Raw genomic sequence first — 288,358 nt, 5'->3', positions numbered from 1 at the left:
ATACAGAATAATAAAACTAAACCCCTGTCTCTCACTATATACAAAAATCAAATCAAAATCGATTAAAGATGTAAATTTAAGACCTGAAGCTATAAAACTACTAGAAGAAAACTTTGGGGAAACACTTTAGGACACTGGTCTGGGCAAAGATATTTTGAGTAAGACTTCAAAAAGCACAGGCAAGGAAAGCAAAAATAGACAAATGAGATGACATCAAACTAAAAAGCTTCTGCACAGCAAAGGAAACAACAAAGTGAAGAGACAAACTACAGAATGGGAGAAAATATTTGCAAACTATCCATCCAGCAAGGGATTAGTAACCAGAAAATATAAGGAACTCAAACAACTTAACAGCAAAAAACCACAAATAATCTGATTTTTAAATGTGCAAAAGATCTGAATAGGCATTTCGTGAAACATACAAATGAATCACAGGTATATGAAATAATGCTCAACATCACTAGTGATCAGAGAAATGTAAATCAAAACCACAATGAGATATCATCTCACCGCAGTTAAAATGGCTTTTATCAAAAAGACAAAAAACAACAGATGCTGGCAGGGATGCAGAGAAAGGGGAAGTCTTACACGCTGTTGGTAGGAATGTTAAATTGGTACAGCCACTGTGGAAAACAGTATGGAGGTTCCTCAAAAAACTGAAAATAGAACTACCATATGATCCAGCAATCCTACTGCTGGGTATAAATCCAAAAGAAAGGAAATTAATATATCAAAAAGATAACTGCATCCTCATGTTTTTGCCAGCACTATTCACAACAGCCAGGACATGGAATCAACCTAAATGTCCTTCAACAGATGAATGGATAAAGACAATGTGATACCTATTCACAATGGCATATTTTTCAGCCATAAAAAAGAGTGAAATTCTGTCATTGGCAGCAACATGAATGGAACCGGAGGTCGTTATGTTAAGTAAAATAAGCCAGGTACAGAAAGACAGGTATCGCATGTTCTCACTCATGTGGGAGCTAAAAACGAGGATTTCATGGAGCTAGTAGATTGGTGGTTACCAGAGGCTGGGAAGGGTAGGGGGAAGGTGGGGTTTAAGAGAAGTTGATTAAAGAGAACAAAAATACAGTTAGATCAAATGAATAAGATCTAGTGTTTGATAGTACAGGAGGTTGACTATAATTAATTATAATGTATTATCTACTTAAAAATAGCTAGAAGAAAATAATTCAAATGTTCCTAACAAATAAAAGTTAAAATTTTGAGGCAATGGCTATCCCAGTTACCCTGATTTGCTCACCACACATTGTGCGCATGTAGCGAAAGCCCCGCTAGTACAAGCTTCCCGCCTCACAGATTGAATCCCAGGTTCCACCCCGCAACAGGGGAGGACAGGCTCCTCCTTCTGCAAATGGCGGAACTTCCCGAGGCTCCATCCCAGTGTGCACTCCTTCCGGCGCGCGGGCCAGTAGGAGGTTCTCCAGTGACCCCTTTCTACTTGGCTGCCTTATATTCATTCATTTATTCAACAGATAACCACCAAGCACACACCCTGTGCCAGGCACAGCTCAGCCACCAGCCAAGGGACAACAGCAAGGAGCACGTAGCTCAGTCCTGAGCTGGCAGGCTTCCTCACAGGCTTCCTGCCCAGAGCCAAGGCAGGTTTTAGAGCGCCTGCAGATTCGCCACTGAGAGGCAGCCATAGGTGTACCCGGGATCAGGCAGGTGCTGATGGAGTTTGAGCACCCCTTGCTTCTGGCTGCCCCTCTTGCATCCTCACGGCACACATTGGCTTTCCCAAATTAAAATTAACTCGTTTTTCTTCTTCCTACCCACCTCTACCCACCCTGAACACATTCACTTAACCTACAAAGTAGAGAAGATCTGAAACAGACAAATTTGAAATTTAGAGGACAACAGTGGGACCTGTGTAATGAGGGATGTAAGCTTTAGTGAAAGGAATTAAACAGTTTGAATATTAGGATTCGTTTGCCTGATTGTGCCAGAAAACCCAGAGGCTTCAACAAGGTAGGACTGTATTTGTCTCTCATGGAAACAGGCAGCCTGGAGCAGTATGCCACCGCACCATCACCAGGGACCCAGGCACCTCCTCTGTTACTGCTCTGCCCTCCTCAACACGTGGCTTCCATGGTTGCTTGAGCACCAGCCATCACATCCACATGCCAGGCAGCTAAAAGAACAAGGGGGCAGAAAAAGACACTTCCCTTTAAGGATACTTCCTAGAATTTGCACAAACCACTGCAACTTACACCCCATCAACCCAAAACTCAGTTACAGCACAGCTAGCAAAGCTGGGAAATGCCATTATCCTGAATGTTCCTGCACCTGGCTGAAAAACAGTTCTTTAACCAAAGAATAAGGGGAAACAGGGGCAGGGGTGACAAGCAGAACTGGGCTAGGACATGCTCTCCTTTGGGAACTCTTTTCCCCATGGTTTACTTTGCTCATTCCCCCGTTGGACCTCATTTCTTCCCTCACTGAGGCTACATGGAGGATGGAGTCTGGGCTGCCTCTCTGCTGCCCCGGAAGGCTAAGCAAGGCTGGCAGGGCTGAGAGCAGGAGGTCTGGGGGCAGTGGAGGCTGTGGCCGCAAACAAGGCTTTCATGCAATGACACCTGGATCCATCGGGATCCCCTTCCTAATCTCCATCCCTGTGTGATTTCAGCAAGTCACTCAACCTCTGGGAGCCCTAGCTCCTCATCTGTAGAAAAGGGGATAAAAATTCCTATCTGGCCAGGCATGGTGGCTCACACCTGTAGTCCCAACAATTTGCATGACCAAGGTGGGAGGATCACTTGAGGCCAGGAGTTTGAGGCCAACCTGGGCAACATAGTGAGATCCCCTCTACAAAAACAAACAAACAAAACAAAATCCTACTTCACAGGGTTGCTGTGAGGATTAAGTGAGCTCAGTAAGTGGTAGCTATTTTCAAAGTATACCTTTGCCTGGGCTGTCTCTGGTGATCTCTATGTATCTATATATGTATCTATGTCTACATGTATGTCTATAACTACATCTACATCCACATTTCTATATCTATATCCATGCCTATGTCTATATCTGTCTCTGTATCTATACCTACATCTACATCCATATATCTATTTCTATTTCTACATCTATATCGTCACCTCTCTATATAGCTTTTCCCTCTATCTGAATCTCCCTCACAGCCTGAGCAGACGTGGTTCCAGGCAACAGCTGGAGATGGATTGGAGTTTGGGGCTTTGGACACATTAACAGGACTAGCAGGACCAGCCTTCCCTGCACGATGTAGACACTTCATCACAGCTCACAGATGCCCAAGACCCAATTAACTTGGCAGACGTAAGAGAGCTCAGGACAGGCTTGCAAATTAAATCCTGTTACTGGCTCCAGAGAACTGAGGGCGCTTCCCACACCCTCAGGCAGACACAGCACTTGTGCTTAGCTGCCTGTGACACACCAGGGTTCCAGGGTGAGCTGTGTCATTAGAGAAGCAGACCCTTCCCCCAGCTGATCCCAGGCCTTGTGCAATGTCAATGGCTGCTTCGGGTCTTTCTACAAGAGATCCTGAAACCACTCATATCTTGAAGGAATGTGAGTCACTTCTCGGGAGGCAGTAAAATGGATCGAGAAGAGATTGTGTTTGGCTTCAGGCAGACACAGTTTGAATCCTGGCTCTGCCGCTCTCTAGCTGTGTGATCCTGATCAACCTGATCAAACTCTCTGAGCCCTGGTTCCTCATCTGTACAACGGGGGTGGCAAGACCATCTCAGAGACCTGATGTGAGGACTCCATGAGATTATGCCTGTAAAGTGCCTGCTCCACAAAACTCATTCCCTGAGTTCAACTCATCAACACCATCAGTGTCAGCACCAAACAGATCAGGTTCCCAGCACAGGGTGGTGCATCTCCCTCCTGCCCATCCTGGCAGAGTTAGTGAGATGCCAAAGTTGATTCTCTCCCCAACCTCTGTCTTGTGAGGTGCAAGTTTGCTCGAGTTCAGGTACTGGTGGAGGAGGAGGCTCCTTTGCAATCACCTGCCTCCAAGTCCTTGTGTCCACCTGACATCAGCTCAGGATAGTATTCTGACCTGTGCTTGGGAATCAACCCTGTCCCAAGGCCCTCCCAGGGGGCCTGCTTTTCCAACTTGCTGTTATTCCAGCTCAGATGCCAAGGCCCTTGCCTGTCCCTTTGTCCCTCTTCGCTCCTGTCTCAGTCCCCAGAATGTCCCCTGTATTACCACAATCTGCCTACGTATCCCTGCCTTGAGCCGTCCCCTGGGAATGGGCATCCTCCCTTTCCCCAGACTCAGACCCCAATCCTTGAGCTGAATCCCCCCACTGGAGGCTGGACTTCTTCGAGGCCAACTGCCTGTCAGCCCAGCCCACCAGCCCCGCCTGCTACCATATGTTCCTGACCCAGTGCTCAGTGCCTGCTGTCTGCACCTCCACCTCCACGACAGCTGCATGTTTGGGGGCCACCGGCCCTGCCTCCCCAGCCTCTGCTGTCATCAGATGCCAGGATCCTTCACGTCACCTGCTCTGGGGGCAGCTTCTGTTGTCTGGTTCCTCCAGGCCAGACCAAGTCCAGGCAAAGACACTCATGAGCAGCCTCATCATCACTCTGGAAGTGGCCCTGACAGGCAAAGGCTGCTGGCTTCTGCTCATCACTGTCACAATGTCCCCAGGGTGGGAGAAAAGGTGGCATTTTATTTCTTACAAGTTCTAACTTTTTGATATGAGACTCCAAAGATACAACACCATCAGGAGTGCCGGGAGGGCTCCAGGATTGAGACTGCAGCTGCCATAACCCTTGAGAGCACAGTCTCCGCTCAGAGCCATCAGGAGATGGGGGAGAAGCCTGAAGCAATAAGAAATGCAGATTCCTACTAAATGTAACTACCTGTGTTTATCCTTTCTCCCAAAACCCCACTAAAATGAAAGCAAATGCATTTTTGACAGCATAAACCCAAAGACTAGGAGAATGTAAGAGGAGACGATTATAGATAAGAGATTTCAGCAAAGTCTGGAAGACAGAAAGCAGATGGAGGAGGAACATTAGCAGAGGAAGATATGAGCTAAAGTGCCTGCAAAGGGGGATCCAGATGAGCAGGAAACTGATTTGCCCCACAGAAAGCCCGAGAGGCTTGGAACTCAGAGGCAACAGGTACAGGGGGAAGTTAAGGTCAAGTGCAGGGCCAAGAAGAGGGGCTCAAGTGCAAGTCTGTGTGCTGAGCTAGACGCCCCCAGTTCCCTCCTTCACCCCACACAGATGGGCAGCTGGCTTTTCTCTTCCCCCTGCCCCAGGCAAGAGCCCAAAGCTTGCTCTGCAGTGAAGCAGATGAGAGAACTCCCAACTTCAGGACACCTGGCAAAGTGAGGCGGGGGTCAGGGGGCAGGGGGTGGGTGGGGAGAGGGTAGGGGGAAGGTTAGGTTCAGGACAGCAGTCTAGACATTTCACAGTGGATTCCAAAGTCCCGTGTTTTGCTTCTGCTGCTTGCAACCTTCCGCAAGGCAAGGGTTGGGAATCAACCCTGTCCCAAGAGAAGAAGGGTTCTTCTCTTGAGTAGATGAATGCCCCAGAGAGCAAGATCTCTACCTACTAGCATTTGGCAATTTCCAGTGTCAAAATCCCTATGAGTTCTCACGCTCTGTGAAAGCATTCAGAGCTGCCGATCAGCTTTACGGGTCTCTCTGAAACACAAACAGTCACAGATCAGCAGATATTTGATGAAGGACTCCAACATGAAAAGATCCAAACAAAGCCAGGAGTGGGGTGAGTGTCAAAGGATGTCAGAAACAGTGCAAGGACCAGAAAAAAATTTCAAAAGGAACTCTAGTGAGAACTCTTCAGAGAAATCAAAGAAGACTTTGCTCTTTACAGAAAAGGAAATAATCTGAGAACAAGAAAGAACTCTTGGACATTTTAAAAATCATAACCATTGAAATAAACATTCAATAAAAGGAAATCTGCCAGAAAAGAGAACTAAAAGACAAGGAGGAAAAATAAAACAGAGAGAGGTATATTAGTTAGGATTCTCCAGAGACAGACCCAATAGGATGTCTGTAGAGAGAGAGACAGGAGAGGGATTTATTAGAGGGACTGGCTCATGCAGTTACAGAGGCTGAGAAATCCCACTCAGGCCATCCGCAAGCTGGAGACCCTGGGATGTCGGTGTCATGATTCAGTCCAAGTCCAAAGGCCTCAGAACCAGGGAGGCTGATGGTACAACTCTCAGCCTGAGGCCAAAGGCCTGAGAACCAGGGTGAGGTCGGGGAGTGGAGGTGCTGGTTTAAGTCCTTGAGTCCAAAGGCCAGGGAGCCTGGAAGTGTTATCTAAGGACAGGAGGAGAAGAGTGCCTCCCAGCTCCAGCAGGCAGCTCCATACACTCACCTTCTGTCTGTTTTTGTTCTCTCTGACCCACAGCAGATTGGGTGGTGCCTGCCCACATCAAGGGCAGATCTGCCCACTTCGTCCACTAAGACTCCCAAGCTAATCTCTGGAAACACCCTCACAGACACACCCCAAAATAATACCTTACCGGCTTTCTAGGTATTCCATAATCCAGTCAAGTTGACACCCAAAATTAGCCATCACAGGAGGAAATAATTTTTAAATATATATATAAAGTATCCCTAGAACAGAAATGAATTTCCCAATTGGAAATTGGGCCCATCACTACAAATTTTAAAAAGACCTACCCCAATTTTGAAATTTCAGAACACCGAGGATGAAGAAAACATCCAAAAAGCTTCTGGGGAGCTGAAATAGGGCACAGGAAGAAAACCAGGAATCAGAATGGCATTGGCTTTTCTAGAAGCCAGGAGTCTAGGGAACAACATCTTCAACATTCTAAAGGGAGGGAACGTTTTGCTCAACCTGAGATTCTACATTCAGCCACTGGCAGCAAGTGCAAGGGTAGAATAAAGATGTTTTTCAGATGTGCAGGGACTCACAACAAATCGACCAACCTCTCATGCACTCTGTCTTAAGAAACTGCTGGAGACTGTACACCACTAAAACTAGGCTGTAGACCAAGAAAGAAGAGGTGGGTCTCAGGAAACAGGAGGTGGGAGTCAGCAGAGCATTGAATTCAAGTCCTTGGATGACAGCTGTGCTCAGGCCTCAAAAGCAAGCTGCTCAGTTTGGAGCAGGAGGAAGATCACCGGGGGAATATGGGATCAGTACATGAAGTGATAGGTCTTGCCATTCAGAAACAAGATCATCAGGCATCTGCCCAAGCTACAGGAGCAACTGGAGAAAAGATAAGGCAAAGTACAGAGAACACTAAATAAACTTTTAGATGAGGCCATTCTTAATCCTAGGACAAACAAAGGAAGAAAGGAAATACAATCACTGCACATGACTTGGTCTGTCATAAACAATATGTACACTGTTGTAATAGTTAAACACTGACCACTGATTTAATTAAGATATTAAAGTCACTATCCTGGGAGGGTAGGAGGAGGTGAAACCAGGCCCAAAGAGTTAAGGAAACCAATGACCAGCAGAAATTCTTGAGTTTGCAGGATGGCAGGTAAGAAAAAGAAATAACTTGCTGACACGCTGAAACTCCCTCTACTTGTGAGATTTTAAAACTGGCTGAAATTGGCTGGATGAGGTGGCTCATGCCTGTAATCCCAGCACTTTGGGAGGCCGAGGCAGGCGAATCATGAGGTCAGGAGATGGAGACCATCCTGGCTAACACGGTGAAACCCTGTCTCTTCTAAAAATACAAAAAATTACCCGGGCGTGGTGGCAGGCGCATGTAGTCCCAGCTACTCGGGAGGCTGAGGCAGGAGAATGGCGTGAACCCGGGAGATGGAGGTTGCAGTGAGCCGAGATCACACCACTGCACTCCAGCCTGGGTGACAGAGCGAGACTCCATCTCAAAAAAAAAAAAAAAAAAAAAAAAACTGGCTGAAATTGATGGGCACTAATATGGCCAACTGGAGTTTGCACAGAATGAACTTGTTGATGTCACAGCCTGAATATTCACTATGTTTCAGAGTAACCCTCCCCAAATTCACACATGCAATCCATGAAGTAGCAGGAAGAGATAACTGTGCACATCCGAGGACCTCCCCTTTCCTTGCACTGGTAGGGATTGGTGGAATGGAGGAAAGGGGAGATCGCTTATCTAAAGCATGCATGCCTTTCTAGTCCTCCCCTTTCCTTCCATCCAATCACTGCTAATCCCAAAACCCACCCATAAACCTTTTTGAATAAAATCACTGCCTTAGAGCCAGCATAGGGAGACAGATTAGAGCAGGACTCCTGTCTCCTTGTTAGTCAACTTGCTATAAAAAGCTTTTCTTAAAAACCCGGTGTCTTAGCATTGGCTTCTAGCACATTAGGCAGCTAGCCTCTTTTGCTCAGTAGCAGAGGGAGTGGGATGGGAAGAGAACACACCCTTCTTTGCCATAACAGGACATCAGTAGATAATTTTTAAACTTGATAAATCAAGAAAAGCAATATAAACACATTATTTTGAAATACAGAGGTAAATACCAGAAGAAACAGCTCAAAGAGGGTATCTGTTTTCTATCACAAACTTAGCAACTTACAGCACGTAGTTAGTGTCTCGCAGTTTCTGTGGGTCAGGAGTCTGGGCACAGCTCAAGTGAGGTCCTCCACAGTTCCTCCCCCAGCTGAAATCAGAGCATCAGCCTGGCCACTTTCTAATCTAGAGCTCAACGAAGGAAGAATCCTATTCCAAGCTCAGCAGATTGTTAGCAGAATTCTTTTTTTAAATATTAAATAATAATAGCAAAAAATGCAATTACTTTAGTACTAACCTAATGTTTTTTAGAGATGGTGTCACAGTGATGCACAAGCTGAATTCAAACTCCTGGGCTCAAGCAATCCTCCTGTCTCAGCCTCCCCAGTAGCTGGGACTATGGGTGTGTGCCACCATGTCCAGCTGATAATTCATTTTTTAGTAGTTGCTTGACTGAGGGTGCCTGCTTTTTCCCGGCGGTGGGCTGGAGGCCTCCCTCAGGTCTATAGGCCACCCAAAGTCCCTGAAGGCCACCCCCAGTTCCTTGCTTCTCCAACATGGCTACTGACTTTATCATGCCCCCTCCTACCCTCACCCAAGAGAGCCTCCAGTCTGCTTCTGCTAAGATGGAGTTGTGTAAAATATAACATAATCAGGGAAGTACTATCCCATCACCTTTACCATGTAAATCCTGTCCTCACTCAAGGAGCATAAACACCAGGATAGGGGGATCTTTGGGACCACCCTAAAGCCTATTGGCCACAAAGAGATTATTAACCTTTTATTTTTTATAATTAAGTAATCCGAAATACATAGAAGAGTATAATGAGTCCCTCCTACCCTGTTTCCTAGCCTGTTCTCTCGCCTGGGAGGCAACAGATATGATGGGTTTCTTTCATAATCTAACAAAATGATTTAATGTATATAATGCATACGCCCATACACATGAATCACTCTGCACTCTCTCAGCTCGTTGCTCAAGTGTGACGTTGCTGCCTGGGCCTCCTGTGAGTGCTCCGCACAAGTAGCAACGCACATATCTTTCTCCCCCTTTTTCTCATGACTGGTAGCACATTTTGCAAACTCGTCTGCATCTTGCTTTTTGCAGGTAATATATAGCAAGATCATTTTCCATCGGTGCATAGATTCTTTATTGTTTTTCTGCTGCTGCATAGCATTCATTGACCTTTTTGTGGACATCTAGTTCATTTCAAACCTCTTCTGTTACAAACAATGCAGGAATAAGTATCTTTGAGGGGAGTCATAATAGTGTCGTCTCTATGGAGTGGGACAGGAAAGTGCAAGGATCTACTGCTTTTGTTTTAAGTCTTTTAGGACCCTGTGATTTACAAAAAAAAAAAAAAAAAACATGGTACATCATAGTTTGATAGCTATAAAAAAGGGCTTTGTGATCTCTGCAGGGGTTGAACCCCGCTTGTCCTCACCACCATCAGAACAGACTTTCAAGTCCCTTTTGAGTTGCCACCCCTACTTCCATTCTAGGCTTCATTATTTCCTTTTCTCAATGTTTAACCAGCATCTACTATGTGCCAGGTGCTTGAAGGTTGGGGCTTTTGAGAAAAGGAGCACTTCTCTTTTCAGGCAAAATAGTCCACCTGCCCTTCTTCATGTATGAGTTCAAACATGAGCACAGTCCTCCCAGACACTCAGCAGAGAAATGGGCTGCTGACCCCCTCAGAGAACAGGCAGCTCAGCAGCAGCGGCGTCCTCCAAGTTTGGGGATTTGGGAAATTATCCGGTGTTCAAGTCCTACCTTCCAGTGGATCTAAGTGAGGGGCAGCCGTGGCAGCTGTGCACCCACCTTATCACAGTCACCCACCCCTTCTAGAACCTCATCAGGGCCCGGTATGGTGACTCATGCCTGTAATCCCAGCACTTTGGGAGGCTGAGGTAGGTGGATCGCTTGAGGCCGGGAGTTTGAGACCAGCCTGGACAACATAGTGAAGTTCTATCTCTACTAAAAATACAAAAAATTAGCGGTGGTGCGTGTCTGTGGTCCCAGCTACTCAGGAGGCTGAGGCAAGAGATTGCTTGAGCCTGGAAGGTGGAGGTTGCAGTGAGTCAAGATCTCACCATTGCACTCCAGCCTGGGTGACAGTGAGGCTCTGTCTCAAAAAAAAAAAAAAAAAAAAAAAAACAGCCGAGCGGGCAGCACACGCCTGTGGTCCCAGCTACTCAGAAGGCTGAGGCAGGAGAACTGCTTGAAAGTGGGAGTTCCAGGCTGCAGTGGGCCATGTTCATGCCACTGCACTCCAGCCTGGGTGACAAAGCAAGACTATCTCAAAAAAATAATAATACTAAAATTAAAAAGTAAAAAAAATAAATAAATAGAACCTCATCAATACCTTCTGAGACACTGCCAAGCCCTCTCAAGGTCATTGTTTGTCAAACTGTAAGACCTTCCCCCATGAACAGACAAAGTTAGGGAGCCCCTCTGTGTCTCCCTCCCTTGCTGTCACTCATCTTTCTCTGTCCCCTTTCTCCTAGCTTCCATTTTCTTCTTAGTTACAATTTGTTTTCTCCCTCTCACCCAGTGATCATCTGGGCTTCAGTCATGTCGCTGTGTGCCCAACAGGGTCTGAGACCTGTGAGTATCCTTCCCACTTACCTTTGTCCCAGGTGGACAACAGAGTTTAGCGTTTGCAGCAGTGGGTAGACACATACCTACCTAACTTAACTAGGAGAAAAATTAGAACTCAGAGCCTAGTTCTCTGTCTCAGTTTCTCCATAGCAACCTGTCATTGCAAACGTGATCACTACCATAGTGACTGACACTTTCTGAGCGTCCCCTGGGCATTAAACCATTTAATCCTCACAGCACCCCTTGGAGATAGTATTGCTATTATCCTTATTGTATAGATGAGGAAACCAGCCCCCAGGAGGTAGAGGAAGTCTGCCCGTAACCACACCACCAGTGTGTGGCAGAGCTGGTATTTCAAGGGGGTTTTGCTGTCTCTGGATGGAGACTCTCCACCTCGGTGTGTCAAGGCTTGTTCTCTAAACATGTGGCAAACATATTTTCTGTTTTCTTTCCAGTGAGCCACATTGACATGCATCCAATCATCTCATCTGTCTGGGTGCAGTTTTTCTACTAGTTAAAAATCCACTTAAATCCTGCTACCAGCTGGCTCACATTTCTTCAGCTTGGCTGCAGGACTTGAGACATTTCATCAAATGCCTTGCTAAAATCAAGGCTACATCCCCGCATGAGATTTCATCAAGGATTTTCCTCCCAAGCTCCCTAAGTAATAAACCAACATGAGTCCAGCAAGCTCACTCCCAAGTTCTGCCTAAACCGTCACATGTGGTGAATGGGTCTGGCCCCAATCAAGGAGCTCCTCTGCCCTCCTGAAAGCCAGATCAAAAGGCTGATGGTGTTTGGAAGTGACAAGGAGCAGTGGTAGCAGGCAGCAGGCAGAGAGTAAAGTATGACGGCAGCTGCCAAGTGGCAGGACTGAGAAGATTAAAATGGATCTGAAAAGTGACTGGCACAGTGGTAAGAAGATCTGTTCTTTCAGCCCAGGGCAGCAACCTGGAGGCCAACTGGGGCCCAGGGCTCCTCCCTCCAGGGTTTCCTTCCTCCTCTGGAGCAGAGGTTAACACCTGGAGCCTCCTACATGCTGGGGCTGAGACCTAAGTAGGGAAGTGGGCCCTAGGAGGCCATGGTAAGTGAATTGCATGGGAAGCGTGCTGGCACATCGTCAGAGCTCTGTGTTAGCTCTTGCCATCCTTATTATTCCTACTATTAGCAGGGCAGCTGTTACTCGGTCCCAGACAACTATTGTCATTCAGCTGGCTGGGCACAGTGATGTCAGATCTTCCAATCATCCAAAGAAGCTGAGAATCTGAGTTTTATTAGTAGTCCCCCAATTTTCCCATATTAGTAACTGTGATGGTTAATTTTAGGTGTTAACTTGGCTGGACTGAGGGATGCCTGGATGGCTGGTGAAGCACTGTTTCTGGCTGTGTCTGTGAGGGTGCTTCCAAAGGAGACTGGAGTGTGAGTGGGTGGACTGAGAGGGAAGATCTTCCCTCAACTTAGGTGGCCATCACCCAATCAGCCGGGGACCTGGAAGAAACAAAAAGGCTGAAGAAGGATGAATGCTTTCTCCCTCTTCCAGAGTGACATGCCCTTTTCCTCCTGCCTTTGGACATCAGAACTCCCAGTCCTTGGCCTCTGAACTCTGGGACTTACCCCAGCAGCTTCCCAGGGACTCTTAGGCCTTCAGCCTTGGGCTGAGAGTGACACCATTGGCTTCCTTGGTTATGGGGCCTTCTGACTTGGATTGAGCCACACTCTCAGCTTCTCTGATTCTCCAGCTTGCAGATGGCCTATGGTGTGCGGCACTCAGCCTCCATCATTGCAGGAGTCAGTTCCCTTAGCAAATCCTCTCTCATCCATCCATCTACCTATTCCAGTGCTTCTGTTTCTCTGGCAAACCCTGATTAATGCCGCAGCTAAAGTAATTAGAACAAAAACAAACACGTGTGTGGACCAGACCCAATCAGTCTGTATCAGCCTGTGGGCCTCTCACCAGTCTGCACCCTGTGCCTGGGGCCTGGCATAGCTCTGAGACCAGGATCCCACCACCTTCAGGGATTAGGAACTTGGCCATGGCAGAGTCTTCCAGGTCTCCTTGTGTCCCACCACCCCTTATGAACACACACAAGCTCAAGAAGCACCCCAGGGATATTGCATCCCTGACTGAGTCCTTGAACCTGACAATGGGCTGGCTGCCCTTCCAGCCTGGCAAGGAGAGTGGCAAACATGAGCTAGGCAGCTGAGAGCGAGGAGCTCCACGCAGATGGCTGCCAGGGAGAAGCCTGTGTCCAAGCACAGCGCCTGACACTGGGCAGCTCAGCCTCTACACAAGGGAGGAGCAGGAGGAGCTGGTCATGAGAATTAGAATCTCCTGGCTTCCTTGGGGCTCTGTCTCCCCTGAGCAAAAATGGGCTTGGTTGGGCATGGTGGCTCGTGCCTATAATCCCAGCACTTTGGGAGGCTGAGGTAAGAGGATTGCTTGAGCTCAGTTCAAGATCAGCCTGGGCAACATAGGGAGACCCCCATCTCTACTAAAAATCAAAAAAATTAGCCAGGCATGGTGGTGCACACCTGTAGTCCCAGCTACTCTGGAGGCTGAGCGGGGAGGATCATGTGAGTCGGAGAGAGAGAGGATGCAGTGAGCTATGATCGTGCCACTGCACAGCAGCCTGGGCAACAGAGTGAGACCCTGTCTCAAAAAAAGGTGGGGGGTGCGGCACTTGAATTGGATCTGGTCCTTCCACTTCACACCTTCTCTGATGAGAACCAATGATCCTTCACTCGAGGTTCAGCTCCAGACTTACAATCATGGCCATAGTGGGCCACTATTATCTAACAAATATGTAGAGCACAAACAACAGAAGAGAAGCACAGTTCTAAAGGGGCCCAGGGAACTTCCAGAGCTGTCATCTGTGGGTCCACAGCCCCCAAGTTAAAGGGTAGAAGTGCCCCCCTTGCATCCCCCCAAACAGCCTCTTGCCCATAAACTGATGAGTGAGCTCCCAAGAGGTACAGGAGCCCCTACTCATGGCTCCTCCTGCCCGTAGTTCTCAGTGAAAAGGGATCACATCCCAGAAACCCATAGAATTTCCCCTGGGGCTCTTTCTCTCCAAATCTCTTCCCTGCTAGGAATCTGGAGGAGTTCTGCTGATGTTTCTATGTCAGCCCCTCCTCTCAGGAGAAGTTCTGTGGTTTTTGAGAATGGTGATCCTCTAGGTATGGAGGGTGGAGAGGGTGGTGGGGGAAGGATAATTCAACAAGATCATCACCCTCATCATTACATTTGAGTTGATTTTAAAATGTTTATTGAGATATAATTTGCATACAATAAACCACACTTATTTAAGGTCTTCTGTTTTGTAAGTTTTGACACATGTACGCACCATGAAAACATCAACACAATCGAGATAATGAACATAGCCGTCACTCCCAAGAGCTTCCCAAGGACCCTTTGTAATCCTCCCCAGGCCTATATTCCCATCCTCAGGCAACCACTGATCTGCCTTCTGTCACTAGAGCTGTTTGCATTTTCTAGAGTTTCATATGAATGGAATCAGGCAGTTTGTATTCTTTCTTGGTCTGGCTTCTTTCACTCATCATAATTATTTTGAGATTCATCGACATTGCTGCATATATCAGCAATTCAGTCCTTCTTATTATTGAGTGGTATCCTATTATATGAACATAACTATTTTTTATTAAGTGCTACCTACATGCCAGGCACTATACCAATTAGTTTACATATCTTATCTCTTTTCATTTTCAAATTGATCTGCAGAGAAGAACTGTGATCTCCACTTTATAGTTGAGGCAAGCAAGACTCAGAGAAGTTAAGTAACTTTCCAGAGGTCACACAGTTGAGAGGTGGAAGAGCTAGGATTCGAACTTAAGTCTGGCTGCAAAATCAGTTCAACCAATTGATGCTGCAGTGTGCGGCTTTCCCTTAGAGGTCCTGGTCATTCCAGAGGTGTCCCGGGTTCCTCAACACCAAGACATCTTTGACCTTCCCTTCCCTTCCCTTCCAGCTCCACCCCACAGGCTCTGGAGCACAGTGGAAAAGGGCCTGAACCTTGGACTCGCTGTGAGACTGCCAGCACATTGGTCATGGAAGAGAAAAGGTTAAAGGAAAAGGGCAGGAACCCCAAGGCATGAGCCCTTCCTACCCCACAGCTCCCCATTCACAGCACACAGAGGATCTTTTAATGATCTCCAATTTGTTTTTATCCTGAAGGAGAACACATGCCCTGGGCCTATCAATAGAACCAGGCAGAAGGTGACCGCCGTGGCAGATTGCAGGGGGTGGTGGAGTGGCTCTCAATCGTGCTTTGGGTGGTTGTGAGAAACTCTGCTGCTGTCGGCACCCCACTTCCCCTTCCCTCCTCCCAACCCCTCAGCCCACTTGAACAGAGTTGCTTCATTCAGAATCTGGCTTTTTCATGTTCCCAGAGATCCTACAAAGGCCTCTGGGAGTGAGGCTATGGGGTGAGCTTGTCCCTTCAGGCCTTAGAATCAGTGTCTCTGGGAGGCGACCTCTCCAACTCCTCTAAGAGCCCTGCAGAAAGGTGGCAGCCGGCCATGTGGTCAGTGACTTACATTCCACCTGCCTGTCTCCTCTGGACCTGGGCAACACAAGGGTGTGTTCACACCCCCCCTCTCTTGTTCTTTTGGGCAGATTTCCTCTTCCAAAAACAAAGACCTCTTGATCCAGCCTCCCCTCCACACAGCTGTTCTCTATTCGGTTCCTATTCTTTATCATCAAACTTAATGTGACTCTTCCAAAGCCTTCTCTGACCCTGTGAACTAAGTTAAACCCCCAGCAACTCTTTCCTGCAAACCCCCTTTGGAACTGCATCCTTCTCGTAATTCCCTATAGGAACAACACTGTCCTCACCAGGCCACCAGCCCCGTAGGGCAGGGACTCGCCCACCCATCCTATTCACTGCCATTGCCTTCATCCAGCAAACGCTCTGTGAATATTTGTTGAATTGAGTTCTTGGAATAAAGTTCAAAAACTTGTGAAATTAAACAATGTATTATTTAGAGGTACGTATATTTAGTAAAATCATGAAGAAGAACAAAGGAACTGTGTGTTCAAAATGGCAGTCACACCCATTAGGATGACTAGTATTTTAAAGAACACTCATTGAAAATAAAAGTGTTGGAGAGAATGTGGAGGAATTGGAACCCTTGTGCATTGCTGGTGGGGATGAAAGATAGTGCAGCCGTATGGAAAACTGAATGGCAGTTCCTTAAAATATTAAATTTAGAATTACATTTGCTCCAAAAATTCCACTTCTGGGTATATACACACAAAAAATTGAAGCCGGCATGGTGGTGTAAACCTGTAGTCCTAGAACTCTGGGAAGCTGAGGTGGGAGGGTCACTTGAGACCAGGAGTTTGAGACCAGCCTAGTCAACATGGCAAGGCCCTGTCTCTATAAAAAATAATAATTTTTAAAAATTGAAAGCAGTAACTTAAACAGTTATTTGTACACCAATGTCTTTTTTTGTTTGTTTGTCGTTGTTGTTTGGTTTTTTTTTAGATGGAGTCTCGCTCTGTCACCCAAGCTAGAGTGCAGTGACATGATCTCAGCTCACTGCAACCTCCACCTCCCAGGTTCAAACAATTCTCCTGCCTCAGCCTCCTGAGTAGCAGGGATTACAGGCACCCGCTGGGATTACCACACCCGGCTAATTTTTGTGTTTTTAGTAGAGATGGGATTTCACCATGTTGGCCAGGCTGGTCTCGAACTCCTGACCTCAAATGATCCACTCACCTCAGCCTCCCAAAGTGCTGGGATTACAGGCATGAGCCACTGTGCCCAGCCTTACACAATGTCATAGCAGGCAAAAGGTGGAAGCAACCCAGACGTCCATCACTATACGAATGGATGAACAAAATGTGGTCTATACATACAATGGAATATTATTCTGCCTTAAAAAGGGAGGAGATTCTGTCACATAATGCAACATGGATAAACTGTGATGAAGACATTATGCTAAGTGAAGTAAGGCAGACACAGAAGGACAAATACAGGTGTTATATGATTCCACTTATCTGAGGTTCCTAGAATAGTCAAATTCATAGAAACTATTACTTTGTGTTGCTATAAAAAAAAAATCTGAAACGTGGTAATTTATAAAGAAAAGAGGTTTATTTGGCTCACAGTTCTGCAGGCTGTACAAGCAGTATGATGCTGGCATCTGCTTCTGGTGAGACCCCAGGAAACTTACAATCACGGTAGAAGGCAAAAGAGGAGCCTGCATATGACACAGTGAGAGCCAGCTAACAGAGAAGGAGCAAGACAGAGGGCAAGGAGGTGCCAGCCTCTTTAAACAACTGGATCTCGCATGAACTCATAGGACAGCACCAAGCTATTCATGAGGGATCTGCTTCCGTGACAAAACACTCCCCACCAGGCCCCACCTCCAACATTGGAGGTCACATTTCAAAATGAGATTTGGAGGGGACAAATCATTCAAACCACATCAGAGAAAGAAAGTAGAATGATGGTTGCCAGGGGCTGGAGGAAGGGGAAGTTACTATTTAATGGGTGCAGAGTTTTGATTTGGGAAGCTAAAAAAGTTCTGGAAATGGATGAGAGTGATGCTTGTACAACAATATTAATAGACTTAATGCCACTGAACTACACAATTAAAATTGGTTAAAATGGTGAATTTTCTGTTATGCATACTTATGCCACATTTAAGGAAACAAAATCAAGAATGGTGGCCACCACAGGGGAGGGATAGAACTGGGAAGGACACATGAAGGGCTACAGCTATACTGCTGCACATTCTATTGGTATCCTGGGTGCTCATTCTTTGATATTTGCTTAGTTCACCGCCTATATCCAGCCCCACCTTCCCCTCCATAACCATACATATATGCTATGCACTTTATTTCATCTGTTCTAAGGTACACATTTTTTAAATTTAACCTCTCTGAAATTGGGATGCATCTCACATCAACGTGATAAGAAAAAAAATAGCCTTAGTTTATTTCGTAGAGTGTTATCTCTTTTTGTGGTACATAAAATAATGATACTTCTGACACTCAGTCAATGGTAGCTTAGAGAAGACTACATACAGGGTATATATTTATATATACAAAGTACTTCATAATTAATTTTTAAATAAAAGCTTTATTGAGGTTAACATACCATGCAATTCACCCATTTAAAGTGTGAATATAGTAAAAATTTGATGGTTTTTAGTATATTCACAGAGTTGTACAACCATCCCACAATCAATTTTAGAACATTTTCATCACCCCAACAAGAAACCCTTTGCCCATTAGCAGTCACTCCCCATTTCTTCTCACCCCATGCTCCCAGCTCTGGGCAACCACTCCTCTACTCCCTGTCTCTTTAGATTTGCCTATTCTGGAAATTTCATGTAAATAAATCATACAATATGTGATCTTTCTCGTCTGCTGCTGACACTCAGCATCATGTTTTTTCAAGTAGTCCATTCACTCCTCAGCTCACTGGAATCATGCTTCTGAACCCACCACTTGATTGAAATGACCCTGTCTACAGCCATGCCACCCTGAACACACCTAAGCCATCTGAAATGACCCTGGTGTTGGCCACAAGTCATCGTACAGTCTAGTGGCCATTTCTCAAGCTTCATTTCAACCTCATTCAGCACAAACAGCCGAGTGTTGACTGAATGCCAATTCCCATTGGCATTACTCACCTCCTCTCCCTGAGATGTTCCTTCCTTAACTTCCGCACCTCATCCTCATTCTCCTTTTTCTCTGTGTGCTGCCTTGGGTCTTCTTCTCCTGCTCCCTCCTGGGTATAGGAATTCTTGAAGTCTCTATCCTTGTCATTTGTCTCCTCTTCCAACAGTCCCTTCATCTAGCAGACTGGTGTCCTCTACAATCAGCTGCTCAAGCTTGTATCTTCAGCCCCAATCTCTGCATTTCCAACTGTCTGCTAGACATTTATCTCTGGGTGTTCCACGGGAACCTCACATTCCACACTGCAGGGAATATCTCCCCCACATAACGCAGCACTTCCAATTTTGCTTAAGCCATTCAACAAATTCTGCCTTGTAGTCTTTCATTCAACAGGTTACTGAGCATCTGCTAGCTGTTAGACACTGCTCCAAGTGCCAGGGACACCTTAGAGAAGAATCCCTTCTCTCATGGAGCTTCCACTCTAGTGAGGAAGAGAGATGGTAAGCAATTAACTCTGCAATATGGCAGAAGGTGATAAGTTCCTAAAAAAATTAAAGCAGAGCAAGAAAATTAAAAAGTGCCAATGGGGCGTGTTGGTTATTCTCCATCTGCTGCCCCTCCTTCCCATCCATTCTCCTGCCTCTGAGCTCTGTGACCGCAGGTGCTGACCCATAATGACTTTAGCTGAAGCTCCCCTGCCCTCTAACTTCCTGTTGGATTCAGCCAGTGAGAGGCAGGAAGAGGAGATGAGTGAATTGGACACAGTGGTGCACTAGTCAATGCTTATCAGCCAGCTCTCCAGGGAAAAAAATGTCCTGATTTGTAGTATTTGCCCATTTCTGTGGTGCAAATACTCCCACTATGAGAGACTCCAAACTGCCAACTTGACACTGGAGTTAGAATGCGCTGCATACAATCAGTCCTCATAAACCAGTATGGGTCAGTTCTAATACACCACTGGTGAGAGGAGAGGGAGATCCAGGAGTGTCTTCCCTACTTACTCCCACCCTCAGTTCAGGCAGGGCTGCATCCCTCTAGGATTACAGCTCTATCCAGAAGAGCCTCTTCTGTCATTCAGTTGCAACTAGATGCACATACACCATGCCTTTCTCCTACCCTTCCGGCCCAGGATTGGGAATGACTTCTCAATGATGCTGGTTCCTGGGAGCCTCAGTGTCCCTAGTTAGTTGCCTTTTCCTTCTCCCACCTCTTCGTGAATGCTCTTCAAAATCCCTATGGAACGTACCTTCTGTTTCTTGTGGGACCGTGACTCAGGCAGCACGGTGGTCATTTTTTATGAGGTGCACAAGATGGCCTTTCTTGTACTGTAACATTAAGCCAGAGAGCTGATGGAGTGAGACATGGTTTGCGTGGGTCTTGCTTCCCCTCCCCACGTTTCCCATGCCGGATGCCTAATAACAATCTTTTCCTGTGTTTGATTTCCTGCAGTGCCAATCCCAGTGCCTTACACTGCAACATTTGTTGCATTGTATAGAATCAAGAACATCTATTGCTTTTCTTCTGCTCTCTAAAAAGTGGTCCTCGTTCCTATGAATTTCAGTAATGCTCTTTCATGCTTCATTTTAATCTTCAGTTGGCCTCATGCCCAGCTAGTCAGTGCTAGTAGGAGGTGGCTTAAAGCCCTCCTACAAAAATTACAGTCCTCTTATAAAAATTGTTGGATTCTGGGCCAGAGTGGATAATTTACACACATTTAGATGATGAATTCAAAAGCCAGTAAATCCAAGCCTGTGAAACACAAATCAGCACAATTTGCTGCAATTATATTTAAACTCAATGGGAAGACCAAATTGGTGAAATGGCATTCCAGGTTTTTGCCATCTTATAGAGCAATTCCCACCAGTGTTCACGCTTCAGTCTTGGGTCTGAGATGATAACATTCCAATATGATTCCTGCATGGCCAATGTTGTTAACCCCAGTGAGCCAAGGCAGGGTGGCTGGATGAGGCCCAAGGTCTAGACTCTCTCCACCACCCAATTGGGCCCTTTTAAACACCCCATCTGTGGAAGTAAAGTTGCCTTAGTAGGGAGAATGGGCTCTTTTTGGAGATTAGGATCAGTGATGGAATTTGGGCTGAATTTGGAGTTGTGATTGCATTTAGGGTTAAATTTAGGGTTAAGGAAGGGGTTACAGTTAGCATTGGAATTACAGTTAAGATTAGAAATAGGATAACAAGGTTAAAATTGAGGTAAGAGATGGGGTTATTATTGAAGGGGAGTTAGAGGTTAGGGTTGGTATCAAGGTTAAGGTCAGGATTTGGGTTAGAGTCTGGGTGAGGATTAGGATTGGAGTCAGTTACGGTTAATGTTAGGGTTAGTGTTGGGGTTAGGACTATGGTTAGGGTTAAGGTTAGGATACCAATTAGATTGAAGGATCCTTGCCTTGGCACAATGGGGAGGAGAGTACAAAACCACATTAGGGATGTTATCTTCACAGGCCCAGGGGCAGCATGGATATCAGGTTAAAATTAGGGTTGGTGTGCTGGGCATGGTGGCTCACACCTGTAATCCCAACACTTTGGGAGACCAAGGCAGGTCGATCACATGAGATCGGGAGTTTGAGACCAGCCTGACCAACGTGGAGATACCCCATCTCCACTAAAAATACAAAACTAGCCAGGCATGGTGGCACATGCCTATAATCCCAGCTATTCAGGAGGCGGAGGCAGGAGAATCACTTGAACCCGGGAGGCAGAAGTTGTGGTGAGCCAAGTTCACGCCATTGCACTCCAGCCTGGGCAACAGGAGCAAAACTCCGTCTTAAAAAAAAAAAAAAAAAAAAAAAAAAGAAAGAAAATTAGGGTTGGTGTGAGATTGCGATTAGGGTTAGTGTTAAGGAAGGGATGCTTGGATAGGGTATTAATCTGATATTGGTCTGAGGTTAGACGGGGGAAATGTCGATTTCTAATGGCTAGCTGGAGAGTATATGGACAGCTTGACAGCCTCACTTACTCTCCTACCATCTGCTCCCCAGTCATCTCCTAGATGTACCTCCTCTGGTTCACAAGTTTGGACTTCAAAATTCTTCTGTAAAATCACAGTATTTAGTAGTAGAAACTGCCCCGTCTTGGAAAACTTACTCAACCCTCTAGGACAAGATCTGCTGATTGCCTTTCCCAGCACCCATGCTCCCCTTCTTCTCAGTAATATAATCCAGACTTTTTTTTTTTTTTTGAGACTGAATCTCACTGTGTCGCCCAGGCTGGAGTGCAGAGGCATGATCTTGGCTCACTACAACCTCTGCCTCCCAGGTTCAAGTGATTCTTGTGCCTCAGCCTCCCGAGTAGCTGGGATTACAAGCATGCACCACCACGCCCAGCTAATTTTTGTATTTTTAGTAGAGAGGAGGTTTCACCATATTGGCCAGGCTGGTTTTCAACTCCTGACCCCAAATGATGCACCCGCCTCAGCCTCCCAAAGCTTTGGGATTACAGGTGTGAGCCACTGCACCCGGCCAATATGGCAGATTCTATTCTAAATGCTTTATCTGGATGATCTCATCTAATCCTTACAATAACCCTATGAAGTACATCTTATTATATTTCCTTTTTTACATACCAGTAATTGAGGCACAGAGTTGTTAAATAACACAACTGAGGTCACAGGGTTGGTAAGTGGTAGAGATTGGATTAGAATCCAGGCAGTCAGAGGCCCAAGCACAAGCTTCTAAGCACCATACTCTACTGCCTCCCATTCATTCAGTAAATAATAATTGTTACTATCTGCTGAGCACTTTCTACGAGCCAAACTCTGTACCAGTGCTTCTCAATCAAAGTGATGTTGCCCCCAGGGAGCAGGTGGCAATGTCTGAAAACATTTTCCTACCATCAGCACTGTAGTGAGGAACCCTACTGGCATTGAATATGTAAAGGCTAAGGATACTATTGAGCAGCCTACGATGCCCAGCACAGCCCTCTACAACAAAGAATCATCCAGCCCAAAATGTCAATAGTGCCAAGGTTGGCAAATTCTGCTCTATCCTAGGCACTTTACATTTTCTCATTTAATCCTCACAACAATCCCATGAAACAGTTGTTGTTACTCTTTTACAGTGAAAAACCTAATGCTTAGACTGAGATTAAGTAATTTACCTGAAGCACAGAGCAATAGATGAAGTGGTAATTCAAACCAAGATCTGTCAGACTCCTAAAACCTTTTTGGGTCCAGGCACTGTGCCTGTTAATTTGCATATCATATAGAGTTCCCTATGGCTGCTGCAACAAATTACCCCAAACTTGATTGTTTAAAACAACAGAAATGTAGGCCAGGCACAGTGGCTCACACCTGTAATCCCAGCACTTTGGGAGGCCGAGTAGGGCAGATCATTTGAGGCCAGGAATTCGAGACCAGCCTGGCCAATATGGCAAAACCCCATCTCCACTAAAAATACAAAAATTAGCCAGGCATGGTGGTGCACACCTGTGATCCCAGCTATGCGGGAAGCTGAGGCACAAGAAATGCTTGAACCTGGGTGGCAGAGGTTTGTAATCCAGTCTGGGCAACAGAGAGAGACTCTGTCTCAAAACAAAAGCAACAACAACAACAACATTCTCTTTTTAAAAATAAAGCAAAACAACATGAATGTATTCTCTCATACTTCTGGAGGCCAGACACCTGAAATCAGTATCCCTGGGCCAAAATCAAGGTGTCAGCAGGGCCACCCTCCCTCCAGAGCTTCTAGGAAAGAATTCACAAGCCAGCATTCCTTGGCTTGTGGCTACATCACTCCCATCTTCAAGACCAGAGTCTTCAAATCTTGTCTGCTCCATCTTCACATCACCTTCTTCTCTGTGTGTGGCCAAATCTCCCTCTGCCTCCCTCTTATGAGGATTCATGTGATTGTGTGAAGGCTTACCCAGATAATCCAGGATAATCACCCCATTTTGACATCTTTAACTTAATCATATTTGCAAAGGTCTTTTTTCCAAATAAAGTAAAGCTTACAAGTTGCAGGTATTAGATCAGATCTGATATCAGATCCTAATCCTTGGAACCTGTATATTTTGGAGGCCATTATTCAGCATACTACACATATACCTTCCCAAGAACATGGCAAAATCATTCTATTATGCACATTTTACAGATATACTAGGCTATGTGGGAGATGATCCACACTCTAGATGGGTAAGACCGAGTCTATGACCTCTAGAAGCTTACTTCGTCAGGTGAGGCAAAAGCCTTTGCAGGAACACCTACCACACACACACACACAACTATCAATTGACCTGACTAGATTTGGCCTTACAACCATTTCTAAATTTGGAAAATATTTTTCATTGTATTATTTTTAATTGCATTGCATTTTAAAGCGCTCAAAATTAATTTTAAATCACTTCTGTTGACTTTATTTGCAAAGTGAAGACATTTTTGTAATACAAACAACTGTTCCCTCGTCTATCTTAACTCTGATTTTTTTTTTTTAATATGAGCTTTCTTAAGTCAGGGACTGCACCATAACTTAATATATCAATACTTTATATTTGTTCCACCTTTTTGTATAACACTTCATATTGACCAAAGGGCTTCGGTCAGCGTAAGTTCCTATGCTCTACATGCTAAATCGGGGAAGGGGAAGTGACTTTATTTTTTCATCTCCATTTGCCAGATGTGATAAGTGAAACATCAGTAGCTATTCCACTATCATGCAGTTCCCAGACAGCTCCAAGGGAGAATTCTTAGAACATTTCTTCTTGTTCCATCTTCTACCTTCAGGGAATGTAGATCTGGACTTATTAAAACACAGGTAACCCAAGAACTTCTCTAATGTTCACAAGACTCTTTCATTTATTCATTCACTGGGCCAACAGTAGTTGAGAGCCTCCTATGTGCCAGGCACTATGGAGATGCAATGGGGAGCAAACACATATGAAAATAGTGGCGCCTATGGTTGTGTAATATCAACATTACAATCCCAGATCTGACCTCCTTTAAGAAAAAGTCTACATACCATTGATTTTTCAGGCTCCCATTCACCTCCCTCTCTGAAGTCCAGTGATTCAGTAGATCGGCACCCTGTCATCCCATAACTGTAGTGAATGGAGCTCTCATATCCATCACAATCATATACAGAAGTTGGTATGTTAATTAAAACAGTCGAAGAGTGAATTCACTAAAAATTATATATGTGTGTGTCATATATATACAAATATACATATATACACACACATATATATACACATACACACACACACACACACATATATATATATATGTTAAAACATTTTATTTTTTGCTGGGTGTGCTGTCTCACCCCTGTACTCCCAGCACTTTGGGAGGCCAAGGCAGGAGGATCATGTGAGGTCAGGAGTTCCAGACCAGCTGGCCAATATGGTGAAACCTTGTCTCTACTAAAAATACAAAAAGTAGTCAGGCATGGTGGTGTGTGCCTGTAATCCCAGCTACTCAAGAGGCTGAGGCAGGAGAATCGCTTGAACCCGGGAGGTTGAGGTTGCAGTGAACTGAGATTTGCACCCCTGCGCTCCAGCCTGGGTGACAGCAAGACTCCGTCCAAAATATATATATATAGTGTGTGTGTGTAAATATTCCTCCAATCTTTCAGTGTGGAGCTAGGGTACCTTCCTTGCTCATAGATCTGCAGTGTGGAGTTAAGAGTCCTCTTTCTCATGGGAAGCAGACCTACTATTTATCCCTGAGGATTTCCAGTCTCTGCTTCTTTAAAGTAAAGGGAGATGGTGAAACCAAGGGCTAACTTGATTGGGTCTGCAGAACTTAAAACTTGCCTCCTTTGATTTTAGTCACTTGCTTTTAGTTTATTTTAAAACCTATATAATTAAAAGTCATGTAGCTAAACAATATATATCTAAACCCCCGCTAGCTTCCTTATAGATAACATCTCTGACATATGTGTCACCACAGTAATTAAGTTGTTTCTCTGAAACTTGGGGTCAGCTCTTGTCCAGTTCAAACCAGCTAAGACCACTGACCCTTCAGCTGGGCCTGTGTGAGTGCCCGGTGGGTGACCTTTTAACACCAGAAGACCAAAACCCCACCCTCAGACCATGCTCATCATGCCATTTGTGAACATGCAACCTATGAAGAGCCACAAAGCCTGACTGAGCTTACGGAGGTCACCAATTACCTCTGTTTTCCTTACCCCCATCACCATTTCTGATGTCTAAGAGGGCCTAGGTGCTCCATCCCATAAATATCCCTAAAAACCCATCTTTGGGGAGATGGATTTGAGACATGTTCTCCCACCTCCTTGCTTGGATGCTGTATTAGTCAGGGTTCTCCAGAGGGACAGAGTTAACAGGATAGATGTATATATGAAGAGGAGTTTATTAAGGAGATTGACTCACACAATCATAAAGTGAAGTCCCATAGCAAGCCATCTGCAAGCTGAGGAGCAAGAAAGCCAGCAGTGGCCCAGCCCAAGTTCCAAAGCCTCAAAAGTAGGGAAGCCTTCAATCTGTAGCTGAAGGCCCAAGAGCCCCTGGAAAACCACTGGTGTAAGTCCAAGAGTCCAAAGGCCAAAGAACCTGGGATCTGATGTTCAAGAGCAGGAAGCATCCAGTCCAGGAGAAAGATGAAGCCCAGCAGACTCAGCAAGCCAGCTCATTTCACCTTCTTTCCACTTTTTCTAGCTGTGCTGGCAGCCAATTGGATGGTCCCCACCCACATTGAAGATGGGTCTTTTTCTCCCAGTCCACGAACTCAAATGTTAATCTCCTCTGGTAACACCCAGAAACACCCAGATATACCCAGAAACAATACTTTGCATCCTTCAATCCAGTAAGTTGACACTTTAATATTAACCATCACAGATGACTTGTGAATAAACCCTTTCTCTGCTGCAAAACTCACAGTCTCAGTGATTGGCACGCTGAGCAACGAGCGAAATAAGCCCTGTTCGCTATCAATGGTGAAGACACTTGAGAGGCAATCCCAGTTCAGAAGCCTAGTTTTTCAATATCTTTTCCTCAATATTTTAAATTCTCTCATCCACATCTAATTTGTCTGTGTGTGTGATTTGACTTGCCTTTATTAAATCCTCTGAAAGCTTTTAGGTTAGTTTTCCAAGAAAAATGTTTGCACTCAGGTTATACATATTAACTAAATTAAATTATGTAAGTGTAGTAACAAGTCCAACTGGCATAATCAGGTTTGGGAACAATGAATTCTTGGTAAAAAATAATTCATATCAACTATGGAAGCAAAAGCATGCCAGGTCTAGTAGGCTGTGGGCAGTTATCCTTTACAGAGGGTCTGGGAGTGAAGGTCAGTTAGGTGACTGTGCTAAGCAGAGGTTGAGTGAAAGGGCCTCTACCAAACATTTGCCTTGAACATGTTAAACAAAAACTCCTGTAAGCCAGCCATGGTGGCACGGCCTATAGTCCCAGCTGCTCTGGAGGCTGAGATGGGAGAATCGCTTAAGCCAGCAGTTAGAGGCTGCAGTGAGCTCTGATTATACCACCGCACTCCAGCCCGGAAGACAGAGCAAGACGCTGTCTCTAGGAGTAAATTTAAAAATTAAAAATTTAAAAACTCCTATAGAAGACATCATTTTTTACTAAGCTCCTGCACTTTGCCCCAATAGATCAGACTAAAAATCAAAATAGAGTCACCTATGCTAAAGTTCCATGTCACCAAGCCTAAACTAAGTTGTCATCTAACCTTTCAACAAGTGAGGAGAGAGAGAGAACAGCCAATTTCCCAAACAGGCCAGTTTCAATCTTCAGTGGGCAAAACAAAGTTCCCTCTGCGCTAGTCCTTAACCTGAAGTAACCTGGTATTAACCAGACAGTCCTTTCTCTATTGTTCTGTCTGGCTCTGCCTCTCTTACAACGAAAATAACTTGAAACAGCCAATCCACTTTTTGTTCTCTGTTTCTGCTTCCTTCAGTCCTTCTTCTGTCCATAAAAACCAACCCCCTCTGCTCAACTCATTGGGGCATTTATTCTATTTATGGATTCTACAATCGCAAATAAAGCCAGCTGAAATCTTTAAACTTTGCTGTAATGTTGCCTTTTGACAAAAGCACACCTGAAGCAGTTGTTGGGCCCAGCCAGCAGCTGGTGAAGCAGCGCCTGGGACTGTGTTTATGTGGCTGAGGGTTGCTGACTGCAGAGGATGAGGTCAGGCGGCCAGAGCCACTGGGGGAAAGTGAGACAGGTTCCATTCTAAGCTGCCACTCAAGCATCTGGAAGCCCATTGGCAGCTCCTGAGATGATCAAAACCTGCCACTCAAGCATCTGGAAGCCCATTGGCAGCTCCTGAGATGATCAAAACCAAATGGCTGAGGGCTTGTCTTTTATCTTTGCAAACGTACCTTAACCACGGAAGAAAAAGTCACTGACTCCCCATCACTCGGCAAAAGAATCTGCCCTGCTCAACTCACTGTGTTAGACGGAGGAAAAAAGAGCCCTCTTCCATGGCAGCCCTGGCAGGGCCCCCTACAGACCTTACATTAAAGCTCTTCTTGGTTAGTTAGGTTCTTGAGCCCAGAGCTGTGGCTCCCTGCCCATCAGGCTGGGTTGCACATGCAAAGAGCCTTCTACCAGAAGACCTAGACTGAACTGCCAGCCCCATCCCCGCTGAGCCAGGGGCACTGAGTTGGTCCCTTCTCTCTGCGAACTAGCTGTCTTGTTTACATGGGAGGAGTTATCCTTCACCCAGGGAGTCTTTGGGTGATCACATGCATCTCAACAGTAGTAAGCATCTGCCCTGGGCTGAGGTTAGCTGGGGTATCTTCCTGTCTCAAACTAAAGGATCAGCAGGAACTTCAGTTTTACTCCAAGGAAAACAATTTAGTACATTATTATTATACTTATGCCAACACAGGTTGAAATCCCTATGAGTATTTAAGACAACAGCAGACTTTAGAGAGATTTGAAACCTGCACACAAGCCACACTGGGCAATACTACCGGAGAGCAAAATCACCATCCTCTGCCATCCTGTGCCTGGGCTACTAGGGACTGCTCCTGGGGAATGGCTGAAAAAACAGAATTATGTTAAAATGCTTTGTAGACTGTGCAATGCTAGACAAATAGAGGAGATTATTTTTATTTATATTCGCATTATTGTGTTAACCTTGGGTTCCCAGCTAGATGGGAAATTCTTGAGAACAGAAACAATGTCTTGGTCGGGTGTGGTTGGCTCATGCCTGTAATCCCAGCATTTTGGGAGACCGAGGCAGGAGGTTCACTTGAGCCTAGGAATTTGAGACTAACCTGGACAACACAATGAGACCCCATCTCTAAATAAAAAATAAAAAATAAAAACCAACCTTAATTAGCCGGTTGTGATGGCGTGCGCCTGTGGTCCCATGAACCCAGGAGATCGAGGCTGCAGTGAGCTGTGAAGCCATGATTACGCCACTGCACTCCAGCCTGGGTGACAGGGCAAGACCTTGTCTCAAAAAAAAAAAAAAAAAGGAAAGAAAAGAAAAGAAACAATGTCCTTCTTGGGGCTTGCTTTCTCCCTTTTCTTCCTTCCCAGACCTGCACTGAACATACCACAGCTGCTCCATAAATACAGGGGTCCTGAGGACAATGAGGAGACTCTCAGTGTTAACTCAAAGACATCTGGATTTGAATGAATCTCTCGACTGAAATGGATGAGGGAAATCCTCACAGAGGCCCCCTCCTCTAAGCCCCAGAGAGCCTGTAATTGCCAGCGGAATCTGCCATTCTCTGTGACAGGCCCTGAGACTAACCATGAGGTTTCCCGTACTGCAGAATGAATCTGAGGAGGTACCCAGAAAGTCTAGACAAGCCCTGGGAGATGGGGACAGAGGGTAAGAGAGAGGCCAAGTCAATCTGCAGAAAGAGAAGGAAAAGGTGACCTCCAAAGGTAGGCTTGGTTCTTGGGGTGGAGGCTGTGTGTGGTGCACGCGCATGTGTGTGGCAGGGGGTAGCGCATGTGTGTGCCCTGGAGGGCAGCTGTTGGGGGTAAGGAATGAGGGATGTGTCTCAGCAGCGGGTCAGTGGAGGATACATGTGGCCCTCTTACTCTATCCATAGCAGGCGCACAGTTGGTACGTTCAACACCTCCATGAAGGCACTGCAGCTGGCTGGGTGCGGTGGTTCACCCATGTAATCCCAGCACTTTGGGAGGCCAAGGCAGGTGGATCACCTGAGGTCAGGAATTCAAGACCAGCCTGGTCAACATGGCCAAAAATTGGCCGGGCATGGTGGCACATGCCTGTAGTCCCAGGTACTTGGAAGACTGAGGCAGGAGAATCACTTGAACCTGGGAGGCAGAGGTTGCAGTGAGCCAAGATTGCACCACTAAACTCCAGCCTGGGCAACAGAATGAGACTCTGTCTAAAAAAAATAAATAAATAAATAAATATTTAAAAAAGAAGAACACAAAAGAGAAAAGAAAAAAGGGGGAGTAAGATGTGGCTGGGCCAGAGGAGGGTAGCAGTTTTGGGGTGAACATGGCGTTCCAGAGAGTATCAGGCGACTGGAATTAGAAAGTGAAACGGGAGTGACTAGAGATACAGCTGGGAATTAGAAATTGGATCCTCCTACATGTTCTTCAGAAGATTCAAAGCTGAAAATTATTCGTCAATTATTTACTCTGTTTCTGTAAGTGTGTCTTCAGATGCGACCCAGCTCCAAGTCAGAACTGTGGGGGTCGAGGATTCTACAGGGTTGCCTTGGGTGAGTGGCTTTTATTTGTATTGATTAATTTATATCTGCCACTTTGCAAAAAAGTGACTTGAGGTGAGGCAAGAACATTTAATCTCTCTGAATCTTTTTCTTCCTCTGACAAATTGGGCTCCTGACACCAGATGAGAGGTGTCCAGGTGTCATGGTAACCAGGTGTGAGGCTGTGGAAATTACATAAGAACACGTGCGAAGCACCAGCACAGTGCCTGGGACCCAGTAAACCTCCAGAATTGCTGGCCCTTCCCCAAAACAACTTGCCATTGTTCCCAGCACAAACAAATGATAAAGGCTTGAGGTGATGTATGTGCTAAGTACCCTGATCTGATCATTACACATTGTATGCATGTATCAAAATATCACACTGTACCTCATCAATATGTACAATTATTATGTATCAACTAAAATTATAATAAAAGAAAGAAAAAATTGAAAACAACTCAAATCTCCTTAAATTGCTGAATGGATCAACTGTGGGTTTAAAAAACTCCCAAAACTTGTCATCTAGTGGAATCCTGTGACTGTTTAAAATGAGATAATAGGGTAGAGGTTCCCTAAAATTAGAAGCCCTCTGTACATACAAATTGTTATTGCTGTCTTCACTATTATCTTAAAGTGCTTTGCAGACATGAAGTTGACAAAGGAAATGTAATAACAGCTTGTCCAAGAACTTCAAGTATTCTTATGCATTACCCAAAGCTCTCTAACATCTGGGGAAAAGGGTTGGAGAGGAAAGGGAGGCAGTTTTAGTCTTTATCCCTTAAAGATGCTGTCAAAGAAAGGAATGATTCATTGTGTCTACTTCTATCTGAAACACTCAGGCTCATAACAGAAAGGCCAGCCCCATTCTGGCCCAGTACCATTCTGATGGTACTGGGGCTTCAGCCCACATATTTGGACTCCTAAGTAAGAGCTTTTTTCACCATTCAGCACAGCCTAACAAGCAGGGCACCAGAGCTGTACAGACCAGGCTGTAACCATAGCCACACGCGTGCACATGCACTCTCACACACACACTCTCACACACACACTCTCACACACACACTCACACACACACACTCACACACACAGACTCACACACTCACACACACACACTCTCACACACACACACACACACACACACACGAGCCTTATTGCCCATTTGGCCTGGGGCCTCACCTGCCAGGGCTGCTCTGCCAAATGGGGAAGCAGAACAGAACACGGATAGGCCTTTACTAACCCAACACTGAAATTTTAGGAGAAAACATCCCAGCCCAGCCGATGGCCCAGTTGTAGCTGACCAGTGACAGAAACCACTACAGCCCCTTGGGCAGACCACAGAGGTACCCACCCTTAATCACCCTCTCCCCTCCCTGCCAGCCTCTGCTCCTGAGAAACTCTTGATCTCATTTAAGACTTTTCCAGCCGGGTGCGGTGGCTCAAGCCTGTAATCCCAGCACTCTGGGAGGCCGAGGCGGGCGGATCACGAGGTCAGGAGATCGAGACCATCCTGGTTAACACGGTGAAACCCCGTCTCTACTAAAAAAAATACAAAAAACTAGCCGGGCGAGGTGGCGGGCGCCTGTAGTCCCAGCTATTCGGGAGGCTGAGGCAGGAGAAAGGCGTAAATCTGGGAGGCGGAGCTTGCAGAGAGCTGAGATCCGGCCACTGCACTCCAGCCCGGGCGACAGAGCGAGACTCCGTCTCAAAAAAAAAAAAAAAAAAAAAGACTTTTCCCCAGGGTCAAAGACATGTGTGAAATGAGGTCTTGAGTTCATTGTACCTGATTTGCATATGACTAGCATATTTCTGCACAGGCTTTGAGACAGTCACTTCTATCTCTTCCCCACCCACCCTCGAATCCTGCCCTTCCTCCTGGACCAGGAAACGCCTGCTTTTGTCCCCATGTGCCTGACAGCCTCTTTTGTGATCCCTGTGCATGAATCCCAGCCATCACCCAGCAAGTACAGCCTCATCTGAACCTGTCACTGTCTGTCTCCCAGTGCACTTGCCTCCCTAGCCACCTACTTTCAAAAATGAAAAAAAACAGAAAAAAAAAAAAACTACCTGCTTTCAAAAATGCCCTTAAATAATTCTTTGCTTTCTTCATCGGTTTCTTCAATACCTTCTACTTGAACTTGCTCATCTGGCTTTCCCTTAGGAGCCTGACAGGGCCCAGAGTCAGGGCCTGGCCCAGGCCTGTCTCATCAGTATTCCAATCGGGTGCTCCTGTGCCCACCGTCAGCAGTGAGTATGCAGGGGTGGGCAGGTGGGCAGTCCTGCCCCGGCCCCTTGTCCTCTCTTCCCCTGCAGCCCAAGGTCTTGGCTGACATCGTCATTGTTCTGGTGGGCCCTGCACAGCTAGCCTCACATGGTAATAGGCACTCAGCCCCCAGAATAGATACATCATTTAGCAAAACATGAGGCAGGAGCCTCACAACCCTTACCCTGAATGATTTAAGGACATAAGAAGAAAGATATGTCTTGGCTTGTTAAGCTGCCAACACTCAGCCAGAGGCCCTGTGCTGGGCTGGAGCGGAGAGCTCTAGGGAACAATCTGCTCTTGTCAAATTATAAATTACATATCCCCCTCCCCCGGCCCAGGCCCTGCTTCCTGGGCTTCAAAGAGCCCCAGAAGTGCTGGCTCTAGATCCCCTGGAGAGGCTTCAGAGAGGATCACCAGGATTGTTCAAATGAGACGATGGGTGTGAGGCTGCTGTAAAAGAAAAGGCACCCCGCACAGGCAAACTGCTAGCATTAGGATTATTATGACTATTATGAAAGTAAAATGTTCCGCAAGCTTAAAAGCTAACAAGGGAGAAGTAAAAATAGCCAGTCCAACAAGCCCTGAAGTATGCTATCCTCTTTTCTAAGTCCTAATACTATTAAAAACAGAAAAGGGGTTCTACAGTGCCAAAATCTATAAACCTCTTTCCTTCCACAGTGTGCTGTCTGTAATTTGCTCCAGGTAAGAGTGTGAGCTAATGGGGTACAGTGCAGGGAAGTGTTGCTAAAGCACCCAGGGAGACTCCCCCAAGCCAGCCCACCCTGAGCCCCTGTCTGAGAGCAGGGCTTGACCAAGTCCAGAAGGCTATTATCTGCTATTCAGAAACTTCCTTCAGCAACAAAGAGCTTTCTGTAAAAGACTGCCCACTGGAAATGGGAGTTCTCCCTCTCTCTTTGTTGAGTGTTGGGTGATGAGGTTTTTTTTTTTTTTTTTTTTTTTTTTTGAGACGGAGTCTCGCTCTGTCACCCAGGCTGGAGTGCAGTGGCCGGATCTCAGCTCACTGCAAGCTCCGCCTCCCGGGTTCACGCCATTCTCCTGCCTCAGCCTCCCAAGTAGCTGGGACTACAGGCGCCTGCCACCTCGCCCGGCTAAGTTTTTGTATTTTTAGTAGAGACGGGGTTTCACTGTGTTACCCAGGATGGTCTCGATCTCCTGACCTCGTGATCCGCCCGTCTCGGCCTCCTAAAGTGCTGGGATTACAGGCTTGAGCCACCGCGCCCGGCCGGTGATGAGGTTTAGATGGCTCAGTGATTTGGTTGAGCCATCACCACCACCTGACCGCGACCATGGCCCAGCTCCTGCCCGTCAGTGCCTCAGTGCCCTCAGATCTGAAATGATGGCCCCTTTACCCGGCTCTCAGGCCTGGAGAGAAAGCCAAATGGGACAGATATCCTAAATGCCTCCATCTCTTCTGAGCAACATCTGCGAAGAGTAATAAAAACTGTGGGTCTGGTGTGCCGTGGTTCATGCCGGTAATCCCAGCACTTCGGGAGGCCAAGGTGGGAGAACTGAGGCCAAGAGTTCAAGACCAGCTCGGCCAACGTAACAAGTCTTCATCTCTACAAAATGCTTTTTAAATTAGTCAGACACTGTAGCATTCCTATAACTTCAGCTACTTGAGAGGCTGAGGCAGGAGGACTGCTTAAGCCTGAGAGTTGGAGGCTGCAGTGAGTTATGATCATGCAGTACTACACTCTAGTCTGTGTGACACAGCAAGACCCTGCCTGTACAATAAAAACAAACAAACAAACAACTGTAGGAGGTACAGACCTTCATTATCCAGGTGTGTGAAAGCAGGTGGGGAAGTCGAGCTTTGCCCTCAGCCCCCAGGAACACTGGGGGAAATAAATGACCTTGAACTTGGCATTGCTGGGCATCCTGCGCAGGGAGCATGTGGACTCTAGGGTAGTGCTGAGGGTGAACTAGCTGGCCCCTACCTAACAGCCTTTGTTCTCCCCAGGGAGTGCTGATGAAGTTCAAAGATCCTCCTCTTTACTCCCTCACTTGGCCAAGTGGATGTAGCATGGGGACCCAACTGGGAGTTGTCAAAGCAGAGGGGCCTGATACAGGTGAACCTTCAGGAGCCCTGGCTACAATCACTGGCTTTGACATAGTAATTAGTGGAGCCCAGCAAAAGGCAGGCTTTTCAAATGACTGTACTTACATTTGTTACAGGATTGTTCAACATAACAAAGATGTCCAGTATAAAATTATCTAAATGAACTCTTTTTATTTAAAATGCACACACATTCCTTTGAGGAATGAAAGTGAAAGGTCACTCAGAACCTTAACTTCCAGGTGGGTGTCTGCAAGGGTTCCTTTTCGTCACTTGTAACGCAGCTGTTCTCCCTACCCCACAGCTATGTAGGCTAACCTGTGCATCGGATCCGGTATGAAGACTTTCTTCAGAGAGTGTCCAGAACCTTCAGGTGTTAAGTTAGCTAATTTAGCAGAAGGATGGCATGCATCTTGCAGTGACAGCAAGTGCCACCAAGCTATGAGAGTTGTGCATTCTTATACCCTGTGGTGGGACTCCCTCTCTGAGATTGGTGTCTCTAGGGGTCCTGCTGTTCACATGCTTGCTATGATGGGTTGTAGTTGAAGTAGCAAAGTTAATTACAATGATCCTAGATTTGATCATTGTGCATGCTGGCTCTGTCACCCCCACACATCTGGTGGTGGGTTTTGCAGACATGCAAATTAGGCCACCCTAATATATTGATGTGGCTAAGATGAGCTGCCCTTCCTTAGGATGCAGATAGCTCTCATGGGTTGGTATTGTCAACTGAAGAATGTTGAGGTTCATACGTTTAGAAAGGAGAGCCTTATTTCTCATAAAGGGCTGTAGCCTGCAGGGTAGTCATTTTGACAGATTGGGAAGGATAGCCTCCAGTCAGAAGCCAGAAACAGATACTCCAAGGGAGGGGCAGAGGGGTCAGGAATTTATGCTGAGCAGGGTGGCTGGTTATACATATTCAGTAAGCTAGAGGAGGAGTCATGAATATTTATGAAAGGAGAAAACGTGCTCTTGCACAGTTGAGCTTCATGCTCTCTCATAGGACCAATGTACCAAAAAATGGCTGTGTTAGCATGATCTGGGGGTGGAGTATTCTACCCTCTGACATCAAAAGGTGAAGCAGAGGACATGAAGACCCTCACTGAGCATTCTCTGTAGACTGGCCAGGACCACTCTGTGGTTGGTGGTCTCTTATCAGGCAAAAAAAGAGGGGCAACATCAGGTGGTTGGTTGATATCAGTGTGGAATCTTTCAAAAGGGCTGGATTCTTTTCAGCCCTCAGGAGAAAGCCTAATGGCGATTAACAAGGGAAGGAGTATAACAAGGTGTTGAGTCCCCCATTCCATCATGGCTGAGAACTCAGTGAAAACTCTGGGGTTCCTTGGCCAAGAGGAGGTCCCTTCAGTCGGTTGAGGGGCTTAGGATTTTATTTCTCAGCTTTGTGTCATAGTTCTTATTTTTCCTCTACACAAATATACTTTAGTGTCCCTTAGAACAGAACCAAACCTCTAAGAGCAATGCCATGTCTCTCGGTGCTTTTCAAACTCCCCCTTCTCAATAAGCCCCTTCACGAGTGGGGAATAAACCAGACCCTAATCAGATAGTCCCCCAGCCAAACACAGAGCTTGTAAACATATGGAGTGCAGGGACCATGTCTGGCCTCCTACATCACTAGCATGAGATCTTGCACAGGCAACTGCACAGGGACTCAAATGATCTGGAGGATAATGGCAGAACATGTCCTCTAGCAGAATCCTATATGGTCTGGGTAAGGCTGGCCCAAAATGGACCAATCATTGTACCTCATCCTCCTGCTATAGTGATTGGTTTAGAAAAAGACATGTGACCTAATTATAGGCAATCATAGGCTTCTCTGGAATTAATTTATAAACATTGGGTAAAACTAAGACTTGTTCTCTTTCAACTGGAGTTGTCAAGCCAGGAGAATGTGAGTCCAGGTAGCAGCCATAGTGCCTGCATACAAGCAGGGGTGGGATAGGCCAGATGGAAAGAGGGAAAGGACACCTTGAGAACCTTATCTGAGCAACTGAATCTAGCTGTGCCTAAAGTAACAACAGCCCTGTTAAATAAGCAAATGGAAATTATATTTCTAAAGGAATTAGTGTGGTTTTTCTGTCAAACCCAGAAGTTCTGATAATGTGATGGTTGTATATTCATGCTATTTCCATATTTTCTCATGTTCACACAGGCAATTAATAATAAATGCTCATTTACTTACTAAGCAAAAGTGGTACACAGTAGCTCACATTTTTCTATACCCACAGTTGCCCTCACAAGGTAGCTAAGCTCATTCAAATGGGTCCAGGCCATAGGACAGAGTTCCAAGGACTGTAGTTTATACCACCTTCCACACCACCTCCCCACTTTGCAACATGCCCCTAGAAAATGTCCAAATGTCTCTTGCACAGTCTTCTTACCTGCTAATTTATTAATTGCCACCTTGGCCAACCAGGTTTGTATAGATTAAAACAAAGGAAACAGGCCCAGTGCCGCGGCTCATGCCAACACTTTGAGAAACAAGGCAGGTGAATTGCTTGAGCCCAGGAGTTTGAAACCAGCCTAGGCAACGTGGTGAAACCTTGTCTCTACAAAAAACACAAAAATTAGCTGGGTGTGGTGGCACACACCTATAGGCCCAGTTACTTGGGAGGCTGAGGTGGGAGGATCACTTGAGCCCAGGAGGTTGAGGCTGCAGTGAGTGGAGATCACTGCACTCCAGCCTGGGCAATAGAGCAAGACCCTGTCCCTCTGCTCCAAAAAAAAAAAAAAGAAAAAGAAAAGAAAAAGAGGAAACAGTTTTTAGAATGAGCCCACCCAGCTTGTTGTCACTTTGTTACAGTCACAGAGAACCTCATGCCAACAGTCGCAATCATGGTAATAGCATGCATTTATACTTCTTTAGATATGCTAAGGCATGTTACTTCCTCTGTCTAGTTATTTAGTTCAGGAGATTCACATGTCCTCAATTCACCAGGGGCAATCTGGCCACAAACTGATTTAACCAAAATTCCAAAGAAATTGCTTAAGGAACTAAAAGGACTAGTTATTAACTTAGAATAAGAAATATGACATTTCATATCTAATTGACCAGGGGGTTAGAGAATTGACTTTGGTCAGTCTGAATATTGTCTCCACAGTAAGAAAATCTACTGTAGAAATTTAATTACGAAGACCATTGGGTAAATATGAAACAAGATGAATGATCTTGGATAATCATGTTGCTTATTTTCATCAAGCTGGAAAAATGAGATGAATCATGCTTGTCTGGTGGTCAGATAGCCATTTCTGCAAGTCAGAGCACCCTCTCCAACAGGGCTACAGACTTCTTAAGAAATTCTTGCATATTCACACAACAGGTCCCTTCTCTACCTCCTTCTCTGTGTATTCAAGTTGCTGCCATCATTCAAGGCTGATTTTAACAAAAGATGCAGAAGAAGGTGTCAACCTGAAATAATCAAAAGGATCAGAATCCCTTTTTTTTTTCATTCTGTCACCCATGCTGGAGTGCAGTGGTGAAATCATAGCTGCTTGCAGCCTTGACCTCCTGGGCTAGGCCTCCCAAGTAGCTAGGACTACAAGCGTGCACCACCACATTTGGCTAATTTTTAATTTTTTTTAGGGACAGGATCTCACTATGTTGCCCAGGCCGGTCATGAACTCCTGGCCTCAAATGATCCTCCCACCTCAGCCTTTGAAAATGTTGGGAATACAGGCATGAGCCACCCCATCTGGCCTTAGACTCCAATTTTAAAGAGTTTATTCAGGGGGAAAACTGGAAATGGCTCTTCAGGAGACACAGACTCCAGAGAAATGGAGTCACTGTTTCAAATTTAAAAGTTACATGGTTGCTTACATAGGCAGAAAACAATTAAATTTAACAGGATTACATTTTCTATTCAAGGCTGGTTTATGAATTACAACAATTTAATTAGTTACAGTCTGTTTTCTTTTCCCTACATCTTGTTTTCATTTCTTTTCCAATTTAAAAGGGTATGTTTAACATGCCATTTTAAGACAATATGATAGCCATGAAGATTATGTAAGAAAGTGACATTTGGCCAGATGTCTTCTGCTAAAGAAGCAGAAAGGCTAGAGAAGAGAAGACACAGACAGAGGACACATGGAAAGGAAGGCAACTTGCTGTGTGACCCCAGGGCAGAACTAACACCTAGAAAAGCTCCCAAGTTTTCCTCTCCTTGCCTCCATCTCCCAGATCACCACCCAGCACTCTGGCTGGGAAAAGCGGTTTCTTTGTGATTGATGCTCAGCAGACAAAGTTATTGACTCACATAGTGATACATAGGTAATAAAAATAGATTCTAGAGCAAGTCTGATACCAGCTCCCGGCCTATGACTTCCCGGCATCAAAAGAAAGAAATTTAGTTGAGCAAGGAGGTTCTTAGAGTGAGAGAGTGACTGAGTGCAGTGACTCAAGCCTGTAATCCCAACAGTTTGGGAAGTCGAGGTCAGGAGTTTGAGACCAACCTGGGCAGCATAATGAGACCCCCTTCTCTAAAAAAAAAAAAAAAAAAAAAAATTAAAAATAAAGAGTAAGAGAGAAAGCAAGTGTGTTTATTCTTCAGTGGGGAGAGGCATTTTACCAAAGATGAGGGCAGTGGGTAAAGTAGATTCTGTAGCCCTGGGAATAGCCTTAGGCTAGTGTGGACTCCCAAATTAGCTGAGCAGAAGCAACAACCTCTCATCCGTTCCACCCTCCCCTGCCAGATTGTGAGCTCTCAGGGCCCCTCAGAGCTCCTGGGCCAAACTCAGTCAATGAGTGCATCAGCATTTTCAGGCTACCAGAACTCAGCCTTGCCAGACCAAAGAAAGTACAATATTGGTTTTGGGCAGGGCATGGTAACTCATGCCTATAATCTCAGCACTTTGGGAGGCCGAGACAGGACGGATCACCCAGGCCCAGGAGTATGAGACCAGCCTGAGCAACTTAGTAAGACCCAATCTCTAAAACAAACGAACAAACAAAACCCCACAAAACTTTGGTTTTGGTGTTTGTTCTTGTTTTATAATTTTTATTTATTTATTTCTAAATTTATTTTAACTTATTTTTTAATTGACACATAATGATTGTACTTATTTATGAGGTACATAGTATGTTCTTGTCTTTTATTTTTTTTTTTTTATTTTTTTATTATACTTTAAGTTCTAGGGTAAATGTGCACAACGTGCAGGTTTGTTACATACGTATCCATGTGCCATGTTGGTGTGCTGCACCCGTTAACTCGTCATTTACATTAGGTATATCTCCTAATGCTATCCCTCCCCCCCTCAACCCCATGACAGGTCCCAGTGTGTGATGTTCCCCACCCTGTGTCCAAGTGTTCTCATTGTTCAATTCTCACCTGTGAGTGAGAACACACGGTGTTTGGTTTTCTGTCCTTGTGATAGTTTGCTCAGAATGATGGTTTCCAGCTTCATCCATGTCCCTACAAAGGACATGAACTCATCCTTTTTTATGGCTGCATAGTATTCCATGGTGTATATGTGCCACATTTTCTTAATCCAGTCTGTCATTGATGGACATTTGTGTTGGTTCCAAGTCTTTGCTATTGTGAATAGTCCCTCATAAAGGCTATAGTGAAAAATGAAAAGTGCTATTGTGAAAAGTGCTGCATAAAGTGCTGCATAAAATTTTTAAAAGTATCCTTTTTCCCCTTTATTTTACCTTTTAAAAATTAATTATTTATTGTTTTAACTTAAAAGTATACAGATTCCATTTTTTTTCTAAATTCAAAGCAAAGAAAATTGGGGGAAAAAGTCAATCCTACCACCTGCTAACAACAAGGAATGACTATAACAAGAATCGGGTAAAGCCTTAAAACGTCTTACAACAACTGAGGAACACAAAGGAAGGCTGGAACAAAGGGAATAAATATACCATGTTTTTGAAGAGGAAGACTTAACATAATAAAAACTTCAGTTCTCCATAATTTAATTTTTTAAAGTGATGCAGTCTATTAAAAACACCATTCTTTTAACCAGACAAACTGATTATAAAGTTTATGAAAAAATGAACATGAATACCTAGGAAAATACTGATAAAGAAGATGAGGAACAAGGCCTACCAGATACTAAAACATATTCCAAAATTTCAATAATTAAAACAGCTTGGAGTCTGGCACAGTGTCTCATGCCTGTAATCCCAGCACTTTGGGAGGCCAAGACAGGCAGATCACTTGAGGTCAGGAGTTCAAGACCAGCCTGGCCAACATAGTGAAACCCCGTCTCTACCCAAAATACCCAAAATTAGCCAGGCGTGGTAGCAGAAACCTGTAGTCCCAGCTACTCAGGAGACTGAGGCAGGAGAATCACTTGAATCCAGGAGGCGGAGGTTGCAGTGAGCCGAGATCATGCCACTGCACTCCAGCCTGGGCAACAGTGCAAGACTCCGTTTCAATAAATAAATAAATGCATACATGCATGCATAAAACAGCTTGAAGAAAAAGACTAATGGAATAGAAAAGAAAATTTTAAATTGACACTCCAATAGAGAAATTTTGTGTATAATAAAAGAGACCTTTCAAATCAATGGAGAAGAGGAACTTGTCAGTACACGGAACTGGGAAACACACCCACGCCTGAAGGGTAGAGCAGTAACAGCCACAGGACAAGCTCAGACCAATGGTAGAAAAGAGATAGAAGGAAGAAATGGATAACTCCCCCTCCTTTCCTCCCTGTGTGGCCAAAGAACTGTTTGGAAGCCTCCTGCCATTTCTTGTGAAGCCTGGCCAGCTGCCTTGCATGTGCCTTCCTGCCTCCCCTTCTTTATCCCCTTGTACTCTCTCTTGCTTCACTGTAATTGCATCTCTCTATTGCTTTGCTTTAAGATCTGTTCTCTGGCTGGGCATGGTGGCTCACGCGTGTAATCCCAGCACTTTGGGAGGCTGAGGTGGGTGGATAACCTGAGCTCAGGAGTTAAGAGACCAGCCTGGCCAACATGTGAAATCCCATCTCTACCAAAAATACAAAAACTAGCCTGGCGTGGTGTCGTGCGCCTGTAATCCTAGCTACTTGGGAGACTGAGGCAGGAGAATCACTTGAACCCGGGAGGTGGAGGTTGCAGTGAGCTGAGATCACACCACTGCACTCCAGCCTAGGTGACAGAGTAAGACTCTGTGTCAAAAAAAAAAAAAAAAAAAAAAAAAAAAATCTGTTCTCTAGGTAATCTGGGCTAAGACATAAGAGAAGACATGATAGAATAAAGCCTGATAGAATTTCTTTGAATCTTGGAGTAAGGAAGACCCTTGGAACTATAACTCAAAAATTCAGGAGCCACAGAAGATTGATAAGTTCAAATACATAAAAATTAAAACCTCTGCATGGCGAAAAACATCAATAAACTAAGTCAAAGGTGAGCAAGCAACTGGGGAAAATAATTGCAATTCCTATCTCAGACAAAGGGTTAACATTTCTAATGTCTAAAGGCTTCCTAGAAATCAGTAAGACAAAGACTAACAACTCAACAGAAATAGAGGCAAAGGATATGAATAGACAGTTCACAGAAAGGAAAATACAAACAGCTCCTAAGCATGTGAAAAGATGCTCAACTTCATACATCACAAAAGAAGGCAAATTAAAACTTCACTGAGAGTTCTATAAGGAACTCCCATAACCCAGTATTACAAAGGCAAATAAGTCAATACAAAATGGGGAAGAGATTTGAAAAGACACTCCACAGAAGATTAGGAACAGAGCTGGGTGCAGTGGCTCACGTCTGTCATCCCAGCACTTTGGGAGGTTAAGATGGGAGAATCACTTGAGGCCAGGAGTCCGAGACCAGTCTGGGCAATGTAGCAAGACTCTGTCTCTACGAAAAATTAAAAAATTAGCCAGGCATGGTGGCTTTCACCTGTAGTTCTAGCTACTTAGGAGGCTGAAGTGGGAGGATCATTTGAGCCCAGAAATTCGAGGCTGCAGTGAGCTATGATTGCACCAGTCTCTGCACTCCAGCCTGTAAGAGAGACCTTGTCTCATAAAGAAAACAAACAAACAAGCAAAAGATTAGGAATAGCCAATAAGTACTTGAAAATATGTTCAACATCATTAATTATCAGGGAAATGCAAATTAAATATATGATTAGGTACCACCATATATCTTCTACAATGAGCAAAATATAAAATAATAACAATATCAAGTATTGATAAGGATATGTGACTATTGAACTTTTGTACTTTGCTGATGGGAGGATAAAATGATACAACCACTTTGGAAAGCAGATGGCTAGTTTTGTATCAAGTTAAACATATATTATATTGTATTACTCAGAAATTTCACTTCTTAGAAATTACTGAAGACACATGAAAGCATATAAACACAAAAATATTTGTACATGATTATTCATAACTGATTTATCCATAATAGTCCCAAGCTGGAAATTATATATCCATCAAATTTGTATTTTTTTAAAAATATAAAAATTATCTGGGCAGGGTGGTGCACTCCTGTAGTCCCAGTTACTCGGGAGGCTGAGGCAGGAGAGTCACCTGAATCCAGGAGGCAGAAGTTGCAGTGAGCTGAGATCACGTCACTGCACTCCAGCCTGAAAGACAGCAAGACTCCATCTCAAAAAATAAAATAAAATAAATAAAAAATAAAAGTATACATATTCAATTTTTTTTTTTCTAAATTTAAGCAAGGAAAATTGGGGGAAAAGCCAAACCTGCCACCTGCTAACAACTAGTAATGACTATAACAAGAATTGGGTAAAGCTTTAAAACACACTGAGGAACACAAAGGAAGGCACAAAGGGAATAAATATACCATGTTTTTGAAGAGGAAGACTCAACATAATAAAAACTTCAGTTCCCCATAACTTACTTGATAAAGGTGATGCAGTCTATTACCAACACCATTTTTTTAACCAGACAAGCTGATTATAAAGTTTATATGAAAAAAATGAACATCAATATATGAATGAAAAACAAACCCAAAAGGTGTGGCATATTTGAATATTCAATGCAATACTACTTTGCAATAAAATGGGTGAATCTCAAAAACATGCTGAACAAAAGAAGCTGGTCAGAAAAGAGTACACATTATCTGATTCCATTTCTGTGAATTCTGAAACAGGCAAAACTAATTTTTTTTCACAGATAAGGCTTTTTTATTTGCCACTATTGTAAGTCCTAACTTTAAACAGATTCAAGGACTGGGTGGTTCATATCCATCAGCTCGTTCAGCTTTAGCACCTGTCTCACCCCCAGTGGCTTTTCCAGAACTGCTACCTTCACCATGAAGCTCCATGGGTTTTCCCAATTCAAACTTGGGCTTCTTCAGCACTTTTACTTTGCTAATGAAGACATCATGGAGAGGATAAATAGATTGGCAAGCCTTTTCTTTGTCTTTTCCAGTGCTGTCTAGAATCAATTTACTGACCACTTCTTTGAGGTCATTTGTCTGCACCTCTCAGGTCATGATTTCCATCATCTTCTTCTGGATTTGGTGAACCTGTTGATGCTGAGCATAAGAGGTCTTCCATATCTGATTGTTGTGTTTCTTAGTAAAACCAACTCAGAACAGATGAAGCAAGTAACTGTCGGTAGTCTTGACATCGACGTGAGCTTCAATCATTGTCTGCCATTTTTTGACCATGGAGCACATTTTGTCACGGGTCAGATCCATGCCACGGAAGTTTGTCAGGCCGTTTTTGCCTTGAACATCTTCAGTAATCAGCTTGAATTTTCTAAATACAACATCATCATTCTGCAAATCAGCAAGACTCACTTCAAACACATGACCCTTGAGGCCATCTGATACATTTGGGTTCCTTCAGTCCTGGTGACTAGCATCTCTCCAAGATTTCTTATAGTGAACATAGCAGGTGCTTTCACATCATACCAATCTTTCTTAGAAAATGGATCAACCACTTTCTTCCTGGCCCCCTGTTTGCCACCTTTCTTAAGGCGCTTGTTCTTGCCAATGGCCATGGTGCTGCTCAGAGAGCCAAAAGGGCTCAGAGAGCCAAAAGCAAAACTAATTTATAGTGATAAAAATCACAGTAGTGGTTTCTTCGGACAGGACATGGAGGGTGTTGATTGAGCAGGGGCACAAGTTAATCTTTTGGGGTGATGGAAATGTTCTATACCTTGATTGATTCAAAACTCTTTGAACTGTACAACTAAAATGAGTCCATTCTATTGTATTAAAATCATAGTCCAATAAGGATGATGTTAAAACCACACTGAGATAACCTTCACCTATCAGATTGACAAAATTCCAAAAATTTGATAACATGCTCTGTCAGCAAAGCTGTGGGAAAAGGCACTCTTAAATACTCCCCGTGGTGGTATAAATTAGTGCAACAGTTATAGAGGGCAATTTGCCAAATCAGTCAATATCACAACCACGTACGTCCTTTGACTTAGCAATTACACTTTTGGGAGTTTATCCTACAGAAATACTTACCTATATGCAAAATAATGTATGCACAAGTTTTTTTGGTGCAACATCATTTGGATTAGCAAAAATTTGAAAACAAACTCAAGGCCCATTAACAGGAGACAATTTTTTTTTAATTGTGGTATTATCATGCCGTTTCACAAAGGTCAACTTTTCAAGAATATGAGGATTTTTTTGTACTGAGCCCTGGAATCAACTCACCTAGAGTCTGATTAGCTCTAGAATTTCTTCTTTTCTTTTTTTTCTTTTTTCTTTTTTTTTTTTTTTTTTTTTTTTGAGACAGGGTCTTGTTCTGTCACCCAGGCACAATCATGGAGTAAGGTGGGGCACAATCATGGTTCACTGCAACATCAACCTCCTGGGCTCCAGCGATCCTCATGCCTCAGCCTCCTGAGTAGCTAGGACTACAGGCACATGCTGCCATGCCCAGATAATTTTGTTTTGTTTTTTTTAAGTAGAGATGGGGTCAAGTTCTGTTACCCAGGCTTGGACTTTTCCGTTACATGAAATAAGATCAAATATTTTTAAGTCATTTTGGGTTGAGATTTTCATTTTGAGCAATTGGAAAATCCTAATTAAGTCAGTTGAATTAGAGGATTTTCATGAATATGTCTCTTTAGTCCTCTCTTTTCCTTGGACTGAGACATGGTCCATGAAGAGCAGAACCAGTGAAAATCCAAATCACAAACCTCATACTGGGCTCAGAATCCCTCTCCTCCTTGGACATCCAGGGACAACCAGGAAACCATTCCTGGGAGTAGCTCCAACTCACAGGCAATTGGACACTTGGTGGGTCAGTACTGGCAAACCCTGGCGGCCCAGCAGCCAATGTGCTTAAGCCATGACTTTAGACTTGTGACATAGAAAGGGCAAAGGCTTTGGAGTTCTGACCTGCATTTAAATCTTATTTCTGTCATTTACTGATTTTAGACCTCCAGCAGCTTGTTTAGCCTCCTTAACCCTCAATTTCTAATCTGTAAAATGGAAGAAATAAATTGACCTCAAAGAGTTTCTCCATGCATTCATTCCTCCCTGAGTGTTTTTGGGCACTGCCCACATGCCAGTGTCCTAGGCACTAGGATATATCAGCGAAAATCAAATGAGTCTTAGAAGGGAGTGTGCGTTCAATCAATGCCAGCTTCCTTCCTCTCCATTTATGTCAGTTGTAACCTCCTAGAGGTCAGGAAGCCAGGTCTGGGGAAGTCCAGGCTCCTGCTGACCCGTTGCCCCAAACTGGCAGAGGGAGGACCCCTAGGATGTGTAGACCTGCACACCAGAACACATCAGTACCTGGGACCAGGGGTGGTAGGCTGGCCAGCTGCCACCATGGCCCGCTCTAAGACACCATGGGGTGCCCATGCCAGACCCTGGCTCTTCCTGCCTGGGCCCAGACTTCTGCTGGAAAGGCTGGTGGCTGCAATCTTGGGATGGGCTGAGAACAGTGAGGCTGAGAGCCCACAGGCCAGAGGCAAGGGCTGTGAGGCCCAGGCGCCAAGACCCCTCACATGCTCCACTGTCCCATTAGACTTCACTTACAAAAGCACAGATCCAGTCAGTCACCATGGCTCATGCCTATAATCGCAGCACTTTGGGAGGCTAAAGCAGGAGGATCATTGAGACCAGCCTGAGCAACATGGCAAGACCATGTCTCAACAAAAAGTTTAGAAATTAGCCAGGCAGGCCGATAGTCCCAGTCACTCGGGAGGGAAGGTGGGAGGATTGCTTGGGCCCAGGAATTCAAGGCTGCTAGTCATGATCTCACCACTGCACTCCAGCCTGGGCAACAGAGTGAGACTCTGTCTCAAAAAGCACAGATTCAAAGTTTCAATCATGGAGAATTTCAAGGACAGCAACCACAGAGCATTAAACCTCAAGTGTGGGGCCTTGTGCAACGCGCTCACCCAGGAAGCAGGCCCTAATAATTTGGGGATATAATTATAGCCTCTCAGAAAATGCTTGTTAATTAATCTAAGCTTCTTGGTGAATTTAAAGCAACTGGAGATCTTTATGGACATCTGTTAGTTTTACTGGACTGAGATAGTGCTTCTCCAAGTATGGTTTCATCTGCCCCCTTCTGTTAAAAGGCAGATCCCTGCACCCCACCCCAGACCTTCTTAATGAGAATCTATGGGAGTGAGGGCTGTGAATTTCATTTGTACACCTCACGATCCTTCTAGGCTTTAAAGATTGAGAACAAGCAAAGCATGGTGGCTCACGCCTGTAATCCCAGGTCTTCAGGAAGCTGAGGTGGGAAGATTGCTTGAGCCCGGGAGGTCAAGGCTGCAATGAGCCATAATTACGCCACTGCACTCCAGCCTGGGCAACAGAGTTAGACATGAGACCCTGTCTCTTTTTTTCTTTCTTTTTTTTTTTTAAATTAATGAATTTATTTATTTAGAGACAGGATCTCAACCTGTCACCCAGGCTGGAGTGCAGTGTGTGATCATAGCTCACTATAACCTGGAACTCCTAGAGACCCCCGTCTCTTTAAACAATTATAAATAAGAATAAGATTGAGAACCACTAGAATCAGGCAACACGTGTAGAAAGCATGGGGTTTCAGGATGAACTCCCCCTTTCCTGTCCCCATTCTGCCATGACTTCATTGGCAGCGACCCTTCTGCTTCATGGAGGTGACGCCTGACCAGCTTGGCTAGCAGGGGTTCTGTGAAGGGCACAGGAGATCACATACGTGGAGGCACTGACCCCATGTCTGTGGACACACACGGCTCCACTCAGGAGCCTCCATGCCGGAGCCAGCATGACATGGCCCCTCGACCCGTCTCACATGCTGTGAATGCAGGTCCCAGGCCTTGGTTCTTTATCCCCAAGTCTTCACTTAAAGTATTATTTCAGCTCTATCCTTCATTTCCCCCTCCTCCCATAATCTCCTTGTGTAGTGCTGGACATGCTCAGCAGCACACAGGAGGGCTGATGGGGATCCCAGGTGGAGACCCAGACACTGAGCATGGGGTCAGGATGAGCGGCGTGCCTGGCCCCTCTGCTAGGTCTCAGCCCATCAAGGCACCTGGTTGTTTCCACCTTCCTAAGAACCCATGGCAAGAAGCAAAGGGCTGGTCCTGACCCTGTGTCCACCATGAGGGTACTCAGAATAGTCTTTCTCCGTATCTCAGACCCCTCAGAAGCCGGAGGAGAAGGGGGAGGAAAGAATGAGCACAGAAGCTCCCCAGAGAAATGCTTCACTGCCCACTGTAATTCTTCTCAGTGGATGTTTCCTTGGATTCTACGAAAGCCTGTTTGCATCTAACAGACTAGGGCAAATCAATAAGGAAAGCTGGTATTCCCGGGGCACTGCCTATAAAGAAGGGAGTGCGGCTGCTCCTACAGACTCTCCAGCAACAGCTCTGAAGCCTGGTGCCACCCTTCAGCCTCCCAACTAGAGAATGAAGGTCTCTGGCCTCTCCTTTCCTGCCACTGCAAACAGGCTCCGTCCTGTCGGTGCACCTAGGGCCTGAGGTTTGGTCAGCTCCCCATGATGGAGTCTGGGCTACCCCTGTCACTCCGAAGGAGAAGTCATTTTCAGTTCCCCTCGCCTCATCTGCCTGTGGACAAATGATGCAACCCCCTCTAGGGGTTTCCCCCAGGCTCAGGGACCCATGTTTCTCCTTGCTACAAGTCCAATGCAACAGACAATGCCACAGCTCTGTCCTCAGCTCTGCCTGTCCCCTCCGGAAGGAAGACACAGAGCCTTGAGGCTCACTCACCTCTCACTCCCAGCACCCCAGCCCAGAGGAAGATGTTGGGCCAAGTTCACCCTATGAGCCCAGAGAAATTCCCCTCCCTCCAGAGGTAAGCCAGCAGCCCCAAAACAAAGACTGGATGTCCCTCCATAGGAATAACCTAATTTGACCTCCATCCTCGAACAGTGCTGTCTCCAGCAGGGGCCTTGCCTTCATGAGTGTGGTGGAGTCTGGAGCCTGAAGCTGCCCGCCAAGCTTCCAGCTAATTGGAAATTGATGACGACCTCTGCATGAGGCTCTGCTGGAAGCTTGTGGGATTTGGATCCTCAAGCAGGGCTGTGTGTCCAGTTGCCCAAACCGGGAACAACACTAAACATACCTTGTAGTCCCCCACCATGATCCCTGTGCAATTCCAGCTTGTGCAGGGCAGCATAACATTCTTAACCAGGAGGTATGGACAGCCCACTTACTTCCCTTCATAGTTGGATTTAAATGTTTTACTTTCATAAATATATATATTATATATATGAAAGTATATATATATATATATTTTATATATATATATTTTTTTAACTCTTAAATATGGTCCAAAGTAGTGACTTAATTTAACAATTAGCCAATCCAAACTTAGGCATATATGCCATGAAATTCTTTGTTTGCTTGTTTTTTTTTTTAATATTTTTTTGGCCGGGTGCAGTGGCTCATTCCTATAATCCCAGTACTTTTCAAGGCCAAGGTGGGAGGATCACTTGAGCTCAGGAGTTCAAGACCAGCCAGCAAGACCTCACTTCTACTTAAAAAAAAAAAAAAAAAAAAAATTAGCCAGGCCTAGTGGCACATGGTCTGTAGTCCCAGCTACTTGGGAGACTGAGATGGGAGGATTGCTTAAGCCTGGGAGATCAAGGCTGCTGTAAGCTGTGATTGTGCCACTGCCCTCCAGCCTGGGTGACAGAGCCAGACACTGTCTCAAAAAAATAAAAAATAAAAAGTTTTATTGAGGTAGAATTAGCAAATAAAAGCCACATATGTTTAAAGTGTATTGTAGAATATTAACATATATATTTGGGGAGTAAAAGTGCAGGTTTCTTACTTGCATATATGGCATAGTGGTAAAGTCTAGGGTTTTAGTGAACCCATCACAATGGTGAACATTGTACCTAATAGGTAATTTTTCAGTCCTTACCCCCTTCCTACCCTCCCACCTTTTGGAGTCTCCAGTGTTTATTATTCCATTTTGTATGCCCACATGTACCCACTGCTTAGCTCTCAAATACTCCATGAAACTTTTTTTTTCTTTTTTGAGATGGAGTGTTGCTCTGTTGCCCAGGCTGGAGTGCAGTGGTGCAATCTCCGCTCACTACAACCTCTGCCTCCTGGGTTCAAGCAATTCTTCCTGCCCTAGCCTCCCAAGTAGCTGGGATTATAGGCGCCCACCACCATGATCGTCTAATTTTTGTAACCATGAAACTTTAAGAGTGCCATGCACCGGCCACCTAACTGAGCAGCTGGTCTATCAGTGACTTCACAGAACTCTCTGCCACCAGGATGCAATTCTTGTTCGTGCTGGGGTTACCACTGCCTGCTGAGGGCCTTCCAGAACCAGAACCAAGCTGCCCTTAGGGTGTTACAATGAAGCTCCTGGACTGCAACGGTGTGTTTGGGCATCTGATTGTCTGGTGAGTGGAAAAGGCTTGGCTCAGCACCTTGCCGTGACCACCAAGGGCATAGATGATGAACTGCCAGCCAAGGCACCATCTATGGTCAAGGAACAGAGCCAGCACTGCCCCAGGGCACCCATCCCAAGGTCACCATGTCTCGCCAGCTCTCTTACCACACTGCCTGGCAGAGTCTGCAGACAGGACAGCCATGTGGAACAGATCTATGGCCAGTAGCTGACTCCCCGATGACAATTCCTGAATAAAGGCCCCAGATACTTGCTGACAGAGAAAGACAGGCATGCTGTAATGACGTGTCCCAGTGAGTGCAAATGTGCCACCGCCACCTTCTGCTCTCCCTGTGCCCTGTGGGGATCCCCAGGCCTCTATCATGAGGCCATGATTCCTCAAGGTCAACACATCAGCACTGAGCCGCCAGTTTCTGGTGCATGGGTGTCAGGCTAAGGAGCTGATCCCATCTGACCATGTCCCAGTCCTCTGCTCAAAGCCAGGGCTTCTGTTAGGGGAGTTCCTCAGCAGTGCATTAAACAAGAGTAGTTTGTGAGTTCCCAGGACCCCCTGCCTCTGGAAGTCCTATTGGCCTGTGTCCTAGGGCTGGGGAGGCAGGATCTTTGTTCCTCAGGAAAGAAACTTTTAGCTCAGGCCCCGAATGACTGCAGAGAATAGACAGGCTGCCTGGCAAGAAGGGCGGCATTCCAGACATCCACTTTTTTTTTGAGATGGGTCTCGTTCTATGGCCCAGGCTGGTCTAGAACTCCTGGACTCAAGTGATCCCCCTGCCTCAGCACCCCATGTAGCGGGGACTACAGGTGAGCACCACCAGGCCTGGCCAATTTTTGTATTTTTCATAGAGATGGGGTCTCATATGTTGCCTAGGCTGGTCTCGAACTCCAGGGCTCAAGCAATCCCTCTGCCTCAGCCTCCCAAAGTGCTGAGAGCCACCATACTCAGCCCAGATACCCTACTCTTAATTGGCTAACAGCACATTGTCCACCTGGAGAGGTGACTGTGCCCAGTTAATCCATCCCCCAAGCAGTGGGCACACTGGCGGCTGCCTGCCTGGGCCTTTCTCCCTGTCCCAGACATGTATCATCCATCCCAGCCTTCCAAAGAGGTGACTCAAGGGAGGGAAGACCCTTTTGGCTCGCTATGACATGTGGCCCCAGCACACTTCCTTCGCTCCTCTCTCCTCCGACCCCTGTGGCTTCTCTCAGTGAGACAACCTCTCACTGCCTCTCCTCTTCCCCACACCCTCTCCCCAGCTCCCTTCTCTCTAGGGGCTCAGCCTCTGTCTGCCTTGGCTCTTGGCTGAATGATTGAATGCTTTAATTTATTTGCCAGGAGATGTCTTTACAGCTCTGCCCTCAGTAATTCACATGGCAGTCGTCTGCTGGGATGTGTATAATTCAGTGCCGAGAGGGCTCTGGGATGTGCGGACGCAAAGGAGCCCAGGGAGACACTGCTTGAGACGAAACTACTGGAAAGGAGGCTTGGAGAGATCAAAGCAGGCTGGCGGATAGGTGTGGGTAGGAAGAATCCTGCCCCAGCCAGGGGCTAGCCTAGTGCTTCTCCACACTGGCTGCACATTGGAGTCACCTGGGGAGCTTTAAAAATTAATGATGCCTGAGCCCCACCCCAGACCAATTAAATAAAGCATCCATATTTTCAAAAAGCTCCCCTGGTGATTCTAAAGTTGACCCAGGGATGAGTGTAACAGGCTCAGCCGCAGCTGCTGGGGAGGGAGAGAAGCGATGGGAACACACTTAGGCAAAGGAATGTTAGGTTGACCACACACCTCCCCTTCAAGGCCATGCAGCAGAGAGCCAGGGCACAGTGGCATAAACCATGGGCTTGTGTACCTGGCTCTAAGTGAGAAGGGTGTCCCTGAAAAGCTCAGCATTCTGGAGGCAGAGTGGGGGTCCCTCCTGCTCAGGTGCCCCAGAGAGTAAGGCGGGAGGGGACACCAAAACAGCCCAGGCCTCATGCCTTTGCCTCTGTCCTTCTTAATCTCACCCCGCTCCCTGCACCTCCACCACTCTCTTCACCTTCTAAATCCTCCCTGTTCACAAAGACTCCCCTTAAATGGCACCTCCTTTTCATTCCACAAGCAAAGACAGAGTACGAACTATGCGTCAGGCCCTGGTTTCTGGTAAGGGAAAGATGGAGACATCTGGGGCCTACCTGAAGCTGCTCACAGACAGAAAGTGACCCCTGGGAACCACGCAGTCCTTACAGTGCAGTAAGTGCTGTCAGGGCCTGGGCGCCCAGTGATGGGGCTCTTCATCAACCCTGGGCTCTGCCTATGGGACTTTAAGGTTTTCTGGGAGGAGATGACATTTGAGCTGAGTTTTTTGTGTTTTCGGTTTTTTCTGAGACAGAGTCTCGCTGTGTCGGCCAGGCTGGAGTGCATTGGTGCGATCCTGGCTCATTGCAGCCTCCGCCTCCCGGGCTCAAACAATTCTCCTGCCTCAGCCTCCCCAGTAACTGGGATTACAGGTGTGTTCCATCACGCCTGGCTAATTTTTGTATTTTTACTAGAGGCGGGGTTTCACCATGTTGGCCAGGCTGGTCTCAAACACCTGACCTCAGTTGATCCACCCGTCTCGGCCTCCCAATGTGCTGGGGTTACACCGTGTCCAGCCTGAGCTGAGTTTTAAGGGACCATGGAATTCCCCAGATTAATCAATATCTTCCTTCTCCCTGTACATGCTGCACCTTTTCTCTACCAGGTGCCTTGTAACAGTTAGATGCTTATGTGACTGCATCTGCAGAGGTGAGGTGCTTGGGTGCAAACCAGGCATCTTATTCACTTTGGTAATAGGTGATAGGCCTAGTACTATGTCTGGTGCACTGTAGGTACTCGATGAATGACTGTTTAACTGAACTAAATGCAATTACAGTTTACACTTTTGTTGGGGAGGGAACGGCAAGAGCTAGGGTCTTGCCAATGGCTCTATATGTGGGCCCCTGTGGGCCCAGGTCCCCACAACTCTCTGCTGTCTGGACTTTGTGTGCTCCGAGCGCTGGTAGGAGAGACATGGTCACTGAAATGAGGCCCAAAGTGACTGAAGCTGGGGCCACTGTGGATGCTGAAGAAGGTGAACTGCAAGAGGGTACAAGGAAGGCCAGGATGTGCAACAGTGGGCCTAAGGACTAAATGTAGGGGTAAGGTCAGAGGCCAGGCACCCACCCTGCAAGGAGAGCCAGGAGCCAGGGTGCCAAGGACAGCCTCCCTGGAGGCCACCTAGTAGGCAGGGCTTCTGTGCATGTGGGACCAGGGCTGACTCCACGATGCACACAATTCCCAGGAGGGATAGGAATGAGGAGAGAGACTTGTGTGGGGCTTGCAGTGTTCCATGAAGAAAGGGAGAAAGGAGACAAGAGAACACGAGCAGCAGTCTGAAGGATTTCAGGGCTGCCTGTGGAGCCAGGCACAGAAGCGTGTGCCTGTAGTCCCAGCTATTTGAGAGGCTGTGGCAGGAGGATTGCTTGAGCCCAGAGGGTGGAATGAGCCCAGGAGTTCTGGACTGTAGTGTGCTATGCCAGTGGGGTGTCCGCACTAAGTCTGGCATCAATACGGTGACCTCCTGGGAGCAAGGGGCCACTAGGTTGCTTAAGGAGGGGTGAACTGACTCAGGTCAAAATCAGAGCAGTTCAAAACTCCCGTTCTGATCAGTAATGGAATCGCACCTGTGAATAATCACCACACTCCAGAATGGGCAACACAGTGAGACCCCATCTCTAAAAATAATAATAATTAAAAATTTAAACAGAAAAAGATTTCCTGTGGAGGGTTTTCAAAATACACTGGCCTAAGTTTAGCTGTCCCAGAGATTTTGATCTGGGCAGCCCAACTGTGTATCTGGGGGATAATACATGAAATTAATACATGTACAGTGCTTAGAAGGGCTCACATTAGCATGCAAAAAAATGTTAGCTCTGTTATTCATTATTACCCAAAAAGCCTATTATCTACTCTGTGTAGCACCGGAAGTACTGACACTGACAAGCCCACATCTCTGCTCTTTCAGAGCTTACAACTTGCAGACGGTGGGGGGCGGGGGGGGAAACATTAAAACTAAGCAAATTCAAAGAGTGCTATATCCAGTCTGCCCTCAAAGCCTACCTTTTCTGCCTCATAGGTCTGTCCTTTTCTTGCCTCCCACTGCCACAGTCCTGGTCCAGGCTGCCATCACCTCTCACCAGGATGGCTCCAACAGCTCCCAGTTTTCCCTGCCTGCAGCCTTGCAGCTCTCCTCACAGTGCAACCAGAGGGATTGTCTAAAAGGCACATCTTCCTCCTCTCCTGCCAGTTTCCAAATCTCTTCTCCAAGTGTGCTCCCGGCAAATTAAACAAGACAACCAACCCAGGCTGGAGTAGATCTTGCGGGTTTCTTTCATCAACATCACACCTCATTAGGTTGATTTGTGTGTTTCCAGAGATGCATGTGCTGGGTGTGTGTGTATTTTGAACACCATCTAGTGGACAATAAGGCAATTTATTTCCAGGCTATGGAATGAACCCCCCAAGCCCTAGTCAATCTTTCTAACTTCAAAGATTTAATAAGGAGCCAGATTTTAAAAGCAAATATTGTTCTTGACCCCATAACAAGATCAGAGGCAGAGGCAACTTGCAGCCTGCTTCAGAAGCTCCACTCTGCCAACAGGCCAGGGGGAAAGAAGGAGTGGGGTGGTGCCAAATAGAGGTAACTTTGGCCCTTAAGATCCTTTTGTCCACACCCTGGATGCTGGTTCCTTGCTCTCCTTGTAGCTTCAGATTCTCAGCTGGTTTCCCATCACTTTTCCTAAAAGGATAACAGCCCTGCCTAGCAGATTTCAAATTTCAGTCTACCAAGCTCTGCTATTTCTCTCTCTCTCTCTCTCTCTCTCTCTCTCCTGTCTTAATTTTTAAGAGACAGAGTCTCACTCTGTCACCCATGCTGGAGTGCAGTGGCACAATCGCAACTCATTGCAGCCCTGAGCTCCTGGGCTTAAGCTGTCCTCCCACCTCAACGTCTGGGACTACAGGCCCTTGCCACCTAACTTTTTAAAATGTTTTGTAGAATGGTTGGGTTTTGTAGCCCATACCTGTAATCTCAGCACTTTGGGAGGGCAAGCCAAGGAGATCGCTTGACCCCAGGAGTTCAAGACCAGCCTGGGCAACATGGCGAAACCCCATCTCTACAAAAAATTCAAAAATTATCCTGGCATGGTTGTGAGTGCTTGCAGCCTCAACTACTTGGGAGGCTGAGGTGGGAGGATCACTTGAGCCTAAGAGGAGGAGGCTGCAGTCAGCCAAGATCACACCACTGCACTCCAACCTGGGCAACAGAGCGAGACTCTGAGTCAAAAAAATAAAAAAAATTGTTTTTGTCAAGATAGGGTCTCTCTGTGTTTCCCATGCTGGTCTCCAATTCCTGGCCTCAAGCAATCCCCCTGCCTCAGCCTCCCAAAGTGTTGGGATGACATATGTGAGCCACCACACTCGGCCTCCAAGCACTGCTGTTTCCCACGGTAAATTAATAAATTGGTGTCCTGATTTCCGTATCAATCTCCCAATTGGTTCCCAATGGATTCCTTCCGAATACGTGGACAAAATTGAGTTACAAGACTAAGAAAGCTCAGTGTCAGACCCTAGAACATGGTGAGCCCATCAAGGTCAGGCCACCTGGTCATTCCTTGAGCACCAGTCAAATGACCTCCCTGTGGAATGGCCATCTTGTCACTACCACATTTACATCCCAAGAATGTGAGTGCTCAGAGCATGGCCTCTTCTCAGGCTGACAAGTCTTGACCAGAAGGCATTCATTTAATATCAAATATTTATGGAGCTTCCTCTGTGGGCCTCACTAGAGGCTTAACATGCATTATCTTACTTAATCTTCACATTGGCCTCTTAGGTACATACTCCATTTTACAGGTGAGCATTTATCTCCATTTTACAGGTGAGCAGATGGGCCTAGAGAGGTGAAGAACTTTGCTTATAGACACAGAGCTAGCAAGAGGCAGGTCCTCCTGGGACTTTACAACCTGGGCAATTTAACTACCATGCCTTGTGTGACTCTGGAATGAGGACCTAGATTATCTGTCAGGGACCTAGTCAAAAGCTTTCTTTCTCCCTTACTTTCTGAGAAAACTATACACTGGACTTGTTGAATGGCTAGCTCTGTAACCTCCCAAAGGGATCAGCTCAGTCCTTACTTTTAACAACGTCCTATTGATGAGGGGCCCCAAAGAACCTGTCTGTTAACAGGCACCAGCACCCACTGGGCACAGACCCTTGGTAAACCATAGTTTGAGGTTACAGGGTAGGACTGTAAATTTATTTCCCCTTTAAGGATACCCAGAAAGAAGTGATCCTATGGAGAGACAGTTCCCTGGACCAAAGACACCTGCCCTTCCATGGTCCTCGCTTACACTATAGGCAGACCCCTCAAGGAGATGGGCACAGTGCGATGGATCCAGCTTCAAACTCCAGCAGACTCACTCATTACAAGGACAATCAGACTGCCTGAGAGCCCTGCCTTCCACAACATGTTGCTTCCCACACCCAGGGCAGACCCAGGGCAGAAGTGCTGGGGAGAGCGTCCATTGGGTTTGCCTGGTTTTGATTTGCTGTTTGAAACTTTTTATTGTGAAATTGGGCCAAGCACTGTGGCTTATGCCTGTAATACCAGCACTTTGGGAGGCCGAGATGGGTGGATTGCTTCAGCCCAGGGGTTCGAGACCAGCCTGGGCAATGTGGTGTAACCCCATCTCTACAAAAAAAAAAAAATACAAAAATTAGCCCAGTGTGTTGGTGGGTGCCTGTAGTCCCAGCTACTCAGGAGGCTGCAGTGGGAGGATCTGTTGAGCCCAGGAAGTTGAGGCTGCAACGAGCTGAGATCCTGCCACTGCACTCCAGCCTCGGAAACAGAGTGAGGCCCTGTCTCAAACAAACAGACAAACCCTTTTATTATGAAATACATGAATGTGAATATTATATATAAGCCTTTTAAAGATTAGTAATAATATAGTCATGTACTCATTATCAAGTTTAAGAAATAGAATAATACCAATAACTTTGGAGCTCCATGAGTTTTCTTCTCCAGTTGTATTTCCCTCCATCACCCCAGAAATAACCACTATTTGAAAATGTATGTTAAGCATTTCCTTGCTTTTCTTTAATGTATTACAATATATGTATGCAACTTTAAACAAAGTATTGCTTCATTCTTCCTGACTTTGAATTTTGTATAAGTGGATCCACACTAAATGAATTATTTTCAGAATTACTCATTTCACTTAGGCTTGTGTTTTGAGATTCACATTATTGACAGGTGGGCTGTAATTCATTCATTTACACTGCGATATGGTATTCTATTGAATGACTATACTACAATATACTTATCTATTCTACTGTTTGTAGATATTTGGGTTGTTTCCATTTGGGGCTATTATAGACAATCCTACTATAAACATTTTGGCCATCTCCCTGTCTTCCTGGTGCCCCTGGAAAAGTTTTCATGGGATAAACCTAGAACTGGAATTATGGGTCAGAGAGGACGATCAAGTTCACATTTATTAAGCAATGGCTGGCTATTATTTTATGCTCCCCTGATGTTGGCTCTACATGGGGCAGTTGCCACTGCTTATTTATTTGGCAAACATTTATTGAGTTATTTTTGTGCCAATCACTGTGTTAGGTACTAGGGTTTGAAAGATGAGCAAGATACTGCCTTTGTCCTAAAGGAATTCACAGGTTAGATGGTACAATGGACTGAATGTTTATGTCACCCCCAAATTCATATGTTGAAATCCTAACTCCCCAGGAGACAGTATTTGGAGGTGGGGCTTTCGGGAGGTGATTAGGCCGTGAGGACATAGCCCTTGTGAATAGGATTAATGCCCATATATAAAGGAGACCCCAGCATTTTGGGAGGCCGAGATGGGCAGATTGCTTCAGCCTGGGAGTTCCAGACCAGCCTGGGCAACATGGAAAAACCCCGTCTCTACAAGAAAAATACAAAAGTTTTTTTCCCTTTCATCATGTGAGGTTACAGCGAGAAGGCACCATCTATGAGGAAGTGGCCCTCACCAGATACTGAATGTGCCAGCACCTTGATCTTGGATTTCCCAGACTCCAGATTTTTGTTGTTTGTAAACCACCTGGTCTACGGCATTGTGTTATTACAGCCCCAACAGACTAAGACAGATGGGAAAGCCAGATATGTGAGCAGATTATTGTAAAAAAAAAAAAAAAAAAAAAGGGATTCCGCACATGGCAGGGGAAAATCTGTGAGTTTAGATTAGGTGACTCTGCACAAATGCCAATCCACTATCTTGGGTTCTTAACTATAGCCGGCCGGTTAACTTTGAGAGAAGGGCCTCTTGGGTCATGTCCACTGGACACAGTCCCATTGCTGAATCTGAATAGGGACCTTGTGCTCTGTGCCTGTCTGTGGTATCATCAAGGTGACCAACCCTGTCTTGGGTCAACCCTGCTTCCTGAGCCGGAATCATCACAGGCTTGCTCGTGGCTACCTCCTTAGATCCCTGCCCACTTACCCATCTCACAATTATGGAATGCCTCTTTCCGGATCACTAGCCCTCAACTCATAAATTAATGGTCTCTGCTGGGCCAGCATGAGGAAGGCATAGGCCTTGGGTGACCTTTGGAAAAGCAATTACCTCTGGCCTCAGCTGTAAATCTAGCAGACCAGGCATGTCTCCACAAACCCTTCTTGTTTCAAAAGTCTGGGGGTTTTGGGCCAGGAGCAGTGGCTCATGCCTGTAATCCCAGCGCCTTGGGAGCCCAAGGAAGGAGTGTCACCTGAGCCCAGGAGTTAGAGGCTCCCAATAGCAGTGAGCTATTGACCATGCCACTGCACTTCAGCATGGGCAAGAGGGCAATACCCTGTCTCAAAAAAAAAAAAGTCTGAGGATTTTGGCACATGTAATTGTATACTAGAGAATTAAATTCAACTCAATTATTTTTCAATATGTCAAATAACAAATCCTACCACAATAGGGTTCTGCTGTAATTCAAAAAAATCAAATCTCAAAACATTAAATTATTTATGTTTAGTTCTAGCTGAATTTTCTGCCCCCTGAAATTGTAAAGAAAGAAGAATCACGGAATTTTGATGCTATTTTTCTTAAAGAAGAGTTATTGGAAAATAAATCATAAAAATTGAAAAAAGTTTCTGTGTAAACATGGTTAGGAAATCTGCACTCTGATTAGAATTATGTAACAATTTCCAAAGCAGCTCTGTTTCATAAAAGCAAAGATGCCCAGCTGGGTCATAATGTAAATGTGGTTTGTTGAAGCTATTTCCCCCTTGGACTGGTAAACTATCTGTAGCTTTATTTTCTTTCCTTTCTTCCTTTATCGTGTGTTTAAAAGAAGAAAGTAGTAAAATAAGATCCACTCAGTCACTAAGAAAACAAGGACAAAGGTTCTCAAACTATAATCAAGGAAACGAAAAAATCTACATTTCCCATGGCTTTGCTGTCATTTGAGAAGTCAGCTGGCTGTGGCCGCCGAGGCTCCTGCATCAGCCCCAGTCCTACAGATCAAGCAGTGGTCTCCTGACATTTATTTCCAGGGTGTCTCATTCCTTCACAACAAAGCCCCATTCTTGACAGAAAATCGGCATCCAGGACAATTGCGTGGGCTTGGAAGGGAACATCATTTTTGGAGGCAGTTGCGAGTTTCTGTATGCTGGCCTCGTGTTTTAAAATAACTGGGCTTATTTGCTCTGTGAGAAACGTGCTCAGGAGAACTGGTCGACGCAGGCAGAGTTGCTGCAGTGGTGCCAGAGGCAGAGCGTTCTGCACGTGGCAAACTCAACCAGCATCAGCTGAACCGAATTAACTCAATGCCACCCAATGGGCTCTGCTCTTCATCATGCCCTGATGGACTTACCCTGACTTTTTTAAAGGCAAGTCCAAAAAATTCATTTGACATATTTATAAACGTATTCAATCATTCATTCATTTACTCAACAAATGTTCACTAAGTACCAACCTAGTACCTGTGCCAGGTACTAGGCTAAGTGTTAAGAATACAAAAGACTTCACATGTTAAAACTTAACCTATATTGCCAAGTAGGAGGGCTGTGCTGTTCATTCATTTTCTCATTTATACATTCATTCACCAGGCAGTGGGGGTATAAAATGAGTAAGATTCTTGAGCAGAAAGTGTCAGTCCTCAAAGAATTTCTAATGGAATAAGGAAATGTAATTGTCATGGTAAGGACAGTTACAGAGGGCTTCCTTTAATTAATGTATTTTTTATTTCTTCTCTGGAGAGGCTGTTTTTTCTAAGATGCCTGTACCAGCTGTCCCTTTGAAATAGATCTATGTTCAAGTGTTGTCAATCACTTAAAAAGAGCCAGGCACTGTGGTTCACACCTGTAATCCCAGCACCTTGGGAGGCCAAGGTGGGCTGATCACCTGAGGTCAGGAGTTTGAGACCAGCCTGGCCAACATGGTGAAACTTCATCTCTCCACTAAAAACACAAAAATTCGCTGGGCGTGGTGGCGGGCGCCTATAGTGCCAGCCACTCTGGATGCTGAGGCAAGAGAATCGCTTGAACCAGGAGGCAGAGGTTGCAGTGAGCCGAGATCACACCATTGCACTCCAGCCTAGGTGACAAGAGCAAAACTCCATATCAAAAAAAGGATCTCATGGCTATACCCTTTCCTCCACCCTGAGTCCCAGGAGGGCTTTGTGCCCAAGGTGCCCCTTTAGTGCAAACCATACATCTCTCCCTTGCAGAGGCTTGGGAAGCAGTCATCAAAGCAAGGGGAGTCCTGGGGTCATCCATGCGGTCATGTTTATGCCAAGCTCTGCTCCTAGCTTGAGGGTTACAGCAAAGAACGGGAATGAGACCCAGGGCTCCTGCTCACAGGATGCCTGCCTTCTGGGGTAGTCACCAAAGCGTTAAGGGGGTCAGATTGCAGGTGTTGTACGTTCTTCTTTATACTTCAATAGAGTGTGGTTTTGTCTTGTTTTCACAGACTTTGTGCATTATTTATATAATCAGAAAAAGAGACAAGAAGGCTGTTTACATTGTGGATTTTTTAAAAAAGGAAAAAAAGAAAAGAAGGGGAGGCGGAATGTGGTAGAGGCAGCCATGGAAACCAAGCCCCCTCTGCCTCTCACACCTCACAGGACTCTGGCTTCAATCCACCCACCACAGGCTCCCTTAAGCATTTCTTTCTTCCTTCATCATGTGAGAACATCTTTTTTCTCTAGTCTCACTCTTTTAATAAACCAGGCAACATAATGCATGTTGAAGAGCATTTGGAAGTTAAGAGCAAACAAGGGAAATGAAGTAAGACATGTTTATATCACTTTTTTAAAAAGACTGTGAAGCTTAAAGTAAACAACATTGGGAATTATTTTTAATAGGCACAAGATGATACAGGAAATTCACAGCAGAAGAAATTGCAACAGCCAATGAAACATAAAAAGATATTCAACCTTATTGCCAACCAAAGTCTACATAAATAAAAATAACATGGTGGCTTACGCCTGTAATTCCAGCACTTTGGGAGGCCAAAGAGGGTGGATCGCCTGAGTCCAGAAGGTATACCTGGCCAACATGGCAAAAAAATTAGCCAAGCGTGGTGGCACGAGCCTGTAGTCCCAGCTACTCCGGAGGCTAAGGTGGGAGGATCACTTGGGCCCAAGAGGCTGAGGTTGCAGTGAGCTGAGATCATGCCACTGCACTCTAGCCTGGGGGGCAGAGCAAGACACTGTCCCTCCCCCACCCAAAAAAAAAAAGAATTGAGGGAAGGAGACGCTGCAAATGCCCCCCATCCAAAAACCACACCCTGAGGATGTTTGTCAAAAAAAATCTTAAAAAAGAAAACACACACACTAAAACTGATAATACAGCCCAGGCACTGTGGCTCACACCTGTAATCCCACCACTTTGGGAGGCCAAGGTGGGAGGATTGCCTGAGGCCAGGAGATTGAGAACAACCCAGGCAACAGAGTAAGACCTCATCTCTAGAGTAAAAGAAAAAAACTAGCTGGTCATGATAGTGTGCGCCTGTAGTCCCAGTTACTCAGGAACCTGGGGCCGGAGAATCACTTGAGCCCAGGAATTTGAGGCTGCAGTGAGCTATGACTGCACCACTGCATTCAGCCTAGGTGACAGACGGAGACCTTGTCTCTAAAAACTACATGCATACATACATACATACATACATACACACATACATAATTGATAATACGACAATATTAAGTATCAGTTGTGGAACAACTAGCTCTCATATGTTGCTCTTGAAAATGTGACTTGATACAACTATCTTGGAAAACTCTGGCAGAATCTACCAAAGCTAAACATATGCAAGCCCTATGACTTGGTAATCCCACTCCCAAGTAAACATCTAACAGAAACTCACATGAAGGAGAACCAAAAGGTATATACCTTCAAGTGGATAGCAAAAAAACTTGAAACCGCCCAAAAAAAATAAAAACAGCCCAAACCTCCATCAACAAAAGGATGGAAAGTAAACTGATATCTGGTCACCCAGTGAAATAGTACATAGCGATGAGAATGAACAAACTGCACCCACACGAAACCATGTGGGTGACCCTCACATTCATAATGTTGAGCAAAAGCAGTCAAGTACACAAGATCACATAGTGTATAATTCCACTTATAAAAAGCTCAAAAGCAAAACTATACCAATAGAAGTCAGAACTGTGGCTGGTGGGAGGTAGTCGTGGGGAAGAGCTGGAAGTGTTCTACACCCTGACCTGGCTTGTGGTCATACAGGTGAATCCATCAGTAAAAACTTCATCAGACTGTACACTCCAGGTACACACATGTCACTGTACGTTATTCTTCAAAAACATCATTACAAATAAAATTAGAAAATCGGTCGGACACGGTGGCTCATGCCTGTAATATCAGCACTTTGAGAGGCCAAGGTGGGTGGATCACTTCAGCCAAGGAGTTCGAGACCAGCTGGGCGACATGGCGAAACCCCATCTCTATACAAAATACAAAAATTAATCCCAGCTACTTGGGGAGCTGAGGCGGGAGGATCGCTTGAGTCCTCGAGGTCAAGGCGGCAGTGAGCCACGATGGCGCTACTGCACTCCAGGCTGAGCGACAAAGTGAGAACCTGTCTCAAAAAAATAAAGTAGGCCAGGCATAGTGGCATGCACCTGTAATTCCAGCTGCTCAGGAGGCTGAGGCAGAAGAATTGCTTGAATGTGGGAGGTGGAGGTTGCGGTGAGCCGAGATCACACCGCTGCACTCCAGCCTGGGTGACAGAGTGAGATTCTGTCTAAATAAAATGAAATAAAATAAAATAAAATAAAAGCAGAAAATCATTTACTTCTCAAAATTCAAAGGATTGCGCTTTTCCCCATATGTTCACAGCTGTGGATATTGTTTGTCTCACACCTATAATCCCAGATGTGTTGCTAGTGGATGTATAAATGAGTGTATGGCATGATCTCAGCTCACTGCAACCTCCACCTCCCAGGTTCAAGCAATTCTCCTGCCTCAGCCTCTAGAGTAGTTGGGACTACAGGGGTGGGCCACTATGCCTGGTTAATTTTTGTGTTTTTAGTAGAGACGGGGCTTCACCATATTGGCCAGGCTGCTCTCGAACTCTTGATCTCAGGTGATCTGCCCACCTCAGCTTCCCAAAGTGCTGGGATTACAGGTGTGAGTCACTGTGCCTGGCCTATTTTTCACATTTTTTAAGAGAAAAAAAAGAAAACCTAAACAACCTAATTTTTTTTAAAGCCAAGTAACTTATGGGAAGATAGACTGAGCACATGTCATTAACACCCCTCCTGTCCCAAATCCCATGAAGTCAGAGAAGAAATATCTTAAAATAAACTAATGTATCCATAATAGTACAGGAAAAGCGTACAGCAAAGTGTGCCATCAGTGCTTTTGGATCACTTCCTATTCGCCCCATTGATGGAGGAGGGATCTCCCACCCTCAATAGGATGTGATGGCCGAAGACATGGTACCTGACACTGAACAGAAGAGGCTGGCAGCAGCTTATTGCTCAGAGTCTGGAGGAGTTGTCAAGATTGATCAGGAGTAGAACCCTGCAGGGCTACATAGGGGCTGCCATGGGGAGCAGAGTGAGCCAGCAGGGACTGTGGGAGGCAGGCTCTGTAGTGACGAGACGGTGGGGTGACCTTTGGATCCCACATGAGGATGTGATTGGCTTGTTTGAATCTTTTGCCCAGCTGGCAAAAGGTGAAATCCATTAAGTTGGGGTCTAGGTGGGTAGGGTGCAGCGGATCCAGTTGATTGGGGAACTAGCTGGTGGGGAGCCTTTCCTGCTGGGTGGGGAAATACCTAGTTAGTGCCTGGGAACTCATGTTAGGCCCTGTGAGGCCCAAGGATGGAATCACAGGCCTCACAATCAGAAGTGGACCTATATATCAGGAAGCCCTGCAGGATGGACAGCACACAGGATTAGGTGTATGTGGGAGACTCCCAGATAGCAGCTAAGGAGGGGCCTGCTGCAGAGCCAGGAGTGAGTAAGGAAACTGCAAACCCAGGCAAGGAGGAGGGCGTCCTGGCATTTGTCAAGGTGGTGTGGGCACAGCCAGTGTGGGGATGAGGGAGGCTCTGTGGCTCCAGGTTGCTGCTGACCCCTGGGGAAGATGGAACTCCCACAGCCAGAGACAACCCACTGGCACCCCCACCACAGGGGCACACACCCACCCTCACCTCCCCACACACAAAGTCACCAGACATAGCTGTGGAAAGAAAGCAGGAGATGGGTATCAAGATTGTCTCAAATACACAAATGAGCAGATAAGCAAGAACTGAATGGTTGAAAACCATCAACACTGTGAAAGACACCTACAATAAACGTAGTGAGCTCGGATTCAGTGTTATGGTGACTGGTGATGGCGTCCTTCCTCCCCCACACCTCATTTCCAAATAGGAGCAAGATAAATCGTATCTTGCGATAAGCAGATAAGGGAGGAGAGCATGGAGGAGAGCACATCCAGGTAGGGAAATAGCACATGACCCTCTTCAGAAGTGGGAGGAAGTGGTACGGTCCTTGTTGTCCCAAAGATTCTCCAGATCGACTCTCCCTGGAACAGGCCACAAACAGAAGAGATTCCTGAAAACACTGCTGCTCTCTGTAAGTCCCAGGAAGCCACAAGACCCCAAACTGAACCCATCAATATGTAAGCCAGGGTGGACAATTGCTACCAGGGAGTATCAAACCACAGCTATGACCAGGATGAATTTGGACCCACAGCCACATCCTGAGAACCAGCTATAGTTGGAGGCTCAGAGCAATCCTCTCACTAACCTCACAATTACACAGCCCCACATCTTACCATTTGTGTTTTGGGACACCACATTATGGAAGGGTCTTACTATGCCAAACTCAGCAGAACTGACAAACCTGAAGATTAAAGACACATCATTAAGAGAGCAATAACTTCTAGACTATGTTGCATTCGTTAAATATCAGCTCAAGATACTGGAAAGTAAAACATGTAATGGCTAAAATTTGTTAATCTAATGAAAGATGGACACAGTAGAAGCTTTCGTCAGTGACCTGAGAAATTGAGCTGAGACAGTTTCTCACTAACTTGCAAAAAGTTAGAGATAAACAGAATGCTATGAAATTGGGAGAGTATTTCTAAAACTGGAGCAAAGCAAATGGTCAAATCAATGATAGAAAAAAAAAAGTGTCCACACATCTGAAGATCTGATTTTTTGGATTGCAAGCGCCATTTAGTCCTGAGGAAGAAGAATAATGTAAGATACAACTGTGGCAGACACTGCTAGCTGTCCATGGAAATCTGTCCCTGCCTTCTTCCCAGATATAGGCTAACCTGCGCTCCCATCTTCCTTGTCTCTAGGTGTGAAATAGGAGCCCAGCTCCTCTGTGCAACTTCTGCCTCACCTTTTTAATAGGAAACCCTGGAGTGGGGCTTTAGACATCCCCCACCACCACCACCACACACACACACACACACACACACACACCAGCAGTCAGAATTGTGTGTCTCTCTTCTTTCTTTTTTTTATTTTCCTTTTTGAGACAGAGTCTCCGTCTGTCGACTAGGCTGGAGTGCAGTGGCGCTATCTCGGCTCACTGCAACCTCCGCCTCCCAGGATCAAGGCATTCTCCTGCCTCAGCTTCCTGAGTAGCTAGGATTACAGGCATGCACCACCATGTCCAGCTAATTTTTTTGTATTTTTAGTAGAGACAGGGTTTCACCATGTTGGTCAGGCTGATCTCGAACTCCTGACCTTGTGATCCGCCCTCCTCAGCCTCCCAAAGTGCTGGGATTATAGGCGCAAGCCACCGCCTCTTCTTTCTACTCCTGATCAATCTTGACAAAATACAAAACCAAACCGAAACAAATCAACTTTGTAAAAGAAAAATAAAGTTGGAGGTCTCACACTTTCTGATTTCAAAACTTACTATGATGTGGTATTGGAATAAAGACAAACATACAGACCAATGAGACAGAACAGAGAGCCCAAAAATAAACCCTCGACATATACAGTTAAATGACTTCAACAAGGGTGCCAAGATCATTCCGTGGGAAAAGGACAGTCTTTTCCACAGATGGTGGATGTCCACATGCAAAAGAATGAAATTGGACCCTTACCTTACACCAAATGTTTGTTGTGCATTTATTTACTTTGTGTGTGTGTGTGTGTGTGTGGAGACAGGGACATGCTATGTTGCCCAGGCTGATCTAGAATTCCTGGGCCCAAGTGATCCTCCTGCTTCCTCCTCCCAAACTGTTGGGATTAGACATGAGCCACTCCGCCCAACCTAAAAACTAACTTTCTTTCTTTCTTTCTCTTTCTTTCTTTTTCTTTCTTTCTTTCTTTTTCTTTCTTTCTTTCTCTTTCTCTCTCTCTCTCTCTTTCTTTCTTTCTTTCTTTCTTTGGAGAAAGACAAGCACTTGTACTGTTGCCCAGGCTGAAGTACAGTGGCTCCATCATAGCTTACTGCACCCTCAAACTCCTGGGCTCAAGTCATCCTGCATCAGCCTTCCAAGTAGCTGGGACTACAGGTGTGAGCTACCACACCTGGCTAAATTTCTTTACAAAAAAATTATCTTTATTTTTTGTAGAGACGGAGTCTCACTATGTTGCCCGGATTGGTCTCAAACTCTTGGCCTCAAACAATCTCCTACCTCAGCCTCCCAAAGTGCTGGGATTATAGGCATGAGCCACCACACCTGGCTCCAAATGTTTTCTTAATACAAAAATTAACTAAAAAGTAATGAATGCAAGGGCATGTGTCTGTGGTCCCAGATACTCAGGAGGCTGAAGCGGGAGGATTGCTTGAGCCTAGGAGTTTGAGTCTACAGAGAACTGTGATCGCACCTGTGGATAACCACTGCACTCCAGCCTGGGAAACAGAGAGACCACATCTCTCTAAAAAAATAAAAATAAACAAAAAGGAATAAGAAAAAGAAAAAAAATTAACTCAAAATGGATCAAAGTTTTAAATGTAAGGGATGGTGAATTATATGTTATGTGCATTTTACTAAAATTAAACTACATTTTTAGAAGCAACTTCTAATCTTTTATATTTTATCTTCATTTCTTAATTTCAGTGATATCTGCTCTTATTTATATTATTTCTGTTCTTATACTTTCTTTGGGTTAATGCTATTGTTTCTTATAACTTCATTTTATCTTTGAGATGGAGCCTTGCTCTGTCACCCAGGCTGGAGTGTGGTGGTGTGATCTCAGCTCACTGCAGCCTCCACCTCCCAGGTTCAAGTGATTCTCTTGCCTCAGCCTCCCCAGTAGCTGGAATTACAGGCACGCGCCACCATGCCCAGCTAATTTTTTTTATTATTATTTTTAGTAGAGATGGGATTTTGCCATGCTGGCCAGGCTGGTCTTGAACTCCTGACCTCAGGTGATCCACCTGCCTCAGCCTTTCAATGTGCTGGGATTACACGCGTGAGCCACCTCGCCCAGCCTGTTTCTTATAACTTCTTAGCTATGGACATTAGCTCACTCATTTTGAGGCTTTCTTCTTTTCTAATGTAAGTATTTAAGACTGCAAATTGCCCTTAAAGGACCAATTTTGCTGGGTCCCACAAGTTTGAAACAAAATGTTTGTTTTGTTGTTGTTCAGTTCTGGGCACTTAAGTTTTTTAAATTAGCTCTTTATTTAAAAGAAGCATCATTTTTAAAGACATCAGAGTAAATTTTACTACAATAAAATACACAGATCTTAAGTGTTCAGTTTGGTGACTCTTAAAAACTGTAAAACCCAAGTTACCACAACCCAAAACAAGATATAGAACATTTCCATTGCCCCAAAAAGTTACCACATGCGCTTTCCTATAGAAAGTCTTTCCTTCCACCCCCAAATACTGTCTGGATTCTATCACTAGAGTCGTACAGTATTAATGTTTTATATTTGGCTGCTTTTACTCAATATAATGTTTGCAATATCTGTCCATGTTGCAGCATATAAGTAGTTCATTCCTTTCTATTGTTGAGGTGTAGTCCCTTGTGAGACCTCACTGCAGTGTGCTTATCCATTATCCTTTTGATGAATATTTGGGTTGTTTCAAGTGTTTGGCTACCATAAATGAAGTTGCTATGATTCGTTACAGTATTTTTTGTTGTTGTTGTTGTTGTTTTTGTTTCTGTTTTTGTTGTTTTTTTTTTTTTGAGACAGAGTCTCACTCTGTCACCCAGGTTGGAGTGGAGTGCCGTGATCTTGGTTCACTGCAACCTCTGTCTCCTGGGTTCAAGTGATTTTCCTGTCTTAGCTTCCCAAGTAGCTGGGATTACAGGCACCTGCCACCACACTCAGGTAATTTTTGTATTCTTAGTAGAGACAGGGTTTCACCATGTAGGCCAGGCTGGTCTCAAACTCCTGGCCTCAAGTGATCCACCCTCCTTGGCTTCCCAAAGTGCTGCGATTACAGGCATGAGCCACGTCACCCAGCCACTCTTTATAGTCTTTTCATGGAATATATTTTCATTTCTCTTGAGTACCTCGGAATGGAATTCCTGGATGATGGAATAGATATACATATAACTTTATAAGCTGTCAAGCCCGGCGTAGTTGTTTACTCCTGTAAACCCAACACTGGGAGGCTGCAGAGGGCAGGTCACTTGAACCCAGGAGATTGAGACCAGCCTGGGCAACATGGCAAAACTCCATGTCTACAAAAAATACAAAACTTAGACATGGTGGCACACACCTTTAGTCCTAGTTACTCTGGAGGCTGAGGTGGGAGGAAGGCTTGAGCCCAGGAGGTAGAGGTTGCAGTGAGGAGAGATTGCACTACAACAGTTCAGCCTGGGCAACAGAGCACAACTCTGTTTCAAAAAAAAAAAAAAAGCAGCCAAACTGTTCTTCAAAGTAGTTGTACCATTTCATAATCCCACAATGTAGAAGAGAGCTTTGATTCCTCCACGACCTCACCAACTCTTGGTATTGTCAGTCTTTTTAGCCATTCTAGTGGTTATGAAATAGTATCTCAACATGGTTTTAATTTGCATTTGTCTGCTGATTTATGGTGTTAAGCTCTTTTCATGTATTTATGGGTTACTTGTATATTTTCTTTCATGAGGTGTCCATTCAAGTGTTTTGCCCATTTTTTATTAGATTGTTTATTATTGATTTGTAGAAGTTTTTTATATAGGCTGGATTCAAGTTCTTTATCAGATATACCTGTTGCAAATACATTCTCCCAGTCTGTAGCTTGCCTCTTAAGTTTCTTAACAGTGTCTTTTGAAGAACACAAGTATTTAATTTTGATGAAATACAATTTATAAATGTTTCCTTTTATGGAAACTCTTTTGATTAAATAGACATATTCCATTTTAAACACAGTTCACATTCTTTCTCATGTGTCCTCACACGTTTGTGGTTCAAACCCTTCCAAACTCCTCCTCAGACATTTCTCTAAGTTGAAGCGCTCTGAATGATTTGTGGCTCCCCAAAATTGATGCTTGCTTCATTAGTGTTTGGTCTAATTATAACATTACCAAGGCAACCAAGAGAGTAAATATGTGTCATTTCCACCCTACTAAACCTCATTTATCTCCCACTGCGTTCTTGAACCCCTCCTTTTTTGTGGCTAATATACCTAAGCCATTCCAAGGCCTGCCTGTTTTCTTCATATTTTGTTTCTTTCTCCCATTAAGATCTGACTGACCTGTGCCGTTTCTCCTCAATGTGTTAATTTGCTAGTCAATCTTGATGTCTTTTTCTTTCTTTTTTTTTTTTTTTGAAATAGAGTCTCACTCCATTACCCAGACTGGAATGCAGTGACGTGATCTCAGCTCACTGCAACCTCTGCCTCCCAGGTTCAAGGGATTCTCATGCCTCAGCCTCCCAAGTAGCTGGGACTACAGATGCCTGCCACCATGCCCAGCTAATTTTTGTATTTCTAGTAGAGATGGGTTTTTACCATGTTACCAGGCTGGTCTCGAACTCCTGACCTCAAGTGATTCACCTGCCTCGGCCTCCCAAAGTGCCAGGATTACAGGCTTGAGCCATGGCACCCAGCCAGTTGATATCTTTTTCTTCTCCTGTTAAAAGGTATATTTTGGAATATATCTCTGAATTTCTTCTCATCAATACAACACAATTTCACTGTTGAAAAATTTGATGTCAAATTGGTTCTTGTTCCTCATTGCAATCTGTACTTTCTCTCTGTAAGTTTTTATAATATTCTTTTTTTTTTTTTTTCTCTGTCACCAGGCTGGAACGCAGTGGCGCGATCTTGGCTCACTGCAGCCTCTACCCCCTGGGTTCAAGCAATTCTCCTGCCTCAGCCTCCTGAGTAGCTGGGACTACAGGCACATGCCATAACCCCTGGCTAATTTTTGTATTTTTAGCAGAAACAGGGTTTCACCATGTTGGCCAGGATGGTCTTCATCTCCTGACCTCAAGATCCGCCCACCTCAGCCTCCCAAAGTGCTGGATTACAGGCATGACACACCTCGTCCGGCAATTTTCTCTTTATCTTTGAAATTCTTGTAATACTGTATAATGAGTCTGTGGGTGGGTTTTTCCTCTTCTTTTCTGCCTGAATTTTTATGGTCCTTTCAACCGAAGGTCTTTCTCTTTTTAAAAAAATTTTTTTGAGAAATGTATCTCAATTATTTATTGAAGTATTTCCTTCTCTCCATTAATATTTTTCTCTTTCTAGTATTCCTATTATTCAGATGTTAGTATTTTTATTTCTGTCCTCAAGTGGGTAGGTAACAATGCCAATATCCAAAATAATGAGTACTGGAAAATGATTGTGGTTATGGAGAAACAGGAAGAGTTCACTGTCTTTATTTTAATAACCAAAAGTTAGTCATGCATTACTTAAGTACAAGTAACTTTATTTGTAATTAAACTACTGATGGAAAACAATAATCTTTGTCAAAAACAAACAAAAGCACCATATGCATATAAAATCTGAAGAATGCAACCAAAGCAGAAGTCAGGATAGAGAATATAGCCTTAAATACACATATTAGAAAAAAATAAATAAAAATAAGTGACAACTCAGAAATGGAGGCATAGGTGGACAATGAAGTAGAACTTTCATCTTTTATTCTGTATACTTTTGTATTATCTAAATCAGCTCATCCCAAAGAAATATAATACAAAACACACATGTAATTTATAATTTTCTATTAGCCACATTTAAAAAGTAAAAAGAAATAGGTAAAATTGGCTGGGTGCAGTGGCTCATGCTTGTAATCCCAGCACTTTGGGAGGCCTAGGCAGGCAGATCACTTGAGATCAGGAGTTCGAGACCAGTCTGGCCAATACGGTGAAACCCAGTCTCTACTAAAAATATAATAATTAGCCGGGTGTGGTGGCACGCGCCTGTAGACCCAGCTACTCAGGAGGCTGAGGCAAGAGAATCACTTAAACCCAGGAGCCACAGGTTGCAGTGAGCCAAGATCATGCCACTGCACTTCAGCCTGGGCAACACAGTGAGACTCTGTCTCAAAAGAAGGAAGGAAGGAAGGAAAGAAAGAAAGAGGTAAAAATAAGTTTAATAATATATTTTAATCCAGTATTTCCAAAATATTATCATTTCAACATGCAATCAATATAAACAAATTACTAACGAGATTTTTATTTCTTCTTTTCATACTAAGTTTTCAAAATCCAATGTGCATTTGACTTACAGCACATCTCCATTCAAACTAGACACATTTCCAGTGCTCAATAGTCACATGTGGCTAGCGGCTACTGTATCAGACAACACAGATGGAAATGCACAAAAAGGATGTATTTGTATATCACTTGTGAAATATGAAAACTCAGTCTAGATGAAACAAATAGAAGTAATGTTATCATCCCTCCAAACAAATCATCAAACCAATACAAGTATGGTTCATCTCTATCATGAATTGGCATGTAGTTGTTAAAAGGAATAAAGTATCCTGTATGCTGACAGGAATAGATAGATATCTCTGAGATGCTAAAGAAAAAAACTCAAGGTACAATATGTACACAGTGTGATCTCAAATTTTGTACATGTGCATGTGTGTGTGTAGAGAGAGAGAAGGAATCCAGCAGAAGAGAAGCCAAACTATAAACAGGGAAAAGTGATGACCTCCAGGGTATGGGGATGGGAAGGGATTGAGGGGAAGGAAGGTTTTCACTTATGCCTGTGTTCTTTAAATTTTTGTTTGTTTGTTTACTTTTATCCAAGGGAACCCACAAGAAAATTCAGTCTCTCTGTCTCTATCTCTCTCACACATGCGCATCCCAGGACAGCAGTATTTGAGCTCAGGAGTTCCATGAGGGCCCTCTGGGCAGGGGGGTCCCAAGAGACAGTGAGCCTGTGAGGTCATATTTCCTTGCTCCTGCTCAGCCCCTCTTCCACCCACCATACCAGGAACTGAGGTTTCTTTGGGGGCAATAAACACTGGGAGCCATAGACAACTACAAAATTCAGAGAAAATTGAGGATGCTTGAAAAACAGGGATTTAATTAAATACACATTTTTTGAGGGTCAAGGAAATGTCAGGCATCAAGAGAAAAAAAAAAAAATGAGTAAACAGGCCAGGCGCGGTGGCTCATACCTGTAATCCCAGCACTTTGGGAGGCTGAGGCAGGCAGACCACCTAAGGTCGGGAGTTCAAGACCAGCCTGACCAACATGGAGAAACCCCATCTCTACTAAAAATACAAAAATTAGTCAGGCATGGTGGCGCATGCCTGTAATCTCAGCTATTCAGGAGGCTGAGGCAGGAGACTCACTTGAACCCAGGAGGCAGAGGTTGGGTTGAGCTGAGATCATACCATTACACTCCAGCCTGGGCAACAAGAGCAAAACTCCATCTCAAAAAAAAAAAAAAAATTGAGTAAACATAGTTTCTGCCAAGGAAGAGGGGCCAGCTCTGGATGCAGCTGACTGCAGTGCAAGGAAGTTGCCAAGGAGGCAGCCAGGCTTTCAGCCCAGAGAATGAGGAGCAGGGCAAGGGATCGACTTAGAGGGAGGCTCTGCAAACAGGGAAAGGCAGAGGCTCAGCTGTCACCCTGACTTCACTGCTGGACGGCTTTGTGCATATCAGTGTATCTCTTCCTGTCTCCATTTTCTTAACTGAAAATGAAAACAGCTCCCAGAAAAGTTGCCCAGGCTGGTCTCAAACTCCTGGGCTCCCAGCAAAGTAACTTGAAAAGTGAAGGCACAGAGCACGGAGACTGATTCTGTCCTAGTGAGGTAAGAGGAAGGACTCTACTCCAGAGGCGGGGCTCGGACACTAGACCAAGTTGAGAACTAGCTAAAACAGGGAGTGGGTGGAAGCGTCTTTCCATAGGACACATCCACCAGGGTGCCATGTCTATTTACCATCACCATGGCAACACCGGGAAATTACTGCCCCTTTCCATAGCAATGACCTGACCACCCAGAAGTTACCACCATTTTCCTAGAAATTTCTGCATAATCTGCTCCTTAATTTGCATGTAATTAAAAGTGGATATAAATATGACTGCAGAACTGCCTCTGAATTGTTACTATGGGCACACTAGCTAATGAGTAGCCCTCCCTCACACAAGGAGCAGTCCCTCTGCTGTTGCTGTACACTGCTGCTTCAATAAAAGTTGCTGTCTCACAGCATCAGCTTGCCATTGATTTCTTTCCTGGGCAAAGCCAAAAACCCTCCCAAGCTAAGCCCCAATTTTGGCCTCGCCTGCCCTGCATCACTGAGTGGAGAGGAAGGAGAAGATAGCTGCCATGCTCTGAGACAGCACAGACCACATGGAGAGGCCACAGGCAGGTGTTTCAGTGACAGCCTCAGCTGAGGTCCTTGCCAGTTTCAACCACCAAAGGAGGCCTTTGAGATTACTCCAGTCCCAGCCACCTGTGACTGCAGCCACCTGAGACCCTGAGTAAGATCCACTTCACTGAGCCTGGTCAACCCACAGAAACATGACTTCATTTTGAGAGGTTTATTATGCAGCAATAGATAACTACAGCAGGGAAGTAGCAAGAAGTTGGAGGACAGTAACCACTGACTACCCCCCTTTAAATAAGCATCCCATTTAGCTCCAACCAATTGTTGGTGAGAATGCAGAAGCCCATTGTTCCCACATTTGAAGGTTTTTCAAGTAAAAACAGAAATCTAGACTTTTATGAGAAAAATTCTGATTTTAGAACACTGACAAATAATTCAAAAAAAATTAAAACCTGTTCTAGACAATGCTATGGGGCGAATTTGGCCTTCAGTCCACCAGCTGTCTGTCTCTGATTATGCAAAGCAGAGTGGCTATTGTCTGTCTAGCCCCTTCTTTCTTCCAGCACCCACATCCCCATCTACATGGTTGTCTTTCATGAAGCCCCATGTTCTCATATGGCTGTACCACTTGGCCGCTGTTGATTGGACCAGGCATGAGCATCTCATCCATATTGATTTCATCAGAATTCTAACCTGGAATGTCTTAAGTAAAACTGAGGGAGGGAAAAAGACCCCATCTAGTAGTCAGGAAACATTGGTGGCCTCGATCTCTGTCCTGTTTGACAGAAGCTAGTCTCCTACGAGAGAGAAAGAAGCTCCAGAAAGAAGCAGAGACAAGAAGAACAGAGAGTCCTAGAGGTATCTGAGTCCTGGGCCCCGTTGTCTCTACAGTCCATCTGCATTTTAGTTTAGCTATTCCCATAATTTTTTTGTCTCTTCTTTCCATTCTATGAGAGATACCCTGGTATCCTTCCAATGCATTTCCCTTTTGGTTTATCTTCTTTCAGCTAAGTTTCTATCATATATAACCATTAAGTTTATTACGGGAGTTCAATAGAGGGTTTTAAATAGAGTAGAAGTCATGATCAAATTTATTTTTAAGAAATAGAACTTTAGGTGTGGTGGCCCATGCCTGTAATCCTACAATTTTGGGAGGCTGAGGCAGGTGGATCACCTGAGGACAGGAGTTCAAGACCAGCCTGAACAACATGGTGAAAACCCGTCTCTACTAAAAATACAAAAATTAGCTGGGTGTGGTGGTGCATGCCTATAATCCCAGCTACTCGGAAGGCTGAGGCAAGAGAATCACTTGAACCCAGGCAGCAGAGGTTGCACTAAGCCAAGATTGTACCACAGCATTCCAGCCTGGGTGACAGAGTGAGACTCCGTCCAGAAAAAAAAAAAAAAAAAAGACAGAACAGAAATAGAACTTTAGCAATGGATGGGTTGGAAGAGGGAAAGAAGGATGATGGTTAGATGACCGATGAGATGGTAAGGGCCATGACAGTAAGGGGAATGGTCAGGTGCCAAGGCAGCAGACGAGGTCTAATGACCAAAGTATAAGCAATTCACCAGAACTTTCTTTTAAAAATTTATTATTCTTAAATAGAGATGGAATCTTTGGCCAGGCATGGTGGCTCATGCCTGTAGTCCCAGCACTTGGGGAGGCTGAGGCGGGCAGATCACTTGAGCCCAGGAGTTCAAGACCAGCCTGGGCAACATGGTGAAACCCTGTCTCTACAAAAAATATAAAAAATCAGCCTGGGGTGGTGGTGGGCACTTGTAGTCTCTCAGCTACTCTAGAGGATCATCTGAGCCCAGGGAGGCAGAGGCTGCAGTGAGTCATGATCAAGCCACGGCATTCCAGTGTAGATGACAAAGTGAGACCCCGTCTCAAAAAAAAGGAGATAAGGTCATGGCGTGAACCCGGGAGGCGGAGCTTGCAGTGAGCCGAGATCGCACCATTGCACTCCAGCCAGGGGGACAGAGCGAGACTCCGTCTCAAAAAAAAAAAAAAAAAAAGAGAAGATAGGGTTTCAGTTTCACTATATGGTCATCTCAAACCCAGACCCCAGGCAGGTCTACAACTGCTGGCTTGAAGCTATCCTCCTGTCTCAGCCCCCCAATGTGCTGGGATTACAGGTGTGAGCCACTGCACCTGGCCACACTAAATCTTTCCAGGTTCATGTTGTTATCTGAAAACCAGGTTAAAAAATACCTACCTCAATATCTGTGAAAAGAAAGGGGGAAAGAATACCTACCTAGAGACACTGCCAAGGTAAGTGAGGGCCAAATGAACACTGAGTGATTCTGTGCCTCACTGAGCAAAAATAACTAAACATGGGCAAAGAAGGGCCCAATGATCCCAGGGGCAAAATGTCATCACAGGCATTCTGCGCACACTTGCCAGGATACAGAAGCAACCAGATGCGTCATTCATCTTCTCAGAATGTTCACTAACATGTTCAGAAAGATGGAAAACCTTACTTGCTAAAGAGAAGGAAATTGGAGATATGGCCAAGAGTATTCAAGGCCCTTTATGAAAAAGAAATGAAAACTTATATCCCTCCTAAAAGAGAAGTAAAACAGAAATTCAGAGATTCTAATGCACCCGAAAGGCCTCCTTTGGCCTTTCACTTTGTGTTCTGAGTACTGCCCTCAAATCAAAGGAGATCCTGGTCTGTCCACTGGCAGTGATGCCAAGAACCTGGGAGGGACATGAGTGACCACGCTGCAGATGGCAAGCAGCCCGAAAAGAAGGCTTCCTGACTGAAGGAAAAGTACCAAGAGCAGAATGCTGCATATCCAGCGAAAGGAAAGCTGATGCGGCAAAAATGATGTTGTCAAGGCCGAAGAAAGCAAGAAGAAAAAAAAAAAGCGGAGAAAGACAAAGAAGATAAGGAAAATAAAAAATGAAGTCGATGATAATGACAAATAAGGTGGTTCTACCGCAGCTTTTTTTTTTCTCTTGTCTATAAATCATTTAACTTACCTGGACACAGCTCACTCCTTTTAAAGAAAAAAATTGAAATGTAAAGCCATATAAGATTTATTTGAAAACTGCATGATGGTGTTCTTTTTTGTTTTTATATTATTAACAAGAATTATCAAGTAATTCTTTAGATAACCCTGTCATGGTGGTATTTTCAACAGCCACCAACTTTGCCTGGTATACTATAGGGGTTATAAATCAGCATGGGAATTTCAAATTTAAGGTTCTTGTTGGTACACAGTATAAGTTAGTTATATACAAATGCGAAGTAACATTATTAATTAAACTGTTGGGCTGTGTGAAGGAGGGCCAACTGTGGGATTCAGTCATTCATTCAATAAATATTGATGAGTGCTTGGCACTGTTCCAGGCACTGAGGTTATTGCAGCAAAACAGACACAAGCTCCTGCCCTCATGGAGCTTACATTCTGGTGAGGGATACAGAGCCACCAAAAAGAATGGCAGCGGGCCATGAGAAAGGATTAAAGTCAGGAAGTTAGAATTTGGGGATGGATTGAACATGGGACAAAAGAGAAGAGTCAAGTTGACTACAAAGAGTTTGCCCTAAGTAATGCAGAGAATGGTGGGCCATTTCTTGAGATGGGAAGCACTAGGGCAGTTTTGGACATAAATGGAGATGCATATGAGCCATTCAAACTGAAATGTTGAGAAGGCAGTAGGTGATAGTTGGCTTTCCTTAGGTTCTAGGGCAGGAATTCTTAACCTTTTGTGAGTGTACCTAGGACCTTTTTGGTGGTCCATGAAGCCCTTTCCAGAATAAATATTGTGGAGGAACCTATCTTAATGCAATAATAGCTTCTAGGTACATTATCAGGCAAACTATCCCAGAAGTTACAAAACAGAAAGCCTCACAGACCAAATTATAATGCTTGAATTGCAGGGTTTATGGAATCAGTTTAAAACCGCTTACAGCAAGAACTCGATGGGGTGGATAACATACACAGGATAGGGTATAGGCAAGGCAGATGGACCACACCACCAGAACCTAGAATTAGGCAATTCTCTCCTCTCCTCTCCTCTCCTCACTCTCCTCTTCTCTTCTCTTCTGTTTTTGAGACAGAGTCTCACTATGCTGCCCAGGCTGGAGTGCAATGGCATGATCTCGGCTCACTGCAACCTTCGCCTCCCGAGTTCAAGTGATTCTCATGCCTCAGCCTCCCAAGTAGCTGGGATTACAGGCGTGCACCACGACGCCCAGCTAATACTTGTATTCTTAGTAGAGATGGGGTTTCACCATGTTGACCAGGCTGGTCTTGAACTCCTGACCTTAGGTGATCCACCCGCCTCAGCCTCCCAAAGCACTGGGATGACAGGTGTGAGCCACTGCGCCTGGCTAATATTGATATGTTTTCCCACTCTCTGCCGCATCAGCAGCACTGACAAAGTTGGACATCAGTCCCACTGACAGAGTTGAGGATGCTCAAGGTGGCTCAACAAAGGGTACTGGAGCAACTCACACTGCGCTGTTAGACACGGGTGCAAGCACACTCAGCCACAGCTGCAGCTCACCAATCAGCCTGCTGAACAGACCTGAATTTTAGCTGCATTTTTGGGGCAGAGCATATGGGTGCCAGGATGGGACCAAAATCTTATCAACAATGAGTGGCCATTTAGGGATGATATAGTTATCAACCCAGAGATGGCATGATCATGCCTTTTGACTTGGTCATTCTCTAAGTAAAACTCTTATTTGTTCCATCATATTTTCCACTTATTCTGTTTACCTTCAAAATATCTTTTTTTTTTTTTTTGAGACAGGGTCACACTGTCACCAAGGCTGGAGTGCAGTGGCACTATCACGGCTCACCACAGCCTCAACCTTCAGGGCTCAGGTGATCCTCCCACCTCAGCCTCCCGAGTAGCTGGGACTATAGGCACCTGCCACCACCCCCAGCTAATTTTTGTAGAGATGAGGTTTTGTAATGTTGCCCAGGATGGTCTTGAACTCCTGGGCTCAAGGGATCCACCCACCTCAGCCTCCCAAAGTGCTAGGATTATAGGAATGAGCCACTGTGCCCAGCCTACCTTCAATGTATCTTACTGATTACTAACTTTTAGGATTCAGCCTATGTCTCACAACCTTCTTGCTTACTCAACATACTTATCTCTTAAGCTACTAGCTTCTTCTCTATGGTTAACACTTTTTATGAGTTTTATTCATCCACTTATTTTTCTTATCCTCTACACCAGAATTGAATATTTTCAAATGCAGCACACTCATGTTACAATCTTTGAAATGAAAAAAAAAAAAAAGCATAGGATTAGAAAAGAAACCAATTTTAATCAACTGTATTTTAAAGTATAGTTCCATATTAAACAACATGATCTAGGCCAGCTGCAGTGGCTCATCCCTGTAATCCCAGCACTTTGGGAGGCCAAGGTGGGAGGATTGCTTGAGGCCAGGGGTTCAAGACCAGCCTGGGCAACATGGAGAGATGCCCCATCTCTTTCTTTATACACACACACAGAGAGAGAGAGAGAGAGAGAAAATATCTGGTAGCAACAGGTCTAGTCATTACCACAATTTTGAGTAGTGATGAGCTTAATAATATTTTGAGTTATCACCAAAATAACTGTAAAGTAACATGAAAACATCTGTGATGACTATTGCCCACAAAGTCACAGGTACTTCTAATACTCCTGGGATTTGTAGTCAAATTCATAATAAAGGAAATGCTAGGTTTCAGTTGGTATTTTGTCCCGACGGTGTATGGATGGCAGGTTGGAATGCCCGTCCAAGCCAGGGGACCTAACACTGCAGGGTCCACCTAGGGCCGATCAACTATATTCCCTAGGGGGGCCTGCTATTCCCGGACCCAGCTGCCCTCAGGGGAGAGAGGACACACTTATAAAAAGAGTTTGGGGCTGGCTTGGTAGTTCACTCCTGTGACCCCAGCACTTTAGAAGGCTGAGGCTCGAAGATCACTTATAGCCAGGAGTTTGAGACCAGTCTAGCCAACTTGGCGAGACTCTATCCCTAAAAAAACAATTTTTTTTTTATTAGCCAGTTGTGGTGGTGCACGCCTGTAGTCCCAGCTACTTGGGAGGCTGAGGTGGGAGGATCGCTGGACTCAGGAGTTCCAGACTGCAGTGAGCCATGATCGCGCCGCTGCACTCCAGCGCAGTGAGACTCAGTCTCAAAAATAAAAGGTGGAGGGGTTGGGGGTATAATTAGTTATGAAAACAGGTAAGACTTCCTGGGACAGAACGATCAAAGGGGTGGCGCCGGGTCCTCCAAAGAGCTACTAGCTCAGTCCAAGCCCCGCCTCGGCCCACAGGGTAGCGGGCCGTAGAGCTCCACCCGCAGGAGCCCGGGAAACTCCGCCCCCCGGCCGGCAGGGGGCGCGAGCGCCGCAGGCCCCGCCCCGTGGACGTGGGCTCCGTGGGCGTTTCCGCTGCCAGGCATCAGTAATCTATCGGGGAACCGCGGTGGCCGGTGCGGTGTGCTCGGTGGCGGCTCTGGACGCTCAGGCGCCTGCGGCTGGGTGAGCGCACGCGGGGCGGCTAGGCGGCGAGGCGGCGGCGTGTTTCCAGGTCGTGGCGTCGGGCTCCCGGAGCTTTGGCTGCAGCTAGGGGAGATGGCGGAGTCTTCGGATAAGCTCTACCGAGTCGAGTACGCCAAGAGCGGGCGCGCCTCTTGCAAGAAATGCAGCGAGAGCATCCCCAAGGACTCGCTCCGGATGGCCATCATGGTGCAGGTGCGGGCCGCTGTGCGGGCGGCGGGGCGGGTACGCGGCGCCCCGGGTTAACTGTGTCCGGGAAGGCTCGGGGAGTGCGGGCCCGGGGAGCGAGCGGACCTGGGCTCTCGGAACGGCACTTAGGGCCTGTGGGGCCGTGGCCGCCTCTCCTCCGCCGAGCGGCCCGGCCGACCCTTCCGGAAGGTTTTGCTGATGTTGCAGGAAAAGCCCGGGAAATACAGTCTGCAGCTGGTGCTGCCTTTCGCTTTGTGTAAACGAGAAGCCGCTTCTCTCCTCCTTTCTTGGTGGTGGTGTTTTATTATTGCCGTTCGCCTCAGGGATTGGGGGTGGGGGGGAATTGTACATGGTCTCTTTAAGCTAATCTGATTTTGACCTATCTTGTTCTGGAAGATTTTTGTCCTACGTGGATGGTGGCGACTGGCATGTGGGGATTTTTTTTTTTTAACCTATTTTTGGCCGTCATTTCAACACGTCATTTTAACGCTCACCCTCATTTTTCATTTTAATTAGGCAAAACTATGCAGAGAGGTGTCATTTCTGTACAGTGCATTCACTTTGAGCCTAATATGTGCTTTAACATTTTCCCCAAATTTTCCAGGTTCACAGACGCGTTCTCGGTGCACTTGCAGCTGTCTGGTTTGAGTAAGAGTGGCTCCAGGGGGGTTTCTCATGTGGGCTTTTTGATAGATTGAGGATCGATCCCCTTTTGAGATTTCCTGAGGCTTCTGTGAGGTGGTGGGCTTGAAGGCCCCTGTCATTTCCCAGGGGCTCCTGCCTCCAGCTTCCAGTTTGCTGATGTCTGCCTTTGTATGAATAATTCTGGTTCTCACCTGCCCTGTTCCTCCTCGCTTCCAACACATTACCCAAGCTTAGTGCTCATGGTCAAGGTAGCTTGATTTTCCTCCCTACCATGAGCTGTAATGTGTTTTAGGAATGACCAGATAGCCCTCAGTGGATTTTCAGGACTTAAAGAGTACAAGGGAGGGCGACATTTACCGAGTGGATACCCAAGTGCCAGGTGTACTTCCGTTATCTTATTTCACAATATGTCTGTCATTTCGGTGTCCTTGGGGCATACCTAAGTCAGTACGTGGCACACAGTGCTTATTTGGTAGATATTTGTTAAGTTCTAAGCACTCTGTTAGGTTTTAAGGACACAGAATCCACCTTTGGGAATTTCCAGTTTGGTTAAACGGGAATTGACTGGTAAACAAACATTGCCGTACAGAGGGGATGGATGCCACCTGATGGAACTGTGCTCCAGGCATTGTGTGCCTAGGAGTCCAAGATGACCCACCTTAGGGTGGAAGGTTGATTAGGAGTCGTTAATTCACAGAAGTGGAGCAGAAAGATGAGGATAGGGAAGTAGACAGGGCCTACAATTTGAAGAGCCGTGTTTCCCACTAAGGAACCTGGAACTTACCTTAAATATATAAGGCAGCCTGTTCTAATGAAGTTCTCACTCCTGGTGCAGGAGCTCTTAACCCCAGGGTCCGTAGGATGGTAGATAGAATGCAAGAGGTCCATGGGTTTAGATAAGAAAAAATTGATATCTCCATCTCCACTAACCTATAGATAAAATTCATTATTTCCTCTAATCATAAATGTAAGCAGCAAAGCAAAGGCATATTAGCAGTCCCTATGATTTTTTTCACCAGCGGTAATTACAGATATTTTCACTTTACAGTTGGGAGTTTCTCAAAATATAATTTACTCTCATTGCTATAAAAATCACAGTTGTTAGAGGCAGTACTAGATCTTGTTATTTAAAACTTTGAAGCTCACGGGTTACTGTACGCAAATTACCTTTCAAATGTTTTGATAATTATTTGAGTATGTTTCCTTTTCGAACTTTTTTGTTTGTTTTGTTTTTTGAGATGGGGTCTCACTATGTTGCCCAGGCTGGTCTCAAACTCCTCAGCTCAAGTGATCCACCCACCTTAGCCCTGTAAAGTGCTAGGATTACAGGCGTGAGCCACCATGACTGACCATTTGCGAGCCTTTTTATTATGCATTTTTAAATGTTATTCCGAGAAAGGGACATCCACGGGCCGTAACAGGTGGGCAGAGTACCGTGTTCTAGTGGAAAGACAGAAAACCCAAGTTCAGGCAGTGTGTTGAGGCTAGAACAACACCACTGTGGAGGAAGTTAGAGGAGGCTTAGTTAGCTGTGGGGGAGGCAGGATGGAGGAAGCTGAACCTGATCAAGTTTAACATTCTGGGGCCAGGCTCGGTGGCACACGCTTGTAATCTCAGCGCTTTGGGATGCTTGGGTGGGCAGATCACTTAAGCTCAGCGGTTCAAGACCAACCTGGCCAACATGCTGAAACCTCATCTCTACAAAAAAAATGCAGTGATTAGCGGGGCGTGGTGGTTCATGCCTTTATGTCCCAGCTACTCTGGAGGCTGAAGCTGGAAGATTGCTTGAGCCTGGGAGGTGGAGGTTGCAGCGAACCGAGATAATGCCACTGCACTCCAGCCTGGGCGACAGACCCAGACCCTGTCTGAAAAAAAATAAATAGTAATAACAACATTCTGGGCTTTCCTTTGGCATACTTGATAGTGAAAGAAACTCTTTATTATTAAAAGTAACTGATTTTTCTGTAATTGTGATTGAGGGTGGATTCAGAGTTTTAATTCAGAATTTAAAGTTGGTCTGGTAGGCTGAGCTGGTGAAGACCAAAAGGAAAGAAGCCTTTTCACTTGCTTGAATTTAAATACCTTCTTTTGCATTTATATGGGAGTATTGTTCTCTGAGTATCTGATACCTGATACTTTAGCCCTCATGCCTGGGGCATCTTGGAAGGGATGAGCTGGGCCCTCCAGCTTTTTGGTGGGAGGAGGGTGGCGATAGACCTTTGAGTTGCTCTGTCCTGGGAGGGTTTGAGCACCCGGAGGCATGCAGCGAGGTCAGTTCATTCTCTCTGTGGCGTAGGTGGACAGGTAGCATGGCCTGTTCTGCACAGAAGGGAACCCAGTTCACCAGCTGCTGGTTGGGTGAGGACCCTGGTATGTTAGGTGCTCAGAAAGATTCTGTGCCTTTCCTGAGCTGTGCAGCTAACAAATGGAGTCGATAGTCTCGTGACCTTGGTCTGATGTCTTTCTGCCACATCATTCTCAGTCCTAAGTTTTAGGGCAAAGCATTGCTTTGGTCAAGGGTTCTTCTGCCGAGGCCCTTTGTCCTCTAAGCTTGTGCTGTGATTGCACCATTGGGCAGCACCTCTAGGTTATCCAGCACCGTGCCAGTGGTTGGGGGAGACAGCACCCAGACCAAAGGGCAGCAGGTCTGGGGCCCCTGGCACAGCCAGGAAGAAGTGCCATAGCCATTACCTGTGCCCTTTTATACAAGGGTAACCAGAACATTGTACAGGAAGGGTAGACAAGGGGTAGACAAGCAGGCAGAGCCAGGACGAGGCCACTGCAAATGTTCCATGATAGCCAGATGCTTAGGATCTGTATCAGCAGCCTAGTTGAGATCTGGTGGAATGTTTGAGAGCTGGAACATGAGTCTGCTCTCAGAAATGCCATTTGCTGTCTCTTCTGCAGCAGGAATTACCCCATCCTTCCTTTTTTTTTTTTCCATCTGACCTGAAGCCCTAAGCAAACACTGCGTGCCCTCTGTGACAGATGTTGCTAGAGAATAACAAGATAGGCATCTTGCCCCTTATGAAACAATCACCAAATGCATAGTTCTTAGTGAGCAAGGGGAGCTGTGGAAGGGGCCCTGAGGGAATGCTCTGAACAGGGCGGGGAGCATTCCAGACCCAGGGGAAAGCTGATGTTGAGGAGTCCTTGCGCTGCCATAGTCTTAGCTGTGCATTTTAATACATCACATCCAGAAAGAGGCCACTCACAGTGGAGAGAGGGAGTGGGGCACCTTATCATTGCTTTTCCAGAGTATTTTCCCTGTCCCCACAACTGCATCCTAAAAATTCAGCACATTTACTTTTAATGCTGTTTTAATACTCTTACTGCATCTGTGTGACGTTTAGCTTTATATTCTGTAAAAGCAGATGTTTGGGACTTCCCTTGCTGTAGTCAGATCACAGTTGGTATATTTTTAAGTAGCTCTTCCTGCCGGGCAGTGGAGTGTGGTGGGAGGAACCATGGTGTCAAATCATTCATTTGCTGCCTCTGTGACTCCCAACCCCCCAGGCAACGATTTCCAGCCCCGCTGTCTCCATCTGTGAATGAAAGTGCTGGTTCCCACCCAGAGGCAGATTGTGGGATTACACAGGATGGTTTATGAAAGGCTCAGGGACCCACACTACAGGCTATGTCTTCCCCTTCTTCCCAGTCGCTGTCACTGTCCACTCTGTAAAGCCAGGACTGGGTGCAGTGGCTTATGCCTGTAATCCCAGCACTTCGGGAAGCCAAGGTGGGCGGGTCACGAGGTCAGAAGTTCGAGACCAGCCTGGCCAACGTGGTGAAACCCCATTGCTACTAACAATACAAAAATTAGCCAGGCGTAGGTGGCATGTGCCTGTAGTCCCAGCTACTCAGGAGGCCGAGGCAGGAGAATGGCATGAACCCAGGAGGCGGAGCTTTCAGTGAGCCGAGAGCCCACCACTGCACTCCAACCTGGGCGACAGAGCAAGACTCAGTCTCAAAAAAAAAGCCAGACCGTGCTGGAGGCCTGGGAGCAGAACCTGGCCCTGTCACAATGAAAGGCCTAGTGGGAAGCAAACCACCTGCAGAGGAGAACTGTGTTCCCTGTGGCCAGACTTCCCAGGTCCTGCACCTGGGAAACTGCCCCCGCGAAGGCCGGTGAGCAGCTGACTCCAGCTCCAGGCATGCTGCCCCGAACCGAACCATCCACTGTCACGGTTGCCTCACAGACCTCCATTGATTCCACTCACATCTGTGTGGCTGCTGCGAACTTGACAGTTTTTTTCTGACACACTTTTTCTGCTTTGCTCATTATCTGGGTCTTGTTCCTCATTATTCTTAACTGCAGAGGCACTTAAAGAGCCCTTTTCTGGGGCACACAGGCCCTTTGAGTCCAGGCGTGCCTGGAGCAGTTGTCTGGCCATTCCCAGCAGATGCTGCAGGATTGTGACTCTGCACAGGTGTCTTCTGTGTGTTTCACTAGACCATGAGGCAGCTCACCACTAAATGTAGTGGTGTGTGGTGAAAAGAGACGTGGGGCAGGGCTCAGTGGTAAAAGGCTACCTTTCTTGTGGCTGTGTTTGTGTCCTAAGAGAATGAGCTCGAGAACAATGGGCTACAGTCCTCTGATCGTGAGAAGGATGCTGCAGCTCTTCATGTGAGAGCGGAGGCTGTCCTCCTTTCACAGATAGAAGAACGAAGGTTTCATGTGCTGTCCTTCGAAGGTTTCATGTGCTGTCCTTCTGTCACAGCTGTCACAGCTGGGCCTGGGACTGGGACTGGGGTTGAGGTCAACATCTAGTGGTTCTAAGCCAAAAGTTAATTGCTCACTTACCTCCCTCTGTTTGTCCTCCTTCTAGTCGCCCATGTTTGATGGAAAAGTCCCACACTGGTACCACTTCTCCTGCTTCTGGAAGGTGGGCCATTCCATCCGGCACCCTGACGTGGAGGTGGATGGGTTCTCTGAGCTTCGGTGGGATGACCAGCAGAAAGTCAAGAAGACAGCGGAAGCTGGAGGAGTGACAGGTGTGTACAAATGGGCAGCATGGGCATTCAGCCCCCACCCTGAAGCTCCCAGGGGTCCTCTTCTCAGATAGCAAAGCAAACCTCCCCCAGCTTGCCTTCTCCCACATGTGCAGATCAAGCGTATGGTGCCCATGTTATTTCAGCAACACCTCCTGGACTCAGCATCATCTGTTGCATGATATTTGGTGTTTTATTTTTCCAGATGCTTGGAATGTAGCCTTTAAAGTTGTTTTGTTTTTAATAGACTTTATTTTTGTTCATGGCAAAAGTAAGCAAAGAACAAAGAGTTTCCAATACCCGCTCCCCCTCCTACCACACAGGCTCTTCCTTGTCAACATCTCCCACCAGAGTAGTACATTTGCTATAATTGAGGAACCTACATTGACACATCATTATTGCCCAGAGTCCAGAAACTCCTGATGCTGTACATTCTATGGGTTTGGACAGTTATGTGATGACATACATCTGCTGTTATAATATCATACAGAGTAATTTCAGACCTGCACCCTTCTGCAGCCCCCTTAAGATTAAGGAAGAATAGCTCATCTCTGAGAGGGGAATGAGGTAGGAGGCGGGGCTCAGGCACCAAACCAAACCGAGGACTAACTAAAGCAGGGACAGGGACAAAGCAGCTTTCCATAAAACACCCACCAGTGTGCCATATCAGTTTACCATTGCCATGGCAATACCCAGAGGTTACCACCCCTTTCTGTGACAACAGTCTGATGACCTAAAAGTTACCACCCCATTTCTTAACATGTCTGCATAATCTGCCCCTTAATTTGCATATAATTAAAAGTGGGTGTAAATATGACCACAGAACTGCCTTTGTGCTGCTGCCCTCAGCACACTGCCTGTGGGCTGGCCCTGCTCTGCAGGAGCAGTCACAGAGCCATAACACTGATGCCGCAATAAAGCTGCTTGCTTCTACCACCAGCTCGCTCTTAAATTCTGTCCAGAGCGAAGCCAAGGACCCTCCCAGGCCAAGCCCCAATTTAGGGCTGGCCTGCCCTGCATCAGTTTCACCGCTCTAAAAATCCCCTGTTTATCCCTCCTAATTCCCAGCAACCACTGCCCTTTTTACTGTCTCCACAGTTTTCTCCTTTTATGTCTTCTCCCATGTCTTAGTACAGGTCATGTCAGGTGACATAGAGAGCAGAGCATACAGCAAAGCTATTAAAAGCTTTATTAGGAGATGTAATCCTAGGGCAGCAAGAGAGAGGAAGGAAGGGGAGGCAGGAGGGCAAGCACAGTGCCTGCCATATGTTGTCAAGCTGGCCATGGCTTCATGAGAAACAGCCAATGGCTTGGTCATGCAGGATGCCCTCACACAAGTCCTTTGCCACCAAGTTCAGAAAAGCCGCTCGGAGCAGGAGGAAGGGAGCAGCATTATCCATTGGTTCTGTCTCTTGTTTCTTACTGGTTTTTGCTTGCCTGAGGTGCGTTCTCTGCACTTCCAGATTGTGCTACTGGCCTCTGCACAGTCACACCCTGCAGCCAGAGCTGCCTCTAGATCTGGAAGTGGCGGGAGGACTCAGAGTCCCTGGTTTTGAGTTGGCCTGTTGGTGACAGTGCTGTGTTTGTTACTGTGGTGGTCACTACAGGGTCGGTATGCCAGGGTGTGGCCCTTACCCTGAGGTAGTGACAGTGCTAGGGAAAAGGCACCAGCAGCCACTGTCAAGTAGCCCAGCCTGGGGATACAGATGAACTACGTCCAGTACATGTAATTTTATAGTTCCTTGTTTCTTTTAACATCTAAATGTTTACTCTATTTGGAAGTTTTCCCGGTGTGTGCTGATGTGGTGTGAGGCATGACTCCAGTTTTATTTTTTTCCAAATGATGATCTAGTTTCCCTACTTTGTTTTTTTGTTGTTGTTGTTTGTTTTTGAGATGGAGTCTCTGTTGCCCAGGCTGGAGTGCTATGGCATGGTCTTGTCTCACTGCAACTTCCACCTCCCGGGTTCAAGCGAATTCTCCTGCCTCAGCCTCCTGAGTAGCGTGGTGCCTGCCACCATGCCCGGCTAATTTTTTGTATTTTTAGTAGAGATGGGGTTTCACCATGTTGGCCAGGCTGGTCTTGAACTCCTGACCTTGTGATCTGCCCTCCTCGGCCTCTCAAAGTGCTGGGATTACAGGCATGAGCCACCGCTCCCGACCCCTACTTTGTTTATTGACTTATTCATCTCCCCCATTGATTCCAGAGGTGTCTTGTGTCATGTACAAAATGTCTGTATTTTGGGGTCCTTTTAGAAATTTCTGTTCCATTGTCTGTTTAACCTTTTTTTATATATAGACTTTTTTTTTTTTTTTTTTTTTTTTGGAGACGGAGTCTTGCTCTGTCGCCCAGGCTGGGGTGCAGTGGCGCGATCTCAGCTCACTGCAAGCTCTGCCTCCCAAGTTCACACCATTCTCCTGTATATAGACTTTTTTCTTACAGCAGTTTTAGGTCCACAGCAAAATTGAGCAGAGTACAGAGTTTCCATATAGTCCTCCCCACCCCACACATACACAGACTTGTCCACAATCAACAATGCCACCAGAGTGGTCCATAGTTATAACTGATGAGCTACATTGACACGTCGCTATCCCTCGAGGTCTGTACTTTACATGAGGCTCACTCTTGGTGTTGTACATCCTGTCAGTTTTAACAAATGTACTTTGGCATGCATGTACCTTTATGGTAGCCTTCAGAGTCCTTTCACTGCCTGGGAAATCCTCTGTGCTTTGCCTAGTCATTCCTCCCTCCCCTCTAACCTCTAGTAACCACTGATCTTTTTGCTTTCTCCATCGTTTTTCCTTTTCCAGAATATAATATAGTTGGAATCATACAGAAGGTAGCCTTTTCAGATTGGCTTCTCTCACTAGTAATGTGCTCTTAAGATTCCTCCATGTCGGGCCAGGCATGGTGGCTCATACCTGTAATCCCAGCACTTTGGGAGGCTGAGGCGGGTGGATTACCAGGTCAGGAGTTTGAGACCAGCCTGGCCAATATGGTGAAACCCTGTCTCTATTAAAAATACAAAAATTAGCCAGGCGTGGTGGTGTGCACCTGTAGTCCCAGCTACTCGGGAGGCTGAGACAGGAGAATTGCTTGACCCGGGAGGCAGAGGTTGCAGTGAGCCAAGATGGCGCCACTGCACTCCAGCCTGGCAACAGAGCTGGACTCTACCTCAAAAAAAAGATTCCTCCATGTCTTGTCATTTTATTACCGAATAATATTCCACTGTCTGGATTACCAGTTTGTTTATTCATTGACCTGCTGAAGGACAGCTTGGTTGCTTCCGAGTTTTGGCAATTATGAACAAAGCTGCTAGAAACATCCATGTGCAGGTTTTTCTGGCGACATAAGTTTCAACTCCTTTGGGTAATCAAGGAGTACAGTTGCTGGATCATGTGATGAGAGTATATTTAGTTTTGTAAGAAACTGCCAACCTGTCTTCCAAAAAGCTGAATCATTTTGCATTCCACCAACAATGGATGAGAATTCGTATCATCGTACATCTTTGCCAGCATTTGGTGTTGTCAGTGTTTTGGATTTTGGCCATTCTAATAGATGTATAGTATTTTATTATTGTTTTAATTTTTATTTCCCTAATACTGTAATTATCTTGAACATCTTCTCATATGTTTATTTACCATCTGTATATCTTTGGTGAAATGTCTTTTGCCTGCCCCCGCCCCCACTTTTTTTTCTTTAAGAGTGTCTTGCTTTGTCGCCCAGGCTAGAGTGCAGTGGTGTGATCACAGTTCACTGCAACTTTGACCTCTGTCTCCCACCTCAGCCTCTTGAATAGCTGGGACTTCAGGTGTGCACCACCATGCCTGGCTAATTTTTTAAAGTTTTTTGTAGGGACGGGGCCTCACCTTGTTTCCCAGACTAGTCTCAAACTCCTGGTTTTGCTCTTTTTAAAATCAGATTGTTTTCTTACTGTTGATTCCTAAGAGTTCTTGGTATATTTTGGATAACAGCCCTTTATCTTATGTCTTTTGAAAATATTTTTTCTCAGTGTGTGGCTGGTCTTCCTCAGAGCAGAAGTTTTTAATTTTATGAAGTCTAGTTAATCAGTTACTTCTTCAGTGGATTGGGCTTTTGGTGTTGTTTGTAAAAAGTCATCACCAGACCCGAAGTCATCTAGATTTTCTTTTAGAAGTTTAACAGTTTTGTGTCTTACATTTAGATCTGTGATCCATTTTGAGTTACGTTTTGTGAAGGGTGTAAGGTCTGTGTCTAGATTCCTTTTTTTTTTTTTTCACATGTGGATGTCCAGTTGTTACAGCTCCGCTTCTTGAAAAAGCCATCTTTTCTCCCATTTTTGCCGTTACTTTTTTGTCACAGATCAGTGGACTGTGCTTGTGTGCTTTGTTTCTGGGCTCCCTGTTCTGTCCCACTGATCTACTTATCCTTTTGCCAGTACCACACTGTGTTGACTGCTGGGGCTTCATAGTAACTCTTTAGGTTGGGTAGTGTCAGCCCTCCAACCTTGTTACTGTCTTTACTGTCATGGCAGAAGGCAAAGGAGAAGCTGGCAGTTCACATGGCCGGAGCAGGAGGAAGAGAGTGAGAGGGGAGGTGCTACACGTTTTTAAACAACCAGATCTCAGGAGAACTCAAAAGTATCGTGACACAGCACCAAGGCAGAAATCTGTCCTGTGATCCAGTCACCTCCCACCAGGCCCCACCTCCAACATTTGAGATTATAATTTGATAGGAGATTTGGGTGGGGGCACAGATCCAAACCATATCACTGTCTGTCCTTCTTGCAGCTGGTCCTTGTAGCTGTTGGTATGTCTGACCAGCTGCTTGCTGCAAATAGATTAGTAACGGCTCAGAATTGAGAGTTTTAAAAAGTAAATAAATTTGTAAGAAAGGGTTCAGAGGGTGAGTATGCCAGTTTTAGCAGAGGGCAGGTCTCATTCTGTTGCCTAGGCTGGAATGTACTGGCAGTCTCTAACTCCTGGGCTCAAGCAATCCTCCCACTTCAGCCTCTGAAGAAGCTAGGACTACAGATGCCCAATTAATTTTTTAACTTTTTTTTTTTTTTTTTTTTTTAATCCCTTTTTGCCCAAGGGATCTTGCTATGTTCCCCAGGCTGGTCTCAAACTCCTGGCTTCAAACAATCTCACCTCTGCCTCCCAAAGCACAGGGATTACAGGCATGAGCAAATACACCTGGCTGACGTTTTTCTTGTTCTGTGGCTGTTTTCTCTTTTGTGTTCAGGATAGGGAAAGTTGTAGGTTTAGGGGCATAGATGTGTTATATCTAGTTATAATTTAAATATACCTAAGTACATAGATAGATAGATAATCTCTGTCACCCAGGCTATAGTGCTGTGGTGCCATCTCGGCTCACTGCAACCTCTGCCTCCTGGGTTGCTGGGATTACAGGTGTGTGCCACCACACCTGGCTGGGTATTTTTAGTAGTGATGGAGTTTCGCCGTATTGGCCAGGCTGACTTAAGTATAATGTTATAATATGAGAAGGCATAATAATTTTACTGAAAATGTGTCTTTTTGTGAAACTATCATAACCATACAGTTAGGATACTACCTACTGATTGTCCAGGGACTTTTCATCCAGAGAGCCTAACGTACTATTTTTAAATATATGAAAAGTTTAATTCATCCCAAATCCTCTAATTCACAAATGACTTATTAACATGTAGGATATCTCCTTAGAAAATACTAATTTGCTTGTGAGTGTGTGTGATTTTCTTTCCTGCAGAATTGAGATCCTACTCTAAGTATCACTTTCCTTAGTTGATTTTTTTTTTTTTTTTTTTTTTGGTGGCAAAATAGGCATAACATAAAATTTATCTTAACTTTTTTTTTTTTTTTTTTTAAGACAGGGTCTTGCTCTGTCGCCCAAGCTGGAGTACAGTGGTACAATCATGGCTCACTATATCCTCTGTCTCCCGGGTTCAGGCGATTCTCCTGCCTCAGCCTCCCAAGTAACTGGGATTTCCGGTGTGCGCCACCACGTCTGACTAATTTTTATATTTTTGGTAGAGACTGGGTTTCACTATGTTGGCCAGGCTGGTCTTGAACTCCTGACCTCAGGTGATCCACCCGCCTTGGCCTCCCAAAGTGCTGGGATCATAGGCATGAGCCACTGTGCCTGACCTGTCTTAACCATTTTTAAGTGTAGAGTTCAGTGGCATGAAGTAGATTCACATTGTTAGGCAAACATCACCATCATCCAGCTCCAGAACTTTTTCATCTTCCCAAACTGAAACTCCCAATCCATTAAGCAGTAACTGCCTGTTCTCCCTGTCCCTGGTAACCACTGTTTCTTCTGTCTCTGTGAAGCTAAAACTCTAGCACCTCATGTGAGTGGAGTTAGGCAGTTATTTGTCTTTTTGTGTCTGGCTTACTTCACTCAGCATAGTTCTTCTAGGTTCATCCATGTTGCAGCATGTGTCTGAATTTCCTTCTTTTTAAAGACATAATAAACATTAATTGCATGAATATACCATATTTCATTTACCCATTCGTATGTCTGTGGACATTTAGGCGGTTTCTGCACTTTGTTTTTTGGTTTTTTTTTTTTTTTGAGACAGAGTCTCACTCTATTGCCCAGGCTGGAGTGCAGTGGCCTGATCTCGGCTCACTGCAGCCTCCACCTCCCGGGTTCAGGTAAATCTCCTGCCTCAGCCTCCCGAGTAGCTGGGATTACAGGCATGCACCACCACATCCACCTAATTTTTTTGTATTTTTTGGTAGAGACAAGGTTTCACCACATAGGCCAGGCTGGGATTACAGGCGTGAGCCACTGCACCCGGCCAGGTTTCTGCATTTTGGCTATTATGAATGGTATTCATAATATTCATAATAATGATAATGAATATTAGTGCTATAATGAACATTGGTATACAAATATATGTTAGAGACCTTGCTTTCACTTCTCTGCTGTATATACCCAGAAGTGAAATCACCGAATCATGGTAATTCCATGTTTAATTTTTTGAGGAGCCTCCATCCTGTTTTCTACAACAGCTCCTCCATTTCCACCAGCAAGACAAGGGGATTCCAATTTGTCCTCATTCTTATGAACACTTATTTTTTTTTTTAATATAGCCATGCTAATGTGTGTGAAGTGTAGTATCTCACTGTGGTTTTTTGGTTTTCATTTCACTAACAACTAGTGATGTTGACCTGTTAGTACTTTTACAACTTGATATTTACTCTTTTCATGTTAAAAGTTACAGATTAAAGTGCATAGTAGTCATTTAGTGAGGTCTTGCTAAATTTCATGCAGTATTCCAAGTACTTGACATATTAATTTAATTGTGTCCTTGCAGTAAGTCTTTGTCAGTTTTACAGGTGAGGACGTTCAGTCACAGAGAAGTTAGGTAACTGACTCAAGGTTGTACTGGTAGAAAATTCCTGAGCCAGGATTCAAATCCAGTCTGTCTTGCTTTTTTTTTTTTTTTTTTTTTTTTTTTTTTGAGACACGGTCTTGCTCTGTCACCCAGGCTGGAGTGCAGTGGAATGATCACAGCCCACACTCCAGCCTTGGCCTCCTGGGCTTAAACAATCCTCCAGCCTGCTGAGCAGCTGGGACTCCAGGTGTGAGCTACCGCACCCAGCCCTGTCTTGCTTTTGAGACTAGAATTTTAACCTTTTAGTTATATTACACATAGAGCTGCTGCAAACTTCTTGTACATCCCAGGCACCTGTACAGTTATTTCTTTAATTCTAAGATGTGCAGTTACTGTTCAAAGGGATGAACAATTTTAAGGCTTTCTATGTATGTGCCAAATTGCCTTCCAGAAAGGTTGCTTCAGTTGCACATGCTATACCAGCAGTATATAATATACACATTTCTCTACTAACATACCATTCCTAAGTGTTTCCTTTTTTTGGAGACAGGGTCTCACTCTGTCACCCAAGGCTAGAGTGGAGTTGCACGATCCTAGCTCACTGTAACCTTGAACTCCGAGGCTCAAGCAATCTTCTTACCTTAGCTTCCTAAGTAGCTAGGAGTACAGCCATGCGCCACCATGCTGGGGTTTGCTTTGGGGGCTGTTTTGTTTGTTTCTTTCTTCCTTAAATGGAGGAAGTCTCTATGTTGCCCAGGCTGGTCTTGAACTCCTGGGCTCAAGTGATCCTCCTGCCTCATCCTCACAAAGTGCTGGGATTACAGGTGTGAGGCACCATGCCTGGCCTTGTCTTTTTCTTAAGGAAATGTAAAAGATACTGATTCTTTGTCATAACATTTTACAAATATTTTTCCAAGTTTGACATTTTCTTTTAGTTTTGTCTGTTGTATTTTTTTGCCTCATTAAAGTTTCATCTTTCACTAACGTTTGTATAGTCATGTCTGTCTTCTCATTTGTGATATGTCTTTGGTATTATATCTGGAATTTTTAAAATGATTTACAGTAGTTACATGCACAGATCTTACGTATACAGTTTAGTGAGTTTTGACAAATGCTTATACACATCTGGCATATACCCCATTGAGTTATAGACATTTCTTCTATCACCCTGGGAAGTTCCCGTGTACTTTTGCTAGTCATTTTTCCCTGACTCAGGTAACCACTGTTCTGATTTCTTTCCCCATATATTAATTTTGCCTGATTTAGAATTTCAGGAAGAAAAGGAATTGTATACCCTCTTACACACTTTCTTCACTCAGCGCACTGCCTGTGAGATTCATCCAGGTCATCTTGTGTGTCATTAGTTCTTTTAATTTCTGGGGAGTAGTCCTTTGTTTGGGTATATCCGTTTGTTTATCCATTTTACTGTTGGTGACTTTGGGGTTGTTGCCATTTTGGGGCTATTACAAATACAGCTGCTAGGAATTTGATAGGCATCTCACTGGATCCATGGATCAAATTGCAGGTAATTGACATCTTAACAGTCCATGAACATGATACGTTTCTTCATTTATTTAGGTCTTCTTTCATTTCAGCAGTCTTAGAGCTTTTAGTGCAGAGATCTTGCACGTCTTTTGTTAAATTTATCTAAGTGTTTTATGTATTTTAACGCTGTTTAAATAACAATGCACTTGCCTTTTCCAGTATGTTTATTGCTAGTATTAGACATATTTGTATGTTTGTATATTGACAGTGTGCCCTGCATATTTGCTAAATTCACTTAATTTAGTAGATTTTAAAATAGATTTCTCAAGATATCTCTTAGGAACATCAAATAGAATCATCTATAAGGAGAGATGGTTTTACTTACTCTTTTCCAAACTTATACCTTTTGTGTTTTTTTTTTTTTTATTTCCTTAATGCACTTACTACAACCTCCAATACAATATGGAATAGAAGTGATGGGAAGATAGCTTCATCTTATTCCTGGTCTTAGGCATCTTACTACCTGATTCAGCCTGAGAATTTATTTTTATAATAAGAAAATAATCTAGTTTTTGTCCCAAATGTCTAGCCAGTGATCCCCACAACTCTTTATTGAATAATTCAACCTTTTCCCACTAACTTGAAATGATACCTTTACCACATATTTAATTCTTACATATACTTGTGTCTGGCTTATATCAAAATATTTCCTTTAATTCCACACTTTGGTAAATAAAAGTATAATGGAAATTAGGAGGCTTAGTGAGACGTCACTATGCTTCCGAGGCTTTTAAGGTAAACACCTAATAAGTGCTTTCTAAAGTGCGGGAGGGGCCTCCAGAGGAAGGGGAGGAGACGGAATGTCAGACAGCTGATCACCCCCTAATGTGCTGCTCTTTCAAGGAGAAGGGTCATTTATCTCCAGAAAAGAAGCTCTATTAGCTGACCACGGTTGTTACAGACAGATGAGATGGACCAATCGTAGTCTCCCAAGGCATAAGGTATCCTAGTGGAAGGATCCTGGGGAGGTAGAAGAGGACAGGGGGCTCCTCTAAGCTGCATTTTGGAGCTGTTGAGATGAGCATTGCTGTCTGTTTGATTCTTCAGGCAAAGGCCAGGCTGGAATTGGTAGCAAGGCAGAGAAGACGCTGGGTGACTTTGCAGCAGAGTATGCCAAGTCCAACAGAAGCACATGCAAGGGGTGTATGGAGAAGATAGAAAAGGTAAGGTCTTGGGGGCTCAGATCCTTGAACTTTATGGATTGCTTGCATTGATGTCATTGTCTGTCTCAAGAGAAGAGAAGAAATGGGGGCTTTAGGGTGCTAGCTCAGCGCACGTGATTAAAAATAAACTGAAGACTTTAGTGTTGACCAGATGTGACAGTGACTTCCAGACAGGTCTGGTCCAGTTCTCTTGTATGTATGCATCTGCTCTTGGAAAGCATTAACAAAAGGGGTGTCTTTTGGATCCAACAGTGGCTGGGGAAAGACTGTCTGTGTTTTATGGTAGAATTAGGTGTAAGGAGTGTGTTTACCCTGGTATGAGCCTCCAGCCTTTTTCTGTTTAATCAGGGGATCTTCGTTAACCAGGCTTTCCCACCAGTTCTAGTCCTTGAAGGCTGACAGACAAAATGGACGGAGACACAGGTAGAAGGGAAGGCTTGTGCCCCGCAGCCTTCTCACCCTTCTCTAATGTGACATGCACATATTAATTGATTCATTCGAGGCATTAATTGAAAGTTTCTGCCTCCTGGAGGTTTTGTACAGAAAATTGAGGTGAGCCAATGGGTATTTAGAAAACGAAAACATGGAATTGCTATATCTTCTCCAGCTACCTTCAACCACCAAAAATTTAAGGCAAACGTTAAGATCCTCTTTGCCTCAAGGGGAATGCCGGGTGGTATGTGCTGCTGGGTTGCTGGCTTTATGTATTGTCAGGAGCCCCTCCTGCTGCATTCTCTGGGTTGAGCCTCCCGGGCCTGGAACTCTCCTGGGAATATCAGGCCTGGGGACTGGGGACCTGCGCAGGCTGGCAGGACTGAATTCTTGCCTGTGGGGTTATTAGTCCTTAGAGGGTGTCATCTGTAAAGAGACTAAGGAGGCCATAGCTGGGTGGGAATGGACAGAAAATCCCTGCTAATACAAAAGTGCTGCATTGGGGGCTGGGCGCGGTGGTGCAGTAGGCTGAGGCAGGAGTATTGCTTGAGTCCAGGAGTTCTGGACCAGCCCGGGCAACATAGTGAGACCTCATCTCTACAAAAAAATTAGCCAGGCAAGGCTGAGGTGGGAGGGTCACTTAAGCCTGGGAGGCAGAAGTTGCAGTGAGTTGAGAGCAAGTCACTGCACTCCAGCCTGGGCAACAAAGCAAGACCCTATCTCAAAAAAAAAAAAAAAAAAATGCTGCATTGGAAGCCCACGCAGGTGTGCAAGGCTTTAGCTCTGCCCAGCACACCATACCATGTGTTTTTATGCCTGCCCCAGGTCAACAGAAACATCTTAAGGGGAATGTTAGCAATTCTTCACATGTCCAGACAGGTAGGTAGGTCGCCAGCCATTTGGAATTTAAGGAACCCTGAGTCTTGAGGGTAACACACAATCCTTGATGACCTGAGAGAGCTAAACCTCTCAAAAGCCCATGAGTCCTCAAGTTGGCGGGCAGACCTTGACTTGTACCTGCAGCCCCTCACTGGTTGGAGCACAGGCTGTCCGTATCATGTTCACCATCCTTCCTCGTCGCTCCCTTGGTACCATATACGGTTTTTCCTGCAGGGCCAGGTGCGCCTGTCCAAGAAGATGCTGGACCCGGAGAAGCCACAGCTAGGCATGATTGACCGCTGGTACCACCCACACTGCTTTGTCAAGAACAGGGAGGAGCTGGGTTTCCGGCCCGAGTACAGTGCGAGTCAGCTCAAGGGCTTCAGCCTCCTTGCTGCAGAGGATAAAGAAGCCCTGAAGAAGCAGCTCCCAGGAGTCAAGAGCGAAGGGTGGGTGGAGCGCTGTGGGGTTGCCCTGGGGGTTCAGTGAGGGGCTTGAGGGAGGCCCGAAGGCTCTACAGGTTCCATATCACTCCTCTGTTTCCCTTCACTGACTGTCAGTAAGCCACGGAGATGCAAACTGAGGAACGGTGACAGCAGAGATGTGGGGGCAAAGGACAGGGTAGGGAAGGACAGCCAGGGATTCCCATGGCCTCTGCCGAGAGCCCTCTGCCCTGTGAGACCTGCTTCCTAGTGGTCTCTTCCCCTTCCAACATCTGATCTCCATGGACAGGCTAACTACACTTTTCCACGACAGCCCTTTAGATACTTAAAAGACCACCCTCCTTCCCTGGGTGAGTATTTGTTTTGCCTGGGTCGATCACTTAACAATGCTGGGAGAATCGTGACCATTTTTAGTTAGGGGATGGGCAGTGGATAATTTTCCTGGCTTAGAGTTCAGGATGATAAGGGTTTCGCATGGTATTAAAATTTAGAATGGGAAGGACCATCAGTGACCATCTTGAATACATGGACACCTCTTGCTCTCTCCAGTTTACCCTCTGCTGGTCCCTCAGCCTCAGTCTGGAGAATTGCTTGTTAACAGGTACACCAGGGGTGGTGTGGTAGAACCTGGTATGCACCCTGTTCCTTGGACGGTGACTGGGCAACCATCGAGCAGCCATCACACATTATCTCAGTTCATAATGCCTGTTCATTGCAGCAACACATGGGGCTCTAGAATGTGCTAGAAAATTGAAAAATCAGGCCGTGGGTCAGAAAGCCCACAGGGCATTGTAGCACGTGATACAGGTGTTGGAGTCCATCAGCTCCCACTTAAGCCATGATAACCGCCAGAATGTGTTGAGCACATTTCGTATGCCAGACACTGTATCGAGCCCTGTATTTGGACTGTTTGATTTGCCTGTCACCAGAGTTCTGTGAGGCAGATGGTATTCTTTTCGCTATTTTATGGCTGAGGAAAGTGCAAGGGTTGGTGCTCAGGTCTGTGAGATAGCTGAGACTGAGACCACTGTGGCTGTCCTGCCCCTGTGTTTTAGGGGCAGGTGATAGTCTCAGAGCCATGTTTGCTGAGCAAGCTGGGGCAGGCTGGTTAGCACTGCTTTGACTGTCGCTTCTTGTCTGGGCTTTATGTGGCAGTACGGCCCCACCTCTGTGAGCAGCCTCTTTCCCTTGCTCTGTGTTTTAGCTCGAAAGGCCTAGCCCCTGGACTTGTGCTTTGTCTTTCTGCAATCCCTGCCGCCTAGCCATGGGCTTACCTCTAGCCTAGTCCCTGCTAGAACCTTCCAGGCCAGGAGATACATAGGTGTTTTGTTTTTGTTTTTGTTTTTGTTTTTACCTCAGATGGGGCCTGAGCCCTGGATTCTTGTAATGGGTTGTTCTAAGTCCCTGGAACAACCCTAGCGCCTCTCCCTGGCTGGGAGAGTATGTTCTGAAATGGATGGTGTCTTCTGCCATCTTGGTTGCAAATACTCCCTGAGTAGACAGTGATCGCCTAAGGGCACTGAGTGGGGCAGGGGTTAGGGAGTGACAAGTGTGAGTAGTCATAGAATGACATTAAGATACAGTATCACCGCAAGTCATTGGGTGTCAGATTTTTAATGGTTCTGGCTCTCATATCCTGTGTCTCCTTCAGAAAGAGAAAAGGCGATGAGGTGGATGGAGTAGATGAAGTGGCCAAGAAGAAATCTAAAAAAGAAAAAGACAAAGATAGTAAGCTTGAAAAAGCTCTAAAGGTGAGTTCTCAGCTCTGTGTCTCCTTTCAACATGCTGCTGTCTGGATTCTCTTTCTCTTTCTGAGAAGACAATTCAAGGACTTATGTCCCACTTATTAAGAACTTTAGCAAATTGATGGCTGTCATTAAATAGTATGACTTTTTCCCCAGATTGTTTTCCCTCCTCCCAAGGAAACCATTTTTATTTGGAAGAGATCCCACATTAGGCTGTAGGTGTCCAACCTGCAGCCAGGCTTGAGCAAAGGCTGAGTGCTCTGTTCCCACTCACCAGCCTCTTACTGGGATGCCAGAGATTCATGCTTTGGCCAAATTATGCACTACTGTACACCCTGCACCTTTGTGGTCACTTGCAAACATTGGAAACTGAATACTTAATTAAAGGATGCCAAAGATTCTTAGCATAGACAAATGGCTTGAAGACATCAAGTGTCTCTACATTTTTTAAATGAAGATCTCTCATTTTTAAAAAGGAATAGATGACTGATAATGACAGGAGAAAACTATCCATTAAATCAGTGGTCTTTGACCAGAAAGATTCATCCCTGTGTTGATTATGTATGTGTTGAAGCAAAGCAAAAATTATTAATCAGAAAATGCTGGGTGTTTGGGAAATTGGGGGAGAACAGTTGGTCTCTCCTTGAGCACGTGATTTCCATGAACCGTCTGCTTGTGTCTCTTGTATGAGTATTCAGTTTTTACTAGTAGTACTAAAACTAAAAGCAATTTCTGATATAGTTCTAGTTGCTAAGTAAGAGTCACACATTTTGTTCAGTTGTCTTACGGTAAAAAAGCGTCTGTCATGCACCAAAACTGGCTGCAGGAGAACCGTGGTGCCACTTCACATTGGCCATTCAGTGAGGTTAGTGTCCTTCTCTCTTCCCCATTGATGTCAGAGATGTATAGAGAGTCAGAAAATTAAAATGCCCCTCAGTGTTCCCACCGTGGCACATCTGTGTCTGCTGGCTCTCTACCCTTGGTCATCTAGGTGACATTGTTGTACTTCTTCCATTTAACCCTGTACCACTAGACCTTTTCCTCATCCTCCCACGTCTCCATTCCTGGTGTCCCGGCGTATGCTGTGTGCAACGGAGAGGAGATGTCGAGGGAGCCCTTAAAAATGAAGCTGGGAAATGGAGCAGACGTGTGTGCCTGCAGCTTCACCAGGGGAGTTAAAATCCTCCTTTGGTACTAACAGCAACCCTATAGGATATGATAGGGCTGGCGTTTTTGTCTCCATTTTACAGAGGTGGAATCTGAGCAGAGATGGTTAATAACTTGCTTATTTTCCTGGGGAAGGAGGAGACTCCCTCAGACTTTAAAATGGAGAGGCTGATAGCTTCCTCAGCAAGCTTGATTGTTGTGAGAATAAATGAGATGAGGCCAGGCGCAGTGGCTCGCGCCTGTAATCCCAGCAATTTGGGAGGCTGAGGCAGGCGGATCACTTGAGGCCAGGAGTTTGAGACTAGCCTGGCCAACATGGTGAAACACCATTTCTATTAAAAATACAAAAATTAGCTGGGCGTGGTGTTGCACACCTGTAATCCCAGCCACTCAGGACACAGAGGCAGGAGAATTGCTTGAACCCAGAAGGTGGAGGTTGCAGTGAGCTGAGATCTCACCACTGCACTCCAGCCTGGGTGACAGAGTGAGACTCCATCTCAAAGAAAAAGAATAAGTGAGATGACACGTAAAAGCATCCAACCAAGAGTAGTCACTTTAATAAAGATTAAAACTTCCATTTTCAGAAGAGTTTAAATACATTGCTCTGTGATACTGAATATAATATACCATCAAGGAAATTAGTGTTTGTGAATCATTCCTACTCTAAGATTGGTGGAGAACAGCCATACCCTGCCTCCTCTAGTTGCTGATAAACGTGGGCCCTGGGCTCAGCCTAGCACTTCCAGGCTCTTACCTTGTGTCTCTGGGGATTGGTTTCTGAGAGTTGGTTCCAGGAGCCTTGGTGCAATCTCCCCCAAACCCTTAGGGCCTCCTCCTCACCTTCCACAGTATTCTCTGAGAGACCACACAGCAGGCTTAATTTGGTGTCCACAGGAGCATGACCAGGAGTCAAATCCTGTGCTGATCACCCAGGTTTGGAGTGGCAGCTTGCTGGTGCACCAGGGTATAACTGGAGGCTCAGCTTGACCGGGGCTCCTCCTCCAGTTGAATTCTTCCTTTGAAAAGAGCTGGCCTCTCAGCCACTGGGTCTTGTCCATAGGCTCAGAACGACCTGATCTGGAACATCAAGGATGAGCTAAAGAAAGTGTGTTCGACTAATGACCTGAAGGAGCTACTCATCTTCAACAAGCAGCAAGTGCCTTCTGGGGAGTCGGCGGTGAGCTGCCTTTGTGTTAAGTGGGACACGCATGTGAGGCTGACCCCGTCGTTGTGGAGTGACTGTCCCAATGGAGTGTGGGAGGCCCTCCGTGTGAACACCTGCTGGTATTAATTGCAAGGAGTATAAATCGTGGTTGTGTTGCACGGTCATCACCACCATCGTGGTCACCATTTTTCTGGGATGGATGGGGCCGGCATTCACATGCCCCACTAGACATCTTCCACATGTTAGTGCTTGTTCTAGAGTGCCAGGCCTGTGGAGTGAAGAGCCCCCTCCTGAGGGATGGCATGACGGCGTCCCATCAGTGTCCCCAGCTGGCCCTTCTCTGCTGTCATTCTTGGGAGTTGACTTGGCACTGTACTTTGTGCAATGCCAGTGGATGCTCTGGGCTCTCCCTTCATTTCTCAATCACTGAGGGATGGGGGAGCTGCAGGAACACTTGGAAATAAGGTCTCCTACTTTACAAGAATCCAAGCTCCTTTGTAAACGAAGGGCGGGGTGGGGTGTTAAGAGCCCCACAGCAAGCCCACAGCAAGAAGTCTCTTTGTAGAGAGTGAAATCTGTGCAAGTCCCTCCATCCCACATTAGTAAGTGTCCTTTTCTGTAGTCCCGCATTTGCCCTCTGATGTGTTTCTCCACTGGCTGCAGATCTTGGACCGAGTAGCCGATGGCATGGCGTTCGGTGCCCTCCTTCCCTGCAAGGAATGCTCGGGTCAGCTGGTCTTCAAGAGTGATGCTTATTACTGCACTGGGGACGTCACTGCCTGGACCAAGTGTATGGTCAAGACACAGACACCCAACCGGAAGGAGTGGGTAACCCCAAAGGTAAGGGGTGGGGGAAGATCCTGGGATCTGTTGGGAGAAAAACCTGGCCCCACTTTCTGCGCTTGTTCATACTTCAGGTCCCTGAGATTGCAGGGCCTTGTTCCTCAGACTTCTTTACAGCTATGTCATCCTGTTAACCAGAATATAAAATTATATGTTTGCAAACTACACGAATGTAGAACCAAAGCTCCTCTAAGTATGAACTGTCCATTTGGTGTAAAATGTTGCTTGCAAAGACCATAAATAATTTTTATTTATTGAATGCCTTCTATGTGCCAGGCACAGTTCTAGGCTTGAGGGACATATGGGGAAGAAATGGATAGTAATTCTTGCTTTCTGATACAAGTTTTTTTCAAGGACGTTTCCTTGCCTAGTGCCAGCAGAAGAATTGGATCCAAAGTTCACATATCTCCTAGTATTGCACGTTCTCTCTTTTTTTAATGGAACTGCTTATGGAATTCTCAACGCAAAATACCTCCACGGGGAACCCCCTTTGGAGCCATGCTGGTGGGGTTCTGGCAGTATCTTTGTGGGGCTGGCTGCTCCAAGGACCTCGCCTGTGCCCGCTCAGACTCAGCAGGATCCAGGCCCAGCAGCCTGGGTAGGTGCAGAGCTCTGCCACTCGCCAAGCTGCTTCCCTCGCTGTTGCCTGCTCCTAGGTGGAGCATTTGGAACAGCGGCACACAGTACACCCTCAGGAATCGTTACCCGAGTAACAGTCGACATTACTTGCTCTACACCTACAACTGAACTCCATTTCCACCAGCTCCTGACTCACTTGTTCACTGCCATGATTGCATGATCCCCCCTAATTTTCTCTGTATGCCTTTACTTGAGTGCTTCCTGTAAAATAAATCTGAGCTTAGCACTTCCCCACCCTTAAAATCTTATACTGATTCCCCGATTTTTCTGGGTATGCAAATCTTCCAGACCCTTATGTGGTATTTGTATTTCTTTTACTATCTTCGATGGGGAAATAGTAAGATGGCAGTAAGCAATGTGCTATCCCTTGTATTTTATATATCAATTTTTGAGCATGTATATACATTTTTAAAGGTTATGTGCATGTGTGAGACAAGTTTTCAGTCTGGCACTACTTGCTGCCCATGCAGTGACACTGTTGCCTCCAGGCACTTGTCCCACAGAATCAAGGCCAGCTCCGTAGCTTGTCCTCAGAGCCCTCTGTGATGCGGCTCTGCTGGCCATCTGCAGCCTCTTTCTGCCACCCTTTTCCTCCTTCTCACATACCCTTCTCCCCACCCCACCGCCAGTCTTGCTCATTCTTTTTAGAAGTACCTAGCAATAGGGCACATGTGCTACTCAGATGGCTGTGCTTAGGCAGTCCCCTGTGTTTTCAGCTCCCAGTGGGCTTAGCAGATCACTGCCTCCAGGTGCATGCTAGCGTTCCCTGTCTCACATCACCTTAGCACACCTCTGGCATAGCTTAGCTCCTGTGTTAAAGTTCACGTTCCTATAGCTGATGCTCAGTCACAAATGAGATACTTTCTCAAGGGCAGAAACTGTGTTTTTAACCAAACTATGGTTGGTAGCACATATTAGGTGGTCAGTGTGTGTTGGAAGCAGTCTGTGACCTCTTGTATCCAGCTGACTCCCTGAACACAGGCATAGATGGAAAGAGCAGTTTCTTGATTGGACGAAGACCTGGGAGCACAGGCTCTTTCCCTGAGCTTCATGTATTTGATACTTATTGAGTGACCATTTAGAGCAAGGCCGCTTGTAAATCACTCAGAGTGAAGAGTGAATTGTGAAGAGTGAAGAGTGAATAGTGAATACCGTAGGGCTCTCTGCATTCATTTTTCCTTCTTCTAAAAAGGAAAGCAAATACTGTGATTTCCTTTTGGGTAATAATCTCCCAGTGTGTATGGTATTGGGGGTCTTGAGGTTCTGGAGTAGGCGTGTGATCCCACAGAGGCCTATTAACTCTCGAAGGGAACAACTCAGGAACGAGGCCAGGGAGGCTATAGTCATACAGCAGTTCCAGCGGTGGTTCCTGACCAAATTGGCCACTGGTTTGTGTTTTTGTTTTTTCTGGGAAAGATTTTTCTCTTAAAGCAGCCCTAATACCACCCCTATCATAAATGTAAAAGTACCGGAAATAAGTACTGTAGCAGCAATAATACTGTCTTTCATTCTGGAAGCCTCACATTTTTCTATTTTTTGTTACTCTTTATCATAAGAAGAAAAAAAGAGATTCTTTAATTTGGACAAGCCAAGTCCTTTTTGGTCTATGAGGTGGTTACTTCAAGGGAGAGCTAGCTTCTTAACTAAAACTTAATATTTTTTAGGAATTCCGAGAAATCTCTTACCTCAAGAAATTGAAGGTTAAAAAGCAGGACCGTATATTCCCCCCAGAAACCAGCGCCCCAGTGGTGGCCACGCCCCCACCCTCCACAGCCTCGGCGCCTGCTGCTGGGAACTCCTCTGCTTCAGCAGGTACAGCTCTTAGGGCCCAAGTCTTAGAATTGCTTTGCAGGAATTGTTTGCCCACTACTTTCTGGTGGTGTGGAGCTGGTGAAGAAAGTATCCATCAAGGGTCTCTCTTTGCTGACCCCACCATGGGGAAGCCTTGTCCTGCGGGGGATAGGCCTCTTCCCTTGGCTTGTTACACCCCCAACCACAGCAAGGTGGGAGGGTATTAAGAACATAGTATCGGCTGGGAGCAGTGACTCACACCTGTAATCCCAGCACGTTGGGAGGCTGAGGCAAAAGAATTGCTGAGGCCAGGAGTTCGAGACCAGCCTGGGCAATGTGGCGAGACCCCCATCTCTACAAAAATGTTTAAAATTATCCGGGTGTAGCAGCATGTGCCTTTAGCCCTAGATACTCAGGAGGCTGAGGTGGAGGATCCCTTGAGCCTGGGAGGTCAAGGCTGCACTGAGCTATGATCACACCATTGCACTCCAGCCTGGGCGACAGAGTGATACCCTCTCTCTAAAAATAAAATAAACATTGTAAAAGAACAAGTGACTCTTATTCTGGGAGGCTAGGAGAGGGGCTCCTAAGAAAGGCTAGGTCGACAGCCTTACCTGGAGTACCACGCAGGGTCTCCTGCCTGACCTCACTGCAGAGCAGCATCCCAGGCCTCACTCTCCAGGCCGCCCTGCACCCACCAGTCATCGTGACCCTGGTGTGATGCTCGAGTCTCTGTTGTATGCAGAGGGAGTTACTGATCAGCACTAGTGCGAAATGCCCCAAGCCAACCAAGACAGTGAGAGCAATGTATTTTTTTGGCAGGAGAAGTGACCCGCTGCTTATTTACTCAGAGACATGTGGCATAGTCTGATGGCAAAGGTCACAGTTTGGTGGGTGGAGGATGAAGGTTCCGTCCTTGAATATAAACCTGTTATTGACCTCCTTTTCATATCCTGAGAGGGGACCAGTGGTCACTGCAGTGTGTGTGGGTGGTCATCCCGAGTCCACTGTGCTGCTGGCAGCCTGGGTCCAGGTGCCCACATGAAGGGCCAGGTGGGGGCTGGCATTCTGACCCCTCCATGGAGGGTTCCCTCCTCTGCTTTCCCCTGACTTGCAATTCAGCATAAATCAATAATTGTGTTCTCTGGAGACCTCACCAGTTTCACTTAAACTGTCAGTGTTTCCTAGTTGTTTGCCCTCACAGGGAAGGCAGTAAGGACTTTTCCTTGCAGCATCTCCAGTTCTGGAAACGTGTCGCCAGCACTGTGTTGTTTGCTGTGAACAGAAGGCACACCCCTGTCCAGGCCTTTCTGGCCTGGCTCAGTGCACACCAGGCAGCTGCTTTTCGCCTAGAATCGGTTAGCTCAGCTCAGTGTGATTGTGCTGGCCACTCCTTTGAGGAACTATCATGGACATGTCTCATTTTAAAATGGGGTTAATTAATAAGAATTGCAGTTTGGGAGAATAACAGAAGGAATTGGGGGTTCATGTGACCTTACCCCTCTTCCCATCCTGGTCCCTCATCCGCAGATGCAGCCTTCCTAGCCTGACCATGGAGCGGACCTGGGGTAACCCCCAGCTGCCCGGCTCACACCAGCAAGGCTGGCCTGGCCATGGAGTGGCATTTTGTGGCTTGCTTCCTGCCCAGTCCTTTCTGTGTTGAGGAACATCTGTAGGTGCTCAGGTGGCAGCTTGCTGTCCCGTCCTGTTTTCTCGCAAGTGTATTTTCATAGGCTTTTCCCCAGGAGCTCCCTGCTTGGCTCGCCTGCTCCTCTACCTCCCCTTACTGGGGAGCAGCACCAGAGTTGGCCTTGCTGAATGATTCTCTCCTTTCATCCCAGATAAGCCATTATCCAACATGAAGATCCTGACTCTTGGGAAGCTCTCCCGGAACAAGGATGAAGTGAAGGCTATGATTGAGAAACTCGGGGGGAAGTTGACAGGGACAGCCAATAAGGCTTCCCTGTGCATCAGCACCAAAAGTGAGTTGAATCTGAATTTGTGCAACAGGGAAAATGCTTCTGTATCTTATGATTGTGATGACGAGTCAGTGAGGAAGAGTCGATCACAGCACTCCAAAACTGGATCTTATCATCATCGCTCTGGTTCTTTATGAAGGGAAACGAGTATTTGCCCTCAGTGTCGCTGCTTTGTACTATAGATTCACATGTGTTGCATGTTCCCAACTAAAGATGGTAAGCTACTACAGGTTGAGTCTCCCTAGTCCCGAAATCCAAACAAATTGCCTCAAAAGTCAACACTTTTTGAGTGGCAACGTAATGCTCAAAGGAAATGCTCATTGGAGCATTTCAGATTTCAGAGTTTTGGATTAGGGATGCTCAGTCAGTAAATACGAAGCAAGTATTTTAAGGTCTGAAAAGTTTCTGGTCTGAAGCATCTTGGATAAGGGAAACTGCTCAACCTGTATTCTCATCACTTCGCACTGCTCTGTAAGATGTGCGTAGATCTCTGCCAAAACAGAAGTTCATGGTTCAAGTATGTTTGGAAAAGGTAGGGTGAAACAAAAGGTAAACAGGTTTCTGTGTGGGTCTATTATGCCGACTACCACTGTAGGTCTTCAGGAACCAGAGAAATACAACACAGGATTTCCCATACATATTTGACATCAGGGTGTTTTTTCCTTGGAGTGTCTGTTAACATCGTGCTGTAGAATGGCTTGGAGAAGGCTGCCCTGGCTCATCATACCTTAGAAAAGGGGGAATATTGCTGATCAAGATGATCGTTTGAATGAAAAACACTCTTGGGAGCATTAGACTTGGAAGCAAAGGAGAGCTGTGGATGTTGAGGGTTTGGAATTACACAGTAAATATAACTATAGTAATTTGAGGTTTCAGTTTTGTTTTAAACTTATATTTCATTTTTTTTTTCCTTTCAATTTGAACAGAGGAGGTGGAAAAGATGAATAAGAAGATGGAGGAAGTAAAGGAAGCCAACATCCGAGTTGTGTCTGAGGACTTCCTCCAGGACGTCTCCGCCTCCACCAAGAGCCTTCAGGAGTTGTTCTTAGCACACATCTTGTCCCCTTGGGGGGCAGAGGTGAAGGCAGAGCCTGTCGAAGTTGTGGCCCCAAAAGGGAAGTCAGGGGCTGCACTCTCCAAAAAAAGCAAGGGCCAGGTCAAGGAGGAAGGTGAGGGCCCCAAGCTGCCCCCTCCAGGGCCAAAAGCCGGGGACATTGGTGGCCAGGTTGGCCTGCACAGAACCTGTCCCTTTGTGTCCCAGACATGGCCTGTTGAGTGCTGCAGAGCAGGAAACAGAATGGCAGGCGCTTTGGGGTGGTGGGAGGAGTGTGTATATAGATGCCGAGTTGACAGATCGTGCGAATGAGAACGACTCATTTGCCTTCTACCTTCCCCTTACTTTTTAGTTACGTTTAACTTCGTGTTGACATTTTTCTGTTCCCTTCCAAGGTATCAACAAATCTGAAAAGAGAATGAAATTAACTCTTAAAGGAGGAGCAGCTGTGGATCCTGATTCTGGTAAGCAAACAGGACTGCCAGCCGAGTGGGCCACGTGCCCCACCCCCCACCAGCAGACTAGGAGCACACATCCGAATGCCCGCAGCACACTTGGGGCAATGTGGTCGTGGCTTTCCCCTCAGGCCTCTTTCACCAGCTCCCCCAGTCCTGAGAACACACATTTCAGGGGAACCTCCTGAAGGTGGTGTTAGTGTATCCAAAAGGCATGAACCTCAGGCCTGCAAACCCCTTCTCCCTGAGAGCGCTAGCCCCTCAAGGGGAGAGAAAACTGTAGGTGCTTTGCCTCCGGGACAGGACTGGAACACTCTGCGCATGTCCTGGAGAAAGGTGGGAAGGTCTTCAGTGCCACCCTCGGCCTGGTGGACATCGTTAAAGGAACCAACTCCTATTACAAGCTGCAGCTTCTGGAGGACGACAAGGAAAGCAGGTGAGTTCTGTAGATGTAGCCTGGTTGTGCAGAGACATGGGCCCGTCCTGCATCAGTCAATGCTGTGCCATCAGCCTTGTGAAACCCGTTAGGCCCAGTGCCTAGGGAATGAAATCTAATCACAGAGATCAAAAACGAACCATGAGGCCTTTGTTTAAAGGGGAGAAAGAAGCCACTTACTAACCAGTAGCATTGCTGTCCTTGTACAGTTGTCTTAAGGTATGGTTTCACGTATTCTCCCACTGGCTTTTCTTTTTGTTTGGTGGGTTTTTTTTGTTTGTTTGTTTGTTTTTCCAACTATTTGTTGTGTTTTTTGAAACAGTCTCACTCTGTTACCCAGGCTGGAGTGCAGTGGTGTAATCACAGCTCAGTGGAGCCTGGACCTCCCAGGCTTAAGCAATCCTCTCACCTCAGCCTCCCAAGTAACTGGGACCATAGATGCACACCACCATGCCTTATTTTTTATGGAGACAGGGGCCTCACTATGTTGCCCAGGCTGGTCTCAAACTCCTGGACTCAAGTGATCCTCCCGCCTCAGCCTCCCAAACTGCTGGGATTACAGGCATGAGCCACTGCACCCAGCCCCAGCTGGCTTTTCTTTCAGCTGCTTGAATCAAGATTTTCTAATTTTACATATGTTTTAAAACTTTGAAGCAAATAAAGGTTGGCAAGCGTTGAACTTACTTTTTAATGTTCAAACTCCCTAGTAACTAAAGAGGTTTGGATTTGCCTTTTTTTTAATTAACATGATGAGACAGGCAAGGGTGTATTCTGGATTGTGGGGTACAGCAGCTGGGAGGTGATGAGAGGGTGGGCTGGCTTTTGTCCTTATGTATCTAGGCAGAGTGGTCCTTAGCTAGTGAGTTCATTGCCCTGTGGTACAGCCAACACAAAACAGGATTTATGTGTCAGTGGAAAGGCGTATGGAAGGAACTCTTATTAAATTCTAACGTTGATTGTGGATGTGTACATTTTTCTGGTGGCTTAGATTTGCTGGTGTTAAGTGAAAGGGTGGTGTGGGCTGTTAGGGTCAAAAAAAATTTTCAACATAGATCAAAGTAGTGCTTCCCAAAAATTTTCACAGGAAAAACCAAGCAGAGAATGAATTGTTAAACCCCTGTGCAGTAGCCCAGAGAATGGCCAGGGAGTCCCAAATTTTCTTTGAAGTCCATAGTTCTGTCTTTAAAATGTACACAAATCTTGTATGTGGGTTTATGATATATCTGTATTTCTTATGAAATGAAAATTAAGTTTTGAGTTTAAAACTTTTAAATTAAGCAGAGTTGTCCTGGAGAAAGGTGGGAAGGTCTTCAGTGCCATCCTCGGCCTGGTGGACATCATTAATTTAATTTAAAGTTAATTTAAAGTTAATTTAAAAAATTAACTCTGCTTTGAGTTAATGAAAAATTAGCTCATCCAAAGCTAAGCAGCACAGCAGCTGGATATGTGTGATGTGCACCCTCAATTGAGATGGAATTTGAACATGACAGCCTGCATCTCTAGGTCACCGGACCTGAGGAGCCATTGCCACTGCGCACCTCATTTCATTGTATCTTAGCCTCGGATCTGAGTTGAAAGTTAATTATTTTTAGGGTACAGCTTTAAGGGTTGTCTCCTTGAACACATGACTTCCAGACAGTACTTTGTATTTCTTTGGGGAGAGGAGTAGAATCGTTTTTATGCAAAGGTCTACAGACTCCAGGATTCACTCCTCAGGCTTGGCTGCCAGAACCAAGTTTAAACTATTATGTGGCATTTTTTTATAGTCAATATGATTTGAAAGTTTAATGAGAGGTAAGATAAAGACCCTTTATTGTTATAGCAGTTCCTTTTGTTCTGTGTTAATCACTATCCTTTTGGGGTGTGTAAAATTCTTCCACACCTGAATGTAATGGCAAGAAAGGGGAACTTCTCCTGAAATGGGACAGCTGACCCACACTTGTGCATCTGCCACCCTCCTTCCCACCACAGGTATTGGATATTCAGGTCCTGGGGCCGTGTGGGGACGGTGATCGGTAGCAACAAACTGGAACAGATGCCGTCCAAGGAGGATGCCATTGAGCACTTCATGAAATTATATGAAGAAAAAACCGGGAATGCTTGGCACTCCAAAAATTTCACAAAGTATCCCAAAAAGTTCTACCCCCTGGAGATTGACTACGGCCAGGTAACCATATAATGCCCTTACACTGTCTGCTTCTAGGAGTAGGAAGGGACACCTTATTCTAGAAAATCCACATTGTGGATCAGATGGCATCATAGTAAACATACTACCAAATGTTGAAAGGAGAATACTAGTCCTTCACAAATTCTCCCCCAAAAATAGAAGAAAATACCTCCCAACTCATTGCATGAAGGCCAGTACCACCCTGATACCAGAGCCAAAGCAGCACCGGGGAACTACAGAGCAATTTCCTGTGAATAGACATGCAGAAACCCTATGAATAGAGATACAAAATCCTCACAAACCGAATCCAGCAGCATAGGAGGATCTATACACCACTCCCAAGTGGGATTTATCCCAGGAATGTAAGGTTGATTCAACATTTAAAAATCAATGTAATTTATGAATAGAGTGAAGGACAAAAACCACATGATCATCTCAGTAGACAGCAGAAAAACCATTCTACACAGTCAACACCTTGAAGTATGAGATAGAGCTTAAATGAGAACTGTGGTAGCATCTTTGAGATATCAAGGAGGAACAGTCTTTTCAGTTACTCCTGAAACAATAGGGCATAATTCACAGATTCCAGATAAGGCTTTTCATCTGAACCCATGGTGACCCTCCATCATGTGACCTGGTCTGTCAACAGAATTATAGTAACTTGACCTACTCTGCTAGGTCACACTTTATTAGTCCCAAATTATTTCCTAGTGCTGTCTCTATCTGTAGTTTTGGGCGTCTCCTTATATCTGTTAGCACACAGCATTCATTTGTCTGTTGGTTGACATTTTAACTTTTCTGTTTTGTCTTTTTTCTTTGCAAAATGCTTGCCTTTATGAAAATGGGAATTTATCACTTTTTTAATCAGGGAAAAGAAAACACATTTATTTACAAAAAGAGAGACCTGTAGGTGGGTAGAGATTTTAATTCGAAATCTTTGAGGCCTAGTATGTCTGAAAGGGGGAATTTTTTAGTTTACAGAGGGCCTCATGAACTCTCTATATTAAAAATAGGATTTACATCTTGCTTATACAATGAGGAGGCTCAGACAGCAGACTTTCAGGACAGATTTGGCCTGACTCGGTAGCGCCCCTTACTGAGTTAAATATTTGTTTTAAAATGTTTTGAGAATTTACTAAGGCACAAAAAATTAAGATTGCCCGGAATTAACCACACTTAAAATAATGGTAGATATATCTTTCAGTCAGCTTTCACTGCATATGTACCTTTTCCACCACCATATGTACCATGTTGCAACCATCTGCTTTTTGCCCTAATGTACCAGGAACATTTCCTTATGTCTTCTAGAGCAGTGCTGTCCAATAGAATTATAATTCAAGCCATTTCAATACATTTAAAATTTTTTATAGCCACATTTTAAAAAGCAAGAAGCCAATGAAATTAATCTTGGTATTTAACCCCATATATCCAAAATATTCTAATTTTAACACCTGATCAGCACCAACAATTATTAATGAGAAAATTTCCCTTTTGGCTTTTCTCTACTAAGTGTTTGAAATCTGGTGTGTATTTTGTGCCTACAGCACACCTCAGTTTGGCCAGTGGCTACTGTAGTGGCCACTGGCTGCACCAATCCAGAGCATTATTTAAGGCTGCATTGAATCCCATCCCGTGTGTGGCTAGAATTCATCATTAATCAGAATAACATCATTAATCAGAATCAGAGTAACTTAGCAGGAAGTTATTTAGATTGATTCTGGGCGTTTGCTGTAATGATGCTGATATACATATAAATATTTGTGTGCTTCTGTGATTGTTGTCATTACAAGTAGTTACTGGGTCATAAGGTATATGCACTTAAATAAGGGTTTTGCACACATAGATACTTTGCCCTCCAATGAAGTTATACCCAGAAGATAACAGAGTACATTTAAGATGGTGTTTCAACACTGAGTAGGTCTACTATGAAGGTGAGAGCAGCAGCCATGGACACTAACAACACAAGTTAGCTCTCTGCTGCTTGGGTAAGCCAGTCTGATTCCAGGTTCAAAGCCCAATGTCAGTTCCTTTCACTCCAAATACCAAACTCCGTTTTAGTTGCTAGGGACACTGTGCTGGACAGAGCACAGTCTATGCCCTCATACAGTTCAAGTCTAAAGAGTTAAAGCAGTTTCAGTACAGTGTGATCTTGACATAACCTGGGTTCTTCTTCAGACAGTGGGGGTGGAGCCTCAATAGTTTATTAGGCAATGTAGGAGGAGGACGGACAGTTAATGCTACGATGTGCTTTAACACTGTCAGGCTGGCTGGCAGCGCATGGGACTGGTTGCTTGGTCCTTTGGGAATTTAGAGAAGGCTATATAAACTTAGTCTTGCAACTGGCCCTTGTGTGAGGAAGTGTAAGAAAAAAAGAGAAATAATTTGTCCTTCAGTTTCATGTCCTATTGCCCCAAGGTTTGCCTCTACAGTTGCCCAGCACTTCCAGGTTGGGCATGAGTGGGCACTAGGCAGGTTCCCAGGAAGGGACCAACAACCCCAGGGTGGGTCAGCCCATGCAGATGCTGCAGTGGCAACAAGAATAAGAATCCGCCAAGAAAACTTCGGGGACGGGCACAGGAAGAGTCTGACCCGTGTACAGCATCAGGCACCTTCATCCTGGCTGCTGTTTCCACACCTTTTTGATTAATACTCAGCTTTTTTTGCTGGTGGCACTCTAGCCTGTGTCCTTTGTCTGCAGCCCGGCCCCACAGACACAGATACCTTGGTTGAGTTGTTGATTTGGGTCTCTTGGTAATGTGCTTTTTTCCTGAAGGATGAAGAGGCAGTGAAGAAGCTGACAGTAAATCCTGGCACCAAGTCCAAGCTCCCCAAGCCAGTTCAGGACCTCATCAAGCTGATCTTTGATGTGGAAAGTATGAAGAAAGCCATGGTGGAATATGAGGTTATTGCGCTTTATCATTTTATCTGTGAGCATTTGCTGTGGATGATGATTTGCTGAGCTAGTGAAGAGCTCTGCCTGTTCTTGTTTCTGTTTCAAAAACAGAATACATTGGTTGTCAGCTTCTCGTACCTGTCCTTCAATCTTAAATTGTGTGAGTGCTGGGGCCTGGAGTGGTTGCACTTTTGCAGAGGGTTGTTTGATTTGCAGTGAAGCATGTGATGTGTTGGAGAGAGCTGTTCCCTGGTCCCTAGTCCCCTTTGTACTTTTTTTTTTCTCTGAGATGGAGTCTCACCATGTTGTTGCCCAAGCAGCTGGTCTCCAACTGCTGAGCTCAAGTGATCCACCCACCTCGGTCTCCCTAAATGCTAGGAATACAGTGTGAGCCACTGTGACCAGCCCACCCTTTGTATTTTTCCCCTTCTTCATGCTGTGGCAGGGTGTATTAGTCTTGCTTCTTTTGTGGCCCAACCAAACCAACCAACTGGAGTTACCATGGGAAGTGCAAGACAGCCCACTTAGAGTAAAAGAAAATTGCTGTGACACTTATTCATAAGATAAAATTCATACCAGTTTCTAAAAGGTTGGCAGTGGGGTGGGGGTGATAGTTGTTGGATTAGTCATGCTTCTGTCCAGGGCAGAATGGCAGAGACTGCAGCCAGAGGCTCTGTGTTTCCTGTCTGTTCTCCTTCTCATCTCCGCTCTCCCTCTGGGAGATGAGTGCAAAAGGGCAGACCCCTTGTTCTTGCTGCTCCTAGCATCAGAGGTCTTAAGTACTGACCCTGGGGGCCTTCAGAGCAGAGATGGTCCCACCTGGCCAGCAAACACCCTCTCCTCTTCCCTAGCCAATGAACCCAGAAGCTTCAGGCTGCTCTGAAAAACAAGCAGCTGCGATGCATATGGTTATTCCCTTTGTCCTGGGCTCCTAGGAACCAGTGGAGGTTGAGAGTCTCAGATCAGCCTTAAAGCATTCCACGCTTCTCCACGGGGTTGCTCCCTTCATGCTCACGTTCTGCTGTCTTCCCAAGTCCTTCCTCCTAGAGCCTCCTGGCCTGCCTTAGAGCTGGGAGGACAGGGGGTCAAAACTGGGCAGTATAAGCCCCATGGACATCAGGGCCAACCCAGTATCTCCCAGCCAAGAGCTCAGCCTGGCAGGAATGCTCACGCCTGTGCTGTTGTAGAGTGGAGTGTTGAGTTACATCCTCTAACGGGTTTAAAAAATGGCCAGGGCTTGTTCGCTGTGCTTGTTCAAATCGCTGTGTCATCTGACTTGTTTATGAGGTCTACTAGTGTGAACAGCTTATGGGTGGGCTCACTGAGAATGAGGGACGGGGGAGGGAAAGGTTGAGAGGTGCTACGGTAAGGGAGAAGAGGGCCTCGTTTCATTCACGTTTTGAAGTCCTGCACATCATTTCCAGTCTCCCACACCTTGGTCTATCTGTGATTCTTAGAAGTCTCAGCTATTTTCAAACCCAAGTCCTTTCCTGTGAAATGTTGTTTTTGTTGTTGTTTTGTGTTTGGTTTGGTTTGAGATGGAGTTTCACTCTTTTTGCCCAGGCTGGAGTGCAATGGCATGATCTCAGCTCACTGTAACCTCCACCTCCTGGGTTCAAGCAATTCTCCAACCTCAGCCTCTCGAGTAGCTGGGACTACAGGCATGCACCATTATGCCTGGCTAATTTTTTTTTTTATTTTTAGTAGAGATGGGGTTTCACCATTTTGGCCAGGTTGGTCTTGAACTCCTGACCTCAGGTGATCCACCTGCCTCAGCCTCCCAAAGTGCTGGGATTATAGGCATGAGCCATGGCACACAGCCTGAAATGACATTTTAATGTTTTTCACTGGACAGGTAACTAGTTTAGCAGGAAGAAAAGGGACATGGGCGCTGCTTGCTGAAACAAGCTAGAAGGCAGCTAGCTGGAAGTGTGTGGAAAGCAGGATGCCCGCTCCTGACCTCAGCGGGGTCCCCGTGGAATTGGAGTAACCATGTAGAGAAGGAGACATAGTGGGCCTCAGGGCTTCATCCTTAGCACCAGGGGAACCTGACTCTCCCTGTGAGGAGGGCACATCCTGAGTCCAGAAGGGAATGGGCTCCAGGTAGTCAGGACACACAGCAGAGGGCAGGGTTCCAGGCTGCAGCCCTAGGAGTCCCCTTCTGGCTGCAGCTGGGGCTCATGGGTCCCCAGTGCCAAGGTATTTCTCCCACTTTTCTCTTTCTCTCTAAACTGGGCAGCTGTGGAGCCACTGCTCCCAGCCCACCATCCAGCGCTGTGCCTGAGTTTCTTTTCCAGTAGCGAGGGCAGCCTGTGTGGATGGAGCCCACCTCTTATTTTTAGTCTGTGCGTATGTTTTGAGGGGCGTACAATTAGGGAAACTAGGTATTTTCTTTTTTTTACATAAACACCAGAATTATACAGCTTGGAAAATGTGCCCTTCAAAGTTCTGCCCTCACTCTGGCCATGCTGTGCCATCAGAACTTCTTTTGGGAATCCTTCTTGAGAACTGCTTTCAGAGCTGATTGAGAGTCCATACCAAAGTCACTCTGTTCTTTTATTATACCTTGTTCTTGGCTTGAAATAGATTATCCACCTTCTTCCCCAGATGTGGCTGTGGCTACTTAATTCTTGCCAGTAATCAGATCTTCCCTTAGGATGGAGTTTGCAGTATTGAGTGTACAGGGAAGCCCAGGTCAGGGCTTGTGGATTTTATTAGAAGCTGTTGCTGCTGGCTTTTGGTCAGTGCCTGATGAGCTGTGAGTACTTTTCACATCCTTATTTAATTTTATCACCATAGCAGTTCCATTTCTAAGATTCTTGTTCAGTTCTTTGTTCCAAGCACTGCAGGAAGTGCTGGACATGCAGAAATGGAAAGGCGCAGTCGCAGTCCCCGGGGATCTCAGAAGGGTCTATTGGCAAAGCCCCAGAGACGATGTCTCAGGATACAGCGTGGGGCCCATTGGTACACACGTGTCTCCACGCAGGGGCTGAGCTAAATAGGCAGGGCTGCTCGCAAAAGGGAGTGAGTGCCTTTTAAGGAAATGGCCCCACTTAACAAATGGAAAACGAAGGCTGCAGATCTCATGCTTCTTCCACTGCAGCTTCTCTTGATGTCAGGCAGTTTCCAAGATATGAGCAGTAGCAATATTTGTTGGAGGTGACTGATCTGAAAGGGACAGCATTGATTTGAATGTAAGTCCATAAGTTCAGGAGTGTGTCCTTTTTAAAAATAGTGTTCAACACTTGAAAACTCTTGGTTCTTTTCCAGCTGGGAACCCAGGGAGGGGTGCACTTAACCGCCTTGGCTCTGGGACCCCAGGGAAGGCCACTGGGCGGGGGGGTCAGCATGACTATGGCTTGGCTAAGCCCAGCCGTAAAGGAAGTGAGCAAGAATCTTCAGACACACTACCATCTCTCATTGGGGGAGTGGGGCTACAAACTCTGGATTTGGGTCACTGGTGTCCTCAGGAAATCCCAGCAGGCTCCTGACTGCTTCTGTTGGGGGCCTGAGGGTGGGCTGCTCGGTCCAGCTCTCCTGCTATCACACTGCGCAGTCCCCAGCATTCAGAGCGAAATCCCCTGTCTCCTCAGATCGACCTTCAGAAGATGCCCTTGGGGAAGCTGAGCAAAAGGCAGATCCAGGCCGCGTATTCCATCCTCAGTGAGGTACAGCAGGTAAGCACGGGGCCGCCAGGGGCCTCCTGGAACCTCCCCTGGCTGACTTAGGGGGCGAGACCTGGGGGTGGCCAGGGGTAACATTTACTCAAGGTTAAGAAACTGGAAGTACTGAACTGCATATCACGAGGGTTTAGATTTTTTTTAGTTCAATAAATGGCAAGTGCCTGCCACTTACAAAAGTTTATCATAAAACTAATGAATGGCAACTTTTTCAGTTGTCAGATACATAGTAAACTGCCTATAAACTTGAAGACGTTGGTTACCCTCTCTCTTAAAAGTAAAGGCATCCCTCTGTATCCTCGAGGATTGGTTCCAGGACTCCCTTGTGGTCACTAAAATTCACTCATGCTCAAGTCCTACAGTCCACCCTGCAGAACCCATGGAGGAGAAAAGTTGGCCCTGCACATCTGTGGGTCTCGCATCCTGAGATTTTTTTGTGGGAGGGGGGATTTTTCTTTTCTTTTTCTTTTTTGAGACAGAGTCTCGCTGTGTCCCCCAGGCTGGAGTGCAGTGGCACAATCTCAGCTCACTGCAACCTCCGCCTCCAGGTTCAAGCGATTCTCATGCCGAGTAGCTGAGGTTACAAGCATGCGCCACCACGCCCAGCTAATTTTTTGTGTTTTTAGTAGAGGTGAGGTTTTACCATGTTGGCCAGACTGGTCTCGAACTCCTGGGTTCAAGTGATCCGCCCACCTCAGCCTCCCAAAGTGCTGGGATTACAGGCATGAGCCACCGCACCTGGCCTGAGAATAATATATTTTTGATCTGAGTTTGGTTGAATTCTCAACTGCAGAGCCCACAGGTGTAGAGAGCTAACTGTATTTATCGAAAACGTCTGTGTATAAGTGGACCTGCACACTTCAAATCGATTGTTCAAGGGTCACCTGCGTTGTGGTTTTTATTTTATGTGTCCTTAAGAGTTAGGCAGAGTTTATTGTGCAGTTACTAGGAAGTCATCAGATGGAAACCTTTCATTCATGTTATTTCAACATTCTTCAAGCATCTTTCAAGGTCTCCCAGTCCTGGAACCTTCCAGCTACATCCCGGAGAAGCTGGAGGGTTCCGCTTATGTTTGTGGGTGGATACAGGCTTGGCCTATAGAAAGAAGGAAAGCACACGGGAAACAGAAGTGGGCCTAGGCAGCGGGCTTTCTGGCTGGTGCTGGAGAAAAGGCCCTGAACCGGATCTGTCAACTCCAGTTACAGCTGGCTCTGAGCAGTGAACGTCTCTCCTTATTCCTCACTGACTGAGAACTTGCAAGGCTTTCCTCAGCCCCTGCTTCTTCCCATGCCATAGTCTTCAGGTAGAAGAGCTGGAATAGCATCCTTACCCATTTCCAGAGCCACCTGGGCAGCACAGATGGAAGTTGTACGACTTGGTGAAGTCCATGTTACAGCAAGAAGCAGGCGTGGGGCTTCAGACCTGCTGGGTGCCACTTGATACCCCCTTGACCTTCTTGTGGTCACCTAGGCTGTCTGCCAAATTCCTGGAATCCCAATGGCCCCACTCTTCATCTCTGTGCATTTTTTGCACACCCTTTACATATAGAGCACCAAGTGACACTGGCAGTAAGTGTAAGGGTTGCTTAGCCTTTCTGTGCCTGGCCACTTCAACCTCCAGGTACAGTAAAAACTAATGCCAATGAAGGTCAGTGGAGACAAGGAGCCTGACTGAATTTTATAGCAATGGGCAACTTCCTCCCAACATTTTATTATGAAAATGTTTCAAACATACAAAAAGTTGAAGAAATTTTACAGCAGTAGTCATGAGCCCACCACCTAGATTTTACAGTTAACATTTTGCATAGTTGTGGCGGGGTTTCAAATGTCTGTAACTGCACAGTTCTTTGTACAAATGAAAGTTCATGGGAGAAGCCCATCGTGTTGAGCAGTGCTTTTAGAGGAGGGGGGTCCTGTGCTGCTCAGTGGTGTAGCTTTAACAGGAAGGTGGTCTTCTGGTCGTTTCCCATGCATCCTGGCATGTGCACATACCACGCTACTTCTGGACCTGCTGCAGCACCCACCTGCTAGAAGAGAAAGCCTGGCCGGAGGCTTGGAGCTGCTTCGTCAGTCTTGTGTTCCTTCTGTCCCCTCGTCTCCAGGCAGTGTCTCAGGGCAGCAGCGACTCTCAGATCCTGGATCTCTCAAATCGCTTTTACACCCTGATCCCCCATGACTTTGGGATGAAGAAGCCTCCGCTCCTGAACAGTGCAGACAGTGTGCAGGTACGCAAGGGTTCAGAAGGGACTGCAGGTCTGCTGGGCGAGGGTGTGACTCCCTTGCAACCGTCCCTCCCCGTCATGATCCCCGAGGGCAGCGCCGATGCTGGGAGGGCCACCTCCTTGCCCTTGTTTTGAAGTTGGGTTTCTACCCACACTGATGGAGGCAGAGCCATTTTTCCTGCCTCTGTTCCACCAAATCCATTGGGGAAAGAGCTGTTGGAGAGGGAGAGCCTCTCCCTCATAACAACGTCTTCCTCCCCATTTTCCCTCTCTGCCTTTTAAGAGAGCTCCTGGCTCAGGAAACATTTGTCTGAAGTACCTTCATTATAGGTCCCAAATGTCAGCTTGTATGAGAGGAAAGACAGTTCTTCCACCTCTCAACTCCCCCAGGCCGCAAGGCCTTGTTAGCATTCCAGGAAGTCCTTAGGAGAGCTCACTATGTGCAGCAGGTAACAGGCTGGCCCTGACCAGCAGGAAGGTTTGCCCTTCACTGTGTTGAACGTTCTCTGCATGTAGGTTTTCTCTGCCACCTGGGTGAGTCTGTCTCACTCACCATGATACCTAAGTCAGGGGCTTGCTTTTGCTCCTCCAGGCCAAGGTGGAAATGCTTGACAACCTGCTGGACATCGAGGTGGCCTACAGTCTGCTCAGGGGAGGGTCTGATGATAGCAGCAAGGACCCCATCGATGTCAACTATGAGAAGCTCAAAACTGACATTAAGGTAACAGGGTCAGGCCTTCCTCAAACATTAACCTCATCCTGAGAGCAGCGGTCCCATACTTGCATGTGTGTTAGGATCTCCTGGAAAGCTTGTTAAAACACAGATGGCTGGTGCCCAGTAATTTACTTTTCTAACAAGTTCCCGGACATTGCTGCTGGTGGTCCTTTGAGAACCTCTGGGCATTTCACGTGTAGATAATGCACCTTGCTTGCAAGGCAGCCTTCCAAGCCAGCACCTCAGCTTGGCATACAAATTGATTTTTGAGGGTCTTACCAAAAGTTCTTTTTTTTTTCCCCCTCCTTAATCTAGAGAGGAACTCTGTTTTTCTAAACCCTTGTGGTGTGAACTTTTAGAGGGCTTATTACCGATGTCCATTTCAGAAGTGGAAATGCTTGACGGCAGCTCTAATAAAAACACAGTGCTTGGGTTCATTTTTCTCTGGAGCTAAAGTGGCCTGTGTTGGCACACACAGTCTCTGAACACCCTGCTTAGACCAACAGAGGAGGGATTTTTGCCTCAGCTTCTAGATGGCCCTGTCCTTGAGCCTATCTCCACGCTCATGTGCCCCATTGTCCTCGGCCCATTCCCTGCAGTGTTGCAGGGGTTCAGGTGGGCTAGTGTGTTGAGTCTGGTACCAGGTGTTTACATCACTAAAGAAAGAGCCTTTGCTCCTTTCCTAGGACAAAGTGTAGATCTGTGAGTCCAAGCAGGTAAGACGCCACATGTCACTTATTTTGCCCCTAGAGCACCTTCCTGATGGGAAAACTGTGGGGGTGGTTCTTTGTGAAGGGATTCTTATTCTCTGTTTACAATTCTGAAGACTTTTAATTAAAAGACAGTGAGGTAGACCAGCATTCCTAGGTTTTCTGAACTTTGAATATAAATATGAAAATAAAACATAACTAGTCTCATCTATAATACTCAGGTTTACTTAGCATAGATTACGTCAGCTATTTGACAGCTGCTTGTTAGGCTTGTGCACTGGGCCAGGGATAATTTTAATTGCACATCATAGCTGTGACTTCCTCTGACCCATTGTGTTTTAACTCATGCTGAGCTGGACTCTCTTCCAGGAGCCAGTTGCTTGTTCTGGAAATGCCCTGCTCACTGACAGTGAGCCCCATATTCCAGCTTCCCTGATATCCCAAAACATAGAATTTTAAGACAAAAAGGAACCCTGAGCCCAAGTAGATGAAGAGGTGGAGGCTCAGGAAAGTGGAGCCACTGGCCCAGGATCTGCCCAGCCCACGGGCCTGGGACACAGGCTCTCGGTCATGCCTGGCTTCCTTTGAGGAGTGTGGTGTTGAGCTGTGCATCGACTGAGCCTGAGCATTCCTCCTCTGTAGCTCTCCTGGGGTCTCCTTTGTGCTAATCCCAAGATTCTGTTTACCCAGGTGGTTGGCAGAGATTCTGAAGAAGCCGAGATCATCAGGAAGTATGTTAAGAACACTCATGCAACCACACACAATGCGTATGACTTGGAAGTCATCGATGTAAGAATCCCTTCTTCCCCCACTTTCTTCTGTGTCCTGCCAGCTTTTCCCTGCCCACTCCTCCAACCTGGGCCTGGGTAGAAAAGAGCAGTTTACTTACTTTAAATAATCCAAAGAAGTGACTCATTTGTTCAGCAGAAAAATTAGTCTTTTTTTTTTTTTTTTTTTTTTTTTTTTTTTGGCATGGAGTCTCACTCTGTCACCCAGGCTGGAGTGCAGTGGTGCAATCCCAGCCCACTGCAACCTTTGCCTCCCGGGTTCAAGTGATTCTCCTGTCTCAGCCTCCAGAGTAGCTGGGATTACAGGCATGCGCCACCACACCCGGCTGATTTTTGTATTTTTAGTAGAGGCAGGGATTCACCATGTTGGCCAGGCTGGTCTTGAACTCCTGACCTCAGGTGATCTGCCTTCCTTGGCCTCCCAAAGTGCTGAGATTATAAAATTAGCATCTTATACAGTAGTTTGGGGATGGCTTTTTATTATGTTTTAAAGGACATTTCCCATCCCCAAACCTGGTCTCAGAACGTACAATTATCAGAGGTCTAAGATAAAGTTCCTCAAGTGCACATCTGCTGCACAGTAATACTAACTAGCAATGGCTGGGCTCTGCTGGGCCAGACCTTGACCTTCCATCCCAGCCTTGTGGAAAACATTTTCTGCATTGCAGCAGACCTTAAGTCTTCTAGCCTTAGGGACAGCCAGTCATTTCTCCTGTGTCCAGTCCTATCTTTCAATCAACCAGAGTAACAAATGGCTTCTTTTGTCCCTCCCTTTGTTTACTACTACAACCAGATCTTTAAGATAGAGCGTGAAGGCGAATGCCAGCGCTACAAGCCCTTTAAGCAGCTTCATAACCGAAGATTGCTGTGGCACGGGTCCAGGACCACCAACTTTGCCGGGATCCTGTCCCAGGGTCTTCGGATAGCCCCGCCTGAAGCACCTGTGGTATGTGCCTGGCCTAGTGAGGGGTGGGCAATACCTGTCTCTGCAGGTGTCTCCATAAAGAACTTTGAGTAAGAGGCCTAGTTGGCTTAGGGGGATTCTGCCAGACATCCTTTCTTTAGGCCTTCACCCTTTTATCCTTCTGACCCTGATCCTGTCAGGAGTTTAAAACACAGTTTCTGGAACAAAGGAGATAGAGCATCCAGGCCAGGGCCTGCTGCAAATGCTAATCGGGTGTGTTGATGAGCAAAGAACAGACACGTGGCTACAGGCCAAGCTGAGTCCAGGCCTACCTCTACCACTTCCCAGCCGGGCCACCTCTTGAGTGTCAGTGTCTTCAGCAGGAAAACGTAGTGATAAATAAGTAAGGCTTTACCCAGACACGAGGGGTCGTGATGCCACCTGCTGGATTCTAGATGGGTCCAGCTGGACAGGGCCTTCCAAGCCTCTAGTTTCACAGTTGTAGAACGAGGAGGAGAGTGGTTTAAATGATTCTCTCTGGTGCTGTGCAGTAGTGTATAACGGGCAAATGGCCTACCCTTTGTGAACCTTGTGTTTCACTTACAAAAGGGAATAAAAATACCAGCCTGCGTTCCTTGGGTGTTGACAGGCACTAGTTTAAGTAACATTGATGAGCTCATTCCATCCTCACAGCAGCTTCATGAGATTATGTTCCCCACTTAAAAGAGGCAAGTAGAGTCCAGAAAGGTTACATAGCTTCTTGCAGCTCCTTGGCACCTGGCAGAGCTAGGATCTGAGCAGCCTGGCTTGTGAGCTAAAACTTTGGTGTTTCCTCAGCATGGGCATTGTGAGAATTAGAAGTGATGGATTGCAGCACTTAGCTGGGTGGCTTGCTCATGTTGGCACTCAGTGAACAGCTGCTCCTGATTTCCCATCAGAAGATTCTCAGCTGTCCCTTTTCCAACCTTCCAGACAGGCTACATGTTTGGTAAAGGGATCTATTTCGCTGACATGGTCTCCAAGAGTGCCAACTACTGCCATACGTCTCAGGGAGACCCAATAGGCTTAATCGTGTTGGGAGAAGTTGCCCTTGGAAACATGTGAGTAAACCTGGCTCTGGGACCGATGGCATTTCATGGGGACAGATGGAATGGGCTATAGGCAGAACTCCCTTTGGCTGGGAGAGTGGAAATTCCCCACTACGTTACTGGACCTGCCAATTAGGATTCTTTTCTTGTAAATAACAGAATCCAATTCAAGTTAAGGGAACAAGGGAGATACAAGGATACTTCAGGAAATGCAAGGGCAGGAACGCAGCCAGGCCTCCAGAGCTGGCAGTGTCTTCTCTCCACGGACTGGGAAGCAGAGAGATTGAGTTGCACAAAGGATGATCCCCCAATGGCCTCCTCCTCCACTCAGCAGTGTTTCAGTTTTCTTAGACCAACCCAAATAGAACTGGAATCTTAATCCCACTTCCAGATTCTCCACAGAGAAAGATCTGATTAGTCCAGCTTGATTTGGACATCCACCCTAGTCCTGTGAACTGTAACCAAAAGCACAGGGTCATGTAAACAGCCAGGGGTCTGGGGACTGTGGAAAGCGGACAGAAACCCAGAGCTGCCGTTCACCACTCCATATAGGGCCTTTCCTTGAAAATGGCCCCATAGCAGTGATCGCTGGGCACAGACTATGTTCAGCCGCAACCGCAGCTTCAGGTTCTGGAGCAGTTCCAGAAACTCGGGAGGAAGCCTGAGCAGTTAAGATGGTCTGGGTTTTGTGGGCTTTTATCTCATCTCTATATCTGATCTTATTCTCCTAATCAAACTGTTGGTTTTGAGAGCACAGTGTGAAAGCCTCTTCTGAGCCCGTCCTCTTTTGAATAGGTATGAACTGAAGCACGCTTCACATATCAGCAAGTTACCCAAGGGGAAGCACAGTGTCAAAGGTAAAGTGTTTCCAAAGCTGCTGCTACAGCCCAAGGCACCCTGGACAGCACAGAACGGGGGGCTTGCTGTCCTGAGAAGGCTGCCTTGTGGCTGGCTGTCAAACAGCTGGAGATTCATTTTATCCTTTTGGGGTGTGTGTGTGGTTGTTGTTGTTTGGGGGTGGTAGTGGTGGTTAATATGCTGCAGCTGACCGTGATTGGAGGTTCGTTTTATTTATTTTTGTAAAAAAAAAAAAGGCAAGCTCTATAGCAGGAGGTTCATTTTTAAAAACAGTTCTCTCTCTGTGGCTGCAGCTGGTATCACAGATGCCCCAGGAGAATCTTGGTGCAGGCACCAGTAACCAGGTGCATGGGTTTGGGCTTTAACCTAACTTGTAGCTACAGCATCTTGTAGCCTGGAGCATCTTGCATTGCTAGAATTTGCAGCATATGATTTAGAACTTCCCACTGCCTGGTTAAAGTGGCTGCTTTGGAATTCTGTTAAGCCAAAATGTGACCCTGTATGGAGGGTACTGCCACTGTTCTCATGAAACTCAGTGAAGGTTGATGCCCTGGAAACCTTGATTTATTGCCTTAGTTTTATATCTGAAGAAAGATAGAGCAGAGCATGTCTTTAAAATAAGCACATGAGACTGGGTGCGGTGGATCACCTGAGGTCAGGAGTTCGAGACCATCCTGGCCAACGTAGTGAAACCCTGTCTCTACTAAAATACAAAAAATTAGGTGGGTATGGTGGCAGGTGCCTGTAATCCCAGCTACTCAGGAGGCTGAGGCACGAGAATTGCTTGAATCCGGGAGGCGGAGGTTGCAGTGAGCTGAGATCATGCTGTTGCACTCCAGCCTGGGCGACAGAGTGAGACTCCATCTCAAAAAGGGGAAAAAAAAAAGGCCACATGGACTCAACATCAAATAGAGCTCATCTCCCTGGAACCTTTGCCACATCTGCTCTCACAGTTCATGTCACTTGTGACTTCTGTTTTTCAGGTTTGGGCAAAACTACCCCTGACCCTTCAGCTAGTATTAGTCTGGATGGTGTAGAGGTTCCTCTTGGGACCGGGATTTCATCTGGTGTGAATGACACCTGTCTACTATATAACGAGTATCCTTTCTTGAGTATGCTGTGTGAGCACAAAGGGATGTTCTCGAGCTACAGAGTCACTTACATGCTGTCAGATTACCCAGGGCAGAGAAGGATTAGAGGCTGTCCTGTAGTCTGTCCCATGGTGACTGTTTCCCTTCCGTGGTCCCTCCCTGTGCATAGCCTGGCTAACAAGGTATGAGCCTTCCCCCAGTGTCCAGAGGATGATCTCCTCTCCTCAGTCTGCCTGAAGAAGACTTAGAGTGACTTTCAGGCTGGCACTGAGCGTCCTGCCAGCCTGGGGGAGATGAGGCACATGTACCCTCTGTTGTATGACCGTTGGCTCCTTAACAAGCTTCCCCTCAGGTACATTGTCTACGATATTGCTCAGGTAAATCTGAAGTATCTGCTGAAACTGAAATTCAATTTTAAGACCTCCCTGTGGTAATTGGGAGAGGTGGCCGACTCACACCCGGTGGCTCTGGTATGAATTCACCTGAAGCGCTTCTGCACCAACTCACCTGGCCAACTAAGTTGCGCATGGATAGTGCCTGTACTAAACCACCTCAGAAAGGATTTTACAGAAACGCGTTAAAGGTTTTCTCCAACTTTTCAAGTCCCTTGTTTTGTGTTGTGTTTGTGGGGAGGGGTTGTTTGGGGGTTGTTTTTGTTTTTTCTTGCCAGGTAGATAAAACTGACATAGAGAAAAGGCTGGAGAGAGATTCTGTTTGCATAGACTAGTCCTGTGGAAAAAACCAAGCTTCGTTAGAACGTCTGCCTTACTGGTTTCCCCAGGGAAGGAAAAATACGTTTCCACTCTCTTTTCTAAGTGTTCGTCTTTAGTTTCGATTTTGGAAAGATGTTAAGCATTTTATTTTTAGTTAAAAATAAAAACTAATTTCATACTATTTAGATTTTCTTTTTTATCTTGCACTTATTGTCCGCTTTTTATTTTGTTTGCCTCTTTGTGAGGGGTGTGGGAAGACCAAAGGAAGGAACGCTAACAATTTCTCATACTTAGAAACAAAAAGAGCTTTCCTTCTCTAGGAATACTTGAACATGGGAGCTCTTGAAATACGTAGTATTAAAAGTTTCATTTGAAATTCTTGACTTTCTTATGGGCACTTTTGTCTTCCAAATTAAAACTCTACCGCCAATATACTTATCCAAGGGCTAATAGTAATACTCGATTAAAAATGCAGATGCCTTCTCTATTTGTGTATTGCGTGTCTGCTCTCATTCTGACTACAGATATGGTTAATCTTCACAGTGCAAGGTCCCAAGAGACTTTGGGGGGATTGTTTCTACCCATATCTGTGAAACTCCAGAACGTGCCAGGCAACAAACAGCATTGCTCAACGGGAATGCCCCACCTAAGGGGCAGAAAAACAAGCACCAGGCATAGGAAGACACTTTTTTTTTTTTTTCCTCCAACGTATCAGATGCATTGTGGTGATCAACTCATCCTGCTCTCCGGAGGACTGCCTTTCATACACCACATTGCCTCATACAACTACTCTACATTTGAGAATCATACTTAAAGGTTTACATTTCAATTGCCTGAGAGCCAGGGCCAGTGTCTTATGTCACTTCTGACCTTTTACAGAAGGGGACAAGTGAGGTAGTAGCTCACACCTGTAATCCCAGTGCTTTGGGAGGCTGAGGTGGGAGGATCATTTGAGGCCAGGAGTTCAAGACCAGCACCTTTGACCTGGAGACCCTCTCTCCTGATTATCCAGCAATCCAGGCTCTGGGGCTCCTGGGCTTCTCAGTATTCTGCACTCTACCTTTTTTTTTTTTTTTTTTTTTTTATCAGCACAGAGAAAGGCAATTACCCTCACAGTACCTGATTAAACAAAGTATTTTTAGGTTGGAGTGATTACTTAATGGGTTCCCTGTAATCAAAACTGGTTTCTTTTTTTAAGGAAGATTTCACATTTCTCAATCTATTTTCCTTTCAAAAGAGAGAAATTAGCATTTTATGTTTTAGTTTACACATTCTGCTTTTCTCTGTTCGCTTTTAAAAAATTCAAGTCCTGGCCAGGTGCAGTGGCTCATGCCTGTAATCCCAACACTTTGGGAGGCCAAGGTGGGCCGATCACGAGGTCAGGAGATGGAGACCGTCTTGGCCAACATGATGAAATTCCATCTCCACTAAAAATACAAAAATTAGCTGGACATGGTGTCCACCTGTAATCCCAGCTGCACAGGAGGCTGAGACAGGAGAATCGTTTGAACCCAGGAGTCAGAGGTTGCAGTGAGTTGAGATCACGTGTGGTGACAGAGCAAGACTCCGACTCAAAAAAAAAAAAGAAAAAATTCAAGTCCTATCTCAGGGTAGCAGCTAAAATGTGAGAATTTAATTTAAAAATTAAAGCCAACCTTGCATAGAAACTCAGGGTGCTCCATGAGAGAAGCGAGAGGAACTGCCCTCTGCCCCTCCTGATGAGCTGCCCTCCTCCTGCCTTTGTGCCTGGAAGTGCCCTTGGCCAGCAGTAGTTGCCCAAGGCATTACTAGGCTGACATTTCAGAGCACACTGTTCCACGGCGGTGCATGCATACATCTATAAAAGATGCACTACGTACACAGTAGTGTTTTAGCCAATGTGCTAGCCAATGAATTCTGCATCGGTGGTTATCTCTTGGCTACACAAGAGATGGAGAACCATTCCTTCAGCATCCCAGAGCACTAAGGCAAAGCTGCTGTAGAATGATTTGCGGGGAACTTTGCCTTAGGGCAAACCTCAAGTACTGCTTTTAGGAATGAAATCTAATTGGTAGCCTTGCCCCTGGTGCGTGCATAGTATGTACTCAGCTTAACTGTTTACACCAAAAGCCTGGAAGTTGTGCTTTGTCCTTTGGCCTTCAGAAACCTTGTATCTTAACTGTTAAGATCTGCACATTGGGAATCATTCACCTCTGACCTGTTGGGCTGGTTTTATTCCACTCTATAAAGTACACCCAGGTGCCTTAGGAGTTCACATTTCTCAATGGTGTCATTGCCTTTCCCTTAAATTCTGTTTTGACTCCTTAGAGATTGGTGGTTGCTTTTTTTTGAGGCATAGTGTTTCCACCATTTCATAAGGCAGGGCCTTCCAAATTGAGTCTAATTTGGGGCCATGGGGGTTTAGGGAGGTCTGGTACAGTGCTTAGCAGCATCCCACTGCCCCTCACTTCTGCCATTCAGGCTCGGCATGGAAGGTTAGACGGCAGCTTCCCTTTGGCATGTGCCAAATATACCCATTTGTGTGGTTTAAGAGGTCAGTGTTGGTTTTCTGATTTCTCTTTACTTTTCCCTAGAGTGGGTCATCTAGGTTATAAGAAGATATATTTTAGAGACTTAAAAAGTAAAGAAAATGTGGCCTGTAAACATCTTCCTCCTCAGCGAAATTAACCCGTATGTGAAAAATGTTGCCTGCTGGACTAGGGAACAGTGCTGGTGATAGAGACAGCTGGTGTGTGTCCTGTGGGTCATGTGGACTCACAGCACTCAATGCCACCCACCACTGTGGCATTCTGTATAGCTTTGCTTCTGATCAGCGACCTCATTCTGCAGCAGAGTTCAGCGTCAGGCTTGCACTTAGGAATTAACTGGTTTTGCCACATGCCCCATCACCCAGAAATGGCCTAAATGAAGAGTAGAATGGCTCGTGATGGTGCCAGTTGTGAGACAACATCCTGAAAGGATAGGGTTTGATCTTATGGATGCAGTAGAGTGTTGAAATCAGAGACCAACCTGGTGTCTCCCCCTAGCCAAAGCACATGGGTCTGGGAACCAGTCGGTGAAGTGGGAGTAGTTCCTCTTGCTGTTACCACATCTGATACCCCACTCACAGGGCTTGTGTTTGGAGGTCTTAGTCCATAAGGGAGAGATGCTTCTAGGGGACACAATTATGGTTTCATTGACTTAGAAGATGAGGCTACCACTTGGCTGTTTGGGGCTCCTCCTTGTACCACTGAAGCAATGTGCGGAGGAGGGGGGTGACCTTACTGGCAGGAGTGACTGATCCTCATTACCAAGGGGAAAGTGGGATGCTGCACAGGGAGACAAGCAGGACTATGTCTAGAGTCCAGTAGATTCTCAGAAGGTCTTTAGTGCCACCATGTCCAGTGGTAAAGGCAAGGGGAAGTACAGCAACTAAAAACACTGCAACTCCAAAAAATGACAGCACTGTGGAAAATTCAGACCCTTTAGGAATGAAGGCTTGGGTCACTTTAGTCAACTGAGGTTCTGGCTGAGGGCAAAGGAAATAAGGAATGGGTACCAAAAGGAAAGTCACAGATGTCAACTATAGCTTCATGACCAATTATAGAAAAAAAAAGACCAAAGCAGCCAGTTAGAGGGGCAGAAACATTGCAGGTTTTGGATTTTGCTTTTTTGTTGTTTTTTTTGTTTTGTTTTTTTTGTTTTTTGGGGGTTGAGACAGAGTTTCACTCTGTTGCCCAGGCCAAATTGGAGTACAGTGGTGCAATCTTGGCTCACCGCAACCTCCGTCTCCCCGGTTCGGGGAATTCTCCCGCCTCAGCCTCCCTAGTAGCTGAGATTACAGGCACGCTCCACCACGCCCGGCAAATTTTCATATTTTTAGTAGAAGTGGGATTTCACCATGTTGGCCAGGCTGGTCTCAGACTCTTGGCCTCAAGTGATCCGCCCACCTCAGCCTCTCAAAGTGCTGGAATTATAGGCATGAGCCACTCCGCCCAACCGAGACGCTGCAGTTTTAAGCCACAGAACAAGTCTAGCCGAAGTGTAGGGCTTCTGATGATGAGTTACAATGGCTCTACGTACACTCAAATTGAGTTCTTTCTTATAGGGTACCTATAAATGTGTACGTCACATTTGTACCGCTAAATGTCTTGCCCTTTAGTTCAATGGATTCTGGATTCTGAGGATACTCTTGGTCCTTTCCAGAGATGAAGGAAGGCAGGGGTCAGGGCCTACAGGAGGGAATGCCTATATTCTTGGGGTTGTCTGAGCCAGGGCTCATGCCTGTCTGGTGCTTTCAACCAAACCTCTTTCTCATGGACTCTGTAAAAGGAACAGGCCATTCTGAATCCCCCAGATCTTGTACCTCCCTCTTAGAATTGTCTTGAGAGTGTGTGTGCTGATTCCCCAGAAGGACTTCGTGTTGTTCCTGACCTCTAATAAGTGCTCCATAAATCTTAGCCATTGTTGCTAAAATCCCGGAGTGGTTTTGCTTAAGTCTGAATCCAAAAAGGAAGCTCCAGATAAGAGGAGAAACTAGAGAACAAGACACAGACCATCCTGTGCTTTTTCTATGCTGTGAAACCATCACCATGACACTGGCCTTCCCTCTCAGTGTGGCCTCCCCTCAGTGTGGCCTCATCCGCCATGTCCCTGCCTGTGGTCCCCTTAACTGTGAAGTGTCCAGCCTCTCCGGCACTTACTCCCAGGCCCAGCTCCACTTCAGGCAGGCCTGCTGGGGCTCAGAATAGCCCAGCTGCTGTCTCAGCAGATGGCCAGGCTAATTTTAGCCATGTGATACCCAGGGACCAGGCTGGGCTTTTTAGATTTGAATAAGCCAGTGTACAACTTTGGTTTAGAGCCAATAACAAAGTTTGGAGTTGTGATCTCTGTGTCTGCCTAGCACTTTATAAGATTCCAGAAATACAATTTTAAAGGATTTGTTTCTGTGAACCAACAAGAACCCCAGCTATGGAGCCAGCAGGCAGTCAAGCCAGCAGGGTGTTGATGGAGGGTGGTAAGAAGCAGATGGTGGCACCAACTCCTGCCTCTTCTCCCTGATGACAGGCGGGTGGCAGGGTCTCAGTATCCTGGGTGCACTGTGCTCTCACTGCTCCCCTGGCCAAAGTGAAAGAAGGCAGCAGCCAACTCAGCCTCCTGGAACATCCTCTGAACCACTCGTGGGTGGCAGGCTACATCTTCATGCTGTGGAACGACTGTGGTTGGGAAGAAATCAGCCAGATGCCAGCAAGAACCTACTTTGGCACTTTCATGTGCAGTCCCTCGTGAACCTAATGTGAAGCAGGCAGATGTGGAGACAGGCTCAGAGATGTAAGAGGTCCCAACAGAGGCTGAGACAGCCAGGTTAACGTGTCTTTTCCATTGTGAGGTTTCTTCCTCATTCTTCATATGTGAAGACTGCCTTTCATCCCAGTTCTCCCAAAGAGTTCAGGGACAACACAAAGTGGCTTGGAGAAGTGGCCAGAGAAGACAGTAGAATGAGGAGACCAGACTAGTCATGCTTCCTAAACTGGGTCCATGAAGTCTTAAAAGATGGTTTGGGAGGTCTTCGGGGAATCTGTTTGTCAGTTGAGCTGCTTTCAGCTTAAAAAAAAATAAAAGGAAAGCCAAAGTAACTGTTTAAACAGTAAGGATATGTCATTCACTTTTCAAGAAGTGGGAGCCAGGCACTGTGGCTCACACTTGTAATCCCAACACTTTGGAAGGCCAAGGCAGGAGGATCGCCAGAGGCAAGGAGTTTAAGACCAGCCCAGCAACATAATGAAACCCTGTCTCTACAAAAATTGAAAAACTTAGCCAGGCATGGTGGCGTGTGCCTGTAGTCCCAGCTGCTAGGGAGGCTGTGGTGGGAGGATCGCAATCACTTGAGCCCGGAAGTTCTGGCCTGCAGTGAGCTGTGATCACATCGCTGCACCAGTCTGGGTGACAGAGCGAAACCTGACTCTAAAAAACGAACAAGGCCGGGTGTGGTGGCTCACGCCTGTAATCCCAGCACTTCAGGAGGCTGAAGTGGGAGGATCACCTGAGGTCAGAAGTTCGAGACCAGCCTGGCCAACATAATGAAACCCCGCCTCTACTAAAAATACAAAAATTTAGCCAGGCATGGTGGTACGCACCTGTAGTCCCAGCTACTTAAGAGGCTGAGGTGGGAGAATCGCTTGAACCCAGGAGGCAGAGATTCCAGTGAGCCACTGTGCTCCAGCCTGGGTGAGGCGACAGAGTGAGACTCTGTCTCAATTTTTTTTTTAAGAAAAGTTTTTTTAAAATTGACCCTTGCAGGGTTGGTTAATTCTGCTTCTCTGTTTCTCTTGGCTTTTATTTTCATGGTTGCCAGATGGCAATTGGACACCTAGCACCACCATCCAGAGGCAGGAAAGGAGAGTTACCCCCTCATCCTTTTCCAGGGAGGAAAACTTTTCTCCATTGTTCCCAATAGTCCTCTCTTTTCACCTCATTGCCTAGGGGCTGGGGCACATGCCCGTGCCCCACAGCTGTCAGAAGGCTGGACACAGGCACGGTGCAGGCCATCAGCAAGGACAAAGGGAGTGAAGAATGTGGCCTGGGAGCATGTCATACCCTAGAAATTGTGCACAGAAGCTGAGACACAGGCACTCTTGTGGGTAGTGGGTCCATAAGCCCATCAGATTCTCAGCGGCCCATGAGCTCAAGGTCTTTAGAACTTCAGGTACAGATCATCACTGAGGCTCCCTCAGCTGCTTAACATTCTTTGATTTTGTGAAAAAAGATGTAAACCGTCACAGAAATAGAAACAGTTGCCCAGAATAGTTTAAGTGGCAGTACTTAGTGCTAATCTCACAGGCTCAGCCAGGCTTTGATGACACTGCGGAGGTCACTGTCAACCAAATTCTTCTTTTCCTCCCTAGCTTGTCTTTTTGCTGTGAACTCATGTTTTTGCCCAGGAGATGGTCCTGCTTTCCTTGACTGGGGCCACAATCTTTTGCCTGAGCAGTTACTGGATTCCAGTTATACTGGTGGCAATTCCATTCCCTCTTAGGATGGGCAGCCACAGTGGTGCCCAGGACACCAGGACCAGCCCCGAGGGCCTGTGATGACCTCAGATCTCTAGGGCAGGGTTAGCAACTCCCTAAGGGCAAGCCCAGTGAACTGCAGTGTGGTCTTCTTGGGCATCTCCCGCATTGGTCCCCGGGGCAGGGATCATCTCCAGGCAGGCCCTGGCTTGTGACAGCACTGATGAAATGCATGAGACCTCTGATAAACTAATGGACACTCAACAAAACACGTCTTAACTACCTTATGTTGAACAAACACAACGTGTGAACAAACCATTTATTTTTCTCCCACTGGTCCTTTAAAATTGTTCAAGGAGTCACCTTCCCCTGCCACTGGAAGAAAATTCTGCAGGCCTTCCCTTCTGTAAAAGACAGTTTCCCCTGGTGACTCTCAGATTCAGACAGTTCCAGCTCAGTAACTGGGATGTCTAGTCCATGGTAACAATCAAGTCTCAACTTGATTTAGCATTAACGTTTCTCTCTCCCTGGGCTGGAGGCCTGCGGTAGGAAAGGAAAGAAGTTGCTTTCTCCTCCATTTCTCAGCCTCTCCTCTTCTCGTCCTACTTTCTAGGCAGTTTCAGGGAAGGTGAAGGGAGGGAGCCGCTGGGGGATAGGAAAGGACTTCCCTGCACTAGCACCCAGTTAATTTAGCTCTGGCAGGCATGTGTCACTGGCTCTTCCTTAGGGTACGTTCATCAGCTTTTCAGGGGGTCCCTGCTGGGTCTCTCAGAGGGCATTCCCTTAAACCAGGCAGGTGCCTGTTACGGTAGCCCCCTGTGCAGTTCTTAGTGATTAGTCACTCCAGCTCCCTGCTGCTGGGGTCTCCATTGGACAAGACCCTGCTGTCTCCCACTGGACTCCCACACCTGATCCACAGGACTCACTCACACATCCCTGGCCCTGACCATCTCCGGGAGCTTAGGCAATCCCCCACGCAGCTCTCCAGTTGCTCCCTGAAAAGCAGTTAGTCCTGTGTCTCCCAGAAGAGGGGACTGACCCCGGACCACCACACCTGCAGCTGAGGAATTACCAGTAAACTCCAAGGAGACAATCACTCCCTTCCACTCTTGGCCTAGGATAGCCTTAGCAAATGCTCCCTCCCTTTCCACACTCTGGACCCTTTTATATCCCCCACCTAGCTGAAGCTCCCAAAAATCATGGCGCTCTTCGCAGACCGTTTCCTTTTCACATATTTTATCTTGAAGTCTCCATTAAAACTTCGATTTTTTTTTTTTTTTTTTTTTTTTTTGAGACAGGGTCTTTCTCTGTTGCCCAGGCTGCAGTGCAGTGGTACAAAGTTGGCTCACTGCAGCCTTGATCTCCAGGACTCAAGTGATCCTGCTGCCTCAGCCTCCCCAGTAGCTGGGACTACAGGCACATGCCACCATACCTGGCTAATTTTTATTTTTATTGTTTGTAGACATGGGGTCTGACTATGTTGACCAGCTGGTTGTGAACTCCTGGATTCAAGCACTCCTCCTCCTCAGCCTCCCAAAGTTTTGGGATTACAGGTGTAGCCACTGTGCCTGGCCACAACTTTGATTTTAACATTCTGTTGCACATTTTTTAATTTGATCCTCACACCAACCCCATGAGGGACATTATGATTGAGTCTACATATGGGAACCTCAGGCACAGCGGGACTAACCTGCCCAAGGTCACACAGATGACTGTTTAGATGGGCCTTTCCTTGCCTGGCCTCTACACAAATCCTGCTTATGGAGTGAACCAAGTGACAACTCCCTTCACATAACCCAAAGCCAGCAGTCAATACGCTCGGCAATTTGTACAAAGAAAAAATTGTTGCACCTCCAGGGACTCTTTTCGGGGGTGATGGAAATGTGCGTGTCGATTATGATGTCAAATCCATTTAGTTGCACACTTTAGTTTACTGAAGATAAATTACACCTTAATAAATAAAAGTTGACTTTAAATGCCATTCAAAAAACAACATCAACTCCTGCCCTTCAATGGTAAAAAAATTAGAGCTAAGATGTCATAGGTGGACCAAGTTAGACTCTGCACAGTGAGTTGGTAGAAGTCATCAAAGGGAAGAGGGGAGCCCAGCAGCTCTCCAGAGGCCATGTCCCTCGCACCTCAGAGGAGAGAAGATAGGACTTCCTGCTTCCACTTCCTGTTTCCCACAGACCTGATCCTCTGCTTCTTTTGGATACCCAGAGCCTTCGTCACTTTCTCATAAAGTTTCCTCTTGAGTCAGTCCAGCTGGGGGCCTTCTCCATCCAAGAGCCTTGACAGTGTGTGCAGCATGCGGGGGACAGGAGGGGTCTCATTATTTTTCCCACGCTGTTCTCTCCTGGACTCAAGGGATCCTCCCGCCTCAGCCTTCCAAAGTGCTGTGAGCCACCATGTCCAGCCCTCGTTCTATTTTTTTTTTTTTTTTTTTTTTTTGAGACAGAGTCTCACCCTGTTCCCTAGGCTGGAGTGCAGTGGCACGATCTTGGCTCACTGCAACCTCCACCTCCCAGGTTCAAGCGATTCTCCTGCCTCAGCCTCCTGAGTAGCTGGGATTACAGGTGCTTGCCACCACTCCCAGCTAATTTTTGTATTTTTGGTAGAGACAGGGTTTCAGCATGTTGGCCAGGCTGATCTCAAATTCCTGACCTCAGGTGATCTGCCCGCTTCGGCGTCCCAAAGTGCTGGGATTACAGGCGTGAGCCACTGCGCCCGGCCCCTCGTTCTATTGTAAACCTTTCAACTACTGCACTTGCTTATCACACTATATGTACATATATTAATTTGATAAAATATGGAGATTAGGCCAGGCGCCGTGGCTCATGCCTGTAATCCCAGCAGGAGTTCAAGACCAGCCTGGCCAACATGGTGAAACCCCATCTCCACCAAAAAAATACAAAAATTGGCCAGGCACATCATTGCCTGATGCGTGATGTAATTTTGTGAGAAAAAAATTAAAACATGCATTTTAGAAAAAAGGATTGAGAAGAAAACCCCAAAATGGGAAAGTAGCAGCCTGTATGTGGTAAACATAAGAGTAATTTTTATCTTTGGGGTTTTTCACATTTTTTCACAATAAGCCTGTACAATCAGATAATAAAAACTGTCAATCTTTAAATAGGATTGGAAAGTCTCTGTTTTCCTGTCACACTCTCATTACCCCTACTGTTTACCACAGATAAGCACTGGGCCTGGGTTTCCCAAGTCCCTTCACTTTCCCCTTGTTAACTGTGGTGCCCTCAGCCCAGGACGGAAGGCACTGTGGCTGGGGACGTGGGCACCTGGGGGTGGCTTCTGCTGGTGCCTCCTCTCCACAGCAAGCATCTCCTGGTTCCTCCGGCTCTGTAGCACTGGCCAGATCGAGGTTGCCAAGCTCGTTGCCATTGCTGGTTACCTCCAAGAAGCTCCTGGCCTTTACTCCCAGAACACACACCTGAAAGACTGCTGCTGGCCTCCGTTTCTAAGGAAACTTTCTTCCTCAGGCCTCATCCCCTGGAGGAGCATAATTACCCGCTGGAGAGAAACAAAGCAGCACTCATTTTTCTGCTTGAATCACTTCCAAAGGGCTTATTGTGATTTCTGACTGGGACGTGGGTTTTGTGGAGAAGAAGTTCCCCTTGGCCAAAGGTAGGCTCTGAGGTGAGGAAACCAGGAAACCTGCCGGCTGATTGAAGATAAGGGAGCAGTGGCCTGTGGAGCAGGGCTCCCCATAAGAACGCTGTACAGTTCTGGCACCTCAGGAACTTGCCCACGTTTGCTGATTGCTAACAGCTGCCTGCTCCCCCGTAACAACAGGCAGGAAAACTCTAGAGTTGTAAAACGGTCTGTTTATTTGCCTTTAGTAGCTGCAAGAAGGGGAAGCAGGGGAGTCTGGGCCCCATGCTGCAGCCCTGGAGGGGAGGCCTGGGTCAGGGCCTCCCGCAGAGGAGAGGAGGGGGCAGGATGGGCCTGAGGAGTGCAAAGTTCAGGGTGGAGTTCCCAGCACAACCCCACACCCTCAGTGAACTCCGAGAAGGCTTCTTCAGAACCCAGGATCTCGCCAGGTACAGTGGCTCAGGCCTGAATCGCAACTCTGGAAGGCCGAGGCGGGAAGATGGCTCGAGGCCAAGAATTTGAGACCAGCCTGGGTAACACAGCGAGACCCTGTCTCTACAAAAACAAACAAACAAACAAACAAAAAATTTGAAAAGTTAGCCGGAGGCCGGGCACAGAGACTCACTTCTGTAATCCTAGCACTTTGGGAGGCCAAGGCAGGGGATCACTTGAGATCAGGAGTTTAAGACCAGCCTGCACAACATAAGGAAACCCTGTCTACTAAAAATACCAAAAATTAGCTGGGCGTAGTGGCGAGCACCTGTAATCCCAGCTACTTGGGAGGCTGAGGCACGAGAATCACTTGAACCCGGGAGGCAGAGGTTGCAGTTAGCTGAGATCGCGCCACTGCACTCCAGCCTGGGCCACAGAGCGAGACTCCATCTCAAAAAACAAAAAAATCAGCCGGGCATGATGGGATAGGCTTGTAAGTTCCAGCTACTTGGGAGGCAGAGGCGGGAGAATTGCTTGAGCCCAGGAGGTCAAGTCTGCAGTGAGCAGTGTTTGCACCACTGCCTGGGTGACAGCCAAACCCTAACTGATAAATAAACCTCGGGACCTTCCTGTTTCGGGTCCCATTTTGGGTCCCGTTTGTGCAATGAACCCACCTGGCTATGCTGTGCTCCGTCCTCTCTTTCACTCTCGGGTGATAAATGGGGCCGGCAGCGGGTGAGCTTAGGGCACGAGGACACACACAGGTTTCGTTGCCCGTGTGTGAGGGACCCACAGGTCGTATCTGCTTCCTGAGGAGTAGGCTCGTTGTTCCTCTTCCACAGTGCCTTCACGCCACAAGCACTGTCCTCTCCCATCCTGAGAGGCCCCGGGAAGGGAGGGCCCCCCACCACCCCGACACACAGACGCCATTTGGTCAGCATCTCTCAGTAACACTCGGACTTCTAAGGCAAGGGACGGCGGTGCCTGAGACTTACTGTTCTCTTCACAGCCCCTGCTTGTTCCAAAGGTGATCAAAGGGGTGGCAGGAAGTAAAACTGGCAGCATTTCTAGGCCAGGAAAAACACCTGGGCGCTGTTTTTAAAAACCCTCTGCTCCATCGGTATTTTTCCCCAAGTGCTCAACTGAGATCCCCTGACGCTTCAAGGGCGGGTCACCAAATAGTCTATTACTGTCTCCCTTCTTTGATGCATCAAAGCGCTGGATTGACGAAGCCACTTTACACCCAGAAGCCTATAAGCATCTCCTTCTCCATTTTGAAAACAGAAAATCACTACCAAGACAGGATTCTCTAGAAAATCTTGAGAACTAAGTTAAAAAATCAAATGGACGCTGCTTTCTTTTTCCAAGAACCCTCTTAGGACCACCATTCCGGGGGAATATTGCTGATGATTAATGGAAAGCAAATAAATGAATGGACTGAAATTAAATAAATCAGCCATGACATCCATGAATCTGTGCATCGCTGAACCTGGCTGTACCTCAATCCTCTGACCAGACAGTAAGAACTACCTTTACTTGCAACATTGTCAGTCCTATTTGTATTAAGTCTAACAGGTAGGGGGGAGGGGGTGTCTTGAATCCTTGAATCCTTAGCTAATCTTTCTCTTGAAGTGGAGTCTCAAGGTTCATGCGTAAATGTCAGCCCCTCAGTCCTGCTTTGGAATGAAATACAGTGACACAGAAAGTTGCAAGGACCTTGGCAGGAAAGCCCAGGAGGAGGAGGAAAGGAAGGGTATAATGTGAACACACGGGCTGGGGATAGAATCCTGAAGGTTTTGCTGCTTGTTAGTTTTTAACCTGTCCTTGAAGATGTCTTGATTGGAAGTTACTAGATTTTATCTGATAGAGCTGGAAGGAATCTTGGGGTATTTAATTTAGGGATTCCATGGGTAGGCTCTGGAATCTGTGACATTGAACTTAATGTGTAGAATTGTGTTGTGGATAGGCTTGCTGGTTTTCAAATGTCCACAAATTCTTTGATGATTCCCTCCTCAAATGGTGGAAGCCAAAGGAGAGGGGTTGAAAAACAAAACAAAAACAAAAAAACTGGTGGAAGCCAGGTCCTCTCCCTTCAGTGAAGACTGTACTCAGTAACTTGCTTCTAACAAACTCATCATGAAAGGCTTCCTTGTTGCCCTCTTTCTTTTTATTAATATATACATATTGTTTTGGTAGAGACAGGTATCTCACTATTTTCCCTGGGCTGGTCTTGAACTCCCGACCTAGGCAATCTGCCCTCCTTAGGCTACCAAAGTGCTAGGATTATAGGCGTGAGCCACCACGCCCCCTGGCCCTTGCCCTCTTTCTTTTTTCTTTTTTTTTTTTTTTTTGAGATGGAGTTTCGCTCTCATCACCCAGGCTGAAGTGCAATGGCGCAATCTCAGCTCACTGCAACCTCCGTCTCTTGGGTTCAAGTGATTCTCCAACCGCAGCCTCTCCAGTAGCTGGGACTACAGGCATGCACCACCACATCCAGATAATTTTTGTATTTTTAGTAGAGACAGGGTTTCGCCATGTTGGCCAGGCTGGTCTCAAACTCCTGACCTCAGGTGATCTGCCCACTTCGGCCTCCCAAAGTGTTGGGATTACAGGCGTGAGCCACCGCACCCGGCCCCCTTGCCCTATTTCTTAGCTGACTTGCTCAGGGGAAAGCCAGCTGCCATGTTAGGAGCACACCAACAGCCCTTACCCACCGTGTGAGTGAGCCTTCTCAGAAGGGGACCCTGCAGCCCTATTTGAGCCTTTGGATCAGGGTGCCCTATTGACATCTGGGGCTGGATAATTTTTGTTGTGGGGAGTTGTGCTGTGTGCTGTAGGAGCTATCACAGCATCCCTGGCCCCCATCCACTAGATGCCAATAGCATACTCCCCCAACTTAGTGACCGTAAAAAATGTTTCCAGATGTTGACAAATGTCCCCTGAGGGGCAAAATCACCCCCCCACCCCAGCTGACAGCTGCTGTGTTAGATAACTGCAACCCTGGTGGACATTCACTTCAATCTCATGAGCCAGGATAACCCACCTAAGCTGCATGCAAATTCCTGACGCACAGAAGCTGTGAGATAAGAAACTACTATGTTCTTGGGGTGATTTATTATGCAGCAATAAATTATCAATTCAATGAGTATGTGAATTTTTCAGAGGAAAAGAAGGGTCCTCACCCTTCTTTTTCCTTTTTTGTTTTGTTGTTTTTTTTTTGAGACGGAGCTCACTGTGTCACCCACGCTGGAGTGCAGTGGTGCAATCTTGGCTCACTGCAACCTCAGCCTCCCGGGTTCAAGCAATGCTCATGCCTCTCAGCCTTCTGAGTAGCTGGGACTACAGTCGTGTGCCACCACACCCAGCTAATTTTTTGTATTTTCAGTAGAGACGGGGTTTCACTGTGTTGGCCAGGCTGGTCTTAACCTCCAGGCCTCAAGTGATCCACCCGCCTTGGCCTCCCAAAGTGCTGGGATTACAGGCGTGAGCCACCACATCCAGCCGGGACTTTACCTTTCTTTGGGGTCTTAGGGGTAAGAACCCTGGATATAGGCCAGCCTTCTAGCCAATGTGTGACCCCTTTGCATGGCTTCCTTGAGTGTTGGTCAAACCAACACTGCTTGAATAATTCTAACAATCATACCTTATAAGGTCAGTTATAATTGACTAATTCTAATAATCATACCTTATAAGGCTCAGTGTATTGTTAAACAGAAAATTTTATTTTATTTTATTTTTGAGACAAAGTCTCACACTTGTCCCCCAAGCTGGAGTGCAATGGCACAATCTCGGCTCACTGCAACCTCTGCCTCCCAGGTTCAAGTGATTCTCCTGCCTCAGCCTCCTAAGTAGCTGGGATTACAGGTGCCTGCCACCACACCCAGCTAATTTTTATATTTTTAGTAGAGATGGGGTTTCACCATGTTGACCAGGCTGGTCTTGAACTGACCTCAGGTGATCCGCCTGCCTCAGCCTCCCAAAGTGCTGGGATTACAGGAATGAGCCACCACGCCTGGCAAGAAAAATTTATTTTATGTGGAGACCAAATCTACTACCTCAGCTCCCATCTGCGTGGCAGGTGACCTGTGTTTTTTTCAAATTTCTTTCCCAGCTCCCCAGTCCCTCTCAAGACTTAGCTTTTCTATGCCTCACTTTTTTTTTTTTTTTTTTTTTTTTGAGATGGAGTCTTGCTCTGTTGCCCAGGCTGGAGTGCAGTGGCATGGCCTCGGCTCACTACAACCTCCTCCTCCCGGGTTCAAGCAATTCCTCTGCTTCAGCTTCCCAAGTAGCTGGGACTACATGTGTGCACAACCACGCCTAGCTAGTTTTTGTAGTTTTAGTAGAGATAAGGTTTCACCATGTTGGCCAGGCTGATCTTGAACTCCTGGCCTCAGGTGATACCCCGACCTCGGCCTCCCAAAGTGCTAGGATTACAGGCTTCAGCCACCATGCCGGCCCCTTGCTTTTTTAAAAAAAACCCGTGATATGGGTGAACTAATTCTTGCTACTCTGAAAGTATTAGCTGGCAAAAGATAGAGCATATTCTGTTTAGCACTTCTGGAAATAGGAGCATTAGGCAAATCAGTTCTGAGTAGTCCCTGCTGGTGCAGGCCTCTGCTGGTGTTCTGGGCATTAGTCACTGCCAATTGCTCGTCCTTTCTCTCCAAGTCTCCTGAGGTCATGGACATGCTTTGTATTAGTCTGTTTTCACACTGTTGATAAAGGAATACTCGAGACTGGGAAGAAAAAGAGGTTTAATTGGACTTACAGTTCCACATGGCTGGGGAGGCCTCAGAATCATGACGGGAGGCGAAAGACACTTCTTACATGGCAGTGGCAAGAGAAAATGAGGCAGATGCAAAGTAGAAACCCCTGATAAAACCATCAGATCTTGTGAGATTTATTCACTATCACAAGAACAGTACGGAGGAAATTCCCCTAAGATTCAAATGATCTCCCACCAGGTACCTCCCACAACATGTGGGAATTATGGGAGTACAATTCAAGTTAAGATTTGGGTGGGGACACAGAGTCAAACCATATCATACTTGAAGCCATAATTCTTCCTGTCAGTTCTCTTGAGGGGCGGTGACATCTCTATTTCCTTCATGCAGTCAGAGGACTCTCACAATCCTCACTGACCTGTCTATCTCTCTTTTTGGACTGTTTCCTTGCAAGCCCCTTCAGTCTCTGTTAAAATCCAACATATTTTCCCTTAGCTTCTCTGAAATAGTTGCAGCCCTATTACTTCTACAGCCAGGCTTCGCGGGTCAGAACTACTTGCCAGAGACAAAATAAATGCAAAAAGAAGCTAGAGAGCCACAGAACTCACTCAACCAGGCAGAATGCATAGGAGACTCATTGGCTGAGAGCTGTGCCTTCGCCGCACTTGCTTAGGCTCAATGGCTCTGGGTGGGAAGCACCACCAGCTCTCCTTGGCTGAGATGCATCCATGCTCAGTACTCTCAGAGCAGGGAAAAGAAAGACTTTTAACAAATACTGTGAAGAGTTTTGGTTTTCGTTTTTTTTAACATTTAAAGTTTTAAAAATTATTTTATTTTTTAAGACTGTGGCCGGGTGCAGTGGCTCACGCCTGCAATCCCAGCACTTTGGGAGGCTGAGGTGGGTGGATCACCTGAGGTCAGGAGTTCGAGACCAGCCTGACCAACATGGCGAAACCCCACCTCTACCAAAAATACAAAAGTTAGCCAGGCATGGTGATGTGCACCTGTAATCCCAGCTACTCAGGAGGCTAAGGCAGGAGAATTGCTTGAACCCGGGAGGCAGAGGTTGCAGCGAGCTGAGATCACACCACTGTACTGCAACCTGAGTGACAGAGTGAGACCCTGTCTCAAAAACACAAAAAACCTTCTAATGAATTAGTGCTGTGCAGGATGTCATTACATAAGGATATGCAAGACTGGGCATAGTGGCTCCTACCTATAATCCCAGCACTGTGAGAAGCCAAGGCAGAAGGATCACTTGAGCCCAGGAGTTCAAGACCAGCCTGGGCAACACCGTGGGAGACCCCATCTCTACAAAACAAAACAAAAAAAAAGTTAAAACATCATCCAGGTGTGGTGGTGAGCACCTGTAGTCCCAGCTGCTCAAAAGGCTGAGATGGGAGGATCTCTTGCAACCAGGAAGTCAAGGCTACAAGGAGCTATGATCACCCCACTACATCACTGCACTTCAGCCTGGGCGACAGAGTGAGAACTTGTCTTCTAAAATATATATGTGTATTTAATTACTCTTCTAGTTAGAAAATTGGCTAAAAAAATTAAAAGCATTTGTATCCTGAAAAAACGCAACGTGTAATCTAACAATATAACTTTCAGATGCCTTCTACTGTCTATGACTACCCCTAGGATGGATCTTAAACTATCAAAAGCAGTCAGTATGTTTACTTCTTGTTTCCCTGGTTCAGATGATGAGGTCTTTTTTTTTTTTGAGATGGAGTCTTGCTCTGTCCCCCAGGCTGGAGTGCAGTGGCATGATCTCGGCTCACTGCAAGCTCTGCCTCCTGGGTTCACACCATTCTCCCGCCTCAGCCTCCCGAGTAGCTGGGACTACAGGCGCCCGCCACCATGCCCTGGTAATTTTTTTGTGCTTTTTAGTAGAGATGAGGTTTCACCGTGTTAGCCAGGATGGTCTTGATCTCCTGACCTCGTGATCCGCCCGCCTCAGCCTCCCAAAGTGCTGGGATTACAGGCGTGAGTCACTGCACCTGGCCAAGAGATGATGAGGTCTTGACAGGCAGGACCTGTGTCCTGTTTATCTTTGGATGCTTTTGGCTTCCTTGCACAGCTGAGTTTGCACACTGCATGAGGATGCCTAGTCAAAGGAGCGAATGAGGGCTGAAATCCAGCCTTTTCTTCCCTAGTCAAGCCCCGTGCCTTGGGGTTGTGTTTGCCTGGAGGCAGTATACTTTTTCTATTTTATTTGACCTATATAACTTCTTCTAATTTCCTAACAGTGTCCTTTGCTTTCTCATCTCCTAAACATTGTAGAAGCCCAAAAATTACTGAAAAAGGAAAGGATTCAATGAAAAAATGAATGAAGCATACTTTACTTTTGATAAAGATGCATGAGAGAGGCAGACACTATTTTTCATCAGTCCCAGCAATCATTTCTCTCCTTCCTGGCCCCATTTCTTTCCTGATATTTACTCCTCACCCCTCTCAACTCAGTAAATCCTGAGGAATCTAAGCCAATGACTCTCAACCTTGGCTATACATTAGAATCACCTGGGGAGATTTTTTAAACCCCTCTATCCAGGCACATCCCAAACCAATTGTATTAGTCCATTTTCACGCTGCTGATAAAGACATACCCAAGACCAGGCAATTTACAAAAGAAAGAGTTTCAATTGGACTTACAGTTCCATGTGGTTGGGGAAGGCAAGGAGGAGCAAGTCATGTCTTATATGTATGGTAGCAGGCCGAGAGAGCTTCTGCAGGAAACTTCCCCCTTATAAAAACCATCAGATCTCATGAGACTTACTATCAGCAGAGCAGCACAGGAAAGATTTGCCCCCATGATTCAATTACCTCCCACCAGGTTCCTCTCACAACACGTGGGAATTCATTATGAGATTTGGCTGGGGACACAGCCAAACCATATCATTCTGCCCTGGCCCCTCCCAAATCTCATCTCCTCACATTTCAAAATCAATCATGCCTTCCCAACAGTCCTCCAAAATCTTTTTTTTTTTTTTTTTTGAGATGGAGTCTTGCACTGTCACCCAAGCTGGAGTGAATGGCCTGATCTCGGCTCACTGTAACAATTGCTTCTGGGTTCAAGCAATTCTTTTGCCTCGGCCTCCTGAGTAGCTGGGATTATAGGTGCCCGACACCCCACCTGGCTAATTTTTGTATTTTTCATAGAGACAGGGATTCAGTATGTTGGCCAGGCTGGTCTCAAACTCCTGACCTCATGATCCACCCACCTCAGCCTCCCAAAGTGCTGGGATTACAGGCATGAGCCACCGCCCCCAGGGCAGTCAAATCTTAAAGCTCTAAAATGATCTCCTTTGACTCCAGGTCTCACATCCAGGTCACGCTGATGCAGGAGGTAGGTCCCCTTGGTCTTGGGCAGCTCTGCCCCTGTGGCTTTGCAGGGTATAGCCCCCCTCCTGGCTGCTTTCACATGCTGGTGTTGACCGTCTGTGGCTTTTCCAAGCACATGGTGCAAGCCGTAGATACACCATTCTGTGGTCTGAAGAATGGTATCCGTCTTCTAACAGATCCACTAGGCAGTGCCCCAGTAGGCACTCTGTGTGGGGGCTCCGACCCCACATTTCCCTTTCACACTGCCCTAGCAGAGGTTCTTTCTCCATGAGCACCCTGACCCTGCAGCAAACTTCTGCCTGGGCATCCAGCCGTTTCCATACATCCTCTGAAATCTAGGTGGAGGTTCCCAAACCTCAGTTCTTGACTTATGTGCACCCACTGGCTCAACACCACATGGAAACTGCCAAAGCTTGGGGCTTCCACCCTCTGAAGTAACAGCCCAAGCTGTACCTTGGCCCCTTTTAGCCATGGCTAGAGCAGCTGGAATGCAGGACACCAAGTCCCTAGGCTGCACACAACATGGGGACCTTGGGCCCAACCCACGAAACCATTTTTTCCTCCTAGGTCTCTAGGCCTGTGATGGGAGGGGCTGCTGTGAAGACCTCTGACATGCCTTGGGGCCATTTTCCCCATTGTCTTGCAGGTTAACATTCGGCTCCTCGTTACTTTTGCAAATTTCTATAGCCAACTTGAATTTCTCCTCAGAAAATGGGATTTTCTTTTCTATCACATTGGCAGGCTGCAAATTTTCTGAACTTTTATGCTGTGCTTCCCCTATAAAACTGGATGCCTTTAACAGCACCCACATCACCTCTTGAATGCTTTGCTGCTTAGAATGCTTTCTTCCACCAGCTACCCTAAATCATCTCTCTCAAGTTCAAAGTCCCACAAATCTCTAGGGCAGGGGCAAAATGCTGCCAGCCTCTTTGCTAAAACATAACAAGAGTCAACTTTGTTCCAGTCCCCAGCAAATTCTTCATCTTCATCTGCGACCACCTCAGCCTAGATTTAATTGTCCTTATCATTACTGGTATTTTGGTCAAAGTCATTCAACAAGTCTAAACTAAAGGGAGTTCTAAACTTTCCCACATTTTCCTGTCTTCTGAGCCCTCCAACTGTTCCAGCCTCTGCCTGTTGCCCATTTCCAAAGTCACTTCCACATTTTCAGATATCTTTTCAGCAGCACCCCACTCTACAGGTGCCAATTTACTGTATTAATCCATGTTCATGCTGCTGATAAAGACATACTCAAGACTGGACAATTTACAAAAGTAAGAGTTTAATTGGACTTAGAGTTCCATGTGGCTGGGGAAGCCTCACAATCATGGTGGAAGGCAAGGAAGAGCAAGTCACATCTTACATGGATGGCAGTAAGCAAAGAGAGAGCTTGTGCAGAGAAACTCCCATCTTCAAAACCATCAGACCTCGTGAGACTTATTCACTATTACGAGAACAGCATGGGAAAGACCTGCCCCGATGATTCAGTTACCTCCCACTAAGCTCCTCCCACAACATGTGGGAATTCAAGATTTGAGTGGGGACACAGCCAGACCATATCCCAATGAAAATGGATGATGGGGGCATGGACACTCAGGCATCAGTCGTTTTTAAAACTACACAGATGATTCCACATACACCTGGCACTTGGTTGCTAACTTGACACCTCTGGTCTAAGTCAATCGTGGTTGTCCCATTGCCCTTACTAGTGCATGAGTTAAAAAAGTGAATGTGGCCAGGTGTGGTGGCTCATCATGCCTGTAATCCCAGCACTTTGGAAGGCTGTGGCAGGGGAATTACTTGAGCCCAGGCATTCAAAACAAGCCTGAGCAATCTAGTGAGACCTTGTCTCTACCAAAAAAAAAAAAAAAAATTAAAAATTAGCCAAGCATGGTGGCATGTGCCTGTGACCCCAGCTACTCGGAAGGCTGAGGTGGGAGGATTGCTTGAGCCCAGGAGGTCTAGGCTCCAGTGAGTTGAGATGGTACAATAAGGGCATGCCGATGTCAGGATTCCTAGATGTGTCATAACCATTGGTGCCCTGAGAAGAGCTTTCCCAAGGACAAGCTGATGTGCTGGCGGAAGGGAGAGTAAGGAGAGAATACCCCTAGGTCCCTGGTAACCTCCCCAAACTGCACATCCACCAACCTGAAGATGTCCTCCTCCAGGATTCTCATTACCTGAAACCAAATCCATTCAAGTGAGGGGATTCTGTTATTTACAACAAAAGGTATAACTGATACAGTGAAGAATTCTCAATACGTAAAGGTCTTTAGAAAGACTTCCCAGCTGGGCTCAGTGGTTCATGCCTATATGACTGCATGAACCCAGAAGTTCAAGACCAGCCTAGGCAACATGGCAAGACCCCATCTCCACAAAAAATTAAAAATTAGCCAGGCGTAGTGCCATGCACCTGTGATCCCAGCACTTAGGGAGGCCAAGGCAGGTGGATCACTTGAGCCCAGGAGTTCAAGACCAGCCAGGGCAACATGATGAAACCCCATCTCTACAAAAAATAGTCAGTGTGGTGGCAGTCGCCTGTAGTCCCAGCTACTTGGAATGCTGAAGAGGGAGGATCACTTGAGCCCAGGAGGTTGAGGCTGCAGTGCTTGCATCACTGCACTCCAGCCTGGGTGACACAAAAAGACCCTATCTCAAAAAAAAAAAAAAAAAAAAAGCCGGGTATGGCGGTGTGAGCATTCTTGGAGGCCAAGGCAGGTGGATCACTTGAGGTCAGGAGTTCAAGACCAGCCTGGCCAACATGGTGAAACCCCGTCTCTACTAAAATTACAAAATGTAGCCAGATGTGGTGGCTTGCACCTATAATCCCAGCTATTCAAGAGGCTGAGGTACAAGAATCATTTGAGCCTGGGAGGCAGAGGTTGCAGTGAGCCGAGATCGCGCCACTGCACTCTAGCCTGGGCAATAAAGCGAGACTCCATCTCAAAAAAAAAAAAAAAAAAAAAAGAGCTGGGCACAGTGGCTCACGCCTGTAATCCCAGCACTTTGGGAGGCCGAGGTGGGTGGATCACGAGGTCAGGAGATCAAGGCCACCCTGGCCAACATGGTGAAACCTATCTCTACTAAAAATACAAAAATTAGCTGGGCATGGTGGGGCATGCCTGTCATCCCAGCTACTTGGGAGGCTGAGGCAGGAGAATCACTTTAACCCAGGAGACGGAGGTTGCAGTGAGCCAAGATCATGCCACTGCACTCCAGCCTGGGTGACAGAGCAAGACTCTGTCTCAAAAAAAAAAAAAAAAAATTCCCTACTGGAGGGAGACCTCAGTGAGTGTGTATGTGTGTCAGTTTTCTCCCTAAAGGAACAGGAACAGGAATGTATGAGGAGCAAACGAAGCAAAACATGAGAGGAAGGGAGGGGTAGGGGATTAGAAAAACCAAGAGCTAAATATAGAGAAAAATTCATATAGCTTGAAAGGAAATTATGCTTTAGAAGTGGAATGAGAATGATACAGGAACAAATTAAGAGGAGGTCCTAAATAACTTTGAGAACTTAAGGACACTGATGGTTAATGGAGATGTAATATGGTTTCCTTAACACAGAGGCCCAGGGGAAGGATTAGAATTATAGAACTACGGTAGTAGGAAAAAGAGCAAGTTCCAGGACTAGGGGTGGGAGTCAGTGAATGCACAGATAGTTACTAAATACCTAGTCTGTGTTTGCTCATGCAGGTGACACAATAAATATAAGAACACTTGCAACCAAAGTACAAGATTTGCTTTCAAAACAGAAAAAAAAAAAAAAAACACAAACAAACAAACAAAAACAACCGGAGAGCACTTATCCTGCAAACAAGATGCATGCAATAAATATTTCTTGAATCAACTAGGGACAGAGGATTTATCTGGGCACAGGAAATGCAATGAGACTTAAAAACAACATGGTGGGTGAATTCTTAATTGTAGATCCCTGGCAGCCATGGCAGGCCAAATAATTCCTAGTAGTATGCTCGTGAGACATGTGTATTAGTGATGCAGTAGAATTTGATGTGTGACTCATTGTTTTCTATTTCAAAAAATGCAAATTATTCCATTCAAACAGAAAAATGTATGAAAAATGTACGAGAGTGACTAATACAATCCTTGTATCACTCATTTCAATGTTAGTGACTTTTACATTTTTTAATTAATAAATGGACACCATGTAGAAGCTTCACTGAAAGAGAGAGCCTTTGTAAAGCTTGGTGCCCACGTTGTAGAGACGGTGGAGCTGTCACAGCCATGCCATGGTGAGGAACATGAGCCACCTGACTGCTGCTTGCTGGCTGTGTGACCCTGGAAAGCTGTTTCAACTCTTGGTACATTTGTAAAATGGAGATAATAAGGCTGGCCCTCTCAAAAGGCTGTGAAGATAACTGAGAAACATGTAGGTAAAGTGTTAACTAGTGACTAGTGTGTGGTGGGTAGTCTGTAAATGTTAACTACTACTATTATCATCTTCATCCGTCTGGACTGCTATAACAGAATACCATCGACTTGGTAGCTGATAAACAACAGACATTTATTTCTCACAGTTGTGAAGCTGGGAAGACCAAGATCAAGATGCAGCGGGTTCAGTATCCAGTGAGCGCCTGTCTCCTGGTTCACAGGCACCACCTTCTTGTTATGTCCTCAAATGGTGGAAGGGGATAGGGGTCTATCTCAATCTTAAGTCTCTCTCTCTCTCTCTCTCTTTTTTTTTTTTTTCTTTTTTCTTTTTTTTTTTTTTTTGAGATAGATTCTTGCTCTGTCACCCAGGCTGGAGTGCAGTGACATGAACATGGCTTAATGCAGCCTCCACCTCCTGGGCTCAAGTGATCTTCCCAGTTCAGCATCCCAAGTAGCTGGGACTACAGGTGCAAACCACCACCCCTGGCTAATTTTTGTAGAGACAAGATCTCACTTTGTTGCCGAGGCTGGTCTCAAACTCCTGGATGCAAGTGATCCTCTTGCCTCAGCCTCCTAAAGTGCTGGGATTACAGGCGTGAGCCATCACACCTGGCTAATCATTTTCCTGGCCCATCATTTTCCTATATCAATGAACAGAGGACCGTTCTGCTTACCTCTAATTTGAAATGCAAGTGTATCTGCCTTGGGTACAGCAAATAATGGATGTGGTCAGTATTTACCCAAGGATGAATGTGACTGCCCAAAAGCAAAATAGAGATCTGATGCATTTTAGAAAAGGTGATCTCATAGAAAACAAAGTAGCATTTAATTGAAATGTCTTTCTTGGCCTATTCAGTAATTATGTGTTTAGAAAAGAAAAGTAGTAAAGAGTGATAGAAAGAAAGACCAACACCAACAGGGCATGTTAGTAGATGAAATGTTTAAAAATGTAATTATTGAGGGAGACTTCTGTTTCCAGCCCTGACAGAGTAACAAGTACCATACATGCCCTCCTGCTATAAGGAAACTGGGCAAAATATACGAAACAAATGTTCATACACATACTACAGGCAATTCAAGACTGTGAGAAGGAAAAGAAATGGAATGAGTCCAAAAATGACCTAGGCTGTCTGCCTGGAGATACTTCCCAGACTGCTGTGGTGCAAGAAGAGGGAACCTAAACAGAATATGGTCATTTCACCAAGTTGAAGGACAGAGATTGGTTTCAGGAGGCTAAGGTGGCTGGAATTTGCAAGACAAAGTAACACAGAGAAAAGAGTCCAGAGAAAGAGCCTAGGAAATCTGCATAACAGTGCCCTGGAATCTTGTGCTAAATATTAAACTGTATCTCTAACAGGAAACTCCGCAAAGCCAAGCAAAAAATCACCATGGGGAAATGTAAGTTGGACAGTTCCCAGAGCCCACACACTACTGGGGTATGTTTGAGTTCCGACTCTGAGTGAAGAGACCTGATTAAACACTCAGGATATGTGGTAAAGATCTGTGAAGTGTTACACCTTAGGAGTAGAACTAAAATAGACCTGGAACAGCAATTCTCAACCAGGGGTGAGTTTACTCCCCAGAGGATATTTTGCTATATCTGGAGACAATTTATATTGTCATGACTGGGAAGATGCTACCATTGTCTAGAAGGTAGAGGCCAGGTGTCTTAGTCCATTTGTGCAGCTATAACAAAACACTGGGTGGTGTATAAATAACGGAAATTTGTTTCTCAGAGTTTTGGAGGCCGGGAGGACCTAAATCAAAGCACTGGCAGATTTGGTGTCTGATGAGAGCCAGCTTCCTGGTTTAGAGAATGTGTCCTTGCTGCTTTCTCACATAGTGAAAGGGGACAAGGCAGCTCTCTGGGGCCTCTTTCATAAAGACACCAATCCCAAACACCCCACCTCCTCTGATACTACTAGTCTTAGACTTCAACATATTAATTTAGAAGAGACACAAACATTCAGACCATAGCACCAGGGATGCTGTTAAACATCCTATAGTGCACAGGAAAGGCCTCCACAACAAAGAAATGTCAACAGTGCCAAGAATTTGTCAATCCAAATGTCAAAAGTTGTGACCTGAGTCTGTGAGTGTGAAGAAAAAAAAAAGACAAATATCAAAACTACCAATGTTGTGGCCAGGCACAGTGGCTCACACCTGTAATCCCAGTGCTTTGGGAGGCCAAGGTGGGCAGAATGCTTGAAGTCAGGGGTTCGAGATCAGCCTGGCCAACAATGGTGAAACCCCATCTCTACTAAAAATACAAAAATTAGCCAGGCGTGGTGGCATGCGCCTGTAATCCCAGCTACTGGGGAGGCTAAGGCAGGAGAATAGAATCACTTGAACCTGGGAGGCAGAGGTTGCGGTGAGTGCACCACTGCACTCCAGCCTGGACGACAGAGCAAGACTCCATCTCAAAAAAAAGAAAAGAAAGACCTTTTCAGATAAATAAAAGCTGTGAGGTCATTTCCAGAGAACTGCATTATAAGAAATATTTTTTTGGCTGGGCACGGTGGCTCATGCATATAATCCTAGCACTTTGGGCTTTTTGTTGTTGTTGTTTTTAAAATATTTTTTATATTAATAGAGATGGGGTTTCGCCATGTTGGCCAGGCTGATCTTGAACTCCTGACCTCAAGTGATCTGCCCCCGTTGGCCTTCCAAAGTGTTGGGATTACAGGCATGAGCCACTGCGCCCAGCCAATCCCATCATTTTGGGAGACCGTAGGGAGAGGATTGCCTCAAGCCAGGAGTTCAAGACAAGCCTGGGCAACCAGCGAGACACAATCTCTATCAAAAATAGAGAAAAATTAGCTGGGTATGGTGGCACACACCTTTAGTTCCAGCTACTCAGGAGGCTCAAGATAGAGGGACTGCTTAAGCCCAGGAGTTTGGGGTTTCAGTGAGCCATGATTGTGTCACTGCACTCCAGCCTGGGTGACAGATAGAAAAATGAGATCTACACAAATAAATAACCATATGTGGCCGGGCACAGTGGCTCACACCTGTAGTCCCAGAACTTTGGGAGGCCAAAGCGGGTGGATCACAAGGTCAGGAGATCGAGACCATCCTGGCTAACATGGTGAAATCCCGTCTCTACTAAAAATACAAAAAATTAGCCAGGCTTGGTGGCAGTTGCCTGTAGTCCCAGCTACTCGGGAGGCTGAGGCAGGAGAATGGCATGAACCCAGGAGGCAGAGCTTGCAATGAGCCGAGATCATGCCACTGCACTCCAGCCTGGACGACAGAGCGAGACTCCATCTTAAAAAAAAAAAAAGAAAGAAATACAGAGATGTAAATACATGGTAAATATAAAATACTTTTTTCATTTTAAAAATTTTCTCTAAAAAGATAACCATTTAAAGCAAATATAAAAATATATTTTAAATTTTCTAATGGAAATGGAAATGAAATGTCTTAAAACAATAGCACAAAGGTTCCAAAGGGAAAATGGAGTTGAATTATTAAAAGGTTCTTACATGATATGTAAAGTAGCATAACAATATTTAAAGTTACGGGATACACTCCTGAAACAGGAGCCCAAGCATGCATGTGGACGCAGGGTCGTGGGAGATGAACGCGGTGGTGTCGCAGGTGAACTCTCTGCCACTTCTCAGCCTGATGGCGGCGCTCATATTTAGCTGCTTTCACCATCAGCACCTCCTTCAAAGACGGAAGCATCCCGGGTGTGGTGGCAATGACTCGCCGATCAAGCTGAAAAACTTAGATGACTTCAGCGGACCTAGAGAAAGAAGTGATTTGGGATTCGTTACATTCGATGTAACTGCTGATTAACTCAGCTCATTTCCCAGTGGTGGCACCAGTCTCATAGTTAATTGTGAGAATATGTTTTATTGGAATGTTAAGCAGTTGTTTATCAGCAGAATATTCAACAAAAAATAATCTACGATTAGAGACCTAATGGCAATATATTTGCAATAAAATTTGAGACCTGTGATTAAAATTATCATTATGAAGATATGTAATCAAAAGCTGTAAAGATTATTAATAATTTTTGTATTTTCTGAGATTATTTTAAAATCCATCTCAGTACAACTTTTTTTTCTTTTCATAATTTTTTTCTGTTTTTAAGAGATGTATCTCACTGTGTCACCCAGGCTGGGGCAATCACACCTCACTGCAGCCTCAATCTCCTTGCCTCAGGCATTTTTTTGTTTTTGTTTCAATATACAGCATGAGCTGTTTTAGTAATCTTAGTAAGCCATATATCTGCAATTAATTGTATCTCTGCCTATTGAGAATAATTTCCTTTGCTTTTGTGTTGTATGGGATTTATCAACCTAAGTACTTGAACTAGTCTTTTTAATTGTAAATTACATGCCAGGTGCAGTGGCTCATGCCTGTAATGCCAGCACTTTGGGAGGCTGAGGGGGGAGGATCACTTGAGCCCAGAAGTTCAAGGCCAGCCTGGGCAACATAGTGAGACCTTGTCTGTACAAAAAATTTAAAAAATTAGTCAGGTATGGTGACATACAGTTGTAGTCTCAGCTACTGGCAAGGCTGAGGTGGGAGAATTGATTGAGCCCAGGAGGTTGAGGCTGCAGTAAGCCATGATGGTGCCATTGTACTCCAACCTGGGTGACAGAGCAAGACCCTGTCTCAAAAAAAAATAAATTAAAAAAATTATAAATTATAATTGAGAATAAGTTTTATAATTAAAAGCTGTTAAACTTTAGATTAAAAATCTATTAAAGATATCAGTTATTATAATTGAAAGCTAATTAATCTAGTCTGATTTAGAAATTTTGTTGCAAGTAGGGTAGAGGTGAAGATATTTATATAGAACGTTGCTGAAACAGGAATCTTCTTAGGTTCTATTTTAATGTTGATACTGAAGGTATAAAGTGATAGACTTAAAATATGAAAGTGAAATCCATGGAACTGAAATGTACCTATATGTTTTTTTACCTGCATTATCCTTATGTTGGTCGTTAGTGTCACCTGGAAATTATTTGCAGTTAAAGGCTCTAAACCAAATTGGGCTTTAGGATGAAATTCTTCTGAGAGGTATTAATCTGAAGCTACAGTTGAAATATATGAAAACAAAATTTTTTTTTGACAATGGAAATGGTTGCAAGAGGAATGTCACTTTGACTCTATCTGGGAGCCCTGTACCAGTTGGTAGAATGCTACCTCAGGACAGGATGAGAACATGTATCCCATTTCCAGATACATATGAAATAACAAAGAAAATATTAAATTATTCTAAGTTTGAAGCAATGTATTTTTATTTATTATTATTATTATTATTTTTATTGAGACAGAATCTCCCTCTGTCACCCAGGCTGGAGTGCAGTGCCCTCTCGGCTCTCTGCAGCCTCTACCTCCCAGGTTCAAGCGATTCTCCAGCCTCAGCCTCCCAAGTAGCTAGGATTACAGGCACAGGCCACCACACTGGCTAACTTTTTTTTTTTTTTTTTTAAATAGAGTCTTGCTGTGTCACCCAGGCTGGGGTGCAGTGGCACAATCTCAGCTCACTGCAACCTCTGCCTCCCAGGCTTAACTGATTCTCGTGCCTCAGCCTCCTGAATAGCTGGGACTACAAGCATGCACCACCACACCCAGCTAATTTTTGTATTTTTAGTAGAGATGGGGTTTCCCCACGTTGGGCAGGCTGGTCTCAAACGCCTGAATTCAAATGACGCACCACCTTGGCCTCCCAAAGATTACAGGCATGAGCCACTGCACCTGGCGAAACAATATATTTTTATTCTTAATGAATTGTATCTCGTTGACCTTTAAAAAAAAAATGAGGCCGGGCACGGTGGCTTACACCTGTAATCCCAGCTAAGGCAAGCATATCAGGAGGTCAAGAGATTGAGACCATCCTAACCAACATGGTGAAACCCATCTCTACTAAAAATACAAAAATCAGCCGGGTGTGGTGGCACATGCCTGTAATCCCAGCTACTCAGGAGGCTGAGGCAAGAGAATCGCTTGAACCCGGGAGGCAGAGGTTGCAGTGAGCCAAGATCACACCACTGCGCTCCAGCCTGGGCAACAGAGGAAGATCCTGTCTGAAAAAAAAAAAAAAAAAAAGAGTGAGATCAAACTATATATATAGAAATCTAATTTGAATACAAAGACAATAGATTAAGAATAAATGGGCCAGGCAAGGTGTCTCACGCCTGTAATCCCAGCACTTTGGGAGGCTGAGGTGGGTGGATCACCAGAAGTCGGGAGTTCGAGACCAGCCTGACCAACATGGAGAAACCCCCATCTCTACTAAAAATACAAAATTAGCTGGACATGGTGGCGCATGCCTGTAATCCCAGCTACTTAGGATGCTTAGGCAGGAGAATCGCTTGAACCCGGGAGGCAGAGGTTGTGGTGAGCCAAGATGGCGAAATAGCACTCCAGCCTGGGCGACAAGAGCGAAACTGCTTCTCAAAAAAAAAAAAAAAAAAAAAAAATTAGCCAAGCGTGGCAGCATATGCCGTAGTCCCAGCTACTCAGAAGGCATAGGCAGGAGAACCACTTGAACCTGGAAGGCGGAGATCGCAGTGAGCCGACATCGCGCTGCTACACTCCAGCCTGGGCGACAGCGTGAGACTCCGTCTCAAAAAAAAAAAAAAAAGCTAAAAACATTTTTTTTTGAAGTGCAAATGTAACATTCACCAAGACAGTCCATGTCCTGGGCATGAAACAAATCTTACAATGAAAAAGACTGTCACAATACAGAGTTGTTTTGTTTTGCTGTTGGTTTTGGTTTTTGAGACGGAGTCTTGCCCTGTTGCCTAGGCTGGAATGCAGTGGCGCGATCTCAGCTCACTGCAACCTTCGCCTCCCGGATCGAGCGATTCTCCCGCCTCAGACTCCCAAGTAGCTGGGACTACAGGCATGCACCACGAAGCCTGGCTAATTTCTTTGTATTTTTAGTAGAGAAGTTTCACCATTTTGGTCAGGCTGGTCTCAAACTCCTGACCTCAAATCATCTGCCCGCCTCAGCCTTGCAAAGTGCTGGGATTATAGGTGTGAGCCACTGCACCTGGCCCACAATATAGAATATTTTATTTGACCACAAAAGAATCTAGAAATCAGTATCAATGTGTGTGCCCTTCTGATAGGTGTATCATTTTAAAAAGTCAAAAATCTGACATTACCAACCCCTGAAGAGGATAGACAGCGGCCAGAATTGATAGGGATGTCAAATGGCACAGCCACCTTGGAAATCCATTTGGCAGGTTCTTATAAAGTTAAATATGTACCCACCATATGACCCAACCATTCCATTCCTAGGTACTTACCCAAGAGAATGAAATCCCATGAGCCCCAAAAGACTTGTACACAAATATTCATAGCAGCTATTATTAATAATAGTTATAGCTATTAATAATAGTTTTATTAATAATATTATATATTATAATATATAATGTATTATGCCTGTAATTCCAGCACTTTGGGAAGCTAAGGTGGGCTGATCAACTGAGGCTGGGAGTTCAAGACCAGCCTGGCCAACATGGTGAAACCCCATCTCTACTAAAAATACAAAAATTAGCTAGGCATGGTGGTGAGTGCCTGTAATCTTAGCAGTTTGGGAGGCGGAGGCAGGAGAATCCCTTGAACCCTAGAGGCAGAGGTTGAAGTGAGCCAAGGTCATGCCAATGCACTCCAGCCTGGGCGACAAGAACAAAACTCCATCTCAAAAAATATATATCCATCTATAGGCAAATAGATAAGCAAATTGGTTTGTCCATACAAGGGAATACTATTCACCAATAAAAAGGAGCAAACTTCTGATAGACACAGCACACAACAACATGAATAGATCTTGAAAACTTCATTGCTGAGCTAAAGAATCCAGATCCAAAAAAGTGTGTGTGTGTGTGTGTGTGTGTGTGTGTGTGTGTATAATACATATATAGAGAGAGTAAGATTTTTTTATGTCAAGTCCTAGAACAGGAAAAACTACTATATAGTGGCAAAAAGCAGACCAGTGTTTGCCTAGTACTGGGAGGGGTGGGATTGACTACAAAGGAGTATGAGGGAAATTTTGTTGGTGGTGGAAATGTTATATATCTTCATTATGATGATACATACATAGATGTCAAAGTTCATCAAACCATACACTAAAAATAGGTACATTTTATTATATATAATTCTTATCTCAATAATAGTTGATTTTAAAAAGAAACAAATTGTCAAGATGTAATACACTAAAGATTTGTGCACTTTACTGAATGTATGTTTCCTTTTTTTTTTTTTTTTTTTTTTTTTGAGACGGAGTCTCGCTCTGTCTCCCAGGCTGGACTCACTGCAAGCTCCGCCTCCCGGGTTCACGCCATTCTCCTGCCTCAGCCTCCTGTGTGGCTGGGACTACAGGCGCCCGCCACCGCGCCCGGCTAATTTTTGTATTTTTAGTAGAGACGGGGTTTCACCATGTTAGTCAGGATGGTCTCGATCTCCTGACCTCGTGATCCGCCCATCTCGGCCTCCCAAAGTGCTGGGATTACAGGCGTGAGCCACCGCGCCCGGCCAACCCTGAGCCTTTTTATTCCTTCCTCTATCATCTGCCAGAGCAACTAAAGAATTTCCACTTTATTCTTTGTGGGCCATTGCTTTCTCCAGACTTCTCAGTTACACTCCAGCATCCCTTTAATGTCCTTGCCAGGGCATTAAATCCTGTGTCCCAAGAAGAGGTCCTCAAGTCTATGAATTCTCAATCATCCAGTTTTTGTTTTTTGTTTTTTTGGGTTTTTTTGGTTTTTTTGTTTGTTTGTTTGTTTTTGAGACAGAGTCTCCCCCTGTCACCCAGGCTGTGTGCAGTTGCATGATCTCGGCTCACTGCAACCTCCCCCTTCCAGGTTCAAGTGATTCTTCTGCCTCAGCCTCAGTTTCCTAAGTAGCTGGGAGTACAGGTGTGCACCACCATGTCCAGCTGATTTTCGTATTTATTATTAGAGATGGGTTTTACCATGTTGCCCAAGCTGATCTCGAACTCCTGACCTCAGGTGATCTGCCCGCCTCAGCCTCCCAAAGTGTTAGGACTACAGGCATGAGCCACCGCACCCAGCCACTCATCCAGTTTTATATTCTGGTCTTTCTAATTAACAACCCTGAAAATCTAATCCCAGGTATACTGTCCCGGTCCTGCCAATACATGCTAGGTAATTCTTGAAGCTCCACGAGGGTGTGATAGCTCTTCTTCCTTATCAAGCCCAACATAGTCTCTGCCAGGTTATGCTATAATAGAATTTAATCCTGCTTATCAGCCTGGAAGCCAAGAGAGGAGGCGGGGGAAGCTCCTGAGGGGGAAATGTATTGTTTTGTCAGATAGAGAACTCTGCAGGTCTTCCTGCATGCAGGGAGATTTTATTTTATTTTATTTTATTTTATTTTATTTTATTTTATTTTATTTATTTTATTTTATTTCATTTCATTTATTTTTTGAGACGGAGTCTTGCTCTGTTGCCCAGGCTGGAGTGCAGTGGTGTGATCTCGGCTCCCTGCAAACTCCGTCTCCCGGTAAACTCCGTCTCCCGGTTTCACGCCATTCTCCTGCCTCAGCCTCCAGAGTAGCTGGGACTACAGGCGCCTGCCACCACGCCCAGCTAATTTTTTGTATTTTTAGTGGAGATGGGTTTCACCATGTTAGCCAGGATGGTCTTGATTTCCTGATCTTGTGATCCACTCGCCTTGGCCTCCCAAAGTGCTGGGAATACAGGCGTGAGCCACTGCGCATGGCCGGGGAATGCTATCTTTTAATGGAGAAGATTGGATACCTCTGTAACCTTTGAGTCTGCAGAGCCAAATCCTTTAGGACACATCCCCAGATGTCTCCTTCCTAAGTGTCAGGTTCCCAAGTTTTCTCAACTAGGGCTCTGAGGTTGTGTAAACAACTTGTCTTGGCTAAGCATTTATTTTTTATTCTTATTTACTTATTTTTTTGAGACGGAGTCTCACTCTGTTGCCCAGGCTGGAGTGCAGTGGTGTGATCTCAGCTCAGTGCAACTTCCGCCTCCCCGGTTTAAGTGATTCTCGTGCCTCAGCCTCCTGAGTAGCTAGGATTACAGGCGCATGCCACCAGGCCCAGCTAATTTTTGTATTTTTTTGTAGAGACTGGGTTTTACCATGTTGGCCAGGCTGGTCTTGAACTCCCGACCTCAAGTGATCTGCCTGCCTTGGTCTCCCAAAATGTTGGGATTACAGGCATGAGCCACCCTGCCCAGCCTTGGCTGAGCATTTAAATGCCTCTGGAACTCAATGACTTTAACTATTAATGAGAGGGAGCAGGGACCACCCCTTTTTGAGGCCTTCAGGCACCCAAGCATGGAAATAAAGGAAAATCTTGAATTCCTTCAAGGGAAATTCCAGGCTCCTAGCTAGTCCTGAGAAGTAAATAAGCAACTTGATAAGAAGGTAATGGTAGTTTAAAACAGTAGTTAGAATCACAGGATGTTTGGTTCCCCTACAGAAACTAAAGATGACATCTTAACATATGTCTCTGAGTTATTTTTCAGGAACTCAAACCCCTACCAAATGGATCTGCTGGCACGTTAGACCTCAGAGAACAGGGAGCTGAGAACTGAACTCTGCCCATTATCTTTGTTCTCAATTTCTTCCTGAGGGGCCTGGAGGAGGTCACACCCACAAGCCAGAGCTAACATTCTTTGCTGCTGACCCCACATTTTTAAACAAAGCTTCTCTTCCTCAACCAATTTCAGATCAGAAAATCTTGAGTCTATCTGTGACCTGTAAGCCCCCGCTTCAAGACATCCCACCCTTTTAGGCCAAACCAGTGTATAATCTCCATGTATTGATTTATGATTTTGCCTGTAACTTCTGCTTTCCTAAAATCTACCTCTACCTTTAAAAATTCTTTCTTTCAAGCCAGGCACAGTGGCTCACGTCTGTAATCCCAGCACTTTGGGAGGCTGAGGCAGGATGATTTCTTGAGGCCAGGTGTTCAAGACCAGCCTGGGCAAAATAGCAAGAACCTCCCCCCCCCTCCCCCCGCTGCCCCGCCCAAACACACACACCTGCCCCGGATCTCTACAAAAAAATTTAAAAACTAGCCAAGTATGGTGGCACATGCCTATAGCCCTAGCTGAGATGAGAGGATCGCTTGAGCCCAGGAGTCTGAGGTTGCAGTGAACTATGATTTGCACCACCACACTCCAGCGTGGGTGACAGAGCGAGATGCTGTCTCAAAGAACAAAACAAAACGTCCTTACTTTCAAGTCATCAGGGAGGTCAAGATTTAAGCAAGAGCTGCTTGATTCTCACTTGGCACTCTGCAAATAGACTCCCTCCTTTCTCCTGCTGCAAACCTCAGTGTGGTTGTTTTGGCCTTATTGCACCAGGCAAGCGGACCCCAATTCTGTTCAGTAACATTAAGACCTAGTTTGCTCCTCAGCTGTGTTCACTCTTGGTAAAGGCAATGATGACCTCTTTGTAAGCTACCAATAAGGGCTCTGGCTCTCCACTTAGCTGGTATGTGTTTAACTCTCGCTTTTCATTATTCCTATACAGGGCATTAACAACCAGCCAACTCCACTGGCTTTTACAGCGGTGTCTTTCCCCTGTCTTTCAATGCCTGAATCATCTCACCAGCAAAGGCGTTCCCCTCCGCTTGGATATTTTGGGACACCTTGAATCAGGCATTATCCGTGCCCCACATTCCACTTGGGATGGGATACTCCTTGCCAGCCAGGTGAGAAATCAGTCAATCCTAAACTGTGTGCTTTTCCAGCCACTCTTGATACCCTGTTCCTGTTCAAGTTTTCTGAGAAGCAGAGGCTAGGACACAATCAGATGTGCAGAAGATTGATTTATTTATTCGGGGAAATGCTTTTGAGGGATAAAGCAGAGAGACAGCAGGAGTATGCAGGGAGAGCCTCGGAACAGAGTGCAGCTCTGCGAAAATCTTGGCTAGGCCAATGGGGGACTGTGTCCATCATGCTCTGATTACCTTCCATGTTTGCTTGCTGAAAGGACTCACAGGACTCCAGCAGTTTCTATACTCATACAGATGAGTTTTGCATTGTTTTGTTTTGTTTTTTGAGACACAGTCTCGCTCTGTCACCCGGGCTGGAGTGCAGTGGCGGATCTTGGCTCACCACAACCTCCACCTCCTTGGTTCAAGCAATTCTCCCACCTCAGCCTCTTGAGTAGCTGGGATTACAGGTGTGCACCACCATGCCCAGCTAATTTTTGTATTTTTATTAGAGACAGGGTTTCACCATGTTGGCTAGGCTGGTCTTGAACTCCAGACTTCATATGATCCACCTACCTCGGCCTCCCAAAGTGCTGGGATTACAGGCATGAGCCACCCAACCCAGCCCTCACATATCAGTTTTTAACAGGCAAAGGATACAGTATGGTAACAGCAGGCAAAGTTATGCAAAGAAGGGGCTAGAGATCTCAGGCACAGGCTTCTTTGTCCTCCCTCTGCTGACTCCCACTGGATGTGCTACATGCTCAGGTCTTGAACCGTCATGTGTGTATATACCAGGAAGTCCAAAGTTCACTCATGGTGGGATCTCTTAGAGTGAACTGGTCACGTAGGCATGTTTTAGCTCCGTGACCAGCCTTAATATTGAAATCCTCCAGGCTCCATCAAAGAAACAATTATTAAACAATGCTGATAGGCCAGTATGTCCTGTTCCCCAAACAATCCACAGACTGATGGTTATAGAACATCATTTGATATATTCCATAGTGTTGGCCAAGGGTCACCATCAGGCTCCAGGCAGCTCCACAGGTAAGCGTGCAGCCTATTGTGACCAGACCACACAGGAGTCCCCACAACCAAGACAGCCCATTAGAGGAGGCATGGATATGGCCTGGTTTGAGCAGCTCGGCCATGCACAGTTATTGGCTAGGAGCAGCCTGGGGAGAGCATGGTGTTGATATGAATACTGTGGCAGATCTTAGGGGCAGCAGTTGGAGGCTGGAGATCTCAGTGGCTGTAATGGTTAAGGTTAGGTGTCAACTGGACTGGATTAAGGAACACCTAGAGAGATGGTAAAACATTCCTTCTCGGTGTGTCTGTCTGGGTTTCCAAAGCAGACTGGCTTGTGAGTCAGTGGACTAAGAGGGGAAGATCTTCCCTCAGTGTGGCTGGGCACCATCCAGTTGGCTCGGGGCCAAGATAGAAAAAAAAAGGAGAGAAAAGGATTTCCTCTCTCTCCTGGAGCTGGGACATACTCTTCTCCTCCTGTCCTTGGATATCAGGACCCCAGGCTCTCCAGCCTTGAGACTCTAGGGCTTTCATGAGCACCACCTCACCAGGTTCTCAGGCTTTGGGGCTTGGGCTGAGAGAATTACACCATTGGCATCCCTCGTTTTAAGACTTTTTGACTTGGATTGAGCCGCAATATCAGCATCCCAGGGTCTCCAGCTTGCAGATGGCCTGTCATGGGACTTCTCAGCTTCCAGAATCATGTGAGCCAATTCCCTAATAAATCCCTTCTCCTTTGTCTGTATATGTATCTATCTAGGTATCTATCTAGGTATCTATCTATCTATCTATCTATCTATCTATCTATCTAACCATCCCCTGTTGGTTCTCTCTCTCTAGAGAACCCTAACAGTGGTGCACCTCCATAGGTATCAAAACGCACTTCAGGAAAGGTTTCAAAAGCCCTCTATATTTATGAGGCCCCTGTTTATCTCTTTTTTTTTTTTTTTTTTTGAGACGGAGTCTCGCTCTGTCACCCAGGCTGGAGTGCGGTGGCCGGATCTCAGCTCACTGCAAGCTCCGCCTCCCGGGTTCACGCCATTCTCCTGCCTCAGCCTCCCGAGTAGCTGGGACTATAGGCGCCCGCCACCTCGCCCGGCTAGTTTTTTGTATTTTTTAGTAGAGACGGGGTTTCACCGTGTTAGCCAGGATGGTCTCGATCTCCTGACCTCGTGATCCGCCCGTCTCGGCCTCCCAAAGTGCTGGGATTACAGGCGTGAGCCACCGTGCCCGGCCTGTTTATCTCTTGAGTCTTACCTTTTGCCACATCTAATTTTAAACTCTCCAACCATCCTCAACTACGTAAAGTTCCTGGGATAAAAGCTATGTTCTTTCTTTGCCCTGGGCCTTTACACATGACTTTCTGCCAATCATAGTACTTTCTTCTTCCATTTCCTCTCTCTAACTTCTACTCAGGCTTCAGGTCTCAGTTCAAAGACTGGAAAACATTTCTTACCTCAACCCCTACCAACCTCTGAATAAGTTTAGGACATCCTACCCACAAATACGGCACTTTGGTATTTGAGAAAACAGCAGAAGCAAGTAGGTCATTCTCATCTTCCTCTCAGCCTTCTCCCTTGAAGCAGGTCATGAGACCTCATTGGAGAGGTCCCTCCCTATACCTAGAGGAAAAGGACATCCTTATCTCTGAACACACAGAGACACAAAGAAAAATTGGAACAAATAGATCTTGCTAAGTGGTCCCCTCACAGTTTATTAACATTAGATCATACTTTTTATCCAATTATATTTTTCCATGACCATCCACTTCTCCATCAAAATATACACAGATTTACCTGTTTCTTTGGGCTATTTCCTTTTTTTGTTTTTTTTGAGACGGAGGTTTGCTCTGTCGCCTGGGCTGGAGTGCAGTGCCTTGATCTCGAATCCCTGCAAGCTCTGCCTCCCGGGTTCAAGCGATTCTCCTGCCTCAGCCTCCCAAGTAGCTGGGATTACAGGTGCACACCACCATGCCCGGCTAATTTTTGTATTTTTAGTAGAGACTGGGTTTTGCCATCTTGGCCAGGCTAGTCTCAAACTCCTGGCCTCAGGTGATCAGACCACCTCAGCCTCCCAAAGTGCTGGGATTACAGGCGTGAGCCACTGTGCCCAGCCCTGTTTCCTTTTAAAGTCTCCCATGTCACATGAAACTTAAATAAATAAATGTGTATACTTTTCTTGTTTATCTTTTGTTATAGGGGCTTCAGCCACAAACCCAGTGATTATCAAGGAAAAAAATAGTTCTTTTCCTATCCTACACCCCACCCTCCACTATGCTCCTACAGTATCTTGACCTCAGCTCTAGGGTAGCTCTTGTCAAACTATTGCAATTGCTTATGGCATGTGTCTCTATCTTCTATTAGCCTGAAAGCTCTGTAAGAGTAAGGCACTATGTCACATTGAATTTTGCAACCTTAGTTCCTACCACATAGTAGGTGCTTAATAAGTATTTGCTGGCCAACTACTGGATAATTGTACCCTATTAAATTTTAAATTGCCTAGAATACTAGGGGTTATGAAGAGAAAGCAGAATTGATGACTATAAACCTCTTTTTTTTTTTTTTTTTTTTTTTTTTGGAGACAGGGTCTTGCTCTGTTTCCCAGGCTGGACTGCAGTGGTGCAATCATAGCTCACTGCAGCTTCAACCTCCCCAGCCCATCTGATCCTCACACCTCAGCCTCCTGAGTAGCTGGGACTACAGGCGCACACCACCTTGCCCAGGTAATTTTTGTGGAGACAGAGTTTGACTATGTTGCCCAGGCTATTGAACTCTTAATGTTTCCTTGGACACATACGTGTCCTGAAGGGGTAATCTTTCTGGGTTAGAATTCACAAATCTGCACTGTGTTGAGTCATCCAATCTTTCTAGTTTGGGCAGTTCTGATAACAAGGTATTCCTCCTTGGGTAGCCTGGGCTGGTGGGCTCCTCTAGCTTATATTTGCTAATTCATTTAAGAAATTCTGGGCCAGGCGCAGTGGCTCATGCCTGTAATCCCAGCACTTTGGGAGGCCGAGGTGGGTGGATCACGAGGTCAGGAGATCGAGACCATCCTGGCTAACACAGTGAGACCCTGTCTCTACTAAAAACACAAAAAATTAGCCGGGCGTGGTGGCGGGCGCCTGTAGTCCCAGCTACTCTGGAGGCTGAGGCAGGAGAATGGCATGAACCTGGGAGGCGGAGCTTGCAGTGAGCCGAGATCGCACCATTGCACTCCAGCCTAGGCAACAGAGCGAGACTCCGTCTCACAAAAAATAAAAATAAAAAAGAAAGAAATTCTGAACAGGCCAAGTGCCTGTAATCCCATCACTTTGGGAGACTGATGGCAGATTGCTTGAGCTCAGGAGTTCTAGACCAGCCTGGACAACATGGCAACACCCTGTCTCTACAAAAAATAGCAGTGTGCCCCTGTAGTAGCATACCCCTGTAGTTGCAGTTATTTGGGAGTCTGAGGTGGGAGGATGTGGCTTGAGTCTGGGAGGCTGAAGTTGCAGGAGCTGTGATTGTGCCACTGCTGTCCAGCCTGAGCAACACAGTGAGATCTCATCTCGAAAAATAAATAAAATTGCCCAGCAGTGTCTCTCTTTGACTTCACATCTTCATTAAGTACCTAGGAATGGGTCTAATACAAAATGACTACTAAAGATTTTAGATTGGGATAAAACCTAAAGTCTGAAAACAAGATTTTCCTTGTAACACCTTTATTGAGTTATACTTCACATACCACAATTCACCTATTTAAAATATACAATTCAATAGTTTTTAGTATATACTATTGTATATAGTTCACACTTAACCCTGGAGGATACATTCCAAGACCCCCATTGGATGCCTGAAACTGATGATAGTGCTGAATCCTATATATACTGTTTTTTCTATACCTACATACCTATGATAAAGTTTAATTTGTAAATTAGCTAAGAGATTAACAATAACTAATAATAACATAGAACAGGCTGGGCACAGTGGCTCAGGCATGTAACCCCAGCACTTTGGGAGGCCAAGGCAGGCGGATTGCTTGAGCCTAGGAGTTCAAGACCAGCCTCGGCAACATGGCAAAACCCCAACTCTATAAAATATACAAAAATTGCCGGGTGTGGTGATGCATGCCTGTGGTCCCAGCTACTGTGGAGGCTGAGGTAGGAATATCACCCGAGCCTGGGGCGGTCCAGGCTACAGTAAGCCATGACTACACCCCTGCACTCCAGCCTGGATGACAGAGACCCGGTCTCAAAAAAAATAATAAAACAGAATGGAACAATCACAGCAATATACTGTAACAAATGTATACTGTAATAAAAGTTACTGTATATTGTAACTCTGTCTCTAAATATCTTACACTGTACCCATCTCTTTTCGGACCTCAGTGGTTCAGGGGTAACTGAAACCATGGCAAGAGAAACTCTGGAGAAGTGGGGACTACTGTAGGCACAGAGTTGTGCAATCACCACGGTTGATTTCAGGACGTTGTTTTTTTCTTTTATGAAACGGAGTCTTGCTCTGTTGCCCAGGCTGGAATGCAGTGGCATGATCTCGAACTCACTGAACCTCCACCTCCCGGGTTCAAGTGATTCTCCAGCCTCAGCCTCCCGAGTACCTGGGATTACAGCTGCCCACCACCACCCCTGGTTAATTTTTGTATTTTTAAGAGAGACAGGGTTTCACCGTATTGGTCAGGCTGGTCTTGAACTCCTCTCCCCAGGTGATCTACCCTCCTCAGCCTCCGAGAGTGCTGGGATCACAGGCGTGAGCCACCACACCTGGTCAATTTGAGGACATTTTCATCAACCCAAAATGAAACCCTGTACAGTGGACTGGATATGGTGGCTCTAGCACTTTGGGAGGCTGAGGCAGGAGGATCCTTTGAGGCCAGCGTGTCCAGAGTCGGTTCCTTCTGGTGGGTTTTTGGTCTCACTGACTTCAAAAATGAAGCTGTGGACCTTCGTGGTGAGTGTTAAGAGCTCTTAAAGACGTTGTGTCCGGAGTTTGTTCCTTCAGATGTGTCCGAAGTTTCTTCCTTCTGGTGGGTTTGTGGTCTTGCTGACTTTAAGAACGAAGCGGCGGACCTCCGTGGTGAGTGTTACAGCTCTTAAAGGTGGTGTGAACGCAAAGAATAAGCAGCTGCAAGGGTTATTATAAAGAGCTAAACTACAAACCGGAAAGGAACCACAGCAGGTTGCTGCTGTTGGCTTGGGTGGCCAGCTTTTATTTCCATATTTGGCCCCGCCCATGTCCTATTTATTGGTCTATTTTACAGAGTACTGATTGGTCCATTTTACAGAGTGCTGATTGGTCAATTTTTACAGAATATTGATTGGTGCATTTACAATCCTCTAGCTAGACACAGAGTGCTGATTGGTGCATTTACAATCCTCTAGCTGGACAGAAAAGCTCTCCAAGTGCTCACCCGACCCAGAAGCCCAGCTGGCTTCACCTCTCACCAGGAGTTTAAGACCAGCATAAGCAACATGATGAGATCCCTGTCTCTGCAAAAAAAAAAAAAAAAAAATTTAGCCAGGCTTGGTGGCACACACTGTAGTCCCAGCCACTCCAGAGGCTGAGGCAGGAGGATTGCTTGAGCCCCAAGAGTTCTAGGCTGCAGTGAGCTATGATAAGGCCACTATACTTCAGCCTGGGCAACAGCAAGCAAGACATTGTCTCTAAAAAAGAAAGAGAGAAGAGAGAAACCCTGTACTCATTAGTAGTCACTCCCCATCCCCCACCCCTGCCCCTATTCCCATCAGCCCTAAGCAATCCCTAATCTGCCCTTTCTTTCCATGGATTTGCCTATTCTGGACATTTCACATGAGTGGAATCACACAATATGTGATCTTCTATGGCTGGCTTCTTTCACTTAGCATATGATGTTTTCAAAGTTCATTCATGTTGTAACATTTACCAGTACTTCATTCCTTTTTATGGATGAATAATACTTCATTTTATGACATAACACTTTTTTCTTTTTGTTTAACGTTTATTTTAGGTTCAGGGGCACATGTGCAGGTTGTTATATAGGTAAACTCATGTCATGGGGGTTTGTTGTACAGATTATTTCATCACCCAGGTACTAAGCCTATTAGCCAACAGTTATTTTTCTGATCTGCTCCCTCCTCCCACTCTCCACCCTCAAGTATCTATTGTTCCCCTCTTTTACCACATTTTTCAATGCCTGCTTTTATTACAAAAGTCATACAAGGCCAGGCATGGTGGCTCACGCCTGTGATCCCAGCACTTTGGGGGGCCAAGTTGGGCAGATCACCTGAGGTCAGGAGTTGGAGACCACCCTGGCCAACATGGCAAAACCCTGTCTCTACCAAAAATATAGAAATTAGCCATTGTGGTGGCAGGTGCCTGTAATCCCAGCTACTCAGGAGGCTGAGGCAGAATTGCTTGAACCTGGGAGGCAGAGGTTGCAGTGAGCCAAGATCGTGCCATTGCAATACAGCCTGGGTGACAAGAGAGAAACTCTATCTCAAAAAAAAAAGATAATACAAAATATTTCGGGCTTGCATTACCGGCAAAAGTAATAAAAAACATTTTACTGCTCATAATTTTATATAATTTACTACTTTTTTTTTTTTTTTTTTTTTTTTTTTTGAGACGGAGTCTCGCTGTGTCGCCCAGGCTGGAGTGCAGTGGCCGGATCTCAGCTCACTGCAAGCTCTGCCTCCCGGGTTTTTACGCCATTCTCCTGCCTCAGCCTCCCGAGTAGCCGGGACTACAGGCGCCCGCCACCTCGCCCGGCTAGTTTTTTGTATTTTTTAGTAGAGACGGGGTTTCACCGTGTTAGCCAGGATGGTCTCGAACTCCTGACCTCGTGATCCGCCCGTCTCGGCCTCCCAAAGTGCTGGGATTACAGGCTTGAGCCACCGCGCCCGGCCTATAATTTACTACTTATAACTTCTCTGTTATAAATACAGATTCAGAGAAAATTAAAAGCACCCATAGCCCTATCACACAGAGATAACCACCATAAACATTGGATATCTTTTGTTTTGGCTTTAAATATGCAAATATATTTAGTAATTGGAATTGTACTTGTAATGTTTGTGTAATATGAATTTTTTTCTTATGGTAAAATGCACATAATATTTACCATTTTAGCCATTTTAAAGTGTACAGTTCAGTGGCACTAAGTACATACACATTGTTGTGAAACCATCACCACCATCCACCTCCAGAACTTTTTTATCATCCAAAACTGAAACTCTGTACCCATTAAACAATAACTCCTCACTCCTCTACCCCTCAACCCCTGGCAAGCACCATTCTGCTTTTTCTCTATGAATTTAAGAACTCCAGGTTCCTCACATAAGTGGAATCCTACAGTATTTATCCTTATGTGTTATTTCACTGGCTTATTTGGCTGAGCATAAAGTCTTCAAGATTGATCTATGCTGTAGTACAAGAGGACTTCAAGAAGTTAGTGGAAAAATTGAATTAAGTGATTTTTTTTTTTAAAGGCTGGGTGCAGTGACTTACACCTGTAATCCCTGCACTTTGGGAGGCCAAGGTAGGAGGTTCACTTGAGCCCAGGAGTTTGAGACCAGCCTAACCAACATGGTGAAACCCCGTCTCTACTAAAAATACAAAAATTAGCTGGGCGTGGTGGCACGTGCCTGTAATTCCAGCTACTCAGGAGGCTAAGGTGGGAGAATCGCTTGAACCCAGGAAGCGGAGGTTGCAGTGAGCCGAAATTGCGCCATTGCTCTCCAGCCTGGGCGTCACAGCAAGACTCTGTCTCAAAAAATAAATAATTAGCTGGGTGGTGGTACGCATCTGTATTCCCAGCTACTCGGGAGGCTGAAGTGGAAGGATTCCTTGAGCCAGGGAGGTTGAGGCTGCAGTAAGCTACGATTGTACCACTGCAATTCAGCTTAAGCAACAGAGTGAGACCCTGTTTCAAAAAATAAAAATAAAAAAATCAAGTTTGATCAGGAGCTGAGAGCATACCCCAGAAAGCCCTGAAAGTAGCCACACCTCTACCACCAGCCTTGGCTGCCCAGGGAGTACTGGCCTTGGCGGCCTCACATCCATGGTCCTCTGGGTAGGGACAAGAAGGTCATAGCAAAGATTTTGGGAAAAGGAAAATGATTCAATGTAAGAAACGCATCTGCCATTTAAAAAGAACCCCAGGAAGTACCTTGGCAGTGTAGGAGCTGGAGAGACTGTGGAGTCTGACGCTGAAGGAGAAAAGGGTGCGGAGGCAGCAGATGTCACAGCCCTGGTGGAGTTCCACTGCAAGGCAGTAAATGTGGAGCAGGTCGTAACCATTATAGAAGCTATCCACATCCTGGGGGTCCTCCACACAATTACGAGTGGAATTGCCAGAACAGTGAGCGTGGGGAAAAGAAGGAAGGATGGGAGAGTGCTCCCAAAGGCCAGGCCCAACAAGACCGGCCCTTCCTCAGGAGAGGGTTCCTGCCCTACTACCTGAGGCGACCCTATGGGCGTGGACCACAGTGTTCCAGCCCTCCAGCGCAGGGAGCGGAGATGGGGGGTGTTGACAGCCAGGGTGCAGGAGCACCAGGTAGACCAATGAGGCAAGATATGTATGTGGCTATAGGCCACAATTCCGCTGGGGCCCTCCTAGCCAAAGACAGCCTTGAGAGGATGGTGATGAAGAGGATTTAAAAAAAAAAAAATCAAGGAGATTAGACCCCAGGTCAGCAGCAATGTCGGTACCCAGATGGAGACCCAGAAAACCCTAAACCACAATATGGCAAAGAGACAAAAGCAGCTGAAAATTTGCCCATGTCCAAGGCTGAGCAGGGTAGGGCTGAGTAAATACCAACTTACCATCTCTACCATCATCCCCTTTAGTCATACAAGAAGAAGAAATGAATGGGAAACTGCAGCAATAAGAAATGAACAAAAGATTGGAGCTGAAGACATTGTTTGCTTTTTGCTGCTGACCAGTTACTATAACTATCTGCATTATCTATGCAGCTTGGGTTTTTTAAATCACTTTTTTCCTAGAGACAACTCTTTTCGGTAATAACAAATGTGGTTTTCTAAAAAAAAAAAAAAAGTCTGGTTTTTCTCAATATGTCTCTAAAGATTTTTAAATTGTTTCATATCTGGTCAAGATGAGACAAGAACTTCATTTTAAATTTGTAATAAAAGTTTACAACTTGGTGTTTTTTCAAAATAGTCAATGAACTGCAAGCACTTGTCAATAAAGATCTTAAATAATTGTCGAAAAAATTAAAATAAAAAATATAAACTGTATTTCTCAACATAGACTTCACCAAGTTCAGGACACTTTTGTAAGCAATGATACCAGCCATTTAGTCCATCCCTAAAGAACTGAGGGTCCTGGGAATGTAACCATGTCAGTGCAGTCTCTTTTACGATATTAACTGAAGAAAAATAGGTGTACTTTTACGGTTTTTTAAAAGATTAGGAAATGAAAAGAAGGCAAAAGGAGGCAAATCAGGACTGTAAGGTAGATGCCTAATGATTTCCTTTTGAAACTCTATTTATTTGTTTGTTTGTTTGTTTGTTTGTTTTTTGAGGCAGGGCCTCACTCTGTAGTCCAGGCTGGAGTGCAATGGCACAATCACGGCTCACGACAATCTCTACCCCCTGGGCTCAAGCAATTCTCCCACCTCAGCCTTCTGAGCAGCTGGGACTATAGGCATGCGCCACCACGCCTGGCTAATTTTTGTATTTTTTATAGAAATGGGGTTTCACCATGTTGCCCAGGCTGGTCTCTAATTCCTGGGCTCAAGCAATTCACCCACCTTGGCCTCCCAAAGTGCTGGATTATAGGCATGAGCCACCGCGTCCAGCCTGTTGAAAGTCTTGCTTGCACAGTTACCCATTTTGATGAGAGGAATGAACAGGAGCATTGTTGTGGCAGAGAAAGACTCCCTAGTGAAGGTTTCCCAGGCATCTTCTGCTACAGCTTTGACTAACTTTCTCAAAACACTCCCATAATAAGCAGATGTTATCATTCTTTGGGCCTCCAGAGAGTTAAAAAGTAAAATGCCTCAAGCATCCCAAAAAACTATTGCCATGACCTTTGCTCTTGACTGGTCCGCTTTTTCTGTGACTGGACCACCTCTTGGTTGCCATTGTTTTGATTGTGCCTTGTCTTCAGGATCCTATTGGTAAAGCCACGCCTCATCTCCTGTTATGATTTTTCAAGGAAGTGCTTCAGGATCCTGACCCCACTTGTTTAAAATTTCCATTGAAAGCTCTGCTCAATCCTTTTGTAGCTGCTGAGCACGATGACTGCGTGTTCATGCTCATTTGTGAGGTGTCCCACCCTTGAACCTTGTTACAACATCGGCACATTACCTGTCTGATATGGAAGGAAAAAAATATGCTCTGTTCTCTGCTCTTGTCTGCAACTGATCTGAATGCAACCGTTTTGGCATCCATCAAATGAAAAGTTTGCTCAACTTTAATTTTTCTGTTAGAATTGTGTAAACTGAGCCAATTGAGGTATCTATGGTGTTGGCTATTGTTTCTGCTGTTAATAATTGGTCTTCCTCAATTAGGGCACAAATAAGGTTAATTTTTTCCTTGAAAATTGATGTGGATGCTCTGTGGCTTCAGGTTTCATCTTCAATATCATCTTGTCCTCTCTTAAAATGAGTTATCTATTTGTAAACTGCTGAATTCTTTGGTGCATCATCCTCAAAAACTTTTTGCAAATCATTGTTAAAAGAAAAACTTCAGCCTAATTAAAGGAGTTTAATTGAGCAATGGACAATTCGTAAATTGGGCAGCCCCTAGAATTACAGCAGATTCAGAGAGACTCCAGGGGTGCCTCATGGTAAGAACAAATTTGTAGGCAAAAAAAGTAAAGTGACATACAGAAATCAGAAGTGAGGTACAGAAACAGCTGGATTGGTTACAGGTTGACGTTTGCCTTATTTGAACACAGTTTGAACACTCAGCAGTCTATGAGTGGTTGAAGTATGGCTGCTGGGATTGGCCAAGACTCAGCGATTGTTACAGGCACATACTCCTAAGTTTTTAATCTTGTCTGCCTATTACAGTAGGTTATAGTTAGTCCACAAGGACTCAAATATAGAAGTATGGACTTCTTCTCAGGCCATATTTAGTTTGCTTTAGCATCAATTTCATCATTCTTCCACCCAAGCTTCACTGTAAAGCTTCCGTTTGTCCACCATCAAGCTTCAGCACTGATGTTTGTTCTTGCTTCAATTTTAGCAGAATTTATGTTGCTCTGAAAGGGACTCTGTTCAAATTTTTTTTTTTTTTTTTTTGAGACAGAGTCTCGCTCTGTCACCCAGGCTGGAGTGCAGTGGCCGGATCTCAGCTCACTGCAAGCTCCGCCTCCCGGGTTCACGCCATTCTCCTGCCTCAGCCTCCCGAGTAGCTGGGACTATAGGCGCCTGCCACCTCGCCCGGCTAAGTTTTTGTATTTTTAGTAGAGACGGGGTTTCACTGTGTTAGCCAGGATGGTCTCGATCTCCTGACCTCGTGATCCGCCCGTCTCGGCCTCCCAAAGTGCTGGGATTACAGGCTTGAGCCACCGCGCCCGGCCGACTCTGTTCAAATTGATGTTTCAGACTAGATCCCATTCAGACATGTTATAACAAGTAAGTACAAGTTTATTTTTGTGCAAAAAAATTTTGAAATTCATGCATAGTTTTTCCCCTTTTTTTTTTTTTTTGAGATGGAATCTTGCTCTGTTGCCCAGGCTGGAGTGCAGTGATGCAATCTCAGCTCACTGCAACCTTCACCACCCAGGTTCAAGCAATTTTCCTGCCTCAGCCTCCTGAAAAGCTGGGATTACAGGCGCCTGCCACCATGCCCAGCTATTTTTTGTATTTTTAGTAGAGACGGGGTTTTGCCATTTTGGCCAGGCTGGTCTTGAACTCCCGACCCCAGGTGATCTGCTTGCCTCGGCCTCCCAAAGTGCTGGGATTACAGATATGAGCCACCATGCATGGCCAGTTTTTTCTTTTTTCTTTTTTTTTTTTTTTTGAGACGGAGTCTCGCTCTGTCGCCCAGGCTGGAGTGCAGTGGCCAGATCTCAGCTCACTGCAAGCTCCACCTCCCAGGTTGACGCCATTCTCCTGCCTCAGCCTCCTGAGTAGCTGGGACTACAGGCGCCCACCACCTCACCCGGCTAGTTTTTTGTATTTTTTTTAGTAGAGACGGGGTCTCACCGTGTTAGCCAGGATGGTCTCGATCTCCTGACCTCGTGATCCACCCGTCTCGGCCTCCCAAAGTGCTGGGATTACAAGCTTGAGCCACCACACCCGGCCCAGTTTTTTCATAATATGCATTTTCCATGAACTTTCTTAAGACCCCTCATATATGACAGAATTTTCTTCCTTTTTTAGACTAAATAATTTTCCATTGTATTTATATACCACATTTTCTTTTTCCATTCATCCATCAATAAATACTTAAGTTGCTTCCAACTCTTGGCTATTGTGAAATAATACTGCTAAGAACATGGGTGTACAAATATTTGAGTCCTTGCTTTTAATTATTTTGGGTATTTATATTCAGAGTAGAATTGCTGGATCCTAATAGTATAGTACTTTTGCATGTGTAAATCTTTGAAGACTCACCATATTGTTTTCCATAGCAGCTGCACCATTTTACATTCCCAATAGCAGTACACGGTGTTCTGATTTCTTCACATCCTTGCCAACGCTTGTTATTATCTGTCTTTTTTATCATAGCTATCTCAGTGGGTGTAAATTGGTATCTCATTGTGGTTTTGATTTGTAGCTCCCCAATAATAATGATCTTGAACAGCCTTTTGTGCGCTTATTGACTTATCTACTGTGGAGAAATGTCTATTCAGATCCTTCGCACATTTTTGAATAGGATCATTTGTCTTTTTATTATCAACTTATCAGAGTTTTAAATGTGTTTAAATGTTTTGAGGCCGGGCGTGGTGGCTCAAGCCTGTAATCCCAGCACTTTGGGAGGCCGAGACGGGCGGATCATGAGGTCAGGAGATCGAGACCAGCCTGGCTAACACGGTGAAACCCTGTCTCTACTAAAAAAAAATACAAAAAACTAGCTGGGCGAGGTGGCGGGCGCCTGTAGTCCCAACTACTCGGGAGGCTGAGGCAGGAGAATGGCGTAGACCCGAGAGGCGGAGCTTGCAGTGAGCTGAGATCCGGCCACTGCACTCCAGCCTGGGTGACAGAGCGAGACTCCGTCTCAAAAAAAAAAAAAATGTTTTGGATACAAGTGCTTTATCAGATATAAAATTTGCAAATATTTTCTCCCATTCTAAGGGTTGTCTTTTTGCTTTCTTGATAGTGTCCTTTGAAGCACACAAATTTTTAATTTTGATGAGGTCCAATTTATACTTTCTTTGGTTGATTGTGCTTTTGTGTCATAGCTGAGAAACTATTGCTTAATCTAAGGTCATGAAGATTTACACCTATGTTTTCTTTTAGGAATTTTTATAGTTTAGCTTTTACATTTAGGTCTTTGGTTCATTATCAGTTTCATATTTGTATTGTATATGATTTTTTAAAAAGTTTTGTAATAGTTTTCATTAGAGTAGTGTAACATACTAAACTCCACTAAACTTGGATGTTATCCATAGTATCTAGCACATGTAGAGAATTTTATCTTTTATTATCTCAATTTTATGGACATGCATTCTCACATTGTGATCTAGATAGGGCAGTGTAGTTATATTCACTCCCCAAACGGGAAAGACAAAGGCAGAAAGGTTGAATGACTTGTCCAAGATCATGGTGCTCACAAGAGGTAAAGCAAGGCTTAGAACCCATGTCTTCTGCTCTCACTCCTCGTGCCTGTTTCCACTGCTCTGAACATGTTCAGGGAGAGGATTCTGAAGGGAATTACCGGGAGGGCCATTGGGCACATTTTTGAGAATATTTATGTTGTAAAAGAGGGGTTCTCATTAAGGAAAGATACCAACAGTCACTAGAGATCTTGATAGGCACTTAATTTATAATATATCATGTAATCTTCCTAATAACCCTTCAAGAAAGGGAGAAGAAAGCTAAAAACTACTACTGAGTGTAATTTGTTCAAGAACACACACAAGGGAAGTAGGTGAACTGCAATTTGAACCTAGATCCTGGGGCCGTCAGTACTCCTGGTGTACTTGGATGCTGGAAGAGGAAGTGCTGAGTGTGGAGTCCCACCAGCAACATAACTTAAAAATATATATATGTATAGGCTGGAGAGCCTTTTTACCTCATTGTTGGCTGAGATACTCAAGCAAGGCAAGCTGAATTGTCTTTATTTGTTCATTACTAACTCAAATTCCAAAGTTTATCAATAGTATTTATAAAAACATTCACACACATATTATATACACACACACTATTTTTTTTTTTTTTGAGACGGAGTCTCACTCTTTCACCCAGGCTGGAGTGCAGTGGTGTGATCTCAGCTCACTGCAATCTCCGCTGCTTGGGTTCAAGCAATTCTCCTGCCTCAGCCTTCCCAGTAGCTTGGATCACAGTCGCAAGCCACTACTCCTGGCTAATTTTGTATTTTTAGTAGAGACGGGGTTTCACCATGTTGGTCAGACTGGTCTCAAACCCCTGATCTCAGGTGCTCAGGTGATCCACCTGCCTCAGTCTCCCAAAGTGGTGGGATTACAGGTGTGAGCCACTGCACCAGGCCCCCGACACACACGTTTTATCTTTAGTCACTGCAACTGTTTTCACAAAAATAATCTAACCCAATAATTGATAAATAGACCATAGGACTAGAAATGGTCAAACCGGATATTTCTAAAATGTGGCCATGTTTATTTTTCTTACGGTATTTTAAAAATTTTTTAGAATTTTTATGGGTACATAGTAGGTGGATATATTTATGAGGTACATGAGATGTTTCTTATGGTGTATTTTTATTTAGGTTTTTCACGACTTGATGACCTTATCCATACCATGGTTTGTTTTTTTAAAAAAGCAAACAACACACACAGTCACATCATTTTAAATGGGAATAAGTGATTGCAGGAAATTTAATACCCGTGTCGCATGTTGCTATGGTTTGAATGATGGTTTTCCCTCCCAAATTCAATTGTAACATAATCCCCAATGCAACAGTATTAAGTGGTGTGGCCTCTGGGAGGTGATTAAGTCATGAGGGTTCTGCTTTCGTGAATGGGGTTAATACCCTTATGAAAGGGCTCAAGGTTGATGGAAGTGCTTTCTTGCCTTTCTGTCCCTTCTACCATGTGAGGACACATCATGCATCCCCTCCAGAGGATGGAGCAATGAGGCACCATCTTGGAAACAGAGAGCTGCCATCACCAGACGCCGACGTTGGCACTTTGATCTTGGACTTCCCCAGCGTTTGAAACGGTGATAAATAAATTATTGTTGTTGGCTGGGCACGCTGGCTCGTGCCTGTAATCCCAGCTCTTTGGGAGGCTGAGGCAGGTAGATCACTTGAGGTCAGGAGTTCAAGACCAGCCCGGCCAACCTGGTGAAATCCTGTCTCTCTACTAAGAATACAAAAATTAGCCAGGAGTGGTGGCAGGCAGCTGTAATCCCAGCTACTCTGGAGGCAGAGGCAGGAGAATTGTTTAAACCCAGGAGGCAGAGGTTGCAGTGAGCCGAGATCACACCGTTGTACTCCAGCGTGGGTGACAAGAGCGAAACTCTGTCTCAAAAAAAAAAAAAAAAAAAAAAAAAAAATTCTCTATAAATTACCCAGTCTCAGATGTTTTGTTATAGCAGCACAAATGGACAAAAACATACGTGTAATCCTCCCATCACAGAGGGAGTCACTGAGGCACCGAAAAGTGGGCTAGATTCCTGCTTCTAGTACTTGCTTGCCATTGTCTTTGGACAAATTACCAGGTTGTTGGGAGAATCAAGTAAGCCAATCCTTGTAACATCTGTCATAAATATTCAATAACGAACCTTATTGAAGAGTTAGGTGTGCCTTGGCTTCGATCACACAGCTAAGTGCTAGATCTGGGGCTAGGATACAGCTTCAGGCTTTGGATTTATGAGAAGAGTCACTTAGAGTTTTTGTTTAAAAGGCAGATTATCGGGGAAGGGTCTAAAAACATTGATTTAAACAGTAGTTGTGTTGTTGCGTGTACATGAAAACTGCCTCATAATAAAACCAGGTTTGCCTTGGTCTAATGACACCTTGACCATCATGACATTCACACAAGGCTTTTGCTTCTCCCACTCATAACCTCTCATGTTTTTTTTTTTTTTTTCTAGACGGAGTCTCGCTCTGTCGCCCAGGCTGGAGTGCAGTGGCGCAATCTCGGCTCACTGCAAGCTCCCCCTCCCAAGTTCACGCCATTCTCCTGCCTCAGCCTCCCGTGTAGCCGGGACTACAGGCGCCCGCCACCACGTCCGGCTAATTTTTTGTGTTTTTAGTAGAGACGGGGTTTCACCGTGTTAGCCAGGATGGTCTCAATCTCCTGACCTCGTGATACGCCCGTCTCGGCCTCCCAAAGTGCTGGAATTACAGGCGTGAGCCACCGCGCCCGGCCTCTCATGTTTAAATTTCTATTCTTTCATTCTTAAAGGGCTGACCTTTTCCTGCTCTCCTCTCCAAATTGATAGTGAAGTGCAAGCTGCTGCAGCCCGCCCCCCAGGTGCTGACAACAAGGACCAGTGTTTTAATCTTCTTAGAGAGCAGATCAGAGTGTGTTTAGAAGGCAAAGGAGAGGTTAAGCTAGCTCTGAAGGATTACTTTGTAAAACTGAACTTTCACCCTCCCTGCTCTCCCTCCTACCTTAGCATAGCAGCACCCAGTTACCCAAGGCACAAAGCTGGCATCAGCAATGAAACTTCCTTCTCCTCACACCCAGTGACTCACTCAATCCTTTATTTTCCACGTCTTGAAAGGTGGAGTGCATGCTGCCACCTCTCTCTAATACTGCCTATGCTGTGGTGATGGTGGTGGTAGTGGCTAACTGATGGGTGTTAGCAGCTATTATAAGGTCCTTACATCTATCAAATCATTTAGCCCTCAAAACAACTCTGTTACTTGCATTTTACAGATAAGAAACTGAGGCACAGAGAATTCGGTTAGGAAACCAACGTGCCGGAGATTATACAACTAGCAGCCCATCTGGATTCTTCCCATCGAGGCCCTGGGGCTCCAGAGCCCACCCTCTGCACCTCTCTAGCTACCAGTGCAGTCATCTCTCTTCTGTCCTTTGTATGCCCCAAATAAGCTTCTTCCTGACTGGTTTCTAGGCTCTCATCTTGTCCCCCACCAATCCATTTCCCATATTTTTGTTCGAAAACACAAATAGAAACATACCCCATCTTTAGGTAAAACCCGACTTTTCCACTGCTCCAGTGCACTAAGCAAGTTCAACTCCTTAGCCTGGGCGGGCCTCTGTGTCATCTTAGTAAACCGCCTTTTAACTTTGTAGTTCCTGGGATTCACCCATGTTTGCTTAGCGGTCCCATTCCTCCAAACCCATAAATTCCTGGAGAAAAGGACTGGAGCTCAATGACATTTGTTAAATGAATTTTTGAAAAGCAACAGTGCTTTATTACTGGAAAGTGTTACAGATATTGTGAATTTTTTTCCTAGGGCTTCTTTCAATTTCGTTGAATTCTCGTCCAATATCATCGTAACATTTGATCAGGTAGTTTATCACCTTGTAGTGTCACTGTTCCTTTCTGTATCCTCTCGAAGCCTCCTGTTTTTCCTTTCCTAATTCTCTTCCAGCCCACTGCACGATCTAGTGTCGAATGGATGAAACAGCTGAGCAGAACAGTTCTTTAGCTGTCGGCCTAAATGACCAACTTCATGACCTCTCAAGGTCTCGCTCCCCCGCTGCACGCAGCTCAGCTTCCAACATTCGGGAAAGGCGTGCCCGGCCGGCGAGGGGCCGCTGGGGCCGAGTCCCGGACGTCGCCACGCGCAGTGGGCTGCTGCAGCCGGCGCTCTCGGGAAAAGTGAGGGGACGGAGGCGCCCGAGCAATATGGGTTTCGGGAACCGTGAATATTTCACTTTGCGTAGAGCCCCGTCGGACAATGCGTCCCAGAACAGAGGGCTTCTTTCCCCCTGCCAGGGCTTCCCTCCAGTTCTCCACTCGGAACAAACAGCCTGCAGTTCCCGCAGCTGCAGCGCGGGCCGCGGAACACGCGCCTGGAGCGGGGCCCGGGCGGGACTCCGGAGCTGGTGCTGCTCCCCCAGCGCTCCGGCGCCGGGCCTCGCCGCGCGGCCTCCTTTCTCCCTTCCTCCCGCCCTGCTCGGCCGGAGGCGGCGGCGGAGGGGCGAGGTGCGGCCCCCCTTCGGCGGCACCTCCTCCCCAGGCAGGCGCGGGCGGAGCCCGGCCCGCCTCAGCCAGCCGCGGCGGGAGCAGCGCGGCGCAGCGCCGCGGGCAGCGAGCTCCGCATTCGAACCTCCCTCGCAAAGACAGTCTCCGCCCCACAATGCACCGCGGCGGGCAGCCTTTGAAAAAGCGGCGCGGCTCGTTCAAGATGGCGGAGCTCGACCAGTTGCCTGACGAGAGTGAGTAGCACCTCAAAGCACCCCCGCCTTTTCCCGCCTGCTGCCTGCCCCACGGCTGCACCGGCCGGGACGGACGGCCGTGCCCTCCGCTGGGCAGGTGGGCTGACTGCCAGCCCCACTGTGGTCCCCTAGTCCTCCCACTCCGGTGTTGCCGCCGCGTCGCCGCCTTTGTTATGGTGTCTGTGTGTTGGTTTCTGGGGTTGTGTGAGCGCCAGGGCCGGAAACCGAGAGCCCGGGAGTCCAGCCTGTGCCAGGCGGAGGCGGTGGCTGCTCCCCTGGCCCGACTCCGGCCCCCAGCCGAGGTGGGGGGAAGAGCGGCCCCCGGGCGCGGGGGCTGTCCTCGCCGCCTGCACCACTCGCCCGGCGCCGAGAGACGCCCGCCGGGGTTATGTAACTCGCCTGTCCCGGGGCCGGGGGAGGGCTCGGGCTGGGCACGGTGTGGTCCACGGCCCCTTCTTCTTGCCCCAGCTTCTGATCTTGTCCTGTCACAGCTCCTGCCTCTACGGGCACTTGTGATCTTCACTGTCCTCCCCGCCCCCCCACCGGTGTGTCCACCCCTGGAAGTGTTTCCGTGTCAGAGGGTTGGCCCCTTCCCCTGGGACCACAGGTGGCTGTGGACCTTTCCTGAGATCATCCAGCCCGGATACTCAGTGTTCAGGTAGCCCCCGTCCCGCAGAGTTTATTCTATATGTGTCTTAAGAGCCATGAAGGTACCTTTATGTATGGATGTGACCAACACAGCGTACATGTGCAGTACCCTGCCTGACACCCACCCTAGGGCATTGCCTCACCTATCCGTGTTTACTCACCCTGACATCTAAGACGTGTATACTCACTTGTGTTGAGTAAGTAAAAGCACCAATTCCGTAGTTTAAGGGCAATGGAACTTTTGTAATTTACAGTATTGCATAAATTATATGAAAAGGCAAATATGTTAGTTAATTACAAAAAAGTCCTGAATCCACATTCACTATTCAGTTTATACATATTTGTGAAAGGCTCAATCACTATTGAATCTATCTATGCACAAGGTAAATGGACTTTGAAAAAGAGAACTCAACATACCGATTCCATTTTCTTTGTGAGGTCATGTATTCTTAATAAGTTATAAAGTTAAAATAAAAGTTCAAGTTGCCAAGCTGGTGAAAAGTCGTATTAAAAGTGTTGTGTTTTAAATTTGATAGAGAGCAGCACTAAGTACCAAAGGAACTTTGTCCGTGATGGAACTGTTCTCTTTTGTGATGGCCAATAGGGTAGCCAAGCTACTAGCCATACGGGACATTTCAAATGTGGCTAGAGTGATGGAGGAACTGAATTTTGAATTTTACTTATATAGTCACATGTAGCTAGTAGCCACTGTATTGGATAGGGAACAGCTATTGACCAGTCATGAGTTGTATTGTTTATTTGTAGAATACAATTGATTGTGATTTATTTTATTTATTTATTTATTTATTTATTTTGAGATGGAGTTTCACTCTTATTGCCCAGGCTGGGGTGCAATGGCGCTATCTCGGCTCACTGCAACCTCTACCTCCCGGGTTCAAGCGATTCTCCTACCTCAGCCTCCCGAGTAGCTGGGGTTACAGGCATGAGCCACCATGCCCGCCTGATTTTTTTGTATTTTTAGTAGAGACGGGGTTTCTACATGTTGGTCAGGCTGGTCTCGAACTCCTGACCTCAGGTGATCCGCCCGCCTCAGCCTCCTAAAGTGCTGGGGTTACAGGTATGAGCCACCGTGGCTGGCCTTGATTGTGACTTTGAATGCTCCCAAATGAGTGTGGACCTACTAAGCACAGTGTACTTGTCATCCGAAAATGTTTTTCGTCATCCTTGGTATCTTTATCATAAAGATGTCTTATCACCTCTTGGATGTCACAATCACTAGAGCTCCTATTTTGGTTACTGCAGTCATTCTGTTGTAATGAGAGGTGTTTTATGTGGCTTTCTTACAACTGCCGTTGGGAATATTTGCTTCATATCATCCAACATTTATTGAGAATTTACTGTGGTTCTTTGTAGGGACTTGGGATTTATATTAGGGTTCAAATTCCAGCTCCACTTTCAAATTAATATAACCTAATCATTTATATTACTTTGTGACATCTCTGGTACATTGATGTGTATTCGTGTGTATATCTTGTTTAACCAGACTTCAGCTTTGTTGAAACCAGGGATTTTCTTTCTTTGTTATACAGTGCCACAAATCAAGTATACATAAATACTTAATTTATATGGAATTAATGCAAAGTAACAGGTATTATTAATGAAACTGGAGGAGGGTCTTGAAAAGGAAAAGCAATTTCAATTTGATACTGGAAATAACAGTATGTTTTTTGGCCACATTTAGTCAAGGAGTCTAGCCAATATATTATTCAGTAGTCAATATAACATTATCAATAATCAAAGCTACCATTTATTGAGTATTTACTATGAACCAGATGCCATGCAAAGGATATTATATGTATTTGCTCATTTAATCTTCATTTCAATTGACGTAAGTACTCACATTTTATATGAGGAAACTAAGGCTATCTTCAGCCCAGATCTTTCCTGAGCTCCCTTTCTTGATATCTCTTGCCTATTTCACATTTCTTCTTAGATGCTTCAAAGGCCCCTAGAACTGCACGAGTTTAAAATCCACCTCAGTCTTACCCCATGACAGATACTTCTAGTGATTCGAATGATTCCACTGTACATTCAGCTGGCAGGGCAGAAACCTAGAGATTTTCTTTGACACTTCCCTCTCTCACTTTTGTTTTCTTTTTTCTTTTTTTCCTGAGACAGGGTCTTGCTCTGTCACCTAGGCTGGAGTGCAGTGGTGTGATCTCAACTCACTGCAGCCTTTGCCTCCCGGGTTCTATCGATTCTCCTGCCTCAGCCTCCTGGGTAGCTGAGTTTACAGGCGCCCACCACCACACCTGGCTAATTTTTGTATTGTTAGTAGAGGCGGGGTTTCACCATGGCTAGGCTGGTCTCGAACGCCTGACTTCAGGTGATCCGCCCGCCTCAGCCTCCCAAAGTGCTGGGATTACAGGTGTGAGCCACCACGCCCCCGGCCACTTTCCTCTCTTTCACTTCCCCTATTTAAGCTTTTACTAAGTCTGTACATTTTACCTTCTAAATATCTATCAATTCTACCCATTTCCTACCATCACCATAGCCCAAACTGTCACTATTTCTTCTCTTTACCAATTACCTCAGCCTCTTATTAATTCAGCCCCCTTCCCACAAACACAAAGCGAGTGGGATCCTTTCAAAATGAATATATGACATCCTCCTGTTAGAAACCCTTAGTAGCTGTAAGACCCTTTGTGGTCTGGCTGCTCCCTACCTCTCAGCTTTATGTCATACCACTTGTCCCCTCATTCTATCCCTTTGGGTTAAATTGGACCTTTTTCATTCCCTATACTCACCAGTCTCCCCTTTTCTCCAGGGTCTTTGCACATGCTGTTCTCTCAACCTGGAATGCTAACCCCTCACACCCCCCTTACTTTCAGTTAACTTGTAATTATCTTTTAGATCCCCTTTTATGCTTCTTCAGAGAGCCATTTCCCATCCTCCCTGACTAAATTATGTCTTCTTTAAATCTGTTTTTTGTTTTTTAAAGAGACAGGGTCTCTGTCTGTTGTGTAGACTTGAGTGCAGAGGCATGATCATGGCTCACTGCAGCCTTGATCTTCTGGGCTCAGGAGATCCTCCGGCATCAGTCTCCCCAGTAGCTGGGACCACAGGCATGTACCATCATGCCCAACAAGGTTTTTGTTTTTGTTTTTCTATTTTTTTATGGAGAGGAGGTCTCCCTATGTTGCTCAGACTGGTCTCAAACTCCTGGCCTCAAACTATCCTCCTGCCTTAGCCTTCCAAAGTGCTGGGATTACAGGCTTCAGCCACCACGCAGGGCCTATCTTCTTTATTTTTTTTTTAAAGATGGAATCTTGCTCTGTCACCCAGGCTGGAGTGTAGCGGTGCAATCTTGGCTCACTGCAACCTCCACCTCCAGAGTTCAAGCGATTCTCCTGCCTCAGCCTCCTGAGTAGCTGTGATTACAGGTGTGTACCACCAAGCCTGGCTAATTTTTGTATTTTTAGTGGAACCTGACTGGTCTCGAACTCTTGACCTCAAGTCATTTGGCCCCCGCAAAGTGTTGGGATTACAGGTGTGAGCCACTGTGCCAGGCCAGGGCCCATTTTCTCTAAATCTTTTTGTATTGCTATGTAACTTCCTAGTGACAGCTATTAACAGTTGCAGTTTTGTATTTGTTTATGTGATTGGTTAGTAGCCCCATCAGAGCAGGTATTGTTTCTGTCTCCCTAATTGCATTCCCAGTTCCATGCATAACACCTGGCTTACCTCTGACCTTTCATACTATTCTTCCCTATGCAAGCACAGTCACCCCTCCTCCCTTCTTAATACTTAACCTGTTTGTTCTGCCCAGACTCATAGCTTTGATTTCCTCCTCTGTCACAGCTAGTTTTTTAGATGTTACCTCCTCAGAGAAACCATTTGTACTCAAAAGTAAAGTAGTTCGTACTTAGAGTAATTCCCCCCTCCCCACCAATAACACCCTGTTTATTTCCTTTTTCATGAACTATAATTTTTATGTACTTGTTTATTATATATATGTCTTTCTACTAGAGTTTAAGCTTCCTGAGAGCAGAGGCTTTGTTTGTCTTGTTCTTTGGGGTAACCCTAGCCCCTAACAGTGCTTATGGTAGGCATTCAATAAAATGTTTTTTCCACATCAGATGGGTCATGTGCTGACTTTTCACAAAGTTTGAGAGACACATCTCACACATGAGTATGAAAACCCAATCATCATGCTTATGAACTACGAAGGGTAGAATCTTTGGATTAATGAACACCTTGTTAGAGCAAGATTCTAATTTAATCAGATTCACCTGACTGAAAAATCCATGTTCTTAACCTATTTTTTGATTGCTTAAAATAATACGGATTATATCAAAATTAACTGTAATATATTAGTTGTTCTATGCACTTTTACGTGTATTAACTCATTTAATCTTCATTTTACACATGAAGAAACAATAGCACAGAGAGGCAAAGTAACTGGCTTAAGGTAACATGCAAGAAAGTGTCAGGACGAAGATTCAAACATAGCTAGTCTCAACCTAGAACCTGTTTTTTTTTTTTTTTTTTTTTGAGACGGAGTCTCGCTCTGCCGCCCAGGCTGGAGTGCAGTGGCGGGATCTCAGCTCACTGCAAGCTCTGCCTCCTGAGTTTACGCCATTCTCCTTCCTCAGCCTCCCAAGTAGCTGGGACTACAGGCGCCTGCCACGTCGCCCGGCTATTTTTTTTTTTTTTTTTGTATTTTTAGTAGAGACAGGGTTTCACCGTGTTAGCCAGGATGGTCTCGATCTCCTGACCTCGTGATCTGCCCGTCTCGGCCTCCCAAAGTGCTGGAATTACAGGCTTGAGCCACCGTGCCCGGCCAGAACCTGTTTTCTTAACCACTATGCTATCCTGCATCTAGAAAAAGGAAAAAAGGGCCGGTTGCGGTGGCTCACGCCTGTAATCCCAGCACTTTGGGAGGCCAAGCTGGGTGGATCACCTGAGGTCAGGAGTTCAAGACCAGCCTGGCCAACATGGCTTAACCCTTTCTCTACTAAATATACAAAAATTAGCTGCATATGGTGGCATGCACCTGTAATCCTAGCTACCTGGAAGACTGAGGCAGGGAGAATTGCTTGAACCTGGGAGGTGGAGGTTGCAGTGAGCTGAGATTACGCCACCGCACTCCAACCTGGGTGACAGAGTGAGACTCCATCTCAAAAAAAAAAAAAAAGGAAAAGGAAAAAAGGTTAAAGGTGATTGGTCAGAATCCCCAGGATACGGTTCCTGCCTTCATGGAGCAGGAATGGATATTCTTATGGCCTATACCTCTTCAGCTCTCTGCTTAAACATCACCTTTCATAGAAGCTAATCATGAACACCTTATATACAAATAGTTTTCCTTCCCCCCCATCCCAACCTGCATATTCTTCTGCTTTATTTTTTCCAGAGTGCTTATCATGACTCGATAGCTGTTTTTGTTTGTCTCCCATCACTAGAATGTACATTCCATGAGAGCAGGGACTTTGACTGTTTTGCTTGCTGTTGTATTCCCATTGCCTAGAGCAGGTAGGGACTGGCATGCCATCAGCACTCTACATATTCAGTGAGTGAATGGTTACTACTTTTTCTCAAATGCACTACATATCTGTTGGTAAACAGATGTGTGTATTATCTACTGTTGCTGCTTTACAGTTGTGTTGCGTTGTTTGAGACTTTTTAGCAAGATTTTGTGTCATTCACCCTCATGACTTTACTGCCTTTTGTCATTAAGCTTCATTTGCCATACGGAAGCTGTTATGGTGTCCTGTTAACTATTCTTCACATCTAGGCAAGAGAGTAGAGTGAAAATAAGTGTCTTTAATGCTAATAGGTGTCTGTTTTACAAGTCTCTTATACTGACCTGTGGAGGAACAAATCAGTTGAAGTTTAGTGATCAGAGATGCAGAGTGTTTAAGGATCTGAGATGAAGTGTTTCATAACTGCCATACTTTATCTGTTGCTTCTCATTTTAAGTCTGTTACCCATTTATAGGAGGTGTAAATCACAGCTGCTTTTGTTAAACAGCAAAGAGGATTAATCTGTCCTCTCTGATTTTTGTTCCTAGTTCATGTTCTTTTTTATTTAATCCCCTGAGATCATCCTTAATTATTATTTTTCAGATGACTTGGACTTTGCAATGTATACATCCAGTTCTGAGATTTTTAAATTTAGTGCTTTCTCGCTCTCAAAAAGCTTCTTTCTCTATTGACTTTTCTACTTTCCCTACCCATAGATCCTATCATTCATTCACACCAGAACCTGTGGCCTGATGTTTCTCAAAGGGGGTTACCTGCAACAGAATCCCCTGTTGTTTATTAATAATATAGATTGAGTCTAGATTCTGCGTGTCTGAGGAGCTTCCTTGTTATTCTAATTTCTTTTTTATTTTTTTAAGGCGGAGTCTTACTCTGTCTGTCAGGCTGAAGTGCAGTGGTGCGGTCACAGCTCACTGCAGCCTCAACCTCCCAGGCTCCAGCAAGCTTCTCACATCAGCCTCCTGAGTAGCTGAGACTGGAGGCACGTGCCACCATACCCAGTGAATTAAAATTTTTTTTTTAGAGACAGGATCTCCCTATGTTGCCCAGGCTGGTCTCAGACTCCTGGCCTCAGGCGATCCTTCCCACCTTGGTCTTCCAAAGCACTGGGATGACAGTTGTTAGCCATCACACCTGGCCTCTAATGTACAGTAGAGTTTGTTTTATCCAGTGGACCCCTCCAGCTTTAGCCCCTCTTGGCCGTTCTGTATTCCCTTTTCCAGCTTAAATCTTGAAGTATTGCATATACCTGCATTCTAGACTTTCGCTTGCTATGACAGTCCCTGAATCATTTCCATTGTCTGTTTTTCCCACTCCATTACCACATCAGTCTTTGCCTCAGTAGATGTCAGTTGCCTTTCTCTTTTCTTCCAGCACCACAGCACACCTGGATGAGGATCCAAAATTACCTCTGTCCCCACTCTTGCTCTTTCTTCTCTTTCTTCATTTTCTTCTCCTGGAATGGTCTCCAGTTCTCACAACTTCAGCAAGACTCTCATATGTCTCTCTCCAGTTCTTTCTTTATCTGAGTTCTGGTTTATAGTTTGAATGGTATGCTAGATATTTTTAATTGCACATTCCACCATCTCTTCAAACTCAGTATTACTAAAACTAAATGGATCACTTTTACCCCCAAACCAAAGTCTTTTTCTCTTACTTTGGTTATGAAATAATTACTGATTTGTTTTATTTTTAATTTCAGGTTCTTCAGCAAAAGCCCTTGTCAGTTTAAAAGGTAAGAAGTATCGCATTTTTAGGTATACCATAGCTAAAAGTCTAATTCATTAAATTCATCTGGATATAGTGTTTCCCTTTTCCTTCTAAGTTATGATTCATTGTAGCTTTTCAGTATTGGTTTTCACTGATAACCTTAAATAAATATGCTTTTATAGGAGAATTGATCCTCAGTTGTTAGAAATTGTTTTTAAAAATTTCTAAAATTATTGATTAAAAACTTTTCTAATTAAACATTCCATAAATATTTAGATTAAAAACATTTGTTAAACAACTGTGCTGAGCTATATGTTAGCATAATTGTTTGTTTGTTTGTTTGTTTGTTTTTGAGACAGTCTCTCTGTTGCCCAGGCTGGAGTACAATGGTGCAATCTTGGCTCACTGCAACCTCTGCCTCCCCAGGTTCAAGTGATTCTCGTGCCTCAGCCCCCTGAGTAGTTGGGATTACAGGCATGTGCCACCATGCCTGGCTAATTTTTATGTTTTTAGTAGAGATGGGATTTCACCATGTTGGCCAGACTGGCCTCAAACTCCTGGCCTCAAGTGATCTGCCCACCTTGGCCTCCCAAAGTGCTGGGATTACAGACGTGAGCCACTGTGCCCAGCAGATTTTTTGTTTATTTATTTTTTGAGACAGGGTCTCGCTCTGTCACACAGGCTAGAGTGCGGTGACGTGACTACAGTTCACTGCAGCCTTGACCTCCTGGGCTCAAGTGATTCTCTTGCCTCAGCCTCCTGTGTAGCTGGGACCACAGGCAAATGCCACCATGCCCAGCTAATTTCTTTATTTTTTGTAGAGAGGAGGCCTCACTTTGTTGCCCAGGCTGGTCTCGAACTCCTGGACTCAAGGGATCCTGCTGCCTCAGTTTTGGAAAGTGCTGGGATTATAGGCATGAGCCACCACATCTGGCCTGTAATAGCTTATTTTTAAGAGTCTTGCTTTCACCGGGCACGGTGGCTCATGCCTGTAATCCCGGCACTTTGGGAGGCCTCATGAGGCAGGTGGACCACTTGAATTCAGGAGTTCGAAACCAGCCTGGCTAACATAGTGAAACGCCGTCTCTACTAAAAATACAAAATTAGCCGGGAGTGGTGGCAGACACCTGTAATCCCAGCTACTTGAGAAGCTGAGGCAGGAGAATTGCTTGAACCTGGGAGGCGGAGGTTGTCGTAAGCCGAGATTGCGCCATCGCACTCCAGTCTGGGTGACAGAGTGAGACTCTGTCTCAAATTAAAAAAAAAAAAAATCTTGCTTTCTAAGTAATAATGCCCTGAAATAAAAGAATGATAGTACTTTTCTCATTCTAAGAAAAAGTTTGACATGTTCCTTGGTCTCACTATTTCTTTTGGCAGGTACATTAGACTAACCCTTTTAACACAGTTCCTTTAAAATTTTACCTCTTGATTAAGATTCTAGTAGGTCAATAAATTTGGAACCGAGTTAAATATTCTCAAAGGTTCATTAGTACTTTTAGTTTTTAAAGCTACTATATTGTTCTTTGGATTGGTGATTTACCAAATTAAATCCTTCTAGCTTGAGGAGACCACTTGTCTTCCAGAACACCCCAATTTCTTTGCCGAGCAGGATCAACTCCATCCCACTTCTGTTCTTTTGCGATTCTTAAAAATTATTCCATTATTCTTTTTCTCCCAATATTAAACTCATTTCTCTCTCCCTTTTTTTTTTTTTTTTTGAGACTGAGTCTTGCTTTGTTGCCCAGGCTGGAGTGCAGTGGCACAATATCTCAGCTCGGGTCAAGTGAGTCTTGTGCCTCAGCCTCCTGAGTAGCTGGGACTGCAGGCATGCATCACCACACCTGGATAATTTTTGTATTTTTAGTAAAGATGGGGTTTCGTCATGTTGGCCAGCCTGGTCTTGAACTCCTGACCTCAGGTGATCCTCCCACTTTGGCCTCCCAACATGCTGGGATTACAGGTGTAAGCCACCATACCTGGCACTCATTCATCTTTATAAAAACATTTATATAAGTATTATGTATTTCTTACGGAAAAAATGAGAAAATGCTGATGAGCCACTAGAAGAAAATAAAAATAACCATCTTGTATATTCATCCTAGTTTTCTATGCCTCTATATAAACATCTTTTTTACAAAAATTAAACTCACCCCTCTTTATTTTCACAATATGTCTAATCATTATAATGTGTGTAATCATAATGTCTATTTGATACAACTTTTTTTCTGGTTATGTACAACTCTGAAGACATTTCTCTGAATTAAGGAAAACGAAATAACCACGCTGATTTACTTTTTCATTTTTTGTGAGGGGACAGAGACTCGCCGTGTTGTGCATACTGAAGTGCAGTGGTACTGTCTCAGCTTGCTTCGACCCTGGCTCGCTTCGACCTTCGCCTCCCAGGTTCCAGCGATTCTCTGCTTTAGCCTCCTGAATAGCTGGGACTACAGGGGTGCGCCACCATGCCCGGCTAATTTTTGTATTTTTTGTAGAGGTGGGGTTTCACCATGTTGGCCAGGTTGATCTCAAACTCATGGCCTCAAATGATCCACCCGCCTCGGCCTCCCAAAGTCCTGGAATTATAGGCATGAGCCATTGCACCTGGCCTAATTTCCTTTTTATATATCAAGTGATTCACATATTAAATCAGAAAACATTTAGAAATATGCTCTAAATACAGTCTGGCGTGGTAGCTCATGCCTGTAATCTCAACACTTCGAGAGGCCGAAGCGGGTGGATCACCTAAAGTCAGGAGTTTGAGACCAGCCTGGCCAACATGGAGAAACCCTGTCTCTACTAAAAATACAAAAATTAGCTAGGTGTTTTGGCACACACCTGTAATCCCACTACTGGGGAGGCTGAGGCAAGAGAACCACTTGAACCCAGGAGGCAGAGGTTGCAGTCAGCCAAGATTGTGCCACTGCACCCCAGCCTGGGCGATGGAGCAAGTACTGTCTCATACACAAAGAAAAAATAAAAAAAGAAATGTGCTCTAAATTCAAGGTTAGAAAGGGCTTTTTCCATTTTTGATTCCCCAGCTTTCAGAATTGTACCAAAATTTATGATATAGTTCTTGGCAAGTTGGAATGGAGAAATTATTAAAAATCCAAAAAGAAAGAAAAAGAAGCACATGTTTCAGTATGGACATTTAATACTTTCAAGATGCATTGCTTTATCAAATTATTTAGAGAGTTTGACAGAAAAATACAGAAGAGCTTTTTCATTTATAATAAATTATTATAGTAAGCATATTTTTTCCATATTGGTAAATATTTTAGATATATGGCTGTTATGAAAAAGGCAGTATTCATGGTATGAAATCCTTTGAACTAAGCCAAAATTTTATTAGTATTAATTATTTATTACAGAGGGAAGCTTATCTAACACATGGAATGAAAAGTACAGTTCTTTACAGAAAACACCTGTTTGGAAAGGCAGGAATACAAGCCCTGCTGTGGAAATGGTAAGGAGTGAGTTTTTCTTACATTTTAGAATAATTATAGCTGAGTTGTCTGTATTATTGTCATGTGTAAATTCTCGCAGCACAGTAAAAAATTTACAAGTTTTTTTCCCAACCTCATGTGTCATTAAGCACTGTTTGATCTTATTTAGATAAATTAATTTGTACCCAATGATGATCTGGTCATCATTAAGCATTTGTTCAGTAATTGTGTAATAGTTTCTTTAAATAGGAAAAACAAAAAACTACAACTTAAAATTTTATCAGATATGCAAAAAATTTTACATGGCTTCATTCAGTACCTGCAAAAATATGTATGTGTGTGTGTGTGTGTATGTGTGTGTATATATATATATATATATATATATATATATATATAAGTGGTAAGGTATTAAAATCTTGTATAGCCAAAAAGAAAAAAAATCATTGTGTAACTCAAAGGTAAGTGCATTTAGAGATGGGAAGTAGAGATGAGCATATAATTGACATGACTAACGATTTTAGGAACTCTGTTTCTCTCCTGCCCTGCCAGGTAGCCAGGAGGTTTTAAGGGTCTGTCTTGAAACAATCCTGGAGTTGGGATAGACAGCAGCAGTCGCAGTAGCCTGGGCAGCTGGCCACAATGAATGTGAGGGGCTTTCCTCACATGTCAATTCCATCATCTTCATTCCCTTCCTCCTCTGCTTGTGGTCAGGGAAGGGGGGCAGTGTAGAATGGACTTCCTGTCAGGACTATAGAGTATCAAGACTCTGAGTGGGTTTAATTTCTTTTTGTTTTTCTTTTTTTGAGACGAGGTCTCGCTCTGTTGCCCAGGCTGGTCAGGAACTCCCAGGCCCAAGCGATGCTCCCCGCTCAGCCTGCCAAGTAGCTGGGACTACAGGTGTGTGCCACCATGCCCAGCTAATTAAAAAAAAATTTTTTTTTGTAGAGATGGGGTCTCCTTGTGTTGCCCAGGCTGGTTTCCAGCTCCTGGGCTCAAGTGATCCTACTGCCTCGGCCTTCCGAAGTGCTGGGATTATAGGCATGAACCACTGTGCCCAGCCAGAGTGGGTTTAATTTCAAGGGTTTGTAGACCTGAGTGGATGTTGCCCATATGTTGTTAGCCCTCTGCTTATGTTTCTCTTCCAAATAGCCATGAGGAGTGGGAGAAGGCTTTGAAAAGGGTATGGGTCTTATTGCAATATTATTTCTTTTTCTCTCTATTAATGAAACCTCTGAACCTAGGGTGAACTGTAAAATTTTTCCTATTACAGACCCTTAAGTGTATGATGTACTTTTGGTACTTAAACAATTTTTTTAGTTCTATGGGTAATTATCAGATATCTATCATGTGTATCTTGTATTCTTATTTACAAATGAAAATTTGGTTAACGATTTTTGACAGCAGATCTAGTATAATAGTATACACATTTAGGCTTACTCTTCTAGAGTGGTTTAGAATCTTTGGCCCAGCCCAGCCCTATGCAGCAGACATATGTCACACGCCTGATTGGTATTAACCCAAGCACCAACATAATTTGAACTGGAATTTCTGGAACTTATTTTCCTATCACCACTGTCCAAGGCTGCCAGTGTACTAAGGAGACTTGGGGTTCAAGTTTTACTTTATTCATCAGCTAGGTATTTCATTCATAAGCAACTTGCATAAATACATCTTACTGCTTTCTAAATCTGAGGTTATTTATATTTGGCTTTGTGTGCTTTGTGTTGCCCATACTTTATTCTTCCATACTGCTGATAATCCAGAGTTAGCTCAGTTTTCCAAGTATAGAATTGTATTTTGGAACAAAAATGGGAGGGTTCAGCTTTTTCATTAAATGAAACATTTCTATCATAGCCTTTCAGAAATTCAAAACGAAGTCGACTTTTTTCTGATGAAGATGATAGGCAAATAAATACAAGGTCACCTAAAAGAAACCAGAGGGTTGCAATGGTTCCACAGGTATGTGTGTGCTAAAATTTCGTTTCATTGGAAAGGAAGTAAGCAAATGCTCAACCTAATAAAGTTTATATTTCTGTTACATTTTTAGTAACAAGTTCTTTTCTTTAAATTCGTACTGCTACTCTGGTCCTGTTTTAGTTACCTAGAAAACGTTATTTCTTTGATCAACTTTGAAACAGGATAGAAAGCTGGTCGTTAGTCCTACAAATGCACAATTTTCTTTTAAGCATGGAGATAGTGGAAGAATTTGGCAGCATGGAATCAATTTTTAGATTTGCACTGAAATAAGGGGGAAAAAATGTTTTACTTGATCACCAAGACAAGTACGTTGAAGACTTCCTTTATCCAAGAGATGGAGTCTCACTCTGTCACCCAGGCTGGAGTACAGTGGCGCGATCTCAGCTTACTGCTACCTCTGCCTCCTGGGTTCAAGCGATTTTCCTGCCTCAGCCTCCCGAGTAGCTGGGATTACAGGCTCACACCACCATGCCCAGCTAATTTTTATGTTTTAGTAAAGACGGGGTTTCACCATGTTGGCCAGGCTGGTCTTGAACTCCTGACCTCAAGTGATCTGCCCACCTCAGCCTCCCAAAGTGCTGGGATTACAGTCGTGAGCCACTGCACCCTGCCGAGAGGAAAATATTTAGCATGAAATCATATCTCCTTATTTATTTTTGGCATTTAAAAACTTATAGTGGACTGGGCACGGTGGCTCATGACTATAGTCACAGCACTTTGGGAAGCCAAGGTGAGCACATCACTTGAGGCCAGGAGTTCGAGAGCAGCCTGGCCACAATGAGAAAACCCTGTCTCTACTAAGCATACAAAAGAACTAGCTGGCATGATGGCACACACCTGTAATCTCAGCTACTTGGGAGGCTGAGGCATGAGAACTGTTTGAACCCAGGAGGCGGAGGTTGCAGTGAGCTGAGATCATGCCACTGCACTCCAACCTGGTTAACAGAGCAAGACTCTGTCTCCAAAAAAAAAAAGAATTAGACATGTAACAATCAAAGGAATTAAAATTAGATAAGGAAATATTAACTTTAAGGGTAATGTAATTTTTGTCTTATCCATTTTATAACTTCTGATATAATCATTCCCTGTTTCTCTTTCATTATTTTCCAAAGTCTTATAAAACAAGATTTTCTAGTGTAATAGATGGTAGAGGTGATAGTCTCAACCAAGAATTTAGCATTAGGTTTTTTTTTGAAACTGAGTTTTGCTCTTCTTGCCCAGGTGGAGTGCAGTGGTGCGATCTTGGCTCACTGCAACCTCTGCCTTCTGGGTTCAAGCAATTCTCCTGCCTTAGCCTCCTGAGTAGCTGGGATTACAGGCATGCGCCACCATGCCCGGCTAATTTGGTATTTTTAGTAGAGACAGATTTCTCCATGTTGGTCAGGCTGATCTTGAACTCCCAACCTCAGGTGATCCGCCTGCCTCGGCCTCCCGAAGTGCTGAGATTACAGGCATGAGCCACTGCTCCCAGCCAGGTTTTTTTGGGGGGGTGGGGGAGGGGACTGCATTGGCATGATCTTGGCTCACTGCAATCTCCGCCTCCCATACTGAAGTGATTCTTGTCCCTTAGCCTCTCGAGTAGCTGGGACTATAGGCACAAACCACCACACCTGGCTAATTTTTGTATTTTCAGTAGAGACAGGCTTTTGCCACATTGGCCAGGCTGGTCTCGAACTCCTGACCTCAAGCAATCCACTCACCTCAGCCTCCCAAAGTGCTGGGATTACACGTGTGAGCCACTGCACTCGACCCAAGGATTTAGCATTAAGTAAATTAAAAGCATGACCAGCAATCTACCCTACCAATAAAAACTCTTAAATGCCTTGTGATAATTTTAAACAGGAAAATATGTTCATGTTCTGTAGAATGAACAAAAATGTATCTTGAACTTCACAAAAAATGCTGTCAAGGCCAAGTGCACATAAGCATCTAATAATTTGATCTTGTAATCCCAGCACTTTGGGAGGCCAAGGCAGGCAGATCACTTGATGTCAAGAGTTTGAGACCAGTCTGGCCAACATGGCAAAATGCCATCTCTACAGTAAATACAAAAATTAGTTGGGCATGGTGGCACACACCTATAATCCCAGCTCCTCACTTGAACCTGGAAGGCAGAGGTTGCAGTGAGCCGAGATCACAGCTGTACACTCCAGCATGGGTGACAGAACAAGAGTCTGTCTCAAAAAATAGATTAACTAAAATAAATTTAAAAATAATAGGAATTTGATCTTGTTGAAACTGAAATGCAATGTGCATTTCTTGGCTAAGTTAGCTGTTGTATACAAGGTTGAATGAACAAGAAATAGTTAAGTAACAATTTTGTTAGCTAGACTTTGGAATAGCTATGTTACTAAGATAATCTAGATGATTCACAAGCATATAGAAAACTGATCTTTAAGACTGTGACACTGTCCTGTTGCAACTCTATCCACTGCCTTCCTTCCTGAGCACATCACTCCTTCTGGGACTATTTTACAGAGCCCTTTTTAGCAATGGAGAGAATTCTGAGCAATACAGAACAAATATAATGTAGGATAAACGTGATATGAGACTTCTTCAAATATGTGAAAAGTTTTTATATCCTCTGAGTTTTCTCTTTACTAGTTGTAGCATCTTTAGTTCTTTCCATCTTCCTTTACCTGACATGGCTTGTTCCCTTACCCTCCTTAGTCATATCTTCTAAATCTCTTGCATTTTGTCTATATGTTTATTTAAAGAACACCACCCAGAGCTGAAAAATTATGAAAACTAACTTTTACTAATTACTTATGTGTTGAGTCCTGTTTTAAGCACTTCATAGGTATTACTTTGATTTAATCTTCAACAACAACTATGAAATAGGTTACTGTTATATTATTTCCCATTTTGTAGATAAGAAAACAGACACAGATAAGTATCTTACTCAAGAACTCAAAGCTAGGAAGTAAAGACTGATAACAGTCAGGCAGCCTGTCTCCAGAGTCCTACTTTAAAAAGAAAAAACCCAGCTTTGTTAAGATAGACTTTACATATACAAATCATATATTTAAAGCATACAGTTTGGCTGGGCACAGTGGCTCATTTTGAGAGGCCAAGGTGGGAGGATTGCTTGAGCTCAGGAGTTTGAGACCAGCTTGGGCAACAAAGTGAGACCCTGTCTTTACAAAAAAATTGAAAAAAAAAATTGGCCAGGCATGGTGGTAGCATACCTGTGGTACCAGCTATTTGGGAGGCCAAAGTGGGAGGATCACTTGAGCCCAGGAGATTGAGGCTGTAGTGAGCTATGTTCAGACCACTGCAGTCCAGCCTGGGCAATAGAACAGAGATCCTGTCTGTTTTAATAATTTATGTTTCTGGTCTGGTGCAGTGGTGCATGCCTGTAGCACTTTGGGAGGCTAAGGCAGGTGGATGGCTTAAGCTCAGGAGTTCCAGATCGGCCTGGGCAACATGGCGAAACCCTGTCTCTACCAAAAATACAAAAATTAGCTGGGTGTGGTGGCATACTCCTGTAGTCCCAGCTACTCAGGAGGCTGAGACAGGAGAATCGCTTGAATCTGGGAGGTGGAAGCTGCAGTGAGCTAAAATTGCGCCACTGTACTCCAGCCTGGGTGACAGAGTAGGACTCTGTCTCAAACAATCAATAAAAGATTCCCTTTAACAATGTGAATCGCCGGGCGCGGTGGCTCAAGCCTGTAATCCCAGCACTTTGGGAGGCCGAGACGGGTGGATCCACGAGGTCAGGAGATCGAGACCATCCTGGCTAACACGGTGAAACCCCGTCTCTACTAAAAAATACAAAAAACTAGCCGGGCGAGGTGGCGGGCGCCTGTAGTCCCAGCTATTCCGGAGGCTGAGGCAGGAGAATGGCGTGAACCCGGGAGGCGGAGCTTGCAGTGAGCTGAGATCCGGCCACTGTACTCCAGCCTGGGCGACAGAGCGAGACTCCGTCTCAAAAAAAAAAAAAAAAAAAAAAAAAAAACAATGTGAATCTATTTTCCCATACCCAACAAGCGGGTCCTTAATATAGTTTTATATTCGATGAGCTACTAATACCCTGTATACCCTATTTAAAAATCTGGGTCAATAATGTAGTAGAAAGAAATAACACTTTTTGTGATAAGAATATAGTAATTTGGTTATTTATGCTAAACATCTCCTCACTTATAAAATTTTTCTTTTTTCTTTTTTTACATTAAAATTTTTTTTTCTCCTGAGAATGGTCACTGAGGGAAAACAAAGAAAAAGAAAAACAAAGTTATTTTTCTAAATGCAGCGTGATATCCTGAATTGGTTTCTAGAACAGAAACAGGACGTTAGTGAAAAAACTGGTAAAATCCAAATAAAGCCTGTAGTTTAGTTAATAGTATTGCACCAGTTTTGACAAATATACCAAAGTTACTATAAGATATTAATGTTAGGGAAAGCTAGGTGAAGGGCATATGGGAATATGCACTATCTTTGCAACTTGCCTGTAAATCTACAACTTTTCCAAAATACAAAGTTTATAATAAAAATTTTTAAATTTTGACCCTAACTAACCATCCCAATGTGTACTTCCCTCATACAGTGATAGCCACTATAGTTTGATTATCCTTTTGAGACCTTTTAAATATACTTTTAATGTATTCATAGAAAATATGTAATATTGTTAGATGTATATATATTTTTTCTTTTTCTAAATGTATGTATTCTAAAAATTACATTTGTAATATCATTTTCATGGTATTGTGCCATGTGTCATTCTGTAGTTTTTTTACCGTCTTTTTTTGAGATCTGGCCATGTTGATTGATTGAAATAGATAGATAGAATTCAGTGTTTCATTTCTTTTTACTGTTGAATAGTATCAATTTTATATCATTATTTATAAATTCACCCATTTGGAAGCATTTAAATTGTTTGTAAATTTTTACTTTGACAAATAATGCTGCAGTGAACGTCCTGAGCATGTTTACATAAATTTACAAGTTTTTTTCTAGGACAGATGCCTAAAATGTGGAATTGCTGGATCGTAGAATATGTACATTTAAAGTTTTTAAAGCGTACCAAATACTCTCCAAATAAATTGAATTGGGACGGTATACAGTGACTCACACCTGTAATACTAGCACTTTGGAAGCCCGAGGCGGGTGGATGACCTGAGGTTAGGAGTTCAAGACCAGCCTGGCCAATATGGCGAAACCCCATCTCTACTAAAAATAGAAAAATTAGCCAGGCGTGGTGGCACGTGCCTGTAGTCCCAGCTACTCGGGAGGCTGAGGCACGAGAATAGTTTGAACCTGGGAAGCGAAGGCTGCAGTGAGCTGCGATCGTGTCAGTACGCTCCAGCTTAGGTGACAGAGCAAGACACTGTGTTAAAAAAAATTAAAAAATAAAAAGAAATTATACTGGTTTATATATATTAGAGTTCCTATTTTCCAAATGCCTCCAACTCAGTACAGAAGCAAGCATCTAGATTTTTGCTAATCTGATATATAGAAATAGCCTATCACTTGTTTTAGTTGGCATTTTATCTAAGCAAAGTTGAGACACTTTTCATATGTTTAAAAATGATTTCTTTCCTTTTCTGTAAACTATTTATGCCTTTTCCCCATTTTTCTATTGAATTGTGGGTCATTTTGTTACTAGTTTATAAGAATTTTGTATATATTAAAAATATTGGCCCTTTGGACGTTTATAATGGCTGTAATTTTTTTTAGAGTTTATAGTTTGTCTTTTGACTCTTTCTGTCGTTTTTGACATATGGGATTTTAAAATATTTTAAGGGTCAAATATAACTTTCTTACCTTTTAATGGCTTCGAGTTTGTCATGCTTAGAAAGACCTTTTCTACACTAAAATTTATAGTTTTAGAATTCTCTCGTATTATTTCATTTTTTTGGTTTAAATCTTCAGTACATCTGGAATTTATTTTGGAATAAGGGATGAAGTAAGACTGCAACCTAGCTTTTTTTTTCCCCCAGAGGGCTACTTAGTTATCCTAGTAACATTTATTAGGTAATCCATCTTTTAAACATTGATTTAAAATGCTGCCTTCATCAAAGCTAAATTCGCATAAGTATTTGGGATTACTTCTAGGCTTTCTGTCTCTACGTCTAGCATATCTCTGTATTTGCTAGTATCAAATTATTTTGGCTGGACATGGCAGCTCATACCTGTAATCCTAGCTCTTTGGGAGGCTGAGGCAGGAAGATTGCTTGAGCCCAGAAGTTTGGGACCAACCTGGCAACATAGCAAGAGCCCGTCTCCACAAAAAATACATGAAACTAGCCGGGCGAGGTGGTAGGCGCCTGTAGTCCCAGCTACTCGGGAGGCCGAGGCAGGAGAATGGCTCAAACCCGGGAGGCGGAGCTTGCAGTGAGCTGAGATCCGGCCACTGCACTCCAGCCCGGGCGACAGCGCGAGACTCCGTCTCAAAAAAAACAAAAAACAAACAAACAAACAAAAAACATGAATTAGCCCAATGTGGTGACACATGCCTGCAGTCCCAGCTACTTGGGACTTTCAGGTGGGAGGATGGCTTGAGCCCAGGAGGTCAAGGCTGTAGTGAGCAATGTTTGCACCACTGCACTTCAGCCTAAGTGACGGAGAGAGACCCTGTCTCAAAAGAACAAACAAAACCAAAACACACACACACATGCACAAAATTGGTTTAACATGACTTTATACTATGTTTTAATGCCTGTTAAGATATTATCACATATTTTTTTTTTAAGATTTTTTTCCTTTTTTTTTTTTTGACACGGAGTCTCACTCTGTCGCCCAGGCTGGAGTGCAGTGGTGTAATCTCTGCTCATTGCAACCTCCGCCTCCCAGGTTCAAGCTGTTCTTCTGCCTCAGCCTCCCGAGTAGCTGGGACTACAGGCACAGCCACCACGCCTGGCTAATTTTTGTATTTTTGGTAGAGATAGGGTTTCACTGTATTGGCCAGGCTGTCTCAAACTCCTGACCTTGTGATTCACCTGCCTTGGCCTCCCAAAGTACTGGGATTACAGGTGTGAGCCACCGCACCTGGCCTAAGATTTTTTCCTAAATATTTTTGTGCATTTATTTTTCCATGTAGACTTTAGAATCAACTTGACTAGGGAAAAAAATGGCCTGTTGGCATTTTGACTGGGGTTGGACTAATATTATAAATTAATTTATGAGAAATGACATATCTATAGGTAACATTGAGACTACCTAAGAACTGATTGTAGTTGCACTTAGTTCTTAGTATTCCACAGACTTTAACATTTTTTTCCATATCAGTCTTGCATGTTTCTTAAGTATATTTCTACATATTTAATATTTTTTGTTTATGTCAATTTTTTTCGCTATGATAAACAGGATATAAACTCTAATGACCTGTCCAGTTATTATTTATATATAGAAAAGATAGTGATTTTTTTGAATTGTGGTTTTTGTATATCAACTTTGTATTTACCCATTTCATTAAATTTTCTTACTGTTTTTAATTGTTACAGTGGATTTTCTTGTGTTTTCAGCTACAAGAAAATGGTAGTTTTATCTTCTTTCTAAATTTTATTATTCTTACCTGATTGGCCAACTCCTTCAAAACAGTGTTATGAAATAGCAGTCGTAGTTGAAATCTTTGTCATACTAGGTTAGTGGTGGTAGTTGAAATATTTGTCATTCTGATTGTCTTTTAATATTATGATACTGGTTTTTGGGTTGGAGTGGAGAGAAATGTTTTACTAGATTAAAAAAGTATCCATCTAAGCCGGGCGCTGTGGCTCACACCTGTAATCCAGCACTTTGGGAAGCTGAGGCAGGCAGATTACCTGAGATCAGGAGTTCGAGACCAGCCTGGCCAACATGGTGAAACCCGGTCTCTACTAAAAATACAAAAATTAGCTGGGTGTGGTGGTGCACGCCTGTAGTCCCAGCTACTCGGGAGACTGAGGCAGAATTGCATGAACCCGGGAGGCAGAGGTGCAGTGAGCCAAGATTATGCCACTGCACTACAGCCTGGACGACAGAGCAAGACTCTGTCTCAAAAAAACAAAACAAAACAGCAATAATCAAAAATAATCAGAGTGTTTAAAACAGCAACAAAAATTCCATGTTGAATATTGGTGAATCTTTTTGAGTACTTAAACATAATTTACCTTTTGCAAATTTTTTCAGGGTTATAAATGTTCATTTTTACTTAATGGAGCTATAAATTAATCTCTCTCTCTCTTTTTTTTTTATTGTATAGAAATTTACAGCAACAATGTCAACACCAGATAAGAAAGCTTCACAGAAGATTGGTTTTCGATTACGTAATCTGCTCAAGCTTCCTAAAGCACATAAATGGTGTATATACGAGTGGTTCTATTCAAATATAGATAAGTATGTATCATGGCTTATATTATGAATATTACTTGAATCGTAAATTTAAGTTTTTCAAGTGTTTTAAACTACAACATTTTCTATAGGTCTATTTTGATCTTATTTTTCCCTGAATTCATTTTTCTATTCCACATTCCAGTTGGATTTATTCTGTTTGTTATAGTTTTCTTCCCCATTATCCTTGTTGGGGAAGAAAACTATACATTTTTGTGAAGAATTGATTAGAGTATAATTTCTGTGTTATAATTTTTAAAGACTATGGAGTAGAGATACCTTAAAACACCATTATTTGCAATGAATGAGATTCATTTTATAATTGAGATGTTAAGTGTTGGTATAATCATAGAGAAACCATTACTAATGGTAAAAATGGCTTAAGATTTTTAGGAGGGTAGTCTTTCTAGTTTGGATATGGTACTTAAGCACATTAGGTATACACATATGCTTAAGTATAACATAGTATGAGATTTGACTGAAATACAGTTATTCAACAATGGAATTTACTGAGGAAAAGTTCTTATTTATAATCCTTCCTCATATGCCAGTCATTGCTGCTTGCTCTGCTGGATATTTATGTTTACTTCCCTTCTCTGTTTTCTATACCAGTTGCCTACTCTGGAGCTTGTGAATCTCATGAATGTTCATATGTGAGCCCAAGGCATTGATGTATCATTGCCAACACTGGTTCCTGGTTTCCCAGACTCATGAATAGAATTGTTTTATTTTTGTCCATAGGCTTAAGAGAGTTTTCAGGGTGTCTCAGTGTGATCTGAGTTCTTCTGGGATTCCCCCAAGCTAATCTAACCCTCTAGAGTCCTCCAGTGTCCCAAGACTGGTTTAATTCAAGAGAGGACTCCTTGGTGATGGTATTCCTTTGGGACAAAGATACTTTGTAGCTGCCTTGGTTTATCTTCACCTGATATAAGGCCAGGGCCAGGATAGCCTCCCAAAGGATATATCTGTATAAGAAATTGAACAAAAATCAGTGTCTTTTAGAATCACAACACAAATAATATTTCTTGAACAACTTTTACACATTAGATGTTTCACAAATGCCAAGGATTTAGTTTTAGCACTTTGAATTTGTGCCAGTTTTTATGTATATGGGGTAGAAATGAAAGTTTAGCATTTTGTGATTTTATGTGTTTTAAGAAAGTAACACATTGTATGTAACCATTAAAATACGATTTCTGTTTTACAGACCGCTTTTTGAAGGTGATAATGACTTCTGTGTATGTCTAAAGGAATCTTTTCCTAATTTGAAAACAAGAAAGTTAACCAGAGTAGAATGGGGAAAAATTAGGCGGCTTATGGGAAAACCACGGAGGTAAAAATAATGTTTTTGTTTTTGTTTAAAATAAATTCAAGCTAGGAGCAGTGCATGTACTTATAATCCCAGTTACTTGGAAGGCTAAGATGGGGTATTTGCTTAAGGCCAGGGGTTCAGGGCTGTAGTATGCTGTGATTACACCTGTGAATAGTCACTACACTCCAGCCTGGGCAACACAGTGAGAACCTTCCTCTAAAAAGAATTAAAAAATAAAATCAGTAAAAGTTGTTAGTATCATTACTACATTGATTTTTTTTAATCTTTGAAATGACTAGTACCAAAACATAACTTTTCAGAATAATTATGTATTAAATATATCCTGTTAACCAACTTTAATGTAGGTGCTGTTTATGCTTATGTATCTTATAATTAAATGCACAATTTCATTTTTGTTAGGATCACAGGTTTTGAACATAATTTTTTTGTTTTACGTTACCTATGTCCCTCTGTGTTCCAAAAAATACTTGAGTGTCCTAAAAAGTATTTAAGGATACTGTAAAGTTCTGTGTACATTTTTGTTATCTTTTGTGAAATCCTTTATCATCTCAGGAGCCTTCCCAGAAATGCCTATTTTACTTTATATAAAAGTAGAAGACAAATTTATCTAATATGTTAGTTCCTGGGAATTCCTCTTCATGCGAAATGATTTTTTCTTTTCCAGTGTTATCCTGGTAACACATTGGAAAACCCTATATTACTTTTGAGTGAAAATTGGAAATATGTTAGAAGAAGAATTAGATCATTAGTTCTCACATTATGTCTATCTGCCTGGTAAAAAGTATGTGCAAGACTTTTTCATTTTAAATGGTGGGAAAGTTCAAGGAAGGTCTGTAAATATAAAGTGATTTGGTCAAATAGAAATGGAATTTAGATTTAATGATCTCTTTAGATGGTGATGAAATACAAAGAGAACTTTTAATTAAACTGCCAATTTGTATTAAAAGATGACCTTGATGGTGATGTTTTTAATATTTCTTATAATAACAAAATTAAAGTTTGGTATGTTATTTAGTGTGTTTCATACTCATAATTTATGGCCTTTGGTAATTACAGTAGGCCATTTGGTGGCTTTTTGCTGTCATTTTGTGTGTTTGAGCAAATTGAGTTACACTATTTCTAATTATTGTCCATCAGAGTGAGATATTGGTCACTATTTACTGTTTTGTCATAATTCTGTAGTTTGGGTGTCATAATATTTCTCTTGTTAATTTATCTTCTATTCTCTTACCATAACATTATTTAATCTTACAGTCCTTTAATTCATCAAGGTTAATTAATAGTTGAAGTCTTTTCTCAATAAAATATGTAGTTTTTCTTTCTTTGAGGAAAGCTAGGTATAATACAAATTATTGATACAGTAAACCTTAAAATATCTTAATTTGAAAAATCAATTGGTGAAACTCCATCCAGTTGGAAGGCAAAAAGGAAGAAACAAAGAGAGATAAACCACCAGGAAGGAACTTAAGAGGAAATGTGCAAGATACATATGAACAAATGTTAGGACATACAGGATCTTGGAAAAGAAGACTCAGCATCCTAAATTAGTCTATAAGTTAAAATCAGTCCCAATAAAAATATTAACAGGCCTTTTTTGTTTTTGTTGAGACGGAGTCTCGCTCTGTCACCCAGGCTGGAGTGCAGTGGCATGATCTCGGCTCACTGCAACCTCTGCCTTCTGGGTTCAAGTGATTCTCCTGCCTCAGCCTCCCGAGTAGCTGGGATTATAGGTGCTCACCACCACACCCAGCTAATTTTTGTGTTTTTAGTAGAGACAAGGTTTTGCCATGTTGGCCAGGCTGGTTTTGAACTCCTGAACTCAGGTGATCCACCCACCTCAGCCTCCCAAAGTGTTAGGATTACAGGTGTGAGCCACTATGCCTGGCCTCTTTTTTTTCTCTTTTTTTTTTTTTTTTAAGTTAGATGAGTTAATTCTAAAATTCACATTTAAGAGGGGAGAAATCAAGCAGGAAAATTCTGAAAAAGCAAAGTAAGAGAGACTCCATTTTAAAGAGCATTTTAAAATAGATTATAAAGTGATCATAATTAAAGCAGAGTAGTAGTGGTGCATAAATAGAAAAAGAATGAAAAAGAAGAAAATCTAGATACAGTCACAGATGTCTATGGGAATTTAGTATAATAGTTGCAATGGTTGCCTCTCAAGTACATGGTGAAGAAGAGGATGGATTGTTGGTTTAATGGAAATCGAGACTACTGTTTAGTAGTCTATAGAAAAAAACAAGTTGTTCTCAGGCCTTACAATATTTGAAAAGGATTGAAGATTTAAATTTTTTTTAAAATGAAAGAATAAAACCACAAGAGGAAAACATAGGAGAGTTTTACTTAATCCTGAATTGGAAAAGGCCTTTCTCTCTCTCCCTTTTTTTTTTTTTTTGATATGGGAATCTTGCTCTGTCGCCCAGGCTGGTGTACAGTTGTGCAATCTTGGCTCACTGCAACCTGCGCCTCCTAAGCTCCTACCTCAGCCTCCTGAGTAGAGTAGCTGGGACTACAGGCACCCGCCACCGTGCCTGGCTAACTTTTGCATTTTTGGTAGAGACGGGGTTTCGCCATGTCGCTCAGGCTGGTCTCAAACATCAGACCTCAGGCAATCCGCCTGCCCGGGCCTCCCAAAGTGCTGGGATTATGGGTATGAGCCACCATGCCTGGCCTGAAAAAGCAGGCTTCAAACCTAGGAGCCATGAAAGAAAACATTAATAAATTTGACTATACAAAAATAAGAACATTTTACATGGCCAAAAACAAAAGCCCATAAATAGTTGAAAGATAGTGACAGAAATATCCATCACATCTTATTACAGAGAGCTAATTCCCTACTATATAAAGAACTCCTATCAATAAGAAAATGTCAGGTAACCGATAATAAAAATGATTATAAATAGATGATTCAGGCTGAGTGTGGTGGCTCACACCTGTAATCCCAGCACTTTGGGAGGCTGAGGCAAGGAGGACTGCTTGAGCTCAGGAACTCAAGACCAGGCTGGGCACCATGGTAAGACCCCAACTCCACCAAAAAAAAAAGAAATTCAAAAATTACCCGGGCATGGTGGCATTCACCTGTAGTCCCAGCTACTCGGGAGGCTGAGCGGGGAGGATTGCTTGAGCTCTGGATGTTGAGGTTGCAGTGAGCCGTGATCATGCCACTGCACTCCAGCCGGGGCAGCAGAGCAAGACCCTGCCTCAAAAATAAGTAAATAAAATAAAAATAAAATTAGCCTGTTGGGTGACACTTGACTGTGGTCTTAGCTGCTCATTAGGCCAAGGTGGGAGGATCACTTGAACCCAGGACTTTGAGACTACAGTAAGTTATGATTGCCCCATTGCACTCCAGCCTGGGCAATAAAGGGAAACACTGACTGTTTAAAAAAACAACAGCAACAGATAATTCATAGGAAAGGAAAAAGAAATGGCTCTTGTAAATATGAAAAAATTTCCATTTTACTCATAATGGGAAATGCAAAATCAAAGTTTGCTGAGATACAGTTTTTGTTTTGTTTTGTTTTGCTTTGTTTTTTTGAGACAGTGTCTCACTCTGTTGTCCAGGCTGGAGTGCAGTAGCATGATCTTGGCTCACTGCAACCTCTGCCTCCCAGGTTCAAGCAATTCTCCTGCCTCAGCCTCCTGAGTAGCTGGGATTACAGGCACCCGCCACCATGCCTGGCTAATTTTTGTATTTTTAGTAGAGACAACGGTTTCACCCTGTTGGCCAGGTTGGTCTTGAACTCCTGACCTCAGGTGATCCGCACACCTCGGCCTCCCAAAGTGCTGAGATCACAGGCGTGAGCCACAGCACCCAGCCAAGATACTGCTTGTAACTATCAGATGGACAGAGTTCATAAAGGTTTTAATGTGTTGGGTTAGTAATGGCATGGTTAGTCATACGTATTACTAGTGAGAGATTAATTTTATATAATCTCTCTGGAGGACAATTTGGTAATATCTATAAAATTTACAAATTTCCATTCCCTTGACATAGCACTTTTAAGAATGTATAACACAGAACTACTTGCACACAGATGAAATTACATGTACAAAGGTATTTATTGCAGTATTGTTTGTAGTAGCAAAAGATTGGTAACAGCCTAAAAGTCCATAAATGGGGGAATGATTATAGTATGGTACTCCATATAATAGAAAACTGTGAAACCATTTAACGTAAAACAAAAACAGAAGACCGTTTCTATGTACTAATATGGAAACATTGCTATGCTGTGTCAAGAAAGCAAAATACACAACAGTGCATATTGTGACTATTTGAGAAAAATAGAGGAACATATGCATTTTTTGATTGTATATGTCTAAGGTGTCAACAAAGGATCTATAAGAAAAGTATAATGGCTGGGCACCGGTGGCTAACACCTGTAATCCCAGCACTTTGGGAGGCCAAGGCAGGCGAATCATGAGGTCAGGAGTTCAAGAGCGGCCTGGCCAATATGGTGAAACCTCATCTCTACTAAAAATACAAAAATTAGCTGGGTGTGGTGGTGTGTACCTGTAGTCCCAGCTACTCAAGAAGCTGAGGCAGGAGAATTGCTTGAGCCCAGGTGGTGGAGGTTGCAGTGAGCTGAGATCACACCACTGTGATCTGGGCAAAGAGCGAGACTCCGTCTCAAACAAAACAAAAAAAAAAAATTGTCAACTATAGGGAAATAGTATGGGTTCTGGGTTCTAATGTCAAGAAGAGTTTTTTGGTATATTTTTAAAATTGATATATAATAGTTATACATATTTTGGGAGTACATGTATACAATATGTAATGATCAAATCAGGGTAATTGGGATATCCATTACCTCAAACATTTTTCTTTGTGTTGGGAACATTATAATTTTTCTCTTCTAACTATGTGGAAATAGTCAACAAAAAACAAAGTAAAAGAAAAATAAAAACAAGAAATAGTCAATTATTAACTATAATTTTCCTACTATACTGTCAAATACTAGAACTTACTCCTTCTATCTCACTGTATTTTTTTTTTTTTTTTTTGAGACGGAGTCTTGCTCTGTTGCCAGGCTAGAGTACAGTGGCATGATTTTGGCTCACTGCAACCTCCATCTCCTGGGTTCAAGCGATTCTCCTGCCTCAGCCTCCTGAGTAGCTGGGATTACAGGCACACACTGCCACGCCCAGCTAATTTTTGTGTTTTTGGTAGAGATGGGTTTCACCATATTGGCCAGGATGGTCTCAATCTCCTGACCTCATGATCCGCCCACCTCGGCTTCCCAAAGTGCTGGGATTACAGTTGTGAGCCACCGCACCAGGCCACAAGTCTGTTTTTATGATACTACTTAGCTTACTAGTAACCCATTATCCTTTGCTTTATCTTCTCATATTCTTCCCATATATACAGCTTGAATCAATATTCAACAAGTTCAGAAATCATACAAAAAGTCATATTATCAGCTCAGATCTATGTGTATTCCAGTCCTTATTCATCATTGCTTACAACAATTTACTTTATACATTGCTTGTCTTTATATCCTTTTTTCTCATCATGTTTGTTTAGTTTTTGAGACAACTTAAATGACAATAGAGCTCATAATGTACCTTTGAAAGTGAAAGCCATAACATGGCATGAACATGATGTTTAAATACTTTGCTTCATCCTGGGATTTGAAAATGGAAGCAAGATAGGCTCTAGAAATAAAAGGGAATTCAGCATTTATACTTTTAAGGCAGAAAGCATGATTAAAAGTTTACATAGTAGCAGGTCTCATCTGTAACTCCTGCATTGGTGTGTTTACTGGGTCACAGAGAAAATGTCATGTTCTTTTGGGTAGAATATTGAAATTGAACTTGGTCCCTATGAGATCTAGATTCCAGGCACAATTTCGTCACAGGATGGTGAAAAAATTATTTTGCTTTGTAGGAAGGAATAACCTGCTTTATGTTTTGTTTTTTGAGACCCAGGCTGGAGTACAGTGCCGCAATCTCGGCTCACTGCAACCTCTGCCTCCAGGTTCAAGCAATTCTCCTGCCTCAGCCCCTTGAGTAGCTGGGATTACAGGCGCATGCCACCACGTCTGGCTAATTTTTGTACTTTAGTAGAGACGGGGTTTCACCATGTTGGCCAGGCTGGTCTCAAACTCCTGACCTCAGTTGATCTGCCCACCTCGGCCTCCCAAAGTGCTGGGATTACAGGTGTGAGCCACCGCATCCAGCTGATTTTAAGTTTTTAATCCCAGCACTTGAGCCAAGGAGGTGGAGCCCAGAATCGCTTGAGCCGGAGGTGGAGGTTGCAGTGAGCCAAGATCGTGCCACTGCACTCCAGCCTGGGTGACAGCCAGACCCTATCTCAAAAAAAAGAAGAAAAAAAAAAAAAGATTTTAAGTTTTTATATGGGGTAGTTATCAGTTTGTATGTTTTTTATAATTTATTCTAGATGTTCTTCTGCATTTTTTGAGGAAGAGAGATCAGCATTAAAACAGAAACGGCAGAAAATAAGGCTCTTACAACAAAGGAAAGTTGCAGATGTTTCACAATTCAAAGATCTCCCAGATGAAATTCCTTTGCCTCTGGTTATTGGAACGAAAGTTACAGGTAAATGAAAACAAGCTAATTACTCTTTTGACTTGTAATTTTTAATCAAGGTAATCTTTTTTGTTTCTTTGGTTCTTATTTTATTTCATTTTTAATTACCAAGAAATATTTACAATAGACATCGTTAACCCTCACCCTATCCCTATCCCTCACCTCTCTCTGAGCCTGATTGATGCTCAGGGATGGAGTAGGAGTTCTGTAGTACACATCACTTGATCTTTTTTTTCCTTAGTGACTTTGATTTTTCACTAGGATGTGTTTACATGTACACATGGGACAAAATTCTGAAGGTGTAAGTAACCCAGATAATCTCCATTCAAGAAATGGCTTTTAAATTTAGAAAGCTTAAACTATAGCTCTGTGCAGTTTACAATAGAAGTTATTCTTTCTGGCCAGGCGCGGTGGCTCAAGCCTGTAATCCCAGCACTTTGGGAGGCCGAGACGGGCGGATCACGAGGTCAGGAGATCGAGACCATCCTGGCTAACACGGTGAAACCCCGTCTCTACTAAAAAATACAAAAAACTAGCCGGGCGAGGTGGCGGGCGCCTATAGTCCCAGCTACTCGGGAGGCTGAGGCAGGAGAATGGCGTGAACCCGGGAGGCGGAGCTTGCAGTGAGCTGAGATCCGGCCACTGCACTCCAGCCTGGGTGACAGAGCGAGACTCCGTCTCAAAAAAAAAAAAAAAAAAGAAGTTATTCTTTCTTCATGCATGAAATCTATTTTTTAAAGTAATTGGGAAAAAGTGTATTGGTTCAAAGTAACATCTACTACAATGTAAACTAAAGCCAACTGCCACAAAGATGAAATTTAATAATCTATTGGAGTAAGTATAGCTATGTATTATTTTAAAGTTTGTTTTTGTTTTTTTTTTTCTTTTTGAGACCGAGTCTCCCTCTGTCACCTAGGCTGGAGTGCAGTGGCATGATCTTGGCTCACTGTGGCCTCGACCTCCCGGGCTCAAGCAATCCTCCTGCCTCAGTCTCCCAAAGTGCTGGGATTACAGGCATGAATCACCACACCTGGCCATAAATTTTTTAAATTTTAAATTATTCTATATTTTCCTTCTACATTATTTGTTTTCCTTTCCTAACAAGCCTTGTCTGGTTAGTTCACAAACACCATTGTTCTCCTGGACTTTGGGTCTAGAAATAGTCCATTTCTAATGATCGAATAAAACTGAATTATTCACTAGTCTGCTCAACATTTTTAGGGGTGTAAATTTTGTCCATTTTATAGATGTGATTCTGTGTACTTATAATATGGAGAGAAAGTGCAAAATCTCAGGTTTAAGTTAATCCTTAATTACTTGGTGAAGGCAAATTACAATATATGTAATACAAGAAATAAGGTATTAAGTGGATAGAATAGGCTAGTAATTGTACTGAGTAATTGTAAGTGGACTTCAACCATTGAAAAATGGTCGGAGTAATTCGAGAATAGTTTTTGGAGGGAAGGGAACCTGGAGTTACATATTTATGTCATTCTTCCTGACTCTAAAAGTGGTACATGTTTCTATTATATTATAAAAATGATTAAGAGGAAATGTAGAAAATAGAGAAGAGACCAAATTATGCATATGAAATCCTAACACAGTTTATCTAGGAGAGACTAGATTTGGTAATAAATGAGTGTATATTGACAACTTACTGTGTAACCAACAGATTATAGATGATATGATCCCTGTCTTAAAACTAGTCAGGAAATAGAGGTGGAAATGGGATGAGATGGGTAGACAGCATATTTGAAAAGTATATTAGTTCTTTTTTTTTTTTTTTTTTTTTTGAGACGGAGTCTCGCTCTGTCGCCCAGGCTGGAGTGCAGTGGCCGGATCTCAGCTCACTGCAAGCTCCGCCTCCTGGGTTCACGCCATTCTCCTGCCTCAGCCTCCCGAGTAGCTGGGACTACAGGCGCCCGCCGCCTCGCCCGGCTAGTTTTTTGTATTTTTTAGTAGAGACGGGGTTTCACCGTGTTAGCCAGGATGGTCTCGATCTCCTGACCTCGTGATCTGCCCGTCTCGGCCTCCCAAAGTGCTGGGATTACAGGCTTGAGCCACCGCGCCCGGCCGAAAAGTATATTAGTTCTAAAAACTCCATATAAATAACTACAGCAATAAAGTCTAGTATAAGTACTAATGCTGACATACTGATTTATGCCAGAGAAATGCTGACGTGAGTCGAGTGACTCTCAGACATATTAGGAAATCCTTAAAAATTCATTGTTTCAGAATTTTAAGGACTGGTGATATTATTTGACAAGACTGAAAATCTTAGATAGTGTTTTTATATAAGTACTCTTGTTACAGTGGTGAATAGGTTAGACAGGCTGTAGCAAAATGTGAGAAAACTACTAGAGCTGTTTTGTGTGTTGTGTTTTTTATTTTTGTTTTTGTTTTTTGAGACAAAGTCTTGCTCTGTTGCCCAGGCTGGAGTGCAATGGTGCGATCTTGGCCTACTACAATCTCCGCCTCCAGGGTTCAAGCAATTCTCCTGCCTCAGCTTCCTGAGTAACTGGGATTACAGGCATCCACCACCACGCCTGGCTAATTTTTGTAATTTATTTAGTTGAGATGAGATTTCACCAAGTTGGCCAGGCTGGTTGGTCTCAAACTCCCAAACTCAAGTGATCTTCTGTCCGCCTTGGCCTCCCAAAGTGTTAGGATTACAGGCATGAGCCACTGCACCCAGCCTAGAGCTTTTTTTTCTTTTTCTTCCTTTTTTTTCTTTTCTTTTCTTTTCTTTTTTTTTTTTTTTGAGACAGAGTCTTGCTCTGTCGCTGGGCTAGAGAGCAGTGGCTCAATCTCGGTTCATTGCAACCTCCGCCTCCCACGTTCAAGTGACTCTCCTGCCTCAGCCTCCCGAGTAACTGGGACTGCAGGCACACGGCACCATGCCCAACATATTTTGTATTTTCGCCCAACGTATTTTGTATTTTTAGTAGAGACGGGGTTTCACCATGTTGGCCAGGTTGGTCTCGAACTCCTGACCTCGTAATCCACCCACCTTGGCCTCCCAAAGTGCTGGGATTACAGGTGTGAGCCACCGCCCCTGGCCTAGCCTAGGGCTTTTTTAAAGCAATGTTTTACATTTTCTCTTTGGGCTAGTGCAGAGGTCAGTAAACTTATGGCCTGTCGGCCAAATCTAGGCTGCCACCCATTTATGTATAGTTTGTGAGCCTAGAATACTTTTTTTATTTGTAAATGGTTGAAAAAAATCAAAAGAATAATGATATGTTGTGACTTATGGAAATTGTATCAAGTTCACAGGGCCTCCTTAAGGAGTAAACATGCTCTAAATAAGTTCATAACTGAAACAGACCAACCCACACAAAAAGCAAGTGTGACAGGATCAAAAAGATCTGCCAGTAATTTTTTTTGCCTACAAGAAAAAAATTCAATACCCTATGCAGCATACAATAAAAAATTGCTATACTTGTGGGGGAAAAAAAGACAATTCCATAGTCAATAAAAATGCCATCAATAGAGATAGACTCTGAGATGACTCGGATGTTGGGATTAGCAGACAATGACTTCAAAATAGCTATCATAAGACATGTTCATGAACTTAAATGTAAATATAAATATAATGAACACAGGAAATCTGAGTGAATAAATGGACATTTTTCAGATAAAGAAAATGAATTTAGAACTGAAAAGTATAATATTTGAAAAGAAAAACTTCTGAATGAGCTTAAAAGCAAATTGGAAACAGTAAAAGAATGGGTTGGTGAACTTGAGAATGTATCAGTAGAAATTATCCAAGTATGAAAACAGGTAGGAAAAAAATGAAAAAAAAAAAAAAATAGACTCTCAGATCCCCCTGAGACAGTATTAAGCAAGATAACATATGTGTGATTGTGGTTCCCATAAAGACAGAGAAGCATTGGCACATAAAAAATATTAGACAAAACAAAAGCTGAAATTTTTCCAGAAGTATAGATCTAAGCTACTCTGAACCCCAGGCAGGATACCCACGTATACACAAAACCCATCATTAGACACAACACAGAAAATCTTCAGAGAAACTCTTAAAAGTAGTCACAGAAAAACAGCATATTATGTAAGAGGAGCACTGATATGGATGGCAGCCAACTTCATATCAGAAAAAATGCTAGAAGTAATGCCAAAAAAGTTCTTCAGACTGAAAGGAACTTTTTTTACATTACATGATATCGTATATAAACTAGAATCTACAGAAAGGACCATAGAACACCAGAAATGAATAAATATATGAATAAAATGAAATTATTGTGTTGCTAAGTTCTTAAATTTTATGTATGAACACACAGTATTAATTTAGTAGAAAGTAAAGGCCAGGCGTAGTGGCTCACGCCTGTAATCCCAGCATTTTGGGAGGCCAAGGCAAGTGGATCACTTGTCTCTACTAAAAATACAAAAATTAGCTGGGAATAGTGATGCACGCTTGTAATCCTAGCTACTCGGGAGGCTGAGGCATGAGAATCACTTGAACCCAGGAGGCGGAGGTTGCAGTGAACTGAGATTGCACCACTGCACTCCAGCCTGGGTGACAGAGTGAGACTCTGTCTCAGAAAAAAAAAAGAAAGTAATGTTGAGAGTGAGCATTATAGTTCCTAGCCCATGTGGCTGAAAAACTTTAGTATGCATCAGAATCGAATCACCTGAAGGGCTTGATAAAACATATTGCTGGGCTCTACCTCTGAGTTTCTGATTCAGAAGGTCTGGGATAGGGCCTGGGAATTTGCGTGTCTGACAAGTTTCAAAGTAATGCTGCAGGTTTGGGAACTGCCTTTTTTTTTAAAAAAAAAAAAAAAAAAAAAAAACAAATGCAGAGAAGTATAGCTAAAAAGTCAAAAGAGAATTTGATTTTTTAAATACTGAATTTGGCCAGGTGCAGTGGCTCATGCCTATAATTACAGCACTTTGGGAGGCCGAGGCAAGCCAATCACTTGAGCCCAGGAGTTTGAGACCAGCCTGGCAACATGGTGAAACCCTGTCTCTACAAAAAATACAAAAATTGGTCTGGTGTGGTGATGTACTTCTGTAGTTCCAGTTCCTTGGAAGGCTGAGGTGGGAGAATTACCTGAGTCTCAACTGCAGGGAGAAGTGATTATACCACAGCACTCTAGCCTGGACAGAGTGAGACCTTGTCTCAAAAAAAAAAAAATTATCTGATTTTAAAAAAAGATGGCAGGAAAGAAGGGACAAGGAACAACAACAAAAAACCCAAATGGGATAAATAGAAAATAGCAAGGTGGTAGACTTAAGTCTAGCTATCCTATTGTTATATTAAATGCCAGTGAACTATAAACACTTCTGCCAAGCACACTGGCTCACACCTGTAATCCCAGTACTTTGGGGAGGCCAAGGCAGGAGGATCACTTAAGCCCAGGAGTTTGGGACTAGCCTCGGCCACATAGTGTGTTGCAGTGATAAGACCCAACACCAGGTCGTGGGGACGATGAAGTCCGGCTGAATCAAAGGATTGAGAAAAAAGACAGTTTGAGAAAGAAGGTGGGACCAGGGGCCGATCGCAATTGTGGAGGCTGTGAAGGCCCCAAGCTCTGGGAGCCCTTGCTGTTTATTGGTAATCCAACAAAGAAACAGGTGGTGAGAATGTGGGGGTCAAAAAGGCAGGCACATGATCTACAGCTGTGACGGCTTAGCATTTATATAGAACATGTTCTGCTACTTGAGATAACAAGAATACAATCTAGGAGCCTAGGAGGGTTAGAAGAAAGCCAGCAAGTCTAGACACATTCTAGGGGACATTATGTCAGACATGCAAGCCCTGCCTCAGCTTTTTTCCTAACACTTAGCTTTTTCCCAACATAGTGAGACCCTGTCTCTACAAAAATTAAAAAAAAAACAAAAAGGTCAAGCATGGTAGTGGGCACCTGTAGTCCCAGCTACTCAGGAGGCTGAGATGAGAGGATCACTTGAGCACAGGAGTTCTAGGCTACAGTGAGCTTTGATCATGCCACTGCACTCCAGTTTGGGTAATAGAGCTAGACTTTGTCTCTTTAGGAAAAAAAAAAAAAAGAAAACCACTTCAATTAAAAAGTAAGGATTGACCAGGCATGGTGGCTCACGCCTGTAATCCCAGCACTTTGGGAGCCAAGGCAGGCAGATCACTTGAGGTCAGGAGTTTGAGACCAGCCTGGCCAACATGGTAAAACCCCGTCTACACTAAAAATGCAAAACTAGCCGGGTGTGGTGGCGTACGCCTGTAATCCCAGCTACTCAGGAGGCTGAGGCAGGAGAATCACTTGAACCTGGGAGGCAGAAGTTGCAGCAAGCCAAGATCACACCCATTGCACTCTGCACTCTAGCCTGGGCAACAGTGAGACTCTGTCTCAAAGAAAAAAAAAGTAAAGATTATGAGACTGGATTTAAAAAAAAAAGTAAGACTCATCTATATGCTGTCTTCAAGAGTTATACTTAAAATATGAAATCATAGACAGGTTGAAAGCAAAAAGATGAAAAAGATATGCAGTGCAAATAATAACTGGAAGAAAGCTAAAGTGGCTATTTTAACATTAGAGAAAAATAGGTATCAAAACAGTATTGTCAGAGAGAAGTACTTCATAATGATAAAAATGGCCCGTTCATCAGAAAGATATACCAATCCTAATATTATGTATGTATATACTATATACCTAACAATAGAGCTTCAAAATACATGAAAGCAATAGTTGAGATAACTAAAGAAAGAAATAGACAAATCCACAACGTAGTTGTAGGTTTTAACACCTCACTTCCAATAATTAATAGGTAGAAGAAGCCAAAACATGTATGTACACATATAGAGGATCTCAACAACACTATCAATTATCTTGATCTAAATAATATTTTTAGAATACTACACTCAACAACTGCAGAATATATATGCAAATGACTTGTTTATCAACATATACCATATACTGGCCCATTAAAAAATGTCAATAAATTTTGAAAGATTGAAATCATATAGAGAATTTCTCTGACCACAACAGAATTTAATTAAACATATTCCTTCTTTAGAAAATATTTTAGTAAACAAAGAGTAGTAGATTATTCCTCAAAAACGAGCAAAAAGAATAAAAAAGTCACTCTGTTAGGGATTTTGCTGTAGGAACAAAGAATCTGGCAGGTAAAAAGTGACTGGACTTTGTGATTGTCACATACAGAGTTAGAAGCACAAGAGTTTGACAGATGCACTGGGTATTCAAAGTAATGGAAAATTTGAATAGTAGAGAAGTTTGGAAAAATGTCTAGACATGATACTTTAGCTACAGTATATAGGAAGTTGTTTGAGACGTGATACTTAAGCCACAGTTGTTTACCCCTAGAGAAATGAGAGTGTTAAAAAAGATATTAAAATCATTGATTTGTTAAGAAATTATAAGAATCTGAACTGTCCTGAAAGTAATCTTCGTAAAATGAACAATAATTCCAGGTTATCTGGGATTTTCTGTAGGTTATCTAAAGGAGTAAATGGAAAATAAATAAAAATTTTATTTATCAAATAAATTTTTCAAAAAATAGAAATGAATAGAAAAAAAGTGCGTACATACACAAACTTTTTTTTTTGTTTTTTGTTTTTTGTTTGTTTTTTTGTTTTTGAGAGTCTTGCTCTGTCTTCCAGGCTGGGGTGCAGTGGTATGGTATGACCTTGGCTCACTGCAATCTCTACCTCGTGGGCTCAAGCATTCCTCCCACCTCAGCCTCCAGGGACTACAGGCACATGCCACCACATCTGGCTAATGTTTTTGTATGTTTTTGTAGAGATGGGGTTTTACCATGTTGCACAGGCTAGTCTTGAACTCCTGAGCTCCAGTGATCCACCTACTTGGGCCTCCCAAAGTGCTGGGATTACAGGCATGAACCACTGCGCCCAGCTTCCTTTAATTCTTTCAATATATTTATAACAGCTGCTTTTTAAGTCTTTGCTAAATATATTATCTCTATCAATTTATTACTGTACTTTTCTTGATTAAGAGCCATACTTTCCTACTTCTTTACATGTCTAGTAGTGGAAAACTTGATATTTCAGATAATATAGCAACTATGTATTCTGATTTTTTGGAGAGTTGGATTTGCTTTAATAACTTGGCTATGCAAATACTGATGTCTTGCTTCATGTTTTTATTCTTATATTTATTATTAAACTTGGCTTCCAAAGAGTTGTGCCTGTGTCTGCATATAATTTAGTGGTCAGGGCTGGGTGTGGTGGCTCACGCCTGTAATCCCAACACTTTGGGAGTCTGAGGCGAGTGGATCACCTGATGTCAGGAGTTTGTGACCAGCCTGGCCAGCATAGTGAAACCCTGTCTCTACTAGAAATACAAAAAAAAAAAAAATTAGCCGAGTGTGGTGGCGGGCACTTGTAATCCCAGCTACTCAGGAGGCTGAGGCAGGAGAATCGCTTGAACCCAGGAGGCGGAGGTTGCAGTGAGCTGAGATCATGCCACTGCATTCCATCCTGGGCAACAGAACGAGACTCCCATCTCAAAATAATAATAATAACTTAATGATCACCTAATGATTTGAACAGAGGTTATGCTCAAACATCTTGATTGGGAAAAGCCTCACATTGATTTATATGTGAGTTGGAGAACGTATATACAAAGTTGCTGCTAGTTTTCAAGTCATCTTTAGCTTTGACTTTTTGCCAGACTATTAGATCTTCCCCATCCATTTGTGTAGTAACCCAGTTAGCCAGGGATGGTAGAGAGAGCTTATTTCCACCCTTTTATTAGCTCTCTAGTTTCCAGGACCTCCCTGTTAAATTTCTGACTGTCTTTCATGACCAACCAAAATTCTGGCTGGTTTTTGTGACCAACCCTGAACTAATAAAACCATTCTCATCAACCACGTTGATGGTAGTAGTGGGTATGTGAATAACCTCATACAAAAAGGCCACTGAGTCCCCCTGCCCTAACTTGAAGCTCTAGCACTTTTTCAACAATAAACGTTTCTTGTTTTCTACATTTGATCCATTTCCAGTACCCTGGAATGGTTTTTGACAATCTCATGACAATCTCATTCGTACTTGTTTTTTGTGGAGAGGAATTACCAGCCTCTTCATGCCACCATAACTAGTAGTCCTTTTCTGTGTTTATATTTGTTTATTCAGCTTCATTATTCACATCTTCTGTATCCATGTTTACTTTTCCCTTAAAGGATCTGTCAGAAACTGAGAGGGATTTTCGTCCTCTACAGTTGTGTTTTTATCAATTGATCCTTTTATTTTAAACAGTTTTGCATTGTGTATTTCTGTGTTCTATTAAAATGTTGTGTATTATACTATTTGGTTAGTCTAAAATATATTAGTTTGCCCAGTTTAAAGCCATCGATGCTGCTGTTCTTAAATTTTTTACTCATGTTGGATGTTTGTTTGGATTTCTCTGATGTTATTTTAGGCTGGACTTAAATAATAGTGACAGAGTTCATCTGTGTCATCAGTTCCAAGACTACTAGTTTTAGTGATTCACTAGAAAGACTCAGAGTACTCAGTACATGTACTCATGGGTAACATTTGTTACAGTGAAGGATACAAAACAAAATTGGCAAAAGAGTAAGGTGCCTGGGGCAAAGTCCAGAGGAAACCATGGGCAAGTTTTCAAAAGTCCTCTCCCAATAGAGTCATGCAAGACTTTTTAAATTCCCCCAGAGACAAGTTGTCACAACGCTTATAAGTGTTGTCTACCAGGGAAGCTCATTAGACTCAGTGACCAGAGTTTCTACTGGGGACTGAGTATGTAGGCAACTTTTGCCTAGTACATATTAAAATTCCAGTCTTCTAGAGGGAAAGCAGGTATCCAGCATTAACCACATCGTCTGCACGATCTAGACACAGTAAACCACCATTATTAATTAGGGAACAGTGGGAACACTTCTGAAATCAAAGTTCCCAGATACCAGACAAAGGCCAACCTTGCAAGGAGGTTTTCCTAAGTATAGCAGTCTCAGGCCTGCTGTATTAAATTCTTTAATTCTTTTCTACACAAAATCTTTGTCTTTTTTTTTAAAATTGAACTACTCCTGGTGCTTCACTCATGAGTTTAATGACCAAAGTTCTTTTATTGTTTTTTTTGCAGTTAAATTATTTAAAATATTTTTCTCTTAATTTGGGAGTAATATAATTTTATTCATATGTGAAATTAGGGATCATCATATATAGTTTTGGTTTTTGTTTCAAAAAATCTTTGCTGTTTCTCTAAGCCAAAAATAAAGTGCATGCTTGTTTTGAAACTCTAATAGACAAAATACTGTACTATGATTTAAATTTCATGCTTGGAACAGTTTTATATTTGACTCTTCTTTGTATCTCCCACACATCATAATGCCTTTGTTCTTTTCTCAGCACGATTACGTGGTGTTCATGATGGTTTGTTCACTGGACAAATAGATGCTGTGGATACTCTTAATGCTACTTATAGAGTAACTTTTGATAGGACAGGGCTTGGAACCCATACCATCCCTGACTATGAAGTTCTCGTAAGTAGTATTTCATAATACATTTGTGTTTTATGCCTGTTAAATGTGTTATATAGAGTTTTCTTAGAAATCATGTTTTATGTTAGAATCAAGACTTTAGCTCACAGAGGAAGAGATCCTTAGGGGCCCCCAGCCCTATTTGCTAGACCCCTGGTTCGGAACTATACTTAAGTCTTCCATTTTCCAGGAACTAGAATTTCTCTGTTGGACCTTAACGACACGGCACTTCAGTATAACCAAACTGATGAGTCCTGACTAAATAACCTTGGAGAAGAAGCTACATAACGTTTTCATTGCAGCTGTTAGGTTAAAGTATAGTCCTTTTGCAAAATTATTTTTAAAGTATGAAGTAACATCTTGTACTTATTTGTTCTCCTGTTTTATTTTCAGAGGTATGCAGGATGGGTGTTAATTACCTTCGCTTTTGCATGATGAAACTCAGACATAAGTACAGTTGCTTAGTTTATTCAAGGCTCTAGATCTGGTTTCCTATTAGGCTGAGACTAGAATCGAGATCTTTTGTTTTTTTTTGAGACAGAGTCTTGCTCTGTCGCCCAGGCTGGAGCACAGTGGTGTGAACTCGGCTCGCTGCAACCTCTGCCTAGAATGTATTTTTATATATGTATGTCTGTCTTTGTAAATATATTTCCTAAAAGAAATATATATATATATATATATATATATATATATATCTCCTTAGTGCAGAAATACAATATTGCTTGATATCTCTCCACAATAGGAGAGAAAGAAAGTTGGAACTAAATGTAGAACAGAGTACACTACTCTTAAGTTTTTACATTAAAGGATTAAATCTTTAAACTCTCCTTTCAAAAAAAGTAAATTGGCTGGGCACGGTGGCTCATGCCTATAATCCCAGCACTTTGGCAGGCTGAGGTGGGTGGATCACCTGAGGTCAGGAGTTCGAGACCAGCCTGGCTAACATGGTGAAACCCCATTTCTACTAAAAATACAAAAAGTTAGCCAGGCGTGGTGGTGCGCGCCTGTAATCCCAGCTACTTGGGAGGCTGAGGCAGAAGAATTGCTTGAACCCAGGAGGTGGAGGTTGCAGTGAGCCCAGATCGCGCCATTGCACTCCAGTTTGGTCAACAAGAGTGAAACTTGGTCTCAAAAAAAAAGTAAATTGCTTCTTTGTTTAATTAATTTAACTGTTTTTATGAGGTCACCCAAATATTTCTCCCTGGCTAAATAAGAATTGATTTTTAATTATTGTAGAATATATTCGGAAAGTCTAAATGCAGATAACCAAAGGTGGCCATAGAAAACTTTAATAATAATCTCTGATTCTCTGAACTATTTTGATCCCCCCCCTTTTTTTTTTATTTCTTTTTGTCTTCTGGAGGTTCATCCTTTTGGCAGCAAAGTAGTGTTTTCATACTCTGTTTTAAGTTCTAGCCTTTGATCTGTATAGACTAATATGCTACTCTATAAATAATTAAATATATAAGTAATAAATTCTATATGAATCATAGAATATGCACGAATATATATCTCAAGCTGAAATACAATAATTATAAAGCTTAAATGATGGTAAATTTCTTTAAGTTTTGTGGATTAATCTGTTTTCTCAGAGTAATGAGCCTCATGAGACAATGCCAATTGCTGCCTTTGGACAGAAACAGCGGCCTTCTCGATTTTTTATGACCCCACCACGGTTACATTATACTCCTCCTCTCCAGTCACCAATTATGGTAAGTATATTTTAGAAATATTATCAATAATTTAATTGATTATTACGAAGGTGAACTATATTCTTAAGAAATACACATCTATTACAACTACAAAAGATACGCAGACTGTTTTGAATTGAAAATATTAAATAACATAAATAGTTGCTTCACCTCCAGAAATATTTTCCTTTTTATTGGATTTTAATATAATATTAATTATAACAGAATTTTCTGTTTTTCTAAAAGTAAGATACTTCCTGGCTGGGCGCAGTGGCCCACGCCTGTAATCCCAGCACTTTGGGAGGCCGAGGCAGGCAGATCATGAGGTCAGGAGTTTGAGACCAGCTGACCAACATGGTGAAATGCTATCTCTGCTAAAAATACAAAAATTAGCTGGGTATGGTGGTGCGCACCTGTAATCCCAGCTGCTTGGGAGGCTGAGGCAGGAGAATCACTTGAACCTAGGAGTCGGAGGTTGCAGTGAGCTGAGATCACATTTGGCAACAGAGCGAGACTCTGTTTAAAAAAATAAAATAAAAAAATAAGTTTCTTCCTCTGAATAGTCAATGATTAAATAATTCCCTTTTATTTCCACAGGATAATGATCCTTTATTGGGACAGTCGCCGTGGAGAAGTAAAATTTCTGGCTCTGACACTGAAACATTAGGTGGTTTTCCAGTAGAATTTCTTATCCAAGTGGTAAGAATTGTTCTGAGTATCTTGGCTCTTTGTTTAAAAACTCAATGTATTTTATGTTATTAAGGTTGAAAATTTTTCTAGGGCCGTGTAGGTTTATCACCGTGTAGGTTTTAAGAGGTACTATTTCCAACAAAGCCTAAAAATAAAAGTTATAAAAAAAAGAAAGGACTTACAGATCTTTTTCTTGAGCTTTGTCTTGTGTCTGAGTTCTTATTATTCTGCTATTTTAAGGGCTCAAACATTCTTGCATATGTTCTGTGAAATTCTGAATGTTTGGCTGTTAATAACTTGGGTAACTATGAAGGCTTTTATTTAGTAACCTCAGCATATTCTGCTATCATTAGTCAGTTCAACAGTTATGATGTCCTGGCTAGCTTATATGGTTAGAAGAAATTTTATTTCTTTTCAGAGACTAGAAACAGGTATTCACTTGCTAAGTACTTAGTGATTAGACACTGAGAAATCTAAGCCTAAACTGAAATAAGTATAAGTATTATATTGGAAAATTTTCCTTATAGCTGAACTCTTAAAAATGTAATGAGTTTGAAAATTAGATTAAATAAATTTTTTAGTTTGAATCATAGTCTAATAATGTATTGTTTCATTTCCTTTTTGGAAAATGAAAACTATTTTGGCTTGGGATAGATAGGATCTTTATTTTCATTTATTTATTTAGAGACTGACTCTCGCTCTGTTGCCCAGGCTGGAGTGCAGTGGGTCGATCTCGGCTCACTGCAACCTCCACCTTCCGGATTCAAGCTTTTCTCCTGCTTCAGCCTCCTGAGTAGCTGGGATTACAAGCATGCACCACTACGCCCAGCTAATTTTTTTGGTAATTTTAATAGAGATGGGGTTTCACTGGGCTGACCAGGCTGGTCTCCAACTCCTAACTTCACCTTGGCCTCCCAAAGTGCTGGGATTACAGGCGTGAGCCACCACACCCGGCCGATACGATCTTTATAAATAAAAATGTTTATAACATAATCCGTGAAAATATTCACAGTGTTCTTTTGCAGTTGATGTTATTTTGAGGAAAAGTCTTGTCAGTTGTGTGTCTGTGTATAGCATTCTGTGTTCCTCAATCACATTTTTTATTTAATATTTATTTATTTATTTATTTATTTATTTATTTATTTATGTTATTTGAGACAGAGTCTCACTCTGTCATCCAGGCTGGAGTGCAGTGGCACGATCTCAGCTCACTGTAGCCTCTACCTCCCGGGTTCCAGTGATTCTTCCACCTCAGCCTCCCAAGTAGCTGGGATTACAGGTGCATGCCACCACACCCAGCTAATTTTTTGTATTTTTGGTAGAGACGGGGATTCACCATGTTGGCCAGACTGGTCTCAAACTCCTGACCTCAAGTGATCTGCCCTTGGCCTTCCAAAGTGCTGGGATTACAGGCATGAGCCACTGTGCCTGGCCTATTTATTTTTTTGAGAGAAAGTATCACTCTGTTGTCCAAGCTGGAGTATAGTGGTGCCATTATAGCTCACTGCAGCCTTAACCTCCCAGTCTCAGGCAGTCCTCCCACCTCAGTCTCCCAAGTAGCTGAGACTATAGGCTAATATATTTTTTATTGGTTTTATAGAGATGGAGTCTCACTGTGTTACCTAGGCTGGTCTCGAACTCCTGGGCTCAAATGATCCTCCCACCTTGGCCTTCCAAAGTGCTAAGATTACAGACTTGAGTCACCATGCCCAGCCAATGATATATTGTTAGTTATCCTTGCAGTATAAAATTTCTCACACCTTTGGCTTCTTGAGGCAGATGAATATTTTTATATGAAAGATTGAAAATGTGATAAGAGCAAAGACTTATTCTTTTCACAAAGAAGACACTTGTTTTTAATTCTTTCTTTTAAATAGTAGAAGTAAAAACAAAGCTAATATGTTATATTTGAACAGGTGTTGTGTGTGTGAGTTTGAGAGAGATCCATAAGCAATGGGAGCCAGAAGCTAAGTACTACTACGCTATGTCTACATAGTGATATTTTTATCGATCCTTGTTATATTTGATTTTTGATTCAGTACACTTTTTTTTTTTTTTTTTTTTTTTTTTTTTTTTTCTGAGATGGAGTCTCGCTCTGCCGCCCAGGCTGGAGTGCAGTGGCCGGATCTCAGCTCACTGCAAGCTCCGCCTCCCGGGTTCCCGCCATTGTCCTGCCTCAGCCTCCCCAGTAGCTGGGACTACAGGCGCCCGCCACCTCGCCCGGCTAGTTTTTTTTTTTATTTTTTAGTAGAGACGGGGTTTCACCATGTTAGCCAGGATGGTCTCGATCTCCCGACCTCGTGATCCGCCCGTCTCGGCCTCCCAAAGTGCTGGGATTACAGGCTTGAGCCACCGCGCCCGGCCGATTCAGTACACTTTTTTCTTTAGAGAGGTTTTAGGTTCATAGCAAAATTGAGAAGAAGATACAGATATTTCCCATATACTTCCTGACCCCACACCTGTGTAGTCTCCCCCTATTATCTCCCACCAGAGTGGTATATTTGTTACAGTCATTACCTTCATTAACACATCATTTCACCTAAAGACCATAGTTCACATTAATGTGTTTAAGGGTGTGGAACATTTTAAGAGTTTTGACAAATGTATAATATCATGTATCTACCATTATGTATCATATAGAGTAGTTTCGCTGCCCTAAAAATCTTCTGTGTTTCACCTTTTTTTTTTTTTTTTTTTTTTGAGACGGAGTCTCGCTCTGTCGCCCAGGCTGGAGTGCAGTGGCGCGATCTCGGCTCACTGCAAGCTCCGCCTCCCGGGTTCACGCCATTCTCCTGCCTCAGCCTCCCGAGTAGCTGGGACTACAGGCGCCCACAACCGCGCCCGGCTAATTTTTTTGTATTTTTAGTAGAGACGGGGTTTCACCGTGGTCTCGATCTCCTGACCTTGTGATCCGCCCGCGTCGGCCTCCCAAAGCGCTGGGATTACAGGCATGAGCCACCGCGCCCGGCCTGTGTTTCACCTTTTTATCCCTTCCCCTGAGCCCCTGGAAATCACTGATCTTTTTACTGTTTTCATAGTTTTGTCTTTTGCAGACTGTCATATATTTGAAGTCATACGGTATATAACCTTTTTATATTGGTTTCTTTCACTTACTAGTATACATTTAAGTTTCTTTCATGTCTTTTCATGGCTTGATAGCTCATTTCTTTTTAGCATTGGATAATATTACATTGTTGGGATGTACCACAGTTCATTTACTCATTGACAAACTGAAAGGCATCTTGGTTGCTTTCGAATTTTGGCAATTACGAATAAAGGTGCCATAAACATCTGTGTGCAGGTTTTTGTGTAGCCGTAAGTTTTCAGCTCCTTTGGGTAAATACCAAGGAGTGTAATTGCTGGATCATATGGTAAGAGTATGCTTAGTTATATAAGAAACTGACAAGCTGTGTTCTAAAGTGGCTGTACCATTTTGCATTCCATCAGCAGTGAATGGGATTTCCTGTTGCACCACATCCTCATCAGCATTTGGTATTGTCAGTGTTCTGGATTTTGGCAATTCTAATAGGTTTGTTGTGGTATCTTATTATTTAAATTTGCATTTCCCTGATGACATATACATTTCATCATTGAGCATCTTTTCATATGCTTATCTGCCATTTGTATATCTTCTTTGGTGAGGTGTCTGTTAAGATCCTTGGCTCATTTTTTAATCCAATTGTTTGTTTTCGTATTGTTGGGTTTTAAGAGTTCTTTGTATATTTTGGAAAGCAGTTCCTTATCAGATGTATATTTTACAAATATTTTCTCCCAGTCTGTGGCTTGTCTTTTCATTCTCTTTACATCTTTAACCAAACAGAAGTCTTTAATTTTAATGAAGGTCAGCTCATCATTTCATTCTTTCATGGATCATGCCTTTGGTGTCATATTTAAAGTGTTGTCGTAAAACCAAAGTCATCTAGATTTTTTTTCCTGTGTTACTTTCTAGGAGTTTTATAGTTTTGGATTTTACATCTATGTTTGTGATTCTCTCTGTGAAAGGTGTAAGGTTTTTCTCTAGATTCTTTTTTTGTTTTGTTTTGTATGTGAGTGTCCAGTTGTTGCAGCACCATTCATTGAAAAGACTGACTTTTCTCCACTGTTGCCCATTTGTTGAAGATAATTGATTATGTGGATTTATTTCTGGGCTCTCTATTCTGTTCCATTGATCTATTTTATTTTATTCTTTGCCACTACCACGCTGTCTTGGTTACTGTAGCTTTATAGTATGTTTCAAAGTTGAATAGCATCAGCCATGCAACTTTGTTCTTCTTCAATATTGTGTTGGCTATAGTAGGTCTTTTGCCTTTCTTTTTTTTTTTTTTTTTTTTTTTTTTTTTTTTGAGACGGAGTCTCGCTCTGTCGCCCAGGCTGGAGTGCAGTGGCCGGATCTCAGCTCACTGCAAGCTCCGCCTCCCGGGTTCACGCCATTCTCCTGCCTCAGCCTCCTGAGTAGCTGGGACTATAGGCGCCCGCCACCTCGCCCGGCTAGTTTTTTGTATTTTTTAGTAGAGACGGGGTTTCACCGTGTTAGCCAGGGATGGTCTCGATCTCCTGACCTCGTGATCCGCCCGTCTCGGCCTCCCAAAGTGCTGGGATTACAGGCGTGAGCCACCGCGCCCGGCCTTGCCTTTCAATATAGACTTTAGAATCATTTTGTCAAATCCATAAAACAACTTGCCGGGATTTTGACTTGTATCGCATTGAATTTATAGATCAAGTTGAGAAGAACTAGTATCTTGACAGTGTTGTGTCTTCTTATCCATGAACATGAAATATCTCTTATTTAGTTCTTTGATTTCTTTCATCAGAGTTTTGCTCATATAGATCTTGTACATATTTGTTAGATTTATACTTAAGTATTTCATTTTGGGAGTATTAAGGTAAATGATACTGTGCTATATTTTTAATTTCATATCATACTTGTTTATTGTTGGTATATGACAAAGCAGTTGACTTTTGTATGTTAACTTTGTATCCTGCAACTTTGCTGTAGTCACTTATTAGTTCCAGGGATTTTTTTTTTTTTTTTTTTTTGTCAGTTCTTTCAGATTGTCTACATAGGCAGTCGTGTCACCCGCCTAAAACAGACATTTTTTTTTTTTATTCCCAATTCTACCTTTTATTCCTCTTTCTTGTCTTACTGCATTAGCTAGGACTTCCAGTATGATGTTGAAAAGAGTGATAAGAGAGGACATCGTTGCCTTATTCCTGATCTTAGTGGGAAAACTTCTAGTTTCTCACCATTAAATATGATATTTGACATGGGGTTTTTTTGTAGATTTTTTTTTTTTGTTTATCAGGTTGGGAAAGTTGTCTATTCCTAGTTTACTGAGAGTTTTTATCATGAATGAGTGTTGAATTTTGTCAAATACTTTGCCTCTATCAATCTGATCATACGATTTTTCTTCTTTAGCCTACCGATGTGATGGATTATATTAATTAATTTTCTTTTTTTTTTTTCCTTTTTTTTTTTTTTTAGATGGAGTCTTGCTCTGTTGTCCAGGCTGGAATGCAGTGGCACGATTTCGGCTCACTGCAACCTCCACCTCCCAGGTTCAAGCATTCTCCTGCCTCGGCCTCCTGGGTAGCTGGGACTACAGGCACATGCCACCACGCCTGGGTAACTTTTTAGTAGAGACAGGGTTTCACTGTGTTGGCCAGGCTGGTCTTGAACTCCTGACCTCAAATCATCTACCCACCACAGCCTCCCAAAATGCTGGGATTACAGGCGTGAGCCACCACGCCTGACTTATATTAATTAATTTTCAAATGTTGAATCAGCCTTGCATACTTCAGATAAATCTCACTTGGGGCCAGGTGCGGTGGCTCACACCTGTAGTCCCAGCACTTTGGGAGGCCAAGGCAGGTGGATCACGAGGTCAGGAGATCGAGACCATCCTGGCTAACATGGTGAAATCCCGTCTCTACTAAAAGTACAAAAAAATTAGCTGGGTGTGGTGGTGGGCACCTGTGGTCCCAGTTACTTGGGAGGCTGAGACGGGAGACTGGCGTGAACCCAGGAGGCAGAGCTTGCAGTGAGCCGAGTTCACGCCACTGCACTCCAGCCTGGGCGACAGAGCAAGACTCTGTCTCAAAAAAAAAAAAAAAAAAAAAAGTCTCACTTGGCTGTGATCTTAAATCCTTGTATACATCATTGGATTCAATTTGCTAATATTTTATTGAGGATTTTTGCTTCTGTGTTTATGAGAGATACTGATCTATAGTTTTTTTCTTTTCATGTTTGGACAGGGGATCTATGTTGCCCAGGCTGGGCTAAGACTCCCAGGTTCAAGTGATTCTCCCACTTCAGCCTCCCAGTAGCTAGGACTATGAGTACATTCCATTATGCATGGCTTGTTGTTGTCTTTCACAGTGTCTTTGTCAGATTTTGGTATTAAGGTAATGCTAACCTTGGAGAATGAGTTAGGAAGTATTTTCTCTGCTTCTATCCTCTAAAACATTACAGAGGTTGGGTATAATTTCTTCCTCAAATGTTTAGTAGAATTCCTCAGTGAACCCATCTGGGCCTGGTGCTTTCTGTTTTGGAAGGTTATTAATTATTGACTCAATTTATTTAATAGATATAAACCTATTCAGAGCCTTCCACTTTTTTCTTGTGCGAGTTTTAGAAATTTCAAGGAGTTTGTTCATTTTTTTTTTTTAGGTTATAAAAAAATATATATATATATATATATATGGGCATATAGTTGTTTATAGTATTCTTTTATTATCTTTTTAAAGTCCATAGGATCTGTAATGAGGCCCCTTTTTCATTTCTGAAATTAATAATTTGTGTCCTCTTTTTTCTTAGCCTAGCTAGAGGCTTATCAATATCATTGATCTTTTTAAAGAACCAACTTTTGGTTTTGTTGATTTTTTTCTCTTAATTTCCTATTTTTAATTTTATTGATTTCTGCTCTAATTTATAATACTCTGCTTACTTTGCTTTTTTTTTTTTTTTTTTTTTTTTTTAGTTTCCTAAGGTGGAAGCTTAAATTACTGATTTTAGATCTTCTTTACTAATAAATGCATTCGATACTACAAATTTCCCACTAAGTGCTGCTTTGACTGCATCACACAAATTTTGACAATTTGTCTCTTTATTTTTATCTAGTTCAGAATATTTTTCCATTTCTTCTTTTAGATTGCTTTTTTGACTCATGTATTATTTAGACATATCTTCAGATTTTACAGCTTTCTTTGTTATTGATTTCTGGTAGAAGTTCATTGTGGTGTAAGAGCATACATTGTATGATTTCTATTCTTTTAATTTTGTTAAGGTATGTTTCATGGCCCAGAATGAGATCTTCATGAATTTTCTGTACAACCCTGAGTAGAAAGTATATTCTGCAGTTGCTGGATGAAGTAGTCTATAGATACCAATTATATCCAGTTAATTGATGATATTGTTGAGTTTATGTCCTTGCTGATTTTCTGCTCGTTGGATCTGTTCATTTCTGATGGGGGGTATCCAAATCTCCAACTGGTGGATTGATCTATTTGTCAGTAGTTAATGTATTTTGCCTCATGTTTTGATGTTCTGTTATTAGGCACATAAATATTAAGTATTGTTGGCCGGGTGCAGTGGCTCACGCCTGTAATCCCAGCCCTTTGGGAAGCTTAGGCGGGCAGATCACTTGAGGTCAGGAGTTCGAGACCAGCCTGGCCAACATGGTGAAACCCCATCTTTACTAAAAATACAAAATTAACCAGGTTTAGTGGCAGATACCTGTAATCCCAGCTACTCGGGAGACTGAGACAGAATTGCTTGAACCTGGGAGGCGGAGGTTGCAGTGAGCTGATGTTGCACCACTGCACTCCGGCCTGGGTGACAGAGCAAGAATCTGTCTCAAAAAAAAAAAAAAAAAACCAGAAAAAATATTATGTCTTCTTGGAACATTGACCCCTTTTTCATTATGTAATGCCCCTTTTTATTCCTGACGCCTTTTCTTGCTCTGGAGTCTACTTTGTCTGAAATTAATATAACTCCTCCTCCTTTCTTTTGATTAGTGTTAGCATGGCATATTCTTTATCCATTTACTTTTTTTTTTTTTTTTTTTTTTTGAGACGAAGTCTTGCTCTGTCGCCCAGGCAACCTCTGCCTCCTAGGTTCAAGCAAGTCTCATGCCTCAACCTCCCGAGTAGCTAGGATTACGTGTCCACCACACCTGGCTAATATTTGTATTTTTAGTAGAGACAGGTTTTTTCACCATCTTGGCCAGGCTGGTCCAGAACTTCTGACCACGAGAAATGTGCCTGCCTCAGCCTCCCAAAGTGCTGGGATTACAGGTGTCAGCCACTGAGCCTAGCCCTGTTTTTTTTGTTTGTTTGTTTGTTTTTTGTTTTTGAGAACAGGGTCTCCCTCTGTAGCCTAGGCTGGAGTGCAGTGGCTCACTACAGCCTCAACCTCCTGGGCTTAAGAAATCCTCCCACCTCAGCCTCCCAAGTAGCTGGGACTACAGGCATAAGCCACCACACCTGCTAATTTTTGTATTTTTTGTATGGACATGGGGTGTCAGTGTACCCTAGGCTGGTCTTGAACTCCTTGGCTCGAGCAATGGGACCCACCTCGGCCTCCCAAAGTACTGGGATTATAGGGGTGAGCCACCACACCTGGCCTTCATCCATTTACTTTTAATCTATCTGTGTCTTTATGTTTAAAGTAGATTTCAAAGTGATTATTGATATAATTGGATTATCATACAGTAATATCTGTCATATTTATTACTATTTTCTATTCGTTGCTTATATTCTTTATTTCTATTTTTATATTCCACTCTTTTTTTTGCCTTTTATGGTTTAATTTATGTAATTCCATTTTTCTCTGCTTTTTTAGCATATAGGTTATACTTTTTTCTTTTAACTTTCTTTAATGGTTGCTCTAGAGTTTACATTATAAGCTTTTTTACAACTAATCCACATCCACTTTCAAATAACCCTGTACAGCTTCATGGGTAGTATTAGTACCTGATAATAACAAAATAATCCTAATTAATCCCTCCTTTCCTTTGTATCATTGCTGTCATTATTTTATTTATACCTAAGCATGCATAAGCATATATACACATAATCATACATAATCAAATATGCTGTTGCTGTTATTATTTTGAGCAAACTGTTATCTGTTGGAACAATTAGGAATAAGGAAAATAAAAGTTTGTATTTTACCTTCAATGTATTCTTTCTTTGATACACTTCCTTTATTTATATATGAATTTCTGACATGTATCATTTTCTTTTTCTCTAAAGAACATCATTTAACATTTCTGGCCGGGCATGGTGGTTCACGCCTGTTGTCCTAGCACTTTGGGAGGCTGAGGTGGGTAGATCACTTGAGGTCAGGAGTTCAAGACCAGCCTGGCCAACATGGTGAAACCCCATCTCTGCTAAAAATACAAAAATTAGCCGGGCATGGTGGCGCTTATAGTCTCAGCTGCTTGGGAGGCTGAGGCATGAGAATCGCTTGGACCTGGGAGGTGGAGGTTTTAGGGAGCCAAGATCACTCCATTGCACTCCAGCCTGAGCAAGAGAGCAAGATTCCATCTCAAAAAGAAAAAAAAAACATTTCTTATAAGGCAGTCCTACTAGTGACAGATTTTCTCAAGTTTCTTTCTCTGAGAAAGTCTTTATTTTTCTTTCACTTAAAAAATTTTTGTTTTATTGGCCGGGCATGGTGGCTAACGCCTGTAATCCCAGCACTTTGGGAGGTTGAGGCGGGTGAATCATGAGGTCAGGAGATCGAGACCATCCTGGCTAACACGGTGAAGCCCCGTCTCTACTAAAATTACAAAAAATAAGCTGGGCATGGTGGCAGGCGCCTGTAGTCCCAGCTACTCGGGAGGCTGAGGCAGGAGAATGTCGTGAACCTGGGAGGTAGGGCTTGCAATGAGCCAAGATTGTGCCACTGCACTCCCACCTGGGCAACAGAGCAAGACTCCGTCTCAAAAAAATAAAAAAATAAAAAAATTATTTTATTTTATTTATTATTGTAGAGATGAGGTCTAGCTGTGTTTCTCAGGCTGCTCCAGAACTCCTGGGCTTAAGCAGTCCTCCCTCTTGGCCTTCCAAAGTGCTGAGATTATAGGCGTGAGCTATGATGCCCAGTCCTGTTTTACTTTTGAATGATAATTTCATAGGGTGCAGGGGTTTAGATTGCCAGATTTTTTTTCTCAACACAAGACATTTCACTCCAGTCTCCTCTTGCTTGCCTGGTTTCTAAGAAGTCAGATGAAATTCTTATCTTTGCTCCTCTATCGGCAAAGTCTTTTCTTTCAGGATTTTTTTTTTCCTTTTTTTTCGTATGTAGAGATGGGGTTTTGCCATGTTGCCCAGACTGGTCTCGAACTGCTGGGCTCAAGCAATCTGCCCGCCTCAGCCTCCCAAAGTGCTGGTATTACAGGTGTGAGCCACCATAGCTGAACCAGAATTTTTCTTTGTCTTGGATTTTCTGTGGTTTGAATATGATAGGTGTAAATCTAGAGGTTTTTGTGGCATTTTCTCTGCTTGGTATGCTCTGAGCTTCTTAGATCTTTGGTTTGGTATTTGACATTAAATTAGGGAAACTCTCATTCATTATATTTCAGATAGTTCTTCCTTTTTTTCTCTCTTTCCTCTCCTTCTTGTATTTCCATTAATGCATAAAGTTACACCTTTTGTAGCTGTCCCACAATCCTTGGACATTCTGTGCTGACTTTTTCAGTCTTTGTTCTCTTTGTTTTTTAGTTTTGGAAGTTCCTATTAATATATCCTCTTCTGAGATAACTGTTGTGGAAGGAAAAAAAAAGAAAAATAAATAATATATCCTCAAGCTCAAGAAATTTTCATCTCTCTGCTTGCATTGCCCATCTGTTCTTGCATGCTATTTTATCCATTAGAGGCCTTAGCTTATTACTCATAGTTCTTTAAAATTTCAGCATCCCTGCCATATCTAAGGCTGGTTTTTATGCTTGCTTTGTCTCTTCAAACTATGTTTTTTGCCTCTTTTCGTACCTTGTAATTTTTTCTTAATTGCCAAACAAGATATACTATGTAAAAGGAACTGTGTCAGCCTGAGCTTCTAGACTGTGAACTTCACAAATGCACCTCAGTTTTTCCTCCTCTTAGGTGGCACGGGGTGGCTAGAGTGGGCTGGGATTGGGTTTTTCTCTTGCCCCAGGTCAGCTAGCCTCTGATAAAACCCTAGCATGTTAGCTTCTGGTTAAATACTTTTTCCTGAGGTCAGGCCTTGCTAAGAAGAACAGAATGCTCCATTTTAATTCAAAATTGTTAGTTTTCTCTTCCCCTTGCAGGAAACAAGAGGGTGTATTTCTGCAGTATTCACTAAGAAACAGATTAAGCCCCTGGAAGTAAAACTCACAAAAGGATGCTTTTCAAAAAACCCTCATAACTGGGTCCCATTGAGTAAATGCTTAATGGTCAGACTTGCCCGCACCTACCACATAAATTACAGTTCCGTTTTTCCTACCCCAGCACTGGTTCCTAGAGGTTTTTGCTCACATGTTTCTGCTCCAGTAAATTGTGATTTCTACATATTTGCCTTTCATTCTTTCTAATTTTGTGGACAGTTTGCCTTGGCCCTCAATTCTCTTAGAGATCTAAGAAGTGTCGTTGATTTTTTAAGTATGTTCAGTTTTTTACCTGGTGTTAGGATGGAGTAGCATCTTCCAAGCTTCGTATATCCCAGGCTGTAAACTGAAAGTCTATGTATTTGATTTTAGTACTTAATTTAAAATTTATAATCTATATGTAAAGCCTAGTTAAAACACTATTTCCACTATTATTTTAAGATATTTAAGAGGTAAAAATAAAAATTATTTTATGTCCTTACCTTTTATAGTATGTGAGGTTTTATAAAACTCAGTTTTGCTCTTAAGTGTTGAAGTTGATATTTTGATTTTTTGCTGTTCCAAATATATTTTTTCTTATGACAAAAGACACGTTAAAAATGTTTTGCTGCCAGGCACAGTGGCTCACACCTGCAATCCCAGCACTTTGGGCGGCCAAGCTGGGAGGATTGGGAGTCTAGGAGTTCAAGACAAGCCTGGGCAACATAGACAAGGATTGAGTCTAGGAGTTGACAACAAGCCTGGGCAACATAGTGAGACCCCCATCTCTACAAAAAATACAAAAATTAGCCAGGTGTGGTGGCACGCCCCTGTAGTCCCAGCTACTCGGGAGTCTGAGGTGGGAAGATCACTTGAGCCCAGGAGGTTGAGGCTGCAGTGAGCCATGATCACGCTACTGCACTCAGCCTGGATAGCTATAAGCTACCACACCCGACCTTATTCTTTCTTTCTTTCTTTTTTTTTTTTTTTTCTTTTTTGAGACAGAGTCTTGCTCTGTTGCCCAGGCTAGAACGCAGCAGTCATGTGATCTTGGCTTCACCTCCCAGGTTCAAGCAACCCTCATGCCTCAGGCTCCCGAGTATCTGGGACTACAGGCTCGAGCCACCATGCCTGCCTAATTTTTGTATTTTTAGTAGAGATGAGGTTTTACCATCTTGGCCAGGCTGGTCTTGAACTCCTGACCTCAGGTGATCCATCAGCCTCAGCCTCCCAAAGTGCTGGGATTACATACAGGCATAAGCCACCATGCCAGGCCAAAAAAGGGTTATCTCTTAGAAATAAATAATAAGGGCTGGGCGTGGTGGCTCATGCCTGTAATCCCAGCACTTTGGGAGGCCAAGGCAGGTGGATCACCTGAGGTCAGGAGTTTGAGACCAATCTGGCCAACATGGTGAAACCCCATTACAGGCGGATTTCTTTTTTTTAAGAAACATAACTACACTATCTATTACATCTATAAAAACTTAAATGTCAATATCAAATATCCAGTTGGTATTCAGATTTTTCAGTTGTTTTTTAAATGTTGAGTGCCTTTTTTCTCCATTCAGCTTATTGAAGAAACTGGATCCATACAGTCTCCCATAGTCTCAGTTTTTCTGACTAAATCCTTGTGGGATTATTTAACTTGTTCTTTGTATTTTATGTAAATTGAAAATTATATCTAGAGGTTTGATTGGATTTAGGTTTTTTGATTGGCTGTTTGTTTTCATGTGACTACTTTTACAGGTGGTTTTGTGTTCTTTTGATAGGAGGCATTTATTTATTTATTTATTTATTTATTTATTTATTTTGAGATGGGGTCTTGCTCTGTTGCCCAGGCTGGAGTCCAGTGGCATGATTTCAGCTCACTGCATCCTTCACCTCCCAGGCTCAAGAAGTTTTCCCACCTCAGCCTCCTGAGTAACTGGGACTACAGATGTAAACCACTAAACCCGGCTAATTTTGTTTATTTTTTGTGGAGATAAGATCTCAAACTCCTGGACTCACGATCCCAGCTACTTGGGAAGCTGAGGCTGGTCACAAACTCTTGGGCTCAAGTGGTCTTCCCGCCTTGGCCTCCCAATGTACTGGGATTACAGGTGTGAGCCACTGTATCTCTGACCTATTTATTTTTTAACATTAGCTGCCATTGATTATCAATGCTTAGATCCATTCATTCAATAAGATTTCAAAATGGCTCTCACTCTGTCATTTATTCTTCCTAAGTATCATTGTAAACTCATGGATTTTAACATTTGGCTTTAGTTTGTTACCGTTATTATTCTTACTGGTCTACAAATTTCCCTATTTTGGACCAGTGAACAAGCTTGTTCAAATTGACTCCTTAGTCCTTTTGACATGTCCTCATTACAATGGATTTTTAAAAAAATATTTGCTTGTCAGTTTAATCAGATATATAAAATACAGTGCTATGAGGCTGAGTGTGGTGACTCATGTCTGTAATCCCAGCACTTTGGGAAGCCAAGGTGGGCAGATCACTGGAGGTCAGGAGTTCGAGACCAGCCTGGCCAACATGGTGAAACCCCGTCTCTACTAAAAATACAAAAATGGCCGGGTGCCCTGGTTCACACCTGTAATCCCAGCACTTTGAGAGGCCAAGGTGAGTGGATCATCTGAGGTCAGGAGTTCAAGACCAGCCTGGCCAACATGGCAAAACCTTGTCTCTATTAAAAATACAAAAATTCGTCGGGCATGTTGGTGGGTGTCTGTAATCCCAGCTACTCGGGAGGCTGAGGCAGGAGAATTGCTTGAGCCTGGGAGGCGGAGGTTGCAGTGAGCTGAGATCACGCCATTGCATTCCAACCTGGGCAATAGAGCAAGAGTCCATCTCAAAAAAAAAAATACAAAAATTAGCCAGGTGTGGTTGTGTGTGCCTGTAATCCCTGCTGCTCGGGAGGCTGAGGCGAGAATTGCTTGAACTGGGAGGCAGAGGTTGCAGTGAGCCAAGACTGTGCCACTGCCCTCCAGCCTGGGTGACAGAGTGAGACTCTATCTCAGAAAAAAAAAAAATGCTATGATATATATATATGTATGTATGTATGTATGTGTTGAAACACTAAAATCTATTGCTAAAATATCTTACTAAAAAATTGGAAATTTAATGTCTAACCAATATACTTAAATGCCTCTGTTTATTCTAAAATATTTCTTCTTTTTTTGCAGACCCGATTATCAAAAATTCTCATGATTAAAAAGGAACATATCAAGAAATTAAGGGAAATGAACACAGACGCAGAAAAACTGGTAAGAATTTGTTTCTCTTTTTTTTCCTTCATTTGCTTGTCTAATTTTAAAATGGTGAGACCATCTATATCTATTGATTTAAAAATATCTATGGGAGGAAACATTCAGATAAATACTATTTTTAAATCCTCATTTGCATGAGGTTGTTCACACCTGTAGTCCACCTTCTTGGGAGGCTGAAGCAAAGGGATTGCTTGAGTCTAGAGTCAGAGACTGCAGTGAGCTATGATTCTACCCCTACACTCTAGCCTGGGTGATAACAAGACCCTATCTCAGTAAATGAATGAATACAGGAATAAATACATACATACATACATAAAAAAGTAAATATTCATTGCTATCACTATCTCTTGTTATACTGAACATATGCTAAGTAAACTGGCAATGCATTGCCCCAGACCTCATTATGCCATTGACTGTACAGTCGAATAGGATTAATGAGTATATTAGGTTCTTTGAACAGTTTACATGAGTCTGGAATTGCTCAGACAGATACCTGTGACCAAGGAAGTTGTAATGACAGGTTATAAAAAATGTTTCAGAATAAGTAAGTCAGGAAATATCTGTGTTGTCATCTTTAGGTTATCTTGACAACATTTATATCCTAATAATCTAATGAGTTCAAAAAATGAGAGCCAATTTTATTTATAAGAGAATTACCAGAAGTCTTTTTTTTTTTTTCTGAGATGGAGTTTTGCTCTTGTCTCCCAGGCTGGAGTACAGTGGCACAATCTCGACTCACTGCAGCCTCCGCCACCTGGGTTCAAGTGATTCTCCTGCCTCAGCCTCCCAAGTAGCTAGGATTACAGGCACACACCATCACAACCAGCTAATTTTTGTATTTTTAGTAGAGACAGGGTTTTGCCATGTTGGCCAGGCTGGTCTCGAACTCCTGACCTCAGGTGGTCCACCCACCTCGGCCTCCCAAGTGCTGGGATTACAGGTGTGAGCCACAGCGCCCAGCCAGCCACAGCACCCGGCCCAGAGTTTTTTTAAAAAGCTGTTTATGTAGACACTATTCACTAGGAAAGTCTTTGAATTGTAATGAAATTCACATCTTGCTTAAGGGTATGTAGGATGGCAAATAGGTTTTATCTCATGTACCATCTCCAGTTTATTGAAAATGACTGTATAGAAGTCTGAAAGGGAGGGCTCAGTGACTGTGCTCAGGGGGCAAAGTGCTGTGACTAATTATCAGTGTCTGTTGTAAGTGCAAGAATGGGAGTAGTAGCACTGGGAATCTCTGGAATGAAATGTTGTAAGGGTATAGGTGTGGATACAGTTAGGTATCTACAGCTGCAAAAGTAGATACCTAAGTGAATAAGGAACAGTTCTCTTTTAGGATTATAGAATTTTTTTATTTGAAAAGTACTGAATTTTTAAGACCACAAATGTCGGGTGATTTCAGCGTAAGATCATCTGCTCTCTTTAGCAGTACAGATATTAAAACTTGGGCTTATTTCCGAGTTTAACTCGTTTAAGCATAATATGAAATTAGTATTGTCAGATACACAAGCCATCCAGAAGTGAAAAAGATTAGCTATAGCGTATTGCCATTACATATCTTTTTTTTTTTTTTTTTGAGACGGAGTCTTGCTCTGTAGCCCGGGCTGGAGTGCAGTGGCCGGATCTCAGCTCACTGCAAGCTCCGCCTCCCGGGTTTAGGCCATTCTCCTGCCTCAGCCTCCGGAGTAGCTGAGACTACAGGCGCCCGCCACCTCGCCCGGCTAAGTTTTTGTATTTTTAGTAGAGACGGGGTTTCACGGTGTTAGCCAGGATGGTCTCGATCTCCTGACCTCGTGATCCGCCCGTCTCGGCCTCCCAAAGTGCTGGGATTACAGGCTTGAGCCACCGCGCCCGGCCGCCATTACATATCTTAAACACAGAAATGTATGTGCATGCTTCTTTACTACTGGACTCATTCTTATCTTGGTTTCCATCAGTTCTACTTCTGCCCTTTATATTCTATGCCTTTTCAGTGCTCCTCCACCCCACTTCTATTTTTCTCTGGTCGCTTTATCATCTTTTCTATCTTTATGTATAAATGAAGTATTTCCCTTTAATATCACTAGTTAGGACTGTTTTCTTCTAAGTTCCATGCTTTAAAGCACTGGGCTTGCCTTTGCCCAGTTAATCTTACCTACTTTCAAATAGCGACCTATTTCGGGTTGTTTTGCAAACCAAGAAGATGCAGCCTTCAGTGTAAAATGAATTTGTATTCACAGAGACCGTTTTGATGTTGGCTTGACTTCTTAGCATATGAGAACTCTGTAGAAGTAATCTAATTGGCTTGATATGTTTTATTATTTGTTTTATTTATGTAAAAATAGTTTCCATATAAAAATTCAAATATTATGAAATGATTTAATCAGTCAAACTGTAGTTCTTTATAATGCCTTCTCCATAAATAGTATTAAGTTAGCATATGTTATAAATATGTTTGTTTATGTGTTTACCATATGGATTTCTTTTTCTGTGCATATACTAAAAATTATTTTCATGCAGAATGGAATTAAATTATGATATATATGACTGTATTGTACCATAGTTTAAACAACTTCCTATTAACAGATATTTGAGTTATTTCCATCACTTTATTAATATAGTGTGAATATTTTTGTGCATTTGTTTGTGTCTATCTGTAGGATAAATTTTAGAAAGTAAAATGAAAGATTTAATGAAACTTAGTTTAAGAGGTAGGCTGAACATATTTTTTTCATATCCTTTATAATTGCACATAGAATATGAAGTACAAAAAGAAGTAAACAGAAAAAAAATGAAGCAGTCTGCTTAACAATGTCTACGAGATTTCAAAATTTTTTCTGGCATGTTTTTAGATGAAACAGAAACCATGGCTACAAGAGGCCCTAGATCCAGAGTTGGCAAATATGATGAAGTGCAGAAGTGAGATTAGTATTTTAAAAGGCAATTAATTCAAGGTCTTTCTCCTTGTTCCCCTTCATCTCAGTGACAGAACTCAAACGTGGCATTTACTCAAGTTAAAAGGAGAGAAAGAAGCACTTCTCTAAAGAATTTGAATGTACTATTTGGGGAAAGTTAAGGTTTTTTTCTGCTTTTGGTAAGGGTAGACTGGGTAATTTGGATTAACTTTCCTGCTGTGAATAGCTGTTTCCTCTGGAATAAAATATTAAAATAACCTGCTTGAAGACACTGGAGCATTAACAAGGCATTGAGGAGGCCGGGTCCAGTGGCTCATACCTGTAATCCCAGCACTTTGGGAAGCCGAGGCAAGTGGATCACTTGAGGTCACGAGTTCAAGACAAGCCTGGCCAACACGACAAAACCCTGTCTCTACTGAAAATTAAAAAATTAGCTGGGTGTGATAGCATGCATCCCCAGCTACTTGGGAGGCTGAGGCAGGAGAGTCGCTTGAACCCAGGAAGCAGAGGTTGCACTGAGTCAAGACCGTGCCACTGTACTCCAGCCCGGGCAGCAGACCAAGACTCTGTCTCAAAAAAAAAAAAAAAAAAAGAAAGAAAGAAAATAAACAACAAGGCATTAAGGAATTATAGGATCTGGGAAAAGAAGGAAAGAAGTAAGGGGGAACCTGATGTTCAGGGTTGCTTTTTCCTTGGGGGCTTCTGCAAGTTCCAGAAAAGGTAGCTGAGAAGCTAAGTGGCATTCTTGAAAGGCTTATAGGGGTTGGAGGCCAAAATTAGAGTCCAGAGACCCACCGAGGGTTGGGGGAAGTTGGCAAACTTTTAAGTCCTCTTTGGAGGAATATAGCATTTTTATAGGCCTCAAATTATTTCTATAAATTTGTATATATAGTATCTAACACTCAATTTAAATTCAAGACACAATAGGAGACACAGTAATCCTAAGGAAAAAAGAAAATAAACTGTAGACAATAGGCAGACTCCAGACAATGTAGTTTTTAGAAATATATTTTAAATGCTTAATTTGTTAAAAGAGATGAGACAAAATTGAGAATTTTAGAAGAGAACTGGAAACAACAATAAAAAAGACCAAATGAAAACTATAAACTCTAGCAATCAGAATTAACCCAGTTGGTGGATACAACCACAGCAGATTAGAAACAACTAAAGAGAGAGCTAATAATTTAAAATAGATCAGAAGAAAATATCCCGAATGAAACATGAAGATAAAAATGAGTGGAAAATATAGAAGAGAAGAGACGACAAATAGGGGATACAGTGAGGAAGGTCTAATGTGTAATGAAATAGCAGAAGGAAAAAGAAAGAATGGAACAAAAGCAGTATTTTAAAAGATAATGACTAAAGGCATTACAAAACTGTGAAAAAACAACAAACCACAGATAGATTCTTATCAACCCCAATGAGATAAATAAAAAGATAGTGACTTTTAGACACATTATCTTTTTTTTTTTTTTTTTGGAGACAGAGCCTTACTCTGTCGCCCAGGCTGCAGTGCAGTGGCGCGATCTCGGCTCACTACAAGCTCTGCCTCCTGGGTTCACACCATTCTCCTGCCTCAGCCTCCGGAGTAGCTGGGACTACAGGCGCCCATCACCTCCCCTGGCTAATTTTTTGTTTGTTTTTTGTTTTGTTTTGTTTTGTTTTAGTAGAAACAGGGTTTCACCGTATTGGCCAGGATGGTCTCAATCTCCTGACCTCGTGATCCGCCCTCCTCAGCTCCCAAAGTGCTGGGATTACAGGTGTGAGCCACCACACCCACCCAGCCTAGACACATTATCTTTTTTTTTTTTTTTTTTTGAGACAAGAGTCTGGCTCTGTGGCCCAGGCTGGAGTGCAGTGGCCGGATCTCAGCTCACTGCAAGCTCCGCCTCACGGGTTCACGCCATTCTCCTGCCTCAGCCTCCCGAGTAGCTGGGACTACAGGCGCCCGCCACCTCGCCCGGCTAGTTTTTTTGTATTTTTTTAGTAGAGACGGGGTCTCACCTTGTTATCCAGGATGGTCTCGATCTCCTGACCTCGTGATCCGCCCGTCTCGGCCTCCCAAAGTGCTGGGATTACAGGCTTGAGCCACCGCGCCCAGCCTAGACACATTATCTTAAAACTGCTGAAACTAAACACAAAGTGAAAAAATGTTAGAGTACCCAGGGCAGGATGGGAGTGAGAAGTATGTACAAACGAGCAACCAACAATTTGTCTGAGAGCTCCCATCTCCACAAAAACAACAGGAGACAGAAGATAATGGAATGACATCTTCACAGGGCTGAAACAAAATAACTGCCAACCTAAATTTCCATAACCAGTGAAAATGCCTTCAAGGATAAAGTTAATACAAGGACAGTTGTAGACAAATTTATGGACTTTCTTACCAGAATATCTACATTAAAGGAAATACTAAAGTTTTTGTTTAAATAGAAGAAAAAACTTGAAGTTTGTAAAAGAAACATGAAGATTCAGGGAATGAAGAAACAAAAAGGGTAAATATGTGGATTAATCTAAGTGACACATTAAATAATTCTTGTGGCACTTAAAGTATAGAGAGAATTAAAATACACTATAATTGCCTGTTGGTCAGGGTAGGGGTGTATATACATATAGGCCTAGATAAATCAAAGATGGATGACATTTTAATCTCTAAGGAACCTATTAAAATAATAGTAAAAGATGAATATCAAGCTAGTTAGGGGGAAGTAGATGGGAAATGGAACAATAAAAATGTTTAATTGGGGCTGGGTATAATGGTTCATGCCATTGGATTGCTTGAGGCCAGGAGTTTGAGACTAGCCTGGCCAACATGGCCAAACCCTGTTTCTACTAAAAATACAAAAATTAGCTGGGCATGGTGGCACATGCCTGTAATCCCAGCTATGCAGGAGGCTGAGGCAAGAGAATCACTTTAACCCAGGAAGCAGAGGTTGCCACTGCACTCCATGCCACTGCACTCCAGCCTGGGCAACAGAGCAAGACTCTGTCTCAAAAAAAAAAACAAAAAAAAAATAATATTTTTTAGAAAAATTAGCCAGGCATGGTATAGTCCCAGCTACTCAGGAGACTGATGGGGGAGCATTGCTTGAGCCCAGAAGTTTGAGGCTGTGGTGAGCTAGAATGATATCACTGAACTCCATTCTGGGTGACAGAATGCGACCCTGTTTCTTGGGAAAAAAAAAAGTATGCGACTGGCAGAACTAAGAAACTTTAACAGAACACTGTATTGGTGAGGATGTGGATAAGTAGGCATTCTTAGACATAAATTAGTACATTTTTTATGAAGGGTGTACAGGGTCTCAGAAAATGATACCCCGAAATGAAGGCCTCAGGAGCAGCTCTCTCTGACCTTTTTTTGCCCACCTATCTTTGATCTCTCATTTTCTTCTGAGGCTAACTGTAGAAACCAGAATCCCTCTTCCCCAAAGCAGGTCATAGAAACCAGAACTCCTTTTCCCAGAAGCCAGCCTTATATAAAATCTGAGAGTATTACTCCAGCTTGCCCGTCACCTTTGTGTGTAAAAATTGGTCATAAAGAAATTATTTGACCTACTTTGACTATAGGTCATAAGACCCCCATTCCAGACAGGATTCTGCCTCATACCCATAGGAAGGATTGCTGCAGAGAGAGGCCAAGAGAAATCTAGACAGGCCTTACTTGGATTTCCCTACTTTGTTAGCATTAGATCATACCCTGTTTGTCCAATCATATTTCTTTTTTGTTCTTTTCTTTTCTTTTTTTGGAGACAGAGTCTTGCTCTGTTGCCTAGGCTGGAGTGCAGTGGTGCAACCTCAGCTCACTGCAGCCTCCACCTCCTGGGCTCAAGCAATACTTGTGCCTTAGCCTCCTGTGTCCAATCATATTTCCATACCACTGTCCATATGCTTTGTGAACCTAAGCACAAAAATTGACAGTGTATTTTGTATTTTTCATTCTGAAGACTCTGGCGTCACATAAAGTTATAACCAAATAAATGTGTATGCCTTTTTTCCTATTAGTCTCTCTTTTGTCAGTGATTTTCAGTGAGCCTTCAGAAGGTGAAGGGGAAGTCCCTCTGGCCCCTACAGGTGCTTCGGCAATATCTGACAAGATTTAAAATGCTCAAGTCTTTTGATTTAGCAGTAGCACTCCTGGAAACTTCCACACATATGTTTGCCTTTGTCCAAAATGACTACATGTTCATTGCAGCATGTTTGCAAGATCTGAAGGTTAAAAACAATCTGAATGTTCATCGAGAAGGAGCTAATTTGGGAGATTAAGGTAGGAAGATTGCCTGAGGCCAGGAGTTCAAGACCAGCCTGGGCAACATAGTGAGACCCTGTCTCTACAAAAATGTTTAGGAAATTAGCCAAGCACAGTTGCAGATGCTTGTAGTCTCAGCTACTCAGGAGACCGAAGCAGGAGGATTGCTTGAGCCCAGGAGTTTGAGGTTGCAGTGAGCTCTGATCGTACCACTGTACTCTAGCTTGGGCAATAGAGCAATATCCTATCTCTAAAAATAATAATAATAATAGTTTTTTGGCTTGGCGCGGTGGCTTATGCGTGTAATCCTGGCACTTTGGGAGGCTGAGGTGGGTGGATCACGAGGTCAGGCCAACATGGTGAAACCCCATCTCTACTAAAAATACAAAAATTAGCCAGGCGTGGTGGCATGCACCTGTAATCCCAGCTACCCAGAAGGCTGAGGCAGGAGAATTGCTTGAATCCGGGAGGCAGAGGTTGCAGTAAGCCGTGATCATGCCACTGCACTTCAGCTTGGGTGACAGAGCGAGACTCCGTCTCAAAAAAATACATAGTTTTTAAAATAAATTTTAAAAATAAAACATAATAAGGAACTGGTTACATGTGTAATATATTTATACAGTGTAACACCCTGTAACAGGGAAGCTCACTTGAACAAACCTGAAGATTTCAAGTGAGAAGATGAAAGTGCTGAGCATGTTTATGATACATTCCCATTCATTTGGAAAAGGAAGGGTGGATTCAGGAGGAAATATGTGCCTTTTTTGTTGTGTGTAAATAGTCTATCTCTGGAAAGATGCTTAAGAAACTGGTAATACTGATTACTTCTTTTTTTTTTTTTTTTATACTGATTACTTCTAAAGAGAAGAGAATAAGTAAGTGGCATTAGGGGGAGACCTAATTTTTGAATTTTAAGCCATGCAAATGTATTTTCTGTTCCAAAAAAAATTAAAATTATCTTCAAGAGAAGATTAAGAAGAAAAGGTTGAGCTCTCTCAGAACATACTATTGAAAGCCAGAAATGGAAAATCTGAGAGAAAAATTAAGAAACAGAGAGTACCAATTCCATTGTCCAACATTCAGCCAATAGGGTACCCACAAATGGAGCAGAGAAAATAGAGGGGAGGGGAGTTATCAAAACAATGATAGAAGAAAATTTCCCAAAGCTAAAGAAGAAAGTGACCTAACTCACTGTTTACTCTTAATGTTGACTCAGTAGCTTTCCTTCATTAATCCTAGTTTCACTTTCTGAAACAGTTTTAATAAGTCTGCTACATCTTCCATGTGGTAACTATTAAGATATTTGGAGAATATGATGGGAGGCTTCAAGATGACTGACTATAGGCATTTTTGTACTCAACTCCTCCACTAAGAAGCAAAATAGTAAGTAGATAATCACACTTCAAATAGATCATCCAAAAGAGAATACTGGAATTCAGCAGAAAAGTGACAGGAAATATTTAAAGCAAGGAAGAAGAAAGTGAGACAGCCTGCTAGGCTGGGATCAGATGAGAGCCAAGAGAGACTCCCCAATACAGGGAAAGTGTAAACAAGAGACCCTCAGAAGTCCTCATTCCCACTGTCAGCTCCTGCAATCCTAGCCACAGGAGAGCCCTTGACTCTCATGGGTCCTGAAACTAACACACAGAGCTTTCGGGATCTTGTGCAACAGCACTGCTCCAGAGAGGAAGCTTGCACTGCGTCTCACATGCTCCCTAAGACCTAAGCAGCTACAACAAGGTGCCATTTTAGAGCCCAGCCCCAACAGACTGTGCACTATCCCAGAACCTAGTGGCACCACAGCTGAGATGCAAGAGAAGAATGGCTGCTACCCCTAGGGTTTACGTGCATTTGACCATGGGCTACTGCACCAGGGACTGAAGCACATGTGAGTCACTGGCTATGGCAGCAGGGGCTGAAGTACAAGCGGCATGCGTGTTCTGCACCCACTGGCCTAGGCTGCCCACCATTGAAGGCAATGCCTCCCTCCCCAGTGTGGCAGGGCAGCTCCCCACCCAAGCATTCCACTGGTGGCCTGGGGAATTGCCCCACCCCTGCCTGCCACTGGTTGCACCTGCCCTTACCATCAGGGAGCCTGAGAACAAGACTGCTCAGCCCAGCTTCGGTCCCCCTGCCCCTTGTGCCAGAGTACACAGTCCAACAGCCAGGCTATTGCCCAGCCCAGTATACCACCACTTGTACCTGAACACTCCTCCCAGGGGCCTGAGTTTGGGCCTACCCCCCAGCCACTACCACCACAGCTGGCACCTACCTGCACATGCCACCTGCACACCTGGAGACTGGCCCACCCAGCCCATCACAGCCACTGCCAACACCAGCATTACTGGGCCCTTGGGGACCTAGAAGGTCATCTTGCCACTGTCATTGTCATTGTTCATGTGACACTGGCTGCCTCAGGGCCCAAAATTCTGCCCACCCACCCAGCCCACTGCTGCCACTACCCTACCAGCATCCAGTAAGCCACCTGGAACCACAAGAATTGGCGTGCCTGGACCTCTTAACATCAGTGCCAGCATACACCACCTTGGAATCCAAGGACAGGCATGCTTAGCCCACCACTGCCACCATTGGGGCCCAAAGACCGACCTACATGGCATCCCAGTCTTCTGCAAAACTTCACCAGAGCATCCACAAATAACTCTACCCTGAACTACTGAGGAAGCCATAGATACCATTCATGCTGTTTACAGTCAAAGAAATAGACTACACTGCTGCATGCATCCAAAATCAAGCCAAAGTATCCCACCCAACCAATACCATAGATACATATTCAGGAAAAAGTCCTCCCCTACAAAAGCAATTTCAGCCAGGTGCAGTGACTCATGCCTGTAATCCCAACAGTTTGGGAGGCCAAGGCAGGAGGATTGCCTGAGACCAAGAGTTTAATACCAGCCTAAGTAACACAGTGACACCCCGTCTCTATAAAAATGATTTTTTTTTCTTTTGAGCCAGAATTTCACTCTTGTTGCCTAGGCTGGAGTGCAATGGTGCAATCTTGGCTCACTGCAATGTCCGCCTCCCGGGTTCAAGCGATTCTCCTGCCTCAGCCTCCCAAGTAGCTGGGGTTACAGGCATGCACCACCATGCCTGGCTAATTTTGTATTTTTTTAGTGGAGACAGGGTTTCTCCATGTTGGTGAGGCAGGTCCTGAACTCCCAACTTCAGGCAATTAGCCCACCTCAGCCTCCCAAAGTGCTGGGATTACAGTTGTAAGCCACCGCACCTGGCCCATAAAAATGATTTTTTAAAAAATTAGCTGGCGGGGCGTGGTGTCTCAAGCCTGTAATCCCAGCACTTTGGGAGGCCGAGATGGGCGGATCACGAGGTCAGGAGATCAAGACCATCCTGGCTAACACGGTGAAACCCCGTCTCTACTAAAAAAAAATACAAAACATTAGCCGGGCATGGTGGCGGGCGCCTGTAGTCCCAGCTACTCTGGAGGCTGAGGCAGGAGAATGGCGTGAACCTGGGAGGCGGAGCTTGCAGTGAGCCGAGATCGCACCACTGCACTCCAGCCTGGGTGACAGAGCGAGACTCCTTCTCAAAAAAACCATTAGCCAAGCATGGTGGTTCATGCCTATAGTCCTAGCTACTTGGAAGGCTGAGGTGGGAGGATCACTCAAGCCCAAGAGTTTGGGCTGCAGTGAGCTGTAATTGTGCCCCTGCACTCCAGCCTGGGTGATAGAGGAAGATTTCAACTCTAAAAGAAGAAAAAAAAAACAAATTCAAAAAACTTGGAAGAAGCAACTGTTATACCCAGATGCACAGATATCAACTTAAGGACAAGAAACATTTAAAAACAAGGAAATATGACACCTCCAAAGGAACACAATAATTCTCCAGCAACAGATTCCAATCAAAAAGACATTCTTGAAATCCTGAAAAAAAATCAAATTACTGATTCTAAAGAAGCTCAGTGAGAGAGAAGAGAATTCTGAAAAACAATACAAAGGAACTAGAAAAGCAGTTCAGGATGTGAATGATAAATTCACCATAAAGATATACTTTTTAAGAACCAAACAAACAAATTCTGGAACTGAAGTATTCATTAAATGAAATACAAAATATATTAGAAAGCTTTGCCGGGCGTGGTGGCTCACGCCTGTAATCCCAGCACTTTGGGAGGCCGAGGTGGGCAGATCATGAGGTCAAAAAATCGAGACCATCCTGGTCAATGTGGTGAAACCCCATCTCTACTTAGAAAATACAAAAATTAGCTGTGCATGGTGGCATGAGTCTGTAGTTCCAGCTGCTCAGGAGGCTGAGGCAGGAGAATCACTTGAACCCGGGAGGCAGAGGTTGCAGTGAGCAGAGATCGCACCACTGCACTTCAGCCTGGTGACAGAGCGAAACTCCGTCTCAAAAAAAAAGAAGAAAGAACGCTTCAACAATAGACTAGATCCAGCAGAAGAAAGAATCTTGGAACTTGAAGACAAGTCTTTCGAAATAACCTATTCAGGCTAACGGAAAAAAAAAACAAAAAGGTGAACAAAACCTTCATGACATATGGGACACCATAACGTGACCAAATATTCAAATTATTAGGGTCCCAGAGGGTGAAGAGAGAACAGGAGGATTAGGAAACCTATTTAATGAAATAATAGAGGAAAACGTCCCAAGTCTAGCAATAGATTTACACATCCAGATACAGAAAGCTCTGAGATCTCCAAATAGATATAATCAAAAAGGACTTCTTCACATCACATTATAGTCACACTGTCTAAAGTCAAAGACGAGGGAATTCCAAAAATAGCAAGATAAAAGCATCTAGTTACCTGTAAAGAATCCCCATCAGACTAAGAGTAGATCACTCAGCAGAAACCTTACAGGCCTGGAGAGAATGGGATAATATATCTAGAGTGCTGAAAGAAACTAATGCTTCTTAAATGAAGAAGTAAAGCCTTTCCCAAACAAGCAAAAGCTGAGGGAATTCATCACCACTAGACTGACCATACAAGAAATGCTCAAGAGCATCCTAAACCTGAAAGTGTTTACCATCATGAAAACACATGGAAGTATAAAACACTGGTAAAGCAAGCACGCAGGACTCAAATGGTACCACTACAGAAAACAACCAGACCAAAATGACAAACATTAAGAGAAGAAATAAAGAATATATAGAACAACCAGCAAATAACAATATGATAGGAACAAAAACACCCAAATCAATAACCTTAAATGTAAATGGATTAAATTCTCTCCTTGTATAAACTGGCTGAATGTATTCAAAACAAACATGACCCAAGTATATGCTGCTTATAAGAAATGCACTTTGGCCGGGCGTGGTGGCTCACACCTGTAATCCCAGCACTTTGGGAGACCGAGGCGGGTGGATCACGAGGTCAGGAGATCAAGACCATCCTGGCTAACACAGTGAAATCCCGTCTCTACTAAAAATACAAAAAATTAGCTGAGTGTGGCGGTGTGCACCTGTAGTCCCAGCTACTGGGGAGGCTGAGGCAGGAGAATAGCATGAACCCGGGAGGCAGAGCTTGCAGTGAGCCGAGATCACACCACTGCACTCCAGCCTGGGCGACAGAGCGAGACTCCATCTCAAAAAAAAAAAAAAAAAAAAGAAATGCACTTTATCTGTATAGACACATATAGATTGAAAGTAAAGGAATGAAAAAAGATATTCCATGTAAATGGAAATCAGAAGTGGCTACACTTTATACCAGATAAAACAAACTTTAAGTCAGTAACAGTTTTTTTAAAATACAAGGTCATTATATAATGTAGTGATAAAGGAATCAATCCAGCCAGAGTATATAGCAATTCTAAATATATGTGCACCCAACATTGTAGCACCCAGATTCACGGAGCACATATTACTAGATCTAAAGAGAGAGCTATTTCATGATGGGGAAAGAGAAAATAATAATAATAATAATAATAAACTCCAATGCAATAATAGTGGGAAACTTCAACACCCCACTCAGCATTAAACAGATCATCTAGACAGAAAATTAATGAGAAATACTGGATTTTGGCCAGGCGCAGTGGCTCACGCCTATAATCCCAGCACTTTGGGAGGCCAAGGCGGGTGGATCACGAGGTCAGGAGTTCAAGACCAGGCTGGCCAATATGGTGAAACCCCATCTCTACTAAAAATACAAAAAAAAAAAAATTAGCTGGGCGTGGTGACGCATGCCTGTAGTCCCACCTGCTCGGGAGGCTGAGGCAGGAGAATCGCTTGAATCCAGGAGACAGAGATTGCAGTGAGCCGAGATTGCACCACGGCACTCCAGCCTGGGTGACAGAGCAAGACTCTTGTCTCAGAAAAATATATATGTATATATTGAATTTAAACTGAACTTTAGACCATATGGATCTAACAGTCATTTACAGAACATTTTATCCAACAACTACAGAATGTACATTCTTATCAAAACATGGAATATTCTCCAGGATAGACCCTATGTTAAGGCACAAAACAAGTCTCAACAAATTTTTTAAAAATCAAAATCATATCCAGTATCTTCTGAGACCACAATAGAATAAAACTAGAAAACAATACTGAGAGGAACTTTGGAAACTATACAAATACATGGAAGTTAAGCAACATGCTCCTGAACAACCATTAAGTCATGAAGAAATTATGATGGAAAATTTAAAAAAAAATCTTAAAATGGTAATACAACATACCAATACCTGTGGAATAAAACAAAATCAATACTCAGAGGGAAGTTTATAGCAATAAATGCCTATATCCAAAAAGTCGAAATTTCCAGTAGACAATCCAGTAATGCACCTCAAGGAACCAGAAAAGCAAGAACAAGCCAAACCCAGAATTATCAGAAGGAAAAACATAACAAAGATCAGAGCAGAACTAAACAAAATAGAGACTAAACAAAATAAAACAGAGGATCAATGAAAAGTTGGTTCTTTGAAAAAATAAACAAAATGTATAAACTGCTAGCTATACTAGCCAAGAAAAGAACTAAAATCAGAAATGAAAAAAAGACATTACAACTGGTACCACTGAAAGACCGAATATCATCAGAGACTGTTATGAATAACTATATGCTAACAAACTGGAAAACCTAGAGAGAATGGATGAAGTCCTGGACACAAACAGCCTATCAAGATTAAATCAGAAGGAAATAGAAAACCTGAACAGACCATTAACAATTTGTGAGATTGAGGTAGTAATAAAAATAGCCCCCCAACAAAGAAAAGCCCAGGACCACATGAATACAGGCCAAATTCTACCAGATATGTAAAAAACTAATACCAGTCATCCTTAAGCTATTCCAAAATATTGAAGAGGAGAGAATTCTTCCCAACTCATTCTGCAAGGCCAGCATTACCCTGATACCAAACCAGATACGGACACAACTAAAAAAACTAGTCCAATGTCACTCATGAACATAGACACAAAAATCCTTAATAAAACACTAGCAAACTGAATTCAACATCTCATAACAAAGATAGTATACCATTATCAAGAGGGATCTATACTAGGGATCCAAGGATGATTTAACATAAGTAAATCAATAAACATGTACATCACATCAACAGAATGAAGGACAACAACCACATGATTATCCCAATAGATGCAGAAAAAGCATTTGATAAAATCCAACATTCCTTTGTGATTTAAAAAAAAAAAAAAGCAACTGTCAGTAAACTAGGCATAGAAGGAACACACCGCAAAATAATAAAAGCCATAGATAACAAACCCACAGCTAAATACCGAATGGGGAAAAGTTGAAAGCCTTTCCTGTAAGAACTGGAACCTGCTTTGACCACTCTTATTCAACAAAGTAATGGAAGTCATAGCCAGAGCAATCAGGCAAGGGAAAGAAAGAAAAGCCATCGAAATTGGAAAAGAGGAAGTCAAATTGTCCCTCTTTGCAGATGACATGATCTTACATTTAGTAAAACCATAAGACTGCACCAAAAAACTCTTAGAGCTGATAAGCAAATTCAGTAAAGTTGCTGGATACAAAAATCAACATACAAAAATCAGTAGCATTTCTACACACCAGTAATGAAGTAGCCAAAAAATCAAGAAGGCAATTTCATTTACAGTAGCTACAAAGAAATTTTTTTTTTTTTTTTTTTTTGAGACGGAGTTTCGCTTTTGTTGCCCAGGCTGCTGGAGTGCAGTGGCGTGATCTCGGCTCACTGCAACCTCCGCCTCCTGGGTTCAAGCGATTCTCCTGCCTCAGCCTCTTGAGTAGCTGGGATTACAGGTATGCGCCACCATGCCTGGCTAATTTTTGTATTTTTAGTAGAGATGGGGTTTCTCCATGTTGGTCAGGCAGGTCTCAAACTCCTGACCTCAGGTGATCCACCCACCTCAGCCTCCCAAAGTGCTAGGATTACAGGTGTGAGGCACCACCCCTGGCCAGAAAATTAAATACCTAGGAATCAGTTTAACCAAGGAGGTGAAAGATCTCTACAAGGAAACGCACTGATGAAATAAATTGAAGAGGACACAAACAAATGGAAAGACATCTCATGGTCACGGATTAGAAGAATTAATATCATTAAAATGACCATAACACAAATAAATGGAAAGACATCTCATGCTCACGGATTGGAAGACTATCGTTAAAATGACCATAGTGCCCAAAGCAATATACAGATTCCATTAAATCTCTATCAAAATACCAATGTTATTTTTACAGAAATAGAAAAAACAATCCTAAAATTCATTTTGAAACAAAAAAGAGCCAGAATAGCCAAATCAATTCTGAGCAAAAAGAACAAATCCGGAAACATCACACTATCTGACTTCAAATTATATTACAAAGTTATAGTAACCAAAACAGCATGATACTGGTATGAAAATAGACACATAGACCAACAGAAGAGAGTAGAGAACATAGAAATAAATCTACTTATGTTTAGCCAACTGATTTTTGACAGAGGTGCCAAGAACATACATGTGTTGAGGAAGATACCCTCTTCAATAAATGGTGCTGGGAAAATCAGAAATCCATATGAAGAAGAATGAAACTGGATCCCTATCTCATATGCAAAACTCAAGAGGGATTAAAGGCTTAAACAAAAAATCTGAAGCTACAACCATAATAGAATAGAACATAAGGAAAACCCTTCAGGACATTGGTTCAGGCAAAGATTTTAAGACTAAGACCTCAAAAGCACTGTCAACTAAAACAAAAATAGACAAATGGTCCTATTTTAAACTTAAAAATCTGCACATTAAAGAAAACAACAGAGTGAAGAGACAGCCAGTTGAATGGGAGAAAGTATCAACTATTCATGCAACAAGGGACTGATATCCAGAATATACAAGTAAAATAACAATAAAAGTAATAGTAAATCCATAAAAAGTGAGCAAGGACATGAATAGACAGTTCTCAAAAGAAGACATACAGATGGCCAACAAGTGTGTGAAAAAATGCTCAACATCACTCATCATCAGGAAAATGCAAATCAAAGCCACAATGAGATATCATCTTATCCCAGTTAGGATGGCTGTTATTAAAAAGGCAAAAAATAACTGATGCTGGCAAGGATGTGGAGAAAAGGGACCTCTTACATACTGTTGGTGGGAATACAAATTAGTACAATCACTATGTACAACATATGGAGATTTCTCAACTAAGAACCACCATACGATCCAGCAGTCCCAGTACTGGGTGTCTATCCAAAGGAAAAGAAAATCGGTATATCAAAGGGATGCCTGTATTCACATGTTTATAATAGCACTATTTACAATAGCAAAGAAGTGCAATCAGCCTAAGTGTCCATCAATGGATAAATGGATCAAGAAATAGAATACTATTCCGCCATAAGAAATAATGAAATCTTGTCATTTGCAGCAACCTGGATGAAACTGGAGGTTGTTATTTTAAGTACAATAACCCAGGCAAAGAAAAACAAATACCTCATATTCTTACTCATGTGAGAACTAAAAAAAAACTTGAAGTCATGGAGATGGAGAGTAGAGTGATAGAAACCAGAGGGTATGAGGAGGAAATGAAGAGAGGTTGTTGAATAGTTTCAAATAGAATAAGTAAGTTCTAATGTTTGATAGCAGACTAGAGTGACTATAGTTAGCAAAAATGTATATTTCAAAATAGGATTTTAAATATTTTAGTCACATAGAGATAATGGTATTACCTTGAGTATTTACATACATAGATTGTGTAATGATCAAGTCAGAGTATTTTGGGTAATACTCTCCCTCCCACTCTCTGTTATCTATCATTCTACTCTATCTCCATGAATTCATGTTTTTTTAGCTCCCACATGAGTAAGAATATGAGGTATTTGTCTTTCAGATGGGGATTATCTTTTCAAATGGGAATTGGGGGTTACCGAAGACAAAGGGTAACATAAATCATAAGCATTTGATCAAGCCTCTTCTTGGGGATACATGTATACTTTTACAGACTCAACTAGTTAATCAAAATTATTAAATACTCAGTATCTCCTACAGAGAATTTTTTTTTGAGAGTATTAGAGTCTCTACATCTTTTGTGTTCAATATTGTAATGAATCACTTAAAAATGTACAAAGGGTTTTCATATACAGTATACATAAAAATGTACAAAATAGCTGGGCATGGTGGCTCATGCCTGTAATCCCAGCACTTTGGGAGGCTGAGGTGGGCAGATCACTTGAGGTTAGGAGTTGGAAACCAGCCTGGCCAACATGGTGAAACCTTGTCTCTACTAAATATACAAAAAGTAGCCAGGCGTGTTGGCACACGCCTATAATCCTAGCTAGTCGGGAGACTGAAGCAGAAGAATCACTTGAACCCAGGAGGTGGAGGTTACAGTGAGCTGAGATCACGCCACTGCACTCCAACCTCGGTGACAGAGTGAGATTCCATCTCAAAAAAAAAAAAGGTAGAGTTGAGAGATAGCTAACATGTTACAAAATAGAGTGATGTGACTAATGGACCGTGAAGAAACTCTAAAACAAAACGGATATATGGATATGTAATCCCCTTCAAAATTATCATCTGGTTATATCTCCAACTTTATTGTTAGTAGTATTAAGGTACATTGCAAGCTCCCTTGTTTCTCAAGGTAATACCCAAATACTCTTGACTTGATCATTACACAATCTGTGCATGTAAAACAAAAGAAAAAAGTAAATTATTTGAAGACAACCTACATTTCTACCATCTTCTATTCTTATTCAGACTAAATATTACTAGTCTTCCCATCAGATTTGTAAATGTTCCAAATAAAGCATTAGCGAATGGGTGAAGAAGTGAGCACATTTATACACTCTAGGTGGGAATATAAGTTAATTGAAGTCTTTTCGGAAGGCAGCTTGGCCATAATGATGGGCCAGAAATTTTACTTTTAGAGTACCATTCCGAAGATGTGCATACAAGGATGTTCATCACAGCATTGTTTGTAATAGCAAAAAAATTGTAAATGCTTAAACGAACATCTGTAGAGGACTAGTCAAATAAATCCATACCCTTGATCTTGAACTGCTAAATCTAGTATTTTCCATCTTGTCCCCTATAAGCTTATATGTTTACAGACTGCCTTCAACATGAACCTGTAAGCCACACAAGAAAATCTTTCATTACTTTGTGATCATACCTGGTTTTTTTATCAGAATGTATTAGTTATTTCTAATGGTTCAAATGCCTCACCTTATTCATGCAGGCCTAATTGAATGTCATATTTTTGACTTGTTTTTATTTTATTTATGTATTTACTTTTTGAGACGGAGTCTCGCTTTGTCACCCAGGCTGGAGTGGAGAGGCACGATCTCGGCTCACTGCAACCTCTGCCTCCCAGGTTCAAGCGATTCTCCTGCCTCAGTCTCCCGAGTAGCTGGGATTACAGGCATGCGCCACTATGCCCGGCTAGTTTTTTGTATTTTTGGTAGAGACGGGGTTTCACCATGTTGGCCAGGTTGTTACTTTAACTCCTGGCCTCAAGTGATCCACCCGCCTCAGCCTCCAAAAGTTATTTTTAGGCCAGGCACGGTGGCTTATGCTTGTAATCCTAGCACTTTGGGAGGCTGAGGTGGGTGGATCACTTGAGGCCAGGAGTTCGAGATCAGCCTGGCCAACATGGTAAAACTCCGCCTCTAGTAAAAATACAAAAATTATTCTGGCGCAGTAGCCCGCACCTGTAACCCCAGCTACTCAGGAGGCTGAGGCAGGAGAATCACTTGAACCTTGGAGGTGGAGGTTGCAGTAAGCCGAAATTGTGCCACTGCACCCCAGCCTGGGCGACACAGCAAGACTCCATCTCAAAAAATAATAATAATAATTTTAATTGTGTATGCGTATGTATAAAATGAATGTACTTTTCTTAAAAATTTTCCATTCTTATTGAGTTTGATGTATGTTTTTCTTTCTTTGTATTTATTTTCTATGTATAAATACCTAAACAATATATACTTTTGGGTTTTTTTGAGGAGGGGACCTTTTTTTTTTTGAGATGGAGTCTCGCTCTGTTGCTTAGGCTGGAGAGCAGTCGTGTAATCTTGGCTTACTGCAACCTCCACCTTCTGGGTTCAAGCGATTCTCCTGCCTCAGCCTCCCAAGTAGCTGGGATTACAGGCACGCACCACCACGCCCAGCTAATTTTGTGTATTTTTAGTAGAGATAGGGTTTCACCATGTTGGCCAGGCTGGTCTCAAACTCCTGACCTCAAGTGATCTGCCCGCCTTGGCCTCCCAAAGTGCAGGGATTACAGGCCTGAGCCACCACGCCTGGCCAAGGGCAGACATTTTTAAATAAATTTTATACTATGTAACATTCTGCTTTTCACTCTATAGTATCAGTAAATATAGATCACTCTCTTCAATCCTAGTGTTAGAAGATCTTTAAATTGTTAGCAGTCTGATAGGTGAAATATAAATGTCATTGTTTTATTTTGTATTTCTAAGGCTACTAGTGGAATTAAGCATCTTTTTGTGTGTTAATTGGCTATTAATGTTAACAAAATTATTTGTTTCTCATGTTACTATAGTACAGAAAATTTAAATTTTGATGTAGTCAAATACAGTTGACCTTCAAACAACGTGGAGGTTAGGGATGCAACCCCCGCCAGCAGTCAAAAATCCACATACAGCTTTTGACTCCCCCAAAACTTAACTACTAATAGCCTACTGTTGACCAGGAACTTTACTGATAACCTAAATAGTAGATGAGCACATATCTTATATATGCATTATATACTGTATCCTTACATAAAGTAAGCTAGAGAAAAGGAAATGTTATTAAGAAAATCATAAGGTAAAGACAACATATTCACTATTCATTAAGTGGGAATAGATCATAAAGGTTTTCATCCTTGTCATCTTCACGTTGAGTAGGCTGAGGAGGAGGAGGAAGTGGAGGGGTTGGTTTTGCTGTCTCAGGGGTGGCAGAGGCAGAAGAGGTAGAGGAGATGGAAGGGAAGGCAGGAGAAGCAGGCACACCAGTGTAACTTTTGAAAAAGTGCATGTATATGATCTGGTGGGCTGTTACAAAAATTAATTTTTTAAAAATCTGCATGTAAGTAATGTAAGTGGACCTGCACCATTCAAACCTGTGTTATCTGAGGGTCAGCTGTATATCAGCCTGTTCCTTTTCCTGGTTTTGGTTTTTGTAACTTGTTTAAAATAGCTTCTCTCCCTCTTATTCATAAACATATTCTCCTGTCTTCTCATGATACTTTTATAGTTTCTTTTAATATTTAGACCTTCAGTACATCCTAAAATTTTGTGAATGATTTGAGTGTAAAGACCTAACTTTTTTCCTCAAATATATAATTGTCCCAATTTATTAATAGTTCATCCTTTCCCACTGATTTGAAAGGCCAGCTTTATTATATATGAAATTTCCAAACATTAATATACATATATTCATACACAAACATATGTGCCAGGCATACATATACATATATGTTGGAATTTAGTATAAAGACTGACCACCATTCTCTCCCATTGGTGTATTTGTCTCCCATGTCAATACCACACTGTTTGATAACTACCAGTACAAGTACCTCCATTTGTCTTTCTCTTTCAAAATTGGTTTGGTCATTCTTGTACATTTATTCTTCTATATTAACCCTTCATTATTTAGATGTTTAAGAAGATAAGGGAAATTTTTTCCATCATTGGGGGATATTCAAAAAGATAAAGACTTTGAGAACAGCTTCAAAAACGGGGGCTCAAAAATATTTTTAGAAGTTGGAGGTATAACCAGATGATAATTTTGACGGGAAGTATATATCTGTCTAGTTTTGGAGTTTTTTTTTTTATGGTTCATTAGTTACATCACCCCATTTTGTAATGCATTAGCCATCTCCCAGTTTCGTACATTTTGATGTAATGCTGTATATGTAAACCCTTTGTACATCTTTAATTCATTAAAATGTTGAACATGAAAGATGAAGATAGAGACTTGACACCCTCAATTTCGCTCTAAGAGATACAGAGCTTTTAATGATTTTGATTTTGATTAACTAGTTCTGAGTCTGCAAAAGTATACACTTATCCCCGAGAAGAGGCTTGATCAAATACTTAGTTATAATTTACATTACACTATGTCCTCAGTAACCCCCAATTCCCAACAAGGAAATGAAATTAAATTCAGCATGTCCTGCATTATCCCTGCATTCTTATAGAAAATCTTTCAGATGATCCAATGGTTTTAACTTCACAAAAACTGAGGTTTACGAAGAGGAAGCAATTCAGGAAGCACCAATGGTAAACTAAAAGTAGGATGTCCTGGATATGATTCCAGGCCTATGTGGAACTTATCCCTTCCCTACTCCCACTGTGGCATTCCCTCCCCTCTTTCTCTTTTACTGCTTCAGATCCATAGTAGCAGAGAAATTCTAACTGATGCAAACTGGCTTCAGATCCCACAAGGTTACCAATTACTGGCTGTGGTACATGGGCCTCATATGTAAAAGGGAGACAATAAGCAATAATATCTTTCTCATAGGGTTATTGTGGGGATTCAATGAAATCCTTTAAAAACACTTAGAACATTAGCCAGGCATAGTGGCACATGCGTGTAGTCCAAGCTACTTGGGAGGCTGAGACAGGAGGATCCCTTGAGTCCAGGAGTTTGAGGCTGCACTGCAGTCCTGCTTGGGCAACAGAGTGAGACCCTGTCTCTAAACAACAAAACAAGCCAGGCGCAGTGGCTCACGCCTGTAATCCCAGCACTTAGGGAGGCCAAGGCAGGTGGATCACTTGAGGTCAGAGTTTGAGACCAGCCTGGCCAACATGGTGAAACCCAATCTCCACTAAAAATACAAAAATTAGCCAGGTGTGGTGGCTGGTGCCTGTAGTCCCACCTACTCGAGAGGATGAGGCAGAAGGATTGCTTGAGCTCAGGAGGCAGAGGTTGTAGTGAGCAGAGATCACATCATTACACTCCAGCCTAGGTGATGGGAGTGAAACCCTGTCTCAAAAAAAAAAAAAAAAAAAAAACTTAGAACAAGCTGGGTGTGGTGGCACATGCCTATAGTCGCAGCTACTTGGGAGGCTGAGGCAGGAGGATTGCTTCAGGCCAGGAGTTCGAGTCTAGCCTGGGCTAGCAAGACGCCATCCCCAAAACAACAACAAAATCACACTTAGTGCATGGCACATTAGTCAGCTCTATTTAGTATATCTGTTGTTGTCATCATTAAGTAATCAACACATCATTAATAGTGTGTGCTGTTAAGTCATTTAACTTTTCTAGTCCTCAATTTTCTCTGCTGTAAAATGGTATGGCTTAACTAGATGATCTCTGAGATTTCTGTTAGCTCAGTCTATAATTCTGTGATTTGGAATCTATATAAAGTAGTTCCTCCCTAGGTCTAGGAAAGTTTTCTTTCCCTACGTATACTTTTTTTTTTTTTTTTTTTTTTTTTGAGACGGAGTCTTGCTCTGTGCCCCAGGCTGGAGTGCAGTGGCCGGATCTCAGCTCACTGCAAGCTCCGCCTCCCGGGTTCACGCCATTCTCCTGCCTCAGCCTCCCGAGTAGCTGGGACTACAGGCGCCCGCCAGCTCGCCCGGCTATTTTTTTTGTATTTTTTAGTAGAGACGGGGTTTCACCGTGTTAGCCGGGATCGTCTCTCGATCTCCTGACCTCGTGATCCGCCCGTCTCGGCCTCCCAAAGTGCTGGGATTACAGGCTTGAGCCACCGCGCCCGGCCATTACCTATACTTATTAAAAGGAGCAACTTTGCTTCCTTAGTACATGACAATGTGCTTTTTCAGAAATCCCCTGAAAAAAGAAATGTGGTTAAATTTTCCTTGACTAGAGAGGTTTCATTGCCAGCATTTTTAGCAGGAATGAAAAGGAGCGTATAATTTATTGGAAGTACTGTGAAGAGAGGGAAGGAAATGGCGTCGAAGTCCATTAACTTTGGTTAATGGATAATTTGATAATGCTCCTTGGTAAGGAGCATATATGGAATGATGACACAATAAAAAGTTAATATTCATTGAGCATTTTCTATGTGGGAGGCACTGTGCTAGCATGTATTATCTCATTTAATCTTTGCAACAACCTCACTAGATAGATATTCTTATAATCCCCATTTTGCAGTTGAGGAACATGAGGCACAGAGAGATTAAGGAAATTCCTTAACATCACACAGCTAGATGGTGATAGAGGTGGAATTTGAACATATATAATCTGATTCTAACACCCATGCTCTTAAACCATTATGCTATACTGAATTGATTCCAGGTACGGCATCAATTGGTTTAAATAACTAGAATGCTTCAAATGAGGACATACGATTTAACAACTAACGATCCTATGAAAAAGTTGAAAGATGAATATAACGAACATCGCATACATGTTTATCAATTAACATTTTGCTCCGTTTAACTTATCTCTATAGAAAATCTCCTTTTCAAAAAAGCAAATGGCAGACATCATGGTGCTCCAATGAACAAGGACAGTCTCCTAAATAACAATACCATTATCACAGACAAGAACTATAACAATTAGAACAAATTTAATAACCTTTAGTTTGCTTTTTAGATAAGTCAAATCTTTTAGATCATTGAAATTGCATTGCTAAAAAACAAACTCTTACCATGATCTGATTTTTCTCTCTTCTCAGAAATCATATTCCATGCCCATCAGCATTGAATTTCAGCGGAGATATGCAACAATTGTTCTAGAGCTTGAACAGCTGAACAAGGACCTAAACAAAGTTTTGCATAAAGTTCAACAGTATTGCTATGAGGTAAGTGATATGTATAGATTTCCCTCCATATTTTTATTTAAAGCTTAATCCTTTTACCTTCACACTTTAGAAAATCCATACCAAGCCAATATCTTCATAAAGTCCTTTAGCAAAACTGTATTATATGAAGTTTCTTACTCCTCCCAGCATCAGTGTTGAAGAGTGCTTTATACATAGAAAGCTGTCAATTTTGAGTTTTTTGGTTCAAGATACAAATAAGGCCCTCCAAAAAACTTTGGAAAAATCCAGAAAACTAATTATTCTTAATTCCACTACCCCAGAGACCAAATTTTGTTGTTGTTTCTTTTTCTTTCTTTTTTTTTTTTTTTTTTTTTTTTTTTGAGACAGGGTCTTGCTCTGTTGACCAGGCTGGAGTACAGTGGTACAGTCTTGCAATCTTGGTGAACTACAGCCTCAACTTCCCCAGGCTCAAGCTCTCCCCCAACCTCAGCCTCCTGAGTAGCTGGAACCACAGGTGCACAACATGCCCAGTTTATTTTTGTAGAGATGAAGTCTTGCTATGTTGCCCAGGCTGGTCTCAAACTCGTGGGCTCAAGCGATCCTCCTACCGTGGCCTTCCAAAGTACTGAGATATAGGCGTGAGCCACTGTGCCCAGCCCCAAAGAGCAAATTTTGGTCTATTTCTCCTTAGTCTTTTTTGGTGTTTTGTTTTGTTTTAAACAATACATGCTTTTTCTCATAAAGTTCTGATCATGCTGGCTATACAATTTTGTTGCCTTCTCTTTTAAACCTTAAATTAGCATTAGAACTATGAATTCTTGAATTTCAAATACATAGATAACAGGGTTATTTGTGAATTTTCATTCACATGTGATTATATGAGAGTGGTTCAACAATTGAGTTTCCTACTACAGAGTAAGAATTAAAATGATTCAGGTGAGTTTAAAATGCTCCTGCATTTGCATACTTTGAGGTTGTGTGTTTCCAGGAAAGCCATCTCTGTTTGTGACATCAGATTCTTTTTTCGTTTGTTTGTTTTGAGACGGAGTCTTACTCTCTTGCCCAGGCTGGAGTGCAATGGCACAATCTCAGCTCACTGGAACCTCTGCCTCCCAGGTTCAAGTGATTCTCCTGCCTCAGCCTCCTGAGTAGCTGGGACTACAGCTGTGCACCACCATGGCTAATTTGTTTGTATTTTTAGTAGAGATGGGGTTTTACCATATTATAGGCCAGGCTGGTCTCAAACTCCTGACCTTAAGTGATCCGCCCTCCTCGGCCTCCCAAAGTGCTGGGATTACAGACGTGAACCACCATGCTCAGCCGTGATATCAGATTTTTTTTTTTTTTTTTTGAGACAGAGGTTCACCCTTGTTGCCCAGGCTGGAGTGCAGTGGCACAGTCTTGGCCCACTGCAACCTCCGCCTCCCGGGTTCAAATGATTCTCCTGCCTCAGCCTCCCAAGTAGCTGGGATTACAGGCATGCATTACCATACCCAGCTAATTGTATATTTTTAGTAGAGACGGGGTTTCTCCATGTTGGTGAGGCTGGTCTCAAACTCCCAACCTCAGGTGATCTGCCTGCTTCAGCCTCCCAAAGTGCTAGGATTATAGGCGTGAGCCACTGCGCCCAGCAGTATCAGATTTTTAAACAGTTGGCTTATTTTCCTAATGGTTGTCAGTCATCCACATAACAATATGCATTGTATTAGTAAATAGATTTTCTCCCCTAGACTAGCAGCTATTCACAAGACATGCAGACTATGCAGTCCAGGATGACACATAACAAAGCCGATGGTACATGCAGAAACGGGTTGCTCATCAATCTTTTTGTAGTACCCAAGGCCATTTGTGATAGGCTCCTTTCCTAATGAAGTAAAGTGATGTAATCCTCTCAAAACTCTTAAGGAACTACAATATAGAAGTTATAGTAATAAAGAACATATCAGAGAGTACACCATGACTAAGCAATTCTACTTCTCAATATATACCAAAAAGATACATCAACATGTATTTACCAAAATACATATACTAGAATATTCATAGCATCACTGTTCATTATAGCCAGAAATCACAAACTACCCAAATACCCATCAGTACTACAATTGAATGATAAACATGGTATAATTACACAATGGAAATGCTACCCAGCAGTGAGAATGAAAGAACTCAACTACAACTCAGCGCCATGGATGGATCTCACAAATACAATGTTGAACAAATAAAGTCAGACACAAGAGAATATATAATGTATGATTACATTTTTATAAAACTGAAAAGCTAACCTCTGATGCTAGAAGTCAGGATGGTGGTTACCCTGAGGGAGGTGGTACTGGAAGATGGCATTATCAGGGGGTCTGGGGCATTGGTAGTATTCTGGTTCCTAATCTAGTTGCTGACTTCTCATTTTTGAGAATGTTTCATTTGTGAAAACTCATTAGCCTGTACACTTCATGATTTGTGTACTTTTATGTATTTATGTGTGCTTTAATTTAAATTTTACAAAAGTATTAGAGGATACAGTTATTCATTGAAGCAGTATTGGTAATTATAAAATGTTAGAAATAAACATAAATGCCCACACATAGGAAACTATTTATGGTACATCACACAATTGAATATTATGCTGCTGTAAGAGAGGAAGCTCTCTACTTTACTGATATGGAGTGATTTCCAGGATGTGTTATTAGATGCAAAAAGCAAATACAAAAATACACATACATATTCCAAAGTATATTACCTTTGGAGTAGGAAATAAGTAGAAATAGTATATATATGTATCAGCTTAATTTTTCAAAAGGAAACACAGAAAGGATATATTAGAAACTAATTTGGGAATGGGGTAGGAGTTGGTGAGTAAGAAGGAATGACATTTTTCTGAGTGTTCATTTCCCCAACAAATACAAGTAAACTCTAAAGTGTAGTACAAACAGAAATAAACGAACCTAACTATATTTCAAACGAGTGACATTAACTTACTGTTACTGAAGGGGATAAAAACTGATTCAGATAGCTTGAACATAGCATAGGTTGAGCATCCCAAGTCTGAAATGCTTCAAAGTCCAAAACTTTTTGAGTGCCAAAGTGAAACTCAAAGGAAATGCTCACTGGAGCATTTCGGATTTTGGAGTTTTGTATTTGGGATTCTCAACCAGTAAGTATAATACAAATATTCTAAAATTTTAAAAAATCCTAAATCCAAAACACTCTCTCTTTTTTTTTTTTTTTTTTTCTTTTTTTGAGATGGATTTTCGCTCTTGTCCACCAGGCTGGAGTGCAGTGGCGCAATCTCGGTTCACTGCAACCTCCGCCTTCCGGGTTCAAGCGATTCTCCTGCCTCAGCCTCCCCAGTAGCTGTGATTATAGGCACGTACCACCATGCCCAGCTAATTTTTATATTTTTAGTAGAGACGGGGTTTCACCATATTGGCCAGGCTGGTCTTGAACTCCTAACCTTAGGTGATCTACCCACCTTGGCCTCCCAAAGTACTGGGATTACAGGCATGAGCCACCACGCCCGGCAGCAGTTCTGAAACTCTTACTGTGTACTCTAGGACAGCAAAGAAGCAAGTAAGTATATTGAACTTGGGAGGCAGAGGTTGTAGTGAGCTGAGATCGCACCACTGCACTCCAGTCTGGGCAACAGAGTGAGACTGTCTCAAAAAAAAAAAAAATTGAGGATAATGGAAGCCAGGTTTCTCACTGTTGAAGAAGGCAGTTATGAAGAGAGAGAAGACTAGAGTGAACCCTGTGGCATTAGATGGGAATAGGGGGAATCAGTATGAATTCATGGTTTATTTTATCTTTATGATACAAGTATAAGTGAGTGTATATGTCTGCTGAGAGGGCCAAAAGCAATACACCCTAATAGCAAAGAACACACCTAGACCCAGATCTTGGTCTCTCAACTCTGTTCTCCAATTTTAAAAAGCAGGACTCCTTGAAAAAGAGACTGATTCCAGACCTGGGGCAGAGAAAGAAGATGAGCCTGGCCCACCTTATTATGCCAAGGAAGTAAAATGTGCCCCCAAATTATGGGGACGTGTCAAAAAGAGCCAGCTTGACAGGGTTCCCACTGGCCAAATCTGGGACAATTTGAGCTTCAGAATAAATAAATATAGTAAGAGATTATAACCCATAGAATAAAAGTCATATCAGTATGGGTTCATACTAATTCATTTTTTAAGGGAAACTACTTTGTAGTAAAATGCCAGCTAATAAATACAGAAGCAGTGTTAAGAGAAAAACACCATTTTGCAACCATCATAGTAATAATTGATATAGACAAGAATCATCAACAGATGCTAAAATTGGTAGGTAGAAGTTTGATGACAAATAGGATGTTTACATAGCCTCAAAGTATCTCTTCACAACTACTTAGTACTTACAAAAAGGAAATCCTTTACTGTAGGGAAATCTGGCAGACACTTACCAATTGATCAAAGAGAACATCACCAGTAATGGGACAGGTCAACATCACGTGCCTTCTAATAAAGATACCAGAGAACCCAGCACCATGTTTGTAGTATTTCTGCCCAAAAATGCGTAACTTCAGTCTAATCATAAGGAAACAGACAAACCCACATTGGGGGATATTACACAAAATAATTGGCTCGTACTCTTCAAAAATACCAAGGAAATACAAACTGGATTGATTAGAGGTAATGAGGCACAATGTTTGCAACTTATTCTTAAATTACTAATGGGAAGAATTATACATTCACAGAGATCAAATGGCAGATCAAATGTAGTAAAACATAAACAGTGAATCTGAGTAAATGTTATCAAGAGTTCTTTGTTTTATTCTTTTAACTTTTTTTAGAAGTTTGAAATTATATCAAAATTAAAAGTTACAAAAAATAGAAAATAAATCCGAAACTGTTAAAGAAAAAAACTTGTAAGGTAAAAGTACCATTTTAGTTTAAATGCTAGTTTTATAAAAATTAAAATCTGAAAAGAGGGCAGAAACACATACAGAAATAATCATGGCTTCTTGAACATGCATCTCATGCTTCAATCATCTGTATTCAGCTTGCTCCAGACCAGGGGCTCCAGCCTGCAGATCAGCCAACAGATATGAGACGCAGGTGTGAGGAAGAAGCACAGGAAATTGTTCGGCATGCAAATTCCTCAACAGGACAGCCCTGTGTGGAAAATGAAAATCTGACAGACTTAATTTCCAGGCTTACAGCTATTTTGTTACAAATTAAGGTAAGTCTTAGAGAAAATATTTTCTTAATTTGACACAACGCAACCCATGCTGACTTGTTGCTAAGAAATTAATTAATTGATTCTATCAGGTATTTTATGACTGTATTTGAACTATAATTCAATTAAATTTTGAAACTTTTTTCCCTTTAGTGTCTAGCAGAAGGAGGAGACCTGAATTCCTTTGAATTCAAATCACTTACAGACTCATTAAATGATATCAAGAGTACAATAGATGCTTCTAATATCAGGTAATTTGTTAGGTACACTCTAATCATTTTAATGTGAAGTTCATAGTGATTTTCTGTCCAAGTTTTAAGAATTATGCATATTTGTGAAGTACTCATATATTATTATCCATTAAATATATTTTTAAGAGCTTTTCACTTATATCCAGCCTATTGACAGAATAGAAATTTCACATGGATTTTGTATATAAAGAAATCAAGAGATGTATTTAGGTTTGGGGTTAGCATGGAGGTTCAGCTTAGAAGTAGAGCTTCCCCAGTCAGTGAGAGGCTCATCTTCTCCTTCCAGCCCCACATGGCTCCTTTGCTTCTTTAGAGCATATTTGTTCAACTACTACTAAAGTAGAATTATGGCTAATGTATTATAGGAGATTTATTCCTTCCCTAAGATTTATCATAGCTGTTTCCTAACTAAAATTCAGCTCTTCCTTTTTTAAAAATTATTTCTTAATTTTTTGAAATAAAGTAGTTAACCATGTTTCTTCTTTCTCTAGTTGCTTTCAGAATAATGTAGAAATCCATGTTGCACATATTCAGAGTGGCCTGAGCCAGATGGGAAACTTACATGCCTTTGCAGCAAATAACACCAACAGAGACTGAGTAAAGATTTCATTATTCCAACTGCACGGGACATTGTTTTTGAGAAGTTCTTTTCCTTTATATAGGCTTCCAACACCAAATAACCTAACTGCTGGAAAACAAGGGAAATTTAAATCTCCAAATAAGGCATTTTAATAGACTGTACTGCTTCTTAAACCAGCATTGCTGACCAGCATTATATTTATTTTTCTTTTATTATTCTGATGCAGTAGCATTGCTTATGTTACATATGTTTATATTCACAAATATTTTTAAACTGAAATATCTGAACATAATATAATTTCGTGGAAGAATACATTGACCATTTTTTTTAATGTGCATGAATTCACCGCAACACATGCAGACAACTGCTGCAATGGAGAGTATGAAGAAACCTGGTCTTTTTGTTCATGTCGGTGGCAGTGTGGAAATTCCATCCAGAAAATTACAACTCCACTTGATTTAGTTGATCACCATCTCAGTCTTCAAAAGATAACATCATGAGGTGTGGGAAGTCCTAGTTTTAAGGAAGCCACTGAAATATAGATGGGAAATGTGGACTATACAAGTATATGTTATATATACTTGCAATGTGACATGGTTCTATAGATCATTTTATAATAATAAATATTTTAATTTATCATAACTTATATAAAAGAAACCTTTGCTGTTTGTTGAAAGAAAATGAAGGAACAGGAAGAAAGGTGCAAAATGCTAAATTTCTGCAAATGGATTTGGCATGTCTTCCCGTCAGTTCAGGTCAAAAGTGCATTGTTATGAGATTTATTTAAAAAAAAAAAAAAAAAAGACTGATAACACACTATTTTCATATTTTTTTTTTGTTTATTTGCACAACTTTTAAACCAGATTACTGGTTAAAATCCAACAGTACACAATTTATAAAGTAAAAAGATTTTATAAAGAAAACAAATATAATAACCAGTGCTGTGAAATGCAGAAGAAAGGCTTGTTTGGGTTGTTTTTCTTTTTTAGGAAAACCTTGCCTAAAATGTTAATCTTGTAAAAAGTATGTATTTGGAATTTTCTTCATTTTAATATAGAATATTATAAAGTCAAAATATAATAAATTTTTTTCAAATTTGGAGTTTAAGATATAGCTGTAGAGGTGGTTTTAATTCCTTTAGATGTCTCATAAAATGAGACTTTTTATATGTTAATGTATAATAAACAAGATTATTTTCCATTTGGAATTTTTGTATAGTTTAAAAAGGCTTCTGTATTCTTTGTTGGTATTGTGCCACTGCAAAACTTTAGTGCAGAGTTTATATTTAGCTAAACTGTTATGTTAATTAAGAAATGCATAAATCTTCTATTCTTAATATTTGTAATTCTAAATAAATTGATCTATGAAAATTATTTTCTATATTTTCATTTAATTCAAGTCGATGTGCATACCTTCTGTTTAAAAAGTTTTGAAGAATTATAATTTCCATTAAGTTATATTTTTAGGGGAAACAGTACAAATTACCGAGCCTCTCTGAAGTATCATACCATCCAATGGTATGGATTTTATTTATTACCATACCATCCAGTGATATGGATTTTATTTATTGCCATACCATCCAGTGGTATGGTATTGAGCAGGTAAGTTATTTGGCCTGGTATAGACCTAGTGAAAGGTTGATTGCAATATATTCTGCCTAGAATTGGGTAAGTATTTTGTGCATTTTTTCTTTTACATTCTTTTTTTTTTTTTGTCTGTCACCCAGGCTAGAGTGCAGTGGTGCAATCTCGGCTCACCGCAACCACCAGCTCCCGGGTTCAAGGGATTCTCCCGCCTCAGCCTTCTGAGTAGCTGGGATTACAGGCACGCACCGCCACGCCTAGCTAATTTTTGTATTTTTAGTAGAAACAGAGTTTCACCGTATTGGTCAGGCTGGTCTCGGACTCCCGACTTCAAGTGCTCCACCCGCCTCAGCCTCCCAAAGTGCTGGGATTACAGGCATGAGCCACCACACCCGGCCTCTCTTATATTTCTTAAGGCTTACTTGTCACACTTAAATAGTACCTCATTTTACACATATTTAATTGAGCACTGTTTGTCTTTCAGTGCCTTCATGTGTTGACAGCAGGGACTGTGCTGAAGAATACAGTTGAATTTTATTTCTGCTTAGGGAGGAAGAAATCTGTATTTCAAAGTAGTCATGTTGGGTCAGCCATACATTGATTTGAATGATATGCCACTGCCTAACACACTTCTGGAGCTCTAAAGAAAGCTATCAAAGCCAGATTGAGCAAATATGCAAGCACATACATGGCTTTTTTTATATATAGATTTGGTTCTGAGTTACTTTAAGCTAGTTCCAAAAGTCACATTCACTCATAACCACAGAATCTACAAAAAGATTTGCCCATTAGCATTTTTGAATCCATGCACCTCTCTCCATCTTCATTACCACCACTACTTGCAGCCCAGCTGCCATCGTCAGTGACCTGGAACACTGCAGTTGTCTTCTAACATCTCCCAGCATCTACTCAGCCCTGTTCAAATGCAGCCAGAGGGATCATCTTAAAATGCGGAATTAATCATGTTATCCCTCTGTCTATAAATGTTTTTAAAATCTTCATTTGGCTTTCAGGACAAATTCAAAACTCTTTTACAAGACCTATAAAGTCATGCATGATCTGCCTCCCTCCCCAACTTCTTTATCTGCTCACTACTTCACAGGGTCTTGGCACATGCAGTACCTACGTTCCCTCTCCTTTCCTTGGTAACTCTTGATCATTTTCTAGATCTCACCTTCAGCATCACTTGTTCAAGGAAGATTTCCTTGACCACAACACATCTCCTATTATAATGTCTCCAGATCATATATCTCTCCTTCCAGCACTTGTCACATTTGCAGTTTAATATTAATATTTCCTGGAGGTCTTTTGTCTCCCTACTGGCCTCTGCTCCATGAGGGGAGGGACTGTTTCTGTTTTTGTTCACCATTTATTTCCAGGTCCTGGTAAAGTGCCTGTTCATGGGCAACAAATAAATATTTGTGTAATGAGTGGGCAAATGAGAGTTTAAAAAAGGTCTAAGCATCATTAATATCATCAGAATAAGAGTGAGGTCTTCCGTGATGATTTCTTTGAAAGATGAGACAGTAATGACTGGCATGTAGAAATTCTGACTTGGGGATTGCTTTTAAACCTATCACATTACTTTATCATCAGTATCATTAGTCCTGACTAACAAGACCAGTACAATATAGGAGTATGGTGGTAGACTAATGGGTGGGCTGAGTTTGAGTCCTGGCCATGCCATTTATAAGCTGTACAGTTGTGAACCACTACTTAGATTCAGTTTCTTGATCTTTAAAGTAGGAAGATTAGTCCCTGTCTTACATGGTAGGTGTGAGAATAAAATAGATAATGTCTGTAACACATTTAACAGTTAGGGACTCTTAGAAAGTTTGAGAGAGCTGCAGCCTACTTCGTAGAGGATCCCACAATTTAAAATGTGACAACAGGATTTACATATTTGTAGATTTTTACAGTTGTTCACTGGGGAAACAACATAAAACAATATAAAAGCAATAATACAATAATTACAAGATTTTTTCGTAAGTGCGATTCTTAGTGGACCATAATTTAAAGTGTTATATGTCTTTCAGTTTTGTGAATGTATTTGTAGTATGTCATTTGGCCATGTCACAAGTTTAAATGTGATTGTGAGACCTCCTGAGCACCTCCAGGATGGGCCCTGAGCATAATGTTAATAGCTAATGTTTATCAGCTCATTTTTGGTTTCAAACAGTTTTCAAAGAATTGAGAAGTACACTTTGCTGCTAAGGCCTCAACTATGTTCTCTTGGCTGCTTTTTGTTGGGGGGATGGCAGGGACAAGGTCTCTGTCACTCAGGCCAAGTGCAGTGGCACGCTCATAGGTCACTACAGCCTTGAACTCCTGAACTCAAGCAGTCCTCCCACATCAGCCTCTCGAGTAGCTGGGACCACAGGCACATGCCACCATGCCTGACTTTTTTTTTTGAGACAGAGTCTCACTCTGTCACCCAGGCTGGAGTGCAGTGACCCAATCTCGGCTCACTGCAGCCTCTGCCTCCTGGGTTCAAGCAGTTCTCCTGCCTCAGTCTCCCGAGTAGCTGGGACTACAGGCTCCTGCCACCACGCCCGGCTCATTTTTGTATTTTTAGTAGAGACAAGGTTTCACCATGTTGGCCAGGCTAGTCTTGAACTCCTGACCTCAAGTGATCTGCCCACCTCGGCCTCCCAAAGTCCTGGGATTACAGTGTGAGTCACTGTGCCTGGCTTTTTATTTTTTTGAGACAGGGTCTTGCTATGTTGTCCAGACTGGTCTCAAACTCCTGGGGTCAGACAGCCTCCCACTTCAGCTTCCCAAAGTGCCGGAATTACAGGCATGAGCTACTGTGCTCAACTTCCTGGTTGGTTGCGTGCTTGCTTTTTTCCTAAACTTATAAGTGCTTGGAAACTCTTGGTTGGTTTTTGTTATTTTTGTTGTTGTTTTTGTTTTTTGAGATGGATTCTTGCTTTGTTGCCCAGGCTGGAGTGCAGTGGCGCGATCTTGGCTCACTGCAACCTCCACCTCTCAGGTTCAAGCAGTTCTCCTGTCTCAGCCTCCCGAGTAGCTGGGATTACAGGCATGTGCCACCACGCCTAGCTAATTTTTGTATGTGGTGGTGTTTTTTGACACAGTCTTGCTCTGTCGCCCAGCTCTTGGTTGTTTTAAATGGTGGATTTGCTACCCTGAAAAGTACAGGCCAGGCACGGTGGCTCACACCTAATTCCAGCACTTTGGGAGGTCGAGGCAGGCGGATCACCTGAGGTCAGGAGTTCAAGACCAGCCTGTCCAACATGGTGAAACTCTGTCTCTACTAAAAATACAAAATGTAGCTGGGCGTGGTGACGGGTGCCTGTAATCCCAGCCACTCGGGAGGCTGAGGCAGGGAGAATTGCTTGAACCCAGGAGGCGGAGGTTGCAGTGAGCCGAGATTATGCCACTACACTACAGCCTGGGTGACAGAGCAAAACTCCATCTCAGAAAAAGAAAAAAGAAAAGTACAAACCACTTGAATAACATCTCTGAAAATTAGGGCATCTGGCATATATAATCTCAGGCTCTTCTAGTAACCATCAAGACATGATGTCCTGGCCCTCGCTAGCTATGGCATCCCATGAGCCTACTTCAAAGCACAGTTTACAAAGAAACCTCACCTCTATGGGTTACCTCATAACACAGACCATTTCCTTTGACTCTAAAGGAGTTCGAAAACTCTCAAAATATCAAAATATTTTAATTGATCTTAGACTGACTTAGAAATGGTTATTTACATACATTTAGAATTATAAATTGCAAAGAGAAATCTCCCAAAACCAAATACTCATAAAATATTATTAAATATTCAAGCAAAAATATGTTTTTGTTTTTGTTTTTTTGTGATGGAGTCTCGCTCTGTTGCCCAGGCTGGAGTGCAGTGGCGTGATCTCGGCTCACTGCAAGCTCCGCCTCCCGGGTTCACGCCATTCTCCTGCCTCAGCCTCCCAAGTAGCTGGGACTACAGGCACCCGCCACCACACCTGGCTAGTTTTTTGTATTTTTATAGAGACAGGGTTTCACCATGCTAGCCAGGATGGTCTCGATCTCCTGACCTCGTGATCCACCTGCCTCGGCCTCCCAAAGTGCTGGGATTACAGGCGTGAGCCACCGCGCCCAGCCTGCAAAAATATGTTTTTAACCAAATTAAATTTCTCAGCTCAGTGGCCTAGTGATATAATATCGATTACTGGCTAAAAACTACATTTGCAGAAACTTTTAGAAATGTCTTTCATGGCCACATAGTATGTACTGAGCAATTGTGGAGTGAAGCACTGTACTAAGAGTTATCTAAAAGAATTCATTTAAATGGAAATTACATTGAAACATTTGTGAAAGACATTTAATAATCCACAAAAGTTGCATAGGAAATACAGTAACAAGTGCTAAGGGTAACATTGGAGTGATCGAAGTAACAGGTGCCAAATCAGGATTAGAGAAAATTTCAGACTTCAGAAAGCGGGCGGGGAGTCCTCGAGTGTTTTGAAAGTGAAAGGTATGAATATCGTTCAAAACTGAAAGGAGTGACCTTAAGACCAAAATGTATGCTGTGGAAAGTTGACCTTCAGATTTGCGTAGCTGTCCTGCAGGCTAAGGGTATCGGTTATCTGGGAGGATAACTGAAAGCTTTTTATAATGTGGTAGGAACTGGAGGTTACCACAGAACCATAGAGTAATTTTTTTTTTTTTTTTTTTTTTTTTTTTTTTGAGAGTCTCCCTCTGTCTCCCAGGCTGGAGTGCAGTGGCGTGCATGATCTTAGATCACTGCAACCTCCACCTCCCAGGCTCAAGTGATTCTCCTGCCTCAGCCTCCTGAGTGCTGGGACTACAGGCTCCCACCACCGTGCCCAGCTAATTTTTGTATTTTTAGTAGAGATGGGGTTTCGCCATATTGGCCAGGCTGGTCTTGAACTCCTGACTTCAGGTGATCCACCCACTCAGCCTCCCAAAGTGCTGAGATTACAGGAGTGAGACACCATGCCTGGCCCACAGAGGGTAATTTTTTTTAAGTAGTTGAGAAGCTAGAGGCAGTGGGGGGGGGGGCTGTCAAAATAATCTGCATGCAGAGTCATTGGAGCTATGGTTGAACGCGAAGATAACAGGCCCAATTTTAAAAAGTAATAAACCTAGGATGAGGGTTGAAGAGACGGGGGGTAGAGTGAGTTTAAGATTATAAGCCTTGGAGGGACCAGGAGAAAATGGCAGCTATCAAGCACAAAGGGAAACTGAGTCAAGCTGAGGCATTCTTGTGAAGAAAATAATGAGTTCTGAACAACCAGTCCAAAAACGAAGAACAGGCCTGGCAAGAAGGCACAGGGATGCAGACCAAGTGGAATGTGCAGGCTTGGAGAGAACACAGGTAAAAATGAATGCCGGAACTCTGGGGTGGGAGTGTGGGCTTAAAATTACTTCATTGACAGAGTCGCAGGGTATTTTCAAATGTGAGAGGTGCTGTCAAAACCATCATCAAGGTTAACAAGCACATGTCCTTAGCATGGAAGTCAGAAAGGACAGTATGCTGATGTGTCTCTCCCAGGCTATCAGTCATGACTCCTCAGAGCTTATCCCGAATTCTCCCAGAATCCTCAAAAGTTACCAAAGGCAGAAAAGATGTGTTCCTCCCATGAGTCCAGTTTTGAACCAATGTCTTCAGAAAGAGGGGAACAGGTTTCAAAATTCTGACCTTGGGAGCTAGAGTCAGAGATGCCCCCTCCAACCCCGTTTGGATCGGGCAGGCAGTTCACATCCACCTCAAGAGGCAGCTGGGGCTTCAGACATTTCGCTTCAGTTCCAGGAGCAGAGTGGTTGAGGATAATCTCCGGCCTAGCCAAAGGTTGGAAGGATTTCCCACTCTGACGCCGGGACTTGGCACGTCTGTTCTGGAACCATACCTGGAAGAGGGGAGAAAATAAAAGCTGCTTTTGGTTGGAGTTTTTTATGCTAACATTATGTTCACAGTTCATACTAGTAAGTTCCAGTTTAACATCCCCTGGCTTCCTCTCCAGAGTCTTGTCTTCATAAAGCACTTGGGTTGACGGTTAGAAGTTCAGAGCACCTGGCTTTCCTTGCCTCCCCATTCCCAGATGCAAATATTGGAATAATGCCTAGTTCTATCTGTTCTTTAGTTAGAGAAATTTTCATGAAAAATGGAGTCACAAAAATGGAAGCCCTTAGAATTCTTAGAAGAAAACTGCATTAAATTATGAAGAAAATCGGTTTTTGAAGGTCTATACTCCTTTGTCAGACTAATCAAGGAGGTATTTTGCTCATGCCAGCTGTTGAGACTGACAGCTGTATGACCGCCAGCGGTGCAAAGAAAACAAGTCCACTCTCCCGGTGTTTAAATGAGGGCTGCTACTTAAAACCGCGCTTGGACACCGACCAAGGGGCTACAGACAGACAAAAAGGCAGGCTTCTCCCTACCAACTCTAAGATTTTGATCTAGATTACTTTAGATAATAAACACTGCCCGGGCGCGGTGGCTCACCCCTGTAATCCCAGCACTTTGAGAGGCTAAAGCGGGTGGATCACCTGAGGTCAGGAATTCGAAACCAGCCTGACCAACATGGTGAAACCCCGTCTCTACTAAAAATACAAAAATTAGCTGGGCGTGATGGCTGGCGCCTGTAATCTCAGCTACTCGGAAGGCTGAGGCAAGAGAATCGCTTGAGCCCGGGAGGCTGAGGTTGCAGTGAGCCAAGATTGCGCCATTGCACTCCAACCTGGGCGACCTGGGCAACAAGAGCGAAACTCCGTCTCAAATAAATAATTAATAAATAAAAATAAACACACCTTGGACTGGATTTTTCAAACTGACAACAAGTTCCAGGTGCTTCTCGCTTTACCTCAATTCGCTACATCCTTTCAAATCTAATCCCAAAACGTAACACTTGCCAAGAAAGTAGCATAGGGGGTAACTTGGCAAGCCAGCCCTCCCCGCTCTCAGCTCCCATTCTCACACTCAAAGCCAGAGGAAAACCCCAACTGCCCCTCATCTGTGTCTTCTTCCTGGATAAGGAAAAAGTATAAAACTTCTTATCTTCCTGCTGGGAATTATTTTTTGGCCATTTCAAGGGACCGGCTAATCTCCTAGGAGCCCTTGTTATATTTAATAATGAGAGTTAGAAATCGTTCAGTGCAGGCCTGAATTATTTCACATAAGCCCCACAATCACCCTGTGCAGCAGGTGCCGATATCACGCCCTATTTCAGTCTAGGACACAGAGCCTCAGGGGAAGCACCTTGCCTGCAACGTCCCGGGGTGTGGCCTCAGGAGCCCAGAGTCCAGACCTCGACGCCGCAGCGCCTCCGCTCCAGGGCGCACCTGCGAACGCGGCGGGCCCTCACCTGGATCCTTGACTCGGGGAGCAGGGTGAGCGCGGCCAGGCGCTCGCGCAGGTGGATGTCGGGGTACCGGGTCCGGCGGAAGACGAGCTCCAGCAGCTGCAGCTGCTCTGCGCTGAAAGACGTGCGCTTGCGGCGCTGCGACGCGGACTGGGCGGCCGCGCCTTTGGGGGGCGCAGGCGAGCCCAGGCTGGCGGGGGGCGGCGGGGCCGGCCCGGGATCCCGGCCGAGGAAGCTAGCGAAGGGCGCTGGGCCGGGGCCCGCGGGTGGTGCGGGGAGCAGGGCTGCGGCGGGACTCGGGGGCGGTAGGAGCGCCCCGCCGGGGTGGGGAGCCCGGTACGCTGGGAACGCGGCGCCCTCGGCGAACTGGAGCTCACTGGACTCGGCTGCGGCCATCGCTCAGGAGCCCAGCGCGCCGCCCGGAGGGGCGCGGGCTTCACTTATACCCTCCCGAGCCGGGGGCGGGGAAGGCGGCGCGGCGCGATCAAAGGTGGGCGCGGGGAGGCCCGTGTCTCCTCGGGGTGCGAGCCCGCCCCGGCCCCGCCAGACGCCGGGGATAATCGCTTCCGCCGGCCGCGGGATGCAGGAGGGAGGCGTGAACTTGGGTCCCGGCCCCCTCAGTGTCCTTCCCCGCCCACCCGCCCCGCCGGCGCAATCCACATTCCCGAAGGACGGTTTGCCCGGGAGGGCAGCCCGGAGGGGCCCGGGTGCGCGGACCGCAGGCGACAGAACTCTCTTCTCCGGGTCAGATCCCAGCTATGAACAGCGGAAGGGCCTTGCTTGGCCTGTGCTTTACATGGCCCGGGCCTTGTGCCTTGCCCTGGTCCCGTCTGTTCTCATCAAAGCTATTTATTTACCACCCCTGCTATGTGCTAGACCCTGTACCAGGTTGGTCAAACAGCCCGGCCCCTGTCTTCTGCAAGCCTCCCTAAAACATCCTGAATCCAAGCGGGGAGCAGGGTGAAGATAAAGGGATCCAGGGGGCAGTACGTTCCTCCTGATTAAATGGGTGGGGGGAGTAGGGGGGTTTGGCCGGAATGAACATGGGCCCACCGATAAAGATACCCTAGGTAGGACGGGGCTGGCAACGTGCCCCATTAGCAGAGGAGATGAGCAGTTTGGCCTTTCTGGAGCTACTCAACAATGCACAAGACCCATCCATTGGATGGGAGGAGATGAAAGCCACCTCATGAAGTTTCCACGCGCTCTGAATCGTCATTCTTTCCTCTGCCCCTTGGGGCTCTGAAAGCTCCCATTTTCTCTACTTTGTGCTATGGTTATGGTTTCTCTGTTTCCCCTGCTAGATTATAAAGTCTTAGCAAGCAGGAACCCACGTCTCCCTTTCTGAGTTTATCAAGTGTCTACTCTGTACACCTATTCTGCGTGAGGCGCGGTGCTAGGCCCTTAGTGAATGTCTGTCGAATTGGATGTCACCGAGTTCCCCTTACTGAAAGAGAAACCCATGATCCACTATGGGAACTGCCCCACCACAGTGCAAGAACTCAAGAGAGGAGCATAGAGGCCCAGGTCTTCTTGCTCCCAGCACCTCAGCGCCGATTTCACCGGGATTCACTCACTGTAGCGGACTCAAAGGGAGATCTTTCTTGGGAGGATCTTTCAGGGCACAATCCCCGTCCTGTCTGCATTCTGGAAGGTCAATAGACAGTCTCAGAAGATCTTGGATCTTTCTATCCTGCGTGGACATTCCACGTGGCAAAGCAGAAAGTATTCTTGGAGCTGCTGCAGAGAAGAATTTTGGGCTTGATTCTCTCCTGGCTGGGGTAAGGGGTGGGGTTGGCAGGGACTGTGTCCTGTGCAGCCCCTGAGGCCCTTCTGGGCAGCTGATATGCTTACCGTCTGCTCTTCCATCTTCCTTCCACCCATTCTCCTTTCTTTCCCCTTCTTTTCTTTCTCTTTTATTCCTTTGCCAGTTCATTGAGGTTTTCATGCTGGGAACACGAGTTCAGGAATATTTCTCTATGCTCATTCATTCACTATTTCAAAAAAAATGTGTGAAGTGTCACTGTGCCAGGCCAGGCTTTGCGTGTGTTATTCCTATTCCAACTTCACAAATCAGGAGATATGCCACAATCTACACAGAGGCCCAAATAACTATAGAGCCTGTGTGCCAAGCTGACCTCGAGGCATGACTCCCATGGTTACATGGAGCTCCTCTGTCTCCCTCGGGAGGACGATGGAGCCTGGCCCCACTCCAGTCTCGGGGGTTGTCATCTTTCAGGCACATTGGGCCCCTCAGGTTCCTATTTGCAGGCTGCAGTGATGGATGCATTACTGCATGTAGCTACAGGGACCAGGAGGCCAGCCCCAGGAGGACACTGGAGGTTTGCTGGCTGCTGGCCGCCAGCTGAAGCTTAAGAGCCAGAGATGGCTTGAGCAGCCCAGAAACTCTGCCCAGGAGCTAGGTGTCATAGGAATTCTCCAGCCCACCGTGTGGAAATCCACTCCCTTCCCCTGGGTCCTCCGTCCAGGCTTCGGTCCTCTGCCGCCATCTGCTCACTTGTGAGGGGACCCAGAGCCTGCCTGTTTTGTCATAGCCAGGAACATGGACCTGCGGAGACAAATAAAGTGCCTGCTCATCACAGAAGCAGGCAGTAGTTTAGTGAAGCATAAACATACAGGTAAAGCAATCTAAACTCATGAGAAGAAATCCCAGCATTCAGGCCAGGCTCAGTGGTTTGCACCTGTAATCCCAGCACTTTGGGAAGCCAACATGGCCGAATCACCTGAGGTCAGGAGTTTGAGACCAGCCTAGTCAACATGGTGAAAACCTGTCTCTACAAAAAAATACAAAAATTAGCCAGACATTGTGGCACACACGTATAATCCCAACTACTTGGGAGGATGAGGCAGGAGGATCACTTGAACCTGGGAGGCAAAGGTTGCAGTGAGCCGAGACTTGTGCCACGGCACTCCATCCTGGGCAATGGAACAAGACTCCGTCTCAAAAGAAAAAAAAAGAAAAAAGAAATTCCAGCTTTCACTTTGTGGTTTGATAATCCTCCAAACTGACTAAACAGGCATTATTCTCTTATGAATGTTTTCCTGGGAGTTTGTGTTAGATCATAATCTTGTATAAGTGAAATAAGATTTCAGCCTCTCCCATTCTCTCTTCCTTTTGCTCTAAATGAAGTTCTTATGGAATATGCTTATATATGTCTAAAAAACAACCTCCACAAGGATACAGTGGAAAGTCAGGGTTGGAATCAGTTAAAAGATCATGATACTACAAGTTTCTTTTTCTTTTTTTTTTTTTTTTTTTGAGATGGAGTCTTGCTCTGTCACCCAGGCTGGAGTGCAGTGGCACAATCTCAGCTCACTGCAAGCTCTGCCTCCCGGGTTCACGCCGTTCTCCTGCCTCAGCCTCCCGAGTAGCTGAGACTACAGGTGCCCACCACCACGCCTATCTAATTTTTTGTATTTTTTACTACAGACAGGGTTTCACCACATTAGCCAGGATGGTCTCAATCTCCTGACCTGATACTACAAGTTTCTTTAACATTACCATTTGACTTAAACCTCATGTATTAATAGTTATTTCTAACTAAATGAACAAATAACTCACTTGGTTTTCTAACCATACAATGAAACTCTTCTGTAGAAGTTTTCTGACTCTCTGTGGGATGTGGTATTGACTTAGCGTGTGTCACATATCTTGCATAAAGTCATACTGGACAAGGGTTGGAAAGGGAGACTTTTATACCCTTCAGGACTGCTTTATTATTTTTTAATCATTTGCATGTATTATTGCTATAAGTACATTTTTTAACCCTAGTTTTTGATGACTAAATGTAAAGTGGTATTCTGGTCTGGAGCCTGGAAAAGAAAAAAGACACTAGCAGGAAAATTAGTAAAATCTGAATTAAAAAAAAAAAAGTAATTCTACAAAACCAAAGCAGAGGATGCAGTGTAATACATCTGGAAAGAGAAATTACTTTTCAGCCAGTGCACCGTGGCTCACGCCTATAATCCCAGCACTCTGGGAGGCCGAGGCGGGCGGATCACCTGAGGTCAGGAGTTCCAGACCAGCCTGGCCAACATGGTGAAACCCTGTCTCTACTAAAAATACAAAATTAGCTGGGCATGGTGGTGCATGCCTGTAATCCCAGCTACTCGGGAGGCTGAGGCTGGAGAATCACTTGAACCCAGGTGGTGGAGGTTGCAGTGAGCCAAGATCATGCCATTGCACTCCAGCCTGGGCAACAAGAGTGAAACTCCGTCTCAAAAAAAAAAGAGTTTGTTCCCCAGCATCTCCAAAACAGCCAACATCCGTTGGCCAGGTGCAGTGGCTCACACCTGTAATCCCAGCACTTTGAGAGGCCGAGGCGGGCAGATCACGAGGTCAGGAGATAGAGACTATCCTGGCTAACACAGTGAAACCCCATCGCTACTAAAATACAAAAAAAAAAAAAAAAAAATTAGCCAGGTGTGGTGGCGGGCGCCTATAGTCCGAGCTACTCGGGAGGCTGAGGCAGGAGAATGGCATGAACCCGGGAGGCGGAGCTTGCAGTGAGCCGAGATCATGCCACTGCACTCCAGCCTGGGTGACAGAATGAGACTCCGTCTCAAAAAAAAATTAGCTGGGCGTGGTGGCACATGCCTGTAATCTCAGCTACTCAGGAGGCTAAGGCAGGAGAATCGCTTGAACCGGGAAAGTAGAGGTTGCAGTGAGCCAAGATCACGCCACTGCGCTCCAGCCTGGGTGACAGAGTGAGACTCCATCTCAAAAAAAAGAAAGAAAAAGAAAAAAGAAATTACTTCTCTATACAAGTGGATTTCCCGTTTCACTTGGGATTTTCATTGACTAGGGTTGGAAAGATAGAAGCCATATTGGGTCTCTGTAAAAGCACTGCTATGTATTATACATTCACTTGAAATTAAAATGATTTGCTACTTCTCTTTTCTTTGACAGACACTTATAAACGCATAAGTGGTTTTCACTATATCCAAGTTCTAGATTCCTGACTCAGTTACCCTGCTGCAGGCATACAATGGATATGTATGTCATATATCCATTTACTAATTCTTCTATATTCATTTTTTCAATAGGAAAATGGGAATAGCCCTATCCTTGGCAATATAATTTTTAAAATAATTATTGCAAGTTTTTTCCCAAAACAGATACCCTGTGATATATAAAGCTCCATAAAGTGCTTTTTTCTACAGAAGCACGTCAGTTGACCAGCTTCAGCATAGCAAACTGAAGTTCAGGGTTAGCTGAAGACAGCAATCACTGAGATTAGGATCTGGATTCCTCCCTCTCCAGCACCTGGGCGAGCTCACCACTCGATTTGCTGAGAGATTTTGGCCATTATTTACATTGAGTCTGTCAGTAATTTGAAACAGACACAAGGGAAAGCAAGGTGAAATAGAAGACAATCCTCAAAGATGCTTCCTGTATAATGGGGGAAGACCAGTAAATACAAGAGGCAGTAGGGGGAAAAAACCATGATTATCTGGATCCAAGGCTGGCTCTACAGCAGCCCAGGCTGGGCAGGATGGGGTCACTGTCCCGTTCTGCATCCTCAGCATTTCCCACCAAGGTTCCTGTCACTGAATCACCCAAATATCACAGAGGCCTGTCTTTCCTCCCCAAGTGCTAAATACTCTCTTCCCTGGCCTCTCTTTGTTGTTCAAGTCAGGCCCTCCACTGCCTAAGACCGGGCACGAGAGCCTGGGTATTCATTAAAGGGAAAACCAGGAAAAGGCAGCCGAGGGGAGTCAACAGCTCTGCTTCCACCTTGAGATCCGCAGTGCTGTTAGCCCCTTTGATCCTGGCCTCACTTTGATATCCTCTCCTCTGGCTGCCCAGGCCTCCGCAGTTCCTGAAGTTTATTTCAGAACCAGTGGTTACAACAGACTGAAAGACAACACCCCCCAAAAGGTATTAATGTGCCAGGAAAGTGATTAAATCCCCTCATTAAGAAGCCTTTTTTATTGCTGTTTATTTGGCACCATATACATTAAAAAACCAAGCACACAATAGATGCTGAACCCAACGTGTTTTTTAAAATAGTGATTCCTTTCCTTCCTCCCACTATTTCTGTCTGAAGCCTCTTCTCACACAGAGGAGTCTTTTGCAACCCCAATCCACACAGTTAACCAATAAAGTTAAAATAACATTTCAACCTCAGAGAACAGAATCCAGAAGTTTCCCAAACTTATGTCTGCATACTTGAAATGAAGAACTGAAACAACTAGCAGAATATTCTCAAACCTGACATTTGACTGATATTCCTTTCTTCAGTGTACGCACTGAGCACTTGAAATGGGGCTACTGTGATTGAAGAACTGAATTTTTCATTTCATTTTAGCAGATTTGAATTTACCCCTAGGTGGCTAATAACACCCATATCTACCAGCACAGCTCTAAACCATCATCCAGCAAATCACCCTTTTTTGATAACTTTTAAATTTTATTTTATTTACTTTTTTTGAGACAGGGTCTTGCTCTGTCACCCAGGCTGGAGTGCAGTGGCACTATCTCGGCTCACTGCAACCTCTGCCGCCCAGGTTCAAGCAATTCTCCTGCCTCAGCCTCCCAAGTAGCTGAGATTACAGGCATGTGCTACCCCGCCCAGCTAATTTTTGTATCTTTAGTAGAGATGGGGTTTCACCATGTTGGCCAGGCTGGTCTTGAACTCCTGACCTCAGGTTATCCGCCCATCTCAGCCTCCCAAAGTGCTGGGATTATAGATGTGAGCCACCGCACCAAGCCTGTTACTTCATTTTATACCCGACAGACTCCTATAGGTTTGGCAAAAAGTGTGTTAAATATTATTGTAATTAGTCGGGCATGGTGGTGCACACCTATAGTCCCAGCTACTCAGGAGGCTGAGGTGGGAAGATTGCTTGAGCCCAGGAGGAGTTTGAAGCTGCAGTGAGCTATAATTACACCACTGCACTCCAGCCTGGACGCCAGAGCAAGACCCTGTCTTTAAAAAACAAAAACACGTTACTGTAGCATTCATAAATTATATTTCTTCAAAAGTGACAATTTGAGGTCACTTGCTGGTTAAAGAATTATGATACTACTAAGGAATAATAATACAAGTTTCTTTAACATTGTCATTTGACTTCAACTTCATTTAATTCTTTTCTAACCATACAGTGAAACTCTGCTATCGTTCACTGACTCTGCGGGATGTGACATGATATTGAATTCGTGTGTATCACATATCTTGCATGAAGTCATACTGGACAAGGACAAGTAAAGAGAGAGGTATTAGGAGAACATAGAACCTGCCAATATTTGTCTTTTCTGCTCCCAAATAATTTATTTATTTATTTATTTATTTTTTTTTGAGACGGAGTCTCACGCTGTTGCCCAGGCTGGAGTGCAGTGGCGCGATCTCGGCTCACTGCAAGCTCCGCCTCCCGGGTTCCCGCCATTCTCCTGCCTCAGCCTCCTGAGTAGCTGGGACTACAGGCGCCCGCCACCGCGCCCGGCTAATTTTTTGTATTTTTAGTAGAGACGGGGTTTCACTGTGGTCTCGATCTCCTGACCTTGTGATCCGCCCGCCTCGGCCTCCCAAAGTGCTGGGATTACAGGCTTGAGCCACCGCGCCTGGCCTACCAAATAATTTATTTTTTAAAATTTTTATTTATTTATTTTTTGAAACAGAGTTTTGCTCTTGTAGCCCAGACTCAAGTACAATGGCACAGTTTCGGCCCACTGCAACCTCTATCTCCCAGGTTCAGGCAATTCTCCTGCCTCAGCCTCCCTAGTAGCTGGAATTACAGGTGCGCACCACCATGCCCAGCTACTTTTTTGTATTTTTAGTAGAGACGGGGTTTTGCCATGTTGGCCAGGCTGGTCTCAAACACCTGACCTCAGGTGATCTGCCCGCCTTGGCCTCCCAATGGCTGGGATTACAGGCGTGAGCCACTGCACCCTGCCCCAAATAATTTATTAAAGTGTTAGCAGACACCCAGAGTAACCTAAGATCAATTCTGGACTCTGTACCATCCTGCAGGCATTGGGTGTGTATTTCCCAAACACTGTCTCTTTGGATTGCCTATAACTGCTGCAAGACATCCTGCAGGTAAAATGCAGGATGTTATCTAATCAAACACAGATTCTTGGTGGATCTGGGATATAATAAGATACTTTCAAATAGATCCTCATTCATTTCAGTGTGCACTAGGAAGATGTGGTTTGAAATCTACAATTCTACTCTCTCAGGCAATTGGGCATTTAGCCTTCATAGTAACCTGAACTTTCTGTACTCATTTAGATGGAAGAGGAAATAACTTTGACCTCTTCTTTTACATTGAACTCACGTGCTGCAAGCACCAACTCGTGTCAGGCCAGGCCCAGAGTTGCAGTACTTAAGAATCTCTTCTGTTGAGCAGCCTGGCTGCTTGGGTGAGTGGCTGGCCGGCACTGAGGAAGCCCATTTGGCTCAGCCAACTCACCCCTCTCGGGGATCTCCCTTAGACCCACACTCAGCTCATTCCCATACACTGCCCAAAATCTGCGTTCACTTTGGGTTTATCACTTGTACAAATAGTGCCAAAGAGAGCCGTGTTTATAACGTGGTTGCCTATTGTGCGATCATTGACAGCCATTAGCACTCGGACTCTGGTCTCTCCATACCATTTCCCACTAAAAGGAAAAAATATTCCAGTGAGAAATGGCTCATTCTAGGCCTGGGCCAAAAAATACACAAGCCTGGGCCAGGTGCAGTGGCTCACGCCTGTAATCCCAGCACTTTGGGAGGCCAAGGTGGGCTGATCACTTGAGGTCAGGAGTTCAAGACCAGCCTGGCCAACATAGCAAAATCTCATCCCTACCAAAAATACAAAAATTAGCTGGGCATGGTGGTGCGCACCTATAGTCCCAGATACTTAGGAGGCTGAGGCAGGAGAATCGCTTGAACCCGGGAGGCAGTGGTTACAGTGAGCCCGGATCGCACCACTACACTCTAACCTGGGTGTCAGAGCAAGACTCTGCCTCAAAAAACAAACAACAACAACAACAACAACAAAAACACCACAGGCCTGGAATAGTCATAGTGGAAAACAAGAAAACTGTAACATTAATCTACCGAGGTAGCAAATACTCTCAATAAATAATTTGAAGAGGCTTCCTCTGGCCAAACAAACATAGGACAGTGTGAGCATCAATAAGAAAAATAATAGCAGTAGACTGAAACACATTAAATGTGTTAAAATCCATTATTTCGTGATGATCCTGGGGGAAAAAAACTGATCCCCTTGGAAGGTTCTAGGGAACAAACGCTTAATTCTGCAAACTGGTAAGCCAAGAGAAGGAGGCAAGCATTTGTCCTGCCTTTTCTGTATTACTGCAACTCAAGGTAAACAGACTGCTGATGAAGAAAAGTTCCTCCTTATGTAAATATTCTGCTAGTAAATGAAGAAGAGATGCTACAGTTAGAATAACCCCATTTTGCAACCTCTGATGAAATAATGGGCCTAAGCAATGACCTTCGTGGCCACTGATAACTACTTCCCTGTAGAAATACACACTACCACCTATGAATCATTTTTGCCAAAATATAAAACCAGAATCGAATCCAGCATTGGAACTCACTGCCCATTCAAAAGAACTGCAGGGAACAAGAACTCCGCCCACATCACTACAGGAAGACAATCAACAAAAACCAGACTGCTGCAGGGTCTACAGGAT

General features: G+C 43.8%; 3 protein-coding genes, 2 non-coding genes and 2 pseudogenes across 7 annotated transcripts; 4 read left to right on the top strand and 3 right to left on the bottom strand.

The window, feature by feature from the left end:
- Positions 1 to 43,843: 43,843 nt before the first annotated feature.
- LOC698564 (small ribosomal subunit protein eS1 pseudogene) lies at positions 43,844 to 44,628 on the bottom strand (annotated as a pseudogene).
- Positions 44,629 to 81,106: 36,478 nt separating this feature from the next.
- Positions 81,107 to 128,093, top strand: PARP1 (poly(ADP-ribose) polymerase 1). The gene is made up of 23 exons (XM_001090984.5): positions 81,107 to 81,394; positions 86,863 to 87,028; positions 96,941 to 97,056; positions 98,602 to 98,816; positions 100,462 to 100,561; positions 102,783 to 102,899; positions 103,551 to 103,727; positions 106,034 to 106,181; positions 108,002 to 108,142; positions 109,066 to 109,308; positions 109,589 to 109,657; positions 109,952 to 110,084; positions 112,056 to 112,251; positions 115,025 to 115,153; positions 118,738 to 118,821; positions 120,926 to 121,048; positions 121,638 to 121,766; positions 123,161 to 123,259; positions 124,052 to 124,204; positions 125,135 to 125,262; positions 126,046 to 126,107; positions 127,092 to 127,206; positions 127,552 to 128,093. Exons 1-23 carry the CDS (start codon positions 81,275 to 81,277, stop codon positions 127,631 to 127,633), a joined length of 3,045 nt encoding a protein of 1,014 aa, XP_001090984.3. The 5' UTR covers positions 81,107 to 81,274; the 3' UTR covers positions 127,634 to 128,093.
- Positions 128,094 to 154,979: 26,886 nt separating this feature from the next.
- LOC100430308 (uncharacterized) lies at positions 154,980 to 172,819 on the top strand (annotated as a pseudogene).
- A 1,500-nt stretch (positions 172,820 to 174,319) lies between these two features.
- On the top strand, positions 174,320 to 174,423 carry LOC114675351 (small nucleolar RNA U13). Its single transcript, XR_003726398.1, has one exon. It is a non-coding gene; the product is annotated as a small nucleolar RNA U13 (small nucleolar RNA).
- Positions 174,424 to 181,702: 7,279 nt separating this feature from the next.
- On the top strand, positions 181,703 to 270,392 carry LIN9 (lin-9 DREAM MuvB core complex component). Of its 3 annotated transcripts, none has more exons than XM_077938773.1 (15): positions 181,703 to 182,039; positions 190,408 to 190,440; positions 193,784 to 193,878; positions 195,713 to 195,817; positions 204,015 to 204,148; positions 205,350 to 205,475; positions 211,876 to 212,033; positions 222,358 to 222,491; positions 224,081 to 224,200; positions 224,777 to 224,878; positions 239,380 to 239,460; positions 263,646 to 263,771; positions 268,761 to 268,940; positions 269,091 to 269,188; positions 269,680 to 270,392. In XM_077938773.1, exons 1-15 carry the CDS (start codon positions 181,790 to 181,792, stop codon positions 269,783 to 269,785), a joined length of 1,848 nt encoding a protein of 615 aa, XP_077794899.1. In that variant the 5' UTR covers positions 181,703 to 181,789; the 3' UTR covers positions 269,786 to 270,392. The 3 variants fall into 3 exon arrangements, with proteins under 3 accessions (XP_077794899.1, XP_014970615.2, XP_028682006.2); XM_015115129.3 differs by having other exon boundaries at positions 181,888 to 182,556; XM_028826173.2 differs by lacking the exon at positions 195,713 to 195,817 and having other exon boundaries at positions 181,889 to 182,556.
- Positions 187,299 to 187,398, bottom strand: LOC114675400 (small nucleolar RNA U13). Its single transcript, XR_003726432.1, has one exon. It is a non-coding gene; the product is annotated as a small nucleolar RNA U13 (small nucleolar RNA).
- A 5,281-nt stretch (positions 270,393 to 275,673) lies between the features above and the next one.
- MIXL1 (Mix paired-like homeobox) lies at positions 275,674 to 281,257 on the bottom strand. The gene is made up of 2 exons (XM_001091234.5): positions 278,692 to 281,257; positions 275,674 to 277,236 (listed from the first exon to the last, which is right to left on the bottom strand). Exons 1-2 carry the CDS (start codon positions 279,082 to 279,084, stop codon positions 276,931 to 276,933), a joined length of 699 nt encoding a protein of 232 aa, XP_001091234.1. The 5' UTR covers positions 279,085 to 281,257; the 3' UTR covers positions 275,674 to 276,930.
- Between the last annotated feature and the right edge of the window lie 7,101 nt (positions 281,258 to 288,358).

This window comes from Macaca mulatta, chromosome 1 (assembly GCF_049350105.2).
Source record: "Macaca mulatta isolate MMU2019108-1 chromosome 1, T2T-MMU8v2.0, whole genome shotgun sequence".
Taxonomy (NCBI): domain Eukaryota; kingdom Metazoa; phylum Chordata; class Mammalia; order Primates; family Cercopithecidae; genus Macaca; species Macaca mulatta.
The sequence above is the reverse complement of the archived record's forward strand: the minus strand, read 5'-3'. Positions and strand labels throughout refer to the sequence as shown.

Excerpts from the sequence above, each read along its gene's own strand:
- PARP1 (XM_001090984.5), top strand. The coding sequence starts at position 81,275 with ATGGCGGAGTCTTCGGATAAGCTCTACCGAGTCGAGTACGCCAAGAGC. Across the intron at positions 98,817-100,461 it reads CCAGGAGTCAAGAGCGAAGG|AAAGAGAAAAGGCGATGAGG; the intron begins GTGGGTGGAGCG and ends TGTCTCCTTCAG. Across the intron at positions 118,822-120,925 it reads TCCTCAGTGAGGTACAGCAG|GCAGTGTCTCAGGGCAGCAG; the intron begins GTAAGCACGGGG and ends CCTCGTCTCCAG.
- LIN9 (XM_015115129.3), top strand. The coding sequence starts at position 182,076 with ATGCGTCCCAGAACAGAGGGCTTCTTTCCCCCTGCCAGGGCTTCCCTC. Across the intron at positions 182,557-190,407 it reads CGACCAGTTGCCTGACGAGA|GTTCTTCAGCAAAAGCCCTT; the intron begins GTGAGTAGCACC and ends TTTTAATTTCAG. Across the intron at positions 224,201-224,776 it reads CTCTCCAGTCACCAATTATG|GATAATGATCCTTTATTGGG; the intron begins GTAAGTATATTT and ends TTATTTCCACAG.
- MIXL1 (XM_001091234.5), bottom strand. The coding sequence starts at position 279,084 with ATGGCCGCAGCCGAGTCCAGTGAGCTCCAGTTCGCCGAGGGCGCCGCG. Across the intron at positions 277,237-278,691 it reads TCCCCGAGTCAAGGATCCAG|GTATGGTTCCAGAACAGACG; the intron begins GTGAGGGCCCGC and ends CCCCTCTTCCAG.